This window comes from Nymphaea colorata, chromosome 8 (genome assembly GCF_008831285.2).
Source record: "Nymphaea colorata isolate Beijing-Zhang1983 chromosome 8, ASM883128v2, whole genome shotgun sequence".
Lineage (NCBI taxonomy): Eukaryota > Viridiplantae > Streptophyta > Magnoliopsida > Nymphaeales > Nymphaeaceae > Nymphaea > Nymphaea colorata.
The window spans coordinates 13284741-13566491 of record NC_045145.1 but is presented as its reverse complement, the minus strand read 5'-3'; the positions used below and the strand labels follow the sequence as shown (position 1 = coordinate 13566491).

The following is a 281751-nucleotide window of genomic DNA, read 5'->3' as shown; positions in this document are numbered from 1 at the left end:
AACTCCGTAGATGGCATCTCATCTTTGAATGGCAAACAAAACACAAGATAACGGCCTATCTTTTCCCATTGCTTTCTGAGGAGGAAATCAAGGAGAAAATAGCGGGACAGCCTTCTAAAATGAGCTGCGAAAGACTTTACCCTTTCATCCAATTTGATCAGCTGTCCCCCGGGCCCAGTCAGGAGAAGAGCTACAAGGATTCATTATGCATCCTCCAATGGACTACCAACTTCCGTCTTCCTGCATAGCTAGGGAGGGACTGGTTATAAAAAACTGATGCTAGCATTCTCAAGAGGATGGATCTGACTTTACAAGTTTCGTCATCTCCTCGATTACCAGATTCAGCTCTTAATTGCAGCCTTCGTTCGGATTCTGTCTGTCAAATCCCGCAGCCAAGAATAAGCACCCCTTTCTTCTATATGCAAAGACTGGGGTTAGGCAGATGCTTAGTTTGCTGATTATGTCAAGGTCTGGTGGCAGCTGAAAGCTGTTAAATTAAATGCAAGAGTTGTTGTTGCTTCAATCTGATTAGCGCTTTATCTATGCCAACATCTGGAAAGCCTCTTGTGAGTGTGACAGTGGAGATCTCAAATCTCTCACAGTATTGGCAGGTTTGGACGCATTTGCTCAAACTTTAATTTGGATGATCAGCCTAACAAATTATTCGCCCACTTTGCGGCTCATAATTCAAGAACAGTGGCCATTAGATTCTGCTGAAAGGCGTTATGTACAGGCAACTACGTTATGAGTTGCATCCACAAATCATCTCAAAGTCCTTCCAGGTCGATCTTCTCCAGTCTTATTAGATGGACTTCGATTGCTTGCAAAACAAACCAAGCTAACTTACTTGCTCAATCTTTTCCTCGATCAAGGTGGACTAACCTAGTTTACATCTTTTCCCCTCAATTAATTAGTTAAAGTGTGACTTTTTTTTTCAAATCCACACAAAACACAGGCACATAGTGAGATCATATATAGCACAGACGGGGTCAATCGGATCCATTAACACTCTCAAGAACAGCGAAAAGTAAAAAAGTTTTTTGAGTCAATCCGAAGTAGGGCTGAACACGAGCCGAGTCGAGCCCGAGCTCGGTCAGCTCTAACTCGACTCAACTAAGTAAGACATGAGCTCGACTCGGCTCGAGCTCGAATATAGCTCGACTATCCTGGCTCGAACTCGACTCGATAGTCACTTGTCGAGCTCGAACTCGACTCGATTAAGCTCGATAAGTTTGTTTACAGTCATCCATACTTGTTGAGCTCGAGCTCGACTAAGGCTCGATTACGTGAGCTCGACTAAGGCTCGAACCGGTTTTTTTAAAACCGATATTTTAATAACGAGCCGAGTCGACGAGTCCACTTGAGTGAACTCGAGCTCGACTCGTTTAACTAATGAAGCAGCTCGAGTAGCTCGACTCGTTGTGCACCGAAGCGGACAGGGCACCACGTCACGGCGGCAATTTTACGCGGCATTTCCGCACTTTGGACGGCCCGCTTTGTGTGGACTGGGGTACCTCGACAGTGGCTGGGCTTCTGCTGTTACGCGGGCAGACGACCCGGATCAGTCATTTAATTGCACGCGTTCAATTACATACAAGCTTAGAAGGAAAAAGACAGCAGCAATATAATTTTTATGACTGTGTCTTTGGACCAAATCAAACGCTTTCCAAGAACGAATTAAGAACCCCTTGTTTTGTGGCACGGCAGAATTATGCAGATCAATGTCATGGATTGGTAGGTAGGCATGTGGCCCGATTCAAAAACAGCTCCTCAATTTTTCAGGCAAGTCGTGCAAGATCAGTCTCGTACAGAAATTCAGCGAAATTTGACCCCGTTCGTTATCATGTGACACAGATTATTCCATACCAAATGTAAAATATGAATTTTAAGCTTATTCTGAGCTCATGAGTTAATCTAATCTACTGGGGCTGTCAACTGACCAGGTTCTTGTCGGATACAGCTGTTACCGTATCCAACTATTTGGATATTAACTGATATTTGGATTTGAATATAAAAAAAATGCGAAAGCAATTTCAATTTTTTTACACGTAATGGTTCAAATGTCCGCCAAAATTATTACATCCATCGAACTTGTTAAGAGAAATTATATGCACCATATCTTCGTCCAATTACTGATCGGATGTGAATTTTTTGTACGAATCCAACTGCTTAAATTTATATTTGAGTCGAACATCAATTCGTATCCAAAGCTTGACATTCATAATTACCTTGAACACGAAAGTTATTTCTTTGTGAAATGAACATCTTAGGAAAGATTGTTTTGCTTCCACTGTGATACTTCTAGCTATACGCTGTTTAATTAGCAACAATGACACCCTGTTGCTTTCTCGTGAACCTGCCCTATGATTCATAGAACACGGTAATAAGTATTCTATAAATCTGCTCCATTATTTTGGGATAGATTCATGGAACAGGTAAATAATGTGTTACTGTTATTGAATTTGGATAACATAACTACGTACATTGGGTAGGGTAATAGTCATATTTTTTTGGATTTCGGTGCACTTACCAAAGCCAAATACAAATACCATATATATCTCGAGTCCCATCCCATCCCTGTCATATGGAGAATTACTGCTCATCCTTGTTTAAGATAAAATACTGTGAACTATTTCCATTAATTAAATCAGTGTCATATGGAGTATTAATTCCTTGTCAACAGCATACGCCTACATGGATAGAGTGCTGGCTTGAGAGTTTCAGGTGATCATGAGTGACTCTATCGGCATGACCTTTGTCTCTTCAGCTACATTTTGCCTCTCGATAATCCCAAAAAAGAAAAGAACATTTTTCATTGAGATGATGTAGGCTAATGCGTCTACCTTGAAGGTTTTTTAGTTACGTAGGATGAAGTTGAAAGTTTATATATGGAATCTGGCTCCGGCGGAGATGTCCGCTTTCATTATCGGACTGGATCCTGAGAAAAAGTTCGATGATCTCATGAGAGAAATGGTAAGATAGATGTTCAATCTAGATTAATTTGTTGGGTACAATAACGACAGTTTTTGTTGCGGGATTTGAAATTGTCACAACTTTAGCGCCTGTAAAAGTTCCATCGTATTTGAATATCTATACAGAAAACTTTCTGACAGGCAATTGCAGTGATCATTGTTCTGATCGAACCTTTTCTGGCGATTAGTGGACATGATATTGGTTCGTTCCATTCCCGAACTCTGTCATTGAACGGCAAAGCCATGAGCGAGAGAGACTACACATGTCATATAACTGGCATACAATTTTTCGTTGTCATATGACTTTTCGTTGATAGAAAAAGGAAAATGTGAACATGTTTTGGTTAACTATGTTTGTAACTTCCTAAGTTATATATATTAAACGCAGAAGTTTAAGAAAAATGCCATATAAGACCTGCTAGGACCCATATCAGGAAGACACATGTATATAGACCCTTTTAGATGAGACTAGAAGAAAATGTTCAAACAAAGGAGCAAGGTTCTTGAAATTAAGGGAAATTAAAAATATGAAAGAAGGCAAGAGATCATCCCAATCAAGAAGGAGATTGATACTCCAGTTAGAGATAAGGATCTGGAAATCTTGGTAAGAATTCTATAGCTAAATATTACAAATTATTCTGTGTGACAAATTTGTGTTGAATAAATAAAAGCTCTGCCCAAGTCAACTATTGAGGTTGTCAGCTATGGCCTTCCGTGGTGAAGGTGAAGATTTCACCTTCATCACGTTAAACCCATTGTCTTTTCTTGCTAATTTTAATTTTTTAGCAGCTAGCTGCAGTAGCTGTATCAAATATTAACTGATTTTGGCAATCTTTTACACGTTGTAACACGCTTGAAACTATATAAGAGACTGCATACTTTCTGAACTAGCATGGACACCGCTGAAGTATATTTTGCAGTTCATGGGGTTCCTCACTGTCAAGCTACATTGTTGGTCCACAACTAATTCTCTGTATGGTGCACGGCCAAGTGCACCGAACATATTAAACTGGTTATTAACAATATCATCTCATGATTCAGGTGTAAGACATGACAAGTATAAATTTACAGCAAACGCATTGCGATTGGCATGAATCCCAAATCTCTTGATGAGATTAATTTCCTTGGCTTGTTAGCGATTTGTGTGTGGAGGATATCCATATCGATTTTGGAAGTGCTAATTATAACATTCACATTGTGAGAGAACTTGCTTACTCGACTACCAAATTTTCATGATTGCATGCAACTGACTTTAGTAATTACCACAAGTCTTGGATGCTGCCGTCATGGAATGAGAAGATTCAACTTAACCTTTCTCTTTGGCCAGATAGTTTGCTTCATGAATATTTGGATACTCAAACCTTAGCTACATGTTGATATGAAACGAGCAAAGATCATTCGTTGGGAGTGTTCAAAACATCAACTGAATACTGATGATAACAGAACATGAGGGGAGGCTACCAATTCTTTTCTACACATGCTATAAATCCACACATGATGGTTGTCACTGAAACCTCCTTATCTGGGGCTCTGTCTAAAAGCGTACTACTGGCACTTGTTTAATTGGAAAGCCTAAGATACAAACATAGATAAATAATAAATTAATGTAACATAACTTATTTAGCATCTCACAAAATTATCACTGGACCTTAATCTGTTGCATGGGACATATGGCGACCGGGGTTTCACCTTTTCCACTCATCAAAACTGTCGATTTAATTTGCAAACCTCGTTTCCGGTAGTGTTTCTTTCAGGACAAGTTAATGACTATCTGATTTTTGTTAATTTTAGGATCTCTGATTTTAGCATCCAAGTATTTTAGTAGTTGGTATCACCTCCAAATTATGTCGGGTTAAGGAAGCTTGATGAGTAGTACTCCAATTTTAAAATAACAAGTGCCTCGTCGATATTAGGGAACACAAGCTCTGTCGAGTCTGACCTAGTTGAATCCGAGCAAATTGGATTGTGATTCTCCCCTGGACTTAGATCTGATTTTTGAAAATCTCATCCCCCACAACATCTAAATCTGATTTATACATGCAAATGGGCGGGATCCAGACTTGGAATTGGATTCAAATTGAAAGCTGCGTACTGAATCCAGATGCGAATAAAGTAGTAGATCTTGCATGCGGGGGGGATCGGAACTCGTTAAAACCCAAAAGACTGATTTCCCTACTTATACATTCAGCATGTGATGATTGATGAGTTCGGAGTGCAGTAGAAGGAATTCACAATCTCTGGAATCTGTGGATTTTGGGCATCTGATGGGTTCGATTTCCAGCAACGATTATGTATTTTTTGTGTCTACAAACGATGGCGGCCGCTCTTGGCCATTGCAAAATCTTAGTCACATTGAAGTGTCTTAAAGTTCGATTTGGATGCCAGGCAAGCGAAGCTCATGCAATGCATGGAACCTTTTCTGCTAATCGATCAAAGGCTCATGTTAACTAGCTCCAGCATCAAATTCTAATTGCATGCCTGTAGATATGCCTAAGTTATGAACAAAAAAAAAAAAAAAAAAAAAAAAAAAAAAAAAAAAAAAAAAACTGAAAGTACCATATTCTCTCATCTCTGTCCCCATATTGATGCATCTACTCACCAGCCTCTATAATAGGCAGTTGGCAAAGTACCCTTGCACGTTGGCTGAGTGCCCTAATGTGCTGCCATTCCTGATTAATTGGCATCTTTCAGTCTACGCTTTCGGCCTTCATTGTTTGCTATGATCTCAAAATTTCCATTAACTCTCTCCATAGATTCTAGCCAACCATTCGGCATGTGCAATTCAACATCATCTTCCCTAGTACGGGCTTCAGTAAAAATGGTCTCACTAGATTACATACCTCTTAATCTCCACATGCCCATCACCATGGTTTTAACGCCTTTCTTGAAAATGACAATTTGAAGCACATTGGCTTCCATGTTTAAGCTTGAGAGGCTGCCCTCTCACAGGAGTCCAGTCAGCAACCAAGTCGACATGGTCTTTCGTTCCTCATCCTCAAGGTGCATAGTTTGAAACACCTCATACTTTGATGACATCAACAGCAGAGAAAATCTGTTCAGTCTTAAGTGTGGTCATTCACTTCATTTATAAACCACCACAACATCCATACCATGATTGGGAATAGCAACATCCAACGTTTCTTAAGTCATTTAGGCATGAAGGACACCTTGCTCCAAAGCTAGATTTCTTTATCTATACTTTGTCATAAGAGCCTACTCCCGCCAAACTTTGAAATCGCCTTGCTCCACACCATTTGCACTACCCAACACTTGAGCAGCACATGCAAATTGCTCTCCTTCTCCCTTTTGCATAGGTGGCATCTATTTGCTAAATGCATTTCTGTCTTCTGTGGTCAGTCTCATGAGGCTGCCAAAGTAAGTAGTCCTACTTGCTCTAGTTGGAATGTGTCTTTCATATACCCTTCCGCCAGAATTCATGACTCCCCTTCTCAGATCCTTGAGTTCTGAATGAAACGTAGATCTAAAGTTTGGCTGTTTAAAACAGAAATAGCCAATAGTCGTACGAGGGAAACATGAATGAATGGCTTCAATGACATATTTCTTGCCACCTTAAGTTCTCGCTTCATAGGAGGAATTCATGAACCTTCTGTCATTAGAACATAGCAATATCTGGCTCCACTGTGCTTCCTAAAGTAACGTAAACATAGTAGACTCAGTTGGAAACATGAAGGGCTGTTTATCAAGGAGGATATCATCCATTCATGAGAAGATATATTTCCACCAAATTATACTTGACTTAATTGAAGAAAGTACAGGGCTTTCACAGTTATATATACCCTAGAACTCAATGAGCAGTTGATGTCATCAATCTTTAATGGAACTCACACGACGAAGCTCTGCATTTGATTCTTGAACTTATTCACTCTGTTTTTATTTTTCCTCTTGTTCAATTAGACTACCCAAAAGAAAAAGAAAAAAAAAAAAAGCTTATATATAAAATGGATTGGGTTCAACCGTTCAAGATTAGAGTTCTGCATTTTTCTTTGGGCTGTACTGGGTCGAATTGGAACCATTAGTTTTCCATATGCGTAGCTGATCTTGGATTTCTATACTTAAAGCTTCTGCTTTTCTTTTGCCGGAAAGCTGTGAAATTCTGAAGACCAGCTCTTCTGAACGCTCTCAGGCCTCAGCTAAAACTAAATCGACCAATTTTATTAAGACGATGGACATTATGTAGGTTGATCGCTTTCACACACTTCAAAAAAGTTATTTTGCTCATATCTATGGACAGATTCATAAGCGTGGGACTTAATAATAGCAGGAATGCGGGGAAAAGGTTGGACATTAAATGAAAATCTTAGTAAACTATTTATAGGGCCATTTCTCCCAACACGATCGCAGAAGGATCATGCAAATGTACAGCAAGTAGAAGATATTCCCCTTATCCAGACGGCCAAAGACTGTGAAAAAGGCTGAGCAAGACAGGCCTAAAGCAATAGGCTTGTTGGGCCCTGTGACTAAAATATATACACCTGGTCGACACTTTTGCCTTCTAAAACTTACTCTTCTTTCTTGGGCCTAATCTGAAAGACCTGCCGTTCTCCCTTTCTTGCACCTTTATCCCAAGACCAACCAACAACAAGAGCCTTCAAACCTCTTGAGCAGTTTTATGCAGAAGAGAATATTCAGGATGCGAGAAAAGGTGACATGATTTGCTGGCTGCAGCTCACATCCTGTATTTGCATCAGCAGCAAACAACTTAAGTTTGCTGATTGAGGATAACACCGGGTTCTACTTGGAAACTACTAATTATACATGAAAGGGAGATTTGAAACTGGATTGAAACGGAGAAAAAGGTGGGAACGCCTTCAAATCAGATTCAACCACATTTGAGCACCTATCGTGCATCAGTAGTCTGAATCTGCTGATTCGATTCGGTGGAAAATACACATTATACGGGCTGCTACGTGCTACGCACTAGTCATTGTTAGATCATGTTTTAAGGATTTTCTTAAAATTTTAAGTTGTTTTTTAACTATTCATTCGTTTATTCTGTTAGAGAAGAAATCGATATAATAACAATTTTTTTGCCAATTCACAATTAATTCAGGCCTCGCCTTCACAACATTTGGTTGATAGCCATTTCAACTTTTGGACAGGATTGTCTCCCATACCAAGGAAAAAGGTGGTGCTACATATATCTGCATATGCCGAAAGAATAGGCCCAGCTCAGCCTAGCTATCATGCAAACAAACCCTAAAATTAATTGTCACCATGACCTTTTGGCATGTGACGCCACAACCTGCCATGCAAAGGTAGGCCAGGCCAGGCCCGATCCCCTGGCTGGGAACAAATTTACACGCATTTCTGAAGAGTTTGGGACACAAAACTTCATTTGCTAATAAATTTCATGAATTTTCAATAACTCTTAGGGTGATAATATGAAATGACTACCTTTTACTGATTCCCACCACCAAATCTCACGGGCGTAATGGCATCAGAAAACTAGGGCAATAGAAATGGCAAAATTAAGGAAACAGAATGGCAGGCTAGCTAGCAAGAAGTTGATTGAATGGATTTCTTTCATTTTTGAAATGCCAACAGGATTTGGTTTTTTTTTTTTTTCTTAATAAATGGCCCAAATGTATGCTCCAGCTGGAGTTCATGGGCGCCAAACTGATGTGGTGAGTGACAAATTTATTTCATACAGAAGCAATTGCAGAAAAGTTCAGATTGATAATTGATACCATTAATCCTTGCACTCGATCATTCGTCAGTCATAACAATATTGTGTACCAACGAATGGAGCCCTTAGCTTGCTCTGGTTCGACGCAGAGAAAGTTTATGAAGTTCAAAAAATAAGCTATGTTAATCACAGAGAAGATACTTATCAGTCAGAAATAATATATATTATACGAGCATTTCCATAAGGCTGACGCATAATTAATCCCAGTTAACCCGAAGGCTTAATAAAAGAAATGGAAACGCATTATGAGAGCGGCAAAACTTCAAGATCTACTGAAAATTGTGAAACCTAGGGTGAAAAGTTTGGTGACGTAAAGTTTACCCACTTTTTTGTCTTCCATTTTCATTGAAACGTGAAAGAGAGAGAGAGAGAGTTACTGTTTTGACGTTTTGGCAAAGGAGGCAAAATCTTCATTGCCCTACATTGATTGTAAAATTGCACCACAATCTTGTTGAAAACTGAGCGATCACAGTATAAGGATCACTGCGTCCTGGAAAAGAAAAAAGAAAGTACATCATCGAGCACCAACCCGATCATGTGGGGGCAAGCATGATCAAGCCTGGCTCGTAAAAACATGCTAAATCAGGCCCGACCCATTTGTCAACAAGCACATCGATCCACCACACCCTGGCTCCCCGCTTTATCCGCCTCCTTTTGCTTCGTACCAGAAAAAAGGCACATCCAGCCTTGCTCTCACGGCCCTCGTGATCCATGCAAAAAGCATTAATTGTTAATCAGATCCCCATCCCCGCTGAGGCAGAAATAACAGAGAAAATATATACGATACGAATAAATGAAAAGGACAGAAGTGGAGAAAATAAACTGGCTGATCGTCGATCGAGATTTTTCTACTGACTTTATCTCGCCGGTAGCAACAGAATCTCTGACGCGTCCGTGATCCTCGTGATGCACAAGAACAGAGTTATGCAGGAGCGAATTAGGCATGGGGGGGGGCGTCTGCCCTCCCCTTGCAGCCGGCACCTCCTTCGTCCTGGTGGTAACTAACAAAGGACGCTTGTGTCAGTCAGCTCCCCACCGATTGCCGTTCCATCTTCTTAGGGTAACACCGCCTTCATCTCAACCGGCGTTTTGCAGATACCCACTTGAGCAATAGCCAGTAGGTAGGTTTGGATATTTGTTTGCATGGACCACACTCCATGCAGCTCCATGGTCGCTTGTTGCTTTCAGGGCCCGAAACAGTGCGGGTTCCAGGGCTGGGCCGCTGTTGTTAGTCTTAATTAAATTTGGCCCGGTCTAGCAGTGGCGTGCTGGGAGCCTGGGCCCAGAACTGCATCTGGTCGGGTTGGGCGTATCTGCGTTTGCAACTAGACCGAGGCTGACCTTTTATGTGAAAACCCACAAGTTTTTTCTCGCATGTAAATAATATATATTGTAAAAGAGAAAGCAATTTTACGATGTGTGCATTAAAACATAAAACGCACTAGTAAACTTCCTTCGTGTGGTGAAAGTTGTCAGCCTCAAAGATGCATGGCGGCCATGTGGATGGCACTCGAATATGAGGACATAACAGGGCGGTGGAGATGAGCGAGGATCAGATCCTCGATAGCAGACCGTTCAAGGCACTCTATACCAGCCAAGTACTACTGGGAATCGAAAAAGGATACAGAAAATCAAGGACACGTGAAGTAGAAGTGTTGAAAGTTTTGGTTTAAAATAAAGGTTCAGACTTGAGGATTGGGTCCATGAATCATATTGTTATCTCATTCGAATAAAGATGTTACTAGAAGCGTCTAGAAAAAGGGAGAAACAAATTCTGTTAAAAGGTTCTGTCTGATTATTGGTTGATTGGCTGGCTTGTAACCTCCTACCTGCTGTATGTATATATATCTCAAAAGGGAATGAGTGAAATAAGTTTTTTCCTCCCTTCCACGACTCTTTCTCTCTCTCTGCTCTGTTTTGCTCTGTTCTTGCTTGTTATGTTGTTCTTCTTACATGGTATCAGAGATTCATTAACCTGAAGTGTTCTTCTGTCTTCATGGCTTCATCATCGATTGCCCCAGAAAGTGCTCCTCAAGGTGAATCGAATACAAGAGGATCGAACAGTGTGTTGCTGAATCATCCTGATCAAGTCGATGGCTTCAATAATCCACTGTATCTCCACCACTCAGACAGTCCTGGTGCTGTCCTAGTTTCACAATCATTGACAGGTGATAATTACCTTACTTGGAGTCGGGCAATGGTGATGGCCTTAACAGCCAAGAACAAGTTGTGTTTTATTGATGGGTCCTTGCAAGAGCCAGACCCATCATCTGCAGAGCACATTTTGTGGAGGAGAACCAATACTATGGTGTTGTCTTGGATAATCAACTCCGTGGCGAAGGATATAGCAAACAGCATCATATATGCAACGACGGCACATGAGGTATGGACTGATTTGCAGCATCGTTATACTCAAAGTATTGCTCCTAGAAAATATCAAATTAAATCTGCTATAAGCAGACACACGCAGGAGACACAAGGTGTCACTGCATACTATACCAAACTCAAAGGCTATTGGGATGAGCTAGCTTCCTATGAGCCGCTTCCTGTCTGCACATGTGGGACTATGAAGATCATTTTTGATAAGGAGCAGGAAGAGAGAGTCATTCAGTTCCTAATGGGACTGAATGAGTCATATAACTCTATTAGAGGACAGATCCTTCTCATGGATCCTTTTCCCCCAATAGCAAAGGTATATTCTCTAATCCTGCAAGAAGAGAAGCAGCGAGAGGCAAGACTGTTGCCTTCTACAGAGCATATCAGTTTGGTTGCTTCTCAATATGATAATCGAATGTTCAAAGGAAATACCCAAAGACGTCAACATTGCACATACTGTCAAAAAATGGGTCACACAAAGGACAAGTGTTACAAACTGCATGGTTACCCAAATGAGTTTAAGTCATTTAAGCAGAGACAAGAGAAAACACAACAATGTGTAGTGCAAGGAGAAAAATCGAATGGGAAAGGCGTCTCTGCTGCAGCATCTAGTGGTTCTGTAAGTTTTGAGGCAAATATGGCTCAATCCAGCAAGGAAAGTGTGCCAATCTTCACCATGGAAGAATACAATCAGATTATTCAATTGCTGAAAGAGAAACCACCAGTCTCTTATGCAAATTTTGCAGGTATTTCCATTACCCTAAAAGATGCATGGATCATTGACAGTGGTGCCAGTGATCACATGACATCTTCATTGTCAAGTCTGGTTAATGTTTCAAAACTTCAAACTGTTTTTCCTATCAGATTACCCAACAATAATATTGTCCATGCAACTTACCAAGGTGATGCTGTAATCTCTTCTTCAATCAGATTACATCATGTTTATTACATTCCAAATTTTAATTTCAATCTGATATCTGTCAGTCAATTAATCAAGCAGTTGAACTGTGATGTTTTGTTCTCTACCTGTGGCTGTGTCATACAGGACCAGATGTCCAAGATGGAGATTGGAGCTGCTGAACTGAGAAGTGGCATATATTGCTTCAAAAGTCATAATTCTGCAAATGGATTGACTACCAATTTTGATTACCATTTACCTTCTGTATCTACAGCAACCAAATCTCATGATCCCTTGGACCTTTTGCATTTGCGCTTGGGTCATCCTTCTAGCCTTAGAAATAAACTTTTCTCTGCACAAGACTCTAAGATAGTGTTGAACAACAATCAATGTCATACTTGTTCTATTTCAAAGCAGACTCGTCTGCCTTTCAATGTTAGAGAACTTTCTTCTTCAAAGCCCTTCCAAATGGTGCATTGTGATATTTGGGGACCTTATTCACAAGTCTCACTCACTGGTGCACATTATTTTTTGAGTCTAGTTGATGACTACTCACGTTGCACCTGGGTGTTTTTAATGCGCCACAAGTATGAGACACAATACAATCTCAAACAGTTTTGTAATCTGGTTGAAAATCAGTTTAAAATTACAATACTAAAAATAAGGAGTGATAATGGGTCAGAGTTTTTGTCTCAAGAGCTACAAACCTTTTTTCAGCAGAAAGGAATTATACATGAAAGGAGTTGCGCCTATACACCTCAACAAAACGGCGTGGTTGAGAGGAAGCACAGACATCTTCTAACAGTGGCTCGTGCACTTCGATTCCAGGCCAATTTACCTTTAAAATTTTGGGGCGAATGTGTGTTGACAGCAACTTACTTAATAAATAGAACTCCCTCACCTTTGTTAAATGGAGTCACACCTTATGAAAGGCTCTTTCAAAGAAAACCAACGTATAATCATCTTAGAACATTTGGTTGTTTGTGCTATGTGACAAATTTAAGACCAAGCAGTAAATTTGATGAAAGAGCACAAATGTGTGTTTTCTTAGGGTACCCCTTTGGTAGAAAGGCATATCTTGTTTATAATATGAAAACAAAAAAATTGATGGTGAGTCGTGATGTCAAGTTTCATGAACATGTATTTCCTTTTTTAAATTCAAAGGAAGAAATAGAAACTTCTGTTGTGCCTTTACCTATCGAAGATGTCATGTGCAGGGAAAGCGAAGTTCAAGAGAAAGAAGGTGAAAAATCTCAACTCTTCACAAAAATTGATCAATCTGAAAACTTACCATTTCAATCCACTTCAAGTGAACTTCAATCCATGAACTCTTCTGCTGAAATAGAATATGATACAAGTCAGCATCAAAGCCTTCGTCGCTCTAATCGAATTCGGAAATCATCTGTTTTGCTTAAGGATTTTTATTGCAATGCTGCTACTTCTGGTTCAGAAGCTACATCAAAGTCAAGGAATGGTCATTACAGCAGGTATCCAGTCTCAAACTTTGTTTCATTCAACCAATTCTCACCACAACATAAATCATTCCTTTTGTCCATATCTCAATCATCTGATCCATATTTCTATGATGAGGCAAAACACTTAGCTTGCTGGAAAGATGCCATGGCAGCGGAAATCAGGGCCCTAGAAGAAAATGGTACATGGAGTCTTGTCAAATGCCCTGCAGGTGTGACTCCTATAGGATGTAAGTGGGTGTACAAGACAAAATATAAGGTTGATGGATCGGTTGAGAGATACAAAGCAAGACTTGTTGCAAAGGGCTACTCACAAGTTGAAGGAGTAGATTTTCATGAAACATTTGCACCGGTAGCTAAACTAGTTACTATAAGATGTTTATTATCTATTGCAGTGAAGTTTAATTGGATACTTGAGCAAATGGATGTATATAATGCCTTTTTACATGGAGATTTGCATGAGCAGGTTTATATGGAGTTGCCTCCCGGATATGGAAAAGAGGGGGAGACAAGAGTTTGCAAACTTCATAAGTCCTTATATGGGCTAAGGCAGGCACCAAGAAATTGGTTTCAGAAATTTTCTACTGCCTTAGTAAATTTTGGTTTTACTCAATCAAGAAATGATTATTCATTGTTCATCTTGTGCAAAGGTAAAACATTTTCTGCTGTACTTGTTTACGTAGATGATTTGATCATTGTGGGAGATGACGCAAAGCAAATTGCTCAAATTAAAGGTTATTTGAATAGTGTGTTTCATATGAAGGAGCTGGGATCATTAAAATTCTTTTTGGGAATTGAATTGTCAAGAAGTAATGAAGGCATTTCTTTGTCACAACGCAAGTATTGTCTTGACATTTTGGAAGAAACTGGTCTTCTTCAAGCAAAACCTGTTGAAACTCCGATGGAGCAGCAAACATCAATTACTTCAACTGAAGGAAAACCTCTTAAAGAGCCGTCAGCCTACAGAAGACTTGTTGGTAAACTAATATACTTAACAATAACAAGACCTGAGATCTTATTTGCTGTTAATATCCTTAGCAGGTTTATGCAAGAGCCAAGAACACGACATATGGAAATGGCCTTAAGGGTGGTTAAGTATCTCAAGAAGAATCCAGGTCAAGGAGTAATGCTATTGGCAAAAAATCAGCTACACATTAGAGCCTTTTGTGATGCTGATTGGGCATCATGTAAGGAAACAAGAAGATCTACAACAGGTTATTGTGTCTTCCTTGGTGATAATCTAATCTCATGGAAAACTAAGAGACAAGCAACTGTGTCAAGATCTTCAGCTGAAGCTGAATATCGATCACTAGCTAATGTAGCATGTGAAGTAGTGTGGTTAAAGTCATTGTTGACAGAATTGAAGATAAACCATGCAGCCCCTGCAGATGTATTCTGTGATAATCAAGCAGCGATTCACCTTGCAGCTAATCCTGTCTTCCACGAACGTACTAAGCACATTGAAGTTGATCTTCATCTGGTACGTGACTACATCAAATCTAAAGTGTTGCAAACTCTTCATGTATCTTCCAAGAACCAACTTGCAGATATTTTCACAAAAGCTCTTGGAAAAGAGCAATTTCAGTTCATTAAATCCAAACTGGGCATACATGATTTGCATGCACCAGTTTGAGGGGGAGTGTGAAAGTTTTGGTTTAAAATAAAGGTTCAGACTTGAGGATTGGGTCCATGAATCATATTGTTATCTCATTCGAATAAAGATGTTACTAGAAGCGTCTAGAAAAAGGGAGAAACAAATTCTGTTAAAAGGTTCTGTCTGATTATTGGTTGATTGGCTGGCTTGTAACCTCCTACCTGCTGTATGTATATATATCTCAAAAGGGAATGAGTGAAATAAGTTTTTTCCTCCCTTCCACGACTCTTTCTCTCTCTCTGCTCTGTTTTGCTCTGTTCTTGCTTGTTATGTTGTTCTTCTTACACGTGAAGTAGAAGCAAGGAAATAAATTCAATGTTTCGAAAAATTATCGCATTAGATGGCAGAGAAACGAAGACTAGACACTACACTTGATCTTAGCCAAAAGGTCGACAAATGTATGGGAAGCAAAGTTTAGAGAAGGAAGCAAATCTGCTGGTCCGTGACTACCTCCTGCAAGCCTTCATCTTTGAGGCGAACGGCATCTCCAACCACCTTAGTTACTGTCATGTGAAGCAAAAATTAAACTCCCCGGCGGCCCCCTTTTGCTAAATCCCTCAACCTGTCCAACTACAAACCCATGATTAACAACACTTTGGGAAATTTAATGCGCCAATCTGTGAACCCCGTTCATCTGGATGACAAAGGGCATTCGAGGCACGCTACATTATTGTCTTACTTGCGGTTTCAAGTAGAGTGCTACTGCGATAGTTACAGCAAGCATCCCTACACGGTCAGCTTGCAAGCCTCGGCTTCACTTGTGACTTGTTCATAAATGAAGAAGAAGCTGCACATGCACATGCAACAAGGGGGGGCCCCAACAGGCAGCAGTAGAGCCAGAGAACTCCATGGTCCCCTGTACAACCAAGAGCACAAAGTGACGGCAACGTGGGCAGCCATATCTGTTGAGAATAACTCACCAGCAACTCCCTCCATTAAATTTTTTGCTTCTCGCATTTCTAGATCCCATTAACCCCAGCTCTGCGGTGCAATTGAATTCTACATTCAAGCTCGAAACTGGCTTCCTTGTAGAATTATTTCCTTTTGGTGATACACTTACTTTTCGTTGACCCAAGCTCATAAATGCGTAATGAGCTATTAAGAAATCTGTTCGTGCTCGCGTGTGGTTGTACTGTTGTTCTTTTGACGTACCACTGCCACTGCATTGGCTTTAACAATTAATCTTCTCTGCACCTTGGGCTTCAACCTGCCCCGAATTATTTGATACGGGTTGAAAATTTCTTGTTTGGCCGACTTTTGGTTCTGCTCTTATGAAAGTTTTATTGTTTATTTTAAATTTAAAATATTTAAAAATCAGAAAAATAGTGAAAAAAAAGGGGGAAAGTAATTGAAAAAAATCTCTAAAAAATATGAAACGTATATTTTATATAAAAAAAACTTCACCACACTCATTCTTGATTCTATCATTTATAAGCCATAATACATCAACATCACAATCAAATTCAGAAATGAGAAATCAAATATTCAGAATAACACAATAAATATGCATAAAATTTGAATAGTCTATTTAAAGTGTTTTAAATTACAACAATGTTTTATCGTACAAATGGGCGATTTTTTTACAGACTAGCAAAACCTTCCTTCACATAGGCCTTAGAGAGTGATAGGAAGAGGGAGAAAGAGGCTGTCTTAAAAAATAACTAAAAATATAAAAAGAGGCCCGATGCCTTTTTTTTTCCTCTCTCTCTCTCTCTCTCTCTCTCTATATATATATATATATATATATATATATATTGTAAAATGCAGGATGTATCGTCTGATACCGTCTTTGTATACACCTGCAACACATAAAGATTTTGTGTATATATATAGACGTACCATTATAGGTTTTCCAAATTTATTCGATACATTGTGCGATACTGATAACCCTTAGTCTCCCCAAGAAATTTCTGAAAACTTGTGCACTGTTTTTTAATTTGCGCGCTATTCAGTGGCTTAAAAATCCTGATATCAACAGGTCATGTCAGATAGATGGTCTTGGGCAACTGCTCTCATGGCCTTATTTCACAACACTATTCTATCAGGGATTTTTGACAGTAGGTGTGTGCTTCTGTCTGCTTGTGCGCGCGTGCATTCGCGTGCGTGGGAATGGGTCGACTATAAACTTGATACTCACTCTTAAAATTTCTGGCCTTCATGGTCATTCGTAAACTTGGGGACCGAGATCGCATTTGCGTGTTTGTGGTTATCGTTGTTCAACTCCCACACTTATTCTGATGATTTCCTCCTTGCATTGTGAAGTCACGGCCATTAATTGTCTCTGCACTAGCTAGGCAGCAGCTCACCTAAGCATGGAATTAGCTCATCCATATGGGTTATAGCCGTTTGGCATGGTTGTTCACCGAGCATAACCTACATGACGTACACTCAGTACTGAAATTTAATTCTTTTAGTTTGCTCATGGTATGTTGCCATAAAGTCGTGAATGGTATAGGAATTCTTTTGGCTTTTCTTCATAGGGTTTCTTTATTCTTTGACGTGGATTGGAAGTAGATGAGAAGTTATGGCTTGGAGACCAAGCCAATGGCTCTACACTGCTCCCCATTCCCAAGATTCTGAGACAATACAGACACAGAGTTCGTGGGAACTCGAGTCTGAGTTTACCTAGAGCCAAGCGAAAAGGTTGGACAGGTTTAGGTGGCCACTGCCATTAACTCTTTCTGCTTCAGACTGGGGAGCGTTTTAATTAGTGAAATGGAACCAACCATAGTGTAGTGGGGAAGATCCTTCTTTCGTGTAAAACAAGTGAAAGATTAATCACCTAAAAGGACAAGGGGAAGACTATATAAATATTACTCAAAGCAGTAGTTCTACTTGCCAAGTTTCTTTGGCAATCTCTTGAGATTTATTTCTTCATAAATTCTTTCTTGATGAAAGTTGACGAAACGCGCCACTTGAAGGCCGTGCCAGTTGGACACTATAGTTACCAGAAAACGGGCTTGGGAAAAGAGGATCCTGTTTTTACTCGGTTTCTACTTAGTGGATAAGTTTATTTAGTGTGGGAACTATTTACCCCACCAGAAGTAGTAGTTAAAAAGAATGACGCAGGAAGATCTACAGATCATCACATGCTGCGGACAACGTAGCGCTTGGACTTTTTTGAAGACAACGATACCGATATGCTGAAAAGACTGATAAGAATTAAGGAGGGGGACGAAATTCTATTAGGTTTTTATAGATTTGTTGTCTCTACCAAATGACATCCGTCCAGTATAAAAATGTATTTTATATGAGGCGAGATGGACCGCACATACTTTTCTCAACAGCTCATGCGACCATCGCTCTGTTAAATGCCACATCCATATGAAGATGGATGTCAGTCAGCGTCAAAGAAAGAAAATCGTTATATATATATATAAGATGTGTGGATTTCTCTTTCAAAGTTTAAACGAAGACATTTTTTTGATGCATCGAACGGTATGTTTGTATGTGTCTGTTTATATAACTTGATATTATCGGCATAGGCGATGGAAGGAGCGAAGATAGATTAGTAGTATAACTAGTTAGTTATCAATCCACCAACAACGTGTGTTTGGTTTCCAAGGCAAGATTGATGTTCCATCCTGATTTTCCTCAAAGCAACGTCATAGGCAAATATGGTTTCTTTTGGTATACATATCTTTGTCGTATTCAAGCTTACCGGCAAAGCGAGAGAGAGAGAGAGAGAAATATGTATGTGATGGTCATTGAAAGATGGCAAGGTGCACCATGAGGGATGACACCATAAGCCTATTCTTCTTTCCCACGCCAACCAAACGTTGAGGAGCTGAGTTAATTCTATCACGCGCAACACGGCCACGATGGCGAGCCAAGGAAAAACAACTTAATGAGTTAACGTATTTATGCCAACATCCACAAATCATGCATACCGTCCATTGTACTTTAACAAGGCAATTCTAGAACTCACAAACTCTGGCAATTCGAGAGCTTGATTTTTTTTCTTCATACGAATATAAAATTCTTATAAGAACTGAAATCAGTTGGCTTATTTTTTATTTTGTCGCTAATAATTATCACAAAATGTGTATGTGTGATGGTTAGTTGTTTGACCATGGCTTTTAGTGAAAGGCATCTTTTGCAATGGTTTTTAACAACACAAAACAAAAAAGTAGTCATCCAGCCATAAAAGTAAAGGGTTGATTTCAGCTAGATGTACATCTGTGTGCGTTGACACAAGAGCAAAAACAAAAGAGATCCAGTTCAGAGATTTGTTTTATTTATCTATTTATTTGGATCCACATCCAAGGATCCTTGTTGAGTCTATATATAAAGGTGTTTGGGCTTTGTTGTAATTATAGAGATCAATTTAACGAAAACCCTAATTTTTTGTATTTCCTTTCTATTCTCCAATTAATTTATGTCCTTTTTTTGCATCTCTTTGGATTCTCCCTAGTTTAGTTTAGGTGTTGATCATGGGTTAGAGGAGAAGTTCACTTTTCCACTATATCAACTTCATTGGTTTGTTTGTCTTACTCATATCGATTGTGATGGTCCATAGTTCAAGGAAGATATTATGCATCACATGAACCAATTTTGTGCCGAACTGACAAAAAAAGATCAAGATAAAGCCAATCAATGAAAGGTTGCTGCAAATCAACAAAGATATCCCAAAAGGATCCGAATAACTGATTGAAACTCCTCATTGGCATCAAATCTGTATAGCCTGGCAGCAGGGAGGCAGAGAATAGATGAAGGAGGGTGTTGGGGAGACGGTGCCATGTGGAAGAAAGCGACGAAGCTACTTGACCATCCCCACTGATTCGAATGGAGCAAGAGTCGTAGGCGGATGCTAATCAGGGTGTTGGGAAGAGACTGCCAGAGCCTCGTGCGAATGTTGAATGCATAGTGAAGGTTTCATTCCATGACGAGCTGCAACTCAGACGAACACTGGAGGTAGAAAACCAACCATACCATGTTCATCAATTTGCAACCCATGAAGCTTGCTGCTGGCAGACAGGGCAGGGGCCACCCAGTCCGAATTCCGCAAGAGGAGGAGGCGGCGGCGGCGGTGGTTTCACTTCAACAAAAGGGGTACCCTCACCCCCCAACCAAAGTTTTCTCAACAATATCAAGCAGGGAGGAGCGTCGGCAAATCATCATCCGGCCAGATCCCATCATCAGCAACACCCGGCCTCCCAGGGTATTGCCGGCCAGCGGAAGGGAGATTGGATCGTCGAGATAACTCTTTTCCAACCCCTGGAAAATGACACAAAAGCAGAAACAGAGGAGATGTGGTTGGGAGATTTATTTATCCCGATCGTCTGTTTTAGGCTATAGAAAGGTGTTTAGGTCTTGTTTTTAACAAGAGAAGTCCATTTAATGAAAACCCTAATTGTTATTTGTGTTCCTTTCCCTTTTCCAGTTAATTAAGTTCATTTCTTTGCATCTCTTTCCACTATAGGCGTTGGTTGTAGGTTAGAGGGAAACTCCTTTTCCGAACTGCACAAATATGACAATCTGAGCGCTGGAAATTCCGAGTCTGGGAGTTCGCAACATCTCAGACGCGGACAAAGAATCAGGAAATTTTGGGAGAAACAAGTTGGCCTCGTTGTATGGCTCATGATTCATTATGCCTCTTCCATGGCCACCACACATTTATCCGAAACGTACGAACCCATAGATGTCAGTGCCATCGTTGATGGCTTATTTAATCAACTTATGTGATGGTTTACAAAGTGTTACTAATAATATTGATTCGGTTTCTGGACTAACGCATTGATTTAGTTGTCATAGTTGCGAGCATAAGATTTAAAAAAAAAAAATCGTGTTTTCTAAATGCATTGAAGTTATTCTACAAGGCTTTAGAAATCAATAGTACTAGCATTTTCAGTCTATATATAGAATCTTATCTACATCCTTAATAAACATGATTTTAATTTTCATTCCAATGTTTCAGGCATAGAGGTTACGTCCGTATGCTTGTTTTGATTTAAAACAAAGCACTTCAACATGGAAACTTAAAATGGGTTGTTTAGTGTGGCTGAAAAAGAACTGCTCTATTGCTTTGTTTCTTCTGACTTTGAATTATTTGGCATACTTTTTGATACACTAGTTATCAGTCTTTTTTGGACATTGTTGGAGGTTGCTTTAAGTAGGAAAAAAGACGTAAAAGATTCGTCCATACTATCATACACTTGGATCTCGTATCCGCAAGCAATTCAAGAAGAAAGTTAAGAATCTGTTCCTGGCTAGAGTTTTGCCGTTATGAATAGTGCTTCTTTTTCTTCCCTGTATATGAAACTGGCAGATCAAATCCAATCAAATTCTGCCCTCTTCATGATTAGTTTGGTCCGCGTTCCATCCGTTTCCTGGCATAATCGGAAGAAACCTAAACTCCGCAGCGGCACGGCGATGCCCACATCAAGCTTTTCAATCGAAAATGAGAACTATCAAATCGGGCACTGCCATTAATTTCTCAGTCAACTTCGTACGCTGAGGGTTTGAATGCCAAAAGGACGCTTCGTTGGCAGTTTCATAGCACACGAGCCGCTTCTGAATTTCATAATCAGGATATAAAAGCCTGTAGCACGGAAGCTAAAATGTCGTACAGCAGCTCAGGTGGCTTAAGTTGTATCTATGCGTAGGAGCTTAATAAAACTTCGATCGGCTTCAGTTTTCCGTGATAACATAATTTGGAGACATATCCCAACACATGTCGTTATTTTCTGAACGCTGTCGCGTAACTGCAGTTGTGGTTATAGGTAAGCGGCATGACCAAGGTGAATCTGTTTAATAAACTCCCAAGTTGTTAAGCAACCAACAAATTTTAGGAACTCGTGTTGCAACTACGTACCCTGACCTCTTAGCCGTTTCTCTTCCACGCCTGCGTAGACAGCTAAGTGGTAGTCCTCGATAGGACCATGATTCTTGCTACTTGTTATAAATCTATGGTAGTGGCTAACGCAGCGCTTTTAAACTCGTACAACCGATCTCTTACGAAGGGGAACTTGATTAATTTCAAGAACCATCTCATTTGAGCTTTACAATAGTAATGTTTATGCAATTCGTTGTACAATCAACTTCCCACATGCCCAAAAAAAAAATAGACGTAGATATAATCTAAGCAATTTGCACAGGGACACGATCCTCTCGTATTAAATGCGCAGAGGCTGATTAACAGGTGGGCGGGGTTGAAGAGGAAAATTTGCGTACCACATCAGTGATCCCAAAACACGGAACCTGAATTACAGCGCGGCAAAGGGTGGATGTGCTACTATTTAACAAAACAATACATTTTTCGAAGTCCAAAAAATGAACACAATCTTGGTTTCATCTCTGTGAATTATGGTTCTATTTTAACCGCACCGTCCCTCCTTAATGGCTCTGCTTCAGCCCTCCCCACGTCTACCCCACCACACGCTTCTGTCCCTTCTGGTTGCTAACCCAACCCTCCAACCATGGTTGACCCTCCTTCGCACCCTACGAAACGAGAAGAGTAAAAAAAGCAAATAAAAATACCACCCAACAGGATGAAAGATACCATAGTTGTAAAAATAGCAATAAGAAATAAATACGCCATCAAATGCATTCGAGCGCGGGCGCGCGCGTGTGCGTGAGGGAAGGAGGAGTTCTGGTTTTTATAGTAGCAGGGAGGGGCAACTTCTGAAGCACCAACAGTTGTCACTCTGTCCCTCCTCTCTCCTGATTGCATGGGGAGGAAGGTACACCGAAGCACCACCACTCCTTTATAACCAGCCGCTGCTCTCTAAAACCCTACTGAGAGTGGAGTGACCGAGAAAGAAGAGGAGGAGAGGAGTGATCGGTAGGTGAGCAGAGTAGTCTTCCGGAGGGTGAGGGTGGAGGACGAAAATGACTGAGGAGAAAGAGTGGAACAAGTTGACGTATGAGATCTTCTCCAGGCTCGAGAAGGACTGGCTGGACAACCTGTGGCTCCCCTCTGCCCTCTCCCCCTCGCCCTGCACCACCCGCATCCTCAGCATCGACGGTGGCGGGATGAAGGGGCTGGTGGCGGCACAGGCGCTCGTCCACCTCGAATCCCGTATCCAGGCCCACTCCTCTAACCCTGATGCTCGCATCGCCGACTACTTCGACGTCGTCGCTGGGACGGGGATTGGCGGGATCTTCGCCGCGCTCATTCTTGCCGACGACGGCCGCGGCCGCCCTCTCTACTCGGCCGCGGAGGCTGTCCGCCTTGTGGCCAACAACAGCCGGAGGATGTTCAAGCGGGGGTTGCTACGCCGCGGGTTCTCCGGCCGGAGCCTCGACGCCTTCCTGGCAGAGGCCTTCCGACGGCCCGACGGCGACCGCTGCCCTCTGACGCTCCGCGACACGCTCAAGCCGCTGCTTGTGCCCTGCTACGATCTCCGTACCGGTGCTCCTTTCGTGTTCTCCCGTGCCGACGCGGCCGAGTCCCTCAGCTTCGACTTCGAGCTCCACCGCGTCTGCCGAGCGACGTCCGCCACCCCGTATCTCTTCCGGCCCGTAGAGCTTGCGTCCGTGGACGGCCGGACGGAGTGCACGGCCGTCGATGGGGGTCTCGTCATGAACAACCCCGCCTCGGCAGCCGTGACGCATGTCCTTCACAACCGCCGAGACTTTCCGGCCGTTCGAGGTGTCGAGGATCTGGTGGTGCTCTCTCTCGGCAACGGGCCTCTCGAGAAAGGCGGTGCTGGCCGCAGGGAGCGCCGCCGGTGGTCCGCCGAAAACTGCTCTGCCCCAGTGGTTGAGGTTGTCCTGGACGGCGTCTCCGATGCGGTGGACCAGATCCTCACCAATGCCTTCTCTGCTTGTCCCCAGAATTACGTTCGGATACAGGTCGGCTTCTCCTCCTCCTCTGCTGCTTACCTTCCTTAAATCTAGATTAATTAGAGGATGGCCTGTTTATTAATGGCGAGCACGCTAGGTAGAACGGCAAGTAGGTGGTAGGGGCCATTGCTGGTCTGGAGTTGCAGATGGCTCAGCCGGAATCATGCTACTCCACAGACAACCGGATTTAGCGGGAGCAGGGAAACGGCGGTGGCGGGTTAATCCAGCCAAACAATACGTTATTGCGTTATTTTCTGCACATGACGATTTCTTAGTGCTGTTGACACTGGACAGCATACTGATATTGACGGCCGAGTTTGCCGCAGCCCATTAAAAATCTTTCCTGGGAAAAAAAAAAAAAAAAAAAAGAAGTCATCTCGCGACAAAGGAAGTACATTGGATTTCGCTTTCTTGAAAGCAGAAGAGAGACAGAGAGGGAGGTTCTTGAAGATTTTAAGAGACCGTGAGAGTGTTGATTGGTTGTGGCTTAAGGGCGTCGAATTAATAAAGAAATAGATTGGCGAACCTCGTCATGCTAATGGTCTCGGTCTCCCGGAAAGCTTACATGCAAAGGGTAGACAAGTGCGGAATTTGCTTCTGGATTGTTTGTTGATTGAATGCTTATGATGCAGGCAAGCTACCTCCCTAAGGAGTTGGAGGCCGGCATGGACGGGTGGTCAGTGAGGAGCGTGAAGGCCTTTCTGAACGCTGGCGAGAAGATGCTGCAGGAGAAGAGCATGGAGTCCCTGCCCTTCGGCGGCAAGAAGCTCGCCGCCCAGCCCAACTGTGAGCGGCTGGACGCCTTTGCCAAGAGGGTCGTCGCTGCCGGAAAGCTGCCGCCCACCGGAGCCCGGAACTCCGACGCCAAGCAGTCGCCCCTGCGGCAACATTAATCTGCTTTGTAATTTGATGGCTCGTCATCTGTAGCAACAAAGAAGGAAAAGAAAAGAAGAAAAAAAAGGCTTTACCGCAACATAGCCTGGAACTTCTTTTCTGCACCAATTGTATCGGATTTTCCCACAAAATCAAAGTCCAATCTGACTCGGGATTATCTCGATTTCCCGTAGCGAATGCAGCTAACACCGATTACAGATTTGTATCCAATTTAAGACTTGCCTGACACATTCAAATCAGAGTTAAAACAACTCGGTCCGATGACCGGGTGTTTAAGACGAGCCAGTAGACAAAGAAAACAATTAACTGATTGACCCACTTGTCCCCCTTTCTTCCCTGTGGGGTTCAGGGTATCAAAATAAATAAATAAAAAAAATACAGAATTGAAAAGAATTCGTCGGTGGGTCAAGCCTAGGCCTTAATTGCTATTCAAAGCTTCCTTGTCTTTTTAGGATTTAATAGCTTCAGTGCTCGCTAAACAATCACCCTTCTAACCGGAATGAATGGGATTCCAAATTTAACTATGAATTTCACCCAACCTTTTCCAACTGTGGGGTCAAAACTTGAGTATGTCAAGGAGGTCCACGAACACCGAGCCTCAGCCCCACGTGTAGAACCAGCTGGCACAGGAATTCGATTAACAGTAAAACCCGATTTTGAGAAAAAAAATAATGAAAACTTGAAAAATGTAAACAAAGATTAGAGATGAAAAAGTAAAAACTAGAAAACAGAAACTCACATTACTAAGGTGTCCATGCACATCCTAACCAGATGGGTTCATTCCTGTGAGCCACCAAAGCGTTAGCATCATTATGAAGCCCATGCATTAATGGTGGGGCTCTGGTGGTGGACATAGACTTAAATTTACGGTGCATACACATCCTCCGGCATAAAAAACTAACGTGATGGTGTCTGAATTGCTGGAGAAGGGGCCATGGTAGATGCCATACTTGGGTTATGAATGTCCAGAAGAAAACAAAACATGTCAAACAGCTGCTTCATGAGGTCTGGCTTGATTGATTGGGACTCCTGCTCTTACTGCCACACCTGCACCAGCAAAAACAAAAGAATGGCATGGCCATCCACTTAGGATCCCTGATTTGGTTCTTCAAATAACAGGAGACAAATACAGAAAGGAACATCGAGTATATCTTGCATGTGAAGTTTTCAGAGGAATTTAGTAAAAAATTTCCTTTTGCCTTGGATCCGCTTCTCAATTACGTACGGTTGTGATTAAAAAAACAAAGCAATGCACCTGAAAATCATAGAGAAATTGATGACAAAAGCATGAAAAGCTTTTAAGCCCATTTGACCGCATGACACCAAACTAGCTCTAGGGACTGTTCGTTTGGAGCCCAGAAGGATATGGTTTACGCATGAACCGGAAAACTTTGTTCACATGACGTGCAAACAAAATGCTTAGAACTTTTGCCACCCACAAAATGTTCATATTTCCGCAGAATACGAACTTCTTTGCACATGGATGATTCTAAAAAGTACTGTAGAACATAAGCCTCCTATTTGATTGAAAGGATTTCATGATCCGAATGAATCTTAGTTTAGATAGCAAATGCCAAATGACTATGAAAAGCTGATCAAACTGTGTTATCGACTTATCGTACATAACTGAAGAATTATTTTCCGTAGTATTAATTGATAGAACCTCAATTATAAATGCTACAAGCTCTCCTGCGCTGAAACTCATGGTCGTAGATCTGAATCCATTAGTATGTGGCATTTTCCTTTTCCAAGTGCATGACCCTAGCATATGAAAGAATGTACATGTTCTTTCCTGGTTCACACATCTAAGATGCCTAGAATTTGTAGTTGCAAAGTGTTCCAAGTCCAGAAGTGCAAGTAAACTTACCACTGACGTCATTGGTGTCAAACGCAGGCCGGCATTTTCTAGATCTCAAGTATGAGTTTTTGACTAGAAAGAAAACGCAGTGATCTGGAATGAAGAGCAACGCAAGCATGATGAAATGTCTTGGATGTTCAAGGATTTCCTTCTAAATTTCTCTACAGACGACAAGAATAGTTGACATGTTTCTACTGCAAAAAGAAAAAACTTTAACTGAAACAATATATTCATGGGATTTTAATGCCAGTTTTATGTGACCACTAAATCATCAGATAAAATCACAGAACAGTCAACATTTTTCAAGTCTGCAAATTATGTTCAACGACTCGTGTCAATATGTACTGCTATTAATTTGAGGGTTCAACGACTCGTGTCAATATGAACTGCTATTAATTTGAGGGTTACATCTCTAGAAGCATTTTTTCTTATGACTGTCTTATTTCTCTTCAGGTTTAACGAGACAAAAATGACAAATTTTTATAATTAAGAATGGAGGATGAAAAACATCCATCCGCTACATAGTATCAAATACAAGACAAGCTGAACCAAAAGTCACTTACTCAATTACAACAGTACCTCAAACACCATGCCGCTTCAGATGTGCCAAGGCAAAAGATGAAGCATCTGCTCATTCTGATAAGCACCTTTTGTATTTATTCTACTTAAATGCATGGTACAAAGATGCTCCATTTTTTGCTCCTGCACCACATCCTCTTCTACATATGTTACACTGCAAGTTCAACAGAAATTGCTGGATCCTCGAAACTGCAATTGCATCCACATGACCTGGCTCAATGAAGGAAAGAATATGAATCTACCATTCAGAAAGGATAACTCGTTACAAGGCAGAAACAACCAAAAAAACTTGAACTAATAAATGTTCGTATCAGCAATTTCTTTTCTCCTCATCATTCTGCAAGAATCTGCATATTTCCTTTCCTTGTTTGCCCTTTATCCATGCAAAGTTACTAACAGAAAGAAATATTGAAGTATCATTCAAGGCAAGAAGGACTAATAACAAGAATGCATGTAATATCCCACACATATAGAGCATGTACGTCAAGTATGACAGTCCAATTGAAAAAAAAAACTATCTATAGCAATATGAACATAAAATGCACACAGGATAAGGCGATAAGCTGCTAATGTTGCAGCTATTCAAAATTAGGGCCCTTTCATTTTAATAGCAAAACCAGCAAGAGTATAAATAAAGCAGGTCAGCTAGCATGTGTCAGACTAAAACAAATGAGTGTGTGTGTGTATCTTTGTGTGCTGCATATCTTGCATGCGTCGGGCTACAACAAATGTGTGTGTGTGCTAGAGTGAGAAAGAGCGAGAGAACTTGAAGAAAGCACTTTAGATGCTCACAGGATGATCATGATGGGGATGATGAGGTTGATGCAATAGTTACAAGTTAGGGCTAATAGAAATAGTTTCACATTGAGATCCTAGAAAACAAGTGAAATGTGTTACTGAATTTCCTATTACAAAAAATACATACCTGCAGTGTTCTTAAGAAAGTAGACGTCTATAAATGAACATACAAAAACACACATAATGAACACACATGCACACACATACGTATGTATACATGCATGTATGTGTGTATGTATGTATATATGTACGGACACAATGGTTATATGTTCGCATTCTATCCCCATGAAAGTACGAATCAGACGAACTGGAAGATGAATTGAGTAAAACAAAACAAAGGAAGAACAAAAGTGAGAAGGAAATTAGGGCCAAAACTAATCTTAATCTCTTCAATCATAAGTTTTTTTTTTAAAAAAAAAAAAAGCATGCCCTTAACTATGATCCCATCTACACGATGGATCTTTGGATCCCAAAATAGAAATAAATGACAATTGACAATAATCTAAAGGTCCAACACGATACTTAAATAAAACAGATAAATAAATAAAGTTGGATCTACTCTAAAATCCCAACTGATGATATCAGTGCCAAATCAGAACGTACATAGCATAAATATGGTAGGGCGAACTCAAGGCAATAAGACCAATTGCATACATGTGTTAGCGTCTGCTAACACTCACACACACTAATTGAAGCCCAGCTTTCCCAAACGATGATTTCATTAACATTAGGGTTTAATTCCAAACTAGACAACTATATAGCGTCTCATCAACCTAATGGATCGGGTTTATTAAGCCTAACTGATCCACCCTATCCACTGCAGACCTGTCCACTAACTGAAACATGAAACACTGAATGTAAAACAGTAAGATGAAGTGAGACATTAAAAGGCCCTTAACCCCAGCCCGATGGCATCAGGTCTAAGCCTCACAACATGTGTCACCAATTCTACAGAATCAGCAAGTATACCAAAAGTGGAAAATTTGTTAAGGTTAGCTGGTGACTAGAGAAAAAAATTCAAGATTTCTGACTGTTACTTTATATGTATGTTTAGGCTGTCAAATTCAAAAAAAAATTTTGGGGAACATAGGTTTGTCATTCAAAGCATATGTTCTTATCTATTGTGTATTATACATCTTTGCACTTCTTTACTTCTGACATGAGATATTAGGGTTTTTGTGGATAAAATAATTTTTTAAGGCATTGATAACTTTTTTATAGATTTTATTAGCTTCACTTTTTTTTTTTCAAAATTGGTTATATGGCATAATACACATAACTTAAGCAAGAGAAAACAGGTAATGATATGCATTTACAACATTGTACAGCACTTTTAAACTTATGCGGACAGATGAACCAGGTAAACGAGGTGTTTGACATATTTTTTTTATCAGGAAGTGCAGAATCTGGGTGGTCAGACTTATCTGGACCAACAAAGCATGTCATTGACTGCATATATATTAACCACCATTTATTCAAACATGGGAAATTTGTGGCTTCAACCTTAACATGGTTGCATGGGCAGCCCCAGTATTGTCATAATAAGGTTCCATTCTAAAATTTTATTTTTAACATAACAAAGAAAAAGGCCAAGGAACATAAGAATCACCCGAACAGTTGAGTGACAAATTTTTAGCTACTGAACATAACTTGCATACAAGAACTTCACCAATTTGTGATAACCATTGTCTCATATATCGTGTATGGATATTATATGGCGAGGAATTTCTCGAGTATAATACGGCAAAGTTATATATCTTGGAAAAATCTCTGCAAATTTTTAAAAAAATAAAACATTTAATAAAGCTTGAAAATTATAAAAAAATTAATAAAAAATAATGAAAAAAAGGTGTATACTACCCTTTTTTTTTACGTTTTCCATTTTCTGGTGTTTTTTTAAAAAAGACACGCCTAATTGCCATTTTATACGGCTGACTTGTTTTGCATGTATTTAACGTGTTCTTTTCTATTAAGACGTGCTGATAACTAATGCTTGCAGATAGAAAACTCTCTAAGTAGCCTAGATGTTTGAAATAACTTATAGGAACAAAATGTTCCAAAATCTTCAGTAACAAAGAGCACTTCTCTGAGAGTTTCTAAAGAAATTCTAAAATTTAATTCCGTAAAATTTTAAGAATTTTGATATCTTACCTGCTCGAAGTCAATAGTGTAAACAACCCAAGCACTGAACATGCAATAATGTTCAACTTGATATTTCTAGGTAGACACCTAGCCAAATGTGTGAGCTTGAGTCTACACTGCTAAGATTCTTGAACTTCACCTGTGTATGATGCCGATATTTTGGCATGGTATAATCTCAGCCAAGTGAACTGCTGTTGAAAATATCCCAAAACAGATGTTCTTGGCTTTTTTCAACGTAAAGCTTAATTAAACTAATATTTTTGCAAACGGTACATTTGTTCTTGACCATTTTATCTTGAAATTGAAACTCTGGTATTCAAACCACTAAAGGAGTTTCAATAAGTGAAACTTAGATGTTAGGGTTAATTCCATACCCTGATTCAGATCCATTTCAGGTTCATCTTTCCAAGAAACTCAGCCACCTTATAATTAGCTACAGCTAGTTCACCTTATCATGAGCTTCTACATGAAGTTCATCAAACATACTGAAACAAAAAATAACGTGACGGCTGACGGGCAAAGGGAAGAGAAACATATTCTCCAAAATCGTCCAAAAGAAATGGAAGTCACAAGCAAACTAGAATGAAATTGAAGGGCAGCCTACATTTTCCTATTTTAAAGGGGATCCATAACATAAGTAAGCATATCAGGAGAAAAGAAAAAGGGCACTTCATGAAGCGGATAAGAAAGACTACCTTAGAAGGTGATGTTCATGGCAGAAACGACCGAAGAGGGAGAGTCAGGCAGAAGATTTACCAACCCCGCCCCTTGGAGAAAGAGTTCCATGAAGCCATCGATACGCTTCTTCTTCTCTGGTGAACCTTACCCGCTGAATGGATAAAGAAAACTAAGAGCCTAAGAAGCAGAAAACAACATAGACATGCAAGACGCAGAGGCCAGAGGGGGGAAGGACGGGGTGAATGAGAGGGAAAGGAACAGAAGCAAGAGAGGTGCTCTCTCCGACCCCTCTCTCTCTCGGTCTCCGCGACATTTTAAACCGTGAATTTGAAATGTAGATGGAAGAAGAGTGCGCGCCAGTCGGGTCCGGTTAGATTCCAACCCGAACCCGTGAACGTCTGCTCTCGAATAATGGTATGCACCGGACCGGATCCCTTACCGAATTTTGCATCCAAACTTTTTCAGTGGTAACACGTGAATGTGAATTCTCTTTTAATTAGTCCAATTCAAATCTGGATCAGTATTGGCTGGGCAAGTCTGAGTATTTTGCCCACGCACCAAAACCTCTAATGGAAGAGGGATATTATATATATATATATACTATATACTATGTATGTATGAAAAGCATAATAGGAATAAGAATGGCCAATTATGAAGAGTAACAATTTATCTACTTTTGACATATATAATATTCTTCTTTCCTTCAACAGAGATGGTACGTTGCCGACGCCGGCAGTACCCAAAATGGGTGCAATACGGTCGCTTTCTGTTTCTTAATTTCCAGGGGTGCCAAAGTTTCAATGTCAACCGCCGTATCTAGCGAAAAAATGGAGGCACCGTGGAGGGGATAATATATGTCATATTATTGAATTCACTTTGATCGATTGTTGGATGAAGTCTTCCATTTGTCCAAACCATTTCTTTTGCTTAAAAAAGATAGCTGGTACCATAATTTCTTTTCCAATATTCATTTTTTGAAAGGAAATAAAGATGTGGATCATTGGATGTTTGGATGAAATCATCTACCAGTCCAAATCGACATGGGTGGGACCAGATAAAATGCTTATAAACTGTTCTTATGTATATTACTGCATTATATCGTAGTGATTTTACTACTTATTAGAGCCAGAAAAGGAGCACCCACATGATTTGTTAAAAATTTTCCAAAATCCTTGAAAGTGGCATGAACTTCTTATCGATCCCTTATCTCTGTGTCTCTTTTAAAATATGGTTTCAGATGAACAAAAGTAGATTAATTGATTGTTTCGGAAGTAGAATAATTGATTGGAGTCAACTGCGACCCATTTTAGGTTCACACTTTCTTTTGTTTTTACTCGGAAATTTAATTTCCTCACCCATTCTGTAAATAACTGGTCATTAGATGCTAATAAAAGGTTACCTCTTATGAGTGTAAAGCTTATGTATTTTTGTTTTTGGAAAAAAATTCAAGTAATAATAAATTTGGGTAGCTATCACAGGCCCCTCGCTCCTGTGGCGAGACAAATTCAGAAATGTTTGGCAGGAAAACAAGGAGGACGAAGTTAGAGAGGAAAGCAGCAATGGCGGTGCCCGACCCTCGGCTGTTTGAGCTCAACCAGTTGATGGAAAGGCTTTCTTTTGACATGAATGAAGCACCTGTCAGTCTCGAGCCGAATTTGTCGTCAGAAGACGGGGGGCGGCGCAAATGAAGTTGGTGGTGGTTGTGGACCTTTCTGATCAAGTAGGTACTGGAGAGAGACCAGATATCCACGGAAGTTCAGCCCAATGGGCTAACCGCATGGACGTGAAGGAGAAGACAAAAGAGCCGAATTCTCATCCCCGTGTAAATGAATGGAGTATATATAGCAAACGTCGGATCGATCGACATAGCAGAGCAGCTAGCTAGCTACATCTGAAGTTGATCGTCGACCTTATCTTATAACCGATGCTCCCTCAACATTGATGGCAAACAAGATAAGATAAGCTTCATTCAAACAAGTACTGATCCCTAGATCTAGATCTGGAAGTTGCGGGCGATGGCGTAAGGGTTGGTTGGGTTTGTAAATTTGGGGGAAACCCTTTCTCATCTGTTGCCATTAGTACGTCAAGATTGGGCTCATCTCAAATTAATAATTACGTAGAGGCGCCGTTGGCTGTTAGGATCAGATGAAGTTAAAGCAGATGGAGGTTTAGACTAATCGTTCCATATATGGATTGCGGATCGACACGGAAAAGACGGCTGCAACGAAGTTTTGTGGATTTTTCTTACCAAACGTCAGCATGGATGTCGGGTCTCTGAATCACCCATTGGTTGGACGGATGGATGGCTCATCCAGTTTTTGCTTCACCGTCGACTTGCCAATTAAAGGAACGGCGGCCGGCGAGTTGGTGATTTGACTAGGTTGTATAAAGCGGTTAAGCATAAGTCCGGCGCCGGTGGGCCCAGGCATGACGTTCCACTTTCCATTTGTCTATTTTTGTTGGCAGCCAAACCTACTCATGAACCCCGACCATCGTCCCACATACATCCCTGACCGAATTTGGTCCGATCGAACTTAAAAAAGTTTTGGGGCAACATAGTGTTTGTTGTCGCATGCATACTATGGAGTCGATTTTCCCCACAGTAACCGGCTGCCTTGTCTGGTTAGGGACCTCTTCTCCGTCATCTCTACCTGCCTTGTTAATTATTGTTATAGCATTTAATGCAACGCTGCACTGTTATAAAAACCCCACGGAGGGCGGCCAGGAAGAGCAGATCAGAGCTTTGTGGGACATTATTTCCTTCCCTTTCAATGGCTTCCCACAGTTGGACGAACTTGCTCACTTTTATCTTACCCCTTTTTTCCCTTTTCCTGCTTCCTTCCTTCCAGTTTTCTCATGCCCAGCTTCTCTTTCAGGTAGGGACAATGTCACGGGTTGAGCTTTTAAGCATTAGACCCATTTGTCTACTTCTTCATATGTGGTTTGTCTTTCAAACTAGCTGTGTGGAGCTACATCGCTTTGGACCATGTCAATGTGTGTGTGTGTGTGTATATATACCCTAAAGTTTGTACTGATAGATATTATATCTTCCTTTTTTTAATTTACCCCTCCCCGTCTAGGGCTTCAACTGGCAATCTTCCAAAAACACGCAAGGATGGTATCGTGTTCTCAAGAATTTGGTGCCTCAAATAGCAGAAGCTCGCGTCACTCATGTGTGGCTTCCTCCTCCCTCGCAGTCGGCTTCTCCTGAAGGTAAGCCACCCATGCATGGCGCATCGAGGTATCAGTACTAGTTCAAGTGAAGCACTCAGTCCGCATAATATATTAATTAATTTCGCTAGCTTACACGCATATGGATCTGTCTGCCTGCTAGTTGTTGGGCTGCCCGCTAACGATGAGATGGACGGACGGTTACCAAACTTTCCAAAACCCGTGGATTTTAAATCTAATTCACCTTGCAGGCTACTTGCCGGGGAGATATTACGAGCTTGATTCATCCAAGTATGGGAGCGAGGGGGACCTGAGAGAGCTGATAAAGGCTTTCCACGCATCAAACATAAAGTGTCTGGCGGATGTGGTGATCAACCACCGAACGGCAGCGAAGAAGGACGGGCGAGGGGTTTGGGCGCTGTTCGAGGGTGGGAAGGGCGACGGGAGGCTGGACTGGGGCGCCTGGTCCATCTGCAAGGACGACACCCAGTACTCCGACGGCTCCGGCAACGTTGACACCGGAGATGGCTACGGCCCCGCCCCAGACATCGACCACCTGAACCAGAGGGTGCAGAAGGAGCTGACCGACTGGCTCACCTGGCTCAAGACGGACGTCGGCTTTGACGGGTGGCGCCTCGACTTCGCCAAGGGATACTCCACGGAGGTGACGAGGGGTTACATCCAGCGAGCCCAACCCGAGTTTGTGGTGGGCGAGGTATGGAGTTCCATGGGCTCCGACCCGGTTCAAGGCCCGGAAGCCCACCGGAGGGAGCTGGACAATTGGGTGCGGGGTGCGGGCGGAGTTGCGACGGCGTTCGACTTCACCACCAAAGGAGTGCTGCAGTCTGCTGTCAAAGACGAGCTGTGGAGGTTGAGGGATCCACAGGGGAGGCCTTCTGGGCTAATTGGGATCTCTCCAGAGAAGGCGGTGACTTTCATAGACAACCATGACACGGGGTCCACTCAGAACTACTGGCCCTTCCCAGGGGACAAAGTCATGCAGGGATACGCCTACATCCTCACGCATCCCGGCATACCTTCAATCGTGAGTAGAGCCTTACCTTACTTCTCTACCATCGCTATTCATTTACTACGTCACGTACCTACTTCGAAATGTTACGATACGGAGTTTTCGTGTCTTTTCCTTCCTGATGAGCAAAAGAAAGGGTCCTGATCAATATGTGTAATTTCTTGGCTTTTGTGCAGTTTTACGATCACTACTTTGATTGGGGACTGGGGAAAGAGATAAAGCTGCTCGCGGGGATCAGGGAAAAGAACGCGATCAAGCCAGGAAGCACCGTTGAAATATTGGCTGCGGAGAAGGATATGTATGTAGCTAAGATTGACGGGAAGGTGATTACGAAGATCGGGTCTAGGTATGATGCTGGCGGTCTGATTCCTCCAGCTTTCCGCATGGTTGCTGCTGGGAAGGATTACGCAGTCTGGGAGAAGATCTAACACGGACTCGTTCCTAGATCATCCCCTTTTTCTTTTCCCTTAATCGTTCTGTGGTCTTTCTTTGTCTAAAAGCCAATTGAGGGCTTCATTTGTTCCTATTTTCTAGTAATTTTTGAAGCTAAATTACGTCTTATGTTGTTGCTATTCTACTTCATGTTCGCCTGTCGTCAATTGCTTGTATCCTACAGATAAACGCATAGCAGGAGGGGTAATTCTTGAGAGTGCAGTGTGTTTGGGTTAACAAATAGCTCGTTGCTCAATATCGATGTTTTATAGAAAAAGTCGTCTCCTACTTTTGACCTTCCGTCCAACTCACATTGACTCAGCGAAATGGTTTCTTGACATATGACGCATACTGCTAAGTGCAGCTTAGTGGTTGCAGCTCAGCTTCGTCGTTTTAAAGAGAAAAATGAAGAACCAGAGTTATACTGGGCCCATTTATGAACATGAACAAGCTATCAGCTCTTTTTATTACTAAACCAATAAAGAACAAACAGTAAACCGGTCGAACACAACTGGATAACAAAGTCCTGGTTGCCAATAAGAGCTTCGTTAACTAACGAGTTGAACTTTACTTTCAAGTTAAATAAAGGAAAAAGATCAATACTTAGATTAGATATATCTTCGGCAATATTGTTGGGTAGGATCATAACCCAAAAAAAAATGAAGGAAACGCTGGTCATGAGTTCAAATACATCTCAACAAGCATTGTAGGACAGTGCCCTAGCATACTTTGCTACGTGAAGGTTCTTAGGGTTCAATTTACGTTAGCTTTGAAGTACTATACTGTTAATTCAGCTGGTTAATCCAGCATGGCTACGCCTCCTACTTGTCTGCTTCGTTATCCGAGTAAAGAAAAGAAGGAAAAAGATTAACATGGTTGGCTGTTGATAGCCTATATCTACAGAAAGCAAAGCTTGGGTGTCCGCCATCATGAAACGCTTCTTCTACAAGACTTCCGAGATTTTATGGTGATATGCATGGCTGGAGCCTTACGAATGCTTCTTATGAACAAAATCCAGCATGTTAGCACCACCGCTGGCAGTGAACAAGTGTAAAAAATATGAACGTTGTCAAGTTGAAGATCGTAGATTCGGTACGAACCTTGCCACTCTGCAGTTTTATGTTTCTTCTAAGGCTGTTCTAGTAAGATTTGGTGGCGAGGACTCTCTCTCTCATGTGCGTGCTTTTTCTTTCTTCGCCATTTTTTGCTTGGTGACAGTCTCTCTCTCCTGTCACTAATGAGTTTCTTCGCCATTTTTTGCTTGGTGACAGTCTCTCTCTCCTGTCACTAATGAGTTTTTTCATTTATCCTCTCTCCCTCTCTCTCTCTCGATATCTCTCTCTCTGCATATATTTGCATATATGTAGTCATCATCGTTGTTGCCGGACCCTAGTAGACTGCTAACAGGGAAAGGCACATTCAGGCGAAAGAAGACAGGCGAAATGCATTAAATTGGACAGCGTTATGAGCTAGTCTGCAGCTAACTAAGAAAGGCAAACTCAGCCAAAAGCCAGAGTCCAAAGGCTTCAAATTGGACAGAGTTGTGAACCTTACGAACAAGCTGAAGCAGCAGCGTTCCTTTTGGCCCCTTCTTGGATAAAATAATCCGCAATCACCACGGCTGACTGCAGTCTTCCTCTGGAAGAAGATAGCAGAAATAAACATGGCACAAATGGAGATGCATTTAGCATTGGCGGCTAATACCAGCAGGGCCTGTTTCAACCATTAGAACCAAAATTGCTTACACGACATCCTGATGATGTGTATGTTGTTGCAGGTTAATCTCATTAAGCATTGTGTAACTTAGGATGATGCAGTGGTCAGATATCTGGGTTTGGATTGTCCAGTAAATGTTGAGCAGGAAGATGGTTAGCTACTGAGCTATCACCAATACCGATTATCTTCTAGTGAAATTTTTCTTCAACTCATAAAAGCAAAAGGAGTTTACAAATAGAGAATCACATTTCAGGTCAGACCCATCTGGAAACGATGTACAAAGTAGAGTTCGCTGGTGTTTACAGACATCACTCAATTTACGAGGACAAAATCATGACCATTAACAAACTTGTGAAGTTTAAACAGTGTCTGTACAAGAACCAGAAGAGCATCGCTCCCATTCAAACAAAAACAATTGATGGAGAACAGTATATGAACAATTTCTTTGCTCCTTTAACACGAACAAGAATATGTTGACATCTATAAAAAACAGAAAAATAAGAGAATAGGATGGAAAATTGAACTAAAATTAAAACCAATGAAGAAAATACATGTGGAAAAATGGGAAAAGAAAAAACTAGATCTAATGAATATGCCTACGTAAATAGTAACCACCTCGCTTGTCTCCTCACACTCAGAAGTTTTCTACATACACAACAAAAAGATCCATGTGTTTTGTATAGAAATATAAAGGATGGTCCACAGGTGGTGTCGGAAGCTGACCAATAATCTCACTGCATGACTATGTAAACAATGTGACCACATCTCTCCTGTATCCTCTCACAATCAGAAGTCTCTGCACATTCTCAACCAGGAGATCCATGTACTCCATGTAGCAATATGAAGGATGGCTGACTGGTGGTGGCGGCAAGCTGACCAGCACTACTGCTGCCATTCTTGAATACCTGAGTATTGTGGAATTGAGTTTCAATGTAGTATACAGAAATTTGTTCACTTGAGTCTCATCAACGTCGAGTGGTGTCTCTGGTTTCTCTTCCTCTCTCAATTGCCTCATCTCTGCAAATTTCTCTTTTATCCTCTTCTGAGCTGCTACAAATGCCTCAACTGACTCGTCCTCCTTCCTGCCATCGACATTCACGTCCCCCATAGTCACCACAATCACCTCTGCCTGCATCCGAAGATCGTAAAGGAACTTCCTCACATCTGCTTTTAGATCTTCTGCCTCTGTATCCTCTTCAGCTATGCAGAAGACCTGTATTTTACAGCTTTCAAAGCTCTCTTTAGTTAGTAAAAGTTGTGATAAGAGAAGCATGAGTCCTCCATCCCTCACTATCCAGTAGAGATCGATTGTACCATATTGTTTTTGATACTCGCCAGGCCATTCATCTAAGCCCTTCACAATCACCACTGCTTTGTTAGCAACTATACAGTCATTGATGATGCTTACAAAAGTTTCCGGTATTTCATGGAGGTTCTCTCTTCGCCATATCTCAGGATACCGCATGACAACAATGTTTGGTTTCAAATTTCCAAGGCCCATGGTTTGAACAATTCCACGAAAACCCTCAGACATAGAAGGAGCAACAATAATCTCAGCCACACCCTCACAGTGTTTGTAATCAATATAGGTGCTTAATTGCCGGCATGCAATTTTTGCCTCCTCAGCCTTCTCATAATAATCACCATCAAGAATGGAAACAAAGATTGACATACCTCGTCCTTTCTTTTTCATGCAGTTGGCAAAATCTGCCAGCTTTGGATGACATGGGACATTCTCTGGCAACTTCCCCCAGGGGCGGCAGAAGATTAAAGGTATGGGATACCAGTTCTTCGGGTGGACTTGGCTGGCTGCATAGCAGAAGATACAGATTAGTGGACACAACGTGGTGGAACAACAAGGTGATACAGCAGGTGAAATAGATATCTATTTGCACATGTGCATGCATCTATATGTAGGCATAGGTCTTGATATGCTATACGCAGTAAAAAGAATAAAGAAAAAATGAGTAGTTGATTGTATAAGAAGGGGAGGCGGGGGAGGGAAAGAGAGAAATAGTAAATGTGCTGTTTTTTTTTTTTTTTTTTTTTTGAAAAAGTGTCAGCAACTTTCCCATGACACAATTGAAGCATGCCTTATTGGAGAGAAAAAATACATTTTTTAAAGTTAGAATATTTATCAAAACTTTAAGCCACTAATTTAAATCTTTACAAAAAACTTAAACATGCATCATAATCAAGTACTAAGTCTTAGTTGTTAAAAATCAATCTCATGGGCCACATCGAAACGGTTACTTTTGCAAGCAATAAATAAAAGTACCAATAGGCATATTTAAGTTCCTACATATACATAAATCCACATAGACATTGCAACTCTCCACTTTGAAAGTTTAGTCCCACACTGAAAATTGTAAGAAATTTTTAAGGACTTGTAAAGGGAGTTGTAACTGATTGATTGCCTTGATGAATCAAAGCTTCTAGAGGGTGGGTTGGAATCCGCCATACCAGGAGCCCGAGCCTGGTGTGGAAGTGGGCCCTAGTCATTACGGGGGTACCAGAGCCAGTTCAACATTCGGACCTGGGGTCCCACATACATAGATGCATTTGCCTTAAAGGGGATAGATTTTAATGTCCCACTTTGAAAGTTTAGTACCATACTAAAGTTTGTGAGAGATCTTCGAGCACTTATAAAAGGGGTTATAAAGTGGTTGATTGTCCTGGGTCATTACATACATACACATATGCAAACACAAATACATACGTGTGCGTGTGTGTGTGTGTGTGTGTGTGTGTGTGTGTGTGTGTGAAGATGGTCTAGATGGTTCCATCCACATTACATAGCAATCAAAGTGCTATCAAATATGATTTTCCATTTTTACATTGCTTTTCGCATATTCAATCTTATTCAAGGATGCAGATGTCCAAATATATAGAACTCCAAAAAAATATCATCAAAATCTGATGTCTGGTGTCTTAAATTTAAAAGATAGCCTACTAGTTCATAAATTCGACCTAGACACTGGGTTTCATTTTGTTCCTGCATTTTTGGATATCCTGCAACAATTTGCACACTTTTTTTAAAAGTTTATTACCACATGTCCCAGACAGTGAGCAGTGTGTGTGTGTGTGTCTGTGTGTGTGTGTATATAATCTGAAAGGTGCTCCCCCAATCTTTTTGTTGCTTTTATATTCCCTAGGCTAAAAGACAAAATTTTTACTTAATCTGATGGTATAAAAAGGTTTCACATATGTCCTACAAATCATGCTTTTGGACATGTTTTTCTTAAACCCATGAAGATTTGAAGCTGATTTTGGATACCCTTGATTTTTCTTCTTGCACACTAAACCAATACGTTCCAAAGGTTTTTATTTGTTAAATAATCTATGCAGACCACAATTGGCTGTACATACATACATACATACATACAATACATATATATATATATATATATATATATATATATATATAAAGGGAGAGAGAGAGAGGATATCCCTTTTCTAGGTCAAACAGCAAAAGAAACTATACACATTGTTCTTCAATACTTGAATAGGGTAGGAAGCTCAAATCAAAAGCAGAAGAAATAACACTTGGCACGTCACCGGCCAAGAATATGCACGTCTGCACATACACCTGCAAGGCATGTGCACACCCTTATTCTTGGAAAAGCTGCCTTTTAATCTATTAGTATTAGAACCATAATCTCCTTAGAAATAGGAAACACTAACAAATTGGATGAGACAATTTACAAACTTATAAATAGTTTCAACTTTCAACTCTCAAGATAAGAACGTCTCTGATAATATTCACAAAAAATTAGTTAGACCAAAAAGCTTCTTTATAAGACCGAGATTTTATTCTAAAGAATCTGTGAGTTCTATTGGCCCATTGGGAACAGATGAATATAAAAAAACATAATGGAATACAGAGAGAATTTCATGATTTGTCAATGCGTTGTACCTCCTAATGATCGAAGACTCCGCAAAGCTAGTTGAAAGTATGCACTTTTGAAACCATCACCCCAATCTCCAGCTTTTCCCTTAATGCTCACATAATAATATATCAAACCCGCAAGAACCAGAGAGACCACAGTGAATGACCAAGATATCAAGAACATGATCACTGCAATAACAGAAGAAGAGAACAAGATAATCAACTGAACTGTCCTTTGAATTACAATCTCAAAAACATGCATCGGATGTCATGGCTGCTCCAAAATCAACCATGCACTTGAAATCATGTTCATATGAAACTGCAAGTATGCTACTTGTTGCAAAAGGGCATGTTAATGCTTTATTCACAAAATTAATAATCCTAGCTGAGACAAAGGAACTCTACCTACACAAAGTGATGCCCCAAAAAGAGAGAGGCTCCAGTGGTGGTACTTCCATCGTGGGCGCCAGCTTGGAGCATCGAGCAGGTCAAGAAGGAAACAAGATAAATTTACACCAGCATAACACAGAAGGAAAAACATGGTTATTGTAGGTGTTATGAGATCAAGATTCCCAATAATCACGCACCCGATACAGATAAAGGCTGTGAACAATGTTGCAAGGTGTGGCTCACCACCCTCAGCAACCTTAAAATATTTAAGAACTGGAAGGATGTCATCATTTGCAATAGCCGCAAGTAAGTTAGGAGCTCCTGTCAGACTCTGAAGTGCTGCACCTAGAGTAGACAATATGATCCCAATATGAATGATAACTGGAGCTGGCCAAGCAACTGTGGCTGTAAGAAGCCTGTATTACAGGACAAAAAATGATTGACATCAGGCTCACGAGCAAAAATTTCTGAAAACATAAGGATAGGAGGTAACAACTTATGCTCCTAAATAGTACTTGGAAAGCTATGCCTCTTTTGGTCTTATAGGTACATGTAAGACTAGCATAAGGCAGGTAGGAAAAACGTTTTGCCACAACTCTATAGGAAGAAAACCTGCTAGTCCTGAGATATCATACTCCTAAATTTGAATAACTCTTTACCTTTTGGTTGTTTAAGGACTACTTCCACGGAAAGTAACACGTATTTTAAGAAAAAGCAAGGATGAGACCAAGTTGACCATGGTCCAAATCTCAATATGCTCCAAAAAATGTAGGGGAAAAAAACTGTGGACACTACCAAATAAAGATACCTGTCTGTCAATAGCTTTTCACGCAAAGCCAAAGCTCCAAAAAGCAAAACAGAAATCAAATACAAGGCAGATGTTGTAAGTGTAGCAGCTAATGTTCCAACTGGTATAGACCGCTGTGTATCTCTTAGCGATGCAGAACGGTTAGACCCAGCCATAATTCCAGTGACCGCAGGAAAGAAAAGACCAACCAGAGCACTGAAAGCAGTGAACAACATGATTTGTGAATAATTACCATCTCCTCATCATAAAAGATCCACATATGCACAAAAGCATCCATACACATATACAGGTGGACATGAACACATGTAACATAAGCATGATTAAACTTCAAAATCAGATCAGGAGGTCAATCAACTTAAAAAACAAAATCCCAATGAACTTGAATTGAAGCAGCAATTTTAAAAATAATCCATACAAAAATAAATGCAAAAATAAAAAACAAGAAAAAATGAAAATGAAATTTGTGTAATGAAATCTTACAAGGCCATCTCTTTCAGATTAACATGGTAAGTAAATTCATGACGAATGGCCTGATTCAGGCCAATTCAACTGATACCTCAAACATCGACCAATTTGTTGATATGCCGGCTATCCCCTAGAACTTCCATTTCCATCGGACTTGGATTAGTCAACTTTTAGAAAAATTTCTACGGCACTAGTAATGGTACTTGGGCATGATCCTAATGTTGAATTAGAAGAGTTTATGTTTCTAAGTGGTTCTTTGCAATATTTAATAGTTAGGAGGTCTCTTTAAACATTCCTCTATTTTTTGTTGATGTACTTTATAAATCTCTCTTCAACCCCAATCTCTTTATTATGAAGATTAGGGTTAGAGAATGGATTAACGATTCTCTCTCTAAGGCTGCTGGCTGTAACATGGTATCAGAGCCGGCGATCTCCACCCTTTTCCGCCGGCGGCTGTCATGATTTTCCGGCGACCCCTTCTCCTCTTCCTCTCCCATCTCTTCCCACTTCTTCTCTTCCTCTATCCTTCCTTTCTCTCTTCTCTTTGCTGATCGAAAGATAGTGAAGCAGCGTGGAAGGGAAACCTAATCACATGTGAGAGGTATGTGTGATTAGGTCCCCAACGTAGATGTAGTGGAGCGTAAGCAACTGTGTGGGAGTCGCAGTGGAAAGTTGTAAGTCAGATCTAGCTTCGTGGATGAATAGCAGCACATGGACTCCATTATTATTCAGATCTAGGCTTGTGGAAAAGTAGCTGCATGTGGATTCTTGTTCAGATCTGGGCTCGTGGAAGATTAACTGCACGTGGGCCATATTCTAATCATATTTTTTGCTAACTATGGAAAAGAGGCTGCAAGTGGAGTAGTTGCACGTTGGGTATATTTTTTTTTCAGATTGAATGTTTGTTTTATAATCTGGTGAACTGATTTGAACAACAGTTTTTTTTATCTGCATACGTGGATACGTAAAAACCTGGTGGACTGTTTTGAACAGCAAGTTCATATATTCTTGTTCATTTATTGATTGTTGTAATTGGTGGTCTGATTTACTGAGCAGCAAGTTCATAGAAATTTTTTTTAAGGACTGCTTTTGGTGCGAAAAAATATATATATATATTCTGCTGCCTAAGTTTTCTCAAGTTGATTGTTGCATGCTATACTCTTGATTGTATCATAGTGCAACCAGATTAAGATCACATTGTCAAGTCATGCACTATGGCCGCTGAAGGCAAGACAGGGATGCAGTATGAGCATAAGAACACAAACAATCTCTTTTCTTATGACTCTACTATAAAGTTAGATGGATCTAACTATGAGATTTGGTCTCATGTATTTATGATGTATGTGATTGGACATCGAAAGGAACATGTTATAGAAGAAGATGAACCTATGATGAATAGTGGAAGATATAGTTCATGAAAAGAAGATAATAATATTGTCATGTCAAGGATCATGAATATTGAATAGTGTGCAACCACAAATTATCTCTATTATTGCATATTATACCTTTGCCAAACAAATGTGAGATTTTTTGAAGTAAATGTACTCAAATGAAAAGAATGTTAGCAAGATCTTGCAGGTGGAGGAGGAATTACTTAATTTGAGACAGGGTGACCAAAGTCTTGCTCAGTACTTCGCTTCCATCAAGTCAATCTATGAAAGACTTAAAGCTTTGCGTCCTCCATGTCCCACATGCCACAAGACTCATGGTGAACAGTCTATGGTGGCAAAGTTTATATAGGGTCTCTCTCCCGAGATGCAGTAGCAAAGGCACAGATGTTGACTGGAGCAGAAATTCCTGACCTAGCTGAGGCTTACAACAGACTCAGTCGTCTTGCTGTGACTCTTTCTCCGCCTTCCAGCGATGCTACTCCCTCTATTTTGGTAGCTTCAAGAGGCTGTGGATGTAATTTCTTCAGGGGGAGGGGCATAGGTCGAGGGTCAGGAGGAGGACGTGGGAGATTTCAGTGCACCTTCTGTGGGAAAATAGCGCATTTAGAAGACAGATGTTGGGATAAGCATAGTCGTCCTTCCGCTATACCCCTAGGAAGAAGTGTTGCATCTAAGCAGGGCAAGAATTCATTACAGTCTCCTATTGGATTTATCCAAGCAGCTTCATCAGTAGTAGAGGGGTCTTTATCTTCTTCCAATCCTGAGACTGTGACTGTAAATATCAACAGGTCAGAGTACGAGGAGTTCTTAGCACACAGATCTACTCAACCATTAGCCTTTACAGTTATGATAGACAGTGTTGTGTCCGTTGATACTGCTCCACATGATACAGGTACTACTTGGATTATTGATTCAGGAGCATCGAAGCACTTTTGTAGTAGACCTTTTATGTTTATCGTGCTACACTCATTACCTCAGACACGTCATGTGAGACTTGCAGATGGTAGATGGTCTCCTATTATGGGTTATGGAGATATTAAGATTTCTCAGTCTATGACAATTCCTAATGTGTTATATGCTCCTAAGTTTCCCACTAATCTTTTATGAGTTGGACAATTGATTAATGATTTACATTGTCGTGTTACATTTGACTCTGGTGTATGTTCATTTCAGGACTTGCAAACTAAGAAGACGATTGGTGGAGGCTATGAGAAAGGGGGCATCTATTTCCTGTCTGATTCTGTGGGTATTGCAGTCATCTCGACTTCCTCATTGTCCTCCTCCTTCCAGTGGCATCTCAGACTTGGTCATCCATCTGTCTCCAAGCTCTGTCACCTACTTCCTCATCTATTAGTACCAGAGTCATTCCAGTGTGAGGCTTGTTAACTTGGCAAGCACACCCGTAGCAGTTATTCATCGAGTCTTAGTCCGTCCAGTTGTGGACTATTTGATCTTCTTCATGTTGATATGTGGGGTCCTAGCAGAGTTGCTAGTAGGTCTAGATTTCGTTATTTCCTTGCCATTGTTGATGATTATTCTCGAGTCACTTGGGTTTTTCTTTTGAAAGAAAGGTCTGAAGTCATATGTACTCTCAAGAACCTTATTGTTGAAATAAAGACTCAGTTTGGTATTCTTGTTAAAAGCATTCGCATTGATAATGCTATTGAGTTTAAGGCATCTACCTTAATGAAATTTTACTCTGATAATGGCATTTCTCCTCAATTTACTTGTCCCCATACCTCCCAACAAAATGGAGTAGCTGCGCGGAAACATCGCCAACTTTTAAATGTGGCACGCTCCTTAATGTTTCATACTAATCTACCTGCATATTTTTGGGGAGATGTCATCTTCACTGCCTGTTACTTGACCAACCGTTCACCGTCATCCTCCATTGACAACAAGGTTCCCATTAAACTTGTGCACCCACAACAACCCTTGTTTCCAGTGGCTCCCGAAGTATTTGGTTGCACATACTTTGTTCACATACTTGGACCCACATGTGATAAATTAGGTGCCCAAGCCATTAAGTGTATCTTTATTGGCTATTCCAGGAATCATAAAGGTTACAAATGCTTTGACCCATTGACTCAAAAGGAGTATATCAGTGCGGATGTGACATTCTTTGAGTCTCAGTCTTATTATAGTTCATCACCTATCTCTACTGAGATGCCACTGTCATGTGACCCACTACATATTCCTCCTATTCTTTTGGAGTCATTCCCTTACGAGTCTCCTTCTAGGGATTCTCCTGTTGTAGTGTCCAAGTTTTGTGATCCTTTGCTAGTCTACACACGTCGACAGGACCCTTCTCATGATCCTTCCCAACCGCTTCTCAGGAGGTAAGTACATCTGAAGTGAGTATACCTAGTCCATTTTATCCCTATCAGGATTTACCTATTGCTCTTCGCAAAGGCAAGCGACAATGTACTCTGCATCCTATATCTCATTTTGTTTCTACTGACAGTGTTGGTAAAAGTATGCAACAGTTTATTCAAGCTCTGGCAGCCCATGCAGTTCCTACTTGTCACCAACAGGCCTTATTAGATACCCAATGAAGACAGGCTATGCAAGATGAGATGGATGCATTAGTTCAACGAGGCACTTGGGAACTTGTTGATACTCCTCCTGATTGTGACATTGTTGGCTCCAAGTGGGTATTCACAGTGAAATATAATTTTGATGGTTCTATAGAAAGATACAAAGCTCGATTGGTCGCTAAGGGCTACACGCAGACTTACGGGGTTGATTTCTTCAAGACTTTCTCTCTTGTTGCTCGATTGGGGACCATTCGTCTTATCATCTCTGTGGTTGTACACCATGACTGACACATGTATTATTTGGATGTCAAAAATGCATTTTTGTACGGTGATCTCGATGAGACTGTCAATATGCAACAACCACCAGGGTTTGAACGACATGGGGAGTGTAGAAAAGTGTGCAAGAAAGCTATTTATGGACTCAAGCAGAGTCCTCGTGCGTGGTATCACAAGTTCTCTGAGGTAGTCTCAAAGTGTGGCTTTGCGAGATCCCCTCTTGATCATTCTTCGTTTATCAAGAAGAATTCCAGGGGTATGACCGTTCTAGTGGTTTATATTGAAGATATTATCCTGACAGGTGACTCCGATCAAGAAATTTCTGATACAAAGTTGTTTTTTCAAAAACACTTTTGACGAAAGATCTTGGTCAACTACGATATTTCTTGGGAATAGAGGTGGCTTGCAACAAGGAAGGTGTAGTTCTCTCTCAACGAACGTATGTTTTTGATTTATTGCAGGACACCGGGATGCTAGAAGCTAAACCGGCCAATTTACCTATGAATCCACGCATACATCTTCATGATGACCAATCAGAATTAGTGGATTCTCGATCATACAGGTCTCTTATTGAAAAGCTTCTCTATGTTACTGTGACCAGACCAGACATTAGCTTTGCAGTGGGGAAACTAAGTCAATTTATGGAAAGACCCAAGAAAGTTCATTGGGATACTGCTTTAATGGTGGTTAAATATTTGAAATCATCTCCTGGCAAAGGACTTTTGTTCACGAAAGGCAAGACCCTGGAAGTGGAAGCCTATAGTGATGCTGACTATGTTGGCTCAGTCGAAGACAGGAAATCTACCACAGGATTCTGTGTATTTGTGGGAGGCAACTTTATATCTTGGAGAAGCAAAAAGCAAGGTGTGGTGTCAAGATCTAGTGCAGAATCCGAATACAGAGCTATGGCTCAAATTGCCGTTGAAATAACTTGGGCTAAATCCATGTTATCTAGCCTAAGTGTGTCGATTCCGCTTCCCATGAAGATGTATTGTAACAATCGAGCAGCCACATACATTGCAAACAATCCAGTTTTCCATGAGAGAACTAAACATATTGAAGTGGACTGCCATTACATTCGGGATCTCGTTCAAGAAGGAACCATAACCACCATTCATGTATCATCAGAAGATCAAGCTGTAGATGTCTTCACTAAAGTTCTTCTTATTGGTGATTTCTCTAGATGTTGTGACAAGCTGAGCATGATTAATATGTATGCTCCAGCTTGAGGGGGAGTGTTGAATTAGAAGAGTTTATGTTTCTAGGCGGTTCTTTGCAATATTTAATAGTTAGGAGGTCTCTTTAAATACTGTTGATGTACTTTGTAAATCTCTCTTCAACCCTAGTCTCTTTATTATGGAGATTAGGGTTAGTGAATGGATTAACGATTCTCTCTCTAAGGCTGCCGGCTGTAACACCTAAGAGGCTAAGATATGAAAAGCACTAGCCGATGCCTAAGTGCAGAACTTCAAAAAAGACTTAGGACAACTAAAATGGAATTAAAATTTTTAAAATAGTTGAATCAAAAGGAAGAAATACTTATCATAATGTTTTGAAATCATAAAAGAAAAAACTACGTCCCTTCTGTCTGACCTCAACCTATACAACTAGCTGATCCTACGCACTATGCTTCCTTCCATTCATTGACAAGATCAGCACTCTCGAGACATGACTGAAGATTCAAGAAGAATATATACAGGATCGATCACATTGCCAACATAACCCAAAAGAAAGAACAAAGAGACTTATAACATGTAAGGTCTTATCAGTGCAACAATCATGAGTTGCATCCTAAGTTACTCACTTGAAGCTCCAGTATATTTCTCCATCAGGTTGAGGTATCCCACCTCTGTTTGTCCGCTGATAGAATGGACTCCAATTCTCCTTGAAAGTGTGCAAACTCAATCCAGTTATACCATCTTGTCAAAGGCAGCAAAAGACCATTAGGAGCATACAAACAGCAGAACACGACGACTGAGAATATATATATATTGTGAAAGGCCAAGCTCACCAGGTGCACCCCGTCGTGGAGCTGCAAAAATCCCAATAAAAATGCAGAAAAGTGAGAAGAGGACAGGAATGAGAAAAGCAGGAGCAACCCGGTTGATAATTTTCACGCCCCCAAATACAATAAAGCAAAGAAGAATGGTAACGACCACTCCATAGACTTGCAGATCATGTAAACTTGGACTATAGATTGTCTCCGCAGTTACATTTTGTCCAATAGAAGTACTATTTACACTTGTTGCGCTCTCTGCATTCCAAAACACCAGAAACAGGAATAAGCTTTCCATAAATTAGAAAAGTTCACCTATAACATGCAGAGAATGCATTAGTAATTTAGTACCATAGAATAGGATTAAGTTGCACAGCTTTACAGTGAACGCATGAAACCACAAAACAAATATTCATGCAACTAGGTAAGAACTGGTGCGATGGTCCCAATGAATAATTAGGGAAAAAAGGAAAACAAGATAAAAATACTAACGGCTTACAGCAGCAAAAGTAGTGGGTATAGATAGAAGAACAGACAAAGCAGTAGAGTAATATCAGTCAATATAATTTATGCCAAATACAACAGAAGGGTTCGCAATGAACTGAATGATTACCTCTAAAGATTCCAGCAGCAGGAACTGCATTTAGGAATGTCTCAACAGCTCCCAATACATAACTAATCCACGGTTGGAGAGAGAGGGAAAGGGAGAGAGAGAGAGAGAGAGAGAGAGAGAATTAGTTTCTGATTTTTTATAAGAGGAAAAATTCATCAAATCCTTACGTATATGAAATGTTACACATGGCCCACTGTACTATCAAAATCAACAACCACAATGAACAAAAGTAATCACAAAATTGGGCTCTGAAAATTGCAAGCTGCAACGTGCAAGTAAAAATCACAGAAAGTTTAACAGCAAGATAGATATGACAGCCAGCAAAAATATGTACTGCATACTGTGAGTTTTAAGTCTGAAACCAACATGCAAAATTATCAGAAACTGAAGAGATTAGCAGAGACTATAATCATCATCTGATAGAATAAGCAAAAGACAATAATATTTTCTAAGCTCAAATTATTGAGATCGTTTCACTCCAGATAACCCGAACCACAAAAGCAGCTAGCGGATGCAGATCTAGTCCAGTTATGCCTATAATATCAAGAGCCTATGGTTGTCACTGTGTAAGTGAAAGTTGTATCTTAATTCTAGCCTTAGCTTCAGACTGAGAACAGATAGGGCCTTTATGGGGGATTATTACTTTTCAATATAAGCCAGATGCATTCAGTCCTACTCCTTAGCATAACATCTAGGCCCAACCAACCTCATGGCAGTAAAATCTGGAAGTGGCATTTATGGAGACCAGAGTTAGGGAAGGATGCATCTATTAACATAAAAAGTATGTTTTATTTGAAAAAATACTGCTGCCTAAATGTAACTATGAAATAGCAAAATAAACAGAACAAATGCATTAAAGGCTTGAAGCATTTCATAAATAGCAGAAAAGCATACAAAGGAGGTGTTCAACAAACAAATGCATGAAGATAATCTTCAGTAACAGTGGACAAGGAACTTATCTCAGAATTAGAAGAAATGCAAATAGTAATTGCAAGACTGTTTATATTGTTTATCCTCAAATTACAAATAACTTTTAAAAAGGCTAGAACAATGGCGGAGCCACGTTGTGTCTGGAGTACGCAATTGCCCATGCCAGACCATTAAATTTACATTATTTATATATTGAAACCTCATGAATTTTTAATTTTTTACGTATGAGTGCCCCCTTCAAGTTTGAAATTTACACTTAGAGTGCCCCTTAACAAGAAGTTTCTGGCTTCGCCACTAGGCTAGAAAAGCCAAATTTGCCAAAAAAAAAAACAAATTGCAGAACATGCTTTTGTGCTATTCCAGGATTGCTGTCAGATTTCCTCAATGCATACCAAACTTGTACAGCTGGTGAACATGTCCTGCCTGCAGTCTAAGATAAAACATATAACAAGCTAAGGCAAGCAATCACCACTTATCAAGCACATGCTAAGCTCTTCTGCTGCTGCCAGTGAGTATTTTCAATAGTTCAATGGACCCTCTTACTTATAACTAAGATTCAACGATTTGGAGAGTCATGAAATCAAGCAATTCGTCCTGCATAGCGTACTCATTAATTTCATGAAATGGGCACATATATAATTGTCAGGGGAAAACTATATATATTAGTATTGAAGTTGAATTGTTAGTTTATTATGTTACTCATTACTGAATACCAAAATTATGAGAAACTGTTCTTAATAGTGTTAGCCGAATAGTTTAGAGAAGCTTACAGGGCACCAGCAACAGCATTCCCGAGAAAGAAACATAAGCCAATGCTAACACCAACCTCTGGCCCAAGAGCTCGACCAATGAGATAATATGGTCCACCACCCTACATTAATATGAGTGAAACTTAGAATATAAACCATGGTGACAAAGCTGTCATCACTTGTATAAGGCATAGTAGTCCAGAAGGCAGTGTGGGAAAATTTCAACTTTCTGCAAACCATATTACGATTTAGTAAAAAACAAGCATAAAGAATAGATGTATATTACACACACATAAAGAGTAAGAATGAATAAAAGAGATATCTTGCTGATCTTAGCAACATATTTGTACATAGATAACAAATGGTTAAGGGCCTTCTCAGTTGGCTAAAACAAGTTTCATTGGCTAGCTCCAATGGCTCTTAGTAGAGCCATCCGAACCATCAAAATTATCAATAATAACCCACCTCCTCACATGTTAGGGCCTGATAATTTAAATATGGCTTCATACCAACCATGGCTGTTTACTAACTCAACTGCTCAACCCAACACATTCCAACCCACGCCATAAGCCCGCTCTTTTCCCATCATCTAAAAGGTTTATGAACCAAAAGCTCCAGGAGAAACATAGCAATGGAGCCAAGTATACATGGTCATTTTCTTTTCAGAACTTTCATAGAGATTATTCTCAAATCATTCCTACACATGGAATGCCACAATTTCCTTACCAAGCATGACTAATCTGAAAGGTCTGGCTCAGCAATTCAATAGATGCATTGCATTGGCAGCCCCGAGATCGAACTATGCAATCTTGAAAGATACAAAATTTGCATCAATCTAGCGACATGTCCATCATCTATGAGAAAAGAAGCTTAGCAAACCTCTTTTAGAAGTCAGCTTAATGGCAGAATGAACGTGTGCGTGTGTGTGTGTGTGTGTGTGTGCACGCGTGTGTGTGTGCGCACATGTGTGTGTGGCATAGGTTCTGTTCAGTTACATTTTATGAAGCCAGAAAATATAAATAAAAAAAAAATAGTTGTCTACATATATTTAAATATGTTGCAGGAGACTACTAAAATAGGAGTGGGGTGTCTGCTTTTCCTTCCTCCATTTCTTATCTAACTGAAACTGGGTGGAGCAGTAACAACTCAATGGCTTCACTCCAACCATGACCTTGAGATTCATTTTCTGTCTTTTTTCTTAACGACCATTAAGAAGTATCCAAGGAGTCTTGCCCGAAAATGATGGACACATGCTTATAGTAAGATAGAAGACACATGATGGAACAAGGTCTCTTTGGTAATCTGCACCACAAGAGGAAGTACATAGCCAACTGTTTAGACTAGCTTGCGTATTTGACAGCACCATCAACTTTATGTTTGTGTGCACACATCCAGTCATGCTCATGCTTACTTGTTCCAGTAATTTAACAATTTCTCCTGTTCAATTGTTCTCTAATTTTTGATAAATAGCCTCTATCTAAGGCACTTATAGCCTCTCCCACATTCTTAAGAATAAGAGTAAATTGTGAATTTGCTATGGGTCCCTGATATGCTTGAGAAGCTTAAGAAATAAAATTGCACAAAGCAAAAAGAGGAGTGGCCATATTCAAGGATAGGCATGTATCTGAAGCCACAAAAAGGAGTCTTCATACAAGCTTGGTCTAAAGCAACTCAAGAAGGAATATTTCTGACCATTTACATGGCCAGTAATTTTCCTGTCAGAAATAAGCCTTATTGCAAGTTATATGGCTATAGCAACCTCCAAGGACTTTGGTAGTAACTACTTTGTATTTTTCCCTTCAACATGAAAAAGAGAAATTGACAAACAAAGCTGATAAATTTTGCTTCATTGAAATTTTTGAGGCTTAAAATATATTATAGAAATAGATCAAAAGATTCTCAATCCATGAATATTCACTTCCATAACCCTTTTTTTTTATAAATTCCTTTTCCTGCTCAGCACCAAAAGTTCTTGTCATTGTATCACTATTATGAAGAACTAGGCACCCAAGAATTGCAAAAATCCTCCATATTATATTAATTTTCTCCAAATAACAAGACATGATTAAATTCATTGTTTCAAACTTGATGATCGCAAGGACATACAAATAGAAAAGCATTTAGATTTTACTTATTATTATTTTTATTTCTTCTTCAAACAAGATGAAAAGTAACTAACATGAATAAGGCATTAGAAACAAATCTACACTAACATAATCCTTTTATCCACCTTCATAGCACCATTAGTTGCAATGGCACTTAAAGATATCCCAGTTAAAAACGTGCATAGTCCACATAAGGATACCAAAAGAAGGGAATCACTTATGCCTGCCATTCCAACAATCCTGCAACATGAAAAACAAAATTATGCAGCAAACCATGCTTCAGTAACATGTGGAAAGAACAGAAAGGTAGCGAAAAAAGGAGAGACATGAAAAGGTAAAAAAGAATTGGACTTACAAGAACAATTAAGAATCAAGCACATAATAGTCTGATTTTGTTTACTAGAAGACAAACTGCTAGAATGAGTGTAACTGTGTAAGTGTGTGTGCTTGTGTGTGTAAGGTCCACGGAATATGTAGACCAAGTAAATATGAGGATTATATGGCTTGATTATGTCATTTGATCATCTTGATTGATGGTTTACAAAGTGCCACATGTAAAGTTACTCTCTGAGAAAGTTGGGTAATTATACTTTGAAAAGCAACATTACATGTTTGTAAACCCTCAAATAAATAACTGGACCGATAATCCATTCACATAATCCTTATATCATTTTATGGACAATGTTACTTATATGTGCACTAAGTATGACTGACTACACTAATTATGAGTTCTCCGATCAACTTGCCTGATGGTTCACAGAAAATATCGGGAATATCTTGGCATGGTACCGCGATATTTTTATATCTGGTGATTTTTTGAAATGTCATGATATTTGCCGACATTATTGATGGCTACAATATGCAAAAATATTGCAATATTTTCAAATTAGCAACAACTGCTTTTGAATATGATGATGTACTGTAACAGGTCGCAGGGTAATTGGACCAGTGGGCTTAGGTTTAGGTTAGTGGGAAAGGGCAGATCTGGGTCACTTACAAGGACCTAATCTAATATGATGCCTATAAACAAGTGTAATTAGGGTTCTGCAGATATGCTCAAAGTTTAAATAAACATTAAGGAGTATCTCCAATCCATGATCAAAGCATGAGTTCCCCTCTTTCTTTCTCTAGCATCTTCTTCTTTCCATTCCATTCGGGTGTTTTATTACTTGATTGTGCATGACCTGCAGGTACAGTCGACTATGCAGAAGGAGAGCAAGATTGGTATTAGAGGAGACAAGCTCCTGAGAATGTTGGACAAAATCACTACACAAGAAACTACTATAACCCTCGAAACATATAGATAAGCAGCCTATGAGGCCTGAATGGCAACGGAAAGCCGATCACATGTTTTGTAGCAACAGTATGGTGGGATTGATCAGAGGTTGGAGGATGCCCAAATTCATCTTATGCAGGCATATCAATGGGAGCACCAAGAGATGACTCCAAAACTCTCTAAACTGATTCAACCAAGGAAACGAAGGGGAAACCTCTCCCGTATCACTGGTGCCAAGGGTGAACTCAGCAGTGGCAAGCAAAAGTTGAATGATCCCCTAAGAGATTACATAACCAGGTAAATGGTAGTAGCAAGGGATGAAGAAATCAGAAGAGGAAGAAAACTCAGTTCAATCGAGTTTGTTAAAAATTGGAATTCCCTAAGTTTGCAAGGGAAGCTCTGGAGAGTTGGATTTTTCATACATAGCAATTTTCACCTGCCCATCAGTTCCTCGACACAAATGGATCATGCTCGTGGTGGTGAATCTTGAAGAGGACATGGTGTAGTGGTTCAAAACTTCAAATGGCATTAGGGATAGCATGGTAGCCAGAATACAACAAGCACTAAATATCAGGCATGGACCATTGACTTATTCAGGTAACAATGTTGAATTGTCTCACATCAAAACACGAGGGGGCAGTGGAAGAATATTAATCACTGTTCAAAAATATAAGTATTGTGGTGGTCAGTTGTCCTAAGACACATTAGTAACAGACTAAGAGTGTTTATAAGAGGATTGAAGGAAGACATTAAATTTGTGGTGCAGGAAGCAAGACCACAGGTGACAGGACCTTGAATGTTTTGAACTTGCCAAAGATTGCATAGGAGAAAAAAAGAAGTGAATTGCTCAATGGGATTAAAAAGGATGGCACCCAAACAATGCCCTTGGAGGTATACTGTGGTGGACATGAAAGACTGTGGTGCTAGTAAAGACAAGGATGCAGCTCCACGAGGCAATAGCTTGGTGCTTGTCACACAAATCGCTGCAGACCAAATGAAAGATAGACACAAGAAGCTCTGCCATCACTTTGAGGAGAAATGGACTAAGATACCTTGCCATGCCATGCCATATTCAGAATGCAGGTTCTACTGGGCATAAGGGCAGATGGCAGGTGCAGGAACCAGCCAATTTTGAGCTCATCAACATAAACTCAACCCACAATTTCATGAGAATATGTGTAGCCAAAATATTGGCAATTAGGTCAACTCACGCGCCAATCTGATCTCCTAGTGGGGAATGGCAGTGATGCATAATGTGATAGTCTGTCGAGCAGTTGATATTTGGCTTCAAGGACATCCAGTCAGAGTGGAAGAATGGCAGTAAGATGCGTAATGTGAGAGCTGTAAGATACTTGACATTTAGTTTCAACTTTCACTTTCAGGTACAGCCTGGCCACAGTGGAACTCTGTGTTCTACCACTCATGAAAGTTGAGGTGGTCTTAAGGATGCAGGCATCATGGGTGCTCGGACAGATCATCTGGGATTTTGCAGCTACAAAAATGAGTTTCATGCAGGAAGCACGTCTCATGTAGATAGCAGTACCTCAGGAGATAGGATGCGATAGGTGTGAGGATGCAGCACCATTACTAAAGGTTTTACAGAGTAGAGTGCAAACCTATTTCATATTGTTGAGTCAACTGAACATGGAAAAGAAAAAAAAAAAGAGGATGAGGGACCTGCTCAAGGGATTTGATGGGGTCTTTTGATCAACTGCAAAACTACCTCAAAATGGGCAGCAGAACATTGAATTCCCATTGTTGCTCAATATCCAACCATCTACGACTCTACATGCATACCTACAGGTAACATAGCCTAGAAAGATGAAATTGAAAAGACTGTGACATGCTAGAATAAAAAGTGATCAGGTGAAGCCACTTCACATATTCATCTCTGGTGATCCTGGTCAAGAAAAAAGAAGGTAGCTAGCATTTTTACATGCATACCACAGACTCAATGTCATCGTTGTTAAGGAATGTTATCCCATTATGGTGATTGATGAACTTTTCGTCAAACTATTTGGAGCTGCCTATTTTTCAAAGGTGGATTTGTGCTTGGGAACACCAATAAATTTATATGCATGAAAAGGATGTGGAGAAAACTGCTTGCCACACCCACAATGGACATTATGAATTTGTGTTAATGTCATTCAGCCTCACTAACACCCCTGCGATGTTCTATAGCCTAAGGAACAACATTTTCATATTCTACATCAGGCAGTTTCTACTTGTATTCTTCGACGATGCACCAGTCTACAGCTGCACAAGGAATATTTTCAACACCTACAGCCAGTCTTGCAAATATCAACTCATACAAACTCAGATTCAACATCTGAGATATCATATCACTGGACGGGGTGGAAGGCGACCCAGACAAAACTGCTGCAACAGTTGACTGCCTTCTGCAGCAGCCATTTAAGGAACTAAGGGAACTTCTCGGGCTGACAGGGTATTATCGGTGCTTTATCAGGCAATATGCTCAAAAGGCTGTTGCCCCTTAGCTCAACCCCATTACTTACTTATTTTCAAGAAATGTTCACACCCAGAGCTAAAAGTTAACTACTTTGGAAAGATAAAGGATTAAAGGAAAAACAATAAACAAATGAGGTCCAGTGGAATAGTTCAAGGCTTGAATCAGAAGCAATCTGTCATATCCCACGGTGTTCTGAGTACCCATACCAGTGTCTAGTCACATCGACTCAAGAACTGGACCCAAAGCCACTTGCCAATGTTTCACAGTATGCAGGTCTAACATAATGGCTGTGTATGCAAATAACAACCTACCGATCTAGTTGTCAAAAGAAAAAGATTTCAGTTACCATGAAAATCGGATATAGTAGATGATTCCCAATATATTTTGCAAGCAAGGGACGAACACACCCATTAACGTCCCAAGTCTAACTTTAGTTCTCTGCAATGAGGAAAAAGTTGTTACTTAAGTTCAAATTTCCATCAGTAGAGCACCATTAACATTTTACAAACAGTAAATATATCAAGAACATCAAGAGCATAAAACAAAAAGTCATTTTCATCTCAATAAGGGAATAAAACCAATGAAACAACTCAAAGCTAAGAGTGGTTGATACCAATAAGATTTAATAGATGCCCCAATGTTGCTTCGCCAAGATATAATTCTCATATTTATCACCTATGCAACTGAAACATATTCCAACAACAGCATACTACAGTTGACCTATGTAACACGGGTGGGTACTGCTCCAAAGGAGCAGTACCAGTACCGGTACGGCGTCGGGTACGGCCTGGGTGCGGCGTTGACCGAGTCCAAAATCGTCCATTGCACGTTTTAAAAAACCATTTTTTTCCCTCTCTCTCGCACGATGCCTTTGCCCTCTTGCCTCACCCCTCTCGTCCCTTGCCTTCTCGCCCCTTTCACCCCTCTTGCCTTTCTCATCCTCTCACCTCTCCCCCCTTGCCCATCTCATTCCTCACCTTTTCGCCCCTTGGAACTCCCAAAGGACAGATTTTTTGTCTTGAAATTCTTAGTATCTACAAATTTTGGACCATGATTTAATGTTTTATGAATATGCTATTTTGTTTGTAATTTTATATATATATATATATATATATATATTTATATTTATTTATATTTATTTATTTATATATATGTGTGTGTACGGCCATACACCCGCACCCAAGTTTTTGGAAAATGATTTGTACCCGTACCCGCACCGGTACCCATACCGGCACCCACACCCGTACCTATGTGACATAGCAGTTGACCAGTGGCCACATCTGAAAACATGGATGCCTGCTTTCCTTATATGTGGCATGTATGCCTTCGCTGTGCAAACCTAAACACCACACTTACAAATAGATGTAGAACCATTGCATTGAGCTTTCAGAGGCTCCACACCCAGTAACAAGAAAATCGTCCAGAAATGCATGTTTCAGGAGTGATGCCAAATAGTATCACAACCATCAGCCAAGCTGTTGAATGCACATTCAAAGACCACCTGCTTATGTCAAGACCCACCTTTTCACATCCTAGTCTAAAGGTTATTGAGAAAAACTGACTGGAACATTCATTAGGCATAGGGTCAGAAATAAGATTCGAAGTTGGACAATGTATTATCTTTTGCCAACGAGAAGAATAGGGTTTTCTATACTAGCTTCCTACCACTGAACTAATCTAGGCATCACATCAGTCATGCTATTGTCTTTCGCAATTAGATTAGATAGTTATTTCTTGATTACAGTATACATAAACTACTACCATCATTGGCAAGGGCTTCAAGGAAAATAAACTATGAGAACAGCTAGTGGTTCTCTGTACACTGGAAGTGCAACAGCTTAACCATAAGCAAGAGAATGTGGTGCAAACTACCACATAGATAGAGTGACTTCATTTTTTCCTACTATCATATGTTACAGCAGTGGCTTTTGTGTGTGTATATAAATATACACAGACACGCACACATGACACATGTACACACACACACGTACACACACACACACACACACACACACATATATATATATAGTGTTGAAATAAGAGTGTTGTTTTTGTATAAATATAATATGTATGTACATAATAATGTATATATATAATACATACACAAGCAGTCCCATTACAAGATTGTCTTTTCCAACCCTTGCTTGTACTCTCACCTACTTTTCTCTTTCCGCCGTCTTGTTTGTTTTTCCTTTTCACAACCATCCTCTTGCCATAGGATTGGTGAATCCTAGGAAGTGACATGGGCATGAAAATCCAGCTTCATTTTAGGACTGGTTATACATACACACATATAGGTGCACACATGCAAATAAACATAGATATTGCACTTCTACATGCATAAAAGCTTGAATAGATCAAAAATTGGTCAAATTGGTAGCAACCTAGAGCAGCTTACAGTGGCAAGAGAAGCGCATATAAAAAAAAAGGCAATCTTTAAGAAAGATTCACTTGATGGCCCAGGAGCATAACGCTTAATCAAATTAGTGACGTGAGGTCTTCACGCACACCAGTCTGACCAACCAACCACAGTTATCGACATCATTGTCAGAAATAAAACAAGTTATAGGACAACAGGTGTAGTATTATTATTCATGCAAGGAATAAAACGAAACAACTAAAAACTTTTCAAGACATAAAAGAAACAAGAAAAAGAGATCACATATTTAAAAGCTAAAAATTGATTTTTTAAATACTTCAGGAATATCTTGGGGAATTGTGATAGTTAAAATCCTAACAGTATTTTTAAATATTGCAAGCTTTAGCTGATTCGATCAGATGGCTTTAACATAATGTAAGAGTCTGCTGACTCAATCTAGTAGGTATGGTGAATTTGCACTCTGTTGGTATTCCTTTTATGATAGCATGCTAGTAACAATACTGACTATTGACCATCATTTATCAATTTTGTTTTCATCACATACAATTCTAGGATTGTATAAGAATCTTCCACTCAGACAACATTTCTTCATGATTTATACTATTAGTTGAATTAAAGGCTCAAATGCCTGGATGTGACCCAGATCAAGGCTAAAGGGTCAAAGCAGAGGTCACAGAAGTTTACTTGACATCTTTACTTCCCACTCTGAGACCATGATTAAGAAGGCATAATCAGAAAACGGGGGAGAGGGGATTAGACAGAAGGATACCTTAGGCTCTCCAAGAGTGATGGAAACATCTTCACCATCTCTTGGACTGGACGGTGCAGCAACTTGCTCCCCTGCCATGCTGCAAAACAATTACTTACTAGCCATGCTTCCTCAACTATTTGAAATTTTGAACACTTATTGTAGAAAAGCAGCTAGGATGCAAAATAAGCAAGAGAAAACAGAAAAGGAATATTGACTAAACATATATGAAAAGTAATACCTTCGAAGACCAAGAATATTGACAAGGGAATCAAAACCAAACAATTCTAATTTTGAATCCCTTAGGGATCCACCAGGCCCTGCATGTGAAGAAGATTCATTGTTCATGCTTGCCCCTGCATCAGTTGACTGTGAGCTCATTTTGATGTTCCTGCGAAAAAAGGAAAAAAGAATATATTGATTTGGATCAACAACTATATATGATAAAAAATCCACATGCATGACTTGCAGTCAGAATGTGAAGAAAGGGGCTTGGGCATAGAATAACCATGCTATCCTGTTAAGCAACTAAAGCCATCATAAGGTCTTAAGCACTCATACTTTAGGTAATATGTATCATTATAGCAGGAAAGCAGGACATTACGAAACTATGTCATCATATGCTGGGACATATTTTGTATCGAAGGGCCAAAAGTCTCCTTGAATTGGAATATTTCCAGATAGCATGACAATACCATCATAGAGTTATCAGCCATAAGTACCTGTGTATATGGTATATACTTAATAGTTAATATCTTAGATCCTCAGGGTTCCCTAAGAACTTCCTATATTTTAAATGTTCTTTCTTTTTGGTGGGGAGGGGGGCAGGAGATCATTTCTTCATGTCACAGTTTGTTTTAATTTTTAAGTACACTTAAGTTTCATCTGTTTCTGCCATTTTTTGCTATTACAATGATCGCTCTAACAGTGTCTCTTTCCATTGTGGACTATCATAACTTTGTACCTTCTCACAGCAGCAACCTGCACTTTAGCTGCAGATTAACAATAAGCATAAGAAACAGGATAAAATAAAGTAACAGATGTTCTGATGGTCTACAACCAACTCTATGTAATTTTTAAATTCTCCTAAATTCTAAAGTTGTCATAATTCCTATCCTCATGCCAACCATGTGAACAAAGCAATAAACTTAAACTCCTAACTCCTATGCTTGTTATAACTCCTACCTTCACCCCAATGTTGGGGGTCAGATCCAATTAGCTGGATCCAGAGTCTCTCTAGAAGCAAGTAGGTTACCATCTCCTTATGAGATGAGTTTGGTCGGGTGGAGAGTCCTAAGATATAATTAGCCCAACTCATGAGACTTGTACATAATTCCAGGGATTTAACCCTAAAAGACAATGAAAAAATATCTCGATTAAGAGGGAGCTGGGCTTCCACGGTGTGGTATGGGTGTCCAATAGCGGCTTGTTAGCAGGAGCTAACAGCCACCAACCAACATGAAGTCATGAACTAATCAATAAACTTAAGCTTTTTTAATAGATTGTGAGGTCAGTATGATTTTTCTAATCTTGTTAAGGTGACATGATCCATCTCCTCCTGGCCAACCATGTGAACTGAACAATAATCTAAGTTTTCTGAATAAATCGTCAGCTCAAGTTAGCAAACGATAGTTCCTTCCCTTCAAAATTTATCAAGTACCAACTTCGATTAACCAGATAGTAAAGCTCGGCATATTTACTTGTTAATGATTCTGTCAGATCACCAATGGGTCAACCATTCATGATATTTGACATTTTTCATCCTAAATTAAGTTTCTGTATATGAGAAAATTGCCCTTTGTATTTTAAAAAAAAAAGTTTTCCCGTGACTTTCCTATATAGCTTATGAAATCAATGCACAATGCTCATAGAATGATTTTGCCACGAAGCATCAAAAATTTATGAGGTACACATTTGCTGATTAAAAACATGTGATGATAGTCGTCATGAAACATGACATGCTAACCACTTGATTAGCTGGAAAAATAAAATGTTTAAGAGCCCGTGTGATGGACTTTGAAGGCATTAAGTTGGCTTAGTTTCCTAGGTAGAAGACAGAGGTATCAAACAATGTAGTAGTCAAGACTACTGGTATGCCTTCATAATCTACTGCTATAGTTGGTTGATTTCCTAAGCTGATGCAACTTTCAGTGTAAATGGAAACTGAATGGAATTTATCTTTCTTGAAAATGTAGTAGTTGATCCCACCATTCTTACTATTATCATTAATGCATGACCTGATTAAGGATCTGTAACATCATTGCTGCATATGGTTTAGTCTCTTGTCTTATACTATTGGAATTCAGTTCATGTTAAGTGAATCCCGTTGTATGTCTGGCTTGTAATAGGACAACACGATAACTCTTCATCTTAGCTCATATTCATGCAAACACCTAATGAAGAGTATCCCATAATGCTCAGTGATTAAGGTCAAGGCCTGTTTTTCAGTTTTTCTCGCAAGCGAGGTGTACAAATTCAAATCCGATTGATGTCACCTCAATTAAAAACACCAAAACTTCGCTCGACTTTCAACTCACAAAAGGGGGAAAAGAATAACCAGAGAAAGCAGTTGTATCAAAAAACCAACACTGTTTGCTTAATCAAAATTTCTGAGGCCTAATGACCCAATTTTACTAAACTATCTTTTTTAGAATATTTTCTTAAAGCAACCCATAGTCATAAATCCTCCACTCTAAGTTTTTTCGGTTCAGGCGTATGTACAAGCTCCCAAAGTATTAGACCATAACCGCATCGAGTACGCCCACATCCAAAAAAAAAAAAGGAACAATAAAATGATTGTTTTGCTGTAAGAGAAAAATTAGCAAAAACATAGCATCACAAAGCAAGCAAAATCTGAATCCGCAGACACTTACAAACATAACGCTAACCACGTAATCTCCATTTATAAAACAGAGTCGTCAAACAAAGCAGTACGCATGTCCAAGCAACCTAGAACCAACATTACATGGAGCTCGAAGATGGGGATCTTCGAAACGACTTGAACAAATCTGTACACGGAAAGAAAATTGCTAACAGATGATAATGAGATCTAGACAGGATGAAGGATGGGATGCGGGCCATCTCTTACCTGAGAGGGGGTTCGGGCCGAGGGAGTCTAGAGGAGGACGATTCAAGCGGGATTGATGACATCTCGAGGACGGCCCTGTCATGGGCGACCACAGGTTGATATTGGCGATTCGTCCGTGGTGGTGTCACCTCGTTTGCCCCCTCGATCTCTCCATTTCCCATCCTTCTTTCCTCTCTCTCTCTCTCTCTCTCTCACACACCAGAGCAACAATCACAAATTCACAATAGTAAGATGTATGACGATTTTATAATATAACTTTTAATACAATCTTGCAAGATTTTATACAAATATGTTGACATTAGTACAGGTCAGTCGCCAAGGATGAAAAAAGTGCTGCTTGCTGCAGTCAATTGTATTTGATTTTTAAGACATAAAAAAATGGAAATTGGAATGTCCAATACCACTTTCGTCCGGGATTATTTTAAACAAAATATGAACATTATATAAGGTTTTATGAAAAATATATATGTAATTTTCATCAAAACGCTTTTAAGATTGTATATATTGGATTGCACAAAAAAGTCTAGCGATCTACTTTTGAAGGTTTTGGCTTTTATCCCTCACATATTGGTTTGGATCTACCATTTACTTAAAAAAAACTTGGTCAGATGTCCTCCTTAGTGGTCATAATTTCTACACTATTTTTTCGGCACGCATTCCAAGTACTACAATGTGACCCCAAAATGAAAGGAGTGACAAGTGCCACTTGAGCATTTTTTTTCATGAATGCTTGGAGAAAGCACCAACCAACAAAGTTTTCCCCAATCATCCGCTCCATAAACGAAATAGGGACGTGAAATTCCTTTTCCTTTCCATGGGGATCAGTAGATTGAATCTAAGAATATTTGGCATACGTTTAACATATTTGCCGTCCGTGGTAACTATAAGTTATGAGCTGCAAGGACCCATATTGAATGACCACCAGGTATCCTCTTGCATTTGGTAAGGTCATATGTTTTTATTTTCTAACCGCAAAACATTATTCAAAATAAACTATAAAAAGACAAACGAGGCCGGTAAAAGTTTAAGATGTAATGAATCGAATAATTCAAACGAATATCAAAAGCAACTTAGTAGATTTCTATTGGTGGAAAGCAATATTTTCACAAAGACCGGATTTACATGGAAATATTGGATATTGAGAAGAAGGAAACTGTTTGATTACCATTTTTACCCAACATGTTTGATATTAAGTGAGGAGAGGCCTTTTGCAAGAAAGGCTGGCCAACGATACGTCGTAAAAAAACTAGCCCGTCACTTCGTAAGGAAAATATATTTTTTTTTTTGTTTGTCTAGATTCAGCTGATATTTTCCTTATTATTATTATGCACATAAGGGAGGAGGTGCATGAGATGGAAATATGGCGAACAGTATATCATTGGAATAGAATGAGTGACCTTAACGGATGTCGGCTCGATTTGAAGGAGATTATGCATAAATTTATGGAATTGTGTCGGCAATGTTTTGATTCTCATGTTTTAGTTCAGAATCACGAGATAACAAACGCAGTCTTTTGCTTTGTGATTAACAAAAGGATAATTTATTAGCAGTTAAAAGTTGATTCCTACTAATGTTTGTCACCAACTGGAGGTGATAAACGGCAAGCCAATTTCATGCTGTTAACATTCACACATGAGGCCGCGGCATGAGTTGGTCTACATCAACAAACTGCTCATGGTCGAACAAATTGAATCTTTTTTCATTTTAAGCAATGCAATGACTGGCCACCTTATACGACATTACTTAGCAACTGAACTCGATTTGAGATTTCATGTAAAAATAGATATTCTCTTCATCAATTCAACAGTTGCAAGAATGTTTAAATAATAGTCAAACATAGCTGGTCATGTAGACGGACACGAAGAAGGTGCGTCGCCTGTTCAATTGCTGCATATGGTATTCCATTGAACTATAAAAGATGAGATCGCAATGGGGAGGGAGGGGCCTTCAGGTTTTATCATGGCAGTGGGCTGCTAACCTTTTTTTTGCTCATCCAAAATAAGCAATTTATTATGGCAGAACCCCACAACCCTTGATCATTTGACAGTGTTAATTAGTTGAGATAAAAATACAATGAATGATGATCTGGACATAAGATACACAAATTTTTAAACCAATTGAACCAAGTTGAAATCTATTCACAATGACTATATATATATATATGTGTGTGTTTTGAAACAACCATGCTCATTATTAAAATCCATTTACAACAATTAGAATGAGTGAGTGACAGATGACTCTAGTTATTTAGAGTCCTCCAGCCTTCTAAATAAGACCGTCCATCTTTAGATGTATGACTTAGAAAAAAACAAGAAGAAAAGCGTGTAAACTAGCATTATATGATAAAAATGTCTATCACATTTTTCTCTTTAATTTTTTCTTAATTATCCATTATGTTGGATCAGGCGGTGCATATTAGATGATTAAGTGACTCTAAAAAATTAGAGTAACCATTCAATTTTCTCAATTAGAATACATACTTTCATGGACTTATATTCGGATCCAAATTTAATTAAAATTACCAAAGTTTTGGTTTCACAGCAAATTAAGGTCTAGTTCAAAATCTATTTGGATTTCAAAAAAATATGACAATGGTCCTTCCAAAGAAATGTCAAAACTTAAAGAATGGAAAGCTGAAAAATTGGACCATAAATAGCGTTACGCCAAATCAAAATTCTAACCAATTCGGGCTAAATCACAATTGAAAGAAATTGGAATGTAGACCAATGATATCCTGAAAAATATTTAACGCTGGTAGAACTAATTAAAATCATATTGCATCCAAATTTGCGTAGAACAATCAAAACATGCATTTAGAAACAATCGGATCCTGATTCAAACATAGGGTTCACTATGCTGCAGACGTTGTATATATTTTGAGGTAATTTATTTGGAGGAACATGATATGTGAGATCAACATATGAAGACAACAGCTAGCTAATATTGCTCAGTAAAGTTAGCCAAATCAGATCCAAATCGCGACCTCAAAATAAATTCAGTTGAAAATAATAAATTCATGAGTAGGACCATTATCCTATAATTAACTATATTGTCAATTAAATCGGCCTATCCTATGCATATGCTGCTTTACAGATGATTCCAATAAATAAGTGAGGCAAAATATTAACAAGTAGCATTTGTAAGTTCTGATGAAAACTATATTTTTAGAATTTTGCATAAAACACATGAAAACTGATACGGATCTACCTAGGCTTCATCCTAGGAGCATGCATGAACACGGCGAGAATAGTCGAGCCAGGGTTGAAGGACTGGAACTACAAGATGAGCAGGGCATTGTGACAGCTAGGTAGGCTAAACAAGGACTTAGTGCACAAGCAGAGGGTGGCGAGGGCGGAGATGCAAAGGCTCTAGGTCTAAAAACATCCAGGGATGACCAGCAGTTGGGAGCAGATTCAACCAAGGAAGGCCAAATTGAAAGTCTCAGCTCCGGTTTAGGTCTAGCCCATCCTAGTGTCGGTCTTGATCCAAGTCCTTAGCGGTGGTCTAGAATGAACCTAGGTAGATAGGGGCAATACGCCCAATTCCATATTCATTTGCTTATGCATTTTACTTCAAGTTGTGTGGGCCGAGATGGTTTGTATCTCGAGTCATTTGTTTTGAGTTAAAGTGAACCGGTTCGATCCATCTGTCAACCGAGTCACTTAGGTTAGTATTTAAACTTTGTGTAATTTGGATTTCACATGCAATCAAGATAATTGAATTTCATTTGCCAAGTTTCTCTCTCTCTCTCTCTTCACGTCCCTCTCCCCTCACCTCTCTTTCTCCTCACGTCTCTCTTCCCCTCTCTCTCTCTCTCTTGTGTGCCCCCTTCTTCACCTTCACCTCCCTCAAGTGTCAGCCTTAGCTGGCTACTTCCCTCACACAAGCCTCTCCATAACCGGCGGTCAATCTTCTTCCTCTCCTTACTTTCTTGTTCTTTTCCTCAACCCCTCGATCGACTGCTTGGTGGCTGAAGAATCCAAGGTGTGCATCAGCCCTTGCGTCTTCAACAGCTCACGGTTTCCCCCACCCCAAATCTAGCATTCAAAGGTGCATTCTCCCTTGAACACCAAAGGAGAATAGAGGCCTGCATTGCTTCCGGGAAGGCTGCAACTTCCCTTGGTGGGCAGCATACGTCCATATCAGCAATCTAAAGGTTAGTGTGTGAGATTTTAGAATTGAACTTGTGCAACGCCGTTGGACTATTTTGGGTTAAGATTCGACCAAATGAGTGGCCTGATTCCCTCGAGTCACAGCCGAGAGTCTCAGACCAATTTCACGGTGGAAGCTTTTCCTAAACTAGTTCTTACAAGTCACAAGGGATTTCTCAGATTTCCTGAACTATTCCTTGAAGCTTGCTTTCAATTGGTTGAAAAAAAAAGAAGAAAATTCAGTGAAAAAGGCACAAAAAGAAAAATAAAAGATAGAAAAGAATCGCCCGCAAAAAAAAAAAGAAAAAAAGAAAGAAATCTGTGCCATTCTGGCGTGCTTTGAGCATGAATTAAGCTTGCCGAAAAACCTGCAAATTCCAGTCACCTTGGCCTTATTTCCGGTGACCTTTGGGCGTCTTCCAACAGTGGACTAATTCGCCCTTGTGCCAGCAATAGGGCAAACACATTTGGGTGGGCAATTAAGTCATTACGTGTGGCACATTTGGAGACCACCCAAGTTTCATCTTCAAGAGCAGCTGGCGCACATTTGGGAAAATCTTCAGCCTTAAGCCGACGTTGGAGGAGGAGATCTCTTTCTAGGCCGTCCTTCATCCACTACCCTACATCTGGAACATGTGGCAACATCCCAGCTCGTGGGCCAAGTCCAAAAGAGAGAGAGAATCTCCCACATCTGGGTGGAAATCATCAAGAAGCGCCACCTCGTCACATTTGGGCAAGGAGTGAGGCGATCTTCTTTATCACCTCCACATTTGGTGGAACCAACCTTCGTTCACACTCCCTCACCAATCCCAATGCCCCCTACATTTGCTCCTATCCCTGACCCAACTAGAAGCCACCTAAGCCGCGTGTGAGGAGGTCCACATTTGGACTCCACCTCACCCTAGCGGGTCCCCTTAGTCCCCACCTTAGGTCAACACTCACTAGGAGTGCCGAACAGCCACATTTGATCCCAATCCTTACCCAATCCCGCGTCCGAAACATCATTCCCTAAACCTCATTACCATGTATCTAGTCGATCCATACCTGTGCTTACCCATCTTGACCTAGGCCTAGTCAACTAGACCCAAGTTACTTAAACCTAGTCAAACCTACCAAGCCCACCACTATCTATACCTACCCTAGCCAACCACACATAGGATTAAGTCCGGGATCTAGACCGAGCCTATCATCACTGACTGTAGCTAGGTTCAATCCGGCTCTAGACCGAGCCCAATTCGTGTGCAAGCCCAGCTAGCATCCGGCGAAGCCTTCATCTCCTACCAGTGATTTCGTCGGCAACACAGACCGCACCACGCGCCTGCGCCTTCAGTTGGGTGTTGTATACAGCAAGGAACGTTGGCACTCTGTTGAACTTCCAGACAGATGATTCTTACATCTGCACAATTCAACCTTCACCAGCATTGGTCCTCTCATCCTTTGTAGCTGGAGTACCTGGGAAGTGGTCTTCATCCCATGGTCTCGGTGCAGGAACACCAAGTCAGCCTTGGTTGGGTACGTGTTCATCTTAGTTCAGTACTTGCATTTTCATCCAAGTTTTCTTGTAGTTTTCTGGTGGCCAGTGGACTAAGATTCGCCTGCAAGATACTAGTATCTGAATTAGTTTGTTCTTAGTGCTTGAACTATTATCTTGTTATTCCAATTGAGTTAGAATAGATTGTTCCTCTTGTGCTTGTTTAGCCTGGCTTCCATTAGTAATCCTTATAGTAAGTTCGTTTTAGACTTCCTCAAGCGATCTTGGGGATAGAACCGGCTGTAGGAAAGGGTCTAGGTAGGGCTGCACACGAGCCGAGTTGAGCTCGCCCAGCTCGAACTCGACTCGGCTCAAAATACTTGAGCTCGAACTCGAACTCGAACTCGAGTCGAGTTCCTAACACGAGCTCGAACTCGACTCGACTATACATAGTCAAGCTCGAGCTCGGCTCGTTTAACTCATTTAATGTTTAATTGTTTAATAGTCGAGCTCAACTCGTTTAACTCGTTTAGTCGAGCTTGACTCGTTTAACTCGTTTAACGTTTAAGAATTAAACCAATAGTCGAGCTCGACTCGTTTAACTCGTTTAACGTTTAAGAATTAAACCAATAGTCGAGCTCGACTCGTTTAACTCGTTTACTGAATCAAACCAATTGTATTACTGCTAACAGTTTCATCAAAAAGATATATAAAACCACCTGGCATTAATTATGTTCAGATTGTCAACAATTTTTGGAATACATTATACACACAAGCAATGACTGTATCAAGTTCGAGATCTCAGCAAGAACAGTCTGAGGGGCATAGACGCATAGTGGAAAATTTCAAGTTCGTGATACATTATACATACAAGCAATGACTGCAAACATACAAGCAAAACAGAATGAATGGTGCCCATAGTAGCCATTGTTGTGTTCATTTTAAGAGTAATAGCATAAACAATCAGCGCCTAAACAGAAGTCACAAACGCTTGACAAAGCCAACCCAGTCCGTTTTTGGCCACTGATCTCCTGGAACCAAGTCCATTTCAATGGTTAAACCAAGTTTCCAAACAGCCCATCTCCACAAGAACTGCACACCAAATTAGCATCCACATCTATATGTCTCCATCAGAGATTCAGAATAACACAACCAGCAGAGACTTCTAAAATGCAACCTGTGAAAACACAGAAAAACCAAACCTATGTCAGTCAAAATGCTTACAAATTCATTGACACCAATAAAACTCGCACACACCTCTAAAAGGTTAACCACTCTTCCATAGCACGTTATTGACAGAAACCATAGAAATTCACCGGAAAACAACCACAAACATAAAAGTACAAGGATAATTGTAAAACTATATGGCAAGTTATAAAAATTCCAATTCAAACTGTATAGCAAGCCAAAGCATCGTGGGACCAAAGACTGTAGGAGGCGACTAAGTCTGTCATGCTAGGATCACATCACAAGAGCAATTCATTTCTCGGTTACGGGATAAAATAAAAGATAAAAATAAAAAATATGGTGATGTACTCCTATACCTCGGATCCACCTAAATAGCAAATGGGAATCAATAAGCATGTAGAATTGGATAGTATGAATAAAAAGGATTGAAGAAAGATCATTCCTACATGAATCACATTCTTATCAGAAATGTAAACCAATATGGGGTTTATCGAAGACATGCAGACAATCCAACATTTATCGACCTTGATTTCATACCTCATTTGTATTTTGCATGGCTGATCAATCATTGCAGCCTGACCAATCAAAAGAATGAAGTTCAGAAAACAATAAAGGTTAAATTCAAACCAGTTGGACGGGTAAAGAATTTTGGCAACCTGTTACCGTGTTACGACATTTACATATGTGACTACTTGCATAAAACAAGATGGGTTCAACTGCTATGTACTTCCAGTCTTCCACCATTCACTAAGCAATAAGAACATCAAGAAGCAAAACTGAATGCAAATTGTGAATTCAGTACACAGTGTTCAGAATATTATCTGGAATTGAGGTGGCCCATCCTTTTGGAGCTCGTTAAAGGCTCGATTAACATAACCTTTTGAATCACATTAGATCAAATGAATAAAACCTGAAAGCAAATGAAGAAAGAAGTTTTCCATCTGAAACAGACACTAGAACAATAAGCAAATGAATAAAACCCGTACACAGAAAAAGATTAAGAAAAACTACAAGAGGCAACTGAAACAGACACTAGAATCACATTAGATCAAGAAAAAGAAGAAAACAAAACAAAAAAAAAAAAGGCATTACCAAGAGGCAACTTGAATCATTCTAATGATATATATTCACTTGATTCATCCTCAACCTGAAAGAAATACATATAGTCAATTAACAAATGATTCACAAAATATTTAATGAATACAATTTATTCAAAATATACTTACTTGTGTTACAACTTTATGCATTGGATCACCATCATTCTTTACCCAATTACCCAAACAAACCAAAGCTTAACTGTTTTTGGCACCAATGAACTACGACTATCATTAACAATTCGACCTCCTGTACTGAAAGCTCTTTCTGAAGCAACAGAAGTTATTGGAATTGACAACAAATCACGTGCCATTTGTGAAAGAATTCGATACTTAGATTCCTTATCCTTCCACCATTGCAAAAGATTGAAAGAAAAAGCATCACCATTATTATCATGCTTAATCAATCCGTCCTCCAAATATGTGTCTATCTCAGATTTGGTGACCTGAAAAGCAACATTCTCAGCTTTACCTAACAAGTTAAAAAATAGATCTATTCCACATTGTAGGGTGTCTTGACTCTCTCGACTTTGAATACTAGAGGAATTAGTTGAAGCAGTAGAAATATTGACATCCACTTCATTTCTTTGAATGTAACTTTGATATACATCTTGTAAAGATTGTTTTACCATTTGCATTTGTTCTTCCCTTTCTTCTCTTGATTGGTAAATTCTTGAAAAGACAAGTTCTGATAATGTGAGTTTCACGCGTGGATCTAATATGGATGCAATAATCATGATCAAGTTACAGGATTTCCAATATTTATCAAATTTGTCCTTCATTTTCACTGCCATTGCCTTCATAAACCCACCTTCACTTTCAACTTTTTCCTGCAATATTGCTTGAACTCTCCAAATTTCAAGAAAATATAAGTTTGTTGTTGCATAAGATGACCCAGAAAATAGGGTCGACACTGAATAAAAAACTCGAAGAAAACCACATATCACTGCAATTTTTTCCCAATCCTCGGGTCCAAGCAACCATACCAAACCTGGGTCTTCCATGCTATATCTTGCAAAAGCATCTTTATATAAAAGAGCTCTTTCCAACATAAAATATGTTGAATTCCATCGAGTTGGTACATCTAACACTAACTTCTTTGACGTTGAAAGATCCAGCTCTCTAGCTGCAGCTGCAAAACCATGGAGTCTTGAAGGTGAAACTTTGATATATTTAACTGCCTCTCTAATGCTAATGATTTCATCCTTAATGGCACTCAATCCATCTTGTACCATTATATTCAAAATATGTGCACAACATCGCACATGAAAAAATTTACCTCCATGATACAAGTTGATGCCGCTCTTTTCCATGTTTTCTTTTAATTTTCTGACAAGAACATCATTTGATGAAGCGTTGTCAACTGTAATAGATATTATTTTTTTTTTAATCTCCCACTCTGCAAGATGTTTAGCAATTACATTTGCTAAAACTAACCCAGTATGAGGTGGCTCAACTTCGGTAAAGTTAATGATACGTTGTTGCATCTTCCAATCTTTATCAATGAAATGTGCTGTTAATGCCAAATATCCAAGTTGTTGGTTTGATGTCCACATATCTGTAGTCAAAGCAATCTTCTCAACACCCTTGAAGACAAGAAGTAATTTCTTCTTTTCATCTTCATATAATTTCATGACATCTCTCTTAACTGTCGTTCACCCAATTAGGAAAACCAAGCCTAAGAATGAACCTAAACCAACAATTATCCACTATGGAAAAAGCATGTTCTCCGGTTGCCACTAGTTTTGCAATTAACTCTCTTATTGCTTGAGCATCAATGTTGGAACCAATTTCCATAAGCTTCTTCGTGACATCTGAAGTAGTCCCAGATTTAAAACTTAAAGTCGTTTGCTTTGTGTTAGCACAACGTGTCAAACATTTGTGTCTTCTCATTGATGATGTAGAGCCTCCTCCACTTATCGAAAATAGTGCACTGCAGTATTTACATTTTTCTTTTTTGATACCATTTATAACAACCTCGTCAAAATCATTCCATATTGTAGAATTCTTTGACCTTGACCTTTTTGCACCACTTATACGTACTTCATGAGCATCTATTGAAACCCCTTCATAGTCAGGGTCTTGCGAATCTATAGGAGTTTCATTAGAGGAATGTACTCCGATTGGGACATCATCTGAACTCGGTCTCGAATCACATACTTGTTTGCCCTTATTAATGCTCGAGCTTCCTAAATTTGTCATTCTTCAAACTAGTAATTTTCCCTCCTGCTCAAGCTATTCTCCTATTTGAACATGAAAAAAAATTACTCATCAACAAGCATATTACCAGTTACGTCTAATCAAACAAGAAGATTGTTCAATCATCATAATGAGATACCTGAGGTGGGTAGACTAGAATCTCATTCTATTATGCTCACATGATCACAATCATGCAACATGGAAGCAAATGGTATGTTATTTGAAAGCATAAGACATAAACTGAAATATTTTGACAGACATATAAACTGAACTAGTGTGACTGTAAACAAGAATCTAAGTATATTTATAAAAGCAGCCGCAAAGCTTTTACTGGTCTTGCAGGTAGTGGAGTTCTATTTTTTCTTTCGACGAGAATCTTTTCCCCCCATTTACTATGTAACAACAAGTTTGGCAAAAAAACTAACCAAAGTTTTTTTTCTTTATCTAAATGATGTTATGTAAATCAAAATTAGTTGGATCTCGACTCAAACTACATACCACATTAGCCTAGCAGACTTGGGAAATTTGCCAGTCCGGGATAATACAGTCTTGAGGTATCCACTATAACCAAAATAAAAACCAAACCTCAGAATTTTAAACATCATTCTAAAGACAAACTTTACAATTTACATGAAGACAATTTATAAATGAATTCAAAAAAATAATTAATTGAAATTGTTATAAATGACCATCTACCCAAAACAAAGAAAAAGGAACTTGAAACAAAAATGATGAACCAGTACCCTATACTACAAGGAAAATTTAATAACTCGCAAGTTCTCAATCAAATACCTATTGGAATTAGAAATGCAATAAAAAAATTGCAACTATGTTATTGTCAAAAGACTCAAAACCATTAAATCACTTCATGGTGGAAAGTCCTTCAACAATAGTGTCCATAAGCTGCTGCTAATGGTTTTTGTGTTTCTAATATCTGGATTTATCTCATACACAAACTAGGAAGTTCAGTCAGGTTTGACTCTCCCTGATAAGGAAAGAGTTTCAAGTCAGCTAGCAGCCAAAGGCATGTGAACACATCTTAAGTTCACTGGCAGTCAAGTGCACACCCTAGGATGACAATTAGCAACGAGGGAATGGTTAGAAGATCATCTGCAGTCCCTGCTAGCAGAGATAAAGATCATTGTGGAAAACCTCCCATTGCCTAAAAAAATCACGTGCATGCGCAAATGCACAAAGAAACAAGAAGGAAAGAAAAATCCAGTGAGGAGAACATCCAATCATAAAATTTAAATTGTATAAAGTTACAAAAAAAAAATCTACTGAATACATAAAATAAGTTCCAATAACAAAATATAAATTCCTCAAATAGCATGAACACTTCCCAACCCCAATTAAAAAGGGCATCAGATTTGCAACGAAAAACATGATTGAAATACCATCATATGCTACAAATTTGTAAGAGTTTTGAGGCCCTTTTCTGCAAAAAGAATATGGCATACTAATTCTTTCTATTTGTAAATAATCAAACTGCAGGTAACACAACAAAATCCATGACAGGAAAAACAATCAAGCAACAGTTTCACAGAGAGGGATAAAAACCAATGTCATGAATATCAACATTAGTTTTGAAATATCACATTAAAACACCCAAAACAAATAAACAAACACACTAAAAGAACATCAAGAACGATCAACTTAAAACCAACTTAAAACTATACGTTCCAACGTTATGCAAAATCGGTGCACATAAAAAATCTACCGGAACAGTGTAAGAGAAGTAAAATTCCGTGGGTTCACCTTTAACCTTGTTGCAGAAGGCTGATAGAGCACGACGTTGCGTGGGATAAGCTCGGGAGGGAGGCGCTCCTTCGCCTCCGCGTTTCCAAAGATGAAAGCGGCCACGGCGAGTACACTGGCGCTGCCTCGCAGGGAAACCAAAGCGCAGAGCACAGGCGGGCGGGAGGCAGAACTTTAGTGACGAAACAGAAAACCCAAAAACAAGAGCAGAGGACTAGCATATTGAGGTAGCAACCGGAGAGAGAGAGAGAGCCCTACCGATTCACGGAATCAACCGGAGGAGCAAAGACCCGCTCGCTGCCGGACTGTCGGATCCATCGAAGAGAACCGAAGAGGAAGATCGAGGGACGCCCTCTAAACTTGAATCTGCACTAGAGACGATGTGTTAACATTCAAATCAGTTGTTATACACTTAGATCACAAATGTGTTAGGAATCCAACAAGAAATGGGGTAAAAAACAGATGAAATCGAAGGCGGAGCAGCCGGCTGACCTTGAAGGCTGAAGTGGCCCACGAACACGGCCCGCGGACGACTGGTTCAGTGGTTCCTCCTGCAGACGTCGGAGAATCCCGGACGGGAGAACTAGAGAAGAGAAGAGTTGATGAAGTCGGAGAGATCGAGAGGCGACTGGCAAGAGAGGGAGAGTCGGAGAGAGCGAAAACTTCAAAAGAGAGGGAGAAGTGAGATTCGAGAACGAAAATGAAATGAGGAAACCCTAAACCTCGTCCCGCTTTGACGCTTTTTCATCTGAACCGGTTTTAAAAAAACCGGTTCACTAAATAATCGAGCCGATTCGAGCTTTAACGAGTTCACTTACATGAACTCGAACTCGACTCGATTAATTAAACGAGTCGGCTCATCAACTCGAGCTCGACTCGTTTAACTAAATAAGCGGCTCGTTTAAACATACGAGTCGAGTTAAACGAGTCGAGTTCGAGTAGCTCGACTCGTTGAACAGCCCTAGGTCTAGGCCTACTCCGGTCCTATCAAAAACATTGCATTCAAATCCCTTAAACTTAAGTTAAAGTGAAATAGAATTTCCAAGTGAAAAAGCCTCTTTCAGAATTTAAACAAGACTGGTGCACCAATTTTACATAACGCTGGTTTAGAAGGCATTTTTCTGAAAATCTATAAACTTGAGAATAGGTCACAGCGATTTCTGTTTTCAAAGGTTAAACCCCATTTTCAGAATCGAAAACATATAAGCAGTATCGAAATTGCAAAGCAGAATACTGAACACCACCTCCTGTAAACAAATCTTAGAAATTCTTTTGGGTACAAAGGGTTAAAACGCTTAAGTCTGTTTCTGAAAATTTTAGTAAATCAATGGGTCGATTAGGAAGTTTGTTTTCCGGTCTGTAAACCCTAAGGTCTCACGATTTCCCGACTCTCTCTCTCTCTCTCTTCTCCATCGGATTTTTTCCCTTGAAAAAATCTTCCCTCTGAAAAAATCCAAGCCATCAAACGTGGCCTTAACGACCGTCACCGGGCCTCCGGCAGTGTTCGGTGGCGTCCGGCGATTTCCAGCCACGGTGAGTCCGTCCGCCGTCCCACAACTAAAGGCCAGTGTCATCCGGAAAATCCAAGGTAAACTATTTGGTTATTTTCTATTTATTTCCTGGTTTGTGTTGTTGCTCACTCTCTTTGATTTATATGTTATTCAGAATTTCGGCAGTTTGAGAGACCCATTGGAGATGCAACCAATGAATGTGATTAGATTTCTATTCAAAGGAAGAAAGTTGTAGTTACAGTTCCAAACAAAAAAGTAAATGAGCAAAAACTAATATTGGCATACACGCATAACATGTAGCATGGTTCCATTATCATGGAATAGATATCATTTGCATCTAAGTATCGTGTATGTGTAGTGAACTCACGTCGGGTTGTACATGTAGTAATGTCAATCTCTATCGCTACCTGTTGAGCATGTATATACTATATATTCTGCAAGTTGTAAATGAAAATTGTCGAGTTGCCCCCTTCTCGAATTTCGTTTTTCTTTCTCTCCCTTCACTCGCGTCTGGAATTTCAGAGAGAACGTAGCGGAGCTATGGTTCAGCGACTCACCTACAGGAAACGGCACAGCTATGCCACCAAGTCCAACCAGGCGAGGGTCGTGAAGACTCCTGGTAATCACCCGTAGTTTAATTATTTTTCCTTTGGAGATTGTTGTACGTGGATTGATCGCCTGGTAGCCCATTCTTAAACCTAAACCCTAATTCATTTCGTTTCGTTGTTTCGATTGGCTTTTATCATGTGCGATGGTTTGGGGCTCAGCATGTTTGTGATCCCGACAACCTGCGTCATTTGGTTCTTTTTGTGATATTGGTCTGCAAGCCTCTCTGGTTCTAGTTGCTTATTGTTGATGGGTTTTGTGGTTCTTGATTTGGTGGTAATTTGTCTTCTTCATCTTTGAGGACGAATTGATCCGTTCCGGGGTTCAATGGCGGGTTTTGTTGTTTGCATTTCGCTTTTGCTTTTCAATCCTCAACATTCCGATTTTTTTTTTTCACTGAAATCATTTTGGTCTAGTGAATAACTCTTGTTTGGTACCTTGTTGGCGTGCTCTCTCGCTAAATACCTTTAGTTTGTCAAGAGGTTCAAATTTGGTTCGATTTCCTTTTATTATCCTGTTCAATACCTTTTGGACCTTTGGTCTAATGCCTTTTGTATTGCAGGTATCTCTTGCTAAATACCATGTCTTTTGAGTGCTTATTTTATGATCTGAAGGTTTCAATTTTGGATTCCTTTTTCTACTTCTGAAATTTAGTTTGTCAGATAGTGCTTCTACAAATGTGTTTTTTGCCTTCCACGCGATATTATCTCTTCTGTTTCTTTTGTTTTTATGCTGTTGACACGTTGCTGTTATTATAGAATTTGGATATGCCCTGTTTTTTATTTTCCTAACCTTCCTTTTCCTTCTGTTATACTGATCATTTTGGTTTCCCTAGTTATCTTTTAGCTGTTGTATTTGGGTTCTGAAATTATTTTTGCTATGATGACCTTTTATGTATTTATTTTTCTTCTAATAATTTAGTGTTTTCTTCTTGGTTGCGGTTGCATAGGGGCTGTAGTTACTCAATTTTTTATCTGTCTTTGAATTTTCTTTTAGTTTTTCTTATTTGTAATAGTTCTAATTGAATATTTAATTATCTTTGTGTTTTCACTTTTCAGGTGGGAGGCTAGTGTATCAAACCTCAAAGAAGAGAGCCAAGGGTCCTATATGCCCTGTTACTGGGAAGAGGATTCAGGGGGTAAGAATCTGTCTATGACGGCAGTTTTTTATTGTTTGGTTCATTTCAATGATTTCTTATTTTTATGAAGTTTGCGTTTACATGGTTGGTGATTATTTCTGGTTATGATTCAATTTCTTGGAGGCAAAATGTTTTGAATGCCTGACCTTGTGCTAATGTGTATGTTGTCAAGCCTACCAGGCACTGCCTGGTCGCCAAGCAGTGCCTAGCGCCTAGGCAAAAAAGCGACCATTTTTATTAGATTTTTTTAGTTCTGTTAATATGTGAAGTTATTTTGATTAACTATTACTAATATTTGAAATGTATTGGTTACTGGGACTACTTTATTATCTATCAGGTGTCATAATAATAATATGAAGACATTGTTGTAACAACCATTCTTTGTCAGGAGAAGGGCGATGGCCTCCTCTTCCCTATTTATGCAATGTAACCGAGAGCATTTAATGAGAGTTTATGTTAGAGAGATACAGGACTAAAAAATGTACTTGCCCACGGATCCTTCGAAATGGCATTCCTAGTTTGAAAAATAATTGAGTTCTTGTTAAACAGTGTTCTAAAACTTTGAGTTAATCATGCAGTGAGAATGGGTCTTGATAAAAAAGCGTATACGTGAATGTATCTTGTCATGGCTATAAAGATCGAATATGTTAATACAAGATATAAATTGTTAGTTAGATTGTATTTATAAAGTTATGTATTTAGGTTGTTGTATTTGGAGCTTATTCTCTTTTGCAACTACTGCTTTGCTGTTGTGATATTGATTTGGTGACCCTTTCCTTTGTGTTTTATTTATTTTTTCAATAGTACTTAATGCAATCTCGTTTCATGCAAGGGAAGTTGAAAACTGTTCTAGTTGACAAGATGAATCTGGATTTGGCCACAAACCAGGATCTATTTTGCTTCTCAGTCAACGAATATCTCTGTTGTTTGTTCATGGTTCAGAAGACGTATCTCTCTCAATTCACAATCACGAACAACATTCACATTAGTAGCTTCTGAAATGTAACTGCGAAGTGCATATGTCGGGCAGGATTCTCCAACGGTAGTAGCTTTTGCATGGTAATTTATGCAAACTACTGTGATGATTTTGCAGATTCCTCATCTGAGACCTGCTGAGTACAAGAGATCTAGATTAGCAAGGAACAGGAGGACTGTCAACAGAGCTTACGGTGGAGTTTTGTCAGGCGGTGCTGTTAGAGAGAGGTACATGCCTTTCTTCCTAGGCTTATAATATACATGCTTTTTTGCATCTTTTTCATGCCTTTCGTTTTAATTTGCTCTTCTTGTTGCAGGATCACCCGGGCTTTCTTGGTTGAAGAGCAGAAAATCGTGAAGAAGGTCCTGAAGATCCAGAAAGCGAAGGAAAAGCAGGCTGCTAAGAGTTGAGAGAAGCAAAGTAAACACTTCCACCTGGTAGAAAATTTTCATTTAGTTGATGGCGAACATCTTGGAGAATTGGTGTTTGGCAGAAAACAGTTGGACATGCATTAGCTGTATGCAGTTTTGCATTTTAATGACATTTCGTGTCTGTTTATGTTGGTTTTAATTTTGTTTTTTTATTATTTGTTTCTGCGATTCTGCTCCCAATTACTGTGTTAAGGTTTAATCGACATTTTTTAGACATGAAATGATAATATGATTCGCTGGTTAGGCATATTCATCGTTTCCTCTCTCTCTCTCTTTTGCTGTGATCACTGCCATGGTCATTGAGATTGAGTTGGTGCGATGTGGTTTTCGGAGAACATGAAGAAATGTTCACCCGTTTTAGGAAGCAGATGAGAAGGTTCAAGTGTATGTGGGTGGTGATATTTCGAAGTTTGAACTGTTTTTTTTTCTGTTTTAAGAGGTAGAAGAGCTGTTTTAAACTTGTTCAAGCTGTTTTTTTGAATGAAATACTTCAAGGAAAACAGATGCAAAACCTTGTAGCGGTCGTGTAATATTATATGTATTTGGTTGACCAATTTTCTCAGTTTGACAAATGTGAGGGCATGAGATCGCAATACTAAGATACCGGAGAAGTATTGTCATTTTTGTATGTTTTCTCGCTTCCGTTACTGTGAGCCTTCTACGGTCAAGTATCATACGGGTTAGTCTGGACTGAATTACTCGAATCCAATAACCCGCGAAGGTTTACAGTCGTCCAAATTCTAATCGTGATGCCCTTGTCCTGTACGGTTGTCTTGGTGCCGCCTCTTTGTTCGCTGAGACCCTCAAACAAGGGTCAGCGTACTGACTGCGAGTACACTGACAAGTTGTAGGGCGTCATGTTCCTCACTCCCTTCGGATTGAGTGTCGTGCAAATAAATTGATACATTCTGAGATTACAACATTGTCAAATCTCTCTGTTTGAGCTCAAACAGAACAGAGAGAATCAAAGCACTTGATTGTATGATAAGAACAATATGTTAACAATTATCTGCTTTTGGCAAAGTTTTTTGAGTTCGCTTAGTTAGGTACCATATTTTTTTACTAATTGGCAATGTAGTATAATCCGAAAGAGAAGCCCGATTCCTCAATAAAACAACCGAAGGCATCTAAAGGAAAACGTAAAATAAGAAGGAAATGAGAAAGGGAGATTGGGCAAGAGCGAAGGGTTGTGGAGTAATAGAGGTTAGTTATTATAATTATTTATAGATGTCTCCAGCGGGGGTTAATATGAAGGAGAAGTGCCCATTCGTAGAAATTTTGGTATTACTGCAAAGGAAAAGGAAAGGAAGGAGGAAAAAAAAAAGAACACATATTTGTCAAGAATGGGATTCGAACCCATGCCCTTTCGGACCAGTACCTGAAACTGGCGCCTTAGACCAACTCGGCCATCTTGACCTTTGTGCCAACTTTTCCTGTACTAATCTGAACATGTCAGCATATTCAAATCACCACCCTACCCTTTTTGCACTTACTCGGCCGGACGGCGTCAGTGTCAACGGACGGTGAAACGACTCCCAGTAACGTTGGCTACGCCTTTCTCCCGTTTGAAAATCCTTCCGATTCCCGACGACTCCAATCGAAGATTACAGTGTGCAGCCGGTGCTGATGAAGCTGTTCACAGCGCAAAATGAGGGATCCACTCTCCGTCCATGGAATGTCGGGCACAGGTCCTCCTAAAAGTTTCTTCTTCGCATTCTTCTTGTTTTCCATCTTGTAAAAGATAACCACCTTCTATTCACCGGCGACTAGCTTGTGTCGTAACCTTTTTCCTCCTTCAAATCTCCTTGTTGGGCAGCTGGAGAGTCGTTCTTGCCCACGCCCATGAACCGCCGAACGAGTGGGTGGCACTGTGTTCAGGATCTTAAATAGAATCATACCAGAATTTGGTTATTTGAGGAGGTTTTCCATGTGAAGCGCTAAATGAAGGGTCTAGGATCATTGTCTGTGGGAATAATGTATTTGTAGATCGTTATTTTTCCCATACCAAGTTCTCGTGAGAATTTATGTTGTCATATGCTTCTATTCACTGCATAAGGCCATTATAAGTTTCTTTGAAGTTTTGGTTCATAAAATGTTTAATGTTGAACCATGATACTTATGCTTCATAGCTTTGATGTGTGAACTTTTGTTTCGTGGAAGTAGTGAAGCTTGATCTGGCCTTGATGCTGCTGGCAACATCAGTACACAACCCTTCGAGTTATGCCCTTTCATCAAATTCTTTCATTGAGATCGATAAGAAAACGTCTTCATTCATTCCTTCCTACTAGTTTTACCAACGCTCACCAACCATTTGGTAGAGTTTTTCGATGGATTTCTGGCTCTACGTTTAACTTCTTGCCTTCTGAATCCGTAACTGGCTGCCACTTTCTCCATTCCACGGTCCTCCGGATTAATCTCCGTGCTCACTTCTCCACAGCTCCATCAGTTAATCAATAATTTGCAGATATAGCCATGTTGCTCTCCCGTTGTCTATTCAAACTCACCACCCAAACTTTGCATCTCGGCATGCTATCACCCCTGGTTTTGTTTATGATCCTCAGTTGGAAGAGTTGTTGTGTCACCGCTGCAGGATTCGTTTGGCAGGCTCTACGCCTGATGCCTTCGTCTAGCAGGCTTCTGTCTGCGTGATCTTCGCGCTGATCTTTGCAAAGAGGGTTTCAGGCAGTGGGGAGCCAGAAATTTTTGGTTGTGGGGCTCTGTAAAATTTTTTTGCTTATGTCCATTACTGGGAGATACCAACTTAAATGTCACATACAATTTTAAGGAAAAATTGACAATTTAAAAATTTCAAAATGAACTATATTTCTGTTTACAGTCAAGTTTTGGGTTATCATTTTCATGGAAGATCCACCGATCCAGCCATTAGACGTACTAAATCAGAAGCCTATGTAATTTTCTGGCACAGAAATCTACCAACAAACTTATGAAGTTAGTCGAATTCAAATCTCCGTTTGCAAGAATTAGTGATCAGTCGTCTTTTGATTTCACTGCCAAGTGCTCCGCAAACTCCAAAATTAGTAATAAAAGGTGCAAATTAAACTCCCAAAACAACAAGCAGAAAGTTTAAATAGAAACTCCCAAATCAAAATTGTCATAAGAAGAAGAGAGACAGAGACTTGAGGGAGAGAGCCATATTGAGCGATGCTGGAGATGGAGCGACGACAACCGCAGCAGAGGGAAAAGATGGTTTTAGTAACTGCCCTAATAGACGACTGGAGGCTGGAGCTGCTGTTCGTTGTGGGACTCTAGACTTGTTGTGGGGCTCGAACCAAGTCTGGCATGGGCAACCCATGCCGTTGAACCTGAGTGGAGCTCCTTTTCAAGGAGATTTCAAGGGGAGCTTTCATGGGCTGGCGTGGGCAGTGGCCCACGCCAGCCCACACGTAGCTCCGCTACTGGTTTCAGGTGTTTGCGTATATTATCAAATTTGGATATTTATCCAATCTGTATGCGGCAACCAGCTTGATTGATTTTTTGGCCAAAAACACAAGCTTTGACGACATCATGTAGGCTTCTTATGACATTCCTCACGGAAATGTGGTCCTTTGGAATGCTGTTATTGCTGGTAGCGTAAGGCACAAAGAGAACTGGGTGGCACTTCCTCTCTTCAAAAACTATGCTGTATGATTCTCATTTTGTACCAATTTCTTTTTCGCTTTCAAGTGACTCAATTGCTTGTGCTGGTATCGAAGAATTGGACTTGGGTCGATCAATTCATGTTTGGATAAACAAATGCAAACTACTAGATGATGTCTGTGTTGCAGCTGGCCTCGTGGACATGTATGCAAAATGTGGAAGCATGGTGCATGCACTCGTGGTGTTTCGGAGAATGCCAGAACGCAATGTTGTGTCCTGGACAGCTGTAATCTCAGGCTATATTCGCCAGGATGATGCTGTTTTTGCTTTTGAGTTCTTCAACAACATGAGAACCTTCGGAGTTGATGCAAATATATACACTCTCATATGTATGCTCTCTGCCTGAGCTAAAATAGCCAAACTTGAACAGGTATTGCAGTTTCATTGTTGGATGTTGAAGAATGGGCTTCTTTCAGGCACTGTGGTTTTCGAGGCCCTCATAAATGCATATGCAAAAATGGTAACATTGAATTGTGTGTGTGAGTTTTTCATGAAGAAAGAGCGAGAGATGACAAGATATCTATTTCCATATTCTCAGCGATGCTTGCTGGTTATGCTCAAAGCCAGAATTCTGGAAGATCTATTTGGTTGTTCCAGCAGATACTTCATCAAGGAATGAGACCTGACAAATATGCAACATCAAGTGTTGTGAGTGTAGTCGACATAGATCTAGGGAGACAGATACATTCTTTTGCCGTTACGATAGGATTAGGTTGTGATGTTTCTGTGGCTAGTTCAGTTTACACAATGAATTCCAAATCTGGAAGCCTAGATGAAGCTTTTCAATTGTTTGAGGGAGCAGTTGAAAGAGATGTTGTTTCTTGGACATCCATGATTGCTGGATTTGCAGATCATGGCCAGCCAGAAAAGGCATTTGAACTAGTAAGGAAAATGCAGCCTGAAGAACTGAACCCTGACGAGTTTACTCTGTCAGCTCTCCTCGCTGCTTGTTCTGTTTGCAAGTCATGGAGGAAAGGAAAAGAAATCCATGGCTTTGCTCTTCATTCTGCCATGGAAAGACAAACCCTCGTAGGCAATTCTTTTGTTAACATGTACTCCAAATGTGGTGACACAGTTTCTTCTTTCCAGAGTATTCAATAGTATACCAGAAAAGGATCACTTCTCTTGGTTCTCTGTTGTTTCAGGTTTGGTACAAAATAGGTATTGTGAGGAGGCCTTGATGCAATTTCATGAGATGCTGAAGAATGGACTGAAAATAGATATTTTGTTGTGTCATCTCTCCTTGGGGTGTTGTCAATTCTCACGTACTTGGAACTGGGCAAGCAATTTCATGCTCAAACCATAAAAAAAGACCCGGAGTTCCACCTTGCTGTGGACAGTTCATTGCTTACAATGTACTCAAAATGTGGAAATGTTGTGTCTTGGACTGCGATGATTGCACGCTATGCTCACAAAGGACAAGCTCTTGAGGCTGTTCAAATATTTGAGCAGATGCTAGAGAAAAATATTGAATCAGATTACAAATCGTAAACAAGGCGTACACGCAGGCTAAACACAAAACGGCCTAAACGCAGCTACTTGGCGAGTTAGTGACAGATTCAAATGTGAGACGCGGAGCATCGGCTAATCAGCTTCGGCTGAACACGTTACAATTGGTTACTTGCCTTCATAGGGGACATGATTGTAGTACAGCTTCCTGCGTTACGTTAAATCCGAAAGGTGATTGCCCAATTTCCTGCTCGACTTCCATCATAAAGAGGGCACACTTGTATCCGTCAGAGGTTTTCGAGTACAGTAGACGTTGACTCTCTTGTGTTGGTGATTGCAGGTTTCGCCTTCGCCAGAGGGCGCTTTTGCGCAAGACGTGTGCGTGATCAACACCGAGGAGAAGCACTTGTGCGAACCCCAGACATAGAGAGCATGTTCGATCTCAACATCGAGGACGATTCATACCAAAAGTTCTGATTTCTTTTGGCCTTTCCTAAATTAGAAATGTTTAATCTTTTAACATGGATAAGCACAAAAAAGTTGATGAGGAAAGCACCATCCATCTTTTCGGTCGAATGGAGCTGCGAATCGGTTTTTTGCTTAATCTTGAGATGAAGAGGAAAAAGGAAAATGGGCGGAAGTCATATAAAAGAAAAAAGAGTGGAAAGACAAGCAACAAGACACGTGAACAAGAGGGTAACAATTAATTTTGTTTAATGAGCAGTAGATCGTATGGGGGATTTGGTCATCATACTCATGAACTCCTCAAAATTCACGACGCCGTCGCCATTTTTGTCGACGCCGCGGATCATGTTCTTGCAGGCAGAGAGGGTCGTGTTCTCCCCCATGCTCCTGAGCACCTGGTGGAGCTCATCGGCGGAGATCAAGCCATTATTGTCGCGGTCGAAGATGGTGAAAGCGTTCCTGAGGTCCTCCATGCACTTGGAGGAGTCGGTCTCCTGCGTGTTCATGTGCAGGAACTCATCGACGCTGATGAAGCCGTCCCCGTCGGCATCGGCCTCCCGCATCATGGACTCGACTTCCTCCCTCCGGCCGGAGAAGCCGAGGCAGCGGAGCATTGACTCGAGCTCGTCGGTGGAGATCCGGCCGTCCCCATTGGCATCGAACTTGTCGAACACGAGGCGGAGGTCGCCGGAGTCCTGGATGCAGAGGGCGGAGGTGGTGGCCGTGGAGGGGCAGGGGACGGAGTCGGAGGAGGAGGAGGAGGAGGAGGAGGCATGAAGAGAGTTAGGGTTCCGTTTCGAGGATTTCTTCTTGTGGTAGGGGTTGAAGCAATTCATCTTCATCCCTCTCGGGCGCCCCCTCTCTGGCGTTCCTCGCCGACGGCCCTGTTTGGCTCCGGAAATTTCAAGGCGAGGGTTTGAGGGCCATTGTTTGTTGTTTTTCTTCCGTCCCGACTGGAAAGGCCAAGGGTAGAGAGAGGAAGAAAGAAAATGTATGTGTGGATGGAGGTGAGCGGACGGCATGAGGAGGGAGAAAGCGCGTTTTGGACGCGTTTGCCTCTGTGTTTTGTGGTTGTACGCATTTCATTCCATTCCATTCCATGTGGGTAAGCGGGCACGTGGGTCGTTCGTGCTGGCTTTGGCCTTGCGTTCCGTCGTTTCCGCCGCTACCCCACGCGCTTTACCCGGTACGATGCGGATCTGCGCATTGCTTTACGATCTCGGCCTCATTTGTTGTGGAGAGGAGGAGGGACCCTTTTGCACGTCGCTTTCAATGAGGCAAAGCATGCTCTCTCTCGACCTGAAACTGCAGATTCAGATTAAGAAGGGAAGGAGGGGAGAGGTCACGCACGCGTCTGATGTTGGTATTGATTGAAAATGAAACGGAGGCACTTGCGTTTTCGCAGGTTCGGCCACAAAGATTTTGTGCTGCCTACGCTCCTTTGCCAATCCCATCCTGGTTGTGAAGGACGGACCGACTTCTTGTTTCATCTCATAAATGGAAAGGACACACGGGTTAAGATCCGTGTGAAAATTAGCTGCCACCTGATGTTAACTTAAGAACCAGCCTCAAACTGATCCGTTATTACTTTGATTGAGTTAGAGAAACAAATCAAGGAGTGATGGGCTCCTCTTGCGAGTAGTTAAGCGGGTGTTGTGCCCATCAATTTTTCACTTTGTCCTTGCAAACAAGAGTTGTGTCTGTGATCTATATGATATGTTTTGTTTGAGCAAGGAACCGCTTCTGACTTCCGGCGTCATAACCATGCTACCAACATTTGAAGGACTTGTAAAATTCTCAGACCAACAATTCGTCATGCATATTAATTATTCGAAAAGTATTAATGTTTCTGTAGAAAAAGTTCGACAGTTGATTCCTAACAACAATGCCATGATATGAAGAATATACTTTGCAGTTTTAAAATAGTCCACCTTATATTGATGGTAGGAGAAACCATTTTATATTGGTAGGAAACGTCTTTTGAACCATCTAGATAGCAATATGTAAGATGTCATGTTAGGGCCACTAGAAATCAATAGTCCTCTGCAGTTTATAAAAAGTCGGCGACCGATTTTACAAGCTCCAGTGATCCTAAGCAATTAATCCATGGGGAAGATAGATAAAAATGCCTGCCGACACCTATGTTTTATACCTCAGTGGTCATGTACTTGAGAGTTGAGAGTACTAAATAGCAGTGATACGAATTGTAATATGAACATCAATGACAATTAAAGGTCTCAAACTAACGAGGGGGGGAGGGCGCATTTTGTTTGGTGGGAAGCGGCCGTTTTCTCAAGGGATGATGGTCACCTTCCCGCGGACCGTGAAAGAAATTGGTACCGCTCGATGACTTTGGCAGCCGTTATATATCTGTCTTGTTCTCTTGGGCGGATTCATTATATAATAATGGCGCCGAACGGTCTTCTGCTAGTTGTCCGATCCAAAGAATAGACCGATGTTTGGTGCCCTCACAAAACTAGAGGCCGTTCAGGCTCTCGACGAGTTCGCCTCATCGACTGCCCGGCATTGGATGGTGGGTGTAGTAACAGGTTTGGGTCCCCATCCCCCATCGTAATCCGGATGGAAACCCAAAACCCTGGCGGCAAGCACTGCGGTGCGGCCTCCTGCGTTTCACTAGAAGCAGGTTAATGGCGTTCTACCATGGCTTAGTTCTTTTTCTTCTGAGGCGGTAGGTTCTCCTTCTCTCTCTCCCTCCTTGTGTGTGTGTGTGTATGTGTGTGTGTTTGTGTGTGTGTGTGTATGTATAGATTGACATTGTTCCCTTGCTTCTGCTTCTTCCTAGTGTCTCTCGTCACGGAAATCCCAAGCAGCTGGTGAATGGGTTCCCGTCCACCGTCCTCTGCCAGGAGATGGCGTGTCAATGGAAACGTTTATCCTCGGCGTCCTGGAACTGCCAGAGTGGGACGGAGCGTGACGACTGGGATTTGGCGACCCCGGTGGACGTTCGGGGAGACGACCTAAGGGGAAGGATCCTGCGGCTGAGGTTCCCCAAGAAGAGTGCGGCGGATGCTATCAAGAAGTGGGTAGATGAGGGAAAAGGCATTCGCCGTTCGGAGCTCCGTTCGATCGCGAAGCAGCTTGTGAGGTCTCGCCGTTACAAACATGCGCTTGAGGTTTGTGCCTCCTTTTCTCCCCCAAGTTATGCGGAATCAACAATGGAAGGCTTCTGTCAGGAATTCTTAGCGAACTAATCATATTGCATCGAACTCTATTTCTTACCGTGCCAGTAAATCTTCTGTTTATGATATTATGCAATTAGACTCCCTATTTAGAGATGGGGGAATTTCTGCAAAGTTCCTTGTCCTTCTCTGCAGTAGCCTTTATATAAGGCCTCTGTACTAATTTCCAGAACTTCCCAAAGCATGCCTTAGAGTCTCCATTCTGGAGAGCATCCAATGAGTGATGCTAGAATATCAGAGAATAGACGCGAATATGTTGGGTATGGTATGAAGTTGAGCATGAGTGACTCACTCCGTCCTTGTGATAAAATTGGTCTCTAAGAGGCTCTTTTTTTTTTTTTTTGTGTGTGTGATCGTAGCTAATATTTCTATATTCACATTCTCTGCATCCATTCTTCTCTGTCTGATCCTTCTTGTCAACTACTTTGTGCTTCATGTTTCATCATAATCATGATACTTGTGCAGATTAAATGAGTCCGTACCGTACCGAGTGCAAGTCATTTGGGGCCCTTGTAGAGCGTGTTCCAGAAAAATAGTGTGGTTACCGTCACAATGTGAATTATTACATTGCGGCGGTGCTTTTAAGAATTAGTCGATTGCTGAAGTTAATTACATTGGTGTCTCTAAAAGGTGCTCTAAAGTTTGAAGGCACCACTTTAGTTTCCATATTGTCCAACAGTGGAAGAACTTGTTGAATTAAATGAGATGCTGTTTGAGAAAAATTTAGAGTTTTATATGCTTCTATAGAGTGAAGGGATAATATTGTTTATCTAGATGGTCAGTTAGTTAAAACCTTTATTATCTGCTTGTGTTACCGACTCTATTTACATATATTTACTTGTCCAGTATTGATTGTAATATTATGAATAAAAGACCTGCTACACCAATTTTAATTTGTAGTGATTGTGTTTTCTCATTTTGGCCACCTTTTAATTGCTATATAATGTTAGATTCTGATTCATCTGTTTCATTTATCTTTTTCTTACTGCAATCAAGTTTGTGCTTTTGTGCTGTTTAATCCATTCTCTGTAGAAGGAAATTGAAATGTGTCATTTGTATAACTTGCAGATTTTTCAGTGGTTGGATACTGAGGTTGGTTTCTCAAAATCAGCTGCTGACCATGCCATCATGATGGATTGCATGATAAAAGTTCATGGCTTGTATTATGGAGAACAGTATTTTGAGAACCTCCATGACAGAGTCTCACGAAAGGCTGCTTGTATGCCCCTTCTCCACTCTTATGTCATAAACAAGGCTGTGGAGAATGCTGAGGCTCTTATGCTGAAGCTGCAACAGTCAGGTTTGGCTGTAGATGCCCATCCTTTCAATGAGATGATGAAATTGTACATGGCTACTGGTTCATACAAAAGAGTTCCATTGGTAATTCGGCAGATGAAACATAACAAAATACCCCTGAATGTTCTCTCCTACAACCTCTGGATGAATGCATGTGCTCTGGTATCGGGTGTTGGGGCTGCGGAGAAAGTGTACGAGGAAATGGTGATTAACAAAAATCTGGAGGTTGGCTGGAGCACACTCTCTACCTTAGCACACATCTATGTAAATGCTAATCTCATCAGCAAGGCAGTTGCTGCTCTACAAATGGCCGAGCAGAAACTGTCACCTAAGAAGCATCTTGGTTACTTCTTTCTTTTGACGCTCTATGCTAGAGCAAACATTGAGGAGGGAGTCCTTAGAGTATGGAAACTTATTCAAAGAATTGAAGTAAGACTGACTAGTACAAATTACATGTGTATATTGCTTTCTTTGATGAAGGTTGGTAATATTAGGGAAGCTGAGATGGCTTTCCATATTTGGGAATCAGAATGTCACAAGTACGATATTAGAGTCTCTAATGTGCTTCTTGGTGCTTATATGAGAGAAGGATGGATGGACAAGGCTGAATCCCTGCATCTTCGTACCTTGAGGAAAGGTGGGTGTCCAAACTATAAGACATGGGAAATTTTTATGGAAGGGTGGGTGAAAGCAAAAGAGATGGACAAGGCTATTGAAGCCATGAAGAAAGGATTTTCTAAGATGAAAAGCTGCAATTGGAAGCCCTCTTCCTCTGTTCTACTGGCCATTGCAGAGTACTTTGAGTTTCAGAAAAATGTTGATGGTGCAACAAAGTATATCAAAACTCTGCATCAGCTAAGATTGGCGACTGGGCCATTGTACAAGACGCTGCTCCGGCTGTACATCTGCACACGGAGATCAGCTACAGAAATTTTAAAGATGATTGAAAAGGATAAGGTTGATTTAGATGAAGAAGCTCTAGCACTTTTAAAGGATGTAAACACTAATAATGCATCTGGTGATGGCTGACGAGGCTTTCCTAGGCTGTTTGTCATGATGCATCACAACTTCTGCGCTAAGGCTAGTTGAATATGTTCCTCACTTCTAGGGCAGCTTGTGTTATTCATTACTGGAATTGGCTAAGGTTGGAGGCCATTGTCTGGTTTGATTTGCAGTTGTGACATGTTTCATGCACTATTACTGGTTACAGGACATGATGTTGACATTGGTGGAGGGTAAATGGCAGGCCCTTGTCGAGAATGTGTCTATTTGCAATTTAGTGTGCAATCTGGCTGAAGGTTGGTTGGAAATATGCAGATCATGCAGTCTCCTAAATCCTGTTAGTTCTGAAGCAAGCAGCCTTGAACCCATATGCTGGTTGAGTATCAAACTAACAGCCGAGTTGTTCTTCTTGGTCTTGAAATGACCTTTGCTTAGGGGTTGGAGTCGATATGAGGTGTGAGCATATGTATCACAGTCCAGAGTTTGGACAACAATACGGGGTTTGCTTGTGGGATTACAGTCTATTCAGTGCGTGAAAGCAAACTGGAAGTAAACAGTAAAGGTTGCAGCCTAGTTATATGCTTTAATATTCATATTCGGTAATGTCTATGTTAACAAGCCATCAGGCACAATTCTGATGCCGCCACCTGCTTACCGAGTCCTTTCTAGTTAAAATGCTTTCATAACAAGTTACTCGTAAGTATAGGTGGAAAAAAGTTTTCCTTTGGTTACTGTTTGTGAGGTTAACATATTTGGTTACTCTTCGGAGCTTATCCTTGATTTATTTGAGAAGTCATAGATCGAAACATCAGTTCTCCCATGGGAAATTCTGTAAACCCTTGATCTCTACTAGACAAATAATCACAATGTGTGGTCAGCGAAGAACAGGCAGGCGGTTGCCCACACCTTTTAGGTTGGAACCCAATCTGACTTTGTGCAGTACCCTACCACCTCATGACTGGTGCAGGCTTGAGGAACATAACAGATGTGAATTACAGGCCATAATTTGACTTGGTTATTTCGTGTCTTCCAAATGGACTTTGCCAAAGTTATCGAGGCAATTACCCTATTTAGGTGTTTTGTATTGCTAAAATGTTAAAAATTTCTCTTTGGTGTTTGAACGTATATGATAAGGGAATTGCGAGGAGGCTTGTAATTATAGCTCTGCGAGAAGCGGCCAGTAGAAGGTTGAGGATGCACTCGGGTCTGAAAAGGGTTCATGTTTGATTGCAAAATTGCTTTATCTTCTGTTTCACTAGAATGAAATAGGAGGCGCAACTTTATTTGTTGGGAGAAGAAATTTATTCCACCCTGAAGTCCAAACAAAGAGGGACCTGAGAAAAATGAGTGTCAATCCAAGCATGGTGATTCGGTGAACTCTACATTTTTTTTTCCTACCCAAAAAACATTGCTCCCAAACACGACCACGTTGTGCCGACCCGGAAAACATGCTTAAAGAAAATAAAAACTCGGTGGTTTTTCATGACTGAAAGAAAAGGCAAAGACAGGGAACTGAGGAGAAGTTATGGCTCCTAAATAGGAAACTTGCGTAAAACCTTGGCTGGGTGGGAGTCCAGTGTGTTGGACCTTGCTTGAAAACCGATGTAAGAAAAGGAAAGGAAAGGAAAGCAAAGCAGCAGGAGTCCTAATCTAATCTAATCCCCGCTTGGAGCATGTAAGGCAGAGCACTAAATCTAAATCGGGGTGGCCCATGACCTTGAGTGTTGTGTCGACCAACTCTTCCTGCTTTGTTCTGTCACGGCATCGGTGGTGAGGTTGGGCCGCAATAGACTTGCACAGATATCACGCTCGGAAAGACGAGAAAGATCCTCCAACCATGAACAAGCTGATAGATGAATGATTAATTTATACACCATCTTCATCATTCAAACGATTGGTCGTGCATACAAAGATTATGTTTAGTGAAGTCCTTCCTATTCAGCGCAGTGCTCAAGTGACGAGTTGACAAAGCACATTATCCAACCCACAATCACTGGCTCGCCACCCCCACTTTTTTCTCGTGGCCTAACCTAACCAACCCCGGAGCTGTACGGTTCGGGCTCAACTTGAATGCACCCGATATTGAAACCGACTTAAGAGGAGTATGTGTAACCATTCAAACTTGGTTTTGCATACTGTTTATTCTAAACTGAACTTGAACGAGACTAGCATAAGATTCGACATCTGCTCGCATCTTTGGATATTGGACTAAGATTCAGTTGTGCACATCGGTTTTTGAATCCGTGCAATAATTGGATTTGGGGACCTGACTTCAAAATTGGACCAATATTATTACGACATATTTGACGCACAGACAATATTCCAATAAAGAACTATAGGTTACCTGAAAATAAAAGGTCAAGTCACCGAGAAAATGGTATTGGACGAGGCTCATATCATACGATCCAGCAAACCGTGTTGGAGTTGGACAAGAGGCGCATGCGGAGCCGAGCCGAGCAATCAAAGGAAACCCTACATTTTGAATTTGTTTTTGTTTTTTTTTTTCTTCTTTCCCTTCTCCTCCCTCCTCCTCCTCCTCGAAACGTAAGCGCAAGAGGCTGCAACATGATTTGATTTTTCCTCTCCCTCCCCTTTTCAACCTTTCCACCGCAAACCAGTTGGTTCTCGTCCTCCATCATCATCACCATAGACTTCGTCGACTCTGCCAATTCTCCCTCCTCTGCCCTGTCGATAAGCAAACCCCGGCCCCTTTCCTTGAAGAAGAAGGCAAAGAAAAAGCCCAACTTCTTTCTCGCCTTCGTTGGGGTTATCTCTGCTACATATAATCTAAGTTAAGTTGTGCGCCTCCCCCCAGTCCATCAATCAATTCTTCCTTCCGGTCTCTCTGTACGCTGCGAACGCCTTGCCTTGGGACTGGGAGTTGAGAAAGGGGGTGGGGGAAACTACTAAACTAGCACATGGCGCAGGCCGTGGACGATGAGTGCGACTACCTCTTCAAGGCGGTGCTCATCGGAGACTCGGCCGTCGGCAAGTCCAACCTCCTTTCCCGGTTCTCCTGCGATGAGTTCCGCCTCGACAGCAAGCCCACGATCGGCGTCGAGTTCGCCCACCGCACCATCACCATCGGCGACCAGCTCATCAAAGCTCAGATATGGGATACCGCCGGCCAAGAGAGGTAAATTAAACAACAAAAATCTTTTCTTTCTCCACACATATATATTTATATATACATGTACCTAAGCAAGTAAGAAAATTAACTGGTTAGTATTGATTGTCATTCATCTTTTCTCAATGAGATAGCTTTAACCAACTTAGTCGGTTCATAACCAATAAGCATGGTGGTGAGTCTACATGTCCCGTTGTCTCTCCCTCTCGTTCGTTCCACATGTGTATGTATATCTATATATATGGTCATAAAAGAGAAAAAAAAAGGAGAGTGAGTGTTGAAAAGAAATAAATTTTCATCAGGTTCAGAGCCATAACGAGCTCTTACTACCGTGGTGCGCTTGGGGCGTTGTTGGTGTACGACATCACTCGGCGTCTTACTTTTGATAACGTGGAGAAATGGCTCAAGGAGTTGAGGGAGCACAGCGACCCCAGCATGGTGATCATGCTCGTCGGCAACAAATCGGATCTGGAGGGCCAGAGGGCGGTGGGCATCGAGGAGGGAGCGGCGATAGCAGAGAGAGAGGACCTTTTTTTCATGGAGACCTCGGCCCTCGAGAACAAGAACGTGGAGGAGGCCTTCATGCAGATGATCTCCAAAATCCACGAGATCACGAGCAAGAGGAGGCTGGAGGCGAAGAGAAAGGAGGCGTCGGCCGCTGGGGCGCTGCCTCCTCCTGGTTCTGGACAGGCCATAGTGAATATTCATGAAGTTTCTGCCACCAAAAGAAAGGGTTGTTGCTCTGCGGGGTGAGCTAGCTTTTGCTTGTGTGTTTTTCCTGCTCATTTTTTGATGTTACATCCTGTTGTGGTTCATTTTGTGAAAAAAAAAATAAAGGGTGAAGATGAGTGAAACGCCCTCACCTACTGGGCTGCGTGTTATCCGTTGTTGGGTTGAAATTAAGGGGATGATGGCAAAGGCAACAACAATGTTTCGGTTGAAGTTTTTCTTTCTTCCTTCATTATTTGTTGGTATGTGGACCGTTGGATGAGATGAGGGCGGTGACGAATTCATGAAAAGGTTTGCTCTGCTCCCCCGGCGGGTTTGCTGTGGAGTGGATAGCTACCGCTTTTGCTTTCGAGGTTTTTTTCAGGATGACTACGCCACCCACTCTCAACATGTTTACACCTCTTTTTAGATGGACTCAACCTTTCTTCGGAACCTGACAAATCAACGCCAATAGAATACCAGCTCTACGAAGATCACTTGTTCCGAAATATTATCTTCAAGAGAGTTACAACGGATTAAACTCCTTTGATGCATTGCTGTGCTGTTCCTATGGATATGCATGCGCTCTTGCGCTGCACACACTCACAAAATTATTTATTTTATCCTTCCCATTAAATAATCTATTGTAATGAGAAGACCGATTTTTTGTGGTCCCTGTTCAAATGTCAATTTTGATGAAAAAGACGCACTTGGTGAGTGTGGGCGCGGAGCAGGAGGTTATATATATAGAATGGATGCGTAAAGAAAACTTTTTGTTTCGTGCAAGAACTTGCTTTCTGATTATTATAATCTTCAATGCCAAATTTACTTTTTTTTTTTCTTTTTCTTAAAAAAAAAATTAAAATCCTTTGTTGGGGATGTGGAGATCTTGAGCAGAAGGGCTAATTTTTTTTTTTCACCTGCTCTGGACTTTGAAAATGTCAGCCCCTACTACGTAAAGTAACGTATCCTGCGGGCCCAAAGACTTGTGTGGTGATGGAGATGCTCATTAAACCATCATCCACCAACTACGCCAATTGAATTACCCCTTTCGCTCAATTAAAAGGCTAAGTCTCGTTTAGAAAGATCTCGTTATGATGCAATTATTTTTAGTTCATTGACCTAAAATACAGAGAAGGTGATATTGAGAACTATGAGTAGTAGTGTTGCTTGCCTGATGGTCAACTTCAAGGTTCAGGCAGGATATTGACCGCCCGATAGCGACCAAAAACGTGGCAGGTGAAGAACTCTAGGCACATCGGGTGCTCCCTCCCATCTTACATCTTAGGTTAGGTTTTAAGTCCGATCACTCGATTCAAATTTAAAAGAGTAAAAGACAAATATTTTCTATACAGCAAACTGGACGGAAAATGGTAAATTAGTCGGTATTGAATGACTGGTGCTTGATGTATGTATAGAGATGGAATAGAGGTGTTTGACAAAGGATGATTAGCATATATACTTGATGTTGTTAGACGAGTATATAATATAACTACTATTTTACCACGTAAAAAATAGTCCCACAATCAGTAAATAATTGCTGACAGTGTGGTTGGGTTGGGTGTGCGTGCGTAAGCCTAGAAAAATCCACTCCGTTCTCGGAGAAGGTAGTAGATTACAAATATATTACTGCTTATCAAAAGTGGTTGGATACTGCCCATCACTTTAGCTCAAACCGATACAACAGAGTGACGGACCCCCGAAGATGGTCATAGCTCAATAGTGTTCTTTGACCTTTTTATGATGTAAGTGGGTGGAGTCCCTGTAAGCATCGCATGAAGGCCTCATCTGTAAAGTGTAATTGCGTCCAAATGACAAAGAATTTCTTTCTTTGGGGATTAACAGATAAGTCATCAACGAATCCAAGATAGTCATGTATAAACGAAGGATTGACAATCCTTGCCCCGTCTAGTTAGGCGCAATGAAGTCCAATAGCAGCATGGGCTGGAAATCATCCTTGTGTTTCATTTTTGTTAGACAAATTCTGAGAGGAGGATTGACAGACGGGCTTTGGACCTGTCAATAGTTGGTTGGTTGAAAATATTGTAGGGCCGGCATTTACACCATCGTGTTTACATTGGTGTAATGGTGTGCCGCTTTTTATATTGAATACATACATACATTTGAAAGAAAATTTTCACTCTTTACTTGAAAAATTATATGAAACTTCTCTTGGCACGAATTTTCTTTCCTTTCTTTCTTTTGGGTTTGGCGGATTTACTTTAGTAATGCAGCCTTCAGTTAATAAGGAAGGGAGCATGAATTGATGGCCTTACTTAACTGATGAGCACGCGAGCGCTCTGAAACCAAGTGATGCCGCCGGCCGACCTTGGTGTCCGGCCGGAGGCTGAGGGTCAAGATAAATGCATTTCTCCCATCTGTGAAACACAGCTTGGGGGAAAGAGAGAGAGAGATATTGTGGACTGCAAGGAGAAAAGAAACCCATTCGAATACGGAACGGATAACGACGAAGAGGACCGTCAAAAGCGAAGTGCCTTAATTGAGCTTTTTGGCGCCTTAGAAACGGTTGGACGACCTCTTAAGTGACGTAAGAATACTCTCTTAAGTGACGTAAGGATACTCTTAAGAGTGTAATACTCTTGCCACACCAGATTGATTTTTTCAATTGTTTAATTTTTATATATTTAAAACAAATCTTTAATTAAATCTTATTCACAAACGATTCCGATTCATAAAATCATTTAGCTTTCAGATTCAAGATTGGTAAAAATACAAGTGAAATGTTGTCTTCATCAAGTATTTATAATAAAAATTAAATAAAGAAAGAGAATACAATTATATATAGAGAAAAATGGTAAGGAAGATTGTAAAATTTTGCCCTCATCAATGTGGGCGGCACTTATAATGGAATGTTGACCATAACAATTAAATAATTGAAAAAAAAATAAAATTATATAGGGAGGAAAAAGATAAGGAAGATTGGAGAATCCTGTCCTTCCTTTTCAATCAACCTAAGATTATTTCAGGTAATTGGTTAATTTTTCACGTCCATTTAATTCTTATATATTGTTCTGGAGGGAGGAGGCTAGTAAGTCTCGGTTTTAGATTTTTTGTACAACATTGCACAGGTGTTGGTGCTTATTGCCTCAGCACCCATTAAATTTCATTTCAGGAGCTGGCTATTGTTATGGCTGCTAACAAGGGACCAATGTTATGAGTTAAAAATGACCAAAGTACATCTTATTGATTACCTGAAAAATTAATTGTAATGACCGGCGTGTAGGGCTTTCAATTTTTCACAGTGCACAAATTGTAATGGCTAATTGATCTTTTTCTATTAGTTCCCCTTGGAACTTTTTAAGGACTAAAAGATGTAGCGCTTGTGTTGTAAGGAAGGAGGATGCTAGCTGAGGACAAAAGTTTGCTTCATACAATTTCCTATAAAAGATGTCATTCTGCAAGTAGACTTTTTTCTTAGCTGGGTTGATAAACAATAAAAGCAGAAAGCATGTGCCCGCATGATAAATTTCAATATTCCTGATTTATGCAGTTTTCTGGACAACATCTAGTCTTATGTCCCCCAACAATATGATTCGCTTTTCCAAAAAATTCAGTCCCATTCTACACCGTTTGTTTGAATCAAACAGGCACTAAAAGAAGGTGCCGAAATGAAGCAGGGATTAATATTCTGAAAGGAAAAGATGTCATAATTCAAAAGGCCGTCCAAGTTTTTTTTTTTTTTTTTAAAAAAAAGATTTTAGCAATGCAAAAATATTCATAATTGAAGAGGTATACACCTTCATGGTTTGGAAACTACAACCAAATTAAGGGCGCTTGGTGGTATGAATTCAAGTTGTGGGACAACTATTCATGATGTATATATATGTCGTATGGCATGAAGGAAGGGTCAAAAAGGTTCGCACAACAATTAAATACCCAATAATTAAGTATTGAATATATAATATATGCTTGAACTGACTGCAATTTTCCTGGGCTGTGCTATTTTCACCCAAAAAATCCAGTGCAGACAATTTCTTTTTCTAAGTAAAATTCAATGCGGTGAAAATCACACTGCGACAATGTCTGGTGGAACAACCAAGGCCTAAACTTGAGAGCGAAATAAATGTAGGATTTGCAGTCACAACGAAGACGCAAAGATTCTTTGTACTCCAAGTTATGAAAAGAGATAGGTGCACGGTCATAAAGTTCTGCAACTCATAAACTGAGTCTCTTCAAAAGCTTAACGTGCAGTTTGGGAATTCATGGTCTTGAACCTGGAAAGCGAAAAAGTTTTATTATGTATAAGAAGTGAAGACTCAACAACATAATCATGAATTTTAATTTTTTTTATTCATGCACATCACATTCATGCCACAAAGGTTAACTTAAAAAAGTTAATGTAAATTTGTCAAATGAAGAAGAAGGGGATCAGATCATTGGGCGACAATATTGCAGGCGACTGGGGTATTCATATTTTTGCAATGTTTGGGAGGTTCACTTCCATGGCTTTGCGTACCATAGGAACTGGAATAAGGTGTACCATAGTTGCATTTGTTTTTTTGGTAAAATTATGTATGACAAATTTACATTAACTTTTTTAAGTTAACCTTTGTGGCATGAATGTGATGTGCATGAATAAAAAAAATTAAAATTCATGATTATGTTGTTGAGTCTTCACTTCTTATACATAATAAAACTTTTTCGCTTTCCAGGTTCAAGACCATGAATTCCCAAACTGCACGTTAAGCTTTTGAAGAGACTCAGTTTATGAGTTGCAGAACTTTATGACCGTGCACCTATCTCTTTTCATAACTTGGAGTACAAAGAATCTTTGCGTCTTCGTTGTGACTGCAACATTGGTCAGTTATGAAAACGAAGTTAGTGCACGTACATTCCCTATGCGTAATGAAACCAGGCCATGTAATGGTGTGCCGCTTTTTATAGTATTGATATTGAATACATACATACATTTGAAAGAGAATTTTCACTCTTTACTTGAAAAATTATATGAAACTTCTCTTGGCACGAATTTTCTTTCCTTTCTTTGTTTTGGGTTTGCGGATTTACTTTAGTAATGCAGCCTTTAGTTAATAATTGATACCACCATAGGAAGGGAGCATGAATTGATGGCCTTACTTAACTGATGAGCACGCGAGCGCTCTGAAACCAAGTGATGCCGCCGGCCGACCTTGGTGTCCGGCCGGAGGCTGAGGGTCAAGATAAATGCATTTCTTCCATCTGTGAAACAGCTTGGGAAAGAGAGAGAGAGATATTGTGGACTGTAAGGAGAAAAGAAACTCATTCATCCCCACAGGAATACGGAACGGATAACGAAGAGGACCGTCAAAAGCGAAGTGCCTTAATTGAGCTTTTTGGCGCCGTAGAAACGGTTGGACGTAAGAATACTCTTAAGAGCTCTTAAGTGACGTAAGAATACTCTTAAGAGCTCTTAAGTGTATTCCCACACGTAAGCATACTCTTACCACAGCAGATTGATTTTTCAATTGTTTAATTTTTATATTTAAAACAAATCTTTATTTAAATCTTATTCACAAACGATTTCGATCCGATTCACCGATTCATAAAATCATTTAGCTTTCAGATTCAAGATTGGTAAAAATACAAGTGAAATGTTGTCTTCATCAAGTATTTATAATAAAAATTAAATAAAGAAAGAGAATACAATTATATATAGAAAAAAATGGTAAGGAAGATTGTAAAATTTTGCCCTCATCAATGTAAAGGCTAGTGGGCGGCACTTATAGGCTTTCCTTAGATCGAATTTCATAAGGACAGCCATTGGAGTTGGCAGAAGCCTTTTTGGTGGGGCGAGTCAATCAAGAACAACAAGGCTTTTAGAATGAGCGAGCAGTGGGGTGAGAGTGCATTTCACCTCCTAATGTTTGAACAATTTTTTAGCCCAAAAAAATCAGGAAGTTGGTGCAAAGGCTTGTTTAGGATAAAGATGCATTTGATTTGACAGGAGACATCGAGGACAGGTTGAGAAAAAGAAGGAACCATTGATCCATTCAAAGGGCGCAGGAAGGATGAACATCTGGAAAGGAAAGCTACTTTCACATAGATATTATATACATAGAACTTGAGGGATTTGCAAGGTAACTTGTATTCTCTTTCTTTATTTACTTTTTATTATAAATACTTGATGAAGACAACATTTCACTTGTATTTTTTCCAATGTTATTAAATCTTGAATCTGAAAGCTAAATGATTTTATGAATCGTTTGTGAATAAGATTTAATTAAAGATTTGTTTTAAATATAAAAATTAAACAATTGAAAAATCAATCTGGTGTGGTAAGAGTATGCTTACGTCACTTAAGAGCTCTTAAGAGTATTCTTACGGCACTTAAGAGTGGTAAGAGCATTACCCACACTTAAGGGTGGCTATGCTCTTAAGTGTGGGTAATGCTCTTACCACTCTTAAGTGTATTCCCACACGTAAGAATACTCAGTGTTAAGAGCTCTTAAGTGACGTAAGAAATGGAGGTCGGGTACGTAGGACGGACGATCTTGGGGGCCATGCAAAACCGACTCAAACGTAGAAAAACGGTTCTCCCTCCCCTTTTTGTCTCTTTCTTTCCATGAAAACAAAACAATTCTTATCTTCATTGTCCTTTTCTAATCATCCCCGCTTGTATAAATCACCCCCCCCCCTCCCTTGGGGTCAAGCAGGGAGAGAGCAACCTGCCTGCCAGCCATTGCAATCCCTCCCTCTCTCTTTCTCTTGGAAATGACACGCTCTCTCTTCCTCTCCTCTATCCTCTGCATCCTCCTCTTGCATGGGTGCTATCTCTCTGATGCCCAGATCCTCTTCCAGGTAAACAAACCCCACCTCTCCATCTACACCCCCAAATGCCTATGCCTGCCTCCCCTGCACTTTAATTCATTCCTTTCTTGCTTGTAGGGATTTAACTGGGAGTCATGGAAGAACACGCAAGGGTGGTACAATGTGTTGAAGAACCTGGTGCCTCAACTAGCAGCAGCTGGTGTTACCCATGTGTGGCTGCCGCCTCCCTCTCAGTCCGTCTCTCCCGAAGGTACCCACCTCAATCTCCTCACTCGAAACTATTTGCTCACAACAACCATGGTAAGTGCAGAAACCTCACCTTGAGTTTGTTTCAAGGACGGAGAGAAACTTTTACGAGTGAAGCCTGGAAAAGGCAAAAGGAAAAGAAAACCTCACCCTTACTTTGTCAGCCCACGGCCCTCTAGGAAGGTACACTCGGACTCCGAGTGAAAAAAGTGTCTTTTCTTCATTTATTTTGGAGGTATGCTTTTGTTTCTCATCTTTCTTGAATCTTAGGTGACAAAATAAAAGTCTTCCTTCTCTTCAATGTGCCTCTCCAATTTCTCGCCAAGTAGACCCCACTCAGTTCCTGCCAACGTAGAACAAAAGCCTAGATGAGCCATCAAGGCACTGATCTTAGTTTGTCTATTAAAAGTCTTGTGGTTTAATTGCTCATGCCATCAAAGAATGAAAGTTAGCTTCTAGGATTAATTTATTTTATGCTAATGAAATGATTAATTCGCTTGACAAAATAAGAATAACCGGGAAAAAAAATTTTTTTGTTTGGGGAGAAAAGGTTACATGCCGGGCAGGCTCTACGACCTGAACGTGTCCAAGTACGGGAACCAGGCGCAGCTGAGGGAGTTGATCGACACGCTGCACGAATCCAACATGTATGCGGTGGCGGACATCGTGATCAACCACCGGACGGCAGAGCGGAAGGATGGGAGGGGGATATGGTGCATCTTCGAGGGTGGGACGCCCGACGACCGCCTGGATTGGGGTCCCTGGGCCATCTGCAAGGGAGACACCAAGTACTCGGACGGCACCGGCCACGACGACACCGGCGAGGACTTCGCTGCCGCGCCAGACATCGACCACCTCAACGACCGGGTCCAAAGGGAGCTCACCGATTGGCTCAACTGGCTCAAGTCTGACATCGGCTTCGACGGCTGGCGCCTCGACTTCGCCAAGGGTTACTCCGCTCAGATCGCTGGGGGCTACCTCGGCCGCACCTCGCCCGAGTTCGCCGTCGCAGAGATTTGGGGTGCCATGAGGTACGGCCAGGATGGGAAGCCGCTCTATAGCCAGGACCCTCACCGGCAGGAACTGGCCAACTGGGTGAACGGTGTGGGAGGGGCATCGGGAGCATTCGATTTCACCACAAAGGGCATACTGCAGGCGGCGGTTGAGGGAGAGCTGTGGAGGATGATCGATCCCAACGGGAAGCCTCCTGGATTCATCGGGTGGATGCCGCAGAAGGCGGTCACTTTCGTCGACAACCATGACACGGGGTCGACGCAGAGATACTGGCCCTTCCCTTCCGACAAAGTCATGCAGGGCTACGCTTACATCCTCACCCACCCTGGAGTCCCTTGCATCGTAAGCACCTCTCCCCTTTTGTTTGAATTCTCCGCTCTCACTCACTCACTCATCCATCTTCACTTCTTCTAAAATCGACATATAGAGAGCTCTCTCGTTGATCGGGAGAGCACCTAATTCGTCAAATTAAAAAGCAAAATAAATGAAACATGTTTTGCATAAATAGAAACTAATGGTGGTTGTTGACGTTCTCTGTTGCGGTGCTGCAGTTTTATGATCACTACTTCGACTGGGGTCTGGGGAAAGAGATCTGCGCGCTGAGCACCGTCAGGAACAGAAACGGGATACATCCAGGAAGCAGTGTCCGGATAATCAAGGCAGAGGCGGACCTTTACCTGGCAGCCATCGACGAGAAGATGATGATGAAGATAGGCTCCAGGACAGACTTGTCCAACTTGATCCCCCCACAGTACAAAGTGGTGGCCTCAGGAAACAACTACGCCGTCTGGGACAAAATGTAGTTCCACGTTTAAATAATTTTCCGTCCCTCTCTCCCTTTTGTTTTTTGTTTTTTCCTTTTCAAAGGATAAAGATGTAGCCCAATAAGTTTATTCTTCTTGGATTATTACCTGAAAAACGGATTATATTATTATTAAATAACAATTCATAATTTATCCTTTTATTTTCCCCCAAGGCCAAACGTTGTCTTTCGTTATCTCTCCGTGACATGTTTGATTGACAAATCAGGTGGCTTTTAAGTTGACATATTCACCGACACAAAAGTAATTGGCCGCCTAATGTGATCGCCCTCCTGAATGTATGTATTAACTAACCAATAGGTTGTTATGGGGAAGGGTATCGAGGGCACCGACCGCCCCTTAATAATCTCATCTGTGGATGTGGATGCAAACACGAGGGTCCAAGCCAAGGCCCCTCCCCTCAAAAACAGGAACCCCTCCAGTTGGTTACAGTTCTGTAAACCAGAATTAATTGGTATGGTTAGACACACATACATACATACATACAAATAAGAAGGATAGAAAATCAAAATAAGACGGATAGAAAAGAAATAGATTATAAAAATGGTACACTTTATTATAAAATTTTTTCAAAATTCTTCTTTTGAAGTAGTGTGTAAATTTGTTTCATGCACCCAACTTGATCTGGACCGGCTGGTGATCACATCTGTATTGGGCTTTGGCTACAAATAAGAAGGGAAAATTAATTATTTATTTAGAGGCGATACGGGGTTCAATCCGTCAGTATGGCTTCACTAGTTGGAAACCCCTATTTCATCATCGTAATTGTGGGGAATAAGTATTTTCGTTTACTTATTGGTGAAACATAAACTCTTATATCATGGTTTTCTTTCTCTCGACGACAATTCCTTTTCTAACATATTAGCGGATTGCGAGCTCCCCCAGCTCCCATCTTTGTGTTGTGTTGTACCTGGATGAACCAAGGATTCTTACTGAACTAATCACACCGACGAGGGAAAGTTCAAGAAAAGAAGGTACACAAAATCTAAAGATCTCAAAACCAAAATATTTGACATAGATCGTTAGATATACATATGTATTAATATATTAGAGAATGAAGGAGGCTCAGGGTTTCCAAAACTGGTGGCTATATATATATATATCAAGGCTTCCAATCACCTGGTTTGTGGAGTTGGAGGAGTGGGCTGCTAATTAAGTTGAATTATAAAGGTAAAGCCTTCAATACGCGTGGTGGATCCACACTGTTTACCCTTCTAATTGTGAATGAACCTGCTGTTTAATCTGCATGATAAACAGCTGGAGGTTATTAGACAAGTATATGCTATAAAGCAAACAGGATCGAGATCTAATAATTTTAACTTTTACATCTGATGATCGGCAAATGAGTATTGAGGATGTAACTCAACCAAAATTTCAAATCTTAGATTCAAGTCCGATTGGATAGCTTGTGTCCGACTGAGTTTGAGGTAAATTAAGTAGGTTTTGGAAAGGAAAAAAATATGTTGGGATACCTAACCTAGTAACACAACTACATACTCCCATTTGGATTCAGCGTCAAATTCGGATCCAAGGGCACCCTCAAGAGAGAGATGATTACATTTTGGTACGTACTGGACGCTCGATCGATACAAGGGTGAAGCGCTGAGCCTGAGCCTCTACCGGAACCGCTAACTGTGCTGCCAACCTGATGAACGAGTCATGTAAAATTGTGTGTGAGGTGCCGTTGTCGAAAGGGAAAATAAAACAAACACGAAACGTGAGGTGAGGAGGCGTATGAAGCAAGAAGTGCGACGTTTGCAGGCACAGACAAAGCGCGTCGCCGCTGGAAATGACAAGTGCAGGGGAAAGGAGGAGGTTTCAGATGAAAGAAACAGCGGCAACGACATGGAAATGGATGGAGCAGAGGCGACCCGATCATCTGCTACACACACAAGCGATGATGCGTTTCGTTGTTGTCCCGAGTCCCGACCATCCCCAACCCATATGGCGAAGTGGTGTCTGCAGCTATAGATCATATCACTGTCACTGTGATTTCGGTCCATCCACATCGCCTGTTAGCTATGGCTGCTGCCTCTAAAATTAATGAGGAGACACCATTTTCCTAGCATTTGGTAGTGGGAGCCAAAATTTGGCACCACAACTTGGATTCGTTTTCCTCGCAATCAACTAAATTAAATTAAATGTCAATGTCAATGTCGATGTCCTGGGCAGAGTGCAACTCCGATCAATCGAGTGCAATCTACTTTTTCGATTTCTAACTTTCGATGATATCTCTTTTAAAACAAAGAGTAGAAGGAAGGGGTTGATAGTGGATCGTTGGGACCGATTCAAAAGTTGTTCGGCCCCTCATTTTTGATCCATCGCTTGTTCATCATTCATGATTGAGTTAGAAACGGGGTACCAGGCCTGCCCAAATTTGGAGAGCGCCCCATGGCCCACCCCCCCACTTTGAAAAATGGGGTCCGTTCTTTCTTCGATTCGATTCTATTCTATTCCATTTTTATGCAACCAACTCTCCTTAACGTGCGGTGTTTAAGCATGCGGAGGTGGAGCCCGCTTCAACTGCTTTCCCTTTCCTCCATTATTCAGAAAGGATGCAGTTTTTCCTTTCCTTGATCAAAGACACAAATTTCTTTTTCCACCTTGTGGGCGTCTCGATTGATATGGCTCATAAAGCATGGTGTTGATGACAAAACACATATGTGCAGCTACCACCATTGGCTATGGTAGTTGTCACCCTTTCTCATCTAATATGGGTCGCCACATGCCCTTCTTAGATTTTGTCTACTTAATTTAAGCATTGGCCATTTAGACGCAATTCGGGTGGTTCTATTACCACCTTGTTGGCTTTAATACTTCTGCCGCGCACTAGCAGCATGCAGTAAACGTTCACTTTGCCTTTCATAGGCTTATAAATTAACCCCATCGTTCCATTTTCCCCAAAAGCGAGTAGAAAACTAAAAGTTGAGGATCTGACGGAAATGGGTTGGCGAGAGGATAGCAAGAGCTGCGCCGGCAATCGCAAGCGGCCATGACTCATCCGAACGCTATTCCAACTCCTGTGAGAAAGCAGTGCAACCTTTTCTGTCTGTGCATTGCAGAGAAGAAATTCTGTCTTTCCTCATTCCAAAACTCCACTCCCATGCTCGCCACAAGCAAACGGCTGCTGCCTCAACCTTGACGACACCGGTGGTGCCATGAAAAAATTAAGCTTGTTATTCCGTGACTTAGCTAAGTCGGCACTCAGACTGATTTGTAATTGCTTATAGCCTTAAAAAAAAGATTGGTTTGACACTAGCCATGACCATATAGAGATAGAAGAAATGACGATGGCGAAATGGAAATCTTGTGGGCAATTCAAAGGAAGCAGGTGGTGTTTTTTTTTTTTTTTTTTGGACATTATATATCACATCATTTTCATTTTCCACTGCCCTTCTGATATATCTCCTACTACTGCTAGAACCTAGATTTCATATCCAGACATCGAAAATAGCGTCCCAGTTAACTAACCCCTGGGACAAGCATTTCACTGGTCTTTAATTTCTTTAGTAAAACTTCCGTGGACGAAACCAGAAAGAGCGAAAAAGAAAAAAAAAAAAAGGACGGGGAAGAAGAACTCTCTGTAGTCGAGTAGGCCAGTGCACGTATGAGGTGGGCAGAGAGAAAAAGAAGGCTCAAAGCTGCGTCTTTGCCTGAGATGCAAAGTAGTTAGCCAGTGCCAGAGCGTTGCTCGTCATCTCAGTGACGCATCCGATCTTGCCGGAAACCGCCCCGCCAACAGCCTCGTCCAGCCCGTCGAAACCGTCCGTGCACGTACCCTCGTTGGTGAGCGCGGCGCTCATCCACGTCTGCACGTTGCTGAGCTGCCACCGGAGCGTCTCCCTCTTCAGTGCCTTGAGCTCCTTCATGGACGCCCGCATCTGGCTGGCCGCGTCGGCCAGCATCTTGGTGCAGTCGGAAAGTGCGAGCTTCTCCGCGTTCCCGCCGCTCGTATGCCTCATGCTCAACATGTAGATAGCCGCATCTGTCACGGAGGAGAGGGTGACTGATATGGCGACGCCGACGAGGTTCCTGGGGTTCCTCCTGATCCGGTCGGCGTGAGAGGAAAGCGAGGAAAAGCAGAGGGAGGGGTACAAGGTGGAAGCGCAGGCGTTGTTGACGTACAAGTAATCCTCGGCGGTGGCCGCGTAGGAGGCGGCAGCGGCCGAGGTGGTGGCTGAGATGAAAAGGGCGATGATCCACCAGGAATTGGCCATGCTTGGCTGGCTCTGGCTGACTGTTTCCTCACGTCCGACTCGAAAGTTGTGAAGAAGAGTTGCATAAGCGACCAATATATAGGGAGGGGCCGATGGTAGGATGCGCATGCAGTGGCACAAGTGAAAATTTATGAGGTTTTCTCCTTGCTTTTCCCTTCGTTTCTTTTACTTGCATTACGACGATTTATGAGTGGCAGTGGCGCCTGCCATCCAACCGAGTTAATTCTCCTCGCAAGGGAGAGCATAAGAAAAATTAGATGCATGCTTTCGTGCACGCAAACACATATATTCAACCGAAAATACACCGACTCCAGAACGCATTGAGTATTCGAAAACCTTACCACACATAAACGTGGTATTGATAGATGATTGACTTTTTAAGAACCCACTCACGACTTACTCAACTATTGCACATGGGTCAATTTTCTCAATGCAAGAAAGTCAATAGCTTATAATATATTATAGTTGTATTAATACTTAAAACTGAAAGCTATTTTTCTTACTCAGCAAGTTTATAGCAATCCACAGCTAGTTGAAAGATATCTTCCACATGCACTTGATATATCTTGGTTTTCCTGCAGAATCTTCATTCCCTTTAAGCTTTTCCTTTGTTTCTTTGTTTTTTTTTTTTTTTTTTTTTTTATTTGCAAACCCCAAAGCTTAATTTGCCCTAATTGGAAAAGAAATAATAATATAATTAGGTGAAACGATAGACGTATGAGTTGGCCTGCCTGTTAGCCATAATAGACAGATGGCCCAAACACCGGCCCGGTGGTTGGCGGCCAGAGAGCGATGGCATCTCTAATATAAGTCTAAACTGGAAGCGGAAGGTTGAGGAGTGAGTACCAGCGGAAGCTTATGCTACGGCGAAGGCTGTCTTAGTCAGCTTTGAAAATTTAACAGAAATATGTATAACTAATTTGTTCGGACCGCTTCCTTCCATTCTATACTGGGTCTGAGTACTTGTGGATGCATGTGATCATCGCCGGAGAAAAATTAAAGGCGGTGGGGGCGAGAGAGGGCAATGATGTACTAGATAAGCAGGCTGCTGCTCGATGGGCCATGTCTGGCAGATGAGGACCAAGATTGAAGCCACGACAGACGGAGTAGCGGTCGGTCCCTTCTCGCCACCATCACATGCTTCCTTTTTCCGTCTTCCCTTCCCCATACATACACAGAGAGCCGACTCAAATCCAAAATACATCTGATCCAAAGTGCTTAAGCAGTTGATTTCTGCACTAGAGTTTAATTTTAATTTGTTTTTAGGTTGGAACCTAGCTACATCTCTTTTCGTTTGTAAATAAAGGATCCACGATTAGATCCACACTCAAGTAATTGGATCTAGAAATATCCGCATCCCATATGTTCACATGGTTCCAGATCCTTGGGCATTCCTCTCCTCCATAAAAAGTAGATCATACTCAATTTGTGGCGGATACTGAATTCAAGATTTTACCCCTTCCCCACACTTCTCCAAGTTGTGTTTTCCAGTTGTTTACTTTAAGCAGAGTTAATTTCTGTAGTTCCTCAGTTTAGCAGTTTCAAGTCGATCTAAAACTCCTTATCACTGCGTTAATGGGCTAAAGTTTTCACCCATTTGGACTCTTATGCTACATGCTCGAACAAAAGTCAATGACAGCTTGCAATAATTAAGAACGAGAAAAGTTCCATAAAAGCTTTCTAGCTTAATTTTTTTGGAACTCAATGTCAAAATAGGTGACTAGAGAGAAGACAGACCATTAGCCAAGGCAAGAAAGAGAGGGAGGGAAACTTGATGAGGTTATTACAAAGAGCCAATTACCATCAAGCGCTTGCTAAGAAGATAACGATAAGTTGGTGGCCATTAATAATATATAACGAAGCTGAAAAGACTTGTTGATGTTTAACTGTCAGTATTTGATTTGCCAATGTGCGGACAGCGATGAACGTGCAGGGAGAAAAAAGTGTAATTCATTGGAGAAGGTGATACGCAGATGGAAAGTGAAAAAATGAAATTCACAAAATATCCTTTTCTAAGCAATCCGCTGGCCTTTCCTTCTCTACTTTTCCTTCCTTTGATCTGTTCATAACTTGGAGGAAAGTAGTGTGCGTCTTTGGTAGGATCCAGATCAGTGGATTTGTCGATCACAGGCCGCGCATCCAAAAAATGCTACAGCAGATGAAACCAGAGTAAAAGATCCAATGAAACTGTTGTGTTGTTTCTTAGATTATGTAGCCAACAGGCAGCCGGCGAATTTGGATACAATTACGATGGAATAGTTTTGGCTTACACTGGTCATAGGTCAAACCCCTCATATCCAACATACCGAATCTGCCATCCATCCATCGGATGTATCACGTCGTGAAGCATCCAAATTCAAATTCAAGTATTAGGCTGTATTGATTAAGGAAGAGAAAAAAAACAGACGGCATGTAAACAATCAATCAAGCATAAAACCGGCGAGGACGCTTCGGACCATGTAGAATCGAATCTGCATCACAAAATTTCTGCAAAGAATACCAAGCCCTAGAGAAAGATCATGAGCTAGTTGGTTTTTGTTTGTAAAAGGTTCAAGTAATTGTCCAGCCCTAAGAAAGAGCACCGAATACAAAATTATTTGTATATATTTTAACAAGTCTTAGTTACAGATGGACATGTGTGAACAATTTAGCATGCTAAGATTTATAACATGGTTTAACTTAAAGAAGGAAAAATTCGTTCTTCTTATTTCCCTATAAGCTTCGATGTATCAAGAAGGCTTCTGCTCCGGTTGAACACAACTTTTGTAGTTAATGTACGGGCTGTTTGATGGTAGTAAGTAGTATACATTGTTATTGTCTTACAAATCTGAACACATGCAGTGGCAGGCCCGCCAGCCCATGTATCCAGCTTTCACACTCTCCCTTCAGATGGGGGAAGATATAACCTCCTCTGTAAGGTACATTAATAGTTTAAATTATATGTATATATGTATAAGGGAACTCATGTGGGTTGGTATGGCAATTGCCCATGGCAGCCCAGACCTGCCTGCCCCCACTGCTGACTTAAATCAAATAACAGGAGTGCTGATTTATGTCATCTGAATGACATTATGCTTTTGAATCTTATGGGGCATTTGATTGCCCTCATACTAAACCCTCAGGATTTTGCAATTCTGGATTTACCATCACACGGCCTTTCACTTCACATTTTAAACCCTTTCTTTTTTCAAAGTAAAAAGATAAAGGATTTAAAGTGTGGACCCTAAAATTTTTAATTTAATAAACTTATGAATTGTATCCTGAATCTTTTGCCACATCTTATCAGATCCATCAATTTTAAATCTCAATCAATTAAACTCTCCCTCGTATTCTCGTAACTGGAACGAGAAAACCGGCCATAACGTTGGGTCAGGACAATTTGTCGTTCGTATATTCTGTCTGTCGCCCCATGAACAGGAGAGAGCAGCATTTGAAAAGAAATGGAGTGGAGGGAGGAACATAATGATGATATGATCGGGTGCCGAAGGCGTGGGCACAAAATCCTCCGCGATTATCGCGTCCCTACAGGCGCAGGCGCAGGCCAGGTGGGGGCACACTCTGCCTTCCAACCTCCGCCATCGTCAACCCTGAGGCAAGATGCCATCACCACACCAAGCAATCCCCCATGTGATGTGAAGTGAGGTGAAGGGTGCCTCTCTGCTCTCAATTCAATTCATGGCAAGAATGTAAAGCAATCAGGGACTTCCGCTTCTTCTTCTTCTTCTTCGATCGGCACATGCATGCACACTTCTTGAAGCTTAATTGGAGCCGGCGAGGTTTCTCCATTCATCTTAGTTACACATGATTCGGCATACTCAACAGTAATACCCAATAACCATTGGGGATCATACTTTTGTCCTTCAACAATGGTCTCAATTCTTTTTCTTTTTGGGAATTCAACCACTATAGCAAACCAGATTTAGTTGAATTTTCAAATCTAATGGGTTCCACGTAACTACGTCTCGCGTAAATGCTTCCATTTCTCGAGCCAGTCCAAAAAGGACTAGGCACCATCTTAGCCTAACATCCAAACTCAAAACCGGCTTTCACCAACCTATTGCCCTTCCCTTCCCATGCAGATGCATGCATGTAGCCGAGCCGCACAAGCAACAAAAAAACAAGTTAGGCATCTGACCAGATATACAATAAGATTCCTTATAGCTTTCCTCTAAATATTGAAGCATGAAAAACCAGTGGTCAGCTCTCGAACGACAAGCCCTAACATTCTATGAGAGTGAGTGAAAATATGTGATGGTTTGACCTTATGAATAGCAATGAATACAAAAGCCATTTAATTGTCTGGCTCATATTTTTCTTATTTACGAGTTCACTAAGAAGAAAGGATTTGAGAAGCTTACAGGAAGACCTGCTATCTCGAGTTCACCGGTGAGGCCCCTGGCCAAAGAAGAAAAAAAGAATGGAAATTAATCTAAAAATCCTGAAATAAGCTGAGTTGAACTTGTTCAGCACGCCCAGCTCTTCCTGCTAAGTTAGCGGAACTCGAAACCAAAACCAGCCAACATATTCAAAAACGAGAAAAGAATGAAGAGGTTTACCAGCTCTACAAAATTGAGCACATTCTGGTCTTCCTTCAATCGAAGAGAACAGCTTTACCCCCAGAGAATGCATCGGAGCAACACTGATGCTGGGGCTTTACCTCTAACCGGATCAAGCCTCGGGGCTGGATTGATCATGCAAAATTAATCTAGTGGATTAGCCCCTACCAGAGATCCAAATTATAACAGTCCCATCAAACTCTGGATTTTTAATTTGGTACCATAGTTTCGCTATCTATTTTTATCCTGCATAATCATGAGTACAACCATCACTAATAATGTCGATTTGCAAATAACTTACTAAATGTATTGCAGTAAAATTCCACTTGCATCTGATTCTTTCAGGGCTAGGCAGCACGGGTCATCCAGGGTAACCCAACTTGCTCAGGCATCTACTTTCAATCGAATCGAATCAAATATTTGATGTGGGTCCAACTCGAGATTGATATTAGTAGCATTAAGTTGTTGGAACTTACGAAAACAATTTCTTTCACAATCTCATTTCTCTATTTGCAGTAAACCCCGAAAAAAAAAGTTGGGGAGGGCGTGTAATTACTACAACTAATTGTCCAGTTCCAAAATAATAAAAAACTTTTAGTTGGGGGTGTTTATTGCCAACAAAATTGCCCGTTGAATTCTTGTAGTTCCTCTGCAGTGGCAACGGCGTCCACCATGACAATCAAGTTCCTTCCATGACAATCAAGTTCCTTGTTTTCCTGGTTTGCGAAGGTACGCAGACAAATTGGTGTTTGTCTACCAATTTCAAGACCACGGACCGATAGCCTGTGTTTCATTCACAATGCACGTCTCCGACCATAAATTTGGCAATGGCCGACGGTGCTGCTCTGCCTCAAGGGAAAAGGATCTACTGAAAGGTTGTTGAACTGTTTCTTCTAATCTGCAAAGTGAAACGCTAGCTTCTAAGTTTAGTTGATGCTGTCGTCATTCTTTTAAAATGGTGGTGACAGCTTGTCGCATATTGATCTTGCTATCCATGGTTCCACGATCGCAGATGTTGCATGGTCAGACCCAATGTCTCCATTTTCAGCTTTATTAATCTCAATTCAGCCCGAGTCTCCGTAATTGGTAATAAGGATGACGTGGGGGACAGATAGAAATTGCAGTGGATAATGACGACACAGTGAAAGGGTAGGAATTACTAATATCTTTAGAACCATCAAATGTTTGCAAAGTACGTGCGCGCACGATTGTGAAGGAAGATCGACATGGGTGCCGTTTGTTGGGGACCATTTGGCGGCTACAACTCTGATTTTGGCCATTGAGGATGAAGGTTGTTCTTGAAACCCTGATATTTTGATTGCCAAATTGCTATTTTCAGCGAGAAAAGTCATCTACTAAATAATTACTTTACAGGATTGTGCTTGGACAAATTATTTGTATCGCCAAAATGCTAGTTTGAAGTGACGAAAGTCATTTAGATTACTAGGGAATTACATACGGACAAACTTAGTTCGACATCCGCAAATTGGGTTGCACTGCAGGTCTCAGGAGCAACCCGCTTGAGAACGCGCATGACGGCAGACGTGAAAATCAGCTTTCTTGCGCTTGGTTGCCATGATGTAACTGCAGTGAAGAGGCTAATTAATCTTTTAGATCTCTACTATCTGATCGCCTGAACAGGCAGCACAGACGAACTTTCGCGATATGTCAGCTTTCACTTAACCATTGACTAGAGCGTCAATGCACCTATCTTTTGGCCATGGAGGAAAGTCGTGTGGACAAAGTTGTTTTTAAGTGTGTGGCAGCTAGCAGATGTGATTTCATGGCATCCACACGGTCTGGTCCAGGTTTGAGCCTGTGACGGTTCAAGCCTTTGATGCAAATTAAGTGATTTCAGGGCAACCCCACCCACACCGGTTGGTCCAGGTTTGGGCTTGTCACCGTTCAAGCCTTCGATGCAAATTAACGAGATCTCAAAGCATCCATCGACAGGTTGGTCCAGGTTCGAGTTTCTGATTGTTCAACCCCCTGAGGAGCCAGATTTAACAGCATGATACGTGGGTTTGCCACTTTGAGGCCAAGGTTAGATCCTATTTACCGCTTCCGACGCTTCGACTCCAAAAGGTTTCAGCCTTCTTCGCTCGCTCTGCACGACGTTTCAGCCCTCCCAGATCAGGACCCAATGTTCTTCGAGCTTCCTGGGCTCCAAGTTTTAAGCTGAAAATTCCTTCCCTAATCTTTATTTGACGACCAATTGCTCATCCATGCGAATTGAACTGAGGCACCGCAGGGGCGGAGTCACAGTCCCAACTCCAAAGAAAGTGCCTTATTCTTCTTCCTCCATATTTTTCCCATCCCCATCCCTTTCCTTTCCTTGTGATCTAATCACAAATTCTGGAAGAATACAATCGGTTGGAGGTATTTGAAGAAAGCGCAGTGGGGTTTCCTTTGTCTCGTGCTTCTGATTTTCGAGGCACCCTGTTCGTCAATTTGGGTCTGGAACTCCTCAGATTTCTCTGAATGGACTTCGGGCTCCGCCATATTCTAATTGCAAATAAAGATGGACTAGCGAGACGACTTTCAAGTCTTTCTTATGTTTTAATCAAACTCCGCCTACTTTATGCTTTTCCTGCGGAATAGCCTCATTTTTGAGATGTTCATTGTATTTTATTTACACACTGTTCCCCTGTTCTTGTACTTGTGTTCCGTATAACACCAAACCTTATGTCTTATATTCTTGACCCTCAATCAACTGTTCGGCCCTACCATTCTGTTCCTTTAGTTTTTTCCTTCTTGATTCAATTCAACAAAAATAGTTATAGAAAACGTTAGCCGTATGTCCTGGACTCTGGTTGATGATACCCATCCAAGCAAAGCTGAACATATAGGCAAAGAATTATACGCGGGTCTTTGTGACCATGTTGTAAAAAGTGTCACAATCTCAAGATCAGGGGACATTTCATGCGAAAATATGTTTTGGGTTCTTTCTTGAATAAAATCTGACGAAATATATATTGGATGCGAGGAACTATGAAAAGTTGGACATTCTAAAAACTGTTTCCGTCGTCCTACGGCTTTAGGCTTATGCAGTAATTTAATTTTAGGATATGAGACAAATTCTTCGGTCTGCAATTACGACGCCTATATTTTCCCAGTTGCACCAAGATTTCTTATGCAGGTTTAGAAACGTCAGCGGAATGACAATCTCCAATTAATCTCATGGTCTTTTTTACAGCTACTATTTTTACTGTCATACGTCCTCCCGTTTCATTTGACTTATACTACTCACCTGTATTCCTTTATGATCAGTTTATCTTTAACTGTTCCTACGGTTGCCACCAGTAGCGTCTACAAAGTACTGAGTGATTATTTTTGCTTCTTGGTTTCTGTGCCGATGATCTCAGTTACTTATTTGACATTAACGGTCTGTCTTTATTTGTGTTGTTTTCCTCGGTTGCCTGGTTCCCAAACAATGTGCTTCGATTGATCAACTGCATGAAGGTCTGCACAACAGCCAATTGGGAATTGTAGGAGAGCATTTTGTTGATGGGTAGATGTTTAATTTATCCGAGCGAATCAGAATGGTGCAAAGAAAACAGTAGTAGTTGTTACTCTACCTACGATCTCGAAGATTTCCGGCAGATTCTGACCAATTATTTAGCGGCTCGTGCAACAATAGCCGGATAGGAGATTTATTGTTGGTTTGCGAAGTTGATAAGTTCATGAAACTGGAGAACCTAGATGGTGATCGCACATACAGTTGTGGTTACTTACCATTAATTAGAAAAGGTTGTTGCGACTTATGCCCAGTGGATAACTACCGCAAATGTTAGCTGTTCGGCCAATTCAAGGTATTTCCAGTTAGCGATTCATGTGATTCTGCGGTCAAAGAAATATCTGGAGTGCGTGAAATTATCGTCAAGTTGGACCTTCATGTCCTTGCTTAAAGCCCATTCTTTCTGAAGTTCCTTGTCGAAATATGTCATTCTTTCTGAAGTTCCTTATCGAAAAACGTTATTACTCTCTACACCTGAAAAGTTGTTCCACTGTCTATTGAAAGAAAGTTTCCTCTACGTTAGATGGACAAAGTCCTTTTATTTTTAGAATGTAGAGCAGAAAAGATATTGCTCTGCACTGAATTGGAAGAAAAAGGGACTTCGGTTTATGAACTACTGCTACTTGGTAGAAATCTTGAGCACTATAATATATATATATATATATATATATATATATATATATATATATATATATATATATATAGTTGTTTCCATTCGTTAGACATAATTGCTGCAAATTCAGGCTAGTGTATACTGTTAACATAAGTTCCGTCCGTGAATGAACTAAATGATCAGCGATTAATCACAAGGACAACATTGTGCTTCCATATGAGAGAAGTTGGCACCTGCTAACGTTTGCTCCAAGATACTTGAATGTACCGACAAATTGTAATGCTATTGGTAGTTGGAGTTTGAGCCAATGAAACAAAACTTCAAGAGAAAACATTCCAATATACATGTGTATGTAGTTTACATGAAATGCAATTATTGGTCGTGCTTGAGGAAGGACTACAATCTACATTGGGATATAACAACCTTGCAAGAGATGCTACTCGCATTCAAATAATGAATTAGAATAGTCCTTTCGACAAAACATCGAGGAACGAACCGACACGCGTGGTACTCCCCAAAACTTTCAGCTACAATCATATGTATATACACAACTGGGAGCTTTATTTTCCTTAACTATCGGCCTTGAGTTCTCAAGGCCTCCTAGCACAGCGCTGTGACAAGGCATCCATGACCCTTAAAGCAGATTAAGAAGATGAATCAACTCAACACTCGGAAGTATGATGAGGAGCTTTTATTTTCTCCTCTAGTCTACTACATATATATTGATCACTGGTTTACTACTGTCCCTTCGTTGCTCCTGTGTTTCGGACTCGGGGAGTTCTTGTATGGCATTACTGAAATTGGAGAACGATTGCGATGTCCACGTTGTTCATTTCGTCTGCGTGGGGAGTGCCCATTCTCTTTAGCTGCTTGCTTTCTGTCTCTCTCTTCGCCCTTCCCATTTTCTTGGGTCACCGTGTAGACGAAGTGGGCGACTGCAATATCTTTCATTTCTTGGAGTGGCTCAAGTGTTTCGACTACCGTGCGCATGTGGGGCCTTTTCCATGGGTTGTGGTCTAGGCACTGATAAGCCAATGCAGCTGCTTTCTGTGCTGCTTTGACAGAGTATTGGCCGTCCAGGTTTAGATCCATCATCTTGTTAAGTTTCCGGCTGTCATTAAGGTAAGGGCGCTTCCACTCTACCAGGTTCTGCTGTCGACCGTGCCGATTCTTGTCCATTGCCCTTAGCCCCGTCAACAGTTCCAGAAGAACAACCCCGAAGCTATAGACATCGCTCTTTGCTGTCAAGTGACCTGAAAAGGATGGCGTCAATAAGTTGCAGAAACCAATTGTTACCATGGAAGCAGGGGTCAAATAATTAGTTGCGGAAACCAATTGTTTTGGCTGATTAGCAACCAAACCATGGAAATAGGGGCGAAATAATTAGTTGCAGAAACCAATTGTCCTGGTGGCTAATGAGCAACCAAACCATGGAAGCAGGGGTCAAATAATTAGTTGCAGAAACCAATTGTTTTGGCTGATTAGCAACCAAACCATGGAAACAGGGGCGAAATAATTAGTTGCAGAAACCAATTGTCCTCGTGGCTAATTAGCAACCAAACCATGGAAACAGGGGTGCAATAATTAGTTGCAGAAACCAATTGTACTTATGGCTAATTAGCAACCAAACCATGGAAGCACGGGTGAAAGTCTTGGCATGGATTTTGATTACCGGTCATAACATACTCTGGTGCCGCATAACCGTGTGTACCCATTATTCTGGTTGAAACATGAGTTTCTTCTCCTTCCGGACCATCTTTTGCAAGACCAAAGTCCGAGAGCTTTGCAGTGAAATCCTGTGTCGCGAATTTGGAAAGTTAGATTTGTCTGAAATTAGTTAGAGATCAGGAAGGAGGAGGAGGTGGCACTTACCGAATGCAAGAGAATGTTGGAGGCTTTGAAGTCTCGGTAGATGATGGGCCTCTCCAGCCCATGAAGAAAAGCAAGACCCTTGGCTGCTCCGACTGCTATTTTCAGTCTTGCTGCCCATGGCAATGATGGTGAAAATTCTGTCAAAGAGAAATATATATATATATTTTTGTTAAGAGTGAAAACTAAAATGAGGTGAGCGTGAAGAACAAATCAAGTGACTAATTCTTAGCGAAAAGATGAACATTTTTAAAAGTCGCATATAGTCCAAATCAGCAATACGGGACCATGCATGCAGTTTGGCAGGCGAGTGTGTATAGTCTGCAGCGCAACGACATCCAGAATTGGAGCACTCATACGCATGGAGAAGGTAAGGTGATTGGAGGCGATGGACTTGGTCCTGAAAAATCGATTATTGGAAGGGGTGTCGGTCGCCCTGCCCTACCTCTCACTTGCGATGCCCATCACCATCCACCGCCAAGATGGATGTGTTGATGATGACGCTACAACTTGGGTCCATGAGGGGCTGATTTATTGGAGCTATCCTAGCTAGAGGATGGTTTAATTTGGTGACTCGAAGACCGGCCCTGTCATTAATGAAAGCACCAACCCGCGCTTGAAGAATCCGGAGTAGCCTGCTGGGTCTTCAATATCAATTTGAGTGGATGGACGGTGCCGGTGGGGAAGATAAGTTGGTAGCCCCGCCCAGCATCAGCATCAGCATCAGCATCAGCATCAGCATCTGCATCAGCATCAGCGTCTGCATCTGCATCTGCATCTGCATCTGCATCTCCATCTGCATCTGCTTGCTAGCTAGCTTGTGGACGGGGTGAAGAGAATATCTTGGTCAGCTCGCATGGGGAATGGTTGTGATTTCCATTAATCAAGCATTTGCGTTTGGTTTACCTAATGGCATATGTGACGCAAATTGCTTGGTCCAAACCCCCCTCTTTTTGACCATTTATCACCAAAAGAGGCCGGCCGCCTACTTTTTGAAAAAGAAATCCGCAGAAAGGAAATATTCCCTGCTGGGTGGGTTTTACTTGTAGGCGATGCGTATGGCTACCTCCCCTCCCTCTCTACTTCTCCCTCCCCTCCGAGAAAAATTAAAGACTACATAGATGAGGTCAGGTGCATATATATTTCTGAAAATAAAAAAAAAACACAGGTTTTTGCAGGATACATGAAGATGTAGGGGCAGGACATACTTTTAAAAAGATGATTCTCCAGAGAGCCGCGTGCCATGAATTCATACACCAGCAGCCTCTGCTCCTCCTCGCAGCAGTAACCGATCAACTTAACCACATGCTCGTGCTTCAGCTGCCCTAGGTATATCACCTCTGCCTGCGCCCACCCAAATATGCATACATTTTGTTTAGGCAGACATAACTTCGCGACATATATATGTAAATCTTCATCTGTCCCTCTGTTTAATAATCAAATTTTCGGAGAATTGAATATAAAAATGTATCTTCGCGCTTCCTCTACACGGTAAGCAAATTTTCAAACATATGCCAAGTGTTTGAGATTTAGGACATCATCACTTCTAGTACTCTCTCTCTCTCTCTGCAGCTCAATTGAAAACCAAAGTCGCGTGGCTAAGAAAGCAAAGCATTTTCGTTTCAAGTCTCTCAAAACCAAGACAACCAATATGCATTACCCTTTCGATGACTTACTTGCGCGCTCAGTGTATATGAAATTTAATTAAAAGTTAGTTAAAACCCGCCTTGTTGCCCTTGCCAGCCATCCATCTGATACGGCGATGCAGCAAGGAACGTGGACGGCTTGCGTCTCAAGAGAAAGGTAAGAATTGTACATATGTGCATGTTAGACTGGGAGCGTATTCCACTTACCAGCCATTCCCTGTGGCCTTGAAGGCCTTCCAAATCGAGAAGCTTGACAGCAACAGTCTGCGGCTTCAGTACTCCCGGACGCAGCTTCTCATCGATGAAACCTTTGTAAACGGGGCCAAAACCGCCTTCTCCGAGCAAATAGCTGGAGGAGTAGTTGTTGGTAATGGACCGCAGCTCGTTGGTCGTGAAGACGCAAATGTTGGAGCCCAGGGAGAAGGAGAGATCTTCTGCAAACCGTGGTGATTGGGGATTGCTTAGATCCGAGAAGGAGAGCCGCTGCATGGACGTCTGCTTCCACATCTTCCTGCCTGCAGGAGCAGCAGCGGCAACAGTAGCAGCTCTTCCCTTTCTTCTCCCTTTGTTTTTGCCATCTCCATCGTCTTCACCACTAAAGCAAGTGGCAATTGCGTCCATCCATGTCATCGTTTCAAGGTGCAGAAGCTCTGCAGGCAAGGGTAGAGAGAGGGGGCCGGAGATGTAGGTAGTGGATGGAGAATAATGGTAACAAAGGAAGGGGTATATGAAGGAAATCAGGTTTGTCCCTCCAGACCTCAATAATTTCATTTCCTCCCCCATCACCTACTCTACCAAATGCAGACTGTTTTTCTTTTTCGGCATTTTTCTTTCGGAACGAAAATACGACTCTTTCGCTTAATGTCCCCCACTTGCGAGCTGTGACGCCACAAGGCATTGACTTCTTCTTCTTCTTCTTCTTCTTCTTTTTAACAAACAAAAAGGTTAAGACGTCCAATACCTATGGTTCCCGATATTTTTGTATGACATCTTCATCGGTTTTTTTTTTAAATATTTTGTCGAAAACTTGGGACCAAATCGGGCGCATGTAAGGACATAAGCTAACATACATAACGTGATTAGAAACACGAAAATTAACCAACAGCCACTAGCTGAAGCTGAGGATCTTGAGACCCCAACCTGAGTCTCACTGAGATTAACCGAAACCCCTAGCCAAAATGTTATTTTATATCTACTATTTTATGTTAATCACAAAATTAAATTGTTCAGTAAAAGATTTCACGTTTTTCAGATGAGCAGAGGATTGTTGTTACTCAAGCGTTGAGGGATATCATTTTCTTCAAGCGCGGTAGAAACATGAACAAGAGGACATGAAAGGAAAAGCCTTAATTAGATCCCTGAGGAGGTATCTTTCAATTTTATTGAAAAAAAAAAGTGAGCAGAAAGTTCGTAGAAGGCGTGCGGTGATCCAGAAAAGTTTAGTTGTCTACGGGAAAGTCAGATTTTTCCATGTACGACACTTTCCCACGGGCGTGTGAGTGAAAAGGGTTGTTAACGATTTTCAAAAAAAAATATTGAAGGGCTTTTATAAAACGCATGGCAAATGTTGTCTTTCGTTCACACGAATTTTCCAAGTGCAAATATAATAGAAGGCAACCAACCAGGAGCAGGAGAGGACGTTGAGATGCTGCAAACCAAAGCAGGGAATAATAGTGTTATCAAGACCAATGTGTATACGAACTCATGTGTATTTCACGTTGAGGTTGAGAGAAAAATCAGCCGCCGATATTGCATGTCAATAAGATTATACTTCTTACGTTTTACTCAAATTATCCTGGCCAATATAGTTCGACACAGACAAAAGCCAGGCACTAATACTTGGATTTTTAAGAGCCAGTAATATATATAAATGAAATTGCCTATGAGGTTTTAATATATAAATGACCTGGATCTGTAGGGGAAATTGCCTATACCTTTGGTTGGATACCCGGAAATATATACGGTCTGTTGAAGATTTCAAAATGAGGTGGAAACTGACAAAAGATGGAAGCGCTTATATCCTGACAGCTTCTAATTGGAAGAAGGGTGGTGGAATCGTTACATGTTTTCTTCCCCGGAGGCGGAGGGAGAGAAAGCGGGCGTCAATGTCGGTCTTCAATATAATTTGACAAGGAGAGGGGGAGGAGGTTCATGGAGTAAGGATGAAAAGGTCTCCTAGATAGAGTTGGCGCTCTGAATCCAGTCCAGGTCAGTCACGCCTACCATTGACGTTTGAGTTGGGAGTGGACTTGGTTGGCTGGCATCCGGAAAACTTTGTCCCTACTTGGGACCAATTGTTCCCCTCCAAAAATATGGTGTTGTCGAGATCACCCCTTCCCTTCATTCCAGTCGCTCAAGTCTCTCCCTCTCTCTTTATATATGTATTTTCTTGTTCCTCTGAAATCGGATGTGGCGTGATTAAGCCACAAACATGGGATGTTGTTGTATTGGCTTTTCAAGGCGTTGGTTTCCGATTCAATCGCCACCCTTCGACGCCAATGAGCTGAGCTCCCAGAATACAACAACTAAGCTCAAGAGCTCTTCTTCAATCAGGCGTGCGTTAAATTAAAGAGCTGATAAATTTGTATTTGGAATTGGCAGCTTTCCTTCCGAGCGTGGAACATAAGGGCGTAAGGGCGTGGAAGCTCCCTTTTCTTTTCTTCTCGCTTTTTTATTTTCTTTCTTCCGAGCCCGAACTGCCCGAGAGGAAGAAGGAGAAGAAGAGCTGAAAACAACTTCCTTAAGCCAAGAGAATTAATTCTCTTGGATGTGAAAACGAGCAACCTTTTCCACACGTCGAGGGAAGGAAACAAGCTTAACATTCTCAAAGCCAAAATGCCCGAAACTGCTTTCCCATCTTTCTGAATTGCTGTCAAAGTGGAACCAGAGGGGAGGGACCCCGAAAACTACCATCTCCTTTGAAAAAATATTAACCCATACATACCCTATCTATCGCCTTCTTCCTTTTCTTTCTTGCTATATAAACATTGTATTGCATGTGCAAGAACCAGCTTTCTCTTTTAAACGATATTGTCAGATCAAGCATTTGCTTTAGATATGTTTGGTCTTCGGTTCGATATAGAGTAGAGGCCCCGCCCCACCATGGCAATTTTGCCACTAATTTTTTGTTTGACTTTCTCTGGCCTCTAAATCTTTTATTTTCACAAAATATAAACTTTAATTTGATTCTCTTCACTAACTAATTTAATTATTGTTGGTTTTCTAAATCTTTTTTTGCTAACCAATTGAATTCGCATGGTCACCCCACTGGCTGGGTTAAGTAAGTTTACTGCCTATTTCCCAAAACACCCAAAAAGTTTTGGACCAGCGAGCTGGCTGTTTGAAATTAACCAACAAGTCATTCCACGCTTTTAATATGTTTCCACACGGGGCGTTGTGATGCTTGGCAATCAAGAGCGCCGCCCCACCTAATCACAACACCTCAGGCATTTAAAAATCCCGAATATCTTGTCAAACTCACAGCTCCTTCCAATTAAAAATTTTGCCGACGACAACAAGGAAACACGAATAGCAAGAGAATCCAAAATTGCTGAGATATGTATATTACAAAGTTTGTGAGTGAAAGTCGCTTTCCTTCTCGAAGATGAGGACGTCGATGACAACCAAATCTCTCTCACCTCCAATGCAAAGCAGAGACGACGAAGTTTTGGTTGAGACGTTCATTTCAACGCCAATCACCGTCTCCATCCATATCAAGCGAGAGAGAGACGCCAGCCAGTATCGCCACCTTCTCTCGTAATGTCTCCACAACTTTTTTGACAGACCCGGCCTGGCCACCCTCTTGGCCGGGCTCCCCTTCTCCTCTCCTTCTTAATTAATGCGTTTTTTTGTCAAATATATTAGTCTACACCACCCTGATCTATCTCCCCTTCTCTTTTTTCGTTCAAACGCGAAATACATAAATTTCTGGGAGACTTCCGCACCACAATAAAGCTGCACGTTTAACCATTAATTTTTTGTAAAATATTCAATTTCTGCACAATCCCTGGTTTCCCTCGATGAAACGAATCAACTTCTCCGATAGCTTGTTCCAAACTCTATATGCAAGTTCAAGCAGCCACCCTGGGACACCCAAAAGAAGAATTAATACCTTAGGTGGATAAGGGAGACCTGGTAAAATGAAATACTTTTCCTACTTACGTTCCAAACTCTGCACCTACCCTGGTATACAAGCTAGTTCTCGTGCAGCTAGCTGACTCGATGATTCGTCTCCAACGACTTACGTAAGCTGTTGGGATCAGTTTTTTTGCTTTCCAGTAGACTTTAGATACAGACTGTTAAAAAAGTTTAAACCAGGAGAGAAAGCGATTGAAAACGGAAGGGACAACCGTTTGCTTACTGACATTATGTTATATCTCTTCCCAACTCTGCTGATGCGCATCTTTGGCGAATATCGGAAAACGGGTTTTCATTTTTCAGTAACACCCAAAACAACCACGAATATAAAATTACATTAGAAGCGTGAGATGGCATATCGTGTCCCGCTTATGTAGATGCTACATTTGGATGCTAGTGCATGCATTTCTAAACAAGGTGCGTCCTGCCTGACCCCGAGATATCCAAGCCAGCATTCCCAATATATTCCAAGCATCCAGTCTTAGCTAGGCAAACGCTATGTTAGCAGCTTCTACGAGTTAAATTCTTTATTTTTGCTCATTACATATCCACCTCGCTTGATGAGAGGAGGAAAGGAAATATATAACGAATTAGATGGCTGCATCCTACAAATTAAAGATGATGGATCCACTAAAGTAAAGGGAAGCGCCTGCAAAAACCGCCTACTGGAAGCTGTTCATCATGAGCAGAACCACAGGGAGTCTCGTAGAACATGGACCTTTTATCAGTCAATGAATGCGCTTGCCCGTTTGTTTGGAAGTAAAACGACCCGTCCTCTGTTTTCTCAGCTTGCAAAGAGCTCAAATTCCTCCTTCGCTCAACAAATATGACTCGCGCCGTGCAAAAAGGGACTCTTCTCTAGCAAGAAAATTAAACTGCACCAAGCTAAGAAGAGGATTTCAGATTCATAATTCCATCACTGACATCTTGGAACAATTAAGCCGGTAGTTTGAAATTTCATAATTCCCGACCGCGCCTCAGCCTTTTATCGAATCTTCCAGCTTTAACAAAATGACTTCTACTTTTTTCCCATATCCAATATTGAAGACCTAGGAGTCCTGTTGGGCCCAACAAGTTTTTAAACAGCCCCCCGATCGATTAAAGGATACGTGACTTCCATTGCGAAATTATGATTATTTCAGTCAATAGTACATTTTATTAATTAAAGAAAAGTGAAATCGGAAATCAGGTAGGCTAATAATTTTTATATTTGAAAAAAATTTTAATGTCAAACCCAAATACACAAAGAATATGGTAAAAATGTATCATTTCTCACTTGTACTCCTCATCCCCTACCATTTAACAAAGAAACATGGGCTAAGTAGGGGAGGGAGGGAGGGAGGGGAAGCCAATCCAAAAGAGGACCTGTCTGGCAACCAATATTTGCTGGGGCAATCCTAATTTTACTGAATGCTAATTGACATTAAAAAAACTAGTCAGAAACAAAAAAAAAGCTGTCGAAGTTGGAACATATGTGGAAAACTACATTCTGTCGAATCATTAAATTCTTTTATTTCTGATCTGGTTACTGTATGTTCCACATAAAAGATAAACTAGTTAAGCTGCACGATTGGTTGACAGTTATGCAAGCATAGATGCTGGAGTGGCCGGCTGGCGCTTGCAATTGCTAATTAAAGCCGCTACACTCGTTGAAGCAATGAATGGGGGAGGGGGGGGCATGATGGAAGACCGACAGGGTTCTAGAGGGAGGGTGGGCAAGCAATGCAATGTCACAACATTGACATGCTATCTACTAGTTATATATACATATAGATTATTAGTGGCCACATGCAGCACTTTCTTTTTTTTTTCTCTTTTCCATCTCTTCTTCTTGTGCCCCTCTTTTTGTTCCAAGACAAGTGTACATGTGAAGGGCAGAGCTCAGGAGGCACCGCTTGTTTATAATAATGCAACCTCACTATCCCGCAATCCGTATTTCAACTCCCTCTAGTGGAACTGTCATTATCTAGGCGATGGATAACTCATAACTGTGGCGATTAATAATTAGCAACTTGAGAAGAAAAAGAAATATTTAATAAAGAATCGGTTTCCATAATTGACTGCTAAAGAATTGAATAAGAAGGGAAATCACGTTCATCTTTCTGCTAATTGATCAGCGATTTGAAATATACAACACCTTCTCTTTTGACTAATAACACCCGAATAGAGAAGTTGACACCTTGGCCAAGAAGATTACGTGTTACCAAATACATCACGCTATTCAGTCATTGCCAAATTTCTCTCTGTGTCTATGGAACTTTCCAATCCTATAAGCACAAAGGCAGCAGGGTAGGTGAAAAAACTTCTTCTTCTTCTCTCTCTAATGATTCACCTGTTGGGTTTGTAATGCCTCCTTACCTTTGGCTTTGAGGGAGGGGCCGGGTTTGTTAAAACCTTCCCCACCACCTAAGGATTACCAAAAAAAAAAAAAGAAGAAGAAAAGGTGGTGGAAGAAGCAAAAGTTTTTTTCTTTATCGTCTCCCACCTTTCCCCATCCCTGCTTGGCCGCCTCATCTAGAAGAATGCGACCTTTCAATAAACTCCCTCCCCACATCACCTTTCTGGCCAACCAATGGTGCATGCCTGCATGAAACCGGAATCAAGCGAGTTGCATTGCCGAATCCAAGTTACGTTCGGATTCAGACTCACCGCGATTCTTCAGTATCAAACCCACACGATCACATCCAACCAACCGGCATGAATCATGATTTTATGTTTTAGTCGTAGAAATTGTTGAAAATGAGCTGTCTCTGAATGTGATCTCCCACTAATCCGATCATACTTTTATCATCAAACGCTGGTCTGAAATGTTGGTGCGGACCGGATTCGTTTTTGTGAATCAGGTGTCCAGATAGATCCCAAAAAAAAAAAAAAAAAAAGTTTGGATGCCACCTACCCAACACCAACGTCCAACCCTTTCACAAGAAAGGTTAGGGCTTTTCTCTTTTGTTTGTTCTTTTTTTGCGTTTCATAACAAATCCAATCATCCTTTCATCTTTCTTTGCTTTCTTCTTGCACTGCTTTACTGTAAACTGTTGGTTCAGGGTGCAAGTGTGTTTCAATGAATCCCCAAATCGTACAAACACAATTTGACTCGAAGACCTCCCTACATTATAGTTCATCTAAACTGCCACATTGAGCAGAGATGCTAGTAAACATTTCAATTTTAGCTGCAACCTTCTACTTCTAAATAATCCAATCTTACCTGGCTCCGCCCTTTCTGCAGTCCTAAACCCGAGCGGATCCATACCATCCCAAGGGCTTAGTGCAACTGCTTAGGCTAAGGGTCCTAGCCAGCCAGTCTCTGGAACGCATCAACCTCCTACCCTGCAAAAACAAAAGGGTTAACAGTGTACAAGTTAACGCACATTCAGGGCGACACCCTGAGGCACCAACGCTAAATCTGAACCTTATGAGATGGAAAAAAGGGAGGAGACTTTAGCAGGGCAATAGAATCAACTACGTTGTTCACATTACAATAAAAAACGATGGAAAATTAGCTTTCATAAAATTTCAAAATGACCTCTCAGTGCAAAGAAAACCTTCCATACACATGCATGAAATTCATCATAATCATTTTCCTTTTTTTTTTTTTAGATGTCCGTGTTTGATGGCCTGGAATAATGTTTCTAGAAAACTATTCTGGTTTTTTATGAACATGCCCAAAAAAAAAATCGAACAATTTTATTTTACCATTGAAACTGTTTTGCATCCACAAGGTCTCAACCAGTAGCGGAGCCAGCGTGGGGCAAGCGTGGGCGCCTGCCCACGCCAGCGCAAGAAAGCTCCACAGTGAAATGGAGCCTCAGTCTGCCTCATGCTCGTGTTGACGCCGTGTTGCCCACACCAAAAATGGATCCGGTCCCAATCTGTGCATCTTACACGCTTTTTCGTTTCGCTGCCACAGCAGTTCTCTGCAGCTCCAACATCAGGCTATCAGCAAGTTTGCTTGGATCTTCTCCCCTCTGCAGCCGCAGGACAGAGCTCCTGCAACAGCAGGTCTGCTGACTCTGCTCCTCCTTTCGACCTTCCCCCGTCCACCGCAGGTTGGCTCTTCCGCTTCACAGTTCTCCCCTCCACATCTTCAGCCCTGCAGCGATTTTGGGTGTTTGGTTTTGGGCGTTTAATGTCTATTTGTTTGATTTATTTTCTATTTTGTATGCATCTCGTTAGCCTTAAATCTGCTAATTCCCCTCAACTGAAAATGTGCTCTCTATCTCTCTGAGATGGATGGTGCCAGAAGCAGAGTTTCTCCACTTGACTTGTTCTCTCTCGTTTGTGTGCTATTTAAATTTCATATTACTGGCATTTTTTGTTTGTTTTTGCTTTCATTTTTGTTTTCTGAAATGTGATTGAAGTTGAACACTACATGGTTTTTGTTGTTTTCGTTTTTGTTTTTGCTTTTGTTCGTGTGGAGACCAGGGGATGAGCTTTAGCCTTTAGCCAAGCTGAGACCTTACACTTGACAAAGCAAGTGCAGCAGTTCGTCGCAGCGATATTAAAGCTGTACAAGAAAATGCTTAATGAAGATTTCTTTAACTAATGAAGAATTACAAAGTTGGTTTGAAATAGCCTTCAAGATGATCAGGCAAAGAGACAAACGTTGGATGTATACCAGTGTGGGCTGAACGGGAAAGCTCAAATTTGTCCCTCATATGAGAAAATTTGATCCAATGTAACAGAAAAGTTGTCTATAATAGGCTTAGTCTTGATTCCTTGCAACAGAAAATTTGTCTATGATTTGATGAAGAAGAATGAGATATGAAAGTTACTTTCATATACTAAGTGCTGAAATTAGATCCAATGTACTAGTTACCATGAAATTTAGTAGTTAAAAAAATAAAATTTTAAGTTTAAAGTAATAGAAAAGTTAGTTTTTTTTTGGAAGGAAGCTCTCAAGTCGTTGAAAATGCTTACCAACTTTTATGTATTTTAAAATAACATATATTTTAATTTGAGAATTTTTTCACATATTATGAATTAGTGCCCCATAGCAAAAAATTTCTGGCTCCGCCACTGGTCTCAACGTGGCCGAACCACAAGCAACTAAAGCCACCAACAAGCGCCATTAAGATGGTTAATACACCGAATGTGTCAAATTTTATAAAACAGGAAGTCCAGTACATGTTAGCAGTATTCTCTGATACACAATGCAGCTGGGTGAAATAAAAAGGAAATCATATTAAGAAATTGTGCAGGATTTTTGCGTGCCACTGGCAGCTACGGAACAAGAAAGCTACACTCCTCCTCCAAGGAATGCAAACATAAAATGAAGCCCCGTCTCAACTGTAAGTGCTCTCAGGATTCAAGAAATTCCATTGCCTGAACTGAAAAATTGGTAAATCTCTACAGCAGTACGAGAAATTCAGATCTATACTGAGATTTATTAATGAAATGCCGATCTGCATTTGGATGAAGAGCAGCTAAGTAACTGTGAAATGGATAGATGCTAAACTGAACAGCAGGGTGCAGCTCCAAGACGAGCATGATTCAAGAGAACTGCCAGCGTCATAGCAATACACACAAGCTTGAAATCACCAACTGCATGCGCATTTCAACATAAAACAACAGAGCTTATGGCACCAGTCTAATGCCTTAACCGCTAAAGGTACACGATTCAATCCAAGAAAACGGAGGAAGCCTAAAGATGAACACCAAAAATTAAGGTAGCGTTTCACCTTGATTTGGAGGGGAAACTTTATTCGGGAAAAGTTCCTTGGTAAGGGTGGAAGAGGAGGAAATTTTACATCATCCTAAAACGAGGTGTTGGGTGAACTAGAAAAAGTTTGAGTCGAGAAATTTTTTTAAATGTTTTGATGACTAAGTGAGGGAAGAGGAGAAATCAACCGTTTGATATCAAAATTATTTCTACAGTCAAAAAATTGAAAAATAAGCGACAATCCATCACATATGCTATATAAAGATATAAAAAAATAATTCACTAAACAAGAGTGTACATATTTGAATCAGTTGCTGGCTCCAATTACAATTAATTTATGATTCATTTTTTAAACCAAAAAAAAAAGTTATGACTGGGATATGAAATCTGGAGAACTAAGATTCCAAAATCTCGTATCGCCCTTCATCTTCGACTAGAGGCATTAAAAAATTTATTTAACTTGTCGTGTGTGAAAATTTTGAAAAATGACGTTTGGCTCACCATGTCCCCTTTTTAGGGCCGGTTTGATTGTCCGGGTAAAACGAAAGAAGTGGTTGAAATATGTACCAGCATGTGGAAATTTCACCACACTCACAACGTATCAAACGAGGTGAAATTTCACTCGTTTTACGTTAAAAGCGATTTCACCCGGTCAAAAGTTCGAACTCGTAGGTCGAGGGTGAAATTTCACCCACACGACCTTTTCCTTTCGAAGCCCATCTTCTCCTCGTTTCACTCCTCTCCTCCTGCCCGAGATGGAAGGGAAGGGCGAACAGGGCAGAGAGGGGGGCGTGATGTCCCGCTGCCGGAGATGGAGCTCTCGCAGCTAAGAAGGGGCGGACAGGGCTGAGCAGGGGCGTGAGATGTACATGAAGCTCCTGCCACGGATATGGAGCTCTCATTGCCAGAGACGGACAGAAATCTTTCGCCACCAGAGGTGAAGTTTTCGCTGCCGGAGATGGAGTAGTCGGGCAGAGAGAGTTGTCTTCTGAGTGCCTCCCTTTTGTTTTGTGTGAAATGGAAACAGAAAGAAGGTTGATCGAAACCCATCTTTCCCATTATTTAAAAAAACATAACTGAGTTACAAACTACAATGATAAAAGTGCTGATTGCTGATTGGGGCACTTGTTCGGTGCGTTTTGTGAAATTGGGGAAATTGGGGCACTTGTTCAGTGCGTCTTGTATAGATCTGTCATAACTACTTCCAACTTCAGAATCTCTGTGTTTCTCTGATTCTGTTTGCTCATTTCTTTTTTTCCATCTTTCACATTCAATTGTTTCTCATTTTTTGACTTCACTTCCATCATGCCCTGTTTGGTGGGTGCCTGCTATGCTTTATGCTTTTGTGAGGACCACTGTGAATAGCTGTAATACATTGTGAATTGCTGTTTTTTTCAGTTCGATTCATAGGACTTGCTGTGTTTTCTTATATCATGAATGCCTTTACTTTTTGCAAGATCGAAGCTGGATTACAATGTGTTTGTGATCTAGTTTTTGACTAGTTCTGCACAGCAGGATTCTACAAGTTTAGATCTAGCCAATTTCTAGGTAAATTCTCTTGATTTGTTGTAAGTGTAAACCTCAACATTTTGTTGTTTTGAAAGATCATCTTTTAATTTTTTTTTCCACGTGAAATTAAAGAATGGTGAGGAGAACAAGAAAAAAAAAATTACTACTACCAGTCCTGAAAAAAGTCTTTCAAATTTTTTATCATGTGCATCAAACATGGTTCATTTTACCATGTTAAATTTTATCATGTCATCAAATAGGGCCTCAAATTGGAAGATGGAGAAATTTCATCCTATAATTTTTTTCAAAAAAATTTATAATGATAAATTTACCACGTTAAATTATTTTCTACCATCAAACGGGCCCTTAGAGTCATTCAGCTGATAGACAAAACCCATCACCAAAAGACCGGTCCTTCGCCTTAGAGAAGCGAACTTCGCAATGCCAGCATTTACCGCCCCTATCCTCATCGTCCTCGGCAACGGAGACGACGCTGGGGAGGACCACACCGTGGTGGGCAGCTGGCTTAGGGGTGAAAGGGGGAACAGAGAATCGGTGCCCGACACAAGAGATGTAGGAGGCAAGGAAACGGTGGACAAGAGGGTGAGGAAGCCGGGAGCGATTCCGATGGCATAGCCAAGACCAGAGTTGCTGAAGGCAGAGAAGCCGCCGCCTGATCCACCACACTGCAGCCTCCGGCGATGTAAATTTACCGCAGTAAATAGCAGAACACCGCTGGATTTCATAACATTAACAAGCGTTTGATAGCAACGTGTGAAACCGTACTCTCACCCGTTCTATTCTACAGTGTTTCACCCTCCTATCAAAAGCAGCCTAAACTAATCAAATCTGCAGTTAATTCTGGTAGTTAAATTATGCCCATGATATTCAAAATTATTCATTCTACACATTCTAAAGCTTAATGCTTATGAAGCTTGCCCCTTTGTGGCCAAGTACTTTACTTTTAGTTAAAGTACTGATATTAGTGTTCTACCCTTAGTACGATACGACGCTATATCATATCTATTGAGAAATAGGATACAATACACTAATTGTATCTTAAAGGATGGCGTATCGCATCCCGCAGTTTGCTAAACACACAAAAATGGGGTCTGAACCCCCATTTTTGGAATTTGGCTTAAAACTCCTCTCATTAACATTTTTAAGAGTTCAAAGATAAACAGTTCTTGCCCATTTCAAGTAAAAACCATTGATTTGAGAAAGAAATTGCCGACTAGAGAAATTGACCGTTCGAAAGAGTCTCCATATGTTGGCAATGATATTCATGTTGAAGAAGATAATGCAAGTAACAATGAGAACATGAAGATGATAAATGATCATGATGATATTTTCATTTGTTATTTGCGTTAAACAATTTCTTGTTGCAATGTATAACACTATAAAATTATCTCTTGATATGCTATGGCTTTGACATTAGATTAGGTTATGTTGAACAGTTAATGGATAATCATAGCTATATAAGCCTATATTTATGTGTGGCATGTTTTTTTTATAGAGAACATGTTTTTCTTCATTTTTTCTCTTTTTTTTTTGCTATTTTTATATTTTTAAATTAAAAATAAACTTACAATATGTTTACGATATATTGTGATACATTACAATACAGTGTATCTATTAGCCCAACCAATACAGGTTATGTTATGCGCGTACAACCCCGGGAGCCTATTTGATCGTTTGTACATCTTAAGTTGCACCATTGCGTGGCATTTCACGACTCCTAAACCTCCCTTAAAGCTCCTAGCAATCTCGAAAACCACGTAAGTCATTAAATGAGCAATAAAACCCTGTGATGGCTAAGATTTCTACCAAACCTTCAAGGCAAATCATATTCAGACATCATAATAATACTTCTACTTAAGAAATTACAATGAACAAGAAAAACAATGTCTGAACAGGCTATCAGTCACTTTAAACAACGATTACAAACTCACAATCAGACCAGCCCACTGCTCAACCAAATGCCTTATAGACTAACATTATGTGAATAACAGCAAAAAGTTGACCCCATGCATTCATATGAATGCAAGTCACATGTACCACTGACTTCTACACAGAGCAGTGGGTCCACCAGGCTGCAGCATATGAAGTATGAATCATGAGAAACATTTTTCCAACTGCTGCAGCAACATTGTTTGGAATTAACAAGTCTCTACACAATGTAATCATTGCATGTCAAACAGCAACCCTTGAATAAAGGATATAATAAATATGCCTAGCACCCAAAAAGCATACCTGTTTCATAATTTAAATACACTATGATATTGGTATTCTCAATGGCCAGTTTTGACCACACCCCAGCGCAGTTTTTGAAGGAAATATGGCCTGATATAAGCAAATCACTGAAGCATTCAATAAAAACAACTGAAAACAAATAAATAAGCAAAGTTTCCATGAAACAAAATATAAGGAAAGTATCATGACCAACAAGGTAGATTATTACTCAGTCACCTGTTTATTCCTTGTAGATGATAATACTCTCACCTCAAGGGCAAACAAGGTAGTTTTAACTTACAAATGTAAAAGAAATTGCATGATTCGAGAATCATTGGTTGCTAATGAAGGCTAAAATCATAGGATTAAGTGGAAATTTGTTAACCTCCAATCTCTAATGTGCGCCAGAAAATGCTGAAAACCAACTGATCAAAGATGTCCACAAGGAGACTAAAATGCCAACTTAACAATAATCAACTATTAAATTGAAAATGTCTGCTCTTGTACCACGTGAAAATTGAAAAGAAAAGAAAATATGGACAAGGGAGGGAGAAGGAGAGAGGATAACCAACATGGTTCGCAAGAACTATAAGGACAACAGTTCATCCTCTATAGAGATTGCCACTTCAATTAGGATTGGCCTCTAAAATTGCAATCCTGTTCAGTTTTCTTATCAAAGTCCATGCTAGAGAAGCAAGACGACTAAATAGCAAAACCACACTTGCCTACTGCTCCTTGGTACAGGAAGCAAGAAGCAAAGGATAGCACTCTTGCGAATAGAGGAACAATATGCTGTTGAGTAAGAACTCAAACACTAAGGGGCCTGTAAAGGTCAATTGAATGCAATAACATTATCTCAATTTGTTAAAACAGTGTTACAGAAAAGGAGATGTCCCACTAGCAACATTTGGTGAAGAACCTAATCAACAAACAGGAAGGGAGAAGGATTATTAAGAAGTTAACTAACACTCAGATTAGCAGACGTCAGAACAATGAGTAGCTTTCACCAAATGTTAATCAATAAATTAGAAGAACCCACAAACACGGCAGTTCATTAAAACAAAAAAAAAATGGAACTTGCTTATGTATCATAAAGTAAACCACTAGAGCCAAACCAATACACATTGAGGTCTCAATGTTCAAAGGGATATCAATATCGGATCAAATCAAGCAACAGAAACACAGGCCCACTACTACAGTTGAATCCCTATGAAAAATAACTCAGCATCAAACTTCAATGTCCACAATCATCTATCTGTATGTTTTCAGATGAAACAATCGAAAGAAACAGAAAGCTATAACCATAACAACACAACTATATAGAATGAAACGTGTCTATGACAAAAAAAACAAGATGAGTATGACAGTATACAGAATAGGAAACAAAATGGACAATGACAAGAAAGGAGCCAAAAAAGTATATGACACTTAGCCAACAACCCGGCACACATAAAAGATCTGGGATAAACTTCACTCACCTGACTTACAACATTTTATAAATAAGAGAGAGAGGGAGAGACTTGAGGGACAATACCTGAAAGCAGGCAGCATGCTGCAAAAGAGGTGAGTTGGTGAAAAGCAAGCTGCTGAGAAGGAGGTGACCTGTGGCAAAGACGAGCAGCTGCAATTTCCATGAATTCTGGGCACATCAAATGCACCCTTACATATTTTTCCAATTACTAAATGTATGCAGACTGAAAGAAATTTAGCTTGTGCATTTAAAAACTGCAGGTAAGCTGCAGTCTATTTGCTCCTCGATCCACTGCAGTCTTTTCTCAAGCTTTAGCAGCCCAAGGTGGAGGATTCGAGCATCAACCTCCACAATTTTTGCACAAGTTCGAAGTAAGATGTAGTAATCAGCATGCACCACATATCTTAGTCTTCCATGCAACAATGTTCTTTTATAATGGAGATATGTAGATGGAGAAAGGCGGTGGCGTCTGAAGCAATTATACAAGAAACCATGTTTTTCCATGTCTGATTTCATACATCTCAATGTCCTCCTTGAATTAGATTCACAATATGTCCGATTAAGGACTTGAACATCATCATTCTTTCTTTTTGACCTTTTACGAGTTTGATGCTTCATCCACACCCTTGAGCCATCAATCACCTTAGGAGAGGTGTCTTCATGATCAGCTTCTCCCACACAGGTTACATGCACCACAGAAGCCTTTGAACCAATGCATCCAGCCTCATTATTCAGTGGTGGATCTAGTCCCTTTGATAAAAAGGAAAACAAAAAATCTAATTATAATTCTCCACTAATCTTAGTGCCCAAGAAGGGTTGCTGATTAATGATTGTAAAGCTTCATCAAAATGACAAATGAAAAATGAGATCCACCATGCACAAATAACAGGGAAAAAAAGTGATTGCTATGAAAAACAAGGACATTATTCACATTGCACCCAATAACTCAGGCAGACATGTAACCTTGTGTATTAACAGCCAGTAAGAAAAATACAAGACATGCCCAACCACAAAAACCAATTGAAAGGGATAGGCCAATGGACTAAATGCATCTCTTCACAAATTGAAGAGCTTGATAAGGTCTTCTTTCTTTGGCATGAATGTGAATATTTGACAACCATTTAGAGGAAGACTCATAAAGCTTCTTTGTCTCGCTAGATGATTACACTATGCAGGTACTAAGTGGCTTAGTTCTATAATTCTTCCTTTTCATTTCCAATCATGTATTCTAAACACAAGGACTTGGTTTTCAGGAAAATTTAAAAAGGAAAAAAGAAACAAATGCCATCCGCCATTTACCTAGAATAGATTCTTGCATCATTTTCTAACAAGTGAAAGGTTGAAAGGCATGTACCAAATGCACCTTAAAAGACCCAATTCAATGGAACATTTTTACCAGCCATTGTTCATCTAATTACCCACCTCCTTGCCCATTATTAGCCATTCCCATGAAGATGTTCTTTTAAACCCTCACAGTAAAGATTCAAAGAAGCCCAATTTCATGTCAAAGAAGGCCTCTTTCCAACATCGTGCCAGAAAAAACATCCAAGAAGAGGGGTGAAAACCAAAATCAGCTAGCATCTATTCCTCCACCGAATGCTATCAGAATGAGTCCATTAAAGTCACCGATTCAGCGAATCATCTGAACGAAATGTGAAATGGTAAAAAATATTTTAAAACATTGTTCCTGGAAGAAAAAATGGCGAATATACAAAAAATTAATTAATCCCTTCCTTATTTCACTCTCTTATTTTTGTCCCTTTTGTCAACCATCATGTCCACCCTAGGATTAGCGGAACCAAGGGAGCTGAGGGACCTGAAAAGCCACTTCCCTCATTTCCTTTCCTATGCACGTAAGTACATACACACATACACATATGAACCCATACACATTATATATATAATTATATATGCGTGTGTGTGGAAACTTGAATAATGACTCTGGCTTTTAGAGTAACTCAACCATCTAAGTTTCTAACCCAGGCCATTTGATCCATCATGATGAATGGTTAAGGAAAAAAAATGAGAAAAAGGCGATAGATATTTTCGTCATCTAGTATTAGTTCCTACCTTCTCCTCTATGTTTTTTTCTTAACCATCCATCTCCATCAAATGAGAGACCTTGGATGGCTCAGTGCCTCTGAATAGCCAAAGACATCATTCATAATATATATATATATATATATATATATATATATATATATATATATATATATATATATATATATATATATATATATATATATGTTGGGTGCCGAATAGTTGCTGATGATTAAAAATTAAGAACTTATCACTGAAAGCACCATAAACTATGGCTAGAAGTATCATTAACCATTGTCATACTATAAATTGTCACCAATGCCCCTATGGCGACTGTTTTTTAGTAATAGATTTTTCGTTTTTCGTTATCTAGTGGCCAAAAATATCATGATATTTTTAAAATACCATGATATTAACGAAAAAATGAAAAACAAGGAAAATCATGATATTTAAAAAATAAAAATAAAAATCAATTTCATGTAACACGATTTGTTCATTTTTCTTATATATATATATATATATATATTATATATATATATATATATATATATATATATATGACAATTTTTGTTAGATTCCAAATGTAAAGGAGCACAAAGATTGTTTAAGTTATGATGTCAAAGAAGTCGGCACCAAATAGCAATTCTAAGGAAATGATTCTTAGATTCTTAAAACGAAACGGTGTATATCTGACTACCACCATGGAATAATATAGTAATAACAGTAAGAAACAGAATTAACATTATTTCATGATTCAAATGAAAAGGATATGTTATAGCCAACAAATTCATAGGTCTACTATTTGGTGACTTCATGTACCGGCATTATATATGTGAACTGTGAGGAAAAAGAAGAATCCTTAAAAATGAGAAGACCACCAAATAGTTCTAGAAAGGCATCCCAATTTTCAGAATATGCCACTTGTTAACTGTCAGCCTAAACCACACACATGCAGGTGCTGTTACAGATATGGAGGGTAAGACACTGCAATTTCAAAGAGTGCGGATACATGGGTACTGCTAGGTGTACATATATTACCACACATGCACCAGTGCATATATACATATATATATATATATATATATATATATATATATATATATATACACATGATCCACAAAAACTGATGCACAATAAATTCATAGCTCACACATTTTCCATTGCAATGACAAAAAATGGTCAGGCAAAACATTTTTAGAAGCTCATAGATGACCCACTGCAATAAAAGACAAAAAAGTGTTCCTAATCCATGTCAACAACAAAGTTAGGGCTATCTAAATGGTGAAGCACCCAGTTCACTATAAGAACTTTGGTCCCAGAATTACTGTACTGACACAAGCTTAGTAGTCAAAAACACTACGCAAACCTAGGTGGATGGATGACCTTCTAAAAGGCCTAAGCATCTCCTAGGGCAAGGAGTTCCAAATGAAGAAAAAATAATATAAAAATAAGGAACTGCAGTTGTTGCACAATATATTGAGATAAATTAGGCATATTGAAACACAATAAATGATAATAAAAGGTAAAAAACAAAAGAGTACATGATTCAGAGTATAAACAAACAGACATACATGTATATAATGTACATGTTTTTGTGTGTGTGTGTGTGTGTGTGTGTGTGTGTGCATAAGGTAAAAAGTTTACAGAGAGGTGATTTTCTTGTTTAATTTTTTTATGATTTTACAGTTCTGTCCTTAGAAAAAAAAAACAGAAATTCAATGAAACAAAAAAAAAGAATCATGGATGGCACCTAGTTGACCAGTGTAGATGCCAACTAGGCAGCTCAGCCTGGGTAGGTCAACTAGTTGATCATCCTAGTACTCAGTTCCTAGGCGCACCTGTGAGGCTGTGAGTAATAAGGACACAAGTATGTCATGCAAATGAAGTACCACACGTGACTTAGATGTCAATGCGGTTAGAGATTCCTTTTCCTACTTAAGCAGAATATATTAAGAAAAAAAACTAAGAGAAAAGTCAAAATTACCTCTGCTTCATGCTTAAAAAAATCCCATAGTTGTGTAATTAAGTTCTCTTCATCATACGATGTTGTCTTCCCAGCAAAGATAATGTCCTTACAGTATTCCAGATAAGTTGGCAGGTCTTTTGAATAATCTAGCAACGAAAACCAAACTTAAAATGAATATTAACATGAAAAAGAGAAATGACGGTAAGAAACAAGCATTTGATTCAACAACAGGAACAAAACAAATTTTATTTAAACAGCATGAAGTTCCTTTTTGTTTTCCCAATCTTTTTAAATCTATTCACAAATATTCTGCATTGTCTGATAAGAGAAAGAAAGTTTAAATGCTATTACAAAAATGAAGATCCAACAGATCATAAAAAACCAACAGTTAACACATTCTTCTTCAAGAACATTTAACCATTAACACAACTAAAATAAAAGGGGAACATGTGAGCCATGAAATAGCATTCGAGCTAGTTTACCATGTCCACTAATGATATTTACGTATGCTGTCTCAAGGCTGCAAAGAAGGTCAATGGTATCTGAATCAGAACAGTTAGCATGTAATAAGCCTTTTAACAATGACTGGGTTGTTGCTGTCCTTGAAGAACCATGTACAGTATAATCTGCAGCATGAAAAGACCCCACACCATCAACAGTGGTAGTACCATTATTTTTCGATTTCTGCTTCTTATGGTTCTTCTTCCACAAGCCTGCGTTTCTTTCCCAGTGAAAGCACCCATTTATATTGTAAACAAGCCTTATTGCCACAATCAATATGGACATTACACAAACACGGGATGGGAACCTGTGTTGGTGAGCAGGAAGCCAAAGATCTGGGGGCATCGACCATTCAAATATGTGGCATGCATAAGGAAGTACCTTGTCGATGGAAATAGGGAGCTGTTTAAGATAACGATTCACTATAGAGAAGTAGTTCACAGGTGGAAGATGTAAACCTATACGTTCAGCAATTGATCCAGCAAGTGACTCTAACTGCCAGGAATCAACAACTTCTGTAGGCCGAAATAACAAGCTTGAGTTTACTGAGCGCAGATTTAAAGAACCCAAATATTTGTCAACGTCCATGAATGCAGCCAAATATGGAATCTTTCCCTCTGCAGCCCACCTCACTATGTCTGTGGGTAAAACCGCTTCTCTTGAAATATGGCAAGCCAAAAAGCAAATAGCTAATGAAGAAGATAACGGGACTTTGCTTTTCAATAATCTGATCCATATGGATACAGTTTTCTTCCCATATTTAGTTCTAAGATCTGCTCTGTACTTTGAGCTGTTCCGATGCTTCAGACTGTACCTTGGATCTGCAAAGCATAATGTAATTATCATTAGCAAGAAATAATTGCGCACTTAGAATTCCATTAAATCGTTTCCAATAAAACCAGCTCTCATCCACCAACATGGTTGATATGAAGAGTAACACAAGATTAATCAGACTCAAAACTTGCTAGTACAAATTCAGGAACGAAAAAATGATTGCAACAGACATATAGAAAAACACAACTAATTTTCTCAGTGTGGAGAAGTGAGTCTGGTGCAATTACCACTCAATCAAACTTAATGGAAGAAAACATACAGCAAAAGCATGGGTTGTTTCAGTCATATGTCACAAACTGTATTTTGAGGACTCAATATGTAGAAAGCGTGACAGGCTAAATCTAGTACAAACTAAGTTTTCATTTGATACGAAGCATATCCCTTCCGGTGACATCAGCAAGGGAGCCAATTTCCACAACCCTTGCTACTATACAAACTACCTTTGACGCTTAAAGTGTCAAACATTCCAAATTTAGCTATTTCCTTTAATAGATACTTGCCTCCGAGACTACTGTTCCCATCAGCAAAATGCAGAAGATTGTATATATGTTTGTGCACAATCGCTTAGACTTCAAATCCGATATTTGTTCAACCTACTACCTGCGGCGACGTTAACATGCACTTCTACCAGTTCCCATGTTCAAGATGGCACTTGACAGGGCAAAATGAAATTGGAGGACGGCCTGACACATACATATTTGACAGGAACATCGCAAAATACCAATAAAAGGTAACGTACTTGAAATGTTATTCAAATGAAGAGATAATCCGGGAAGATGCACCATGCTCCCCTAACAAAATTTCCAAATTATCATGTCCATCAGAATAAGCGGGAAGAATTCAAATGGCTTGCTGCATCAAACACAAAGTAGGAAAAAAAATAACAGGCGAAGTGGGGAAGGTGGCACAGACAAGCAGCAAGCCAAACCTGTAACAAGTCGTTCCACGGCTGCTATTTCATCTGCGAGCTTGGCCTCTTCTTGCCACCCTTCTTCAAGAATCCGCGAGGCCGCCAGGTATCTAAACCATATCGGAGCAATGATGCCACAAATGAGCGGTGAGACACCGAATTTCTCAACGAGGGCCTCGCATTGCATCTGCATCATAAGTTGGAGGCCCTCTGCGTAGCGGGACCTGAGAACGGCAGCGACCTCAGTCTCGTCAGGGGGAGTCTGCCCTTGCTTCTGTTTTTGGGAGGAGAGAGGGGCGAAGTCGAAGGGGTAAGGGCGGTCGGGGAGGTTGTCGACGAGGAGGGAGGGCTTGGAGGGGTCATCGCCATCGGCGCCATAGACATCAGGCTGGGACTGAGTGAGGCGCTGGAAGGCGGCGAGAGTCTGGAGGCGGGAGAGTTGATCGGGGTCGGGTTGAGGGTTGGTGTTGGGCCAGCGGACGACGTAGCGGCGGTCAACGGTGAAGTCGACCTGGTCCTCTTGGCCCTGCTCCAAAAGGTCCTGAGACTGGAAACCGCAGACGACGCAATAGAAGTAGCCATCACCTCCATTCTCAAGCCCGATGCTGCCGCAAGACGCGCACACCGCTGTGCTTTCCATCCCCCCGCCACTTTGGCGCCTGCCCGACTAAACACCTTCTCTCCCTCCCTCACCTGCTGGTGCGCCACCGGAGTCCAGGGACGGCAACTGCCCAAAAGAAAAAAAGAACGGAGGTATAGTTCCGCTACGCATATACGGTAAGCAAACAAAACGCGGCTTAACCTATCGATCCCTGCAGAAAAAGAGGGTTACCCCAAACAGAGTAACCGAGAATCGGATTAGAAGATTTTTCGTTTAATTAGGGGCCGTTTGATGGATTGGAAACCTAGAATTGGAAAAGTATTTCTGAAATAAGTTTCCTGAAATAAAGGAATGGGAAAACTCTTTTCGATTCTGATTTTGATGTGTGTGTGATGACAGAAATAAATTTTCAGAAAAATTGTTTCTTAGTTTGATAATAAAAAACATATTTTCATATTTACATAACGTGAATTAATCTACATAACATGCAATAGCAACAGAATACCATGCACATCAGGATTGGAATTGAACTCGTGAATTTTCTCTATTAGTTCTTCTTCTGATATATCCTCCGTAGATCAACACCAAATGACTTAATGCCAACCTCAGTACATGCGTTCTTCTTCACGCTAACGTAGCTCGGTGAGTCTTTCCTGGTCCCAACAATGATAACAGCAAGTCCAGGCACCTGGAGAAAACAAGTATACAAAATTTAGCTAACTGGAACAATAAAAAGCCCCAAACTTGGTGCTTAAAGTTTAACAGAAGAAAGGATTTAATGGGCTCAAGTTATTGCAAAAGCAAGAAAGAATGCCACCTCTTTTGCAATTTACATACAAGGACAAATAAATGCATGAAGCAGCAATTATAAACAATATCCAACTTGGCGATCCTGAATACACCTTGAAAATGAACAATCAGCCAGAGTTCAGTCCAGAAGTCAATGTGCTCAACCTGCCAATGCAGATGATTGACAGGCACTAGAAGAATAGAAGATGATGTCTATGACGGTAAAAGTCTGAAAGGCATAAGAAGAAATAAAGAAAGAACAAGACAGTTTAGATATCTAAATCATAATAAGGGTTTTCAGTTCTCCTCAAGTCATCAACTAACCAATGCTCAATTCCAGAATTAGTACAGGCATTCGAAAAGGATAACATAGATGGCATAAACGACTAAAATTTAGCACTTTGCATCAATATCGGAGAAAACTATCAACCACATCCCTCAAAATTTCTTGACCTTCCAGTGCCATCCTGCCAAAATAGCAGCAGCATGAACTTGCAGCCCAGACTGTCGCATGAGCTAATATATTCATTTCACTGTTATAGTGTGAACACATCCTGTACAACCATAAACACCCTGATGTTTACACAACAGAATAGTTCAGTGGGGCACCACGATAAGTCGGATCACTGAACGGGGCTTGTAATTTATAACAACCAACAAATATCATGGTCCGAATCCGACAAACGAATGCCACCTCTTTTGCAATTTTTCGCCTACAAACTCCTCAAAAAAACAAATTGCATCCAGATTAAATCATAGACAACTGTGCCATCTTATGCCAAAAATAATATTTCAGAGCAGTAAACAAGGATGATTTCAGTGCTTCGCCTTTGAATTCCACAAGCATCTGAATCGCATACTCAATCAAAAATAAATCTATTATTCAGTAGGTCAACAGAACGCCTAATCAAAGATGGTCGGCAGTGCAAGGACAGAATCTAATGTCTGCGGGGCAACTAAAGAAGTGAGAAGGACGCAAGGTGAAGATGGCCAGGATTTCTTTTGAGGGAAGATTTTTCAAGGGAAAAAATCCAAGGTAAGTGTACGGATGGGTACATATTTCTTTTTCTTAATCCAGGCCATGTTTGATGGCCTGGAAATTTCTTTCAAGGTAAAATTTTCACTGTTGGGTAGGCACGAAAATTTTTTCATGGAAAATAAATATGATCGTTGCATTATGAAAGGAACAGTCATGCAGGTAGCTCACCTCAAGTGGGCACCCACGGAATGCAGCTTCAACCTGTTCTTCTTGATCATAAACGTTGATCAAGAATGCAAATATAGACATACATAGACAACAAGTATAGCCTAAATGCATTCGAACATCCATCTTTAGAATGCAAATGAATTCGCCCTAATGCATGTAATCAGACAAAGTATTATCCTACCTAACTATGTGCTTCAAGTTTTCAATATCTGAAACCATCCAAGTCATGAAGCCAAGCAACAAGATAGCCATCATCGAATTCATAGAGTATTATGTATATTGCTTCAAGTTACCGGCCAGGGTTAGAGAGCACTTGCTGTGGCTTTCAATGAGGTGATATGGAAAACCGGCAAACATTTCATCTTGCCCAGTCTTTGGTTTTCCGTGATCTAACTCTCGATTTTTTGCCATCTTAAAAACAGAAGTTATAACTTTTAAAATAACCAAATCCAATACATAGCCTTTTATTATAATACACATTATCAATGCATTTGCAAGGTTATTTTGAAATAAAAACAGTAGTTACCAGGCATCTTTGGGTATCATATCATAACCATTGTTTCAAACAGCTCTGTTTTATCTTTTTTTTTGTCATGAATGTTCACAGTTAAACAAGTAAAAGCAAAAAAATAGAGAAGAATTGTTTAAGTCGTCGCTGTAGCTAGTGGTGATGCGTGCCTGAGAGCATAGTATTTTTTACAGTACGAAAACTAAAAACAGAATGTGAGCACATTGCTGCACCGATCTCGTTTGGCTAATTTCAGAAAAAATAAAACACGGATATGATTTCAGATTAAATCAAACAAGAAAGAAAAGGAGATCAGAGCGAGACATCTGCCAAGAGGAATGAATTTTCCACCTAAGTAGCAAGCGGACGGAGGCAGAGGCAGCTTTCTTTCGCGATGGCTTCAGTTCAAGTAGGCACACAAGCTGCTCCACCACTATCACAGGGAGCTGTGAGCAGGAGGCAACCTGCCGCACACTGCAGAAGTATGTGCCTCCCTTCTTTTGAAGCAAATCCGTCTCCCTTTCTAGGGGAAAAAGAAGGCGTCGATTAAAACCCTAGATGCTGGATGAGAAAGAACGCGAGAGAGAGAGAAAGAGAGAGAGAGAGAGAGAGAGAGAGAGAGAGAGAGAGAGAGAGAGAGAGAGAGAAGAAGAAGAAGAAGAAGAAGAAGAAGAAGAAGAAGAAGAAGAAGAATAAGAAGAATAAGAAGAAGAAGAACTCACCAGCAACCCCGATGCTGGTTGTTCCTAATCTCGGTCGAATCTTCTTCAATACCGGCAGGAAAAGGGGGTCGTCATGGGGGAGAACGAGAAATAGGAAATCATGGTGAGAAGAGAAGAAAAGCTCGGGGGAGAGAGGAAGAGGAAGCGAGGACGAGGAAGAAGAGAAAGCGAGGACGAAGAAGAGAAGAAGCCCCAACGGAGTCTCTCTTAAAAAGTCGGACCCTCCGGGGTCCAACAGAACCGGTTCATCCAGACTCCAAACTCTAAACCGAGTTCTTATCCGTCTAACCATTGTAAGACCGTATCTGTCCCATAATTTGATCCGCCCATCTCCCTATAAAAGCGATTCGACGTTCTCCAAACACTAGCTTCTCTTCCTATTAAGCGTCTCTTCCTCCCTTTGATTCCTACCCCTCGCACGCTCCCCAGCCGCCGGAGAAGATGACCACCAGGTTCAGGAAGAAGAGAGATCATGTTAGCACCGGTCACTGACGTATCGAAAGCACCGCAAGCAACCCGGTGGTCGCGGTTATGCTGGTGGCCTCGACCACCACCGGATCCTCTTCGACAAGTACCACCCTGGGTACTTGGGAAAGGTGGGTATGCGGTACTTTCACAAGCTGAGGAACAAGTTCTACTGCCCCACAGTCAACATCGACAAGCTGTGGTCGCTCCTCCCGGCGAAAGCGAAGGAGAAGGCGTCGGCAGACAACGCCCCCCTCATTGACGTCACCCAGTTCGGGTACTTCAAGGTGCTTGGCAAGGGAAACCTTCCCTCATCGCTTGTCAAGGCAAAGCTCCTGTCCAAGTTGGCTGAGAAGAAGATCAAGGGTGCGGGTGGTGCGGTCCTCTTGACGGCTTGATGTTGCTGGTTATGGGGGATCCATTTGACATTCGATATGAGTATCTAGTTTATAGGTCCTTTTTGTTTCTCATTTCTTCTCCTTCTTTTTCCGAGAGACGATTTTGTGCTTTTGCTGCTCTACTTATTAATCAAATTGAGATGAAGGATTGTTGCGACTCGTTTAATCCTATAGAACTAGTGCTTGTTTGTGTTGCTTTTGTTGTCGCAATTTACTGGTGCAATTTTCTAGCGTTGCTGGCTTTCAAAACGATGCTTAACCAGGAAATGATCTGTTTGGTTGAAGCCAATCTGACCAAGGGTGCTGCAGGAAACGGCATCACAAAAGATCCATTATTGTAGATGGGCTGCATCCCTCGGACCTCGGTTGGTAAGTTCATCTTTTGAGCTCATCGGGTGGAACCTGTCAGAGGAGAGTCGGAAATAGAAAGAATATCTTTATCTATAATGCTATCGAGTTCTTGAGGACATTCATTTTTTTCCATTTATCTGATTTATGGTGAAGCTATGTATATGAGGTGCCAATGGATCCCTTGTTTTTAATTTCACCCCGTGTTGTTGACCCTGCTTTGTTTTACCAACGGATAAAATCATTCTTTCTGGATGTGTCTAAGAGTTGGAGGCCGTAATAAGCTCATGCACCGATTTCCTGTCCTCCCCTCTACTTTTCAGCTTGTTTCTCAAGTCTATTACCACCTTCATCCCTTCAACGATTACTTTGTGGAGTGAAGAGGATATTGAATTTGAACAAGGATTGTATTTTCCTAATATACATGCTGGAAGCTGCAATTTTTGTCAAGTTCAGTTGGAAAATTAGCCCCTCGGCCAAACTGGAATATGCTTTCCTTGTACAACAAGTGGCACCATGAGAATCGGTTACAAACTTCCCTTCATAGTCTCTGTCGAACTCATTTCAGTCTCAGTGCTTCTCACTTTTCATTTGCACATCTGATAATGGATTCATCTTTCTGGTCGCCTGATATTTGTATGCTTGCCGTCGAGTACTTTGTGACAATGTTGCTTCTTGCAATGTCATGTCCCTCATCTTTAGACCGACCAAGAATGTACAAATATATTCTTACCTTGCGCGTTTTGCACAGAAGGGGGGAAGGGTCGAACACAGCGGTTTATCTGAAATTGGAACTTCGGAACCCCTTTTTCATTGGCTGCAAGGTGAATCCAATTACTCTCATCATTGACATGTCGTAGCCCAACTCTTCCATCGTGAGTTCAATCATGTAGGCGTTACCATTTTGTTCAATCGAGGCACCCGGATGAACACACTACGGATACATTCATTCCATAGTACCACTGACCAAACTGAACATGATTTTCTGCAGATACATGAATTTTCTCCTGAAACAATACCTATTGTTTACAATTTAACACAAAACATCCTTGTTAATGCACACATATGTGCACAGCCACACACATATACATGTTTAAATATATCTAGACATACATACAGACATGCATGCATGCACACGACATACCTACATACGCACACAAATACACATATATTATATTTTGAATTGATATTCTTTTGTATTTTACTTATATCTTATGTGTATGCATGCATATACCGAAAATGAATTTCATAAAATCTTCCTGGAACTTAGAGCTCCCAAATGCATTTTCTAACAGAGAAGAAACACTAGTAATCACTCCGTTGTAAATGGGTCTTCCTGCTATTGGGGTTCGGCTGTTTTCACTGCATTTGTACCATTTCATTTCTAAGTTCTCAACTCATTTGGATCCAACTTACTAAATATAGCTTGCTGAAAATATTTACAGGTTCAGCTTAGGGAAACTTTTCTGTGACGTTGAGAAACCTTGATTGCCTAAATTATTATTGTACTGTTAGTTGTCATCGCATACATGTTTTTTTCAAATTTCATCAAATCTGTTTACATTTTTATAGACTCTTAAGAAAAACAAAGTGATTTCTATTTTTGCAGCCTAATCTTGTTCATTTGATTTCTTTGTAATCAATGGCCTAAATGATTCCCATCATGGTTTGGTATATCATAATATATATGTGTGTGTGTGTTTGTTGAGAGGGAGTGGTTTTCTTTACATTATAATATATGATTAAGTGGCTTTTCTTGCTGCTTAATTAATTAAACAATTCTTTTGGATGGTAACTGATAATGGATGGATGGCAGAATGAAAGAGGACAGCAACTTTAGGAAACGTAAGGAGAGTTTATTTTAAGAATAACCAACAAGGTGAGGAGCTGCATATGACAGAACCTTATGATATATAGCATCAATTGACAATTTGGATCTTCCAAGTGAATCGATCTCCTGTTAAATACAAACAAGAAACATAGGAAATAAGACTGCTTGGCAAGTCTGTATTTGGGTATTACCTCTTCATAATAATTTAAGAAAGCGACCATTTTGTATGTTTTTTTTTTCATTAGAGTCGCAATTTCGATAAAACCTGTTAACTAGGAGCCTGGCATCCATGAACGTCTGTTAACCCGGAAAGCAAAAGATATTAGCTGGTTTTTTATATTCAATATTGCCCTTTACCACTAAGCAAAAGATATTTGTATTATTTCAGCTAATATATATTTCGGTTCACAGGTTAACAGCACGTGAGTGCGTTTTAAATAATTGTTTGATAGTCTTAATGAACAGAGTGGATCTTATTAAGAAAATTGCAGGAAGTGGTTTGTCCTTTAAAAGTTATAAGCAAAATATAGGCCTGCAATGGAAGTTTCCCAAAAGTAAAAGAATAGAGGGCAAAATGTGCCCTCTTTCTTCCTCGCCTCCTCTTTTTAGGTTTATCTGGTCACTGATGGCTATGTCAATTTGTATTTCTACTGTGGTTGCTGGTTAGAACTTAGAAGGTGCATATCAATGGGTGTCGTGCATCAATTTAATCATATATGATATCAAGGTCAATATAGGCACTATAACTAATTATTGAAGCTGTCCTTAATTAGTAACATGGTCTCTAATTATTGAAGCTGTCCTTAATTAGTAACATGGTCTGTGATGATCGCCAGATTGGAATTAGTTGACTATTAAGGGGTCGTTTGGCAGTTGAAACATTTTGTAAGTTAGTCTATTTTAAAGATTGGAGTAGATTCATAAAACACTAGAACTACATGTCCAAGAATTTGCCCTAAATAATATGGCAGATCGTGTTCTGTTTGGCAAACGACGCATAAGAAATTTTGCTTCCCTGATCAGCCAAGTTACTAAAACGAGACGACAGAAAACCTGTAACATTTGAATATAGAATTAGCATGACCCTGGCTGCAGGTTAAAGAGCTCAGGGTCATTCTGAGCTCAGACCAGCTTAGCTGATCCATTGAATGCTGGGCGGAGTGTTGTGGGATCTTCAGGTTCATTGTTGAAAAGAAATTCAAGTGTTTAGCTAATTGCATCTTACAAGGTTGGCATCATAATCTCTCTCTCTCTCTCGCTAGATAGATAGATAGATAGATAGATAGATATTTTCTCTTGGGAGTCCCTGACTCATAAGGAGATGAGAAAGGATAGAATTGGTGGTTGATGAGCCCATTCCTGCTAAGAGATTCGACGATATATGAGTGATGCTGCTGGAGACACACGATTCCATCCTGATGTCACATCTTAAGTTGTACCCATTTCCCTCTCTCTCCCTTTCTCCGAAGATTTGGTTCAGCCGCTCATCTCTGGGATGGTGTTGATTTTAGTGCGAAGCCCACAACACAAGGCTCTCTCTCTCTCGCTCGCATCATCTTCATTCATTCATTCTAGCTAATATGGACAAACCGTGGACCCCTCTCCTTCAAATGTCAGATCGTCGGTTAATTTTCTATTATTGTCCAACACTATCTTCTACTTTTCCTTTACTTCTATCCAATTTTTAGTTCACAATTAATATAGTTGCACATATATATTGCGTTTAACAGGATTCTCTCCGCACCAAAAAATCACTCTGAGTTAAGTCCTGGAGAGTTTTCCATGACGCATGGCACTAGCTAGTTCCGTGCTGCGCTGGTAAAGGTGCTCGGCTCTCTGCAACCGTAGATGTCGCATCCAAACACCTCCTCACCAGGTGGGTGGCCTCGAGCTTTGAAAAGATATCGGGAATTTTGCATGCTCAAGTAGTTGATAATCAAAGCAACAGTGCAAAGGTTTCTTCTATTGGAAGGGCCGAAGTGGTTGTTTTTTTTTTTTCTTTTTTAACTGAAGAACTAATGCCTGCCTGCCTGGGTAGAACCTGGAAATCAACACCTTTCTGACAACGATTTTTTTAGGATCGATCTATCTCCCCGGGGTGTTTTGAGGAATACGCCAAGACCTAACGAAGATTCAAGCATCAAAGGAAATAGAGTTCCAATTTTTAATCAAAATTACTTTGAAACCTCATGCCTTTCTTCGACAGTATTTCAACACTCTAAACTTTGGAGATATTTTCAGATGCTCAAACTTTCAGTCAATTAAATCATTTTTTGAATCCGTGGGTATATACATATATATATTACAGAGAAATATCTAAATAGCATTTGTCATTTGGTGAAAATTTACTTTGTGTTTCGCATATATTCAACTAGATTCCGTGCCGCAAAAGCGCATCGGGGGTTCGAAGACCCGAAAGAAGTTGCAATTAGCAAGCAACAGGGGTCCACCCCAAGGGAATGACATCAGCGACAATGCCTTGCATTGGGCGAAAGCGGTCTTAATTGGTTGGAACAGAAATAAAATGATGACGAAGATTCTTGCATCCTCCTTCGCACTTGCTACTGCCACAAAAAAAAAAAAAAAAAAAAAAAAAAAAAAAAAAAAAACTTGTGGGTGGATTGAGCTAATAAATAAGGTATGAGTTTGGGCAAATTAATTCTTTCATTTTTCCTAATTATCAAGATGTGCTAAAATAGATCCTTAAGATAAAGCGCACAAGAAACCATTAATTCCGCCAACATAATTTTAATTTTAATTCATTTTGGTGCAACCAGCCAGCAGGGGGTAGTCTGTTTTAACTTTCATATGCACCGAAAGGCTCCCAAACTGTCCATTAGCTGTTAGGTTTCTCTTTCGTGTCAGGAGTCTTGTTCCTTTGCACTTTTACTGCCCATATCTTTATGTTGCATCGGCTTTTGTTTTGGTATCCAAATGCAAGATCACGCCGTAAGAAGAGAAGAGAAGAGAACCAACCAATTCCGACGGCACCGTCACCACTAACCACTCTGGTTGCGCCGCTCCTTACTGGAGATCCCACGTCAGTTGCATAAAACGTTTTCGATGGTTGCCAAGACCTGAACGTCATTCAACACGACATTGGGACAGACAGCCACTGGGTGGGATTGGGAACCAAAGAAAACTAGTGTTTGGAACGTATTTTGTTCATATAACCAGGTTCAGATTCTCATTTTGTTCTTGTTCGGTAAGGTTAGATGGACGCCCCAGTACTTGTGGGCCAGCTAGACAGATTCCTCCGCCGCATGATCGAGTGCAGGGACGGATTTACGCTGGGGCGTGCAGCCTAAAGACACGCAAGGGAGTGTCTTGGCACCGATAAATAGGGGGTAGCGGGCGAGGACCGTGGTCGATCCACCTTCTCACTTTCCCCAGGTAGTTGGTAGCAGCGAACCCCTGAAGTGAAGGCCACCCCCATCATCATGGTTCGCTGCAGCATAGCCTCTATGCTTTTCTTCGCCCTCCTCCTGGCTTCGGCGAGTGCCAGATCGCTTGTGGACGATGCTGAGACCCATATTCACATGGTCACCGACAAGCTCCACGATCTCGACGCTCACTTGCTGCCCATCTTAGGCCATAGTCGCCACGCCATCGAGTTCGCCCGTTTCGCGCACAGGTGAATCCGTCGCTTTTGATTCTCTTTCTGGTTCCTTTATCTTTATCCTTTTTCAGGTGAGGGAGTTCGGGTTCTTTTCTTTTCTAGATCAGCAGTTTTTTAGAGAACGCTACGATTACATAGGAAAGACAATCTTTCTTCCCCTCAGTAGTCGGTCCATCATACTTGGAGTGGCTTTCTGCTCTTCGGATTCGAGCACCGAGCAGAAATTGTATGAAAAGGTTGTTCGAGATTGACAAAGAATTGAGAAAGATTTTTGGAGTTTTACGAAATAACCGCGTCCTTTATTTGATCGATAGCTTAAGCTTACCCTTTTCATGTTGCTTGCACCCGTTTTTTTTGGGGAGTCGGTCTTTATGTTCAACGGTTGTTGGCTTTGTTGGTACTTCTTCTTCTTCTTCTTCTCTCTCTCTCTCTCTCTCTCTCTCTCTCTCGTGCCCCTTTATGTCTGTGATTGTGTGATTGGTGAGGTTCTGAATTATATAGTACTATTGTCACTGAATTTGAATCGCGTTTTGAAGATACGGAAAACGGTATGCTTCCACGAAGGAAATCTTCCATCGATTTGCTGTTTTCACAGAGAACTTCGAGCTCATCCACTCAACCAACAAGAAGGGCCTCCCTTACACTCTCCAAGTCAACCGTAATTGACTTCTCCTTGCTTTCCCTTCTCCTATCTCTGCTTCTTATGCAATCAATTTCAAGCTCCGTTCCCTGCAGAATTTGCTGATTTGAGTTGGGAGGAATTCAAGACTCGCCATTTGGGAGCATCACAAAACTGTTCTGCCACCAAAGGCACTCATAAACTCACAGATGCCATACTCCCTGAATCGGTATACATGATATCCTTTTCTTTTTTTCATTCTTGGTATCTATGTGTCGAAGAAGAAAATGAAACATAAAAACCATTGAGAAAGAGAGAAAAGGTCAAAAGAATGATTTGTCTCTTCTCCTGCTTTATGCACAACTTTACGCTGAAGGAGTGGAACGCTGACCCACAAAGATAGCTATTAAATCGTTAGCACCATATTAAGGTTATTTTTCTTGTTGTTATGCACAAAGAACCAGCGGACACTGGATACTATGTTGGCTCGTTATGAATGAGTTCTTGGACCGTTCTGCTTTCCTCTTCTCCAGTAATTACTTTTACCATTTGTTACAGAGGGATTGGAGGAAGAGTGGTATAGTCAGCCCCGTGAAAAATCAAGGCCACTGTGGTTCCTGTTGGACGTTTAGGTAACCATTTAATCATTATACTCGAATATATCCTCGTTTTGAGAAACGAAGCTCGAGTGGTGACTAATTTAATTGATAAATTAATTGCAGCACTACAGGAGCTCTTGAAGCAGCTTATGCACAAGCCACAGGGAAGAATGTTTCTCTGTCAGAACAGCAGCTTGTTGACTGTGCACAGGCTTTCAATAACTTTGGTTGCCACGGAGGGCTACCTTCTCAAGCATTCCAGTACATTAAGTACAACGGTGGCCTCGACACGGAAGAATCTTATCCTTATACTGGGGTTGATGGCCACTGTAAGTTTTCAGCAAACGATGTGGGGGTAAAGGTTGCCAACTCTGTTAACATTACTCAGGTAATATGTTCGCTATCCCTGTCTGACTGTTATTTCTATGTTCATGGGACGTCACAAGCGCATCTAAATCAAGTCTTTTTTCACGACCCTGAATCGTTGTTTATTCTCTAACATGAAGTTCGTTTATCAGTTATGTAGAATCGTATTTCCTAGTTAGGTTATGGGAATTAATAATTCTATTTCAAACTTAATTTGGTTTATCAGGGTGCGGAAGATGAATTGAAGCATGCAGTTGGGGTTGTTCGCCCTGTTAGTGTTGCATTTGAGGTGGTTAGTGGTTTCCGATTCTACAAAGGAGGCGTCTACACCAGCACCACTTGTGGTAGCAGCCCCATGGTAAATTCCCAGTAGTCCTGTTGTTTGATGTGTGTTAATCTAGCAAGCAACTTGTTCCTGTGCAGCAGCATATAGCCTGTAAATACTTTAATGTGGCTTATGTTTTTGTTATATATGTGCATCAATCCCTACTTACCAATATTTGCAACCTCGATCGCAGGATGTGAATCACGCCGTTTTAGCTGTTGGCTATGGAGAGAAGCATGGAACTCCATACTGGCTTATCAAGAATTCTTGGGGAAAAGATTGGGGAGTTGATGGTTACTTCAAGATGGAATTAGGAAAGAACATGTGTGGTGAGTCTATCTCTCTCTCACTCACACACACACATACACATAGACATGTGCGCAAGCACAGGCACATACAACTACAGATCCACACAACTGCAGATCATTTTGTGTTGTCATACAACTACAGATCCACACAACTGCAGATCATTTTGTGTTGTCTTCTAACCCGATGATTTTTTTTGGTGCAGGTATAGCAACATGTGCTTCTTACCCTATTGTTGACGTGTAAATTTGAGAAAGTGGAGGGGAAGCTGTTTGAATGCAATCAGAATTTGCTCCGATTTGCAAGAAATTGTAATCCTTAATGGGGTGGAGTGTTGAACTCTGTGCTACATTATTGTCTATGGATTGCTTGGCCATCTATTATTATGTGTATGCGACTTGTAGGCTTATACAGAAACCGTAGAAATTTGATAATTAAATAAGGCGATTCCGTGGATAAGATGGTTGGTGGAGGCCTTCTCTTGTGCCCCTATTTGAAATCGATGATTCTCGTTCCAGAAGTTCAAAAAACTATCTTGTGTGATCTAATCCACTTAAAGGAACTGACTTAAGTGATGTAATCCACTTACGCTTGGCTGCTTTCGCTCAAATATAATTGGCGGCTTAGACCCGTATTTGTCCCTGCATCTGCATTTACCTGGTTTGCTAGTCCATATAATTTAATCTGCTTCCATCTCTTCAGGGTGAACACTCATCGGGAGTTAGTCGAGGGTATTTGGTTACCTATTTAGAGGTTGCTGCAAGGCGCATTGTATGATCTACTTGGAAAATGATTACTTCCTGTTTAGAATTTGATTGACCGTCATATGAAGAAGGCTGAAGGGTTCCTCTAATGGACGACGAATGCAATATTGTAACAGGAGACAGGAATTGTTTTTATTTAGTGCCAGGCTTCTAATGGCAACGATGGCGCACTATTTTAAAGCATCCATATGGCAATTGTCATTTTGGTTGTGCGAATGGGAATGGGAAGCTGCTGCTTAGGATGGTAAGACGTTCTGTACCTTTGGGCGGTTTGGGAACTGCCCTTGTTCTCTATGGTGTCCAAGGCATTCAAGGAAAGGAAGAGAGTGCAATACTGGGAATGCGCCTTCATTGGCATGATCTAGCAGAGATCTGCCCAGCCTACCCATGCAAGAAGGAAACAAGGGAAAGCCGAACTGAATTCAAGGCTTTATTGAGATTTATTTGAACCTGGCTTCTGAATTTCAGCACTGAAACTGAACCTGATACTGTTATGTGAGCAGTTGCAGACGAACCACAAATGGAAGCGGTAGAATCTATTCCACAAGAAAATGATGGACGTGAAAGTGCCGTTGTAAAACTCCCGCATTGAACGTTCTACTTGGGCCATAGCTCGCGGGACTTTGCGCGTAGCATGATTTGCAGTACTCGCGCTACCCGCCCTACGCGCTTCCATCATTGGTCCATTTTCTTCTTCCTGCGTCTGTCCTCCTCCATTTCTTCTTCTACTTCTCCTGTCCTCGTCGACGCTTTACCGGCTGCGCACCACACTCGTCTCTCTCTACTTCTGCAGTGCGGGCGTCTCTCTTCGGACCAACTTCGGCAGATCCATGCTCGCGTCTTCACCTGCGGCCTCCTCGAGGACCACCTCGTCGCGACCCGTCTCATCGGTCACCTCGCCCTGTCTGCCGATGTCGACTCTGCCCTCCGCCATTTCCACCAACTCCGCCACCCCAACGTCTTCCCCTTCAATGCCATTATTAGAGTCGTCTCGCAGAAGGGTCTCGCGGGCCATTGCTTCTCTCTCTATAGACTCCTCTGTCGTCGGTCACTCTCTCCTAATGACTTCACCTTCGTCTTCTTACTCAAGGCCTTTTCGGCCGCGTCTTCAATCAAGTACACCGGGCAGATTCATAGCCATGTACTCAAATCGGCTTTTCGGGAGGACGTCTTCGTGCAGACTGCTCTGCTTGCTGCTTATGCTGGCGGTGACGTGGCAGCTGCGCGCCAAATGTTCGATGAAATGCGTCGCAGAAATGTCACCACTTGGACGTTGCTGATATCCGCCTATGCTCAATCGGATCGCTCAGAAGAAGCACTGTCTCTCTTCCTGGGCATGGTTGAAGGGCGAGAAGTGGTGCCAAACGATGATACCATGGTTAGCGTACTTTCTGCTTGCTCGAGTCTGTCGTCAGATGGGGCTGATAAGTGGAGGAGGAGGTTTCTGCAAGTTGCTGGAACTCACTGCCGCAATCACACGGATACACCATTAGTTTACCTGTTTGCTAAATGCGCAGATATTGAAGGTGCGCGCAGGATTTTTGATAACATGCATCGGAGAACTCTAGTGTCATGGAACGTCATGATTACGGGCTATCTGCAGAGCGGGTACCCTGCAGAGGCTTTAGCATTGTTTGGCGGGATGAGCGTGACTCCTAACCATATTACCATGGTCGCCGTCCTCTCAGCTTGTGCCAAAGTTGGTGCACTGGAGATGGGAAGGTCGGTTCATGAGTGCATTTTGGTGACTGGACCAAAAGGGATCCTGGAGTCCAATTCCATTCTTGCCACGGCACTGATAGACATGTACGTGAAGTGCGGAAGCTTGAATGAGGCGTACAGTGCGTTCGAGAAGATGAAGAAGCGGGATGCGGTTGCCTATAACGCAATGATAATGGGACGAGCCATCCATGGGCAGGGGAAGGATGCATTAGCGCTCTTTTCCCAAATGCAGTCGGCAGGCGTGCGCCCCAACGACGTGTCGTTGCTAGCAGTTTTATGTGCGTGCACCCATGCGGGTATGGTTGAGGAGGGGCTTTCATATTTCACGGCAATGGATGAGGAGTACCATGTCCCGCGAAAGCTCCAGCACTATACGTGCCTTGTAGATCTACTGGGGCGTGCCGGTCGAATAGAGGAAGCGCTGAAGGTTATGAAGGGAATGCCTATGGAGCCCACTTGTCACGCGTGGGGGGCTCTACTTGGATCTTGCTACATGCACTCCCAGTTGGATGTGGCCATGGATGCTGCTGAAGCTCTTAGGATCTCCAATCCGTTGAGCTCCGCGGGTTATGTGATGATCTCTAACATGTATGCGGCGGGTGGACAGTGGAATGAGATCCTTGAATTGAGGAGGAGGATGAAGGAGAGCGGGGTGGCCAAGGAGGCTGGCTGCAGTTGGATCAGTATCAATGGTGTTGTTCACGAATTTCTCGTCGGTTCCAAATCACACCCAGAACACCAGAGGATCTGTGAGACATTGGATCGGTTGTGTAAGTTGCAAATCCTCCCTCTCTAACAAGTAGTACGTAATTGCATCATTTCCCCTTGTTGATTTGTCCATCAACATGGTGCTGTGGTTTGCCTGACAGGTACCGTGAACATGTAATGGGTTCTTGGGACGATTCTTTCTAGATGCCTCTCCTTTCATATTGCTATTTTGATTTATGGGGAACCGTTTCGTTATTGGAAATCTGCTACTTTGCTGCAATGTGGTAGAACGGTGCACCTACAAACAAAGTTTCACACGTGCACGAGATGGTACGGCTACTCTTCTGCAGAAACATTCATGTTTAACAATTCTGGCTTGAGGTCTTTTGGGGAGGACTGAAATTTGCATTCAGGGATTGGCAAATAGGTTTGTTGAACCTTAAGTAACCCAACCTAGACCGAATTAGACAACCCTGAGAAAAAGAAAACCATTATCTTGAGTGGTGAAGGTTAATCTTGGATATAATGAACGCAGTGGTGATCATGTCCCTTTTCTTATGTATCGTTGCTTTAAGCACTCGTTGGACCTGAGCAGGAGCTGGTGGTACCTAAGGTTAATCTTGGATATAATGAACGCAGTGGTGATCATGTCCCTTTTCTTATGTATCGTTGCTTTAAGCACTCGTTGGACCTGAGCAGGAGCTGGTGGTACCTATGATCGAGCGGAGTTCCACATTTGTCGCCGTAAAAGTGGAAAAAGTATGCCGGCGAAAGGTTTCTGCAGGGGTGGAAGTTGACCAATCAAGCAGTTTGTTCCAGCCAGTTTAGACAAGGTTGTGCACTGGACTAACAAGCGGTTGGTAATTGGTTGAATCTTCTTCTCATGAGTGACCACGAATCCAAAACATGTACCGAAGACTTCAGACACGCCTTCTGACTGCTCCCTCCCCTTCTTTCTCGCTCTAGATCTCCCTTTGTTGACATAAGTCGGAACGCAAATTGAACCACTGAGTCGGTTAAATCCACTGCATCGACGCACAGACACGCTACCGAACCGAAGTTCGGCTGCTCCGAACCAAATGCCAAGTGCCAATCCGTGAGAAACATAATGTTCTTCTCATGGTGAAGAACTTTTCTTCACTGACTGCCTGGAAAAAGAAGGAAACATCTGAAACATGCGTGTTCGCATTCTCTCTCTCGATTAGGGGCACATCATTGAGAGAGAGAGAGAGAGAGAGAGAGAGAGGCTGGAAGAAATAACATTACCACAGCAAGCCAACTCTCATTCAATGGGGGTTCGTGGTGAGTCCGTTGAAGTTGAAGGAGGGTGCCGCAACGAGCCAGTAGGTGGTCTTGACTGGCCGCACGGCAGGGGAGGGGAGGGGAAGAAATCCTTCTTCAAGTTGGATACGTAACCTTCGATGCGTGATGATGGCGGGCTGCCATGGGGGAGGTGCGGGTGCACGCAATTGGGTGATTGACGGACGAGAACCGTGGGGCCATATGTCAATTGTCATCGGGGAAACTTAAAAGCTTTCTCCGCAGGCCCGACTTTTCGATCCGTATTTCAACTTTTCTGCATGCACCGTCCATTTACTTACTTGCTTCCATTGGGAGTCTGCCAAACTTCCGTTTCCACGCCAACTCTGTCCATCAGTCCCACGAGGAAGATTTCAAGATACCATGTCCCGTGTTTGCAGGAAAGATCATATTTGGGGTTGGTACTTGTACGGTTTTCTGATCGTGCATGGATGTCAAAGCAAGCAAGAGCTCATGTTGCCTTTTGAATTTAGATAACTGTTGTACCAAAAGCAAATAGTTCTGTATTCAACTTCTTGTTGAGAATACAAGTCTACCGTGGGAGAGGAAGAAACGAAGCTACATTAATATATGAGGCTTCTTATCTGTCGGTGGTGCCGTCCGAGCTTGAAGAGGCGTGGCATGGGAAATGAACTCATCTCCCGCAACAATTGAAGTTGATGACCTTTTTATACTCTCTATACAATACAATATGCTAAAGTGGGCGATCGCGGTGTGCTAGTCCACGCTAAGTTCAGAGAAGCCAGGCCACGCGAGCTGCCGGTCGGTCCGGGGTGACCTGGGAGTCGCCGGAACGTGGGCCCTCCTCCTAATCCCCGGGCAAAGCACGTGGTCGGTTGGGAAAGCGTGCTAAAACAGCAATACTACCACACCAGACCATGGTCATGGAAATGGAAAGGGGGGAAGAAGAAAGAAAGAAACGGACAAACGAACGAAGAAGCGAGCAAGCAATTTGAAAGGGACACCCCACCACTCCCCTCCGGCCTGGCTGCTCTCCGCCCAACCACTTGGCTCTCCACTTGTCCTAGTAAGTCCATGTTCCGTCCGTCTCCGGTTTGGGTGTGCTGGTCCTTTTGGATTAAAGGCCCAAGGGAAGGAGGAAGATTTTTAATTTAAACAACAAACTAAGATTCTTAGTCATAGTAGATTTTAAGTCCACGTTATATGTAAAAATTAATAGATTTAAAGTTGGATAAAAAGGCCCCAATTTAAATTGGTTCCACCTTAAATTAATTCTGAATCACCATAGACTTCGGATTCACTATATAACAAATACCCTTATTCTTTTCTGCCCTCTCAAGGTAGCATCTAGTGCAAGTGCAGGACACCAGTTTCACTCGAGACGTCTGATGTAGTGGAATTTGAATTTTGATTTTAGAATTTATAAAACAAAATTCCACCTTTAACAGAAATTAAAATTTCAATTTCAATTTGTATTCGAATTTTCATTCAAAAAAATAAAAGTAATATATTCATTCAAATAAAACTTAAAATTCTAAACTTGATCAATTAAAACTATCATGACATGTGTTTCTAAATAAAAATGAAAAAAAAAAATTATACATTTTTAGAATCACAATTCCACTCTTTAAGATAAAATCATCACAATATTAGAATTTTGATTAAGAACTTACAATATAATTTCAGAAACAAAATGTGGTATTTGACAATACACATTTTATTATTAAAAAATAAATAAAAATTCAAAAATTCCGGCGGCACTAAACACTAAACAGGAGATAGCAGCCTGTTCTCGATTCGGTGGCTTTTTCCCCGTTTTCCTGGGTTGACCACTCAACGCCGCCTGACCGCTCCCCCTTCGCCCTTGTCTCTTTCGTCTTCCCCTTGCCTGGTTGCTTCCTCGCCTTTGTCCACCTCTTGGCGTTTCCAAGATCAAATGCCTACCAAGTACCAACTAATATAGAAATAGAAGAGAGGAAGGCGGGGTTTGCGGATTCCCATCTCCGCTGCCTTTTCCAACCTTGCTCCTGTTCTCACGCTTGTCCCTTTCTGTGGATCCTCGAAGCGTCTCCAGTTCGATCTTCACCGGTTCACGCAAGCCTCTTCATCCTCTTCTCCTCTTTGGGCAGGCTTCGCTTCAGTTATTTGGGATTGCAGAAGAGACTCTTCTCTCTCTAGAGGTGTAGATGTCGTGCTAGATCGGATCAGATTCGGGCATCCGTCGCATAGAAGGAGGAGGGATCGTGGGCAGGAGGTGGGTTTGGGGATTTGGGTTCTTCGTGGGGGCAGAATTAGGTGCTCTGATCCGTCATGGGGGTGCCGGTTGCTCTCTATTCCAGTCCGCCTAATGCCGTTTGTACGCCGACCCATGCCTGCCACATCAGTTCCCACTTTTCAACGGACTACGATCTCAACTCTAGGTCGTCGTCTTCGACATCATCGACGGCCGTTCTGCAGAAGCCGATGATTGGGGGTCTCTCTTGCCTGTTCTCCTCCCAGGCGGTGAAGCACGGACCCAGCTTTGCTAACGAGGACCTCGGGTCGCTGCGGCATGGATGTGGCCCGGCAGTCATGGCGGAGAGAAACGAGGAATTGAGCGGCTCGTTCTCTTATTCGTCGCTTGGTTCATCGTTCAAGGGCAGGAACCAGAGTCCCATCTCCGTGTTCCATGGCCCGGTAACGTGCAGCAGCGTGGGATCGAGAAGCCCTCCCGTAAGAACTTCGAGGGACAGGTGCATGGATTCGCATCCGCAGATGCCGTTGAGGGTTCAGAGAGACAAGCTATTCAATAGCTTCGTCCGGAGTGCGTTGGGATTCTGTGTCGATTACGATTCACCGAGCTTTCCGATGACTGGTGATACTGATTTGCACGAGAAACCGTCGCTTGTCTCCCCATCCCCTCCTGATTTGGTGGATGAAGAAGAACTAACTTTCACTATGGACGACAACTTCGTCGACGATGAGTCGTTCCGTAGTTACAAACGAAAGTGCCGTCTTGGATACTATGGCGAACGTCTGGAGCCGTATGCTCGAGACATCTTATTGGGCGCTCAGAAGAGGCATAAGATTTTCTCCCAGGAGCTTGTAGTGAAGGCATTCTGCGAAGCGGAGAGAGCTCACAGGGGGCAGGTTTGTCGTCTTATTTCTCAGTATACAAAGAGTTGGGTTCCTGCTTTTCGAACCTATATTGAGCATAATCGCACAAGAACACGAACTTATGGAAGTTTCTGATGGTGGATCTGTCATGCGATTCCTATTTTTTGTTTAGGTGAGGGCAAACGGCGATCCCTATTTACAGCACTGTGTAGAAACTGCTCTATTGCTGGCGGAGATTGGAGCGAACTCCACAGTTGTGGCAGCGGGGCTGCTGCATGATACGTTGGATGACTCTTTCGTAGATTATGAATACATTTATCGCATATTTGGCGCTGGGGTTGCTGATTTGGTTCGAGGGGTGAGTCAACCTGATACTAACCGAATCCTTTTTCTTATTTTCCTTCTTTAATGTCTGCAGTGCGTTCTTTTTCCATTTCCTGCTCCTTTCATTTTCCTAATTTGGAAAGTGATCGGTTCCATTCTTTTCAGTTTTAGCTCTTAACGGATGTCTATCGGTTTCTTGCGTGCCTTGGTAGCCATATAATCGAGGAACTATAGGTGTGAAGGAAGTGTGGTCTTCTTCCTTGCTCGTTTTGCAGTAGAGTGTCTTTCATTCGGCAGTATGGTGTGTCTCGAAATAGTTGAGTCCATCTGCACTCTTAAAAATGCCACTACTGACTCAGCCAAATAGGGTGTCCAACTCCGAGGCATTCTCACGGATGAGACCACGGTTTCCATCAAGGAAGGACGTTACCAGCATTCCGGTTGATTAGATTGCTAGACCAAGTTCCTATTCTCCTTTTTCTTTGTAAAATGCATCCGCGTCTTCCTGACGTGCAGTTTTTTTGTTGAGATTCAGAAAAGATCGCCTGCCATTATTGTTCCTTTCTTTAGTTTAAATTGTTCTTTATTATTCAAGATTTAAATTGTTAAAAAAACTCAAACTTTTCCTTTTTTCTTGGGCCACGGTTTAGATAGGAAAGCATCTTTTTCACGCACTTGCGTCTGTTCCCACATGGACCATTTGCTTCAGGAAACGTCTTTTATTTGGGTAGGTTCAGTGCTTAGTCAAAGTGGCCCCCCTAGTTTGGCGTAAGCCGTCGGAGTCTCTTTTGGCCTGCCTCCCACGTCTTCCGTCCTGTAGAGGTTGCAGTCTTCCGGTTCGGTTCAATTGATTGGACTGGGTAACCTGCATCTGTCATCATCATCTCGAGCGAGGAAGCTCATGTGAACACATCATAAATGCAGCTGCTATATATGTGAACCGTTTATAACTTTCAGAAATTTATGCTTTTCCGCCATGGGATCTGAACGAAAGATTCTGTGTACAGGTGTCAAGGCTAAGCCACTTGAGCAAGCTTGCTCGGGACAATAACACTGCCAGCAGAATCGTGGAGGCGGATCGGCTACACACCATGTTTCTAGCGATGGTAGACGCCAGGGCGGTTTTGGTAAAACTAGCCGACAGACTGCACAACATGATGACGTTGGATGCCCTGCCCTTCTCCAAACAACAAAGGTTTGCCAAGGAGACTCTGCAGATCTTCTCTCCGTTAGCGAACCGGCTGGGTATCTCCACATGGAAGGAGCAGTTGGAGAACCTGTGCTTCAAGCATCTTAATCCCGTTCAATATGATCAACTTGCTTCCAAGCTTGCCAAGCCATTCAGAGAAGCAACAATTGCTTCTGCTGTTGATAGACTTGGATCCACATTGGAAAAGGAGGCCGTTTCGTATCACGTTCTCTCCGGGCGGCACAAAAGCTTGTACAGCATCCACTTGAAGATGTTAAAGTACAAACACCTATTCTCCTTCTCTCTCTCTCTCTCTCTCTCTCTTGATGATGACTATGTTTTTCTTGCAGAAAGAAGCTTAGGATTGATGAAATCCATGACATTCATGGGTTGCGGTTGATAGTGGAAAAGGAGAGCGACTGTTTTGCTGCTCTCCGCATTGTTCATCAGTTGTGGCCTCAAGTGCCTGGGAAGCTTAAGGACTACATTTCACGTCCCAAATTTAACGGGTATATACATAAGAATGGAACCACCGATTTGTGTTGATTCGACATTCGCGTAGCCTTTCTCTGAGTGTCTCTTTTCTTTGACAGATACCAGTCATTGCACACGGTGGTAATGGGAGAAGATATGGTGCCCCTGGAGATACAGATTCGGACCAGAGAGATGCACCTTCAGGCAGAATTTGGCTTCGCTGCTCACTGGCGGTACAAGGAGGGTGGCCGGAAACACCCGTCTTTTGTCCTTCAAATGGTGGAATGGGCAAGGTGGGTAGTAACCTGGCAATGCGAGGCAAGTAGCCGAGGCCCAGCTTCTTCGCTGAATGGTGATTCAATCAGGCCATGGTGCCTCTTCCCCTCTCATTCCGACGACTGCCCATGTGTGGATGCCCTTGACGCTCATGAAGATGGGCCCATTTTTGTGATTGTGCTCGAAAACGATAAGGTACGTTTCCTTTCAAGGTTGTGTATGCTTTTCCATTTGTAAAAGTAAACAGTGTTTTAACCTGCGTGGCCTTCAGATGTCTGTGCAGGAGTTTCCAGCCAACTCTATGGTAATGGATTTACTGGTAAGGGTCGAGCAGGACGGCTCGGCTTATGGGGTTCCTGTTAAGGAGGAGCTCCGTCCAAGGCTGAACGGGCAGCCCGTGGGCGATGCCCATCGCAGGTTGAAGATGGGAGATGTTGTTGAATTGACTCCGTCAATACCTGACAAGTCTTTGATAGAATGTAGAGAAGAAATACGTCGCATGTTCGATAGAGATCCAACTCTTACAAAAAGGGGAATGGCTGAAGATTGAGAGCCACCCCAGTTGCTTTTCTTTTGTGTATATTGTCCCAATTATATGTTACATTTATTACATGTACAGGGAGTGGATTTATTATATGTACAGGGGCTGAAGGAGGGAATGTACCGGTAATGGGGCTCTAATGTAACTGGGGTCTCCATTTAAGACTCCAACAATATAATCAAAAATTCATTTCTCACGGAAAAATAAATGCAGATGCTGTTTTCTTTTTTGGCTTCTCTCGTCCAATATTTTTGCTTCTTTTCTACACATTATTATTACCCCATACGATTATATTTCTTTTTTATGCAAAGAACACCGCAGAAAAGAAGAATAAATCATCCAAATACAGCATAACGAACGACGATACATTATAATATAAGAGCATTTCTTCCGAATCTGCCCCTTGTCGATTGCACATCTAGAAGGGGAGGAGAAAAAGAAAGTGTGCAAGTGTCAAAAGTTCACTTGAAGCGTTTACCAGGAAGAGCGAAAGAGACCTTTTGATGAGATTGTTGTTCAAGCCTTTGGTCTTGTGAGACATTTGGATTCACGGCATTGGTTTTTTCTGCATCATCCTCCTCTTCCGTCTCTTCAACAACCGAGTTGGCCTGTCTCCTGGGGAGCGCAAGCTGGTAGTTTGGGCTGATCAATGTATCTTGTTCTGGAGGCAACGGGATGCCAGGGCCAGAAGCCGATTTTGGCAAAGGAATTTTGTTCCTGTTGCGGGCCAATTCAAGGAGAACCTATGAAATTAAAGCAGGTTAAAAACCGGATGCTGCCCCACTGACCTGGGCTTCAAGAAAACATAATTTAGAATCCAATTTGAACAAGAAATAAGTCAAACCAGCATCTAGAGCACTCGGAACATATGGAAAGTACATGTCCGCAAGATGTATAGAATCCATTGTTCTGACCTAAATGACATATCTAAGTAGCACATGTATAGAAGCCATTGGTTTGGCCCTCCAACATGGATGAATATCGATGCAGTTGGACAGTCAAATACAACTGCTCCCCCAACACCACCACCCCAACCACGCCCCTTCCTCTCTATCTCTCTCTCGAATATATACATCATCATCCACTGTCTTTAGACCTTTTTGTTGAGATGGCTTCAACTCTCACGTGCATTCATTTATAGATGGAATTTAAGAAAGACGCAACTGCTACAAGCATTTGCAGCCAAAGAAAAAGCAAGACAAATCACAATCATGATCCTAAGAAAAGAAAGAGTTGGAATGCCACAAGAAGTGAAAAAAGAGAAGTTCAAATGTCTTTCAGGATTGCAGTCGCTGCGCCAATATCTGCTTTCCAGGAATTACAAACTGAAATTTTAGCAAAATTAACTTAAATTATCACTCTTCATGCTCTAAAGGCTTCAAAGGTACACCCAAATAACAGAAAAGAAAAGTGGGCCATATTATCTTTACAAACGTGTGATCTGCTTCGTTAATTGAAGCCTATTCCTCACCAAGAGGCAACTGCAGACCAGTCAGCAAAGCATTAGAATATCAATGTATAGTCTGGGAAAATTCCTTATCCCTGCTGCAACAGCTTATGCCACTGCCATGTCACAGTTTCACCACAGTTAAGTATATGCATAGGCATTAAAACAAGGTACTTAATTTCATATATGCAACCTACTTAGCTTCTACTTCCATGCCCCAGCACAATATGACACCAATTCAACCATTACATACACCAGCATAAATGATGCACACAGATAAACCTACCTAACGTTGGTGATAACTTTCATTCAAACATTTGCTATCACTTCAAGCTTTTATTTATTTGTTATACTTTTCTCGATCAGTTGTTTTAGTCAAAATGGTAGCATTCTTACGGATGCTGAGATATGACAAAGTAGGTTCGAACTTTCCACTATATGAGCATGGGTGTATCAAAATGATTTTTTTGTTAACGGTGGCTACTAGTCTCTTATTTATCACTGATAGCACCTCCGAAGTCTTTTAGTTTAGGTAATTATATAAGCATCTTTATATCATGCCTTGCTCATTCTCATGACTACAAATTATAACAAGGCAATAAACCCAACAATCTATACCTTAAATATTTCAGGTCAATGACTAGGACATAACAGACCAAATTCTGCCAAGTATTGAATGTCTTGAATTGATGAGTATAGCGGACAAAAGAAGATGATAATGGAGGCTCAGAGACATAAAATGCTCCAGGTCAGCACCCCAGCTCTTCTATCCTTTCCTTTCAAGTTGTAAGCCTATATCAGCTCTGATACAACAACCAAACTTATAGTTGTATGAAAGACATTGAGCCTTAACCATGTATTTTGTTGTATGCACTGTGTCTTCAGAGCTTCATTTGTCATCTTACCATACGAAACTGAGAAAAGCTTGCCAAAAGTTTATAAGACATTCATCTTGTTATACATTCATGTAGGAGCCTGAAAGCTGCTGCCTGAAGTCATTCTTTCTCTTCTAAACTTATAATAGAGCTAAATATCGGATGCCTTGGTAGCCTACAAAACGTAATGCACAAGAAAGGGCCTTCAAATTATACTCCTTCACAACATGAAAACTGGCGCTCCATTATTAACATGTCCCATAATGATACAGCATACCAGTAAGATGTGCAACTTCCAAATTATTAACATCATGCATTCATCAAAATATTCTTTCTTGCCCGCCCACCATAACCAGTTTGTTAGTAACGTATGGAGAATAACCTACCTTACAAGAACTCTAAAAAGTTGGAATCTCAAGTTAGCTAAACACAAACTGGCAAGATATTTATACGTGACAATATAGCGAGGAGAACCAAATATTCACATATCATCCAGTGCAAAATAGGAGATAAAATTCTAGAAAAAAGAGATATTCTGCAACAATACGTCTCAAGTGTGGTGAGCAATATGGAAGTATGGAACAACCGACACATCCCTGAGTAGGCAAAACGAGCGTTCCAATGAAATGCAGAAATGTGGACAGAAGGCAACATGCCATTAATCAAAGGAAACACCAGTATGGCAACAAGAAGCGAACGAGATGCCGATACTCTCATGAAGTTAAAGCCTATGTTGGGGAACGACCTTGAGATAAAACTTCTTCTGTTAAAATAACTTTTCCATGCTCCAATGAAGAGGGATTAACATAAAGATGTAGGGCGTACTAATAGAGCCACAGTGAAATTGGCCATCACTAGTCTAGCTTCCGCTGGGCCTCCTTTTTCCGTCATCGTGGAACCTTGTAGAAATAGAAAAATGCCAATACTTAGACTCATTTCTCCTCTTCTCATAATTTTCCCTTTTGTTTTTCTTTTTCTCAGATTGCAATATCTTGAACGCGTACGAATTCCATATAGCTTGAGTTCTCGCTACCACAACCCTAATTTGTTTGTTGCATCCCTCAAATAACAAAGAAAATGGGAAATTTCTCAAGAAACATTACACGAAATCGATTACTAACTACAACAACAATAACAACGATAAATATGATGATAACCTAATGCCGGGCAGAAAATTCGACAGACATTTAAATCATAACAAAATGTGAAAAGCAGACGACTTCGCTTCCCCCTCATTCTAAATGCTAAATCTCCCAGACCACTGGGAATGAGGAAAATCCCTCCCCATAACAAAAGGAGCAAGAAAGAAAGCCGTTACTTGATCCAACCATTGGGAATTTGGGGGCAAGGGATCAAGGCTCAGGAAGGGACGGGGAAGATGGAGAAGGTCCAGATGCTTACCTCACGGGGAGGGGGCTGGGAGAAGCTGAAGTTGACCTTCGACTGAATAGCGAGCTTAACGTCGTCACAATCGATGGACGGCTTACCGGCATGCTCCGAGTAGGTCTGGGCGTCTGTGAGAACGTCGACGACATACCTGTACCAAAGCTCCAGGAACTGGTGGACCACCCTTGGCTCGTATTGTTGCACGCCCATCGACTCCAGCAGCGACTTCACCACCTTCGCATCCCTCGGCTCCTCTCCTTCCTCCGCCATATCTCTCTCTCTTGCTCTCTCTCTCTGTGCGTGTATGTGGAGATCTTATCTATCTCATCAATGGAGGAGCCCCGTTTTGAAATCGTCCACCCTGCAGTGCACCCACCCCGAGAATATGCTACTCTCTCAATCTCTCAGATTGGTTCGCCCCACGCTGCTCTGGCTGCACCCCTTGCACCGCCGATCGCCCTCGTCCTGTTTCTATCGTTGCTGGACGCGTGACGATACGTATAGATATTTATATAGCTGCCTTAAAGGGAAGCTGATTGACGTTTGACACGACAAAGTTTGGAAATAGGTTTCAAACCTATAAAAACAAGCAAATTCTTGGTTCCTTCGGCCAAAATTTTTTCTGGGCAACTTCCTCTGTTTTATGCTGCTATACTTGCGCTTCAAGCATGTAAAAATGCCAATGTTTTGTCTCGTTTCTTATTTTATTGAAACTGGAAGCTAGACAATCGGTCTTTATAAGTAAGAAATGCCAATGATTTGGATACGGTTTCATATTTTATTGAAACCTGAAGCTAAACAAGTCGGTCTCTATACATAAATTCACATTTGATTCGTAACGGGCCTGCTGATCCAGGTGCATATGTCTCCTTGGTAAATGCCATTTGAGCACCCTGCACAGTTCCAAATATCATTACAAGATTTGTGTGCTCCACAGTTCTGCCACATAATTACATTAATTAGGCTGTCATAACTAAGCTTAGTCATAAATTTCGTGGTACCCGTTGAGGGGATTGGCTTCCTAAAGTCCACCGTTAGCAAATCCAAGTTTACTCGGACACTGTAGTCTCAACGGAGACCCTGGTAATCATCCCGAATGGCATTCTGTATTAATATGCTCACAAGTCCTTAACATATGCTGATATTTTTTTTTTCATTCCTAAATACATGACGGCTCCCGCAAGAAAAAGGTGTCCTTCACGTCATCAATTATGATTACCATAGTAACTATTGATCTCCAAATTGTGTTAGAGACAACGTACTTGAAACTCTCTGAGGAGTAAAAGGGTGAACTACTAGGTGTTCTATGAACATATTCATTTGGAAATGGGTTGGCTTCTCGTGATTGCTTCCATCGTATCAGACTCATAAATTGTTGATATAGGTCCTCCACCTTTCTTTTTTCCACAGTCTGTGGACAATCATGAATTAGAGGCGAAGCGCCACATTCACAACACGGGGAGGTGCAGTAGTGTTGGTATGACATGCCAACACACACTCTTAAGGAACGGGGAAAAACAGAGAAAATTCGCGTGTCCAGTGAGATTTACAACCAAGGGTAAAAGGGGAGAGCAAAGAGAAAGAATCACTAGAAACGAAGTCGGTGCCAACAATTACGGCGGTTTGCCTTGACCCCGCTGCGCCTTCACATGACCAAGACCAACAAGAAAGACAACAGGAACTCAGGAACGCCAACTCCAAGCAAGTGCTCCGGCCAAGAACGCAAAGATCGTCGAAGCCACGACCAAAAACTCCGTGAGTCACGGTACTGCTTCAGCCATTCTTGGCCGGATGTCATGGGCACGTAGGGCGACGTGAATCCACCGTCTGATCCGAGCTTGGTCTCCCGTTGGACGCCATAAAGGGAGTAGTCGAGAAGACAAGAAATACCATGAGCAGCCATCGCACGGTCGTAGTAGATGCCCGGGTAGATAAGAGTGCAATCATCAAGAGTGAAGTTGAATCTCGTGTTGTTGGTAACAAGAATGGTGCGGTTTGGCAACATGGTCGGCAGCCTCGCTCCTGCCTCGTACCTCAAAAGATCGTAGAAGGAGAGCTGCTGAGGAACTATGTGGTACTTCACCAGTGCCGAGGAGAAATCAATGTCGCTGGGGAGGCGCATCAAACCTTCATTGCTCGGCAAGAACAAGGTCGCTTTGGATGGCAGGCTCATGGGGTCTAGGCCGTAAAGGACGTTCGACCACCCACCGAAGTCGCCAGCACCGACCACCGCCTGAATCACGTTCCTCAGCTGGTTGGAGGCGTAGTTAGGATCCTCAAGAGGGGGAGGGTTTGCTGGCGCGCTGTCGTCCGGAAAGCAAGTAATTGCCGTCATAACAAGCACGTTGAGGAATAAGAGAAAGAAGAGGAGGAGAACAAATGAGCCACGGCTGGTGATCATCATTTCTTGAAACCTTCGAGGCAAGCCCAAAGAAATCAAAGACGACGACGAACTGAGAAGAAAAAGGATGACCGTGAGAGGTCTCTTTTTCTTGAATGGCCGTTAAGTAAGAGATTCGAGCGGCGAGTACAAACTGCACGGCGATAAGCCGAACCCCCGTTACGTTTATAAAGGAGGAGGAAATCAACTCGGGCGGTTAGTTGATTCTGCCAACCGTACTTAATTGCCCTTTTTCTGTGTTTGTCTCCTTCTGGTTAGTTTGGGAGTATAATATTCACACGAATTCACTTGTGAAGATGGGCCTGCCCGTTGCTACGGACCTTTAGCCACGATTTGTATGGGCCTCATCTTAGCCAGGAACGTGGACATGGACGATCATCAAAAGCTTGTATAAAGAGAAGCTGCATCTGCGCCGTTGACACGGGGTTACAGCCCTCGGCGCCTCTCGGTCGCCAAACATCACATGCAGGCATAGCGTCTATGATTTCACCCCAGTAGGTTTGGGTGAGACATCCAACTGCATGCAAAAGGTATCACTCAAATCTGGTAAAAGCATATGTAGCTACAAACAACGAAGCAATCAAATTCTGATTCAACTCCATGAATAAGAAAGCCCAGTTCAAATCAGGCCAGATGTGAACGGGATGAATTCGGCAAGCCCCAGATCGAAGTAGTCTCCACCTTTCCACATTTCCAATAGCTTCGACCAAGAGTACTCAAATTGGCGCCTCACTTGAAAATTGCAGGACGTGATTGGGAGCTTCCCCGTCCAATATGAAGTCAAGGTTTATCGCCTTATGGCCAGCTGCTGCAATAACAGAGAAAACAGATTTAAGAGCAAAAACCCCTCGAGACCCAGCAAATGAAAATATGACCCAACCACCTGGCAATGCATCAATTCCATTCGGGGTTGGCAGCGCCAAATATAGAACGGCAAATAACTCAGGTACGCTGGGTGACCTCAAAACAAGGTCACCGGCTCAAGGGATCACGTTGGATGCCTCGTCCTCTAAACTCCACGGGGAGTCGGAGAGATATCCCCGGAGACCCCGCTCTTTCCTAGTTCCGCACTCATTGGGATCCGGTACTTGCACATCGCGGAAAATTAAACCACACCATGTCCAATCCGTCTATTTAATAAAGATAGTGTTTATATCACTGACATTCGACCTACATAGCTCCCAGTAAATGCAAAGAATGAACTGCCGAAATTTTCTGAATAAAAATACTTTTACCATCGACCCCTAGGAAGTGAACCACGTCTATCATGCATCCAGAAGGGGAGCCTATTGTCGCGTTACCTCTCTCTCGTACGCACATACAGGCACACATGCAAGCATCATCAAGTTTCAGATGTCGTGATCGACGGCGACTGGCACCACGGCAAGTTGAACCGTCATTTATTAAGTTCCAGAAGACAACTGCTGCGCTTTTATTTTTTATTATTATCTTAAAAAGGGAAAAAGAGAAAGAAGAATGGTTCACAAAGCTACAATCACCAAAAACTTCAAAATCGAAACCTTAGGTTGGTTAAAGCTGTGTACAGCTCGTACTTTCTCCCAGAAACAGACAACCGAAAACGTCGTTAAAAAAATCACGCCCTTTAATATGTTTGCGACTGCCAACAACTGCTTGTGTGTCATACTTGCACGCTCTAGTACAGTCTGGGCAGTAAGTAACCTGCTCAATCAGAGAGACGAAACAGAAATCGGTTAAAAGTTCAACGGGAGGCAAGAAAAGGAAAGAAACAAATACAATTAAAGGGAAAAAAATGCAGTGGGTAGAACAGTTTGATTGAATTTAAAATGCACATCGCGCGATGGAAACTTTGCTTCCTCCATTTGCAACCGCTTGGAAATAAACCAACAGTAAGGGCCCATTTGTTTCAGACTTTCAGCCTAAATGATAAGAAACTGTTGCGCCAGAAGGAAAGTTTACCACCAAATGAAACAAGCATCAAGGAAAGGGGTTGAAAAAATTTTGGCATCAAGGCAAGGGGTTGAAAAAATTTTGAGGTGGTGGAGCCGTGCTCATAATTTTCTCACTTCCACCTTTGTCTTAACGAGGTGGATGCTGTGGGTCCTTGTGTAAAAAAAGGTGGGCTGCCTTCCCACCAGATTAAACAATCGGGGCCTAAGCCAAGACGAATCTTGAACCATGAAAACGCAGATAAACACCATCTACAGGGACGCACACTAGCAAAGATACCACAATAAGATGGTTTAAAACCAAAGACATGTTTCCAATGATATATATATATATATATATATATACATACATTTCAACAGACATGCTTCAGACTGGTAATTGAGGTCAGGCTTGTCTTCGAAAGGCCACTACTACCGCAACATTGGGACAAACCAAGTGAAATAAAATGCATAAAACTGCAACTGAGGCAAAGGCATGTCACAGCTTGCTTATAGAAAATTTTCCAGCTTATTCTTTTTCTCAAGAAAATGAAAAAAGACAAAAGAGATGATTCAGAAGCATACCTCCAACAGTTTTGGCTGGAAAGAGGAATCAAGCATCACGTCTACACCATAAATTGCCCTTGAAGATGAACAATGCATTTCTGGATGGACCACAACGGCTGATTCAAATACTTCTCGAATCATGTTGCAGGTTCTCTGATGAATATCTAGCCATTTTACTATAACCAAGCAGATAAAGAGGTTAAATAAAGTATTCAGCGCTACAAAAATAATTTGTGTGATTTCAAGCAGGAAAAAGGAAAGTAATGAACTCTATCAACAAATATGCACTTGAAACCTTGATGCTCTTTCTCAAACTCCATAACAAATTCTGGGGTAGCCATGTGATTCAGTCTTCCAATATAATTCTGAAAGAATGGAACAGCATAAAGAGCAAGATATTGGAAAAATAACAAACCTCTTGTTTAAATCATCATAAACCACAAGATGGACAAAAGAAAAGATACTGAACAAATCTTATGAGATAATAACTATGACAGGCAAGACAATACTGCATAGTAAACAACCAATTGTAGATAAGAGAACTGCTCAAACCCCCATGACTAGAAACTTAAAATATGTCATTTGACCCCTTTGGCACTTCAGGCTGCTTAAAGAAAATTTCTTTCTCACAATTTTCTGTACCACTATTGATTGGACTATTCTAGGTTCTCAAACGATTCAATACACCAAAAGAAATATGTAAAACATACCATGACAGTGAAATGAGTTTCATACTCAAAAAAACTGCTTTTGTCAAGTGTATAGATGTTATTCGCAAGTCTGACCTGTAAAAGGGGTGAAAACAAGCACTTCATTAAAAACTATTCAGGATAATGACCTGCAAATAGAAGAGAATGACTTTGAGCAACAAACCACTAAACTTACCCAGAAAACGTCAGAAAGAAAAATCTCCAATGGCCTCATACTGCGGACCAAGACAATATAGCGGAGATCAAATTTTCTTCCCTTAAATAACGCTGGATGCTCAATATACTTCTGACATATCTTTGGGCCAGTTTCCATTAGCCTGATTATAGCAGGTAGCTCTCCCGTAACAGTGGTATCAATTGTTCGAGCCATATTCCATGGTTTTAAAATCCACAGATTGTCAAAGCCTTCATTTTTTCTGATATGGTAATCACCAATGAGTTCAGAGAGTTGTGCTTCCAAGTTATAAGTAGGCTGCAGCCATTCTGGTAAACCATGTGCCTATGAAATAAGCAACCAACCTTTGTCCGCATCACATCAAACCAAATGAAGCTGGTACAAAGTACAAACGAAGGAGAGAGAGAGAAAGCAACTAGTTTAAGGTAGGAAACAAGCAAACATCAATATATCAAGAGGACAATAAACCAGAATAGAGCAATATCAACATAAAAGAAGATTAAATTTCATAGATAAAAAGCATTAAAATTATTCATAAATCTCTATAAATAAAAAGGGTGAAACAATTTCATCATTCATAGCGCGAGCTGCATGAAAACAAAATTTTCAAAATATGGAATCTAAAGAATCTCAAGCAACAAGCTAACTTGAAATTCAGGGAAAAGATCATCACAAGATCAACAAGCATTTGTATCAAACAGCCAGTCAGCTTCCCACAAAAAATATGTGAATATCGCTACAAGCAGGTAAATTCTGATCAAAGAACTTCAGAAGAGAAAATGTTAAAGTCAAGCAAACCTTGTGAATTGTCTCGGCCAAATGGTGTTTCATGACCAGACAAGCTTCAAAAGGGAACTGGTTTATGTACTGATGGTCTTTGATTCCGATGGTATTCTTTATTTCTTCATCCACTTGAAAGCTAGTCCAAATAATGTCAGCATCTTTAGGGTCATTAGCTGAAATTCCCAAAAAGATTGTCATAATCTACAAGATGAAGGAAAAACTACTTCGACAAGAAAAACCAAATGTTCAAAAATAGATGCAGCCATAGGATAGTACTAAGTTCCACTATATCAAGAGTTAAGAGTAAGCAGGTTAGCTGAAATGAATTACAAGCTTGAAAAACAAAAGGAAAAAAGAAAAATGTGGTCCAAATATTCTTTTTCTGCTGCTGCAGCTCCTCTTTCATTTTATAATGCAGATGTACACATATCAAAAGCATACATCATAAAAATAGACGAAAGCAAGCCTAAAGTGACAATAGCAGTAAATACTAAGTAGCAATTACAACAGACAAGGACAGTAAGCTGTAAATGAACATCACTGTTGCTTCACCAAGGGGAAAACTAAACTTACTCAGCACGAATTCTTTGCGAGTCAGAAATTCATCAACTTGGGGTATATCAGTGTATACATGAAGTGCACGACCATCACTTGGCAGTATACTGTTTGTCACAGGTGCCTCTAAGAGAGGTCGACAAAATCTGGTTGACTCAAGTAGATGGACATACTTCTTATACTTCTACAAGATTAAAATAAAAAATAAGTAACAATTAATGGATAAATAAGAACTTTACAGATTAACTTCATTACCTGTATAAAATACCCCTGTGGGGTACAAAACCAAGCAGTGAGCCTAGCAGATCGTTGCTTATCTTCTCCTATTCCAAATAAGAAATCACGGGTGCATTCATCTCCCTGACGAACATTTTTTATCGGCCACAAAAGAGAAAAACTGAAACCAAATAAATAGCATTTCAATATTCAAGATTTGTTTGACATCGTACACAAAATTAGTAAAAAAAAAAAAAGTGTCATCTACAGCACTATCATCGCAAGTTTGGCAAGTTATGGCACATACACATTAATGACATTTACACTTATTTTCCACAAGCCAAACTTATGTTTAATGCAAAAAGGCTATCATGCAGGAGGGTACATGTACCTTGCATTTTGAATATAAAAAAAGGTTCAACCAGCACAAGCAGTAAATATTTCGAATCATTTCAGTGCCAATTCATTCTAAAAGAGGGACAAGGGTTTAAATATACATCTAGGTGGATATATCGATCTAAAAGAGAGTAAGGTTCAAGTCAAAAGCAATAACTGATACAGGTAACATCCTATGTTTCCCTCAGTTGCTCTTGAAAAAAGAGTTGCATAAGCCTGCTAACTATTTCTCGTTTGCAAATTAACATGCATGGCCAGACAACAAAATTTTGGAACCCATTGTAACATCAAAATGAATATTATCTGTCTACCATCCATGAGAAGAACTTCAAGCCAAGAATAGAAACTTTTAACAAGAAAAAAGGTGTTCTCCACGCAACACAAAAATAACTACCTTATTGCTGATGCTAGTTTACCCTCAGGCATGTAGAGGAAAGGAGCTATTCTGAAATTTGGCTCATCACTGTGCCTCAAAGCTGATCCAAGTTCATCCATAACATACCTACAACAGATGATATAGTCAAAACATGCATCAGACAAAGTAAAAGTGCAATGACCCAACCCTCCGCACTAATTGATCAAAGGAATGTTTGGGTCATTGCACTTTTTCTGGCTAAACAACGACACTTTTATGCCTTCCCTCATTGAAGATAAACAAAAAAGCACCTATCCACACTAATTGATCAATGTAATAGCAAGAATATTAGCAGAGAAAGGACATAAAAAAACTGAACTTTATGATGCTCAACAACACGTGATAACAACAATCTCAACCATGTTTTTGCAAGAAATACTGGGAAGAAAAGGAGTAGCAACCATCAAATTTGTAAAGCACAAACTACCTGATTCATAAGCACATATTATATATTCCTCACTTGAAAGCGAAAACAGCTAATTTAGTAATTTCAAATAGACAACCAATGACTAAAAATGAGAGTAAATCTGCCACAAAACATGATTGACACATCCCTATAATCATAAAGAAGTGATCCGGTCGGCTAGAGCAAGTATATCTACGGACTTTATTAGTGGCAAGAAAAATTAATTATTGATGGTCAACGACCCAAATACTTTGATATAGTGTGATTTCATACACTTTTGGAAAAGCTAATACTTCATTGTAGATTCATTAAAACATCTTTCTTAGTTTGGAACATGCTTTCCCAACAAAAACATATTTTCTACTCCATAAACAAATAAATTTGCAAAAAATGCAGGCAAAAATATTTGTGAAATGCCTGCATCAGCAATAAGGTGGAAGTTACAGCAGGCCTAGTTAGCTTTCCAAGGCAGCCTAGACAGTTTAAGTGTCTAGGCCAAGACCAGGCACCTGTACGACCCACAGAAAATTAAAATTCTCTTTTTTCTTTGTTTTTCTTTCATCCCCCTCTTTCACCACCTTCGCCTTACATTACATCTTTTCTCTCTCTTTCATTCCTCAACGCCAACCAGGATCAACCAAACTATGCCCCCACCTAGCTTTTTTAGGGTGTCTACCACCTAGTGCTTGTGAACACATGATCAGTAAGTAGAGACTCTTGATTGTAGAATGATCGTCACCCCAATAATGTGGATACAATATAGATTAAGTGAGAATATTTAAAGCAATTAAGTGACAAATGCACTACCTTAGCGCTACTAACTTCATCAAACTTCATCGTTGCATGAAAAAATTATTTAATCTCCAACTTATGTTTTAAAACAGGAAAGTTCAAGATATTAGGGTCACAACTTTCGACGTTATCTGATATGTATCTTGTTCCAGCAAATTCAGATTAGGCATCTCCAAGTCAAACACCAAAAGCTTATAGCCAAGGAGTTGCAGAAAGTACCATACTGGAGTTTCATCAATCTTCTGTTCATCAGCAAGTCTATATGTCATCATGTAAAACCACATCGCACTCATAACACGTTCTATAAGTGGTTCTCCAGCATCCCATTCAAGGAGACGAGGTTCAAGGATTGAATCAACAATCTCTTTTTCATCTTCAGTGATTTTTGATGCTGGTGTGCCATTCAGTGAGGATAACAGAGGAAGTGATTCAATAATTTCAACTGCATTCCTCCCCAAAGGACCAGGAATATCCACCTAGAGATAACAAACAAAGGGGGAGAAAAATCTTAAGCTGGTGTAAACATGGATAGGTCCTATTGTTAACTACATTCTATTATGAGTACCTCCAACGACTGCAAACAGTTGAAACCTCTTAGGAGCTTAAATAAGTCAGGAGAAGAACCCTCGTCCAAAGGGTTCCCTCGAATATTCAAATTTTGGAGCAAAGGCATTGCTGTGGGACTAAAAACCTGCGACAATAATAACACTAACAGTTCAAGCAAGATATACCATAAACATAACAATATCTTGAAAAATTCAAGTTTTAGAGGTACATTAAATTAGGAAAATAAAGAAAGAAAGAGCTGTTATAGATTCCAAAAGTTCCTAGCTATTGACACCAGTAAAAGGTTACTTTTTTATTTATCAGTTGCCTCTTAAAGCTTCAGAAAGAGCCTATTTTCAGTCCTCACTAAAATATTATAGAATTAACTATTGTAGATTGACCTCGGTAAACCGGCTGTGTCATTGGCCCAAGCACAAAGACATTGTAGATTGACCTCAGAAACGAAAAAATTAATGTAACAGTAGAAATGGAATCACCTTATTAGATAGCCAGTGGATGCATCTATTTGATAAATCGAGATTGGTGATGTCCACCAGCTGATCTGTAACATTATCAAGACAGGGCCTTTCAGATCCATATACTCCAGCAGCAAAGCCAACAGCCCACTCAGTGTAGTTTCTGGTGAATTTTGAGTTATAGATTTCCAAGTCCGGTAAACCTTGCAGAAGCAGATCCATGATTGTATCCCCACTATTTCAAAAACAAAAAAGAAAAAGAAACACCAAATCAATACCAGACATGCCAGCAATTTGAAATCAAAACAGACAGTCAAACCATGGTTAAGTCAAAAAAATAACAAGGTTTCAGATTTGGCCATATGTTATACTCAGTGGCACTTGCTGTATACATAAGGACTGTAACAACTCAACCCACTCCCATACTGGGCTTCGGCCCCTGGGCAGATTCCAACTCATCCCCTAGCAGCTTCAGTTGCAGCTCTAAAAGGCTAGAAATAGGACAATCAATCATTTAACAACCCCCTTTCTATGTCCTTAAAGAACCTTCACAATCTTCAATACAGGAGTAATCTTTCAATAGGGTATTACAAGGACGACATTAACTGTGCCCTAGCATTCCGTATCTCAGGCACAACAATATTTCAAAGGAATGACTAAGTTGGTGGTCCATGTCTATGTCCTTCGCTTCAATTCATGCTAACACTTACCTCCACACAAAAGTGAGCTTGCAACTGCTGTCTTTCTTCCTCTAGAAGGGATTAGACATTGAAAGAAGGCCTCTAGAGTGCAGCAATGAAACTTTTCCAGCTAGAAGGAGCAAAAATTTCATGACGGAGAACTGTCTTTTTCACATAGTAGAATTTGTGGTTTCCTTATTTCTTGGCAAATATAAAAGTAAGGAACAACAGTTCAATCCTTTAAACATAACTATCACTTACTTTTTCTTCTCATTCAAGAATAAGTAAACCAAATTTCATGATGTCAAAGGCTACCAGAGAACAGCAAAGTTCAATTATTATGCAAAGATCAATTTCCAGTAGAAAAATATTAATATGCTCAAACAGTTTCTAAGTAACAACCAAGACAAAATCTTCCTAAATAAGCTTTGGGTGTTAAAGAAGAATGTACTATATTTATTATAAACTCAGTGTGGAATTTGTGACCAGAAATTTCCTTAAATTCAAGTATACAAGGTATTCAAGTGCTAGATCTAGGATTTGCAATGTTTTCATCAAATGTTATCTTAGGGAAGCAGCATATACAGCAGCTATTTGAATTGCTACGTGGTAATCTCTGTTTCTTCTTTCCAGAAATTTTACCACACCAAGGCAAAAAGGAAACTAATCCCCCATGGCTAATTGTAACTTCATATTATCAAGTTTGCCAGACAAGCTGTCATAAATATCACCCTCAAACTTGATGAGAAAAAGTAATGATCTGATCCAAAACATCAAGTTAAAGAAAATAGTTTGATAAACTAAGTAGAGTTAAACAAGAATCACATATATGATACGTCAAAGGTTGTGCAGTATGTAGGATGTTTAGGATATAAAACCAAGATATATACAGGCATAAGTCAACTTATTTGAAGGATTCATTTTCAGGTTATGTAACACACTATTTTAATCCAAGGGAAAAAAATGTGCAATCATCACATTAAAAAACATAAACAATACAAAACAAACCATTTGTCAACTTATTTCCAACTTCAGCGTCTTTTATCTCAGTCCTTGTACATTTAATCTTCGACCATTTTGGGGCATCACACTTATCTGTGCATTTATCCTAAGCAGGTGAAATGTCTAAAAGAAACAAGGCTAAGGGGGGAAATGTTCTGTCAAGCAAAATGTACTCTTAAAATGCTCCATAGTGGCTGCTTTTCAATAATGTCAATATTGAAGTCCTTAAAAATAATGTAGCTGTAAAGTTCACACAGACATTCCAAGCAAACAATCATCTAAACTACTAAACCACAAGAAGTTGTTCATAAATAAGTTGGTTAGGTATTAAAAAAAAAACCTTAGAACAACTTAATTATGAAAAAAGTTAGTAACTTTTTAGAAGAATTCACAAGTGTTACCAGTTCTGAACCACCGGGTTTTCATTCAACCAAACTGCTCTCAGCCTTCTACACTTTGTTATTTCATTGATCACAGTTTCCACATTCTGGATCTTATTTCCCCACAAGTTGAGCGCAAGGAGGTCCTATCAAACATATAGATGGTTTAAATCAGTTAGAAGCATCCATGGAAAATAACAAGAAATGAAACAAGAAACTTATTATCGAATATGAACTAATTAGCCGATGGACCAAGGTCAGGTACTTGACTTACTTATCATATTGAAAATCAGTGACCACAAAACCAACAGAAATAAATCCCATGGTCAAACCTACTACACAAAGTGATTAACTCTTTGTTGGATCAAACCAGTCAGTTACAACAACTAATAGGATCACATAACATGAGAAGGCAAATGAAAAAAATATCTATAACAAGCTCCTAAAAAAAAAGGAAAATCCATTAAATTGGATAATTTTTCAAATAAACCAAAATCCAGCAAATATGTGATATGTGAAGGTAGCTGAGCTTGAAATATTTAGCTTTCAGTAACAGACAATAAGGTACAGGAAAATTAAAGAAGTTTTTTTTTTTTTCAAAAAAAGTAGCTTTATAAAATAGTAACTATAAAAATAAAATGGTAATAATAACAGCATCCTCTGCAACTGAGTAATAAATAAGATGTTAATGCCACGCCTAACTTGGCCAGAGTGCCTCAGTTATTGATAAATAGAAGACGATTATCCAGATACTGGAAATTGTTCCATAAACTATATGCAAGGACAAAATCCAGGGGATGGGCAACAAACCGGAAACTTAGAAGGAATATCAAATGAAAGCAACATAGTGTCATCTATATCAAGCTCCTCGAGCTCCAGCCATCGAACAACTTCACCCCCTTCCCTGGACTCATCAAATTTCCTCATTACAACATCCATAGGATTATCTATGGGAATGCCATCTTCCAGTTCCTTTGCTTCATTGTTCAATGCTGCAGAAGTTGAGACCGAACCCTCAGCTACACACATCAATACAGCCATCCTCTCAGCTAATCCTTGGACATCTTGCAACTGCAAATGATTAATCACTATGTTCACGCTGGTTCATTTGAGGGATAAAATTTAAGGAACAATTCACATCATAACAAGCCTATTTTTCACACAGCCGAGAGTTCAGCTTCATCCATTAAAGACTAACAAATCACTCATTGTCTTCTGACCAGTCACATTAACAAATAAATATAACAAAACAAATAGAAGTCAGAAAGGATAAGTTTCAGACACCTGACCTGTAGAACTAAAATAATCTATCATAATTGGATAATCATGTTTTTTCAGTTCTTCAGATACTTAGCTAGATGTTGTATACTAAAAATTTATCCTTACACATGATCACCAGTAGTTAAACATTCAAGTTGAAGGAAGTAGAGAATTTGAAAAGCAAGGCATCTCATTGCATAACCTAATAGTCAATCTGTCTAACTGCACGTTGCCAATGGGGAAAAAAAAAAAATCATGATCAATGTCCATTACGTCCACGAATTTTAACTAAAAAAAATAATCAACAGATGTACAGCAAAAAGTAGATACTCCCAGTCCAGAGCACAGACCGCACACTCAGCAGGAACATAATAGGATAAAATAGAATAAGTTGGAAATCAAATTGGTCCATGATGGAAGCTGGCTACTACGAGTACAACACAATCTATGAGCATTGTTGAAGCTCTAGCGTTACAGGGATAGCAAGTTTGTGATTGTAAATAAAATGTTCCCACTGAAATTAAAAGTAAATGACCATAAGGGTGGCAAATTAAAACCAAAATTGTTGCCTCATAGAACAGATAAGCATGTCATACCATTACCAGATTCAATTTATTAACTTTAGCAAGAAAAAAGAAAATTTAGAAACATTTAGTAACGTAGTTGTCCAGCACGGTACATTGAAACCGAAGTACATATATACGCCACTACGTACGCATTTAGCAACGTGGTTGAGCCGCACGGTACATTGAAACTGAATACATATATACATACATACACCACTACATACATATATACCTACCTACATATATACATGTCTATATATATACACACGAGAGCGCGCATGCAAAAACTGTACAAATAACTAATGGGTGTGTTAACAGATAGAAGAATCCTATAGTACCGAAGTTCGCTCTCCACCACGATAACTTGAGGTTGGGCTCTTCACCGAAGTTACCTGGGGGCGGTCCTTGCCCATTCCTTGTGGTAACATAGATTCCCCATTTAACCTACATGACATGTTTCTAAGTTGCAACAACCTTAGATTCTACAAGAAGCACGTTAAAACTTGAAAGAACGTCCAAGAACTTTCCAATGCAAAGCTCAGAGAGGTAAAGAAAAAATTATAACTATACTTCACACGCAGCTAATCGAACTATCCAAATTGAGAACAGGTTAGTTGCTAAAAAGGGGCAAGTCGAAACCTTGAATTGCGTTTCCCGTTCCAACTTAATCTACGGCCAACAGAGAAAACTTATGCGATAGCAATGTAGAAGCATAACAAATAATAAAGAAACAACACGGAGAAGAACCCTAAACAGAAGTGCCTCGCCCTTGAACTTCACACCTGCTTACGGGCATCTGGAAGACGGAAGCTCCAGGCATGATCTACTAGGAACACGTGTGAGTCTTTGTTCATCGACTCTGAGGAGAGGATGAGACGCCTCTGTCGTCCGTCTTCGCATGACTCGATCTCGAAAAAATTTCCACCGTCGAACCTGTCGGAAGATAGCTTGAGGAAAAGTTCGTGGTAGAGGCATGAAGGAATGCCCGATGAAGCCAAAAGGATGCCATGAACTCCCACGAACTCATCGAAGTCTTTGATAACCGCCATTTCCTGTGTAAGCGAGAAACTCCACGGCCGCCGCTACACCACTACGTCCGAGCTCAATTGTGAGCGGAAGCGAGGGAAGCGAGCAGCCGAGTAGGGTGGGGGGGGAGCGGGTGGTCAAGAGAAACCAGTGCAAAATGCAAACCGGGTCTGTCTGACCCTATAACTGGACGTCCTGAAAATTTCCGGAACCTCCTCTCACTGCATACAACTCCTTTTGCCGCTGGAACGTCTGCTCGTGCCAACCAGGACAGTCAACAGAGCCGAAGTCTCCGGTGGTGGACAGCTTCCGATAGCGAAACGCCCGTATGCACGGAACAAGTTGCGTCCACGGACTCATAATATGTGATTTTCAATATTTATTATGCATTTTAGAAGTTTGAATTTTTCTGAAGAGTTTAAAATTGAGTTACCCTGAATTAGCGTTTAGAAGAAGAAATTTTTGACTCCCCTCCTGAACTATAAACGACTTGCCCGGTCGTAGGATGGCATGCTTAAAATCCAAAAAATTCCGAACAAAATCTAGATGTTTATATTGACCAATTTGATGCCAAGATCTGTAGCCGAGAAAACTGCGACATGAACGCATGCATTCGGAATCAATAGTACCTTACGTTTCCCATCCTAGCGAGTTCAAGCAAATCGACTCCACGGCAACAAGACCGACTCTCCGAGACTCATTCGCGGCAATCCCGCCCAATCAATAGCCAGTACGGTATGTTCTCCTGTATTTTGATTGCTCTCTTGCAACTGTTCTGCGTTTGCCATAAGATCAGCAGATCAGTGTGGCTTGTTTCAGGGACCTCATTGGTGCCCAATATGGGCACTGGCATGCTGTCCGCCTGCACGATTGATGAAATAATGCTGATCTTCTACAAATTTCACGTTCTGGATATATAAAATATGTTGGTGCTTGAGCGATGACACATGTAACCCTTTCTGATCGTCGAGTATCCTAATAATGTGTATCTCGCTACTCGCTTTTCCAGTTTATTTATGTTCTTGTAACTTAACATCACACAGACATTCGGACGATCTGTGTTGCAGGGATGGTTTGCTGCCATTCACAATCTTGAATGGACCTTGGTTCGCTGTTTTTCTGCTCGGGGTTGCGTTAATCAGATAGCAAACGCTTGATATAGCATATAGCGACAAATTATTCTGCAGGGACACTCAGGTAAAACATGGCTCTAGCAATGTTGAGTAAGTGTCTGTTCTTTCATTTACACATTCCGTTCTGCTATGGAGTGCCAAGACCGGCTAGCTGTAGGATGACTCCTTTGTCTCTAAGAAAATTTTTGAACTCAGACCTCTGTTGTCCAATCTAAACACTTTGATAGCTTTATTATATTGAATGCTGGTCATTTGGTAAAACTGTTTGTAACAGTTTAGGACATCACTCTTCTTTGACATAAAACTCACCCGCGACATTTGGGACTTGTCGTCTATGAAACAATGCAAGATTTTTGAATCCCGACCTTGACTTCAACAGAGCTGGTCCCCATACACCTCCATGAACTAATTTAAAATACTTCTTGCTACTTACTTCTGACTCGGGAATCACAACACTTGTCATTTGTTGGAGTTCATTGGACTTGCACACATCTGACCTTGACTATAAGTTGGGAACCATAAACTATAATACACGGTTTGATGGGTGACCCATTCTACACTGCCACAACTTGAACTCCTACTTTTTCCTTGTTGCTGAGAATTCTTTGAACTTTTGAACATGTATGGTGTACAATTCCCAGACTTCCTGTCCTTCACCAATCGTCTTCCAAGAGTTGTGATTTTTGGAAAATCACCTTTCGAGCAGATAATATAATATTATGTTAGTAATCTTGCTTATTGAAATTAAACTTATAGAAAATTTGGGTACATAAAAGACTTTAGTGGGACTTGATTTCCCTGTAAGAAGAATTTTACCAACATCTTCTATCGGGACATCTAGTTCATCAGCCATGCGTACTGATTATCTTGCATTTTTGCAATCTGCTCACATTGTGAATGTCGCATGCTATGTGATTTGTTGCCCCACAGTCGAGCACCTACATGTTGAGATTATAACAAGAGATGTAAGCTAATGTGTTACCTTGATCTTTCTTGCCTTCAGTCTTTGTGTTGGCAGCCGTTGCTAGATTCGATTGTGCAACCTGTAGTAGCAGTTTAGCAACTTATGTGATACTAATTTCACCTCCCTTGGATGTGTTCCCATGGCTGTTCCGTTTAGCTGGTCTGCCATGGAGATCCCAACATTTACCTTGGTAAGTCCAACTTTTTGCAGTAGGTGCACTTGATTCTAAATTACGTTTTGATTCTTTTAGCATTGTCTTGACGATCTTGCCTTGTGATTTCTTTGAGTTCAGCTTTGAACGCCACTTTCATGCACTGATATGCTTCCTTAAGTTATTGATCATCACTCACAAACTTTCGCCTAGTTTGTTCGTAGTGGGAGTGTCCAGTTTCTCCAATCTTTGTTTGATAGTGTTAGGATTCGATGTGGTTGGTCGACATTGTGACAGTTCATCTCACATTCGCTTCGAATTGCTCAAGCAAAAGTGAGAATGTTTAATACCTTTAGAAGCTTAGCAAGATCCTGCTGGAGTTAATAACTGATGCCAGATTCTGCTTCTCACCACAAAATTCTGCTGGAGAGGACATGAAGAGTATGGTTGTTTGATAAGAAAAGTACTGTTTCATTGGAACACATGTTCTTGATTAACGAAACAAGGTATGAAGATGCGTTCAGCATTTGATTGTTGGATTCATCAACAACATTCGCGATTATATTATAGTTTCTGAAAAAAACTCGACATGTTTTGTGACGTGCTTTAAAAAGTTTTTAAATGGCGTAATTTTCTTCTCATCAAAATTCAGCCCGCCGCTGGACGACTTACATCCAGAGTGCCTCGGTTAGAGATGGCTGGTATGTGTTGTTTAATTGTTTCGATTTTAATGGATTCTTGAAGGGGAGCTCAAAGTCGTGCCTGAGAGGAAGCTGAATATCAGCCTCTAAGAGATGACCACGAACTTTTGCAAAATCTTGATGATGGTGATTACGCTCAGGTAGAAAGGATAACAAAAAAGGAACCTGAAGATTCGGGTGACGCAGGCCTGGCGTTAAGCAAATTGATGCGATTTAAATTTTAATCATGGAGGGTCGCGTGACGGTTAAGCTGGCAATTTTTACGTGCCATCCAATTCGAGTCATGGCGCTCGGATACTATTTCCTTCTGCAAAGATTTTTCCTTTTCTTTGTTTTTGCTTCCGCCCCGGACCTCTCTCTCTCTCTCTCCCACCTTACCCAAGCATTCGCGTCAGTATAGGAGTTCAATTCAGACTCGTCCCCGACCTTTTGCCACAACTATCTAGTGGTGGAGAGCAGGCCGCAGAGGTGGTGGGCCTCGTCGCTCCGTAATCCGTTACCTCGCCTCTCGAATAAAACGCCATCCACTTCCTGCCACTCGTTTAGTTTCGCTCCCTCTGTAATGCTGAGGGGGATCGAACATCGCCTGCTCCAGTCCAACCCATGGCATTGGCGGGTGAACTTCTGCAGCGCGCCCTTCCCTTCCTTCCACTTGACACCATCGTAAAACATGGAACGGTCCTTCTCCCCCAACCATTTCGCACGTCATTCCACGCAACTTCGCGTCTGTTCCGACGGCGTTTCCCTCGAACTCGTCACGGGATCTGCCGTGCTGAAGCCGTAGGTATCGGATTGCCGACTGCCCTGAACTCGCCGGAAACGCAGGCGGAAGAGCGTTCCCTGCTCCTAGATGTTAGCGGGATGATGTGCGGTGCCTGTGTCGCTAGGGTCAAGTCCATCCTCCTCGCTGATGATCGCGTCGATTCGGCGGCAGTCAACCTGGTTACTGAAACCGTGGCCGTTAGGCTGAGCTCGGATGTCCCGGTGAGCGCTGCGGAGGATCTTGCACGTAAGCTCACTGATTGTGGATTTCCCGCAAAGCGAAGGAACTCGAGGCAAGGGGTTGCGGATAACATCAAGAAATGGAAGGACATGTTTGAGAGGAAGGAGAAGTTGCTCGCTAGGAGCGGGAACAGGGTTGCCATCGCCTGGACCTTGGTTGCCCTGTGTTGCGGAGGGCACGCTTCTCATTTACTGCACTCGTTCGGAATTCATCTAGCACACGGTAGGATTCTGAACCTTCTTTTGCTTCTCCATTCAGTTTTTCCTGTCATTCGTAGCGTAGGGCTGGACTTTCTGTGAGACGCTCTTCTTGTATGTTCTCATGATGCACCTCAAAATAGACGCGCAGTATGTCGCGTTAGATTAAAAGGCAGAACAAGACGATATCGATCAGAGATTCTATCATAGTCCCGACGTCTCGGTGTACGTCTGCATGCACGTATGTGTATGCGGACGTGCCAAAGCTCGTTATTTTGCATTTAAGAACAATTATGGGATAAGTATTCTTTAACAATCTACACCAAGTGATTTGTTCGTTCATTACAAATTTGATGTAGGGCCAATCTGGGATATCTTGCAGAATTCTTATGTGAAATGCTGCACTGCGTTGGTTGCCTTGTTTGGACCAGGAAGAGGTGAGCCAAATTACTTTTCTGTCATTATTTTCCAATCTCTAACTTGCACGTGAAATTCACACGTTTCACAGTTACTGATTGATTTGTATATGTGTACATGTTCAATAAGATGGCTATTGTTAATCTTGTTATTATATTCTACTAATCACTTTATTTATTATGTTTTACTGGTCACGTGATTTAACATCCCAAGAGATGGGGGTGACCGGTTTTATCTTACGCTCACCAAGAAAAGATGAAGAGTTTATAAACCTTGGCTCTCTGCTACTGGTTGGTCTGACTTTTAGCCTTTCCAGGCAGAAACTGAAATTGTTTACAAGGCTTATTAAGATATGCCAGACTGAGCAGTTTGGCAGATCTTGGTTGGGTCATTACAGTTGGAATCAGCACATTGTTAAACACTCAAACCTGGCATCCCACATGCTTGGACTTGTCCTGTATTGATTATCTTGAGATAAAGTCAGATTTTTATAAACTTTAGTGCCCACTGCTAATTGCGTTGCTTTTTAGACTTTTTTAGTGCAAACTGAAACTGGCTGCAGCGCAGGTTAGCATTTGGGTCAATCTTGGTCGGGTCATTATGCATGTAAAATGTGCTCAAATATGTGCTGCACATATATCTGTGCATGCACATGAACATGAATCCACTGGAAAGAAAAGAATGTAAACTAGTCCTTTCTACGTGATTACAGATCTGCTTGCAGATGGTGCAAATGCATTTTCGAAAGGATCTCCTAACATGAACTCTCTTGTTGGTTTTGGATGTATGGCTGCATTTGCTATAAGTTTGGTGAGTTGGCTATCGATGTCTTCCTCAGTTTTTGGCAGCAACAGCTTATTTTTTTAGTGCTTGAATCTCTAACTTATTACTATGAAAGATTTGTTTTCTTTATAGACATTTCAATCATTCTGACATATAGTTCATCTCTGTTCCTCTAGGTGTCCTTGCTGAACCCTGGGCTTGAATGGGATGCCAGCTTCTTTGACGAACCGGTAATCTACTGCCACTGCACATGTTAGTCTTGGTCTCATGCCTAGGCATAACATTTTGAATGCTTAGGTGTTCCTGATCTTTTCTTGTCTGGTGCATTTTAAATGACATTTGGTTATATCCTGAAAGTTAGACATGATAAGTACCACAACTTTATTTTAGCTGTTTGTTGATGATAATAATAATAATAATAATGAAATAATAATGTAATAATTTTGTTATCATTTTACTGATACCACCGTTGTTATATTCATCTTAGCTAAATTTTTCACCTGATAGTCCTTGATAATTAACAAAAACTTGTAATGACAAATTTTGTAACCTGGACAAGGAAATTTGTGCATTAGTGCATGGGTAATCCTGCAAAACTGATTTTTTGGTCCAACGTATTCAATAAAGTTCAGCACGATGATCAATGAATAACAAGAAAATAATCCTCAGTGCAAAGTGGACAGAAAAATGTTGCCTGCAAATACCAACGTTATACATGAAGTTCATAAGTATGTTTGCAGGATTTTCTTATTGGCATTAACATGGTCATTTTGACTTTCACTGTTAACCTTTGGTAAGTGCCGGTGATGGCATATTTACACTGTCAAGGCATATCTATCTCACTAAACCTATGGCATTATAGAGTGCCTCAGTGATATTGTTGGCATGCATTTGTTTGAGGATCTAGACAGGACAGTGGGCAAGTTTTCCCAGAGGTGGTTACCTTCATTGCATATTTCCACGACTCCATATTATTTGGTCTCTTCATGTGCATGTTCCACATTCCATGTCTTTTTTCTCCCTTTAAATATGTGAAGATGGTCACTGCACCTCCATTTCTCTCCTTATTTGTTATTGCATGTAAATGACATACTTCAAATTGCCGGTGTTGACGTATAGTTCCTTTTGTGCAGCTCCCAAGTTGTGTGCTTGTTACTATGATAAAATGTTCTGTAGTGAGTTTAGTTAGTCTCAAAAGATGTTTCATTGTACTTTTGATGCTGGGATTTCTTGGTTCTGGTGAGTGGATTGTCTTGCGTATTTGAAGGCTGGAGTGATGGAATTTGCAGATAAACTTTTCAACATTGAAAAGGATTTCCTCTCATTCATCTATTAAAATTTATGCAGGAAAGAGAAAGTACTGTAACTGACTAGCTTAATGCTGTCGGTTTCAGGCTGAACTCTATTCTCTTCTGTGTGTGTGTGTGCATTTGTATGCATCTCTCTTCATACTGCATACTTTTTGGTCCTTTGTGATGTTTGAGCAGGGTTTCCAATAGTGTAGAGTCAGTTTCTTTTAGCAACTCAAATATTTCTTTTGACCGTTCAGGTTCCTTTTTCTTTTGTTTGCACCTTTCTTGTTCCGTGTGTCTTAAAAGTTAAAACGTTTCCTTTTTTGTATTTTGCTGGTATGGTACAATAGCATATAGGTACCAGTTTAAGTGGTGTACATCACATAAATCCACTAACAGTCAGTTTCTTATGAAAATGAAGTTCACTAGCTAGAAAATTTTCATATTTCTTATGTGCATCTTTTTCTTTAGTATGCAGGTCATGCTTCTTGGTTTTGTGCTTCTTGGGCGTTCGTTGGAAGAAAGGGCAAGACTTAGAGCATCTAGTGATATGAACCAACTGCTGGTTAGCTGTTTGCTCAACACTGTCTCTTTTATTAATGTTCTTTGACAACAGTATAATGAGTTTAGAGTGGCCTGGTCATGTTAAATTGGATAAAGTTTGTACATTTGAGAAATTGGTCAATATTAGGATCCAATCCTGGTTTTGTTGTTTCCCTGGTTCAATGCATCATTAAGTTGTTCCGGCTCCATCTTACGACCAATGTGTTGTACTTGCAAGCTTCCCAAATACTCTGGGGTTTTGAAAGGAGCTGCATCCATTCACTATTCTGATCTGTTGTAACACCCCAAAAATTTAGTTTCGTATTGAAGATTGTGAGGGATTTTCAAGGGTTTATAAAGGGGTTTATTGAAAAGATGGTTGTCCTGGTTCCTAGCCTTTTTGGGGCTGGAGCTGAAACTACTAGGGGGCGGGTTGGCATCCGCTGAACTAGGGCCCCGAGCCTAGGAGTGGGTTGGGTTGTTACAGTGGTATATGAGCCGGTTCAACACTCGGACCTAGGGTCCCACACGCATGGAAGCGTGTGTCTTAAGGGGGTGGATTGTAACACCCGAAGATTGTGAGAGATCGTCAAGAGTTTATAAAAGGGGTTATTGAATAGATGGTTGTCTTGATTCCTGGCCTTTTTGGGGCTGGAGTAGAAACTACTAGGAGGCGGGTTGGGATCCACCGAACTAGGGGCCTGAGCCTAGGAGTGGGTCGGGTTGTTATATCTGTGTTCAGCAACTAACAATCAACTCCATTGCATACATTGTTTTCCATCTATATCACATTGAAATTTCCAAATTGTGGTCATAGTTTCTCAGTTCTCTACCAATTTGAAATGAATGCTTTTTTTCATTTCACGCACTGCTTCCTAATTTGGGTTTGCATAAGAACTGTAAATTGACACCTATCTGGTAGGCTATTGCTGTCTCTGTCATACCTGAGTCAAGCTAGTGTCATGTTTTTTGAATGTTGGTGCATAATTTGAAACGAAGCCAGCTATAGGGGTTGATTGAGGTTTGTTAGACTAAAAGCTTAGGTAGGGTTCAAAATTGGGCACTTGCACCTGGAGCTGAAGACGTGAGGCCGCATGTTCCTTGATAAGGGTGGATTATAGCACACAGTATGTGTGGAACGATTTAAGACTAGTCTTATATGAAATATTTTAAGAAATCTTTGGTGGTTTATTTATTTGTGTCCAATACCACCAATTGTCCTGGTTTGTAGCTTTTTATGGTATGAGCTGAAGCTGACAGTAGAGTGGTTGGGGTACGCCATGTCAGCCAGTTGGATTAGTTTCTGATGAGTTGTTTACAATTTCAGGCTTGGATTTCAAAACATGAAAACACATTTTACTTAGAGGAGTTGGATTGAAGCACCCTATATGTGTGGGAAGACTTCAAAATAGTCTTATGCCAAAGACTTTGAGAAATCGGGTTTATGAACTGTCTTGTAACCTTTTAGACACAACAATGAAGTTGGCTACAAAGTGAGTTGGGATTCACCATATAGGATACTTAGGTCAGTTTTGAATCAGGTAGTTACAAGTGCTATCAAGGCCTAGTTCAATACCTAAATTTGGAGTCCAACATGCGAGGACATGAGTTTCTTAGGGATGGAAAATTGTAACACCATATATGTGTGAAATGACTTAAAAAATAGTCTTGTATTGAATATTTTCAAAATTTTGAGGGGATTATATATCCATGTGACTCGTTTATTCTACTAGCAGAGCCCCATATAAGTCAGACATTTTCCCCCTTAACTTCCCAAAAAATCTCATGTAAGTGCATAACAGTTACATACAACACCCCGTTCAACTAAAGATTTACACATTAGTGCTCTTGCACACCAAAATTTCTGACCCAACCATTGGTTTGTCCTAGTTTATAGCCTCTTTAAGGTTCAAACAAAAGCACGAAGCAGCTTGAGTTTCACCACATTAGACACTCAGACCAATTTTAGGTGGCATAGTTGCAGATTATATGTTCTAGCTTCCAATTTTAATTGGTTAATGATAATTGTTTTTCGAAGATTTATCATGAGAAAAAGCAACATATGTGCATGTGTTGTCTCGTATGGTCTTAGAAACTCACCTAGGCCTACTTAGGCTCCTAGGTCTGGCTGATTGACCATGCTTGCTGTTCCTAGGTGCCCTGCCACTTGAAATGCCTAGGTTTGCCTGGGCACTCGACAGCCTAAGATTTTCTTTACTCTGTCTAAGGCAATTATTTTTTCTTCTTTTGTGGTCTGAAGTAGTAATTTTTCTTCTTGGTCTTCTGTTTCCATGCATATTTTCTTTTCCTCATTCTCTTGGATGTTGCATGTGATTTTGCATTAGAAGTATATCTGTATGCATGCATGTATGTATGTGGGTGTATATGTACTTACAAATTATAGTTGCAGTTATAGTTCATATGCTATTATAAGTTGAACTTTGTGTGTTGTATATGTATGTGTGCATGCACATATATATTAATTTTCCTTATAATTCTTTTTTATCAGAATTATAATAGAAGATGGTGTTACAATAAATGATGTTAACATGAAAGTTGTGATTATGTTGGGGATTTATGTGCTCTTTTTAAAATATAGAAATTAGATTAATAATTTTAGGTTTTAGTGTAGGCTTTTAGATTGAAAAAATTAAAGTTAGAGACTTAATAGTTCATATTTAGGAAATTTTGCATGCCTTATAACATTGCAAAGCAATGATGTTAAATTGTAAACTTGCTCTCTTTATGCCGTATAACCTTTGAACTCTAGTAGTTCAACTTTCTTATATAAATCTCTCAAACTGTTAGTGATGTTTATTATCATGTTTTGGAAGGTTTAATGTGACTGTTCTTGTCCATTTTAATTGTTTTATTTTCTATAGGTTGATAATTGTAGATTTTTCATAGTGAATCATTTCAGTTTTTATTTGTTGGGACTGCTTAATGCTCCTATCACCTAGGCTGTGGGCTTCTCCTAGGCTGTGCCTAGTAATTTTAGCAACATATGCATTCTCTTGTATCTTTGTTAATGGTCCAGCATAGTTGCATTGTTTAGCGAAGCCTTTCAGATAAGGATTGTGAATTTCCTTCTAATGTTTTTATTCCTTTCAAGTTTCAAGTTTGTGCATCTGCTATTAATTATTGACCACATGCTTTCTTTTTAACATTGTTACGCTTTGCTGCTTTGCTATTAACAGTAAGAGGATTCTTTGATGCAGTCATTAGTCTCTTCTCAATCACGTTTGGTAGTTACATCTTCTGAGAATGGCATATCAGATGAAAATGCAGTATGTGCTGATGCAATTACTGTTGAAGTTTCGACGGATGATATCAGAGTTGGAGATTCAATCTTAGTTTTTCCAGGAGAGACTGTTCCTGTGGATGTACGAATTACAATATAAGCTTTCTGTGATATTTTATCTGTTGTTATCTTTCTTCAGTTGCATAAGCTGTGATTGGTTTCAAATCTTTATATGTAACTCTGTTCTGAGAAGACTGTTCCTCTAGATGCATGAACTATGATGTAAACTGTGCATGATGTTTTCTATGGTTCTAGCTTTTAATCAGTTGCATAAGCTATGATTGGCTTCCATATTCTGTGTTGTGTTTCTTTTCTTCAAACACAGCCAAGCTACTGTACAACTTTGTTCTTATTTTTGTACTTCCCTTTGATAAGAACTATTGTATACAAAAGGTGTTACCTGCACTTTGTTACCAGGTAAGGGCTGTTATAATGTTCTCTTGCATTTTCATTTTCATCTGAAGCCTTTCTACATTGTGTTCCGTCGAGATGGATTACCGAAATACTGCAGCAAGATCAGAAGTTTAACTTGTCTACTTACTTTTTCATAACATATACGTTAGTTGGCATGTGTCGATTAACAAATGTTTTTTTTGTTCCAATTTTCTTTTTATCTTTTGCTTGCATTCTCCATCCCATGCTAAAAGAAAAAGAAAAATGTAACACCCCAAAAGTTTAGTCCCGTATTGAAGAATGTGAGAGACCTTCAAGGACTTATAAAGGGGGTTGTTAAAGTGATTTGTTGTCCTGATTCCTAGCCTTTTTTGGGGCTGAAACTAAAATTGCTAGGGGGCGGGTTGAGATCCATCGGACCAAGAGCTAAATTTTTGATGTGTTACAGTCTAGTCACATAGGTACGGGTACGGGTGTTGGTGCGGGTGCTGACCATTTTCAAAAAACTTGGTGCGAGGGTACGGCCGTATATATATATATAAACAATAAGAAATACTTAGAAAATATATATCAAAATAAAGAATATACATCAACATAAACAAATAAATAACATAGAAAATATATATCAACGGCTCTTGTAGTAGTGTGTTTTAGAAACCTATGAAAAACTTTAAACATATGGACAACCAAGCAACCCCTTAGTCAAATATGAACATCAATCGAATTTTCACATCCAAAGAATAGAATAAAAAGTAAGGTGGAAAAAATTAAATCAAAGTAAAATTAAGCAGTTTGGATCTATAGGTACCCAAGTGTCAAAGTACCCATTTTGGGTACGGGTACGGCGACATGGGTACGTGGACCTTACTGAATTACCCATGTGACTTAGGTTACAATCCACTCCCCTTAGGGTACACACGTCCTTGTGTTTGGGACCCCAGGTCCGAATGTTGAACCGTGTTGTGATATCACTGTAACGACCAGAGCCACTTTCAGGCTCGGGCCTTTGGTCCGACGCATCCCAACCCCCCTCTTAGCAGTTTCGGTTCTAGACCTAAAAAGGCTAGGAACCAGAACAACTAATTACTTTAACTACACCATTTATAAGCCCTTGAATATATCTCACAATCTTCAATACATGACTAAACTTTTGAGGTGTTACAAAAAATCTACAATCATTTGTAATGCAAGTGTGAATGGACGTCAAGATAAATACAGGCTGATGCCATTAATGAGCGTCAGGGCCCAAATGTTCTAACGGAGGTCTACATGTTGCTTCTGAAGCCTTAAAGAAACTTTCATATGAGATAATTAGGTAACAACCATTCACTATGTTTCTTGAAGATTGAAAGAAAGAACCTGACTCCGGTACTTGCTCTAGGACTTGCAAACTGGAGTACCTTTAAGGTGTTTCTAGAACAACATCACAAATTGCATTATCAGCACAACTAATTAAGTGAAGTAAATGGCTTTTTTTTTCTTAGATATAGAATTGGCTATAGAACTCTTTAGAAGTCCGGTATTAGTTCCCAAGAGCTTGATACCTGTCTTAATAAAGTTTTCTTATGAGATTTTACTTTCATGATGCTAAGAAAAACAAAATGCAGATACGATAAACAGTTATTTTTTTTCCTCCGTTAAACTTGATATGTTCTATTATACAATGTTTTTTTGCAAAATTGTCAGTGTTGATTAGCTTTTTGTCGGTCTATGATGGTTGTTATGCATGTTTTGCTCTGCTAAGTGCTGATCAGGGCCTGATGTCCCTTATAAACTCTCTTAGGGGAGAGTCGTTGCAGGGAGCAGTTGTGTGGATGAATCAATGCTCACTGGAGAATCACTTCCTGTATTTAAGGAAAAAGGCCACGTTGTTTCAGCTGGAACTATTAACTGGGTATGCATCTTAATTTGACATCTCAATGATAACTTCGTTTTGGATGCCTACCATGTGACTCATTCTTAGAGCTTGTATTATTGATTTGCCATTACTCTTTATGCACAGATTTTGATCGTCAAATTCATTACTTCTTTCTTTCTTTCTTTCTTTTCTCTCCCCGTGCTCTTGTGGTATATCTAATAGATTAATAGGTTGAATTAACTTGTTCAACATGGAAAAATTAGTCAACCAGTAATTTTGTTTGGGAACATGTGATGCATGTAAAACTGTGTCCTTGTGGTACTTGGAGCATTGTTTCTTTCCAAACTAACTACCTGGAATATGCAAACTGGAGTAACTACTGACTCAAGGGCGGTGAGCGTCACGTTGTCGTCAAGGGCGGCAGCGGGATCTGTCATGTCTCTGATACCAGTTGATAGCCTTCAAGGCCATCAATCGACTGGTACGGTGGAAGAGAGGAAAAGGCATCAAGAGAGAGAACAAAACATCATAATAGTTTGCATTAGGGCTAATCACGCCCAAAAAGAGATTACAGCATAAGCAAAGCGGGTCCCTACTATGGTCCCGATCCAAACTGACTGATAAACCCAAATATAACGTAAACTAAAACAGAACCTAACATATTAAACTAAAACAGAGCCTAACACATTGTCTAAGATTTAAGAACATGTATGGCATTCTGGAAAGGTGTCCCTTGAGTTTAGTATAGATGCATGGATAAATTCATATGAGGACCTCATTTAGTATTAGGAGCCAATATGGGGCCGTCTGAGTGTTGCTTCAGTTCAGGCTTAACTACCATGAAAGTCACACTGCAATATGTACTTCATGTGAGTAGTTATCAAAGTGAATTATTCTCAGATGAGATATTCTAAGATGCTTATCAGTCTTGTGGGGACATATTATGATGCATGATCTGACAGTTTTCAGTTGCATTTTCTAGGATGGCCCGTTGAGGATTCAGGCATCTTCCACTGGTTCTATGTCAACAATTTCCAAAATTGTTCGTTTGGTTAGTATGTTACTTCTCGATCTTGTCAGTACCTAAATTAGTCATGTTGCCAATTTCTTGCTTCTGAGTTTGTATACTACATGGCACATATTAAGTATTTCTTAGATATTTTTTCTACTATTTTGGAAGTACTTTAGCACCCATCTGTTTTAAAGCGAACGAAAACATAGTTAGCAATGAATAAGAGGCTAAAGAGTTTAGAGGATTTAGTTTCTGGCTATTGATGTTCAAAAAGTAGGAATTGTCAAATGGCACAGATTGTACGATGGATTTGTGATATAAAAGTTCAAGCACACATGTAAGACATAAAAGAGGAAACATGAAGCTAGTGTCCAAATATTAATTTGTCAAAAGCATTTTTTCATGTCTGAACTGCTCTTGGAAAGTATATCCTTGTCTGCACATAATGTGATAGGTGTGTGCAAAATTTTTCAATCATAGTTCATAAGAGTACAGTAAGCATGCCTTTAGCCAAATATGTCATCAAATTGGTTTTATTCTCCACATGCAGATAATTTATTGCTTTTACTCTATGGTATTATATCATGAGGCAGAATTGTCTGATGAGCTAATCTGTGGTGCCCAAAATAATTTGACGAAGGACTACTCTGATGTCCTACTTCATGTGAAAGGTTTCTTAAGCTGGTAAGGTTACAGCATAAAATAAAAGCTATTCCGTGGCTTTTTAGATTCAATTACCTTTGATGGAGTCCATATTTGGACAATCAAGACGAGCATGGGGTGGACCATGTCCAGGACTCCAGTGTAAGTCGAAACCTGCATCCATGTCAAGCTGTGTTGACACAGGTGTGGCACCTTCAGCGAATCCATGTGACATAGACTTTTTGTCTTTTACTGAAGTCGTTGCATGTCTGACCTGCATGCAATAAAAAGATGGAGGAAAAAAATCGCAGTCTGAAGCACTTTAGTTTGATTTGAATTAGAAAAACTTCAAAGACACCTCTTACTTTGTTGGTTACAACAAGTGGAAAGAAATAGAAAGGGAAACATAAGTCGGTGTTTTGTGGATTGCAATTGTATTTTTGTATACTTTGACTGAAAATCACTATAAGAAGCCACCATTTGCTGGTTAGACCAAAAAAATGCTGCACAGTAAGACTCTTTTGGGGTTTTACAGGTTGAGGATGCACAAAGTAATGAGGCTCCCATCCAAAGAATTGCAGATTCAATTGCTGGGTCATTTGTATACAGTGTGATGACGTTATCTGCAGCAACCTTTGCATTCTGGTAGTTGCATGTGTTCTTATTGCTCTGTAGAAACTTTTCTAGTTTGGTTATCCTTGCAAGTAATACCAGCTTGTTGTCTTGATATTCTCTATGAAGAATAATTATCTGGCTTACCTTCATTCTGGGTAAATATGAGCTTTAGTTCCAAATATGGAGGTGTGGTAGATTTTTCTCACCTAGATTGCCTCTTCTTTTCCTCCTTCATTTACATTGGTTTCTTTAGTTCTTCTGATATTTAGCACTGCAAAGCCACATTTGCCTGTCTTTGTGAATCGTATGTGGCAATCACCCACCACTAACTTTTCTTTACACTGCTTTGTTACTGTCGAACAGTTGACTTGTAGATCTGCTTACTTTTGGTAACTTGAAATTGTTTGACTTTTATGGAGAATGATTGTACAACTGCATATTCATTCTAGGAAAGAAGATGCTTCTGATTTTTGCTTTGCCAATTACATTGGTTGATGCTTCTGATTTTTGCATTAAGCAACCTCATTTTCATATGTTAGAAAATATGTAAATATGTACGTGTATGGATATGTATACAAAATCATAAATACCTTTGTTACATGATTCACATGTATAATTTGTGTGTGGGAGTGTGTACTTATATATATATTGGGGTTTTATTGTACATCTGTATGTTAATATTGGGGTTTTATTGTACATCTGTATGTTTTACTTCTTTATCTTTTCTCTTTTTGTATTATGTGTTTTTATTTATTCTGTTTTTGGGCTGCAGATTTTCTAACAAGCTGCAGCTCTTCTAACCTTGGAAAGCCTCCAACAGCTAGTCTTTTATTCCAGTAAAGGGACTGCTGTTCCTTCTTGTTATTCATGCTTCTTTGAAGCTTTCAATAGTGAAATATATTCTTTCGTGCCTTGGGGCACAGTTTCTTTTGTCTCAGCTCTATTGGGTGTATTTTTTGTGAGATTTTGAGTTAGAGAAAAGCAGATTTTCATCTATATCGTTACATGCATTGTGAGCCATTTGTTTTGAGAGTATATTTGTGTTAAGTAAATATTGGACTTGATTTTGAGATGTGGAGGCTGATTTATGTCCTAATATTTAACTTTATATGGTGGTCGCTAATCGCCATTCTTTTCTTTGTACCTTTTTTGATCTGGTAGAATAGTTGAGTTGTGAATCTTTTGATTTAATCTTATTATTTTTACGTGTTACACACAGATAAACATTGCATTATAGGTCACTGAGTGTCGAGCCTTGCGGCATTCAAATCTCAACAGCATGCTAACTAACACCCACACCCACCGTGTCTCTTAATGAATGTTTGTTGATGTTATATTATTGACGTGCTTTTGGTTTCAGTAAGCCATGTAAAGCAGAAGAGCATGAGAAGACAGAGTTGGGATGTTTAGAGTTCATGGTGCTTTTGCAGATTCTTTTGATTGTATATATCATGATTTTGCTTGCATTTTGAAACTGATACGGATGTGCATTTTCAGGTATTATATTGGAACTGACATTTTCCCTGAGGTACTTCTCAATGACATTTCAGGGCCAGAGGGAAGCCCGTTACTTCTGAGCTTGAAGCTGGCTGTGAATGTATTAGTGAGTGCTGTGTTCTTTTCAAATAACTAAGTTTGATTTAGCAAAGGCAAAGTCAAACAGCTCGGTTGTCTTTAGATGGGGTAACTCGGAGTTTGCCAGTGGGATCTTGGGACTCGTACTGGAGCTGATTAGACGGGGTAACTCGGATTCCATGTCCAGGTCTATATGCATGCTGTTACAAGAGAGGTCCAACTTTATCCGTTTGGACCTGAGTATGGCTCTTCTTCTGTTGTCAGACCTGTACAAAATATATCATTTTCATTCTCTTTTTTCAAAATATTTGAGATGAATACTGTGTACACCTCAAAGAATAGTGTTCCAGCAAAGTTCTTAAAGATCACATATACCCAAAAAACAAGTCGGCATTGCTCCATGGACATTTCTTCAACATTTACTCCTTGCTACTGCTCCTGTTTGTTGATCCTGGATTCTTTTAAGTGGTTTCTTGTCCTTGTGCTCTTGGACTTGCTACACTTACTGCTGTCCTTGTTGGCACTTATACGCCTGGCTACTGCATCTGTTTGTTGGTCATCACTATTAATTTTTTTCTTTTGAATTCCTACTCAGGTGGTTTCTTGCCCCTGTGCTCTAGGGCTTGCTACACCAACTGCGATCCTTGTTGGCACATCTCTTGGTGAGTTCTTTATGTGTTCTTCATAGAGAGATACAAACCTTTGGTATTGGAAGAAAACCCTCTTATGTTGCATCCTTGGTGTCAAATAGGTGCTAGACAAGGACTTGTTTTGAGAGGTGGAGATGCATTGGAACGATTGGCTAGTGTAAATGTCTTTGCCTTTGACAAGGTATAGACTGTTTGCCATCATATGCTAGAGATTAGACACAAATATCATTCTCGGGAAAATATTGGTGACACTTTTCTTGGGTATTTTTTGGCAAAATTGTTCTTCTTGGAAAAATCTTGACAATTTTTAAAAAATTAAAAAAACCATAACACATAAAAAACCTTCAATGATTCTAAAAAACCAAAAAATATTGACATTTGGGGAAAAACGTTAAAAAATCATGAAATTTTTGTTTTGGCGAGATTTTTTTTTTTGCTGACTTTTCTGTTTTATTCGATTTTCTTGTAAATATCGCAAGATTTTCAAAAATCTCATGCTATCTTTGATACTGGATTTAGAACATATGTCTCTGACTTTTTCGTTATATTTCAGACAGGTACCCTGACTGAAGGGAAGCCAGCTGTCACTGATGTGGTTTCTGTAGTTCGCAAAGAATCAGAGGTTCTTCAGCTTGCTGCAGCAGTGGAGAAAGCAGCATCACATCCCATTGCAAAGGCTATCTTAAGCAAGGCAGAATCCCTTAATTTGGAAATTCCTAGCACAAGTGGGCAATTAACGGAGCCTGGTTATGGATGCTTGGCAGAAGTTGATGGCTCTCTAGTTGCAGTTGGTGCAAAGCAGTGGGTTTATGCACGCTTCAAGCAATGGGCAAGACAATCTGATCTAGCAGATCTGGACAATTGCTTGAGAAATAGGTTACAAACTGGTGACTCACCTTCAAGTAATTCAGAATCCATTGTTTATGTTGGGTGCGAGGGGGAAGGAGTGATAGGTGCAATAACAGTGTCAGATACATTACGCACTGATGCAAAATCTACTATATACAGGTGCTGATCAATTTTTAACTAGAGAAACAGAATATATGGAGCTTTTGGTTTCTGCAAGCATAATGTGGTCCTTGTGCAATTTTCTTCTTCTAATAAAAATAAGTGATTACATAACATTCATTTTGTCCATAAAAAGCAGTGATCTGTTTCATTTGCCTGACACAGCATCCAAATTACGGGGCAGATATCTCTAGTTGGTTGTATTTTAGGTAGTTTCAAACTTTCAAATATAGGGCTTAAGGGTAACAACCAAATATACAAGGTAGATTTTCTTGGTAGAAAGAAGATTTGTCAATATTTTTGAATGTTAAAGTTTTGGAAGTTACATTTAAAGAAGTTATCAATATTTGTTCATTTAGATACCTATGTATTGATAAACCTCATCTAGACTTTAGAATCAATAGAACTTGAATGCTGCCACAAGATTTGAGCTGATAATTTTTTTCTTTCTCTCATGTTTCTGCAGTTTTTGTTCAATAAGCTGCATAGCAGATATTGGGTGTTTATTATGGTCACTTGGTACTCAAGGGTTTCTAAATGACATTGTGCACAAAATAAGAACTAAAAATTGGTTTAAGCTGTGGATCATTCCCTGATTCAAAACTTGATTGTATTTTCTGGAGGAAATTCATGTCTCACTTTTCTGACTTGGTAGCCTTCAATTGATTGAATTGTTAATTACTTGTCCACATAATAAATGTGTTCAAAACAGGCTTTCTGACTTGCCATTTTGCTCTTTGTTTTTGAAGGATTCAGCAATATGGAGTCAAAACAATGCTGTTATCTGGTGACAGGGAAGAGGCAGTGGAAAGTATAGCTAAAGTGATTGGAGTAGAATATGTTAATGCCTGTTTGAATCCACAAGAAAAAGCGAGATTTATCTCAAACTTGCAAAATCAAGGGAATTGTGTTGCCATGGTATGTACTTGCTTTTGCCCTCAAATTCTGTTTCCAGTGCATCTCGATCAGTTTCGTGCTTTCAACCAAAGAATTGTTCTCAACCTTACTCTTCGTTATCAACCAGTACCACCATAAATCATAAATGATGGTGCATGTCTTATGTGCTTCAAGGTTGGTGACGGCATAAATGATGCACCTTCTTTGGCTCTTGCTGATGTTGGAATAGCCTTACAAAATGCAAAAGAAAATGCTGCGTCAGATGCAGCATCGGTAATCTTATTGGGCAACAAGCTATCACAGGTGCGGTTCAGGTTAATGTTGGAACTCGGAAGTATTGTGATTTATGTTTTCATGATTCCAAATCATAGCAACATATCATTTTGGACACGAGTTACATATAAGGAAAAAAAAATTATCATAAATTATTGTTTAAAAAGTAAATGGAAAAATATATACAAATTTTAGAATAAAAAAATTAAAATGAAATTGGACGACACACAGGACCCTTGTATGTTTGGCAGTTGGGACTGATATGATAGGAAATACTAATATCCACCATGCACATCTTTTTTTTTTTTTTTTCACAAAGGTCATCAGTTGGGCTTGTATTTTATAAAAGGAAAAGTGACTGGTAGACACGGCTAGTTCAGAGACAAAAACTGAACAATTTAAATTCTTGTTAAAAATATTTTAAACTAGATACATGCTAATATTTTTTAAATACTAATTATGTATAACAAGCTTTAATTCAAGTTGGTTTTATAGAAAATATCGATTTTTCCTACTATCAAAACCTTGATGTTATAAGAGCCATCCATTTTTTTGATGGATAAATGACACATTAAAGCTCAATAAATAATTAACTTATATGTTTCTAATCAAATTGCTCTTGAGATCATATTTGTAAGGTTATATTGCACAATTTTTGTCTTTGACTTGCGTGGTCTGGGTTATACCTATTCAGCTCTCTCTTTTATTTACCTATATAGGACACTAGAGTCTTGAACTCGATGACTACCAGTTTGGTGTGCTGAAGTTTTATCTCTTCTTCCTCATTAAATGTGATTCAGTTTTCCCTTTTTTTTGGTTTTTTTTTTGTTTTTGGTTTTTTTGGAGTGGCGGGGTTGGGGGTGGTGGGGAAGATGTGGAGGGGTGATGAAGAGAGAAAGAGGAACACACACACATATATCATCCTTATGTTCTTCTCTCAAATAATTATGTAACTTGTTGAACCTGCATTAGGAGTTTTCAAGTTCGTATACTGTAGTTTCACTTTGTGTTACGATTCATATAGGGATCGTGGGGACCAGTAGTAGTTTATTTCTACTAGGTCTTGCTATTTGATGTTTTCAGTATGGATATGATTTCAGTATGAGTCGGTCCAGTTCGAACCCGTTATTAATTGTACTTAAGCTTGAGATTTACCCTAATTAAGCATGCTTGTTGATTGCCTTTCTCTCTCTCGTTCCTTTCTCCCTTCTCCTTCCTTCCTCTCGACTTCTGTTAGCCGACAGCTAACAAATGGTATCACAGCCACACATAACCGCGCCGCCGCCGCCGCCGGCATAGCCGCCGACGTCCGATGAGCAAGCCTCACCAGTCTTCCACAACACCGCCCTGGCAGCGGTGGAAGCGCATTGCGCCTGGATGGAAGAAACAATCATCGAAGTGAACTGCAGGCTGCAGACCATGAAACGAGTGCAAGCCGAGGCTGAGGCTCGTCTCCACACCGCCATAGCCGTCGGTTTTCGCGATCTGCTCGAGCAAGCCCCCACCCTTGGCAGCGCTCCGCTCGGCGACCCACATTCCAGCAACTGCTCACCAGCCCATGCGGTCCTCACCAGCTCCCCGACACTCACGGTGCCAGGCTCCCTCCACGCACCCAATACAAGTGTGTCGGGGCCGGATCAACGTACGTCGCCGGTCAGCGCCATACCCTTTTTTCAACCGGCCATCGCGACTCTACCTCTACCTCAGCCTCTGATCAATGCCGGCGTCGCATTTGGGTCTTTTGGATCGACCGTGCCCACTACCAACGTGCTGCCCACCGTTATGTTGAACTCCGTTACCGGCGGCACTAACAACGTAGCACTCCCGGGCCATAGCAACAGTCAAATGGACGCCCCTGTGGGGTTCCTTCCGACCTCATCTACTGGCTTTTATGGAGGTATTGAACCGGCACACTTCAAGCATGCCAAGATGGACTTTCCCCGATTCAGCGGAGAAGATTTACACAGCTGGATATTTAAAGCCGAGCAGTTCTTCGAGTGCTACGGGATCTTGGAGACGATGAAGGTGGCTCATGCTGCCATGAACTTCGAAGGGAAAGTCATTCGTTGGTACCGATGGCTGATTGATCAACACGGACGGCCAGATTGGAGGACCTTGATCTCAGCCATGGTGGCGCCTTTCGGACCTTCAGCTTATGTTGATTACAATCAGGAACTCTCCAAAATACGTCAAACGGGGTCGATTGAACACTACCAAGAGCGTTTCGAAGAACTTAGCAATATGGTTTGGGGATGGCCAATAGAAACTTTGATTGGTACCTTTGTTGGGGGACTCAAAGAGGAAATCCGTATTGAGGTGCAAGGCATGCGACCCCTCAATTTGCATGACTGTTTTGCGGTAGCCCGTATGGTGGAGGAAAAGCAACAGCGATATCAGAGCCTCGGCCGAGGGGCAGCCGGGGTTCGTCCTCACGGGGCAGCAACTACGAATTCAGAAATACAACCCGGCCGGACAAACTTAACCAAACTAGCAAGCCGCCCTATTATTCGTCGTCTGACCCCGAAACAGATAAGGGAAAAACGACGTCAAAATATTTGCTTCCATTGTGATCAACCGTGGACATCGGGCCACACATGTAGACGCTTTCATATGTACCTAGTGGAAGAAGAAGGGGAGGACGCCCCGACGGAGGCTATTGGGGAACAGAGACAAGATGAAGGAGAGTTTGCCCAGTCGCCCGAAATATCCCTCCATGCCCTATCGGGACATGAAGTGCCTCAATTGATGCGAGTGGAGGGCCGACTCCGCGGTTGGAAGGTCAGTGTACTTGTGGATACAGGGTCCACTTATAACTTCATCTGTGAGAAGTCAGCTAGAGCCCTGGGGTGTGAAATCAACCAATAGCCGGATTTTGATGTGGTCGTGGGAGATGGAAGCACTTTAAAATGTAAGGGGCAGTGCACCAACGAGAAACTGGAGATACAGGGCCATGAGTTTTCGGTACAGTTGTATACACTAGCAATGGCCGGGGCGGACCTCGTTTTGGGCATCCACTGGTTGAAAGGGTTGAGCGAGGTCGTGTGCGACTTCGTTAACATGAGAATGCATTTTACACAACCAGATGGGAAGTGCCTCACCCTGTTAGCTACTCCAAGACAACTAGTTCAAGAGACCGCCACCTCCAAAATGTTGCAGGGAGCGACTGCTTCGTACGTGCTCCTCATGACTAGCACCGAGGGGAAGGAGAGGTCAGAACCCGCCCTCACCAGTGCACGACTACCGGCCCTGTTGGAAGAATTTTCAAATGTGTTCAGTGTCCCTCATAGGTTGCCTCCTTCACGCGCCTACGACCACCATATAGAGCTACATCCCGAGGTAGATGCAGTGAAAATGAGACCATACAGGTATAACCCGACCCAACGTGATACACTAACTCGATTGGTGCAAGAAATGTTGGAACAGGGAATTATACAGCCTAGTCGCAGCCCGTTTGCGTCTCCTGCCCTCCTAGTGCGCAAGAAGGATGGAAACTGGCGGTTTTGTGTAGACTACCGCGCCTTGAATGCTCTAATAGTGAAGGATCGTTATCTCCTGCCCATCGTGGAAGATCTCCTTGATGAACTCAGGGGGGGCAGCCTTATTTTCAAAGCTGGATCTTTGAGCCGGGTACCACCAGATACAGATCATGCCACAAGATGTACCGAAGACAACATTCTTAACCCCAGATGGACATTATGAGTTTCGAGTGATGTCGTTCGGCCTCACGAACGCTCCACGTTCCAGTCACTCATGAACGATATTTTCCGGCCATACCTGCACAGGTTCATACTGGTCTTCTTTGATGACATCCTTGTATTTAGTGCAGACGAAGAGGCGCATTTAAATCATCTGCGGGTGGTGCTCTCTACGTTGCGACAACACTCCCTTCACGCCAAACTCTCTAAGTGTTCATTCAGCATGAGTGAAGTCACGTATCTCGGCCACGTGATTGGCAACAGTAGCGTGAAGATGGAAGAGGCTAAGGTACTGGCAGTGCGTAATTGGGCCATTCCTCAGTCCGTTCGGGAACTACGCGGGTTCCTAGAACTGGCAGGATACTATCGTAAGTTCGTGCGCAACTTTGGGAGTATCGCAGTGCCCTTGACCTACCTCACAAAAAGGGATCAGTTTCGATGGACTGACCAGGCCAAGGTGGCATTCGACAAACTCAAGGAGGCCATCACCACAACACCAGTTCTATGCATGCCCGATTTCAACATACAGTTTGAGGTGGAGACAGACGCATCCGACACAAGGGTGGGCGCAATTTTGAGCCAAGACCGACATCCGATAGCATTTTTTAGTCGCGCCATGGGACCCACGTTCAGCAGCAAATCAGCCTACGAGCGCGAACTCATTGCTATGGTATTGGCGATTCTTAGATGGCGGCATTATTTGTTGGGTACGAAATTTGTGGTGTTCACAAATCATCACAGCCTACGCTACTGCCTACAACAGAAAACATTGGTACCGGCGGTGCAGCATTGGGTGATGAAACTGCTCAGCTTCGATTTTGAGATTAGGCATCGCAGCAGGAAAGAAAACCCAGCAGCAGATGGTCTCTCTCGACAGGTGCAGGAGGGGCACGGCTTCTGGACTCTATCAGCCATTCAGTGCAACATTTGGACAGACATTCAGCGGGCCCACCAGTCAGCAGCGTCAGTTCAAAGAATACGAACTGACCTTCTACAGAATCCGACGAGACGATATGGTTACGAGGGGCGCCCTCCTTACCTCTACTTTCGTAGCTGCGTATTTATCCCGCCCGAGACAAGCCTGCCAGGTATTTTAATCTCACATTATAATGACTCGAAGAGTGCAGGCCATGAAGGAGTGGAAGAGACTTATCGACGTTTAAGGACGATGTTTTTCTGGCCGGGAATGAAGCGCGCTGTGCGGGATTATGTGCGACAATGTGATGTATGTCAACGCAACAAGTATGAGACCACGCGACCTGCTTTCTTACAGCCACTTCCTCTTCCTGAGCAAATTTGGGAAGACATATCCATGGACTTCATAGAGGGATTACCCCGCTCTCGGGGAAAATCTGTTATATTGGTGGTAGTAGACAGGCTCTCCAAATATGCCCACTTTATAACGCTCTCACACCCCTTTTCGCCCAAAACAGTAGCGCAGACCTTTCAAGAGCACGTGGGAAAGCTTCACGGTATGCCACGCTCCATTGTAAGTGACCGTGACTCGATTTTCCGGACAAAGACTGCTTGGGGGTTAGGCCCCCATCCATTTATTTCAACAAAATTGAGAGATATTTACAGCAAAAATGGGTCCTCATGGACCTCAGCTCCTGACAGGACTATCTTTTAACGGATCCCACGTGTTAAGGGTGGGAGTCCATTTGGTGTACAGTCCATTATCCGGAATTAAGAACAAAAGGTTGGTAGCTTCAGCAAGCGGCCATCTCTTGCAAAAAACAGCCCTGCTGAATAAACTAGTGGTGAATAGAGGATTGATCCCCCTAAGGGACCTGCAGTCTGAGAGGTTCCAATCACCATCATTCGCCAGGATATAGATTCTTCCTTGAGTGTCTTCCATGTTAGCTAAGTACCCAAAGCATTCCATGAGAACCTCAGTCTCCCACCAGACCAAATTATTAGGAAACCAACAGGCCAGGCCATGTCTGAACCGGCCTGCGGCTTCTCTAATTAGGCCTGCCACCCCTTTCCTGCCTGCTTTAAAGTAGGAAGTAATGTTGATTTCCACCCAAGTATCACCACGATTGATACCATTGCTCCACAGGATGCCTGTGCGCAACCAGTTGTGAACTTTAACTTGTTGTGAATCCTTCCACTGGTAGGACCACCAGTGCTCACTGCAATGCGACCAAAATTGGTTAGCCATTTTGCCTAACGGAATATCCCCTCTGTGCTTGAATTGGTTACACGTATTCCAAATGAACCATATCGCAATGTGGAAGCTGTCTTTCCAACATTTATCGAGAGATTTATCTTTGAAGCCTTTTAAATGCCATCTGTTGAGGCCATTCTTGATGTTAGGGGAGCTCCCATGCCATGGGGCAGTCCTACCAAACTTTCCATAGATGAGAGCCCAAATGAGTTTGGCTCCCTTACAGTCGAAGAAGAGGTGTTGGATGTCTTCGCTGGCATGCTTGCAGACATAGCATCGAGAAGCGAGATGGCGACCTTTACTTTTCACTAGCTCATCCAACGGAAGCCGACCAGCACTGCCTAAATAGACCACCCAGACCGCCCTTGGTAGCCGTCTCCCTTTCCAGACTAGCATATTGTCGTGTAGCTCATTCCCTTTCTTTCGAGTCCTCTGCCAGATCTCATACCGACTGATGACGCTATTTCCGGCATTCTTCCATGCCAGAACGTCTGCCTGCTCTGCCTGAACCCTCGGCCAGGAGACTTGAACGTTGAGGCTGTCGAGGAAGGCCCTTATGTTCTCTCCGTTCACCTCGAGGGTCTCCTGAACTGAACAGGAGATGCAATCTTGGACAAGATGGAGGTGGGATGGCGGGATCTTGTCAATCAAGTGTTCGCTGCCCCAAGAGTCTGTCCAGAACTTAACCATAGTACCATTACCCACTTTCCAAACGACTTGCTCTTTAATCCTGGTCCAGGACTTTAACGCCGTATGCCATGCTTTGGACACCCTCTTGCCTTTCGAATTACAGTCAAGAAGTCCCTTCCGGTCACAATAATGGCCTTTAATGAGTGACGCCCAAGGGGAAGCCTGTACCGACACTCGGAAGACTAAATAGGCCATGTTGGCCAAGTTAGTTTCCCGGAGGTCCCTAAGGCCAACTCCTCCCTCTGATTTTGGAAGACAGAGGGTGGACCAGCTGATACGATGGGAACTCTTACTGTCTGCCTTGTCGCCCCAAAGAAACTCAGCAGCCATCTGGTTCAGTTGTTTACAGGTGGACGCCGGGAGTTTGACAACTAGACTCCAATAGCCCGGCACCAACGAGAAAACATGCTTGATTAAGCTCAACCGGCCGGCAAAAGAAAGACACTTTTGTTTCCAAAGAAGGAGCTTTTGTGAAGTTGTAAGGGTAAGCTGCCTGCATTGAACCTCTGTCATGTTTCCAGTCTGAAGAGGAATGCCAGGATATGTTATGGGGATCTGGCCTATACGCCAACCCAGCTGGTGTTCTAATTGTTGAAGCACCTGGCCAGCCATGTTGAATGGTAGGAATGTGGATTTTTCAGGATTCATAACCATGCCGGAGCCAGAAAGGAACTCGTCCAGGCACACTTTCAGGTGGCGGAAGTTGTGGAACTTCCCATCAATGAAGAAGATGATGTCGTCAGCATAGAATGTAGAGGAAGGGGAAAAGGAACCGGCCCCCATCGGGGGGGATTTTAAGTTGCTTACTGATAATGTTCGCCTGGATGCTAGGGGTGAGCATTTCCATAACAAAGATAAAGAGGTACGGGGAGAGAGGGTCCCCCTACCTGAGCCGTTCCTTCTTTGCCGTTGATAAGAAGAGCTGATTTGATAGTGGTGACAATAGTCATGACTTTGTGAATCCAAAGGTCATGAAACCCAAGATGTCGAAGGGCAGCCTTCAAGAAGTCCCAGTTAACTCTGTCATAAGCCTTGCTTAAGTCTATCTTCACGCAGGCCGATTGCTTCTTGCTATTTTTGAAAACATGAACTATTTCTTGACTGAGGAGGAAGCTCTCTTGGATACTTCTTCCTGGCAAAAAGGCGCATTGGTTTTTGGATATTATCCTGGACAGAATCGGTCGCATACGCAGGACCATGATTCTGGTGATGAATTTCAAAATACTGTTGCACAGCGAAATGGGCCGGAATTTGTCCACCTGCGTGGCGCCACACTCCTTTGGCAAAAGGATAATATGGGTCTTATTGATAGATTTGACCAGTCTTCCGGACTGAAAGAAACCATGTATAGCCCCTGCCACCGTCTCATGAACAGTTGACCAGTTACTTTGGAAGAAACTGTTGCCAAACCCGTCAGGGCCAGGCGCAGAATCCTTATCAGCCTTCATCACTGCCCACCTAATTTCTGCAGCAGTAGGAGATTTCAGAAGTTCTGCATTCTCCTCTGAAGTGACTTTAGGGCCCAGAGCTAGAGATTGTGGGAGGCAGCCATCACCAAGGGAAGTCCCTAGCAGAGCAACAAAGAAATCCGTGCAAGCTGAAAAAATGTTCGGCATGTCAGTAAGGATCAGTCCCTCATGGGAGATGGCCTCAATTCTGTTCCTGCGTCTCCTCCCATTGGCAATACCTTGAAAGAATTTAGTATTGAGGTCGCCATCCCTCATCCATTTAATCCGAGCTTTTTGACACCACAGTCTTTCCTCTAAAATCAGAAGCTTGGTGAGTTCCCGCTTGAGATTGCATTCTTGTTCGATCTCCTCAATATGACCACGTTCACTTAGGGTCTGGCGAAGTCTGATTTTGGACTTGATCTCCCCAATTAAATGGGGAAGATTGTTGGCTCCGCCCTTGCACCAGGACTTAAGCTGATCCCTGGTGGCCTCCAATTTATGAACTAGTTTAATCATGGCGCAGCCCCTTAAGTCCACTGCCCAGGCTGAATCAACTTGTTCACTATACCCCGCCAACTCCTGCCAATATTGAAAATGGCGGAAAGGGGTACAACCCCACGTGGTCAACCTGCGCTTAGATGTGGAGAATAGAATAGGGTTGTGGTCAGATATGGTCCGCGGATGGACATGCAGGTGCAACATCGTTTCAGGGTCATCCATCCACTCCTTAGAAACATAGCATCTATCTATTTTGGACATGACGTTGTCTTGGCCCACCCGGTTGTTAGTCCAGGTGAATTTCGTGGCAGGACAGAGTTGAGGTGTCGCGATGTGATTCTGATGCAGAAAAAACTAAGATTAACGAATCTTAATCTGACTGCATTCAAGACTAACCTAAAACTAAACTTAAACTAACTTAATCTAACTAAAACTTAAGCAAACAACCAAAGGAACAAGAAAAACAGAAGAAAACAACATAACACTTCATTTCTTTTCAACTGAATCATCATCCCTTACAAAATGACCCACGTCCCTTTATATAGAGAAAGGGATGGATTTCGGATCTGGATCTATTTTAATAAGTACTAAAAATCTAATTAGATCCATTACATGATTTGATTATGCTTCCATCTTGCATCAGATTCTTAAGGATCTTAAGGAACAACTATCAGCAGCACGGAATCGCATGGTGATTCAGTACAACCGTCGCCATCGAGCACTTTAATTTCAAAAAGGGGATTGGGTTTTCCTAAGATGACCCCCCAACGGTTGCTAGGTATACGAGGGGCAGTCCAAAGTAAGTTGTTGTCAAGGTATGTTGGTCCTTATCAGATTTTAAAGCGGATCGGGAATCTCGCCTACGAATTACAGTTACCATTGGGCAACACCATACACGCGGTCTTTCATGTTTCCAAACTCAAAGCGTGCCTCAAGCCACCGACAGAAAGTGAAGTTGTAGCCGCCCCCGCCTTGGCGATCCCCTCTGGCATCCAAAACCTACGTTGAGTAGGAGTACGACGACTCAAGGTGAATGGAAAATGGACGGTACAGTAGCTGATTGAGTGGCTCTCTGAGGAGGAGTTATCCGCGTCATGGGAAGATTCGGAGGACATACAGAAGCGGTTTCCATCGTTCACACCTTGAGGACAAGGTGTTATTCAAGGGGGGAGTATTTGTTACGATCCATATAGGGATCGTGGGGAGCAGTAGTAGTTTATTTCTACTAGGTCTTGCTATTTGATGTTTTCAGTATGGATCTGATTTCAGTATGAGTCGGTCCAGTCCGGACCCGTTATTAATTTACTTAAGCTTGAGATTTACCCTAATTAAGCATGCTTGTTGATTGCCTTTCTCTCTCTCGTTCCTTTCTCCCTTCTCCTTCCTTCCTCTCGACTTCTGTTAGCCGACGGCTAACACTTTGGAACTAAAATTTTCTTTATCCTGATATAGATGAGTCAGTATTTATTTAAGAAAGGAAGTTCAGACATTTCCAGCTTTTTTTCACTAAGTACAGTAAAGAGCATTGTCAGTGCTTGATTCAAGGGATGTGGTAGACATAAATAGCTATGGATCTTATGCACCACTCTCTCTCTCTCCAGAAAATGGTGGAACTTTTTGTCCAATTTTTATCATGTTGAATTGTTGATGTGCAGATTGTAGATGCATTTGATCTTGCGCGTGCAACAATGCAGAAAGTACACCAGAATTTAGCATGGGCTGTTGCATATAACATCATTGTCATTCCCATTGCTGCTGGGATGCTGCTTCCTTCTTTCGATTGTGCAATGACCCCATCTTTATCTGGTGAGTTGAAATTGCATCATTGTAAGAGCTAGCAGCATGTATTGTGGTTACGGTTCACCAAACCAAAGAAATAAAAGGATTTTGTATCTGCTATTTTCATTTACATACGTGCTTTTCAAATTTGATTTTGCCTATGTTTTTCTTGCCAATCCTATCTCATGTATATGTTGTGGCTAACTGGCTAAACATGTGTAAAATGACCCAACATGCTCCTATATTGGGCTCGGGCCCTTGGTTCGACGGATGCCAACCCACCCCTTAGAAGTTTTTGTTCCAACCAAAAAGGGTAGAAACCAAGATAGCTAACCACTTAACTACCTTTTTTATAAATCCTTGAAGATCTATTACAATCTTCAATACGAAACTAAACTTCTCAAAGTAGAGCGTTACAATCCACCCCCTTTAAAGCACATGTGTCTCCACATATGGGACTCTAGTATGAGTGTTGAACTGTGCTTTGGTACCACTGAACCCCCCCCCCCCACCCCCACACCCACACCCACACCGAGCTTATTAGTTCGACATATCACAACCCCCCATTTCCATTTACATACGTGTTTTTCAAATTTGATTTTGCCCATGTCTTTCTTGCCAATCCTACATCATGTATATTTTGTGGCTAATTGGCTAAATATATATGAAATGACCTGACCCACTCCTATATTGGGCTCGGGTTCTTGGTTCGGCGGGTCCCAACCCACAACTTAGAAGTTTAAGTTCCAACCCAAAAAAGGTAGGAACTAGGACAGCTAACCACTTAACTACCTCTTTATAAATCCTTGAAGATCTCTTACAATCTTCAATAGGAAACTAAACTTGTTACAATCCACCCCCTTGAAGGCACATGCGTATGCACATATGGGACCCTAGTCTGGGTGTCGAACTGTGCTTTGGTACCACTGAAACAGCTTAGGCCCTTTAACAACCCTTTTTATAAGCCCTTGAATATCTCTCACAATGTTCAATACGAGATGAAACTTCTAAAATTTGGTGTTCCATTGTCGAACTTTGCTAGTCTGTTTATCTTTCATCTCATACAGTTTCTTGGTCCCACTGACAGGAGGCTTGATGGCATTGAGTTCTGTCTTAGTTGTTACAAACTCCCTACTGTTACAGTTCGATGGATCTCTAACAAGGAAGTTACAGAGTGGTAGTCCACCAAAAGGTCAGAGGCCTTTGGGGCTGAACGTGAGAGGCACAGTCCTAAGGTGAGATTACTCGAAATCTCTTGCTTGCAGTCGGAAGAAGCCAAACAGACGTGAGACTACAACCTACAGATTCAGTACGAAATCAGTGAGCGGCTGATATGGTGTTGAGGTCTTCTGATTTATTGTTTCGGCGTACCCCATTATTGTTCTCTTCCGCGTCCTCTTTTTGGTGACGATTCGAGGAAGGATGGTTTGAAGACAACGTCTTCGTGCATTGGAACTTTTTTTTTTTTTCAAATATTAATCAGACTTGTTAAGTGATAACTGAAAACGGTGATATATTGCCGGAAACTGCTTTGAGAAACTGCTTCACCATCTATACAAGAACAGATCACTCCTTTTTAACCCTTTAGCAGAGCTGTAACTCACACACACACAACATGCACGCATGCGTACGTACTGATGCAGACACAGAGACACGCTACAGTGGCTCCACTTTCTTGCTCATGAGGCCTTCAACAATCTAAACTTCAAAGTCAGCAGGTCTCGTCCACTGCCCATATTTTGCTTTCATCCTCTCGTCTAAATCTTTGGCTTTGGTTTCCTCCATCTTGGCCACATTTGCAAGTGATTCCTCCTGTACCTGTGCCATCCTCTTGCTCCTCCTCTTTTCTGTCTCTTCCCTCTGAAATTCCAACCCTCGGTACTTAGCTACCAAGCAGCTCTGCAAGATGCATACGGTAACCAGCACCATCATCTGCATCAAGAACATCGCGAGAAGCAGCACGGCGTTCACTCTGATCAGAGCCTTGGCCTCTCTCGGATCCCTTGTTGAATGAAGGAACTTGATGCTGGTCCCTTCTCTGGAGAAGAGCATGAGGAATCCCAATCCTTCTCCGATAAGTGAGACTGTAAGCATGCAGACGGTGGTGACGAAGCAGAGCTTGTTGAATTGTGACCATAGCCCAGTGAGTGAGGAGATGAAAGAAAAGGATGAGGCCGTGAAAAGGGCCCAACCAAAGTGCGTAGGTGTGTGCCTAAGGAGGAACACAACAGCAATGGAGGCGGAGGAGGATAGGAGGACTGAGAAATTCAACCACAATAGGAGGAGAGTAGGACAGAAGGTGTAGCTTCTTAGCTTGGAGGAGGCCATGGAAGGAGGGAAAGGGAAATGGAGAGGAGTGGCACAGAGATAAGATGGTTTGGAGTGTAGGGGAAAGAGAACGAGGGGGACGGCAAAGGTAGGCGTGGATTTTGAAGCTTAAATGGGAGCGGAATATTAGAAGAAGGCGCTTGTAGCCGTTGCAACTTGCAACGGCTAGACGTAGAGGGGCATCACTATATCATTTGTTCCCCCATAAAAGACCTTTGCCTCCAGAATTCGAACAGAGGCCATCCGAAAATGTCATTGTTTGGTCTCGCCAGAAATAATTTTACAAAGTACTTTAGTACAGTAGGTAGTCATTTGAGTGCGGTTGTTTGAAGGCTTAACGGTCTCCAGAATTTCATCTAACGTATTAGACTTAGCGACAAATCGATTCGATGCTTCAAATTTTATTTTGATTAATTTATATATATATATATATATATTCATTTTCTTTAAAAACAATAATAATAATATTTTACAATTCAACTGAATCAAAATCAGTCGATTTACTACCTCCACAGCTGCATCCATTTTATTCACGAAACCTGCTCTTACAGTTACAGAACCGTCAAGCGCTCTGAACTGCTACACAGCCAACAATTGCATGGGGGGAGTGGCGCTGTTCAGTGTTCGTAGCTTCGTACTTGTCACTGATGACGGTCACGTGATCACATTCTCTCGATAATGGTTGGCTTCTGAAAACTTGTAAGTCAAGGGACGCATACTATGTCTGGAGGAGTCTGCATATTTTCTCTCCACTCATCACCTCAGGCTCAGCTCGCCTTGGTGAAAAGTCACCACCCCATTTCACGTTCTTACCTCATCCTGATCCTGCCACAAGAGCTTCTCTTCTTTTCACATATATACACCGGGGTGATTATCTGCGCTCGGTTCAGGCGATTCTACTACGTACTTGTCCGCTGCTTCGAAATTCTTAAAATAATTATCAAAAGGCGATTAGTATTTAGCGTAATAATAAACCAAGCACTCGACTTTTAAAAATTAATAAATAAGCGTTAATTGTTAAGAAAAAATTTCAAAAAGTCGCCTACTGACCGCTGTAAGAAAGGATCGGTATTAATCTTCTCAACTTTTATCATCTTATATAAAAAAAAATGAATACCTTTTTATTAGTAGCGCCCTTTGAAACATTTTCTCAAAAATTAATTATTTATTTATTAACTTTTAGAAGTTGAATGCTGCCTAAATGTTTACACGTGTTTATATATTTTTTCAAAAAATTTGACTGTCAGCATTTGAACGGGGGGCAAGAGGATGAAGTAATATCAGGTTTGCAGTTTTTTAAAAGTTAGCTTGTATGTTTGAGTGACAAGACAGAAGGGGTGTTTAGATGACAACCCCATTTAACCTATAAACATGGAGGTATTTTGGGTATCATGCTCTTACACTACAAAAATGTGGAAAGAGTGGCTGCTACAAGCTGTTTGATCGTTACTAAAATCAAACATTATTTAGTAATTAAAAATTTCGTTTGTTTGATCGAATGACACATATTCAAAACCTGGTTTTTATGAATAACTCAAAGCAGCAAAACCAAGTTTTATACAAATGGAGATTTTTTCTAAATCCAATCAAGACAGGTTCCAATGTGAACGCATAAAGTGGATTTTAAGGAAACCATCGTCCAAACAGCCCTCAGGGTGGGGCGCACGAACGCTTGCAGCCCATCCGATGAAGATGGCTCAAAAAGATGGTTCGTCGATTGTGCAACGGCCGGGGATCAAACCCTTGGGCACTCTCTGCTTCGTGTAAACGGAGTTCCCTATTGGAAATCCTTTCTCCTCCTCGAGGTTTTGCCTCTCATTTTCTAGCGGGAGGTGCCAGAGCTCTAAGGAATTCGATGGCTTTTATACTGAGGGTCGCTGTCTCATGCCAACTTCGCCATTCGATGGTTAGCGGAACACCCTCCCTTTCCCGCCTTCTAAGATTGAACCCTCTCAGATTTGCTCTGCACTCGTCTCGCGGCTTCTGATTCGAGTTTCTCTCCACTTTCCTTTTGTTTCTTTTGATTTTCCGTTTTGTCTGTCTTGAAGGAAAGAAAGATCAGCCTGTGGAAAGAAGCTAGGATTCAGAAAACCGTCATGCTCCCAGAGGGCAGAAGAACATTCTCCAACTTGCAGCATCTGTTCGCGGAAGTCAATGGCCGGGAGGTTACCTCTTCTTGTTTACCCTCCGATATGGTACAGGACATCCTTTATTTGTTCTCCTATTCGTATGTTTCCACTTCTGGATTGGAGCCTTATAGATATGGAGGAGGACACACAAAAAGTATCGTTGTAAATCGATATTCAGTAGGAAGGAGTCGTTATTGAATTAAATCGAATAGGATGCAATTTTAGTTGTCATAGTTGCAATAAATTCCCGTAGGAAGCAATGTAAGAGGATGGTCTATAATTACCTTTGCACCATTTTTTCATTTACGCTCAATAAAATTTAGTAGGAAGGAATCATTATTGAACTAAAATCGAATCGGACGCGACCTTAGTTTACGATAAAGTCCCGTAGGAAGCAATGTAAGAGGACGATCTAGAATTTCCTTTGCATTCTTTCCTTGGCTCTCAATAAGCGTTCTTGGTGATGGGATGGCAGTGATGCCATCTCTTGTCTTAGAGGACGCTGGTCCTCTTTGTGACTAGGTACGTTGAAGATACACAACGCCATTGTTTGCTCATCATCATATGATGCTGGAGTTACGTGTCGCATTCATTTTATGGGAGCTATTTGAAATTATAAAAGGTTATTAAATGGCTACTCCAATTTGAAATGTTTCTTATTTGTCCAATCTGTGTTGTTGAACTCGTTAGCTTTTTCCTACTTGATGATGTTGTCATCGTATCTGCAGTTCGGGTGAGTCATGCTTCCATCTTTTTGAGACAACGTAAAGTGTTAGCATGTTATGGCTGTGCTGAACGAGCACAGATCGACCTTCATTTATGCCTTTTGTATTATATCTACGTGCCAGAATAATCTGAAACCTCATAGCTCATAGTGTAGGTTTATATTCTTAATTGATGTGAATGTATTTGATTAGTGTAACCAATCTCATGAGCAACTGTATGTTGACATGCTTTCTTTTTCGGCATTATGCGATAAAATAAATAAAACTGGAAATATAGATTGCGAACCTGCATTTTGAAATAATGTTGGAAATGCATTTAGGTGGCAGTTGATTATCCCAGTATGTTGGGGTCCAGAGCCGTATCTGATCATTGTTTTCTGTTGGGTAGAATTGTTATGTGTCCTTCCAATAGCACAAAGAATTTCACTGCTGTTACAGGAACATTATGCTTGTTGTTGGTTGAAATCTATGTTGGAAATAGTAACGTTGGTAGTTAGCTTCAGGGCTGGTTACTGCTTTTCCTATTATGTTTCTAAGTTGCAGTTTGATTTCATAACTCAGCTATCGTATGCATTTGGTCCCCTTAATTATTTTCTTTACCTTCTATACTGTTTGAATAGCTATTGCTGCTTATTTTCTTTGAACTTTGCTTAGGATGTACTCCTATGTGTAGTGACTTCGTTTTTTTTTTTTTCGGGGTGGGGGGCGGGGGGTGTGGTGCGTGGTGGGAATGGATGTATTATTTGGGTGTTGAAATCAGCCCGTAGAGGTGTCAGCTGCAAGTGCATGCAACGGAGGCCACACAGATCATGAGAGTTAGTGCTCACTTTGCTATCCTGATAATTCTATGTCAGACAACTGAAGAATATCAACTCACTTCGACCATACCATCTCTCTCTCTCTTTTCCAAATTTCTGTTATGTGACATAAACAAACACACACGCACTCCAGCAACTGCCGCAGGTGGTGTGGAGGCTACAATGTTTGTGAGGGTAAGGGCCTTAAATTTCTGATGCCTAAGCTTTCCAACATTGTTCTCCTCAAAAGACTTCCTGGTTAGGACTCACTCTCATCGTAAAAAATCAACTGGCCTCACACTCCAGCAATTGTAATTCTTGCCATGGAGTCTTCAGAGGCCATATAGTTGAGGGTATAACATCTTGCTTCATCTTTGAATTCTTTGTCAAAAAACTTGACAAACTCGCTTTAGTTTGAGCTTTTATCTCTCCCTCTTGCTTCTTTGGAGAATCCTTTGTCAGAAAATCAAACTCAAATCCTTGATTTGTTTAACCATTCGATATTGGCACAAAGTTCATCTAGGCCTTTAGAATTTAAGCTTTGTTTCTTGGGTTGACTGGTTGTCTTTTCCTATTGGTATCTGGAGAAATGTGGTAAATATTGAATTACAATTTGTATCAGAATCTGTAAAAACTGATGCATGTTGCCATTATGCATCAGCACCTATCGGGCCATATCAGCTACAAATACTAATCTGAAAATAAAATAATAATAATTATTTATTAATATATTGGCACATTCGGATCAAATCGGGCCGATACAGCCTAATACAGGCTTCATATTGGCTGATGTTCTAGAAGGGTCCTATCAGCCTCCTTATTGTTTCAGTTTACTGGTGTTGTGATGCATATTGGACGACCAACACGGGCCAATTTGCACCAATATTGGTAAGCACTGATCTGGAGTAATTAAACTTTTCTAATTTTTTCACTTTAGTCATACAGTTGAGATGGTAAGGAGTTAATGCTGTTTTAGTCTTCTTGTATACTTATAATGGCATATGCTTTTCAGGATCAGTGCAAGATGATAGTCATCGACCAGTGAAAGCATCAAAAATAAATGAGTAACTACTGCTTTCTCTAATAACAGGATTATGGCCTTCTGTGCCTTTGCACATATTGCATTCCTCTTGCCTTCCATACTGATGTTGTCTTTCAATACTATATTTGTGGTGTCTTTATGCTCATTCTAGATTAAATTTCTTTCAAAAGGTTGATCTTGCTTATTACTGAGGTTTTTCAGAAACTTTATCCTAAGAAATTGTTTTTCGATGCTTCTAATCAATGAGTACACAAAATTTCCCAGATCCTATACTTGACAGGTTAATATAGAAAATATCACTCTTTCTCCTTATGTTGTTTGTACAAGTGTCATTCATTTCATTAAAAGTTTGTACCAGAATAATGCAGAAGCTGAAGAGATACGGAATTTCTGGGGTGTTATCCTATGGGCTACTGAATACAGTTTATTATCTTCTGACATTTGTCTTGGTCTGGTAAGTTCTATCCTCCACATATGAATACTGAATATAAGTTGTCCCATCAGTTTCTTCAGAAGAAATGACTGATTATACAGAGTTCTGCCTTAGCTATTGTTCTTTCTTTTTTCTTGATATATTTTCATTAGCATGCTCAAGGCCCAAAATTTTATTATTAAGGATGTGACAGGTGTCCTTTTCTCCCCTTCTAATCTAGTTGTGTTCGATATTTCAGGTTCTTCATTGCCCCAGCTCCTGGAAGGATGGGTTATGGTACTGCTGTCGGAAGGTATAAATGTTTTTTTTAATATCCTTTGTTATGTACATGGAACAGGCTATTGTTGCCATTGTCTGAAAATTGACACTTAAGAGTATGATTGCAGGTTTTTTAAAGTCCTTGCAATGGTATGGGCAGGAAGCCAGGTTACCAAGCTTGCTAGAGCTGGAGGGTCTGTTTCTGTAACATTAGCATTATAACCTGTTTTTAAGCCTCGTACTAAACTGTGACAGTTTTCACAAAAGGCTTGTTCTTATCATCGTGCTCGCTTTTATAACTGGCACCTTGATAAGTTTCAAACTGTTGTTTCAGAATATTAAAAAGTGTGATGAGTTGTTGATCTCTCAATTTGAAAGGAAATTCTGGGATATGCAGGGCACTTGCTTTAGCTCCTTTTGTTGATAAAGGGTTGTCATGGTTCACACACAAATTTGAGTTTGAGTCAAGGGGAAAGGTAATACATTGCAAGCTTAAAGGTCTTGTGTGCTGGCTTGCTGGGTGTTTTTTTTCTCGTCTGCGATTTTTGTGTTTCCAGGATACCTACTTTTGTTTTTATTTTCTCATCTTGTAGGCCTTTCTGGTGATTGCTGGAATGTGCTTCTCGTTGGCCTTCTTGTTATTCATAGTCATAACTGCCCTTTGGGCATAGAATAATCTGGGTATGGCTTCATATCGTGACTAGTTTTGTTTTGCTCTCTCTCTTTCTTTCGCTTTCTGTGTGACACAGGCACATGTGATAGTGTGAAGGTCTAGTAGTTTCACATGGTCACTCCTTTAGTTAGCTGAACAGAGAAGGGTTTGAATAATTAAATTTTTGGTTAATTCTAACATATTTCACTGTTCTTGAACCTATAATTATGCGTTGTAAAGCATCATTTTCTTATTCAACTGGTGGACCTTTTTCTCACACAGAATTAAGAGCTGGTAACCTGATTTGTAAATCAATGTTTTCTCCTTTAGCAATTGAATGCTTTTCTTATTAACTGGTTGATGTTTGTGGAGGCCATTGAGTCCTTCACAACCTCATTTCTTGTTCATTTCTTACGTAGTTTTCTGCTGTGATGTTCTATGCTTGGTTATTTTATTGCTTCCTTCCGTGCTTATAGCTGTAGGGCAGATTTTTGAGTTATCTGTCAATGTTTCTGAAATTTAGGGAACGTAATTTGAACTTAGATGATCGTTTACTTGCCTGAGTAGAGGCCTTGAGGCTTGTAGAAAGGAATAGATAGCTTCACGCTTTTTCTGGTAAAATGTTAAGTTTGTCAAATGCTGCTTAGATCTTACTGAGAAACTTCATTTTTTTTACCCTTACCTGTGATTAGTCATGGCTCTTGCTTGTAGGTAAGTACTACGGGTTTACTGTTTCTGCAACTTTGATTTTTACAGCTTTTGCAGAGAACAATACAAAATGGCGATCAATTAAGAGAACTAAGGTAACAAATTGGTGCTTTAATTTCTTGCTTTCCCACCTTTCCCTGAATTATCTGGTTGTACAATTACGTGTTCCAAACTGAAAATTTATTATGAGTTTGGCAGGTTAAATAGAGCTGGTGCTTACATTTGTCGACTGGCTTCATGTTCGCTGCACAAATTTGGTTCAATATGTTTCCTGGCTTCATTTTCCTCTTTGTTTGGCCATCGCCCATTTCTTGCTTTCTTTAGTAGAAACTTTTTGCGTAATATGGACTGGTCACTGCATTTTCAAGTTATTTCCTTTTATCTATCGGTAAATCCTATCTTACCGGGCATCCTAGACTTGGAGATTCTTCGGCGCCCACAGGAGCAAAAAAAGTTAGAATGTTGGAGCCACCAAAGGGAACTACGAGAGAAGGCCATCAATGCAAGCTGTATTCCCAGCTCCTTGTTCCCCATCCCAGCAAGAGTCGATAGTTCTGGAGCGAGCAGCCTAAGTCGCTATGTGATTGCTCAAATGCTTCTCAATCTGCTAGTCCGTTGAAGTCACATACATCATTGAGCAGCAATATGCGCTTGACTGCATGTGGTTTAAGTTAACTAGAATTCGTTTGCTATCGTCCTGTAGCAAACATATTCATGCTTGCAGGCCGTGGGAACCCTTTCAAGAAAGGGAAGACATTGGTGTGTGAATTATGAAACTAAATTCAGGGTACTCTTCTTCCCGTGTCGGTGTTGATAGCATGTGGCGAAAATATGGAATAATCATCAAAAGGAAGGCGGAGTCATGGTCTGAAAAAGTAAGTTATTAAAGTCGTGCTAGCAAAAACAGGAGGGAGAGAGAAATTGAGCCCTGATATGATTAGCTATTTAATATTGATGATGAGAGCTTGCCTGACTTTTGTAGTCTACCACTATTTTATACTCGGGCTATGCAAAGTTCATATTTGCGAAAGACTGATACCGTATGTTCACCTGAATATCTTACTGCCATGTAGGTGAATATGTTGGTTTTTCCTCAGATGGGTAGCATCATCCGGGGGGATGCGGTAGTACCTGGGTTTACTTTGGGGAAGAATGGTTGGTCGAGCAGGCGCTCTAGTTGCGAAAAGTCCTATAAGTTCTGCCTGTCGATTAATACTGTAATGTTGTAAAAGGGTCTCTGCATGCCTTTGGTTAATGGTTGTTTGGATAAAAAATAAAGGGTCAGGAAACTAAAGCCTGACAAGTGCTTAGAGGGCTTTGATTTTGCAATTTTTCAAAAATGCCTATTTTTCCGACTGTCTGGGAGGGGATTCGTGTCGTTAAGAGACGTTGAGAGAAGAAGCTTATCAGCTATAGAAAAGAATTCAAAGAAAAAACAGCAAGGACAGAAATTCCTCCATTTCTTTTGCTTTCCGTCGCTTCCCAGAGGGGGCAATTACCAGATTCGCTTTATAAGCAAGTGATTGCCTATGGCTTCATGAGCCTTCTGCTTACGCTTCTTAAATCTTCAATGTTTTGGGTATATTTCTGAAATCTACAGTTGGACCTCTAAAATGAGAAGCTGGAGAGAACGCCCTGGAATCCTGAAAATGCATTTTCAGTATTAGTGCGAACTGCCAAGTATACCAATAAGGGCTGGGCGCGACCGTTTCACTCAAGTTTGTTAAGAAAGGGGAGTAATTGAACGTCTTTTCAGTAACTGTAACGAAACTCCAGATGCCATAAAAAATAAGCAGGGGAGAGGGGGGGGGGATTGGGTAAGAAGTACTGAGTGACAGGTATTTTGCATTTCTTGAGCAGGGGGATGATTTATAATTTTATACCAATATTTCATGTGATGCCTTTCACACACACAGGGCGAAAGACTAGATTATGAAATAATAGTTCAGGCGAAATTAACTCTTAAAACAGTGTAAAGCTTAAAAAAATTTCACGACAAATCACGATCGGTACGAGTGCCAAATGGCTCCGAGTTGGAGAGGGCATCGCAAATCGGAATCAAGCCTGTTGCTCGAACCGCGTGTCCGCTCGCCCTCGTATGACCTTCACACCGAGTGCATCTTCCTTCGTCCGCTCCCGCTCCTCCTGATTGGTTCCTGTCGGAGTTGTAGGAAGATGGGCCAACTCGAATAGTTTTCCCTCATCTTCTAGATGGCAGCGTCTCGCCACGAACACGAAGAAGAAGCCTCATGGAGTGACCTTTATTCCATAAACTTGGTACCGTCGGAGGCCTTTTTGAAGTTCAGGAAGGAGGTTGAAGGCTTCCCCGTCGGGTTGAACTTTGAGGTGTCGTCTCTTTTTCTCTCTCTCTCTCTCTCTAGATGATGATGAAGGCAACAATGGTTATTTTTCTGGCCGTAGAAATGCTACTTCTCAGCTCCCAACTGACGAGAAAACGAAAACTTAGAAACTCCGGTTTCTGTTGTTGGGATGTACGATTTCGCTGGAAGGATGCCTACGCGTATAGATTCAGCCTACATAATCATCCATTGAGCTATAGACTGCAAGAGATTGAAGAGAAGAAACCCGTAAGTTCATAAGTGAAATTATGGCTTTATGCTAAATGGTCAACAGCGGTCACCATTCACAAGAGTGGAGTATTAAAGGGCCCCAACAACTTGGCAATACTGAGTGGTATCTGGAAAAGGGTCTTCACTTTGACAAGTTAACTTGAGTCAGGCAATGTTGTTGAGACGGTTTAGCATCAAGCATAGTTGCATGGTAAGGTAAATCCGTCATGTATTTCTTCTAAGGTATGGCGCGTGCGTAGTGAAGATCGCCTCGATGCCAAAAATTGAATTTACTTGTCCCAAATCCTTTAAAGGAAAATTATTCACTAAGCTTTGAATAATATATGAAAAAAGTAGAGAAAAGATAATCGTAAGATACTTGATATCTACAACATAAGCCAGTCAACGAAGTAACTCTTTGGCTTTGTAAGCAAGTAAAGGCATGCTTGGGCCCTATGTGCCACCTTTTCAACTAGGCTGGGCCACTTAGGCACCCAACTCCCAAGTGAAAAAAAAAAAGAAAAAAAAGGTAAAGCTCCTTTTTACTTCCTTTTTTTTAATCTTAATTCATTTTTTTCTCTTTTATTTTTTTCTTGTTTTTATCCTTCCCTTTCTTCCTCTTTTTGTTTTCCCTTTCATTCACTGTTTTGGCCCACCTAAGTGCCATGTAGGACTCTTTGAGGGTCCATTGCCTAGGCATTGACACTAAGGTATCAATCAAGAAAAGTTACAATACAACGCTTTATGATTATCTATGAAACTTGGCTTGAGGAGCATGCTTAAGACCATAAATATCTTTGTGAAGTTTGCGAAGATAGCTCGGCTTCAGGAGCATGCTTGACACAATAAATAGCTTTGTGAAGTTTGCGAACATAGTTAGGATATTACATGTGAACTAATCCTTGATGTTTTGCCATATACACTTCTCCAATTAAACTACCATGAAAGATGGCACTGTGAATATCCAGTTGTCTAATCGTTCAGCCCTTGGAAAAGGCAATGCAAACGTCGCATACACATAATAGGAGGCTTAATGGTAGAGATAAATGTTAATAGTCAATTCTAGCTTCTTGAGTGAATCCTGGGTGCAATACAAGCTTTATAGCTCTCAGTAGTCCCATCTTGGCTTATTCTTGTAAATCCATTTAGTATTCATAAGATTAGATGAAGGTGATGAAGGTACCGATCTCCATGTTTGGTTTTGCAATAGGGGTTGGAACTCAGAATCTATGGTTTGTCACTAAATTTCATGTTTAATGGCTTGCGAGCAGGAAGTAGGTTTGGTCTCCTAGCAAATTTCAGCGAGTGAAAGGGTAGCTGTAGGAAACCAAGTGGTACAAAAGACTACGGAACCTAGCTGGAGATCATGTGGTCACTTGGTGAGAGCGGGTTGAGATGGGAAGTGGGTTGGATGTAGGATCGTCGGAGACAGCAAGTTGGATCATAAGAGAAGGTGATAATTTTGTTGGTTGGGATTCAGTTATTGAAGGAGATAGTGAAGTAGTATTAGGAGAAGAAAAATCGATATTGATAGGTGGTGTAGCAGGCATAGAAGGAGCCAAATAGTAAATGGAAGAGTCTGAGTTATAGAGTGGGCTGGTACGTCTTATTTTTAAGTCTTGAAAGGAAGGTAGTGTTCATCAGAAACTACTTGCTGAGTTGCTGTTGTTACTGCAATTCAAACACAAATAGCCCTTGTATTGACCATTATAACCCAAAAATACATGCTTGGTGGATCTGGGTGTAACTTGTGATCATTATAAGGTTCAAGCAGAGATAGCAAATAAACCCAAACATCTTTAGAAACATACATTCAGGTTGTCTTTGAAAAAGAACTTGAGAGAGGCTGCTAAGAAGGCATCTGAGTTCGGTCAAATATGTGGCTGTAATAAATGAAAAGTCCCAATAATTTTTTGGGGCATTTTTTTGCATGAGTTAGAAGAGTAAGACCTGCTTCTGCAATATGTCAATGCGCACTTTCCGGACACCCATTTTTCTCGTGAGTGTGGGGACAATAGTCCAATGTTCGGTTCTTTTGTTTTTGAATATGTAGAAAGAGGTTGAAACTCTCCTAACCACTTAAGAGCTTTTATTTGATGAGATTTTATATCTGGAGAAAGCATCATCAAAGGCTACATAATATAAATGTCCATGCAAGACAACAGTGGGCCAGTCTCTACTCATTGGTGAGTAATAACTTAGGTGGTGCTGAAACCTATCAGTTGAAGGCGCAAAGGGAAGAGCATAACTCTTCCTTTGTTGACATGCCTCACAAAAATTAGAATTCGTGCGAAACACTAGAAGACCATATTCATTAATGGTATAACGATATGCTGAACTATTTGGCTAGCAGACGCGCCATTCTCTCATGCTACTAAGTTAGCTTTGCTCACTCACCAACATATGTAGAAGGGCTGAGCTTTCTTTCATTCTTCACATTAATTTGTAAGAGCCAGAGTTAATTGTACCTTGCAAAAAAAAATTTCCTTGTCTTGCACTCCTTCACCTAATACCAATCAGAATAAAATTCAAAATATGCTACGTTGTCCTTGTTGTATTGAAAAATAGAAAGCAAACCTCTAGATATTAAAGGAACCTCTTCGTGTTGCATGGACACAGACAAAGGTGTATATGTTGCAGTTGTCTATGTTGTGAATATCTGGTTGTCTTTGTTGAATGTACATTTCTGTTTTTAACTTGTTCATTGCCTTGATATTCAACGTAAAGAACAAGTATCAACAGTAACATGGAGTGTAGCCCCAAAATCGGGGCACCATCTGCCTTCATCGATGGCCGAAGTAGACACCTTGTATGCCTCAAGAGGGTTAGCTTTCTTCTAAAAGTGATGAACTTTGCATTGCAGGTCTTGGCCCTTGTTGCAAGCTTGACAAATTGTGCGACAAGAGGCAAGATATTTTTGATCTCCACATGAAAAGGAGATCAAAGTACTGTTTGATTTAGACCCTTGAGATTACGTGAATGATTAGTTCTTCCCAACTATGTGTTTTGTTAGTCTTGCAACTTCCAAATTTTGAAAATTGTCTCTGGTTTGATCAATTTCCACACTGTTGTTTTGGGGTTTTGGTTGTATGTTTGCCATAGAGCTTTCCAGTCTAGGTCAGTCATTATCTTGGAGCTAAGCTTCATGCATTACAAGTAAACTAAGCAGGTCCTCAAGATTAACAGTCTCTATTCTAGTGTTGAAGGATGTCTGAACCACCATATTCATTCATGGGCGATCCAAATAAAATATGCATGATCAGATCATCATTGACAACTGGATTTGATGCCATTGCTAATTGGTGGGCAAGCCCCTTATCTTTAATGAAATTATTTAGTTATAGTGTCAGATATTTTCTGCAAATTTTGGAATTGAAAACCCAGTTGTTGCACACATGATCTACACTTTGCCCCATTCATCTGCTTAAGAGCAGCCCGCAATCTTACTGTGTACACTGTCTGTTAAAGATGAGAGGATCCAGCTTAACAAAAGTTGCTCCATGTGGTGGCATTCCGGAAAATCAGGATTTGGAGTGGCTTCTTTTCCTTGGTCAGCAGGAAGAAGAGGTGGACAAGGCATAGGGCAATCCATAGAGCCCATCAGTTGTAGCGTGTGAGTAATAAAAGAAACCGTGTCTACTGGAGAAGCAAATTTTCGATTGAGAGCTTACAGATAGACAATACTGTAGCTTGGTTGGAAGTGTGGAATATACAAAGGGACCTGGCCATTGATCCAAATGCGGGCATCAGAACAGTGTTTGTTGATGTTTGAGGATTGCACAGAAATTCTCTCGGAGGCTTTGAAACCATGTAGGAATAACAGAGGAGAAAGAAACACACAGAAGAGAAAACAGATCTAATGTGGTTCAACTCTTCTTGTGCCTACCTCCACAGTTAGAGCATCTCTCTCAGTCTCTCCTTTTTCTTTGTGCAGTAGGTGACAAGAGGTTCCTTTAAATATTAATGTAATATTTTTCTTTTGATGTTAGCTTTGGGAAATAAATCTAAATCAAGTTCTTCCTCTTTTGCACAACCTTTATGATGTTGAGAATATCTTCTTTCTGTTTGCTCTTGGATATTATCTTCCTTATTTTCAGCAGTAAGATCTTCACACAGATTGTTCCTGTGATATGTATTAAGGACTTCGTTGCCATATCCTTATCTGTAACAACATGGAGTATTCTCACTTCTGAGGGTGTGACTTTTACTTGATACATCCATCTATATTGTAGGACTAGAATTGTCTGGAGCATATGATTTACCTTGTTGAAGAGGTATTTTCGCTGCAAAGCAGGCTCTCTGTAAGAGGTGAATCCTATGGATTTCTCTTTTGTCCTTCATGTTGGATCAAAAGTTCGAAAAACATTCCCACCATAGAAGAACATAAAAAGAAAGGAATTAAATTTAGGCCATTGATCATATTAATAGCCTGGTGTAGACAACGAAATTCTGATCCTTCTTCCTTTGCAGATAGAGAGAAGAGGTTCTTTGAGGGGCTTCCTTCACTGTTAGAATATGCTGAAGTGGGCCAAAGTTCCTTCCAATTTGTTACTTTGGGCATAAAATTTTGAGACATTTAGGGCATTACTTGTAACTTGATGTTGATCCTTCATCAGCTGTAGTCCCGATGTTGGTGCCCAAGCTGACAAGCTCGTTTCATTGGCTCCACGCACAGCAGAGGCTGGGTAGGAATGGACGAGAGAGCTACAGGATATTGTCATCTTGCTCTTAGGACAGCTTTACTTGGAATAACATCATTTTCTTAGGATGTTTTGCTATGAAAAACAGAAAATTTTGGCTCTACAATTGGTGAAAAAGTTACCAATGCTACCAGCAGATAGCAAGCAACAAAGTATGACATGCCTGTACGATATACATGATTTTATTTTTCTTTTTGAAAGGAAAGCACGACATAACCAATTGCAAAATTTTGGCTCTGTATGCCTATTAAAAGAAAAGGCTTTCAATGTGCTTTTCGTTATTGTTGTACAGCTAATGTATCGATGATTTAAATTTTTCCTGGTACTTCCCTTGCTTCAGTTTTATAATTTCCAGGCTAGCGAGAACCACATGAAGTTGGTATTGAAGTCATTAACACCTGAAAGACGATGGAAGCTGATGTATGAGCCTAAATATGGTGACCTACGAATTTTTACGAAAAAAATTCCAATAACACAATATCTTAGTCTTCAGGCATGATCTCTCTCTCTCTCTCTCTCTCTCTCTCTCTCTTATTGAGATTGACTCAATCATATATGGTGACCTTTCCACAAAAAACAGCACAGTTTTCTGACATAAAAATGTTCTGAATCATGTTTCTGTGGATGCTGAGAGAGACCTCTCATGACCAGGCTACCTTTATTCCATATGTTTACAATTGTCTGATGATCGGACGATTTAATTCAATAATCAATCATACATGTCTTGCTTCTATTGTTAATATCGGTTTAATTTCAAGTGAATGCTCACAGATTGGTGTAGGTCACAATTTTAGATATCACACTATTGGCTGAGAATGGAGGCTTTCAACATGCTTGGGTGGAGATGGCATCTCACAAATCCGAAACAAAACTTCTGTACACGTTTTCCCTGCTATGGCTATTCGATTCGGTTGGAGAGCTGAGTATATCCTTCCGGAGGTTCACGGGTGAGAATATAGGCATATACGATCTCTTGCTTTGTGTTACTGCTTGTTGGGGTTGTCTCTTTCCCCATTTATATAAAATCATGCAAACCTTCTTGTTCTGGAAACCTGTTTGAGCTTGTTAGCGGTTTTTGGTTGGCTCCAGGGCCATTGGCACCGGGGAACCCGTCATCGGCATGAACTATGGTCGCCTTTATGCATCACTTGATGGAGTGGAGACGATACTGACACACAAGGCGTGATTCAAATTCAGGTGGACAATCTTTTGTCTCGCGTTCCAGAGTATTATCTGCTGGTCTCATGTCGTTGGCTTCTTGTTTTTGTTGCACCACGCTTTCCATTTGTATGGAACTGGTTTAAGTTTTATTTGCTTGCCCCTGCGGAGCAAAACGGATGGTTCCAAGTTTCAGTTGTGCAGTGGCTTAATGAAACGAAAGCGGATGAAACCATACTTCTCTGCTTCCGGCGTTGGATATTGGCCTTCAGAATAACTGTCACGCCGCAGTGCTGGGAGAATGGGGATCTGGGTAGTGCCACCCACTTCTTAAGTTTCTCCACAACGATTGACGCGCAGTAATTGTAGGTCAGTCCTGTCCTGGTTTCATAAAGATGACTAAAATATGCTAAATGGAAGGCCCTCCTATTATCACTTTCCTTTCAATTAAGTTGTTCTCACCTGGTTTACCATTGGTACCAATTTTGTGGCTTGGGAAACTTTTTGAACTGCTTCCGCGAAAAGCCAGTTGGCAACTCCAGGCTCTGGTCAGAGAAGTCCTCGATCGACACTTCCCTTTTAAAATAATAGCAGTAGCAGTAGCAGTAGGGTTGTCAATCAATCAGATTTGGATCAGATATACTCTTAAACATATTCATTTTTCAGATATTTTCATGTTAGGATTTGAATTCGGAGTCAAATTCTGAATCCAAATCCAAAATTTGGTTTTATAATCCAAATCCGATTCAAATCTGATTTTTATATTCATATCCGAGTCCGAATCTAAATTTTGAACCAGATTTTGTCAAAAATGTAATAGTATTATATATAGAAAATTTGTTTAAAAATGAATTCGATCGGAATCTATATCCGAACCCAATCGAATATTTATGTATATCGGAATTCGATTAGATGCTATTTATTAAATCCGAATCCAATATGATTTCTTAATCAAATAGTAATTTTTTTATATCCGATTTTTTTTTATTCGTTTGATCAAATATCTGATTCAAATTGGATATATTGACATCCTTAAATTGCAGTAGTAGTAACAACTGAATGACATTAATAACAATAATAATTATCATAAAAAAAAGAGTGCACCTAGATTCACTTCAAGAAAGCAAAGAGGAGGCAATGGTTCCTAACCCACTCACTAACCCTTGGTTCCTATTCTACCCATTAACCCAACTTGTTCTGATTGTTTGTCTTCGTAGAGTTCATTTTTGTTGCAAAGCACGGTAGAACAGTAGAGGGACAATGGAGATAGTTTCTTTCTTAGCAAACGAGCAGGGTTGCAATAAATTCAAGATTTGAACATTTTAGAAGGGTGGAACCATGTAACGTTTTTTCTTTTCCATTTTCTTGAAATGTAATCTGTTTCTGGAATCGCATTCCATCATCTAGACTTTTCTTTCGAGAAAACCGGCATTTATTCTCGTCTTTATCGAGGAAAGTCACACTTTTTTAGGTCAACATTTTTTGGTGCCTGGCTCCGTTAGAAAGACCTATGGATTTGTTTTACAATGCAGAACCAAAGCCGAAGACATAGTAAAACAAATAGCGAAAGGTCCTGGACCACTAGCACACGCAACTCTTCTTTTCTCTTATCCATCCAAGAAAAGAAATTCTATCACTCTTTTTTTGTTAATCCAATCAAATGAACCAACTGAATGAAGGAGGATCTTTTGAAACATGCATTACACAAAGCATGTGAAGAATGCCAAACTGGGATAGTTTTTTGCGAATAACAAGTAACATTAGGCAACCCTTCCAGTGACCTGATTGTCTCTGTTTATTAGAACAGCTTTTGCTTCCAACTGCCCAGTTATTGCTCAAAGTTAATGAGCATTTCAATGCATTCGCTCTCCATTAGTCGTTTATTTTGAAGAGGAACCCTAGATACTTGATTGGTAGTTGCCCTACTTGCCATTCCATTAATTCAGCTGCATTTCTAAGCTCAATAGAACTATTATGTATCCCGACTATGCTGCTCTTCTTTGTTTACTTTCAGCCCAGAGCATTCCTCAAATTCTTGTATTATGTTTTTTATGCATCTCAATGACTTCCTGTGGTAAGCTGAAAACAGAATAACATGGTCAGCATAAACCAGGGAGTCAATTCCCGATCTATCTTGACCCATTGCCGGAGTCTGGATTTGCTTGTTATGAATAGCATTCCGCAGACTCTTCCTGAACACCTCTGCCCCCGCCCTAGTTGAGTGTGGGCAAGCGGTGGTTGGGAGTTTCATGAAGAAGTCACGAACCGGAGAAAGAGCGGAAGGAGCAGGCGACCGTCCGGGAGACGCTGCAAAGCATATGCCAGAAGTTGCTTCAGTGGTTTCTTCGCCTCAGATGGAATGCAACGCGAGAAGTCCATAACCCATGGATCCGACCATTCCCCTCATTGATTCCTTTCATAAAGCCTGTTGCAGCTGCACGAGCCTTCCCGCATGCCACAAACGACGCTCGACTTCTTCATTTCCCCGGGGGAAAAAAAAAAAAACCCCGAAAAAAGACAAGTTCCCCACCCAGACGAAGGGGTACACGGTAGCTTTTCCATCGGAATTGCTTGGTAGAGCGCTCGAACTTCAAATTCAATCCAACCACAGTGCGCAGCGGGCTCAAAATTCTCCCTTAATACTTGACTCACCTCTATTTAGCCATGGACGATCGAGGAAGAAAGGGAGACTTCGGTAAGCCAACGATTTTTTTTTCAGGGTTCTACCATACGGTTATTGGAGAAGCCCAAAATGCGAAAATCGTGAGCCACGATAACCATCCTGGATACCAGGAATAAGAAGAAGACGACGACGACGACGAAAGTGCAGTGGAAGGGACATATGCCCAAAAATATGTACAAAACACAGGAGAAGATGTCACAGACAGACAGGCAAAGATCGAGATAGAGGGGAGGCACCGCTCTCCCAGCTCCACACCACACCGATCTCGAAGTTAACTAAAGACCTTATCGCGCTTCTCTCCGCGGGACGCCGACGATGCCGCTCCCTGTAAGTCAAACAAAGAGAAGGATCGAGACGCGAATGGCATCTGCGGTGGCGATTCAGTGCTGCCTTTGTTACCATGATTACTCAGAGGCCATAACCTCCCGTTCGGAGGAAAGGGAGGCAGTGGCTGCTGCTCATTGTCTTCTCCCCCATCAGCACAGCTGCTCTCTAACTTGCTCATAGCGTCGAGGGCCAGAGAGCTCCGGCTAAAATTCACGGGCTTCTTCGCGACCCCACTCTTAGATCCCGTCGATGTGTCGCCAAGATGGCGATTCCTCTCCCTAATGTTGCTCCTCAGGATCAGGTTCTTCCTCTTCCGGTTATATGGGTTGTCGGGCTTGGCCAGATCCTTGGCCACCGCTGCCGCGGCCTCAGATAGGCTCGTGAACGATTTGGATTTCCCGGCATAGAACTTCGATATGCCCCTCCTGGAATCGCCTCAGATCGAAGCAGAAGAAAAACCCATGAAACCCTAACCAGATACACGAGAGAGAAAACTGCGGGAAGAAGGGCAGATCCAGAACCAACCCTATGTATGTATTATATGCAGCGAGAGAGAGAGAGAGAGAGAGAGAGACCGTACCTCATGGGCAGGGAATCCCCCAAGGAGTCCATGGTGTCGAGCGGGCCTCTGTAGGAGCTCTGGACCTCGGGTTCGCCAGAGTCATCAGGATCGGAGGAGTCGGAACCGACACCAGAGTCGCTGTTTCGGCCAATAGACGAGTTGCTGCTGGTGGCGGTGCTGCTTCGACTGCTTACGGCGGTGTGGACCTGGGCCTTGGAGGGGTGATCATCTGCGACTGCGAGCATGGAAGAGGTCGCGCCGTCTTCAGTGGGGTCCGGCAGGTAGACGACGGAGATGCAGTTCGTGCCCCTACACAATCCCGATCCTTCCATCCGCGCGTTGTCGAGAGCAAGGAACATCGCTCTCTCTCTCTCTCTCTCCCGCTTGTAAGGGAAGAGAGTGGGAGAGAGGAAAGACGAAAAATGAGGGGGGAGGGTAGGGGCGGGGACGAGCAGAGGAGGGAGAAAGAGACGGTGCCTTGAGACATCACGCAAACAACGACATCATCGAAGACTATCCCATCTTCCTATCATCATCCTTCTTCTTCTTCTTCGGCCTTCCCTCCCTTGTTGTTTTTTGTTTTTTGTTTTTTCTAAAGTTCCGTATGAATATTAATACATAGAAAGAAATAACAACAAATATTTGATTAAACAGAGAGAGCGGGTTGCGTATGCATACGCAAGCAAGCACATCGGTTACAAGTCGAGCCGGCAGATAGCGGGGGGAGGAACTAGGAATAAATAACCCTTTCGTCTCTCGTCCGCACCGAGGCACGCTGTTTGACAACGATGGCCCCTTGATTAATCTTTTGGGTGAGAGAAAATAGAAAAGCAGAGCAGAGGAGAGGAAAAAAAAGTAATGCTGATGGGGGCAGGCCTCTCTTGGGGGGAGAAGGTGGTGGCGGAAGAGAGCGCCATTCTCCTGGTGGCCGGACCCTCCCCCCTTCACGTTGATCATCTCAGACGTTTCTGGCCAGCCTCGCTTATTCTGCCCCCACCAGACCACGTAAAGGTAACAACAGTACAGTGTAATGGAAGAGGAGGAGACACCTAGACAGCACGGGGCCTGTCATTCTCCTCCGTCCTCCCCCACGGCAGAGTTAAAAGGAGATGCTTCCATCAAACACAATGGCATCAGCTGAAACATGTGGTTTGTAGATCTGATGCTTCCGATAGTTTTTAAAATCAGTAATTACCTGAATGTGTGGTGCCACCGTGATTCTGAATGGTTGACATCAGTCTTACTTCCCCTTTGGTGACAATAGCTTTTACATAGGGTGCGCTTCTACACTCAACCAAGGCATGTATTCGGATGCTCGATAAGAAGATCCCCACGGCGTATGTGTATGTACACTCCTCTTTCTTTCCCCTTTTTACAGGGACTTTTAGTTCAGAAATGAAATGGTTTTGCTTTCAAATTGACAGGATGGAAAAGACCGCACCAAGAAAATGACCGGTTCAGTTTTATGAAACATCGGGGAAAACAAATTTCGAGGTGTATACAAGGAATTAATTCTTGTTGATTAGGTTGAAGCTTGGGAGCTGGAGGAGATTCAGTCTAAAACGCACTCGGCAAAAGTTGGAGCCGTCAACAGGATTCAGTTTAAACACACGACAGTGCTACGTGCAGTGACCGTCAAATCTTGGCCCCTAGGGGAGGAAGCATCAACACTCTGGGCATGTATGGATATGAATGTATCTTTACTGCCTCTATATGGACATCCCAAAATAGTTTCTACCACATCCACGTTTCATCTTGCACAGGCAGCACCGGGAACAAATTTTTTACTGGCAACGGCAAGTGTGTTGTAGTTTCTGCAATGCCCTCAAAGTAGTGATCAGTACAGCGGTGGAGTTGGCACTGCAACTCCGTCGATGAGACATCGACCATCCTCCAACTTTTGAGCTGGCCGTGCAACTCCGTCGTCGAACATTGATGCAACGCCATCCTGAAATCTTCCATGTCACTTGCATCTGCATGCAAGCATGCAGAGCATCAACCAACATTCCATGAAACACAGAATCCTTTCCAAACGCAACGACGCTTGCGCTTCTAAACGACTTAATAGGTTCTTTGGAGGTTCTCCATCCAACGTCCATGACGAAAATTCCAACTGAACGATAAACTCACCAAGTCGAACCCATCGGATATAGCTAGAAAATTTCTCTTCAAGCTTTAAAATGGTTGATGGCAAAAATGCCATTCAGGTTCAATGTCCGGAGCCACCACTCCTCGCGCGAAGCCAAAGCTGAGTGTACATCCTATATTCGGGAGACATTTCGAGATCCTCCCCTGTTTCTATGACGCTGCATTTGACAGCATTAGATCTAATAATTGAGTTTATTACAAATAATAATTTTAGATTCACAGTTTTACAATGCGTTGCTGTTGAAAACTTCATTCCGAGAGGAGGAATGCGAGAACAGGTGAGCAGAGAAAACTGGTTAGTACTTTTCTCAGGGCTGCTCCAGAATTTGGCGGAAGATTGACCAGCAATGCGACATGAATAAAGTGGCCCCCTGCTGGTCTGGTAGCAAGATTGAAATGGTGGTTTCAGAAAAGATTCAGGAACAAGGTAAGGCCTTCTTTGGCTCCCCAGAAATAGCCTAAAACATGAAAAGAGCAGCATCGATGAGCATATATAAGATATAGAATGGAAACTCTGCAAGAATCATATCATGGCTTGATAGTGGGCGATCCAACTATAATAAGAAGAATCATGGTTTGGCTAGAACTTGGTATCCCACGGAGTAGCTGGAATTGCATGATAGTAGATCATATCAGCATTCATAGCAATGTGCAGGAAACAAGGCAAGAGAAGGGCTGCTAGAGTGATCAAAAGCACATGCATGAGGAAGACAATGGATGATGGGAAGACAATCCTAGCACAAAAGTTCGTAACCTGATTCTGGACAAACGCACGAGGAAAATTGATTATTATCCAATGCAACAACCAAGGAAGGAGATGCTACACTGACTGCATGCCAGTTTTGTTTCTAAACGTTTACAGTCAAAGACGGGTTGGTTTTGCTCCCAACTTTCGGCACCAGAAGTAGGACAGATTTTATTCAATACTTAAAGCTTCCATTCTCTTTGATGAGATGACACCGTAAAAGGGGTTCAGCTTCCCTGATCATGTAGCTGTTTTTGGGGTCTAAGCCCCAGGGCTCCCTTTTTAATATGCTGTACAAATGCTAATTTTTTGTTAATAAAAATAAAGTCTGAGACCCATCTCCAGAGACAAGGTTTTGACCTTGCCCTTACTCGGTGGACGAAAAAGGCCTCCCTTTGGGATGAAAACACCACTATCAATCTAAGCACGCAACGACCAAAGAGTAGACGTAAATTTTGACCTTCCATTTTTCGAGTGAAACAGCCGTATAAAAGAATAACCTTCCCCAGAATGTTAATAAGACATTGAGAAAGCAAACCATAATTTAAGACACGAGCACAGAAATACTGAGAACAGAATGGAATGACAATATGACATGCATCAAAATCATTGCCATCGAAGAGGAACGGTGAGACGGATAAGAGGAAAATCTATTGATAGCACATGTAAAGTGACACGCATTCATTAAACCTCAAAATTTAGCGAAGCACAACCCAACAAGGACGAATGTGGACACCCAGAAGGGCATCAATGGAACGACCACTTGTCTTTTTCATACAACCTCTTTGGAGAGGTTACACAGAATCCCAGCGATTCCGTAAGGCTTTATTTTTTCTATTTGAACAGGAACCCATGGCTATCAAAAAAATAATGCCCTTTTTATTTGCACTTTAGATGAGAAGAAGAAGGAGGCATCGAGTGGCTGCAGTGATGAAACTTTAACCTTCAATATCAATGTAGCCAATATTGAAGCCAATTCTGTCTCTTCACTTTTTGTATAGAATCAGAAAACATTGATAAAACAGAAATTTGAATTCATAGAAAAATTGGATATCCAAAAAAAAAAAGAGCAAATCTCATCAAGGAATTTTTTTTTAAAAAAAAGATGAATATAATTTCAACGAATCAAACAAATAAGCGCATAAAAAATCCTAGTAAAAAAAGCCCAGGACTTTTCCACCAACATTCTTCCTCCTGGCTTCTTCATGGTCCATGATGCCAGCAGATGTAGTTAAGACAATGTAACCAAACTGCACAAGATCAAACAAATTAAGATTGGCATCAGCGTGAAACTGTCACCTGTAAATACAGTCAAAAACTAAAAGTGTTTTAACCAGATATTTTAGTAAGCATTACTAAAAAGATCAAACAAATTAAGATTGGCATCAGCATGAAACTGTCACCTGTAAATACAGTCAAAAACTAAAAGTGTTTTAACCAGATATTTTAGTAAGCATTACTTTTCTAATAAACAGAGCAACCAGCAGGAGCCACATTTCATGGAATTAATGTGCTACAGTTGATCATACACAAGAACATGATGCTTGTCTGCAATTTTTTAGCATGTGCAAACAACTAAAAATTCAAGTTATTTTAATGAATAAATAGAACCTTAGAGTGAAAAAGTACAAACCAATTTCAAGTTCTTATGTGTCATCTTTGAACAAAAAAGCACTGTGCAATCAGAAGGGCTAGACGACAGTAAACAGGCCAAAAGAAAAAGAACAAGCAGTATAGAAAATACAAGCCAAACAATATTTAGACGGCGACTAAGCAGGCCAAAAGAATAAGAACAAGCAGTATAGAAAAAAAAAAAAAGTCAAATAATATTGAGACAAAATTAAACAAATGAGAAGCAGAATACATATGTGAAGCACAATAACTACATCCAAAAGTCAACACAGAGCATGCATATAAACAGTACTGTGCATGTATGTTATGTGCGTACATACTATATACATATGCATGCTTTATAATAATATATCCAAAAACATTAATACAATAGTAATACTGCATACATATTACATAATATGTTCTCATAATACTAAAAAAACAGCAAACATACATATAACAATAATGATAAACAGTATAAAATCATATTTATGGCAAATCAACAGTAAAAGAGAAAAAAAGAAGATGAGGAAAAGGAGAAGACAGAGAAGAAATAAAGGAAAAAGACAACTGAGGGTAAACTAAAAGCAGAAGGATCAAAAAGCCCCTTTTTATCAGACCTGCTTTTTAATTTGGAGAGTAGAAACCAGGAGACCAGCCTATACACCCACCTATGTGGCAGCAGCTATACAGCCCACCTCGTTGCAAAAGGGGTCACCTAGGACCACATTGTGCCTACGCATGCTTTTACCAAATAAGAAATAACATGGTCTTACGAATTTCAAACTACATCGCTTGTTTGCTGGTGCAGCATTTTTCAAAAAGTAAAGCTTGAGAATAAGTATGGCAAAGGATAGAGATACATATATGATATATATATATATATATATATCCATTGCCACACTTATACTCAAAGAGAGAGAGCAAGAGAGGAAGGAGCTTGATTATAATAACCATGTTTTACAAACATTTGACGTTGTTTCCAGTAGGTCCAATCGTACACATGTGCCTGGGAGTGTCCAACACCATAGGATTGGAAAAAAGGAATCATGAAAATCCAACATGGAAAACAGATTTTGATCATTAAGTCTAAGACCATTACATAAGCTTACGGTATTAAATATGATCCGTATTCCGTACATTGGATGTTTTCAATTTTTCTTAATTGTAAAGTTTTGGACATTTTTTCTCACAACATGGCCCACACTGCCACAACTTCAACTGCTAGAAAAGCCAGATAGCAACCCTAGACATTATATTTTAAGAATATACACGGTAACACGAACATATGCACACAAAAGATCCATATGACATTGAATTTGACAGCTGCCTCAACACCAAAGTATGGTCACTCAGGTGCAGGAGCTCATATGGCAAGTCTGTATGATACAAGTATTTGCCAGCAACAACACAATGGATGTATTCCAACTAGGGAAATCAAGATCCATGATAGCAAGATATTTTTACACATCTTTGCATACAGATGTCTTCTTGAGGAAAATGACAGTAACAAAGAATGATGGGAGTCGAGACTGTGCAGTTCAACTTTGAAGAGTCACATGTATAGCTACATTAACATACGATGATATCTTAAGGATAGACTTCAGTACCTGTCTTGAAGGAAGTAGACGGGCAGTCCATGACTCAATCTCCTTAACTCCAATATCAAATCGAGGGCTAATTACTCCACACTTGTTCATCCTACCGTTCAACTCAACCACAATTTTGTTTGCTCTATGGTCATCAACAACTTCAAATTCTCCAATGTAACCTAGAAAGATAAAATGCACATTAAGCATAAAGTTGACATGTGAATGTTTGAATCACCTAGAAAAACAGGTTGCAAACTCAGCATATAGTTGCTCACCATGTTTCTGCATCACCAAAAGAAACTTGATGATAACTTTCGATGAGGGACGAATCAAGACCTGTCGTTTTCCTCTTTTTTCAGCATTGTACATGCTCTTTAGAGCGTCATTCAGTACACTGATCCTGACCATCTTCACAAAGCTGAAAATATGCCAATCTCCATCATGAGTTTCCAATATGGACATCTAGCTACTTGAAGAAAAACAGAATTCCCTGGTTTGAAATGAAGAGATAAGCTAATCCATAGCAAAGAAACGGTTAGAGCTCAGCATACAGAAGAAAAAAGGGTAAAAGCCATCCATGACGATTGCAACAAATTCATCCCATCAACTAGCAAAGGTATGACTTGGTTGAGAGTAGTAAGACCAAAAGCTTGAGTAGTAGCTTGAACACTTATCAGAACGTTGATCCACAAACCTATATGCCTCACCTTTTACAAAGAGGGAGACAACTGGCCAAATTTCAGGTACACGATACCGTGCAATTTCAGCCATCAAGGAGCAACCTTATTAGTAACCAGTAAAGACTCAAACCAAGAACAAGTTATATAGAACAAGTCATAAAGAATTTTCTAGGACAATTTTCTTAAAGAGAAGAGAATATCAGGTTCCTACTTGATTCAAACAAGAAGAAGGTCAGAGTTCACGTTCAGTCGAACCCAAGATTCAGGCCCAGGCCCCCGAAGCAATACATTATACAAGCCCTCCGCGTGTATGAGCCCCTATCGTGAATGGGTATATTCAGGGTGCCGAAATGTTCTTCTCGTACGTCTCTTAAAAAGAGAACTCAATTTCCAGGACGCTACTGGTGCCAGGCTGCCAGCAGATTTTCTTCGCTATACATTTTGTTCTGAATTTCCATTGCTCGTCGCTCATTGAGTAAAGTCGAACAGATTAGGTCGAACAGATTAGAACCCTAGATACATAATTTACCACTTTAAACAAGCAACAAAATAAAGTCAGAACGGCCTTCTAGCCCAATCAGAAATAGATCTGCTTCACTACCAAGGTTCATCAAATAGCTAAACGCGTGGACAAAGAGCGTCGGAGTCATCAGAAACAAAAATTCCCAGATGAAGGACTCGGAGAAACTGCCCGCCTTATTCTTGTTTGTGCCGCATCTAGAGAACTAAGATCGCAAACAAAAAGGAAGGAGATACGAACCTCTAGGCGATACAAGCAACTAGAGATGTTGGGATTACCGTACCAAATGCAAAGGCGGGAGAGGCAATGGTCATGTCAAGAAGCAATCTACATTTATAAAAGGAAAAAGGAAAACAGACACCGAAACTAAAGGCGTTCCATGGATGATAACCAGATCATGAGAGGGCGAGAAAGAGAGACTAAGGAGAAGGTCAACCTTTATGAAGAAGCACTTCGGTGTCGCTTGGGCGTGAAGAGGGAAAGGAGGAGGTGGCTGCTGATGCACGGACAACAAAACTCAGAGGGAGGGAGACTCCGTCTCTCTCTCTTTCCCCCCACACACACGCACACGTGATTCGAAATATTCGGAAATAAAAGAGAGGGAAGAGATCACTAGGGTTGCCGATTTTCCAGTTGAAAGGCTTGTGTCCCTCTTTTTTCTCACGAAAGTTGAGAGTGGTGCCTCCAACAGTTGTAGACACTAGGACCACGTGGACCAGGAAACGAATCGGAACAATTCTAAGGTGAGACCGCCTCCAAATCCTTGTCTCTTCTTCCTCCCAAGCAATTTTTTTTTATTGTAATTTGGAAATCAGTCGACGACAAAATTGGATTAACGTGACATGCAGCAGATACGAGTATGCGGTCCAGATTCAATCCACGCTATGCATTATGATACATCCCAACATATTCTATGGTAGACTTTATTTCAGATGGAAAAAAAAGAAACTATTAACCAAGAAGATTTGATTGTGCGACACAAACATAGAAGCACCTAGAGTTTTCAAATTTCTTTACATATCACTTTCTAAGTCCTTTCACACACTTGGAGCAACTATGATGCAAGATAAAGTCGTTGATTATCCATGAAGCAAAATAGCATCGATGAACAATGTCAAAAATAAGACAAGACAAGCAAATCTTGGATTTTTCTTTTTCTTTTATATATATGTATATGAAAAGCCAACAAAAAAAGACCAATTAACTCGAGGGGTCCGCGGCTGGTTGAACAGGAGGCGCACATTGAGTGCATCTCTTATTTGAATCCTTTGGGATGAAGGGTGTTGTTCAATGGTTTTGATTTAGGGACGTAGGGTTGTTGGTTGCGCCCCCATCAACATCTCTCTCTCTCACATGTATATATATAATATGCTGGACAAATACAATCAAACTTTAAAGAAAATGGACAGCCGATTCCAGGCAGTTAATTGAATCGATGTGCTGCTTCTTACATTGTAGTTTGGCAACAGCAACACACTGTTAGTTGACGTAGCAAAAAGAAAAGGAAAAATCATAGAACATTTGTATAAATCCTCGTAATTTTTTTTAGTCAAGTTCATAAAGACAGTAACAATGTGTTGGAGAAACAGCCCCTTAAATTACTAGTGTCACGAATCGGTTGCCTATATATGATTTTGATATCGTGAATATAAAGGAAAGGCACTGTTACGATTCACATTCCCTTCGAAAGTTGTCATTGTTTGTTAACTTAAACCCACGTACGTCTGTGTGCAGAACATGTATGTTAGTTATCCTGGAGCGCGAAGAGGTGATGGAGCCACCCCACCGGGAAAAGATAAATATGAAAAGGGTAGAATTATTATCTAATCGTTTCAGTTCGTGCAGCCTCAGAAGGAGTATGAGCCAATTAACGTAACAAGGATAGGTAAGCTCTTCAACTACCAATTGTCAATGAATTATCCTAAGTTATATATACGGAATATTTTTTTTTGGGTTGGGCCTCAAGTCGGAATTGGTCTTCTACGATTGGACTGGAAAATGACTCATAACCGATAGAAATGCCCTAACTCAATGAATATTTACAATGCGTCGTACGTACTGCAATGTTTCTACAATCAAAATTAAGCACGAGCCACATTAACCTTTTTGAAAAACAATCGTGCCCCACTACACATAACATTTTTAAGCCATCAGTCCGGATGACATAATTAGTCTGCATGGGCATCGTATTTGATCACCACAGATATACGAGAAAATTATATAAATATAAAGTTATTCGTGGGCTAAATAAATATAAACATCATGCGAATAACATTAATGAAGGCTTCCCCCTGCAAAATAATTTAGGGGAGGGAAATTACAAATCCGTCAAATGTTTTATTTATGCGCAAAGCTACGGAGACATGGGTGGCATTCATTTTACTTGGATTGGATGTTGGTGAAAGTAAGTTTGACGCCTGACATCGGTCTCGCAGATGGCATCTTATAACTCCCTTAATAATTGGATGCGCATGCAGTCACCGTTTGAAGAAGGAAGTAATTGAGACAATTAAGCACGGAACAGGGAAATGCTAATGTGTTTCAAAACGCGAACAATTATAACAAGAAGGAAGGAAGAAGAATCATGTGTAGCATTTTTCGTCACAGAAGAAGAAGCTAGACGCACTTTCTACTAAATTCCGTATCGCCTCTTCACTTAATTAACCACCCCCGGTGCGCGTGGGCGAGTTTCTGTAGTTGTTGACTCTCTAATGTAGAGATGATACATATAGAACAAAACAAGCATCCCGCCAGCTAGCTGATGCAAACTCTTGCTTTCGATGGTCAAACAAGGAACGGTTCCATCACTCGCGGGTGTCCGAGAGAAGGGACGAACATGCTTCCTCTATGATATATATATATATAAGAAGAAAGGGATAGAATTAAGTGGGCTGGCAATTGGCGTGGGATGAGAGTATGGATCAGGGTGCGGCCAGCTTGGCGAGGACGCCGACGGCGAGGGAGTTGATGTAGGTGGTGGGCTCCAGCTTGGTGGAGTCCCACCTCAGGTCCTCAAAGTTGTCGTAGCGGTCGGGGCCTCCCACGATGGCGCCGGTGAGCTCGTGGAAGTTGGGTCCCTCCCTCTTGAACCACATGGTGAAGCTGAGGGCGCAGGTCACCAGGCTGTCTGGGCTCATCTCCGGCACCGACGCCCCCCGATGGTGCGCTTGCTGAGGCGATTTCTCTCCGAAACCTACCATGTAGGACATGCCCTTCGGGTTGTTTCCCAGCAGATAGTCGATCTACACAAATTGCCAGATGAGCGACGCAATTGCAGCCAATATCCCAACCAAACACGAGACGTCACCCAACCTACCTGCCCTTTGGCGAAGGCCATAAGGTCGGAGGGTTGGAAGGAGCGGCCACCGCAGTCGACGGATTGCCCGTATTTGGTCAAGATGTCGCTGTAAACGCTGAGCAGGTAAGCCGTGCTCGTGACGTATTGTGTGTTGGCCCCGTCCCGGATGTGAATTAAGCCGCCTGAAATGGAATACGGCCATTGTCAGATCGGGCAGGCACCGCATGCAATGAGCAAACACATATGCATCTTCACGTTCACGTCATTGGCATGCATGCAATATCTATATTAATATATCCCAAGCTAACTGCATCAAGGGTGCTGGACGCCGTCCTGTTTGCGTCGGCAACTTAGGCCACCCTCCATGCATGAATGTGTGTGTCAGGAGAGAACCTGGGGAGAGAGAGATCTTGCTGTAGGGGCTGTCCGGAAGGACCGAGCATACGAAGTTGTCGGCCTGTGACTTGTAGGTCTCCAGGCTTTTCTCACCTGCGAAATACAACTGACCCAAGGCATGAAGTCAGTCTCTTCACGTAATTTCGCTTGCTCGAGTGTGCGTGGGAGAGAAGGAGAGAGAAAGAGACTCACGCTGGACAGGAGAACCTGGACTCCCGCGTACTTGAGGTCCCAGCTGAACTCATCCACGCTTGCAGTTATGCCTTGATCTTGAATGTATTTTAGATAGACCTCCCTCTTGGTGGCCATGTACAGCCATGAAGCCGCCCATAACAGCTCATCCTGCAGTTACACACAGCTTAGCCCGCATGGTGTTCCTCGCAAGTTCCAACTGCAGGCGTGTGTGATTGGGAACATCTAATCTCGAGGTGGCTATGTTCTAAATTCCTACATATGTACAACGGGAAACGAGCTAATGATCATTGGTACATAAGAACGAGCCGGTTGATTTACTCACATTGTATCCTGAAAACGAGCAGTAGAACGGACATTCGCCATCATAACTCCCCTTGTGCTCCACTGCGAACTTAAACAGCTGCACAAATTAAGGGATGAATATCTCTGTTCCAAGAACGTACAGCCGAAGGAGAAGGGGAAAGCTGTCTGACCAATTTGGCTTTGTTGAGAAGACGGCGAGAGTAGGGATGATCAGCCTTTCTGAAGACTATGGACGATGCGGCGAAAGCTGCCGCGGTCTCCGCTGCGATTTCTGTTCCAGGTGTGTTATGATCGATATTGTACAGCGTCCGTGGGGTGTTCATGTTCTCTGGTCTTGTCCAGCACTGGTGGTCCGCCACGGGGTCACCCACCTGTTCCAGTACATCCAACTAACATTCTCAATATGGTTACTTTAATCAGAGGGGGAGAGGTCCCGCGGTTCATTGTGATCACCTGCACCCACAGGAGATCGCGTCGAGAGCAGGCCTTGAGGAAATAATCGGTTCCCCAACGGATGGCTGACCGGACGTTTTCCAGCTCCCCCGCCTGCTGAAGCTGTGCTCCGTAGGCAAGGGCTCCCCACGCGAGGGTGGTCACAGTGAACGCCATAGGAAGTCCGTACTTCACGTTATCTCCTGCGTCGTAGTATCCGCCAACAAGGTCCACCTGCACAGCCAGCCAACCAACCAGAGCTCATGGGCATTGACGACGTTCCATCAATCATTTCTTTCTCGTTATTATTTTTGTTTTCTTCCTGGTTTTTTTCTTTTGAAACTTCCAAACCTCTCTTCAATAATTTGCCAAACTTGCTTAAATGTTTTTCAAATGTAGAGAAACCACAAAAAAAAAAAGAAGAAAAGACAGCGTTACATTAGAATGGTTGCCATCCTGGAGGCCAGAAGGCCCCCTCCAAGGGATTCTGTTATCGGGAGGAAGCCTTCCCGATCTCTGTGCCTCGAGGAAGAGGATAGATTTAGAGAGTGCGTCCTTGTAATTGAAATCGGCCTGAACTGATGTCAACCACGAATCAGAAACAACAAGCCATGCAAGGGCTAGCGCGGTTAGCAGCCGAACGGCGAACGTCATGGCCGAAAACCTCAAGAAGAACTCAGCAGAGGGAGGAGAGGCAAAGATTATTTAGCAGATACATACGTATAAATATGCAGAAGCCACCAAAAAGGTGGCGAGGGGAGTTGCGGTTATGGGGGTTTTCCTTTATTTGGGAGGAGTGGGAATGGAGGGGAATTGTTGGCCGAGGCGCTAGCTATTAATGATTGGGGTGGAAACTGGGGGCGGGAATTGAGGACAAGCGCAGGGAGCCAGCTCCATCGCCCGCCATCCGTTCATTTGCTGTGCGGCCATGCCTCTCCGACTTCCAAGGCGAAGAGGAGGGGAATGGCGGTGGTGGTGGTGGTGGTGGTGAAGGAGATCGAAGATGGCGGGCTTCTCGGGTATAAGATCTTTCTTAGGGCCCAAGAAGGGTGGTCCGTACCTTTTGCTCACTTCCGGCCTCCCTTTTGCAGCGCCACCTCATAATTCTTGGAACGCAAACGTAACAAACAGTCATGCGTTCTACCGGCAAAGCAAAGGGTGCATGCATATCGAGCGATACATGCAGACATGGTTAACGCTGTTCATCAAGTGATTTACGAACCCCAAAAAAAAGAGAGTATAAAAATAGATTTTCCAAAAATATTTTCACTTTTAATAAAAAATAATAAATCCACACTTTTTGTTTGATTTGTCCACTACATTTGCATTTGCCTTCCTAAGTATGATTTTGAAGACAAAAGCAAAGAGAGATAAAGAGGTGAGAAACTGTATAAAAATAGACTAAGAAATACAGCTTATGAGTTTTTTTTCAAATTATATTATATTACTATGGGTAAAATAGTCTTCGTAAAAAGCAAAGAGAGATAAAGAAGTGAGAAACTGTAGAAAAATAGACTAAGAAATACGGCTTGATGAGTTTTTTTTTCAAATTATATTTTCTTGTTATCGGTAAAATAGTCTTCCTAAGTATATGTCAACATTTTTCGTTCGAGAAGCACGTCTTTTGGTGAACTATTTTGTAAGCTCAGTCGGTTATTTGTAAGTAATCAAATATCATATGGTTATTGAAGCATAAAAAAAATGAAGCACTTGTTTATACGCTTCTCCAAATAAACCACCGGATTTTAAGCAGCTAGAGGCACTGCAAGCGGATATGAATTAACGTCCTTACGCCTCTAACGACCGATCCAGAACCAGGAAATGATCTGTGACATTACGATATCTGATAGAAACCGCCCCAAAGCGTATAAAATCTGATAGAAGCTCGCAAACACCCATGCATTTTTAACATGTTAAAAAATCGGCATGCGAATGAATCCCATCTAAAGAATGGGAGAGATGCAAATTTGTATCCTAACTGGATCTGACTTATCAAATGTGTCTGCAGATTCCACTTTAATGTTTCAGACTTTGAAAGAAGAGACCAGTTCCCAATAAGAGCGACAGTATATGATATCCCATGGTACGCAGGCAAGAACAATATGCTGGATCATAGGAATCTTAGGGCTGCGGGGAGGGCCCAAATAACATGATTCACAAATATACATTTGTAAAAAAAAAGAAGGGTGTTGGGGCATTTTAGAATTTTTTTATAAAAAATATACACTCTAAAATTTTTAACTTTTCCTCAACTTTCTTTTTATTCATTTAAAAACAAGTTTTAAAATTACTACAGGTCATTACACACCCATGTGTATAATTTTTTTTTTCCACAACAGTGTCCACATTGGCCAAATATGTGCATTGAAGCCAATAGATATAGATAGATGAAGCTATTGCAGTCCAAAATGTATTGATTGGTGAGTCCTCCGACCATGGGCAAGTCCAATGCTGCGGTCAGCTGTCATGTCATGTGCTGTCGCTGCAAAAGTATTGTTTCGCAGCAGACATCCTTTGAGTATTTTAAAGAATGAGATATACCCATGAATTTGGTTCCTGCTGCAAGGAAGCAGTTTGGGAACGATGCTAGCTTGTTATTATTCTATGAATGGTTGTCCAGTTTTAAAAATCTGCTCAAAAATTAAGACACATTTATAAAATAGTATGGTGCATTGTCTCATAAATATACTTTCATTTTTGGCATAAATTCATGAGTAATAAATTAGTTTGGTTGCCCATCTACCTCGAAGAACAAAACGTAACGTAAACTCAAAAGTTCAATATTTAATTGGTTTCGAATCGAATTGAGTAAATACTTTATATTCAATGTTCTTACATTTTGAAAATCAAGTGCATGCAGTTCAAAATTTGGATTTATGTATAAACATAAAAAGTCAGATTTAGATCGGTCCGAATTTTGGATGTGAATATGATTTTTTTTTTTTTTCATTTGCATTTAAATTAGAATATGTGAATATAGCAGACACAATTAAGAGTATAAATCTTTAATTACCATGCTCTCAGAACTTACTTTTGGGCCATGACATGAGCACCCTCACTCACTTTGGTTGGGCCCCACTTCCATGAATACGGGTTGGACACAGAAACCCACAGAATGCAATGGAGACAAAACCGTGCATATCATTTCTTGGGATCGATTCTCGTGAGCTTTCATCTGCTATTCCGCTCTGCCAGCTGAAACACCAATGGCCAATGCCTATCAACCCACACTCGGAGGAGGCGCATTGTCCATTCTCCCGCCGTTATCCTTCCTCGGGGGACAGGGTTCAACGGCGGCCATGGAAGGAAAAAAAGGGTCCACTCAAGCAGTTGAATTCAACCTGCAGGTGCAAATGGAGCAGGCATAGCATATCAACTCCTGTGGTCCAACGTAAGTTCCAAAAAAGAACCAGAGTTCCACAAACAACAGCAGCCCACCAAATTAATGTGGCCTCGGTCTGGCGCATGCTTTTCTTTCTTAGACATAAGCAATGTCTGAAATAAAATCCCTAGGAATTTTTTGGGTTTGAATCTCCCAGTTCCAACATATGGCTCCAATCTCTAGTTGTGTAGACAGATACCTTCCCGACGGAAGGCCAAATATGAAAAAGCCAGCTACAACGAAAAGAAATCGCCGCTTCCTTGAGGCCCATGGCCATGCAAGGGTGCGATGAAATTGGAATGATATCAAGTCAAGCTGATTAAACGCCTTCTCTGAATAACCTAAAAGCAACCTGAAGTTATTGTAAAAAGAATAATATTATAGTATAGTTATTCCCAAAAATATAAAATAACGTGACCACCAATGTGAGCTTGCAACTTACATCTGCAATCTGCATGAGTGATGGCATTGCAATTTCAAAGTTCACGTTCCAAGTCTCCCTCGGTAAGGCTTCTTGGTAGTTGAGGATTCGGAAACCTAGTAGGTAGTGCCCCTCACCGCCCGACCTATGGTATTCGCCTCTCATCCTGACTGTGATGATCGTATTGTAAACCACCGACGAGCTGCCCTTAGCACCACGCCATGGAATTTTCTAAAGATTTTTAAAGCTAGGGCCAATCATGGAAGGGCGAAACTACCCACTTCCAACTAATGGACGCGTTGCTCACCAGAATCCTCTGATCATGTCGCCAAAATTATCACCAATGGCCTGCTTTAATTTGTCTAAACTGAAACAGGAAGGTCTCCTATATACATTGTCGAAAAAGGCTCCTGCAGTTAAAATGTGGCAAACATTATTACGAAACAGAAACCCAAGATACTAATCCCGAAATGCAAACTATCCTAATTGTCGACATAATTCATTATTCTCTGTTCCATAGCCGAATCAAAGTAAACTAGATGTATAGAGCACTGAACAGAAAGCATGGAATGATGGAAAACTTACTGCATAAGTCTCTATTCCGAACAGCCCCAACCAGTTTTCCCCCCAACTGCGGTTTATTTGACTAAAATCAGAAGTTGTACATGATGGAATAACAAATCATATGTTTTTGCCTTGATAGTTGCTTACTCCGTTATGAAATGCCCATCAGCAGTCCGTCTAAAATCAATTGTTGTGCCCTACAACCACATGGATTCCGATCTTGTGATTTCATATATATAGGAATATATTTTACAGGATGAAGAGGAAGTGAAAAATACCATGGATGAGGGGATGTGATGAGAAAAATATGAGCCAAACATTCTCAAGCAGTCACTATCTGCTTCTGGGTTCATCTTTCAAAAGGTAAGAGATAAGTCGATAGGCAACATCCAAAATAAAAAAAGGGAAAACGCAATTTCCTCCAAGTAATGTTTGTGGTACGTTGGTTCTTAATATATATGATGTAAACAAATCGGGAAAAAAAAAAAAAAACGCTTATGTTTTCAACCAACAGGCCAGGGCCCATGTAACGTGTTGCCCATGTAATGTGTTGAAATAGGATTAGAGGTTGTTTGGGACCAGTAACAATTGTTAACTGTTACTGTTTGGTGAAACTGCCTTACAAATTGTGACAGATTCACAAAGTCCTGTAACATATTGTTTTATGAGTCTACTTCAATTTTAAGACAAAGTAGCTGGAAGGTAACAATCTGATATGGGTGCCGATTGCATGACTATATTGCATCAAGAGAGCTATCTGAACAATGTTGCTTGTTTTATTCTGGTGGAGTGGGCGGATCCTGGGTATCTACTCTTCGTATTTAGAGTGTCTAGAAATTATTGCTATGTGGGCGGAGGTCCGAAGTCCAGTTTTTCGTAATCTCGCTTATTCTAGTAACTAAGAGCCTATTTGTTGCGCGCGGGTGTGCGTGCATGTATAAGATCCGTAAAATACAAGAAAAAATGGACTTCCATACAACGTCGTTTGCGTGAGATTTGATGTAGTAGATCTCAAATACAAATTCAAATGGTCGATGGTATCTTTGTTATCTCGCCGTTAAAAGCTCGGTCATCAAATTTCATGTGATCAATCACATATAGTAGTCTATGCAGTCTATATTTTGTTAGTTCGTAATATTTTATATTAAAATAATATAAATCTGTGGAACTTATGAAAACACCCTTTTTCCTTGAGTTTACAAGAAAACAATAGGACTAATAGTCGACTTGATACCAAGTCAATCGCGTGACCAGGCATACACGATAAAAATTTAGTTAAACCAACTGAAAAGGTTCAAAACGTGAAAGGCAGTATATGATATTTGGATCGAGTTGCACATAAGCTTTTCACAATTGCTCGAGGAATAAGATAAGAGGCACTGCCTCTCCGCCAGAATTAATCCTTTCCGGTGGCCCTTGTGCTGCAAGCTTCTTAGCCGACCTACCAAATGGAGAAAAAACATTGAAAAAAAATGAGGAAAAGCCGAAAAGGAGAAAAAAAGCACTAGAGCTTGTTTGTGGTGACCGGATCTCCTACTGTTATTCAAGTCACAGAAACATTGCACACCAGGACTGACGGCGCTATTAAAGGAAGGACGGTAGGGGAAGGGAAGGGGAGGACGCCGCGATCCATGATCAACGGAAATTGGTTAAACGTTGCCGGCAACGTAGCTTGCCGGTGTACCCGCATTGATTTCCACAGACGGAAATGCATTCTTCGTCGTCGACCGATTGTCGTCATGTCCGTTTTTCTTCTTTTCGAGACCGTCCAAGTGGAAGTCGCTTCTTGCCTGTAGGAGAAACTGCAACACAACGCCGTTAAATTTACCAGGCTGCTCCATCTGTGGTACGTGTGAAGTCTTGTCCATAATTTCCAGCTTCACATTCTCCCCGATAAGCCTGCGGTTCACGCTAATGCATCAACGTACCGAAAGTAGAAAAAAAAAAAAAAAAAAAAAAAGGAAACAGCAAGAGCAAAAGAAGAAGAAAAGAACAGCAATTAACAACAACAGCAGGTTAATTAGCAGAATCTCCAACGGCTAGGCCAGTGATGAAGGACATATGACTGCCCTAATCGCGATACAGAGTATACGCATGCCGTCGACAAAAATAAAATATCATGAAAGATCTCTCATATTCTCAAGTTCATGATTGCATCAGGTAACATGATTCTGTCAAGGATTTGTTATTCGAATCTTACTTTTGAAGATCGTAAGCCTTCTCCAGCGGAAATACTTGGTCGAACTTTCCCCACATGATCAACACTTCCTGCAACATTCAATAATAATTGAAGTACCGGGCATCTCTTCGTAGATCATGAAAGCAACAAGTTTCTTCCATACCTACCATTGCGATTCAATAACAAATTGGGAATACCAACAAAATGATGCCGGAAGTGGCCGTAGCAACATCTCTAAAATTCCTTCCACGGAAAAAAATTGGGACCGAAAAAGTTTCAAATACAATCACTTCAGAACATTGATTTTGCTGCTCTTCTAAAAGTAACGACCTGAAAACCTTTGTTCAAACAATATTGAAAACGGAAAAGCAACACTTAAAATCTTAATTTGGAGGAACATCAATGCTTCCACGTTCAGCACTGTCAGTTTTTGCATCCTTCCAATGGAAAGCAGGAGGTCCTATGGTGCAACCTGCTGTTTGTCATATTTTTTATACACTGATTCAGACATTGGATGCCCGCAATGCTGCACGTCATTGAGGGAAGAGGCTTTTCCCCCACGAGAAAGAATGGGATAGGGAGAGTGATTGATTGTTTGGGTCGAAAAAGGAGACAAGAGAACTGTGTTTGAGGAGAAGGAGACTTGCAAAACACCCTCAAATACCACGGCAATAATGCTTCTTGGCATACATCCGTATCTTAGCAACTACTTTTGTAGCTAATAATTATACTGAATATTTACTTGTGTAACTGTAGCTTTTCATTATTTTCCGTCAAGTATCATTTACTTCTCAATGGGCTTGTTTCCATATATTGGCATATATACGGCATACGGACATGTCGTCCCCCCATATATGATGGATACCCTGGCTCATAGACCTGTTATTACTATTCAAGGGAAGAATTAACATTCATCTTTAAGTTTTTTTTTTTTTTTTTCCTTTTCTTCTTGGGTGAAGAAAGTGAGAATTTACCGCGAGCATCATGTAGTGGACAACATCATGAAAAAAGCTCGAGCAATGACAAGGCTTGATTCAAGATAATTGACATCCTAATTGTATCATCTTATAATTTAACTACCATCTGGCAGCTAAGCCTTTTTTGGGTCTTATGAAAGAATCCTTTAACTGTGTCTAAAGGGAGGTGAACTTGGACCTCCTTGGAACGTCCAAAGCGAAAAAGAGGAAAACAGGAGAAAAAAGAAGGTTCAGGTGAGAAGACAAGTGATGATTACCTGTGGAAGAGGGGTAAGGTTGCACCGGCCTTCTTTCCCGAGAGTGATTGCCTTCAAAAGTTGCAGCTTCTCGCGCCTGCCTTCAGTAAACAGCGTCTGCCGCATCACCAGTCACAACCATCCATCCATTTGAAACCATCAATCTCAACACGCAGCCATTGAAAATAGTATGCACTATATAGGAATGGCATACAAAAACGCTTTTGAAATTCTGGTTAATCTTCAGGGGGGAACAGAAGCAAAAGAACAGATGGGTAGATAGGCGTAAGGGGGGTGCTTTGGATGTGGAGCTGCCCTTTCATTTTCGGCTGCGAGATGCATCACCATTTACTCCTCTCACCCACTCACCTCATCCTGGGGACCATGTGGTGGAACTTCCATGTCAAACATAAATGGTTTGTAGTTTGTACTAATCCACTTCTTTTCTTTCCTTGCATTAAATTACTTTATGCAGGAGGCAGTAACTCCGAGTTTTTTTCTCCTTCACGAACCAACCCACCCGCTAATTATTCATCCATGTCTCTTTTCCGAGAGGAAGTCATTACATTTTTTCCGTATTTGTCGATTAACAAGGCGAACACAGGTCTCCCAAGGCTGGCCAACATGGAAAGGCGTACATATGTGGACGTGAAAATATATGTTTACAAAATGCTGTTTTGGGTGCAGTTGAAAAGATTCAGGCAGACCTTTCTGGTGCCGGTTTGAAGCCTGAGCGAAAGATCGGCTGTAAATATGGCACATCTCTTCCAAGCAGTGGGCGCAAGCGCCCAGAGAAGGTTGTATTACGTTCACAATTCTTGGGGACCGTGCCGTAGCAGCACCACGAATGGTGTCGGGGCGGAAGAGAATAATATAATTATAACCAAAACGTTCAACTCGATTCTGTGCGAAAGAAATTAAAGGCTCGATGTTACGACTCCGAACCCTTGGATCACTCGAAGTTAGGCGGCAGTGGTGGACGCGGAAAATCCGATCCATCTGGGGAAGGGGGAGGGGGGGAAGAAAGGAGGTTTTGCTTTTGTTACTTACGTGGATAAAATCGTTGGACAAGAAATTCGGGAGGAAAAAGGGCGGCCGGTAGAAGACGAGTTTCAGGAGCGACCGCAACCCATCCGCTGTTCTTGGCAGCAGCACGTCTACGACGTCATCCGCCCCCGCCTTCTTCAAGAACTCGCCGTCGTCTCCCGCCCTCCTGTTCACGGCCGAGCTTGCGATGATCACCCGCTCCACCATTTCAGGATAGAGACGGGCGACGTGGTACGCCACAAAACCCCCATAACTCGTGCCGGCGACGCAGAAGCGGTCGACGGCGAGCTTCCTCATCAGCCTGGCCATGCACTCCGCTTGGAAGACCTCGGAGCGCTCCGGCGATGTTGTCGTTGACTCACCGAAGAAGACGAGTTCCGGAACGTAAAGATCCAAGTGCGGGGAGAGGGCCGCGACCTGGTGGTGCCACTGCCATGTGGGCGTTGGGCCGAAGCCGTGGAGGAGTAGCAGCGCCGGTTTTCTTCCTCTCCCTCCCGAGGGGACCCAGCAGTGGATGGTGGTCTCGTTGTCCACTTGAAGAGTCGCCCGATCAAGTCCCGCCGCCACGAATGTCCGGCGGAGGCGTCCGTCCAAGAAAGCCACCAGGCTGAAGCACCCACCACCAGCCATAGTCGAGAGATCTGGACTCCACCAGCTGCGATGGGACTTGCACTTGCTTGTGGGGACTACGCAGCACCCGCATCTCACTTGCTCGTTTTATAGAAGCGCCCTTAGGGCGGACTACATCAAACAAATAAAAAACGTTAAGGTCCATATTTGACCGACTGAAATTTCTCTATAAAATAAAATTGCTTGTTTACAAGTCACTTTGTCGTTGTTGAAAATGGAGTTAAAATAACAACATATTCCACATCACGTACTCTTTATATGCGAAAAAGATTATCTACTTACCCACTAATATTCTTTGCGGCATTCATGAATTCCTTTCATTTAACTTTTTATGCCCGCCCACAACGGCCGAATGTATAATTATAAAACGCTAGAAATATTTTATGCACTCCATAATTGATTATTATAAGTTAAAGGTATCATTATTAGCTAGCCTTCACATTATTCATTCTTTCGGAGCATACAACACGTGGTTATTCTTTCGTGTTGTTGGAAGGTACGTTCTCACTCGTTGTTGTTGTTTTTTTTTTTTTTTGAAATGTAAGTAAATTATGCACATAATTAGTAAAGCTTTCCGGGAGTAGATGATAAAAGCATGTATAAAATTAGAAAGCGGAGGGACCGCTTGGTTTCTGACTGCGATAAAGAAAGACCAGATCTAAAGGTGGCCCGAGACGAGACCTGCTGCATCTATTTTTGCTTCGCCCAAGCAAATGATAAAAAGCTGCAGGTATTGACGTTTACGTTTTCCTTTAAAAGTATCAGTGATCACATGGCATTCTTTTTCAGCTACCCTAAAGCGAGGAGACTTCCACTTAAATAATGCTGCATATCTTTAGCTAATTGCTGCAATTTAAAGTCATGCACGTCGCTTTCCTTATTCTTTCTTCTCAACTTTGCTTCCCCTTAATTCGTCAATAACAACCATGAACCAATTAATTTTCTTACAAGTTGTACCTCACTCTCCAATATTTTTTTTGACGTTCTTAGTAAAAAAAAAATATATTGGAATTCCCATTGCTTCCATCTTTCAAGGACTGGAGGACGTCTTCTTCATCATCGTCTTTTTTTTTTCTTCTTTTTCGAGAGAGAGAGAGAGAGTGATGGTTTTGTTTTGTTTTTTTTTTCTCAAGAAGAAACCCATATACCAATCTTTGTGCCAAAGAAAAGAAAAAGAAAAAAGAGAAGTTACTTTTTTTGTTGTTTTCTTCTTTACCCTTGAAAGGGTGTCTTACTTTTCCAATCAGAAAGGTATGCGGGACCTACCGACCTTCAACCAAAAGGAAAAGAATTCTTGTCTGATATTCTATTTCGTTTAGGTTCATAACCTTTTCCTTTTCATTTAATTTCTGTGCTATAAAGTTCCGTATTCGACAGATGCGCGCATAGTTTTGTTATTTTCCTTCCCAACTACTTGTAAGACACACACCCACGCTCATTTATTTATTTCTCCAACCAACTGGTTTGCACATTTTCACTTATATATATCACTTATTGAAATGGCAACTCTACCTAACATAACTTCATTTTTCCGTTCTTATTCATTTATAAATCAATGCTGCTTGGATGCAGATTCCACGCGAACATCGACTTAGATTTTGTGGCTTATGGCTTTTGGTTTTTTGAAGGACGCTTAAATCATAACAACCTATAATATGAATAATTATATGAGCTTAAGTTGGTTGTTGTACCTTTGAAATGCACCGACTAAAAATGGACGAGCACAATCCTGAAGGGGCTGTCGACAGGCGGGTTATTGAGCTCGACAGGGACTCGTCGGGCAATATAAATACTTTTTCCCACGTCCTCTTCCAAGATGCGACTTTGACGTCAGAATTTAATGGTTGAGTACATTCATTGCTTGAAGGGCCGGTTATGACCACAAAGTGATTAGATGGCACAGCCGATAAATGCGTTTTTAATACAATCATAAAGACTGCACATTCCCAAGAACAGGCAATCACGTTTCGGGGGGTGCCTCGCTGATATTCCAAACTAGGACCTTTATCTTGTTTTTTGAAGAAAAAAAAAAAAAAAACTCATTTAGTAAACGGGAGTGAAAAACATGACCCACTTCAGATTATTTACGAAAAACCGGATATTAGGTGTGTCATTTAAACAAATATACCAAGTTTTGAAAATTAAATGAAACCAAGATTTTTCACAAAGCTGGGTTAGATGAGAGTGCCATCCAAGCACCTCCTATGTACATCTGCAGTGTAGAGAAATAACAAAAATCTCTTGCAAAGTTGGAATGAGATAGTTTCTCCTTCCTTGTTTCAAAAAATAGTAAAAATATCTAAAGAAAACAAAAGTGTTTGCGCCCTCTAACAGAAGAGGCATATTCTTCGAAACCAATACTTCAATAGAAAAATGAGCTAACGGCTTATCATCTTATATAAATGGGTCGCCTTAGTTTCGCTCTCTAATATAAATATTAAGTTGACTCAGTTCTCTGTCTGTCCATGTGATGTGCGTAATAAATTTCTAACCAGTAACACGCTTCCTCCTTGGAAGTTTCATTTTCGCATCCATCCTTTAAGTTGAAAATATAAATGCTAACCTCGTATGTGTTTGATATTTGCATCTGGATCCAGACCCAGCTTCGGCATTGCTCTCCCTGCAATGATGGCTGTGGAAGTGGAGCCTTCCCCGACAGTGTAAAAGGCTCCTGAAGAAGCCGATCACCTGTAATCAACTTCCGGTCTGTTGCAAGCCAGAGGAAACGAATATGATCTCTGCTAACGACGTGTTCCCGACTAGACATACTCCCTACATCTACATTTTTTATTCATCTCAGAGGGTTGCTACATGGGAAGCATGAGAACACGGATTCCTACTATATGTAAAATGAGCAGTAGAACAGATCGGTGGGCCATTTGGCACAAAAAGAATGTGACAATGAAAAATGGATTCCCGCTGACCAGCTTGGATATTTGCTTTATGCATGGGCTGCACAGAAGTTTTATCTAGACATCCTGAATCAAGTACCCTTTGAACGTTTATTGCCAGAGTTGGCGCCGCCTTGTTCTTGTAAAGCTTGCGGTGCGGCCCTCGGTCCTTTGTCCTTCAATTAAAGAAACAACAATAATAGTGATAATGATATGATAATAAAGGTATCACTGAAAGGATCAAGCTATAGTTAAACACCAAGAGTTAATAAACGGCTTTAGGTTGATGATGGCGGAGGTGCTGGAATTAAATAGAGCAAGCCGGGAGATGATTCAATTTTCCTTGTAATGTTGTTTAAGGTGGGAAGGCGGGTGAAGTGACCATATCAGCAGGGCTGGCCCAAGAGCCGGGCTCGGGCCGGCCTAACACCATAAAACTTGGGTTTGGGCCATGTTTGATTAAATTTAAAAATATATTTTTAATATAAAATAATATATAAATGTATTAATATAAATATAAATTTATTGATTGAGCCGGTCCCATGCCTTTTTTTTCCGGTTTCGGGTCCGGACCTGAGGTACCTATGGGCAGGTGCCCAGCCTTACGAAAAAAAAGGTGGCATGAGTTGCTTCTTATAATCTCCTTCTCCCTCCTAATATGTGCCCCTATTAATTGGCCACCTCGGTTTTCAGATATGAAGATTCTTTTTTAGTTTCTTCCGCATGCATCTTATTATGAGACTTTCATTGAACGAACATAGCTTCCACTTGACTGTTCGCATTGCACATTATCCAGTGGATTTTACATTAAATATTAATGGTCATCTTTACTTTTTGCTGTCAGATTGGGAGTAAGCTTCATGATATTCCAACTTCATCTTCTGTCAGTTGGTAATGAAAGATGGAGTTGGTTAACTTAGCAAAATTATGTTGTCAAAACACCGCCCCGTTTTGATCGAATGTTCATCCAAAGCTGGTTTGGAGGCTATCTGCAGGTCTTTCAAAAGGTGCTGGTCATGGGCGACTCTGCGTTTCCTACACTTTGTATGCTGACTGGCGCGGTTGCAGGTGTTGGTCGTTCAGTTTCTGTAATGATAGGTACAGGTATGTATAGAAAATTTGGTTTTTGGGTAAAACTAATGATCAACGTGGGCAATGGGTTTTGACTTTTAAAAAAGAACGAAAACATTCAAAATCATGTTAAATTGATGTTGTAGTTCTATCCTGGTAAGTTAAGATACACAGTCTTGTGGTGAGAAAACATTTCAACTTTCCCATGATGTCATGATGCCACCTACAGAAAACTTGGAGTGGCGCAGAAAAAAGGAATATAATATTTTGGAGGGAAACCACAAACCATGTCTGAGTCAGTATGCGGTGTACTTAGATTCTCAGATAGATAGGTACTCTGGCACTCAATTGTTTTGGAGAATCATTTGAAGCAATGGATGGCGCCTCTCTCCCTTAAGCAAAACTTTTTCATAGCGTATTTATCCTTGAAATCTTCTTCAACACACCTGGAGTCTTTGACACTTATGCAAGATAATTGACTCCACAGCCTGCTGGCAACAGTTTATCAGTGTCTAATTCAGAGGGAAATGGATGCTTTAATTATTCATATTTGGGTGAAGAAATGTTGGACAATCTCCTGGGAACATAACCATATACATGGTAGATATGAATAACGAGGAGATTCATGTGAAGAAGGAAGATGAAAAATTACATATTGGTATCGAAATTTGATGGCATCTTGAAACACTCCGTGCAGATTTGTGGAATGAGATGCGGGCTGCGATACGCCTTAGCCGGAGAATGGTGGCTATTTAGCTATGTTGTGAATATGCGTTCCAGCTCAGGGTGCAACTAGGAATAACAGCACTACATGCTTCTTCCTGAAATGATTCCTCCGAATCCTACCATTCCTCAGCGACAAGGCAGAACAACCAGACATGGGAGAAGGACTGTAGTGTTTGGACTGTAGTGTTTATGCTGTTTCACCGACTAAGGAAAAGGATTCTGAGGTGAAAGACTGCAGCAGCATCGGCGTAATGATCTTGACTTATAGGGTACATTAGACAAATTGACCTCCTCGTATTGTGGCAGTCCAATCCTACGATGACCTCTATAAGAGGCTGACTCATGAGTCTTTCCTTTTGTACTCGTGTCGTGATGAAGATTTCTTCAATCTTTCCCCTATATTTCTAAATCAATATCGATAAAGGCAAAGGGACCCAAACTCCCAGCTTCTTCCAAAAAAAGAAAAGAAAAATAACTTTCGTCGAACAATCGCATGGAAGCATTACGTCGAACAACATGTTAGATTCACATGTAACTGGAACAATCTCGAACAAGCATTTAATTAAAAAGCCTTCAAATAAGCAAAATTGGCGATGTAAACAAAGCGCCAGAAATATCCGCATCTTCTCTTCTTTTGACGTATAAATTTGGCAGTAAACCACCAACTTGAGCCACAGCAATCCTCAAACGTTGAGCTCTGCCGAAACACAAAAAAAGTAACCAATATCACTCGCCTTCAAGCTGGCGCTTGTCGTTATTCTTTAACTTTCTGAATGCCAATCCAACGAGCATAATCTACCTACTTGTCACAAGAAATTTAATGTTTGACACTTCACCTTTCGACAATACTCTATATCTTACAACAAAGATCCCATGAATGGGTTCCCAGTAAGGACAGCAAAGCGTAATGCACTGAGGATGATCTTGTGTTCATGAAGCAAGGGTTCCAAAATCCGTTGCTCGAATACACTGGCCAGTATCCGGTATTTGCTGAAACATGACAAGAATTTGAAAAGTGGATAATATGATACTAATAAATGCAAGCATCACTATGATTTAAATACCTGGTGGAAGAAATTATTTCCTTTATTAACTAACCAATTGGTAGCTGCTATCAGTTTCTACGTCGCATAGAACAGACAAGACCAATTTTGCAGCCAAAACAAGAAATAAGGGTCGATTTTCTGTTAGCTTGAATAATTAAAACAATGGGAGCACTTAACGTTTTCACAGGTCATGTATAATATTGAAAAAAACACGTATAAAAAATCCAAACAGAAAGTTCATTGAAGGCATAAATACACAAAGGACAGTTTTTGAAGAAAAAAGGAACTGCAAGCTACACATTGCCATGCCTTTATGATCTAGATGCACTACTTTGGACAGCACACACAGTCTCCGCCTATTTCGTGCCTATTCTTCTTATCGTCTGATTCCCCTTTTTTTCTTTCTCTTTCTCTTTTCCACATTTAACTCGCTTGAACAGCAATTTCATGACACCATCTCTTCACCAAGCGTTTCTTCCCACGAGTACCCTGACATTCTTGTTTCACTTTTTTCCCTCACGAACTTTCACGACTCCGTCGTTGCGTTGCGACGACTGGCCGATCCTTAATATGACCACTCCACACGGTGAGCGCTCTGCGTGCGTGGGCGGTCAAGGCGGAGAAATCGACGCTTGGAAAACGTGTCTCCTGAATCCTGATCCAACCGCCCGACTTCTCAAGCCCGTCGTTGCCTTGTCTCCGCCACGCACTTCAGGCCTTCATGGACAAACCCGGCGGCGGAAGCAGCAGCAAGAGGCCCCGCTTGCCCCACCGCTTGATCGACCCTGCAGACTTGCTGTTCAAGCACTCTGCCCCTTCACGTGTCCCGTCTTGTTCGTGCTGGATACGTTCGTCCGTGTGTTCCGCCACCATCCATCCTGTCATCATGTGTGTAACGTCAAAATTTTGAGCATACATATTATAGTGATATGATCCTTCCCTCCTTGCATCAACGCCGTGTCTTCCCCCATTTGATGTGCACAACTTGCTAATTCATACTTGAAAGCCTGTTACTCCCTGCTCATATCAACATAATATCTAATCCACAAATAAATAATGTAAGGGCAGTTAGGTCGGTCTTCAGCAGAACTAGTTTCCTTGTTAACAATTTTCAAAACATGTTAAATCCCCCAATCTCATTTCTATGTTCATCACAAAATTTTACAATTTTCCATTTGCTTATTTTATTTACATGTCAAACAATAAGTATTTATAACTACTAATTTCATCACTTACTTGAAATACAAAATTAATTTGATAAATAAGCCTTTATTGAATTTATCAACAAAAGTAAACATTTTTCAGCCCAGTTAAATCTTGCATTAATATGTATCTAATTACTTAAGAGAATGAGAAAGCGAAAGGTTTCAAATAACTGACATCCTCTTCCTCTCTAATTACTTAAAGGGAATGAGAAAAATAATTTCAAATAGTTACACAAACAGACCATCAACCCTACTACGTGGACAGACAGACAATCAACGATGCAACATGTGCGGGCCTAAAACTTTGAGCTTTCAGTTAATACTAAAACTCTGGCCCAAGGGGTTTGGCTGTTTGGCATAGCAAGGCAGGGTAGCAACTGGCAGCCGCTAGGCGGGCAGTCGCTGAGCGACTCAAACCACCTGAACTGGGATAAATCAACCCACCACAGTACAGTGTAAAGGGCTCTTATCCTGGGAACAGAGCAAGGAGTCGGTAATAAATACCAAAGCTCGCTAAGGGAAAATAACAAAAACAAAAAAACTAGCACATCACGGACTCTTATTAGGAAGGGAAAAGAAAGGCTTTATTGTATAAACTTGGGGATAGTGTGCCGGCGGAGAAATTACAGCTTGGGGGTTTTGTGTGCAAGGACAGTAGCTCTAAGTAGAGAAGCTACGGAATCACGTAACGGGACACAAGACAGGAATGCAGATTAACTATTGAAAAGCATTGTGGCATATGAACTAACTAAGCATGGAAGAAAAACGTGATCTAAGAATACAACGAACACTGATGTAAACAAAAAAAATAAATGTGGCAAGCCCGACAACGATTGAAGCCTGAAGGTTCTCAATCAGGTAAAGCTGTTCCACGCTCAAGATTGTTCTTGATCTCTGTTGTGTATTTGCCAAAGGCTCTTTCTATCTTCTTATTAAAATGCTCATTCCTGTCATTGATCGAATCAATATCTTTCTCTTCATGGAACCTTCGTCTTCGGCTAAATGCCTTGCGTTTCTCTTCCCTGTCCTGAAGTTCCTTCACCATCTTGTCCACCTTGTCCTCCGAGACTTTTGGTATCTGCATGATCCAGAACTGAAATGAGACAAATTCTGCAAGATTCTCAGCCAGCCAAGCTACAGAAATGTGTATGAAATACCTTCCCATATTGGAGACTAGAAGCACTGCGGTAGAATTCTGGATCCGATTCTCTCAAATTTTTGTACTGATCCATGTCAACTTCTATGTTCTTTGTACGCTTCTTGTAAGCATCATAGAGTGTTTTCTGGTTGAAAACTGTTCAAGAAAAACAAGTAAAGAGAAACGGGCAAAAGAGAAGTAACATCAATAGCTGTGTAAGAATCATCTTGGTACAAAACATTTACCATTAAGTGTTCCAAGAAAACCAAAATCGTGACAACCAATCATGGAGTATGGGGGAGAAACAGATCCTGGAGGGAAAAACGATGATGGAAATAGAAGGGGTACAAGGAGAAAAACCAACCCATATATGGTAGTACCTAACCCATCTTAAGATTCTTAACACCTAAGCCACGACCATTAAAATGAATATTTATATCAGCTTCCAAAAGAAATGACATTGACTCCTAAAAACTATTGTAACTGCTCCCCAGAAAGAAACAACCAACATGAATCTCTTACATAACCAAGAGATTATAAAAAAGGCATGTTTGTTTCCAACCAACTTTCCAAGCATTAACGTGACCTCACAACAAAGTCTAAGATGTCCTCTAGCATGATATTATGTGAAACAAAACTTCCCCAAGCGTATAACCACCCCTTCAAGAAGTGACATAATTTATGTTTGTTTAGGAGAGACCAAGTACAGTAAATTGCCCTCTCATCTTGGGGGCAAGAAATGGATAAGAAAACTGTTCTGCTATGGCAGTCCAACCAAGCTGGTCATATTTGAGGCCAACAAATTCATCAGCGAAAGACCACTATGGCCATGAAATATGAGCCATCTCAATATGGTTCAAGTTTTACAGAGATCCATGTCAAATATTCAGTATCTATTATTCTTGCATAAGCAAATTCATTAACAGTGGAAATTATTGCAATGTATTTCAAAGAACCTGATTGATATTTCTCGGGGAAAAAAACAAGACTTGATTGATATGATTAAAAGCATTAACTAGTGAATGTTAGTCTGCCTGCAAAGGGTCCAACCCACCTTTCAATAGAAATTGCACTGAGACCACCAATAGCACAGCCCTTTGGGAGCACAAGGCCCCTACTGCCGGTCGGCAAACGACTGGCAGGAGTGCATATTAGTCTGTCACTGCACAAAGCATACACAATTATGCCTCAACTACAATCCGTGATGGAAGTTAGGAAAGGAGGTGGCAGTGAGGGCCATCTCTCTTTTCTTTATTATATATATAGGAATGGCAAAACTAGTCCCATTTTGGTACTCATTTTATCACCCCCCTCCCTTCCTCTTTCACTCTCTCACTTATTTTTTTCTCTTCCTTTTCTTATCCTTTTTTCCATTCCACAGCCATCCTACCTTGGTAGATCCTAAGAGGACATGACCTAAAAAACCAGTCACACACACACACATATATATATACGAGTCACTGAACCGTGACTCTGATTTTGAATGACATCTTCAGACATCAAACGAAAGCCATCCATCATTTTGATCGGATGGCCCTCATTTGACTTCTTTTTTATATTTTTGGTTATCTCTTACCGGCACCACCCGACGGCCTTCCATCAGTGCCAGCCATGGGTTATGGCGCACTGTCGGGCACTTTCTCCATCCTCCCAAACATGGTCAGGAAGATGGGGGAAGGAAATAGGGAGGTACATCGGCGGTGTCTAGTGAGGGGAGGGTGGCCGCTGTCAGGCATTGGGGGAAGGAAACCCCCTTCCCTCATCCTCCCCATGTTCAACCGTCAGGCAGTGCCTAGGAGGGGAGGGGGGCCACCGTCCAGCAGTGGGGCAAGGAAACTCCTCCCCCATACTCCCCACATTCAAACGAACAAACGTGTGGAGGATGGAGGGAAGGGGTTTCCATCCCTTGCCGTCGGACGGCTGCTCCCTTCCCCTCCCATGCACCACCAACGGCCCTCCATGTTTCCTTGACCCATCCTCCCGACCATGTTTGGGAGGACGGAGAAGGAGCTTGATGGTAGCCCAAAGCCCGCAGCCGGCACTGCCAGAAGGCCATCAGGCGGTGCCGGTGGCCTGAGCCCCATCGGCGGTGGGGAAGAGAATGGGGGAGGAGGGAAGGATTTTTCCTTCTCATGCAGAGCACAAAAAAGGGCAATAAAAATAAAAATAAAAGAAGTAAAAAGAAAATCAAATGAGGGCCATCCGATCAAAAGGATGGATGGCCCCCATTTGATGTCCCAAGATGTCACTTAAAATCAAAGTCACAGTTCACTCTATATATATATATCTATATATAGACATGGATAACTGTCCAGTTAAAGCGACATTGATAATCAAAATGTGATCCAAAAACTTTCTAGAACAAAGAATGAGAGAGACAAAGACAGGAAATGTACCAAGTTATTTGAATTCTGATAGAACTAACTCTGTGCAAATTGCTTAGTAGAGTCACCAAGTGACTTGACCAGAAGAATCAAAACCTCAGAATTTTAATTATTGAATAACTTCATAAGATAACAGATATACACTTTAGAGAAAATATGCATGCATAAGATGAAAAAATGAACAGAGGTCAACAGATAGATGGTTTCTCATAACCGAAACAATAACATTCCTCTTAATCCCGTAGGCATTTACTGGTAAGACAAGATGGTCAAAGAATTGAAAGCATTACCATCCCAACCAAAGGGGGCAGGTTCCTTTTCCCATTTCTTATATTTTTTCTCTGCCATCTCTTGTGTATCCAGCATATAAGAACTTGAAATATCTAGATTGTTGGCATCCAGAAGTTTTCCGATTTTTTTCTTCCTTTCCTCTAGCCACTTTTGTTTGGAAATGCCCCTTGACTCAGGTGGTGCTTCAAGCCTCTTCTTTTCTGCTACTATGTCAATTTGATTGGCCTTCCTTGCCTCGTTCTGCAAATATAATCATACTCAGACTTAAACAACCCAATCAAAGGAGGCTACCAGAATGACCTCAGAATGACAATACTAACAAACTATTTCCTGTTCTTTTAATAATTTGGGAATTCACCATCTTAAGCCTCAACTCAAACAATTTTTTCTGCCTCCCGGTGAGGGTTGAAGGATCTACTCCTGCACCCTGAGAAGCATCATCATCACCAGCATCACCATTGTCATCTGCGTGGTCATCAGCTGATCCAGAAGGATCTCCAAAATGCCTAAGAGCTGGCTCGATATAATTTTCAGTAGATCTATCAGTGCCAGGGATGTCAATCTTGCAACTTTCTTCATTCTCTGCAGGAATTTATGCCACAAGAGTCAATGGGATCAAAACTAAAAACAATAGAAGAATTAAATGAATCACATTTTCGCAGGTGTACCCATAGGGGTGCCGATGCATGCACGCATAGATGCATGTACAAGCACACAGGAAATAGGAAGACAAGCCAACAAGTATCTCATTAACAATAAAATACCGGTCAGTGCCATAATTGTTGTTTGCCAAACAAGGAAGAACAATGAAAAATATCAGATCAAGAAATATCAAATAACACAATTCACATGTACAATTGTAAAATTGCAAGCAATACAATATAACAAGTTATTAGTTAGGGGCCGTTTGATGGCCTGGAAAAATACTGTTCACCCCGAAAAAAAATTCAAAATTTCAAAATTTTTCCTGCGTAACAAACGCGGAAAAAAATAATCGACCGTTGAAGTCGATTCCGGAAAAAAATCTCCACCTGGAGAGACGGAAATAATTTTCCGGAAATTTTTTACGGACCGTTAGGGCACGGTCGCGCATATCGCCTCTTCCCTCAGTCGCCTCTCGCAGCCGCAGTCCTCTTCGTCTTCGTCCTCACGCAGCCCTCTTCGTCTTCGTCCTCACGCAACGCATACTCTGCGTCCTCACGCACCGTGAAGCAGGAGGTTCATTTCTCCCACGGCTTCTCTTCCACTCTCGGTGCGTCGGGCATGTATCGCCGGCCGCCGGTGAAAGGTACATCCATTTCTCTCTGTTTATCTCTTTCCGGTTGTTCTCTCTTTTTTTCTCGCTCTCTCTCTTTCAATCTCGCTTCCTCTGGCACCCTTTTCTCCATTCCGCCCATGACCCTCCGCGTCAAAGCATGTTGGTATTGCTCCGCTCAACCAGGCGGAGCAGCTCCTCCTCCTTCTCTCTCCGCCATGGATTCCTCCTCGTCTTCCTACCCCTACTGGCCGGAAGCCTTCCTCCTTCCTCTCTCCCTCCCCCGTTCTATCTCCATACATCACCTGCCACGCTCCCCAAGATCGTTCCCCCCTTCCTGCCGCTGGGTCCCGTCGAGCATTTAGTGCATTTGCTACTGGGGATGGTAGGGAGGGGTTACCAATACTTTCGGAAAATTTGGGAGAGTTAATTGAACAGCTTTTCCCTGTCAACAACCATCACGTACAACATGTTGCTGCGTGCTCTTTGTAGAGACGGAAAGGTTGACGATGCCTGTAATTGGGTAAACAGAATGAGGGAAAGCGAACATCCTCCCAACATGTGGACGCACGACATACTAAAAAATGGTTTTCGGAGATATGGCAGGCTTAGGGACGCTGAGGTATGGATGGATGAAATGCTTCAGAAGGGATATAACCCACGTCTGATTGATTCATATAGGAGATACAGAGTACTGGATCAGCAGTAGCTATCTTGTGGTAATCATACTCTGAGATTTATGCTGCTATGGGGCTGCCACCCTTCTGTCTAGTCAGGTAACGGCTATTTATGAATGTTTTTGTTTTTCATGTACATGTATCTCTTCTAATTTTATGATCATTTCTTTTTGCAATTCCTGTTTCTATAAGATGATGCAGTCAAACTTCTTTTTCATTTTGTTAGGCATCAATCTTTTCACTTGGTTCTGAGTTCTGTTTCTTTCATGATCTCTTGAATACCTTGTTATAACCCCTTCGATGCCTGTCAGGGGTTTTCTTAGATCTTCCATTATGCTTTTGTCACTAGTTGGGTAGTTGTCGTTTCTTGGCTTTCTGCTTCAGGCAGAAATGCTGCAGAAACTGTCTTTTTTACTTTGCACTAGTAGTAACCAAAAACAATAAATCAGATTTCCTCATAAAGGTAAAAATTGCACCTGCACTGTTCACATTCAAGTAACCAAAACCTCTACTTGCTACAGGTTTGATTGCATCCCAGCATGCATTTAAGATAACTCAAACATACAGCATATGTTTGAAGCATGACTGGTTAATATAGGAACCATCGTCTCCTCCTTTTCCTGTCAGGTCAAAGTGGCTGCAAAATGGCTGATATTACTGCTTCTAGCTGCAGCAAGATCCAACCGTCGTTTAGCTGACAAATGGGTAGAATCGGCTGAGAAGACACCCAACTGAATACTGAGTTCTTTCACACAAAAAGAAAGACTTCAAGTTTGGGCTGGCTATGTTCGAGAATAGGTGGTTTTAGTAATAATAAAAGGTCCATGATTTTGCCATTATTCAAAACTGACTACATCTGCAACTACAATAGCACCCATTGAGCAAATATCTGTTTTATGTTTCCTTAAATTGGATAATTGTTGGCTGAACTTTGCTGACTATCCATATGAAGCTCATGCTTATGCTAGTTTTTAACATTTTTGAGTGGATGATAGTATTGTCCAGTTTATGGTGTGAATATTTATTATGAATATGTTGGAACTTTTTAACTCTTGTTCTTTTTCCGAAAGGATTTGGAACTGATTAAAGCATGTTCTTTTCCACAGACGATGCGAAGAAAGCTCACATGCATGAATTGGGCAGTTATGGCCCTGAACCCATGGTCTAGCATAAGCATGACCAACAAGATTTGTGGGTTTGTAAATCCTGAGGAAGTTAAGGCTCTGAGCAGAGTTATATATGTGGGTTTGTAAATCCTGAGGAAGTTGACATTTTTTCCTTCCCATTTAAATGCTTCAATGATCAACAACAGCGCCATTGCAAGTACTCTGTCAAATACTCCAGTCGCTCCCCTCGTATTCTTCAGCCACTGCCTTCAAGATTAACATATTTCCATTGAATGTATTTGAGATACTATTGAATACGCGATATGATACTGAGGGAGGTGTACTGCTTTGGTTTCTTCGACTTAATAGGATAGCCCTGTAGCCTTCCTTTTTCCACTGGGTTGCATATCAGGGCTGATTTTGTTCTGTAATTACTGTTTATCACAAGTCCATATTTTTTTCAGGTTTACAAGAAGCGACTTTGTATATTCACACAATGTTGGACGTGGATCATGCTACTTATTTGCTTTTGATGTTATCCTTCTTTATGTTGTAAAGCTGGAGAGCTTGATGCGTTGATATGTTCTTCAAACTTTACTGCAGATATTTGTGTTCTTGCAGGAAAAAGACTCGCAATGGAGGGTTATTTATGTATTTGGTGTGGTTATTTATCTAATTTTTGTAAATCTGGACAAATGTTTCCTTATCATCAAACTAAGAATTAATTTTCTGGAAATCTGGAAATATATTTCTGTACCATCAAACTCAGAAATATAGAATTGGAAATATATTTCTGAGTCATCACACACACACCAAAATTGGAATTGGAAAGATTTTTCTCATTCCATTTTTCCATTTCCTATATTTTCAGAAATATATTTCCAGAAATATATTTCCAGGCCATCAAACGGCCCCTTAAAGAAAGCTAAAGAACAAAGATATTGGAAAAGACTGGACTACCTCAACGTTCAAATAGTTCATATCAAGAAAATTTTCATCTAGAGTATAATGACCACATATTAAACATGCATTGACTGTCTCTGAAATGTGTTAGGTGCCAACCAATGACCAACAATTTCAGAACAACTTTGGCACATCGATGCATACACATTTTCTTAGTTATCAAAATTGAAAGTCGGACTCAGGTCAGCCAAGACCCTAAAAGACTGGTCCGTTTGAGTTGATCCAAATTGATTGACTAAAATAAAATGAACAAGGAGGCACATAAACCTAAAATCAGTAACGGAGATATATGTGGGCTGGTGTGGACAAAATTACATTGGGATGAAGCTGGACGAGATCCGGCCACATGCGGTGCCCACAACACACCCGGGCTGGTGACTTAAGTGCCCCTCAGTCAAAATCCTGGCTCTGCCACTGCCTAGAATATATATGAAGTTGGAGAATCATGTTCTAAAGTACCAAAAGATTCACATTTTGCAAATATGGAAAGAATATACAGGATGCAAAGTATATAAAAATACAAAATATAGAATACACAGAATACATAATATATAAATAAAGAAGAGACCAAGTGAGTGAACAATTAGCTATAATCTAGTCAGCCAAGCCAACCAACTAGCCCCTCAAATGGACCCAGCAGACCTGGAGGCAGAAGCTAGTCAGATGACCGCCACCTAGCCCAAGTAGGCAACTAATATGATGAAACAGTCGCTAGTTTAACAACTAAGCCCATTGTCTACAATTCTAACTTTCTAAGTCAGACTGAGATAACATTTTCATCTGTTTTGGTTCTCCTACAGAACTGAATACACGCTTCTACGGAGAAAATGGACTAAATAACTCATAGGACATCAAAACACCCCATGAAAGTGAATGTCAACTAAAGAATATGTTTCCTTAGGAACAATTTATGTCCCCCTTGCAATTATTACTAGCCAAAACAGTCACAAAAACGGATGTAAATTTGTCGGCCACAATAAAATCCATATATGTATCATCTCCAAAAGATCAGCAACAAATTTGTGAAATGCCTTTACCATATGATCACATAGTTTATTATTAACGGATTCCCCCCTTCCTTATATGAACATAAAGCAAGACATAACTTTAGCATCGGTGACTTGGTCGGCAAAACAAGGAACCCAGGAAGCAACAGATAATGAATTAAAGCAGGTCGTCTATGTATAGAGTATAAACATTGCAACATAATAAAAGGAATATGAAACGTCCACTGGCTTGGCGCATCAGAATTCAAGATGAACTAATCTATGAGATTGGTTTCAACTTCTACAGAAGACAAACCTCTTAAAAAACGAACAGAAAAAGATCAATTCAAAGGTATCGTACAGTCGACTCGTATTCAAGGCCCTAAGATCAAGAAAAAAGCTAAAGGTGTACCTGTGGGAATAGTACGGCCTACTAAAATAAAATCCAAGAAGCTGGTGGCGGAACTGCTGAAATCTGAAAAACAGGTCAAACTAAGGTACTTTGAACAGAAGTTTTTATTAGTACAGCCTGTAAGAGTACAAGACTCTCACTTTGGCCCAGTCACGTAGCGTAAATGTGCATCAGAAGCATGGCTTGTAACTAAACAACAGTCAACACTCATGAAACAGAGAAACAGACTATAGTCCAAAGCGGAACAAAAGATAATGGTCGTCAAAATCAGCATCATGATGATTCTGCCAACCAACAAGAAAGACGATCAAGCTCCCAATCAGAATTTATCTCCGTTGTTCCGATCAAAAAAACTCTATGCTTGTTTACGAATACTCCAAGGAATTTCAAAGAGAGAGGGGCAATATTAAGAAACATAATAGTAATGGCATAATAATCACGATTACAAGGAACGGGGAAAAAAGGGAAAGAACAGACAAAGACTCTTCAAAGTGGAACAAAGCCCTCCCGTGACGGTGGTTTGGATCATTAGCATAACGATATCAGAAAGGAAGAAGAAAAAGAAGAAAACAGGAGGAAACTCAAACCTTGAACAAAGAAGCAGGTAAACAAAGAAAGAGAGGGGACGGAGGCATGAGAAAAGGGAAAACCTATTTTCTCCATCTCCTTGCGACGTTTAGCTTCGGCGATTAGTCTGAAGCAGAAATCGACGCACTCGTGGTAGGGATTGGAAGCGTTCCTGCAGTCTGGGTGCACGCTTCGTCGCCCTTCCTCCGTTCCCGCCATCACCGTGTCCCCTGACGACCACCCCTACGATTCCCTTGAACCTGCCGAGTGCGCCTCTGGTTTTGCCCGCCTCCCTTTTGCTTCCCCGTCTCTCAGCCACAACCCCACTTTTGTTAGATTCAACGGGAAGGGGGAAAAAGACGGGGAAGAGAGTGGCTCGTGGGGAAAGAGGTTTATCCGTTACAACTCACAAGGCACTGGATGAGCCGCCAGGCATGCGGATTTGAACGCTGAAACCGACCTAGGGCCGAGCCGTCGAGCCTTCAGCTTTTGTTTTTGGACCGGAAGGCCAACGAAGAAAGAAACCCGAGCACCACCGTCTTCTCAAGATCAAGCACAGAATAGGAACTTGGAGCGAGACGCCGCTGAGAGAATGGGGCTCAGTTTTAAGTGCCTTAGGTAAGGCCGTTAAGACCATCGACGGCTTAGGGCCCACAATGGTCGAGCCAATTTGGATTCAACTTCAACTCGTTTGAAGAAAAAAACTCGATTTGAGCCCGAAATGAGTCGAGTTTGTGTTTAAATTTATACTTGAAATGTTGTCGAGTTCAAGTTCTATGAACTCAAATCCTTTAAATTTGGCTTGGCTCGACTTGGCTCAACTATGTAAAATTGGTTTATCATAATTCAATTAGTTAAACAAGTTGATGAGTTAAAAAAGAAACGAGACATGGTAATAGAAACTAATTAAACAAGTTAAGCGAGTTGAGCTTGAGCCGAACTCAAACTCGAGTGTTTTTTTAGTCAAGTGAAGTTCGAGCTAACCGAACTCAAGGTCAACTTGGTTCATGTACAGCCCTACTAGGCTTCCTTCATTGCTTGATTTGATTCCAGTGTACATGGAAAAGAAATCAAACTCCATTAAGCTTATGTTATGAACTGCAAACATAGGTTGTACAATGAGTGAATTTGAAAATTTTGATTAAGCTCAATAAGGAAAAAGTATGCCGTCTCTTATTAAATTTATTAAACTAATGATAGCCCCAATGACCTGCCCTCTCCTTCCTCCTACCGAACCCGTGGCACACTTACAATATTATTGTGTAGTCCATGAGCTTAGCACCTACCTGAATGAACCTGCCCACAGGATTGCCACCTAGATGTGAGCAGTTACATTAAACCCCTTAGGGCTACATTACAATATGTTAACAACAAAAAATGGATATTAAATATAAGATATTCTTATAAAACTAAATCTAAAGCTGAATATAATCTGGATACTTATTTAAATATGAATCCATCGAATGTCATTTCTTAATCGAAAATTCAAATTTTCTTTTAAATCCATTTTTCAAAGGTTGTTCTGTTGGATGTATTGATTAAATCGGATTTACCGACATATAGGACGTCTCACAAGTACAAGGCGATATCGGTGACAAAGTCGCCGGTATGGATGTCGACCGTTACCGCAGTCTGCTTGTGTCGACTTCTATCACCTTCCTCTCCCTGCTGGTGTTCCGCTCCATTGGTAAGGATTTTCATCCCTCTTCTGATCTCTTTTACTTCGTTCTTATGTGATTCGATTATATTTTAAAATTTTCTTGGCATTCTACTCATGGGATCTGATTCCTGTTGTTCTCTCATTGAAATAGGCCTTTTCTCTCATCGATCGGAGGATATTTGGGTTTTCTCGGATTGGCTTTGCTAGAAGTTGGCGACAGACTTTGTCTAGGGTGTTGAAGCTTAAACACTGAACCTGACGTGCATCAAAGATTGAAGCGTCTGCTTTTAGAGCTAGAGATCAGCAGAAGCAACTCTGCAGGCCTTTTGTGGCCATAACGTTCAATTTTGTGGTTGGAGTTGGTAGCGTCATGGCATAAGAATTGGTGCATCCCTGTTCATCTGCCAAAAGGATTCAGATGTTGAGCTAAAAGCAGATGCCGTTTTGGAGCTAGAGCTAAAAGCAACCATTTTCATTCCTTGTTTGCTCTAGGTACGGCCGTGGCCTTCTGCAACGGCCTTGCTAATGTTAGTTTAAAATATTAAGTGAGGCCCTTTCTGCTATTACAGTCATAAGCGTCATTAAAGACCATTTTTTTATAAAGTACATGAAGTGTAAACTTTCTTGTAGATTTGTCCCATTGAACTTGGGAATTAGTTCACTGCTGTTACCTTTGATTTTTTTTGGAATCCATATTATGCTATGCAAGGATTTTGCTAATTCTAATGGAAGGTTCGGTGGTGAACTAATGTTCTTTTTCAAGCAGAAAGAGCATTCTTATCTAGCTCGTCTTTATGATATTTGAACTAAGATTTTTCAGTAGCCTATGCTTATGGCTTCTTTGCAATGTTGTTCGGTGGAGTTTGATGCAGGAGGAGTCTCCGGTCATCATTTTATTACTGATGATAACATCGTTACTAGGTTACTTTAAAAACACCAAGGGCCGTTTAATAGCCTCGGATTTGAATTTAACATCGGATCCTCCCAATCTTAAATCCACCGTCAAAACGATATCAATTAATGGATTTCAAATCCAAAATCATCAAAGGCCCCTAGGAAAATCATGGATGATTCTTTAAAAATCGTTTCTTAATCAGTTATAAAAACTGGCTATTATGTTTAAATAATATGAACTTTCTTTTTTGTAAATAACTGGAGATGTCACGTTATTCTTTTCCTTCTGAAAACTAGTCTTTGCTAAAAATGAGCTTTAGCAACACCCTCTTTTGGTGTCATCCAAACACACAAAATGGCGTTGTGAAAGGACTTTCAAAAATTTGGTTTTGAGGTGTCATACAAATGCCCCTTCAATATTATGCAATCAACAAAAATGTGTCATTTTTTATTATCTACTAAAAAACACATCTTAAGTTTGCACTGTTGCTTAAAATCAACTCTCTCTAAACATTTAGTTGTCACTGACTTACGTCAGCTTGATAAGAGAAAATAACTGCAATGCCCTTCGTATAAACAAATTTCATGCTGATTAACTTGCATAAACTTATTTCACTATACTGAATAATATACGTAATTTTCTTCCAACTGTATTCAACCGAACTAAATTTTGTTAATATCAAAATTAGTAAGACAAATCTTGTTTCACTATTGTTAGAAAATTATGCAATACAACTTAACCATGCGTTCGAATTGAAAGCTAGACGTACTTTTTATGTTCATTTTCTATAACAAAATAGTAAATTTTTGCTAGCTTAAGGCCTTGTAGCATACCATCCAGGAGTCTGGATGTGATATTTGTTTCTAGGAATGGGTGTGATATTTGAAGAAGGGGTGGATAGGGTACGCATGCTGCCGAAGTATCATGGGCTGCGGCAAGAGCAAGTTTTAATATATTGTCTACATTGATCTGTATTCTGTAAATATGTTTGGATTAATGCACCTGATGAATTTCTCATGGGGTAGCATGTATTTTTTTTTTTCTGTTGTCCTGTTGAAGGGCAGGGATTTGGATTGGTTGGATCATGCCTTGCCTTTCTTGTTTTTTGGCTGAAGGATAGGTGAGTCCTCAGCCTCATCTATTTTATTTTTTGAGTTGTTAAATTGTAATTTTGAGTCTTCCAATAAACATTTTAGCCCCATGCATCTCCGCCACCTTTTTCTATGCCGTTGTGATTTCCCAAAAAAACAACCGAGAGGCACTAACATGTAAATAAGCAAACGACTGGAGAGCACTAAGATGCTCCTAACATCGAACCTGCAGACATCTGCCTATCCAAAGAACTAGATGCTCCCATAATAACCAAGTCATTCCCGCCACAATAACAAGAATTTAGCCATCGCACCATTGCCACAGAGAGAGAGAGAGAGAGAGAGAGAGAGAGAGAGAGAGAGAGAGAGAGAGAGAGAGAGAGATTTTTTTTTAAAAAAAAATTGAAGGGCTGCGTCGGCCGTGGTCGGCAGCACCACCAGTAAAGACAATTCCCCCGGACTGGATTAGCGTACGGTGTATGTGGAGAAGTTGGGTATGAATGTTGCGAAGCGAAGAGGAAGTAACCTCTCCATCAGCTCGAAGCTGCTAAGTTAATTCAAGCTGCATGCTCGAGTGAGGAGCATGATCAGATCGTATGGAGGCTGAGAGCGTTTAAAGAGCCGAGAGCTGGAAAGCTTCTAGCAGCCACCAGAATAAGGGGGGCAATGAGGAGAGATGGAGAAGTCAAATCTGGATTAATAATGCCCCTGCGAGGTCATGTTGGTTCGTATACCCGGCGGTGTGTGAAAACGAACTTCCTACTCATGATCACGTATCGAGAATAGGAATTAGCCTGGATAACTACTGTGCTCCATTTAAGCAGGCTAAAGAACGGGTCTCCCATATTATCGTTCGCTGCACGTAGTTGCAGAGGCCTGTAACAGAGCATGTAGAGAATTTGGCCGAATACGCATACCTGAATTTCAGGTGTGGTACCAAGTAAACTTCGGGCAATCAAGATGGCTGTCTATTCTATTGTTGGAAGGTGGCCTTCCATGTGGTTGTTTGGTGTCTCCGGTGAGCTAGAAATAAAGCCTTCCATGATGAAAGAAATGAGGAAAAAATGATGCAACTTCCTGAAACGGTGTCAAACTGCTGCCAGGAGGCTTTCATGGCTATGAAGTGAAGGAAGGATTAAAAGGAGTTAGTTACAGTATGATTGAAGATTGGTATAATTTGAAGGAAGAAAATGCGAAAGACTATAGGCATCAATCAGTGTTTATGAGAGAAACAAGAAGAGAATGGTTGATTGAGTTACATCTTATCGCAGGGGTCGATAGCTGAAGATTAGAGGAGAGAAATGGCTCAAGGTGGAGACTCTGCAGAATTTAGCTTGCTTGAATGGAGGTGTCATGCGCCTGCAAAATGGTAATGCAATCTAACAATTTGGGATGGGTTCGAACTCGAAGGCTCGTGTGTATTGTTGAGGGTAGAAGGAAATGATCAGGCAAGTGGTAAATGATGGGGCACATATATGGTCATCTCCTGGACATAAAGAGGAAGGCAGTTCCTGTGAAAATTGGCAAATGTGTGAGCCGTGAGGGATTACCAGGGGCCAGATAACAGATCAGAATTTGGACGAGACAGTTACGCGTTGCCGGAGCAACTAGCTCTAGTAAATTAAAGAGTAGTTGCTGTTCTACTGTGAGGATGGCTGGGTTTAGCTACTGATGTTGAATTGTGACTTCCATTGTTTTGTTTGGTTTTATGTTATCTCGATTATATGCTTTTCTCTTTTGTTTCTGTTGATTCTTTCCTGTATATATTATTCTTTGGCAATAAAGGCAGGGTGCTTACCCCACAGCAACCGTTTATTGGAGCCTAACTTGACATCTAGCGGGGAAGCTGCTCTAAAGCCCAACATGTGCCATCTTTTGTGACAACTATTTTTTTAAATAAATATGATCCAGCTTGCGGAAGCAAGGCGGCCCATTCTTGAACCCAAGTTTGATGTACAGTATATGAATCCTGAACCGAATAAGATTTGGGCCGCCCACAATCAATCGATCTGCTCTAAAGTTTCTTTCGTTTTAATGACAAAATCGCCGCTGAACTTCTGCTTTTGAGGGCGAATAGCTAGGCGCTCAACAGTTTCATGTAAATTCTCAAATACCAGTGTCAGTTTATCAACGGGAGAGCCTCCAATCCCCACTTCAGGTAGGCAAAGGGTAGAACCCATGAAAACAACATGAACACCCAGCACAACCAAATACCAGTGTCAGTTTATCAACGGGAGAGCCTCCAATCCCCACTTCAGGTAGGCAAAGGGTAGAACCCATGAAAACAACATGAACACCCAGCACAACCAAAGCAGACATGAACCCATGAAAACAACATGAACACCCAGCACAACCAAAGCAGACATGAACCCATGAAAACAACATGAACACCCAGCACAACCAAAGCAGACATGAACCCATGAAAACAACATGAACACCCAGCACAACCAAAGCAGATATGAACCCATGAAAACAACATGAACACCCAGCACAACCAAAACAGACATGAACCCATGAAAACAACATGAACACCCAGCACAACCAAAGTAGACATGAACCCATGAAAACAACATGAACACCCAGCACAACCAAAGCATACATGAACCCATGAAAACAACATGAACACCCAGCACAACCAAAGCAGATATGAACCCATGAAAACAACATGAACACCCAGCACAACCAAAGCAGACATGAACCCATGAAAACAACATGAACACCCAGCACAACCAAAGCAGACATGCAATGGGAAGTCAACGAGCATCCACAACACAAGCCAATAAACGTTGGAAGGCAGCTATCACCTGTAACAATGAAACGCTGACAACCAAACCAAGATATTTGCAATAGAAGAGAAACCCTTTTAGAAATTTAGGTTATAAGAAAAGGACATTTAGTACACTCATCAGCAAATTTACAATTGAAGAGGGGTAATTTGTGAAGAGTCGGGTTGTTTGTTAGTTTCAAATATTGCCGCTCCTTTTGTGTATCTATCAACGGTTTAATGGTGTCTTTCATCTTTTTTTATTTTCTATATCAGTTCAGCTTCACTAACAAACGTTGTGGTGATTCGAGTCATGATGTCTTGACATAATAATTATTGCAACACGTAGTGTTGGGATGACACATTGAAAAAATTGTTTTTCAAAAATATGGTGTTGTAAAATGATTTTTGAATGAGATTTGAAAAAACATCTTTTTCAAGTAAAAACTAATTTTTAGATGAATAACTTCAAGGGGATTTTTTTTACTTCTTTATGAATACAGTGTTTTCAAAAGACTCATTTTTTCTATGTTTTTCAAGCCATTCAAACAAGTAAAAAAAAGACATTTTGAAGGTAAAATAACACCAAAATTCTTTTTTAGGCGTGTATGTAGTTTTTTTTGTTTTTTTTTTTAAAAATGAATATAGTAAACTTACTTTAAATCAGATGAAAGGTACAGTGTATATGTTCGAAAGTAAGGATATCAATAGATAAGATATATCTTTAATCATATTTATTTTTTATATATTCATAGAATTCGACATACAAATAAAAAAAGTTATGTCTGAATTTGAATTTGTAATCCAATTTTACGGTTGAATCTGATCGGAATTTATTTTTTATATTCATATTCAAATTTGAATCCAAATTTTACCATTTTTTAAAATTAATAGCATGAGGATATTTGTCTAAAAATGAATCCAATTTAACTTTGTATTTAAATCCAATCAAATATTATGTATGTTCAGATGCCATCTATTAAATCCGATTCAATGATTTTAATCATACCGTTAGTTTTTTTACTATATCTGATTTTCTTGATCAATTTGATTGGTTATCGATTTAAATTGAATATATTAACATCGAAAATTAATTTATCAAGTACGCATCTTTTTACTAGGATAAAATATTAGCTTACACAAAAATATTTAGTCGTAAGAATATTCACTCAAGAGATAAGATTAAAAAGGAAAAAACCCACTAGTCGTGTATCGAGGAAAAATAATTGAAAGGAGAAGGTGAAGAGTGGCTGTGGTGGGAGACGGATGCTGAAAACCGAGTCTCCGAGGACAATGACATTTTGACAGGGTGGTGAAACGCAAGACACGCGGTCGAAAGGCACAGGCCGTCAGTAGGTGGCAGCGGGACGGATTGGGGGATGCGAACATAGTTATGGGCAAAAGACAAAGCCTGTAAATTGGTCGATTTTCGATACGGTAAGGACGATGCCGTCGTCTGGCGAATATATTTGTAGATATAAACGTCATTGGCGAAGGGGAGAGGGTTGCTTTAACGAGTAGGAGACTTCTGCACGACATTTACCTCTGATGAAAGACGAGGCAGCGTCAGATCAAGCCGCAGAGGAGGAGGCAATGGAAGGTGGGAGGTTGGGTTGCGTGGTAGTGGCCGTGGATGGGAGCGAGGAGAGCATGCATGCCTTGCGGTGGGGGCTGGACAACCTGAGGCTCCGGCCAGCCAAAGATCAGGAAGGCTCGGACCCTGGCCAGTTCGTTGTTCTCCATGTCCAGTCCCCTCCCAACATCGCCGCTGGACTGAACCCTGGTGCCATCCCCTTCGGTGGTCCTGGTCTCTGTCTCTCTCTCTCTCTCTCTCTCTTTGATGCCTCAATCCCATAATTGATTTTGGGCTTTGTTATGCCATCTGGGTGTCTGATCTTTTCCCCCTTTTTTTCCACATTTTCCCCTGATTGATTTTGGTGGGAAGACATGGATGTTCCCGCGTTTTCCGCTGCGATCGAGTCGCACCAAGGGCGGATCAGCGATGCCATTATTGCTCATGCCTTGTCCATCTGCTCCCAGAAGAACGTTAGCTCTCTCTCTCTCTCTCTGTATGTGTGTGTGCGCGTGCGTGTCGTTCTTTCTGGACCGGTTGTGACTGCTGATTGTGGAAAGTTGGGCCATTCAGGTGCTTGTGAAGACCCAAGTGGTCGTAGGTGATCCAAAGGATATGATATGCGAGGTCACCTCCAACTTGCAAGCGGATGTTCTCGTGATGGGCAGCCGTGCCTATGGCGCCATTAAGAGGTATTAATCTCCTCTCCTCCCATCTCTTGCAGCTGCAGCAGCTTGATTTTCGTCATACTTGAATTTGTGGAAGGTACAATTTTTCGTTTAAGTTATTGTTTTGGTTTTGTCTAATTTTTCGTTCAGCTAGTAGACAGAAGATTTCATGTCCGCGTCTCCCTTCGGTTTTGCTCCTCTTGCCTTTGATCCACGAGAAATCTTTGTGCAGATGCGGATTCCATTTTGACAATCATTCTCCTCATCTCTTTTTTGTCCTCGTAGAAGCCATATCATTAAATCTTTATCAAATCGTTAAAACGTTGACATGACACTTCGCAATCCGGTCCGAGCTCCTTTCTATTCAAACGTGTCAGTTATATAATATCTATACTGGCAGGGTGGCAGTTGAAATCAGTGAAGTGTTGCCTTGCTTTTAGGATCAGAATATGTATCAGAACAGTTGCCTTTTGATTGTGAAGCTACTCCCTCTTCCTATTGGTTATTTGAATTTGCAATGTCCTGCTTCTCCATTGACACCGGACTAAACTTCTTCAAGATCACAATGGCTCAAATAAGGTTGGCATGTTATAAATAAATTGTCACAAATATCGTTGGTCGGTTTCTAATGACAAGTTTTTTCTCGAGTATTTTTCAGTGAAGCTATCTTTCTAGGGAAAATCTCATCAATATCTCTGGAAAATAAAAAATATATATAAATATTGGGTAAATTAAAATAAATGAGAAACAAAAAAAACACTAGAAAAACTAGATAAATCATAAAAATGATTGATAAATAACCTCATTTAAGTTTATATGTGAATTCATGATGATATTGATGTAAAAAACAAGAAAAACGAAAAAAAGGGAAAACCCCTAATAAAAACGTGCTAAATATGTTTTCTCGGTTTTTTTTTTTCAAAAAATGGTGTTTTTTTTTTTTTTTTTTTTTTTTTGCTCGTTTTTCTGATCAACACCGCGATATTTTTG

The 281751-nt window shown here is 41.0% G+C and overlaps 27 protein-coding genes, 1 long non-coding RNA gene, 1 other non-coding gene and 1 pseudogene across 57 annotated transcripts in view; 14 read left to right on the top strand and 16 right to left on the bottom strand.

The window, feature by feature from the left end:
* Positions 1 to 22622: 22622 nt before the first annotated feature.
* LOC116258295 (probable inactive patatin-like protein 9) lies at positions 22623 to 24932 on the top strand. Its single transcript, XM_031635375.2, has 2 exons — positions 22623 to 23875; positions 24499 to 24932. Exons 1-2 carry the CDS (start codon positions 22910 to 22912, stop codon positions 24757 to 24759), a joined length of 1227 nt encoding a protein of 408 aa, XP_031491235.1. The 5' UTR covers positions 22623 to 22909; the 3' UTR covers positions 24760 to 24932.
* On the bottom strand, positions 23924 to 31106 carry LOC116258296 (uncharacterized). 3 transcript variants are annotated; one of them, XR_007574126.1, is made up of 7 exons: positions 30833 to 31106; positions 27198 to 27407; positions 25500 to 25807; positions 25300 to 25380; positions 24835 to 24982; positions 24393 to 24744; positions 23924 to 24209 (listed from the first exon to the last, which is right to left on the bottom strand). It is a non-coding gene; the product is annotated as an uncharacterized LOC116258296 (long non-coding RNA). The 3 variants fall into 3 exon arrangements; XR_007574128.1 differs by having other exon boundaries at positions 24432 to 24744; XR_007574127.1 differs by lacking the exon at positions 23924 to 24209 and having other exon boundaries at positions 24605 to 24744; positions 27182 to 27407.
* A 2456-nt stretch (positions 31107 to 33562) lies between these two features.
* Positions 33563 to 35636, top strand: LOC116259384 (alpha-amylase-like). The gene is made up of 4 exons (XM_031637175.2): positions 33563 to 33691; positions 33896 to 34028; positions 34238 to 35031; positions 35193 to 35636. Exons 1-4 carry the CDS (start codon positions 33587 to 33589, stop codon positions 35442 to 35444), a joined length of 1284 nt encoding a protein of 427 aa, XP_031493035.1. The 5' UTR covers positions 33563 to 33586; the 3' UTR covers positions 35445 to 35636.
* A 2039-nt stretch (positions 35637 to 37675) lies between these two features.
* LOC116259381 (cation-chloride cotransporter 1) lies at positions 37676 to 63494 on the bottom strand. Its single transcript, XM_031637172.2, has 13 exons — positions 63276 to 63494; positions 60429 to 60578; positions 60209 to 60287; positions 57406 to 57497; positions 53439 to 53553; positions 51230 to 51330; positions 49530 to 49591; positions 48932 to 49174; positions 48725 to 48839; positions 42252 to 42446; positions 41459 to 41859; positions 41081 to 41242; positions 37676 to 38973 (listed from the first exon to the last, which is right to left on the bottom strand). Exons 1-13 carry the CDS (start codon positions 63434 to 63436, stop codon positions 37907 to 37909), a joined length of 2943 nt encoding a protein of 980 aa, XP_031493032.1. The 5' UTR covers positions 63437 to 63494; the 3' UTR covers positions 37676 to 37906.
* Positions 63495 to 76492: 12998 nt separating this feature from the next.
* On the top strand, positions 76493 to 80045 carry LOC116259386 (60S ribosomal protein L34-like). 2 transcript variants are annotated; one of them, XM_031637179.2, is made up of 6 exons: positions 76493 to 76724; positions 76802 to 76902; positions 77170 to 77266; positions 78312 to 78391; positions 79485 to 79594; positions 79684 to 80045. In XM_031637179.2, the coding sequence occupies exons 3-6, from the start codon at positions 77188 to 77190 to the stop codon at positions 79775 to 79777; spliced, it is 363 nt and encodes a 120-aa protein (XP_031493039.1). In that variant the 5' UTR covers positions 76493 to 76724; positions 76802 to 76902; positions 77170 to 77187; the 3' UTR covers positions 79778 to 80045. The 2 variants fall into 2 exon arrangements, with proteins under 2 accessions (XP_031493039.1, XP_031493038.1); XM_031637178.2 differs by lacking the exon at positions 76802 to 76902 and having other exon boundaries at positions 76499 to 76724.
* A 1088-nt stretch (positions 80046 to 81133) lies between these two features.
* On the bottom strand, positions 81134 to 81214 carry TRNAL-CAG (transfer RNA leucine (anticodon CAG)). The gene has a single exon. It is a non-coding gene; the product is annotated as a tRNA-Leu (tRNA).
* A 4309-nt stretch (positions 81215 to 85523) lies between these two features.
* Positions 85524 to 86402, bottom strand: LOC116259385 (polcalcin Jun o 2-like). Its single transcript, XM_031637176.2, has one exon. It carries the CDS (start codon positions 86389 to 86391, stop codon positions 85618 to 85620), a length of 774 nt encoding a protein of 257 aa, XP_031493036.1. The 5' UTR covers positions 86392 to 86402; the 3' UTR covers positions 85524 to 85617.
* Positions 86403 to 86530: 128 nt separating this feature from the next.
* Positions 86531 to 91470, top strand: LOC116259383 (pentatricopeptide repeat-containing protein At5g27460). Its single transcript, XM_031637174.2, has 3 exons — positions 86531 to 88058; positions 88173 to 88503; positions 89638 to 91470. Exons 1-3 carry the CDS (start codon positions 88018 to 88020, stop codon positions 90892 to 90894), a joined length of 1629 nt encoding a protein of 542 aa, XP_031493034.1. The 5' UTR covers positions 86531 to 88017; the 3' UTR covers positions 90895 to 91470.
* A 1688-nt stretch (positions 91471 to 93158) lies between these two features.
* LOC116259279 (ras-related protein RABA6b-like) lies at positions 93159 to 94936 on the top strand. Its single transcript, XM_031637010.2, has 2 exons — positions 93159 to 94003; positions 94297 to 94936. Exons 1-2 carry the CDS (start codon positions 93786 to 93788, stop codon positions 94745 to 94747), a joined length of 669 nt encoding a protein of 222 aa, XP_031492870.1. The 5' UTR covers positions 93159 to 93785; the 3' UTR covers positions 94748 to 94936.
* Positions 94937 to 101357: 6421 nt separating this feature from the next.
* On the top strand, positions 101358 to 103705 carry LOC116259735 (alpha-amylase isozyme 3C). Its single transcript, XM_031637655.2, has 4 exons — positions 101358 to 101500; positions 101588 to 101720; positions 102267 to 103072; positions 103282 to 103705. Exons 1-4 carry the CDS (start codon positions 101414 to 101416, stop codon positions 103531 to 103533), a joined length of 1278 nt encoding a protein of 425 aa, XP_031493515.1. The 5' UTR covers positions 101358 to 101413; the 3' UTR covers positions 103534 to 103705.
* A 3297-nt stretch (positions 103706 to 107002) lies between these two features.
* Positions 107003 to 107812, bottom strand: LOC116259202 (pectinesterase inhibitor 10-like). The gene has a single exon (XM_031636893.2). It carries the CDS (start codon positions 107766 to 107768, stop codon positions 107187 to 107189), a length of 582 nt encoding a protein of 193 aa, XP_031492753.1. The 5' UTR covers positions 107769 to 107812; the 3' UTR covers positions 107003 to 107186.
* Positions 107813 to 116798: 8986 nt separating this feature from the next.
* LOC116258985 (probable serine/threonine-protein kinase PBL15) lies at positions 116799 to 120740 on the bottom strand. The gene is made up of 5 exons (XM_031636556.2): positions 120177 to 120740; positions 119532 to 119667; positions 118327 to 118463; positions 118127 to 118250; positions 116799 to 117707 (listed from the first exon to the last, which is right to left on the bottom strand). Exons 1-5 carry the CDS (start codon positions 120738 to 120740, stop codon positions 117181 to 117183), a joined length of 1488 nt encoding a protein of 495 aa, XP_031492416.1. The 3' UTR covers positions 116799 to 117180.
* Positions 120741 to 133082: 12342 nt separating this feature from the next.
* Positions 133083 to 145224, bottom strand: LOC116259098 (TATA box-binding protein-associated factor RNA polymerase I subunit B). Of its 12 annotated transcripts, none has more exons than XM_050078977.1 (9): positions 145056 to 145224; positions 144685 to 144856; positions 142335 to 142517; positions 141247 to 141955; positions 139466 to 140305; positions 139002 to 139129; positions 135041 to 135727; positions 133528 to 133617; positions 133083 to 133444 (listed from the first exon to the last, which is right to left on the bottom strand). In XM_050078977.1, the coding sequence occupies exons 4-7, from the start codon at positions 141866 to 141868 to the stop codon at positions 135212 to 135214; spliced, it is 2106 nt and encodes a 701-aa protein (XP_049934934.1). In that variant the 5' UTR covers positions 141869 to 141955; positions 142335 to 142517; positions 144685 to 144856; positions 145056 to 145224; the 3' UTR covers positions 133083 to 133444; positions 133528 to 133617; positions 135041 to 135211. The 12 variants fall into 12 exon arrangements, with proteins under 12 accessions (XP_049934934.1, XP_049934936.1, XP_049934935.1 ...); XM_050078979.1 differs by having other exon boundaries at positions 133083 to 133412; XM_050078978.1 differs by having other exon boundaries at positions 133083 to 133409.
* Positions 145225 to 145352: 128 nt separating this feature from the next.
* On the top strand, positions 145353 to 146116 carry LOC116259102 (60S ribosomal protein L27a-3-like; annotated as a pseudogene).
* Positions 146117 to 151390: 5274 nt separating this feature from the next.
* LOC116259100 (thiol protease aleurain-like) lies at positions 151391 to 154323 on the top strand. Its single transcript, XM_031636741.2, has 8 exons — positions 151391 to 151731; positions 152253 to 152374; positions 152452 to 152564; positions 152894 to 152967; positions 153058 to 153322; positions 153527 to 153658; positions 153819 to 153954; positions 154137 to 154323. The coding sequence occupies exons 1-8, from the start codon at positions 151538 to 151540 to the stop codon at positions 154175 to 154177; spliced, it is 1077 nt and encodes a 358-aa protein (XP_031492601.1). The 5' UTR covers positions 151391 to 151537; the 3' UTR covers positions 154178 to 154323.
* A 133-nt stretch (positions 154324 to 154456) lies between these two features.
* Positions 154457 to 157787, top strand: LOC116259099 (pentatricopeptide repeat-containing protein At3g12770-like). Its single transcript, XM_031636740.2, has 2 exons — positions 154457 to 157187; positions 157287 to 157787. Exons 1-2 carry the CDS (start codon positions 155330 to 155332, stop codon positions 157301 to 157303), a joined length of 1875 nt encoding a protein of 624 aa, XP_031492600.1. The 5' UTR covers positions 154457 to 155329; the 3' UTR covers positions 157304 to 157787.
* A 2441-nt stretch (positions 157788 to 160228) lies between these two features.
* Positions 160229 to 164540, top strand: LOC116259097 (probable GTP diphosphokinase RSH3, chloroplastic). Its single transcript, XM_031636731.2, has 6 exons — positions 160229 to 161535; positions 161675 to 161860; positions 162834 to 163294; positions 163366 to 163524; positions 163609 to 163960; positions 164037 to 164540. The coding sequence occupies exons 1-6, from the start codon at positions 160717 to 160719 to the stop codon at positions 164313 to 164315; spliced, it is 2256 nt and encodes a 751-aa protein (XP_031492591.1). The 5' UTR covers positions 160229 to 160716; the 3' UTR covers positions 164316 to 164540.
* An 88-nt stretch (positions 164541 to 164628) lies between these two features.
* Positions 164629 to 168504, bottom strand: LOC116259101 (transcription initiation factor TFIID subunit 9). Its single transcript, XM_031636743.2, has 2 exons — positions 168030 to 168504; positions 164629 to 165049 (listed from the first exon to the last, which is right to left on the bottom strand). The coding sequence occupies exons 1-2, from the start codon at positions 168282 to 168284 to the stop codon at positions 164768 to 164770; spliced, it is 537 nt and encodes a 178-aa protein (XP_031492603.1). The 5' UTR covers positions 168285 to 168504; the 3' UTR covers positions 164629 to 164767.
* Positions 168505 to 169582: 1078 nt separating this feature from the next.
* Positions 169583 to 170896, bottom strand: LOC116259105 (FAS1 domain-containing protein SELMODRAFT_448915-like). Its single transcript, XM_031636746.2, has one exon. The coding sequence runs from the start codon at positions 170416 to 170418 to the stop codon at positions 169660 to 169662; it is 759 nt and encodes a 252-aa protein (XP_031492606.1). The 5' UTR covers positions 170419 to 170896; the 3' UTR covers positions 169583 to 169659.
* A 192-nt stretch (positions 170897 to 171088) lies between these two features.
* Positions 171089 to 183436, bottom strand: LOC116259104 (uncharacterized). Of its 2 annotated transcripts, XM_031636745.2 has the most exons (16): positions 183030 to 183436; positions 181232 to 181492; positions 180443 to 180567; positions 178381 to 178594; positions 177903 to 178028; positions 177557 to 177813; positions 176119 to 176226; positions 175368 to 175509; positions 175131 to 175296; positions 174573 to 174730; positions 173775 to 174098; positions 173600 to 173674; positions 173185 to 173254; positions 172908 to 173065; positions 171936 to 172095; positions 171089 to 171223 (listed from the first exon to the last, which is right to left on the bottom strand). In XM_031636745.2, the coding sequence occupies exons 1-15, from the start codon at positions 183294 to 183296 to the stop codon at positions 171946 to 171948; spliced, it is 2601 nt and encodes an 866-aa protein (XP_031492605.1). In that variant the 5' UTR covers positions 183297 to 183436; the 3' UTR covers positions 171089 to 171223; positions 171936 to 171945. The 2 variants fall into 2 exon arrangements, with proteins under 2 accessions (XP_031492605.1, XP_031492604.1); XM_031636744.1 differs by lacking the exon at positions 171089 to 171223 and having other exon boundaries at positions 171841 to 172095.
* A 2834-nt stretch (positions 183437 to 186270) lies between these two features.
* Positions 186271 to 214551, top strand: LOC116259656 (copper-transporting ATPase PAA2, chloroplastic). Its single transcript, XM_031637518.2, has 17 exons — positions 186271 to 187447; positions 187782 to 187859; positions 188552 to 188649; positions 188799 to 188852; positions 190393 to 190479; positions 193676 to 193840; positions 195935 to 196045; positions 196992 to 197060; positions 198199 to 198308; positions 199776 to 199881; positions 200449 to 200515; positions 200605 to 200684; positions 201057 to 201511; positions 202261 to 202429; positions 202583 to 202711; positions 212841 to 212991; positions 214052 to 214551. The coding sequence occupies exons 1-17, from the start codon at positions 186826 to 186828 to the stop codon at positions 214201 to 214203; spliced, it is 2703 nt and encodes a 900-aa protein (XP_031493378.1). The 5' UTR covers positions 186271 to 186825; the 3' UTR covers positions 214204 to 214551.
* On the bottom strand, positions 214458 to 215403 carry LOC116259658 (uncharacterized). Its single transcript, XM_031637519.2, has one exon. The coding sequence runs from the start codon at positions 215290 to 215292 to the stop codon at positions 214663 to 214665; it is 630 nt and encodes a 209-aa protein (XP_031493379.1). The 5' UTR covers positions 215293 to 215403; the 3' UTR covers positions 214458 to 214662.
* Positions 215404 to 216911: 1508 nt separating this feature from the next.
* On the top strand, positions 216912 to 223022 carry LOC116258862 (uncharacterized). Of its 5 annotated transcripts, none has more exons than XR_004173818.2 (11): positions 216912 to 217198; positions 217346 to 217487; positions 218907 to 218961; positions 219956 to 220007; positions 220344 to 220439; positions 220657 to 220710; positions 220805 to 220870; positions 221074 to 221152; positions 221270 to 221357; positions 222085 to 222131; positions 222235 to 223022. XR_004173818.2 is itself a non-coding variant. In XM_031636289.2 (11 exons), the coding sequence occupies exons 1-9, from the start codon at positions 216998 to 217000 to the stop codon at positions 221345 to 221347; spliced, it is 828 nt and encodes a 275-aa protein (XP_031492149.1). In that variant the 5' UTR covers positions 216915 to 216997; the 3' UTR covers positions 221348 to 221357; positions 222094 to 222131; positions 222235 to 223022. The 5 variants fall into 5 exon arrangements, 3 of the variants coding, with proteins under 3 accessions (XP_031492148.1, XP_031492149.1, XP_031492147.1); XM_031636289.2 differs by having other exon boundaries at positions 216915 to 217198; positions 217341 to 217487; positions 222094 to 222131; XR_004173817.2 differs by having other exon boundaries at positions 216917 to 217198; positions 217341 to 217487; positions 222235 to 222836.
* An 879-nt stretch (positions 223023 to 223901) lies between these two features.
* LOC116259290 (uncharacterized) lies at positions 223902 to 230693 on the top strand. The gene is given in 4 exon segments (XM_031637027.2): positions 223902 to 224382; positions 229647 to 229799; positions 230078 to 230253; positions 230396 to 230693. Coding segments are annotated over 4 exon segments (561 nt in total). The 5' UTR covers positions 223902 to 224247; the 3' UTR covers positions 230493 to 230693.
* A 2467-nt stretch (positions 230694 to 233160) lies between these two features.
* Positions 233161 to 234532, bottom strand: LOC116259133 (protein OXIDATIVE STRESS 3 LIKE 1-like). Its single transcript, XM_031636783.2, has 2 exons — positions 234055 to 234532; positions 233161 to 233899 (listed from the first exon to the last, which is right to left on the bottom strand). The coding sequence occupies exons 1-2, from the start codon at positions 234393 to 234395 to the stop codon at positions 233419 to 233421; spliced, it is 822 nt and encodes a 273-aa protein (XP_031492643.1). The 5' UTR covers positions 234396 to 234532; the 3' UTR covers positions 233161 to 233418.
* Positions 234533 to 236469: 1937 nt separating this feature from the next.
* LOC116259135 (40S ribosomal protein S15a-1-like) lies at positions 236470 to 241983 on the bottom strand. Of its 5 annotated transcripts, none has more exons than XM_031636784.2 (5): positions 241769 to 241983; positions 240408 to 240550; positions 240151 to 240311; positions 238114 to 238179; positions 236470 to 236642 (listed from the first exon to the last, which is right to left on the bottom strand). In XM_031636784.2, exons 2-5 carry the CDS (start codon positions 240538 to 240540, stop codon positions 236601 to 236603), a joined length of 402 nt encoding a protein of 133 aa, XP_031492644.1. In that variant the 5' UTR covers positions 240541 to 240550; positions 241769 to 241983; the 3' UTR covers positions 236470 to 236600. The 5 variants fall into 5 exon arrangements, with proteins under 5 accessions (XP_031492644.1, XP_031492646.1, XP_031492645.1 ...); XM_031636786.2 differs by lacking the exon at positions 241769 to 241983 and adding an exon at positions 241616 to 241759; XM_031636785.2 differs by lacking the exon at positions 241769 to 241983 and adding an exon at positions 241573 to 241730.
* A 1884-nt stretch (positions 241984 to 243867) lies between these two features.
* LOC116259144 (endoglucanase 16) lies at positions 243868 to 246704 on the bottom strand. The gene is made up of 8 exons (XM_031636798.2): positions 246395 to 246704; positions 245978 to 246190; positions 245695 to 245895; positions 245544 to 245621; positions 245219 to 245368; positions 245024 to 245132; positions 244649 to 244812; positions 243868 to 244574 (listed from the first exon to the last, which is right to left on the bottom strand). Exons 1-8 carry the CDS (start codon positions 246608 to 246610, stop codon positions 244254 to 244256), a joined length of 1452 nt encoding a protein of 483 aa, XP_031492658.1. The 5' UTR covers positions 246611 to 246704; the 3' UTR covers positions 243868 to 244253.
* Positions 246705 to 251785: 5081 nt separating this feature from the next.
* On the bottom strand, positions 251786 to 255457 carry LOC116258494 (uncharacterized). Its single transcript, XM_031635661.2, has 4 exons — positions 254766 to 255457; positions 253737 to 253832; positions 252524 to 252591; positions 251786 to 252222 (listed from the first exon to the last, which is right to left on the bottom strand). Exons 1-4 carry the CDS (start codon positions 255390 to 255392, stop codon positions 251973 to 251975), a joined length of 1041 nt encoding a protein of 346 aa, XP_031491521.1. The 5' UTR covers positions 255393 to 255457; the 3' UTR covers positions 251786 to 251972.
* Positions 255458 to 263022: 7565 nt separating this feature from the next.
* On the bottom strand, positions 263023 to 272603 carry LOC116258730 (uncharacterized). The gene is made up of 5 exons (XM_031636077.2): positions 272194 to 272603; positions 266503 to 266726; positions 266144 to 266384; positions 263489 to 263625; positions 263023 to 263409 (listed from the first exon to the last, which is right to left on the bottom strand). The coding sequence occupies exons 1-5, from the start codon at positions 272327 to 272329 to the stop codon at positions 263182 to 263184; spliced, it is 966 nt and encodes a 321-aa protein (XP_031491937.1). The 5' UTR covers positions 272330 to 272603; the 3' UTR covers positions 263023 to 263181.
* Positions 272604 to 279850: 7247 nt separating this feature from the next.
* Positions 279851 to 281751, top strand: part of LOC116259087 (universal stress protein PHOS34) — a 6432-nt gene continuing 4531 nt past the window's right edge. For 2 of the 6 annotated variants that reach the window (XM_031636709.2, XM_031636711.2), the window contains exons 1-3: positions 279855 to 280327; positions 280466 to 280566; positions 280667 to 280785. In XM_031636709.2, coding sequence (XP_031492569.1) covers positions 280069 to 280327; positions 280466 to 280566; positions 280667 to 280785 — 479 coding nt within the window. In that variant the 5' untranslated portion in view covers positions 279855 to 280068. Of the gene's footprint in view, positions 280328 to 280465; positions 280567 to 280666; positions 280859 to 281751 lie in introns of all 6 variants that reach the window. The other 4 variants (XM_031636707.2, XM_031636712.2, XR_007574110.1 and 1 more) reach the window with 4 other exon arrangements.

Excerpts from the sequence above, each read along its gene's own strand:
- LOC116259384 (XM_031637175.2), top strand. The coding sequence starts at position 33,587 with ATGGCTTCCCACAGTTGGACGAACTTGCTCACTTTTATCTTACCCCTT. Across the intron at positions 33,692-33,895 it reads ATGCCCAGCTTCTCTTTCAG|GGCTTCAACTGGCAATCTTC; the intron begins GTAGGGACAATG and ends CTCCCCGTCTAG. Across the intron at positions 34,029-34,237 it reads GCAGTCGGCTTCTCCTGAAG|GCTACTTGCCGGGGAGATAT; the intron begins GTAAGCCACCCA and ends TTCACCTTGCAG.
- LOC116259097 (XM_031636731.2), top strand. The coding sequence starts at position 160,717 with ATGGGGGTGCCGGTTGCTCTCTATTCCAGTCCGCCTAATGCCGTTTGT. Across the intron at positions 163,525-163,608 it reads TCACGTCCCAAATTTAACGG|ATACCAGTCATTGCACACGG; the intron begins GTATATACATAA and ends TTTCTTTGACAG. Across the intron at positions 163,961-164,036 it reads TTGTGCTCGAAAACGATAAG|ATGTCTGTGCAGGAGTTTCC; the intron begins GTACGTTTCCTT and ends CGTGGCCTTCAG.
- LOC116259133 (XM_031636783.2), bottom strand. The coding sequence starts at position 234,395 with ATGTTCCTTGCTCTCGACAACGCGCGGATGGAAGGATCGGGATTGTGT. Across the intron at positions 233,900-234,054 it reads GGGGATTCCCTGCCCATGAG|GAGGGGCATATCGAAGTTCT; the intron begins GTACGGTCTCTC and ends AGGCGATTCCAG.
- LOC116259144 (XM_031636798.2), bottom strand. The coding sequence starts at position 246,610 with ATGACGTTCGCCGTTCGGCTGCTAACCGCGCTAGCCCTTGCATGGCTT. Across the intron at positions 246,191-246,394 it reads AGGATGGCAACCATTCTAAT|GTGGACCTTGTTGGCGGATA; the intron begins GTAACGCTGTCT and ends CTGGCTGTGCAG. Across the intron at positions 245,896-245,977 it reads GCGATCTCCTGTGGGTGCAG|GTGGGTGACCCCGTGGCGGA; the intron begins GTGATCACAATG and ends GTACTGGAACAG.
- LOC116259135 (XM_050079203.1), bottom strand. The coding sequence starts at position 240,594 with ATGTCCATATTGGAAACTCATGATGGAGATTGGCATATTTTCAGCTTT. Across the intron at positions 240,312-240,407 it reads TTTGGTGATGCAGAAACATG|GTTACATTGGAGAATTTGAA; the intron begins GTGAGCAACTAT and ends TTATCTTTCTAG. Across the intron at positions 238,180-240,150 it reads GTCTACTTCCTTCAAGACAG|TTTGGTTACATTGTCTTAAC; the intron begins GTACTGAAGTCT and ends GATCTTGTGCAG.
- LOC116259383 (XM_031637174.2), top strand. The coding sequence starts at position 88,018 with ATGGCGTTCTACCATGGCTTAGTTCTTTTTCTTCTGAGGCG. Across the intron at positions 88,059-88,172 it reads GTTCTTTTTCTTCTGAGGCG|TGTCTCTCGTCACGGAAATC; the intron begins GTAGGTTCTCCT and ends GCTTCTTCCTAG. Across the intron at positions 88,504-89,637 it reads GTTACAAACATGCGCTTGAG|ATTTTTCAGTGGTTGGATAC; the intron begins GTTTGTGCCTCC and ends TATAACTTGCAG.
- LOC116259099 (XM_031636740.2), top strand. The coding sequence starts at position 155,330 with ATGATTTGCAGTACTCGCGCTACCCGCCCTACGCGCTTCCATCATTGG.
- LOC116258862 (XM_031636288.2), top strand. The coding sequence starts at position 216,998 with ATGGTTCGTCGATTGTGCAACGGCCGGGGATCAAACCCTTGGGCACTC. Across the intron at positions 217,488-218,906 it reads CTTGTTTACCCTCCGATATG|CCCGTAGAGGTGTCAGCTGC; the intron begins GTACAGGACATC and ends TGTTGAAATCAG. Across the intron at positions 220,871-221,073 it reads AAGCTTGCTAGAGCTGGAGG|GGCACTTGCTTTAGCTCCTT; the intron begins GTCTGTTTCTGT and ends TGGGATATGCAG.
- LOC116259098 (XM_031636734.2), bottom strand. The coding sequence starts at position 141,868 with ATGGAAAGCACAGCGGTGTGCGCGTCTTGCGGCAGCATCGGGCTTGAG. Across the intron at positions 139,130-139,465 it reads AAATATCATTAGTGGACATG|ATTATTCAAAAGACCTGCCA; the intron begins GTAAACTAGCTC and ends TTTCGTTGCTAG. Across the intron at positions 135,728-139,001 it reads TTTTTAAGCATGAAGCAGAG|GGACTAGATCCACCACTGAA; the intron begins GTAATTTTGACT and ends TTTTTATCAAAG.
- LOC116259656 (XM_031637518.2), top strand. The coding sequence starts at position 186,826 with ATGGCATTGGCGGGTGAACTTCTGCAGCGCGCCCTTCCCTTCCTTCCA. Across the intron at positions 187,860-188,551 it reads CTTGTTTGGACCAGGAAGAG|ATCTGCTTGCAGATGGTGCA; the intron begins GTGAGCCAAATT and ends ACGTGATTACAG. Across the intron at positions 199,882-200,448 it reads AGCTGGCTGTGAATGTATTA|GTGGTTTCTTGCCCCTGTGC; the intron begins GTGAGTGCTGTG and ends ATTCCTACTCAG.
- LOC116259101 (XM_031636743.2), bottom strand. The coding sequence starts at position 168,284 with ATGGCGGAGGAAGGAGAGGAGCCGAGGGATGCGAAGGTGGTGAAGTCG. Across the intron at positions 165,050-168,029 it reads CCCAGCCCCCTCCCCGTGAG|GTTCTCCTTGAATTGGCCCG; the intron begins GTAAGCATCTGG and ends TTAATTTCATAG.
- LOC116259104 (XM_031636745.2), bottom strand. The coding sequence starts at position 183,296 with ATGGCGGTTATCAAAGACTTCGATGAGTTCGTGGGAGTTCATGGCATC. Across the intron at positions 178,595-180,442 it reads AACCCGGTGGTTCAGAACTG|TGGGGATACAATCATGGATC; the intron begins GTAACACTTGTG and ends TTTTTGAAATAG. Across the intron at positions 178,029-178,380 it reads TCCACTGGCTATCTAATAAG|GTTTTTAGTCCCACAGCAAT; the intron begins GTGATTCCATTT and ends TTATTGTCGCAG.
- LOC116259658 (XM_031637519.2), bottom strand. The coding sequence starts at position 215,292 with ATGGCCTCCTCCAAGCTAAGAAGCTACACCTTCTGTCCTACTCTCCTC.
- LOC116259202 (XM_031636893.2), bottom strand. The coding sequence starts at position 107,768 with ATGGCCAATTCCTGGTGGATCATCGCCCTTTTCATCTCAGCCACCACC.
- LOC116258730 (XM_031636077.2), bottom strand. The coding sequence starts at position 272,329 with ATGGCGGGAACGGAGGAAGGGCGACGAAGCGTGCACCCAGACTGCAGG. Across the intron at positions 266,727-272,193 it reads CAAGGAGATGGAGAAAATAG|AGAATGAAGAAAGTTGCAAG; the intron begins GTTTTCCCTTTT and ends AAATTCCTGCAG. Across the intron at positions 263,626-266,143 it reads TGCCCCCTTTGGTTGGGATG|TTTTCAACCAGAAAACACTC; the intron begins GTAATGCTTTCA and ends TTTCTTGAACAG.
- LOC116259100 (XM_031636741.2), top strand. The coding sequence starts at position 151,538 with ATGGTTCGCTGCAGCATAGCCTCTATGCTTTTCTTCGCCCTCCTCCTG. Across the intron at positions 152,565-152,893 it reads ATGCCATACTCCCTGAATCG|AGGGATTGGAGGAAGAGTGG; the intron begins GTATACATGATA and ends CATTTGTTACAG. Across the intron at positions 153,659-153,818 it reads CTTGTGGTAGCAGCCCCATG|GATGTGAATCACGCCGTTTT; the intron begins GTAAATTCCCAG and ends CCTCGATCGCAG.
- LOC116259381 (XM_031637172.2), bottom strand. The coding sequence starts at position 63,436 with ATGGGAAATGGAGAGATCGAGGGGGCAAACGAGGTGACACCACCACGG. Across the intron at positions 48,840-48,931 it reads TCCACGACGGGGTGCACCTG|ATGGTATAACTGGATTGAGT; the intron begins GTGAGCTTGGCC and ends GCCTTTGACAAG. Across the intron at positions 42,447-48,724 it reads GAAATATACTGGAGCTTCAA|TGCTCTGGTTGGTCTTTTCT; the intron begins GTGAGTAACTTA and ends CACTGCTTTCAG.
- LOC116259105 (XM_031636746.2), bottom strand. The coding sequence starts at position 170,418 with ATGATGATCACCAGCCGTGGCTCATTTGTTCTCCTCCTCTTCTTTCTC.
- LOC116259386 (XM_031637179.2), top strand. The coding sequence starts at position 77,188 with ATGGTTCAGCGACTCACCTACAGGAAACGGCACAGCTATGCCACCAAG. Across the intron at positions 77,267-78,311 it reads GAGGGTCGTGAAGACTCCTG|GTGGGAGGCTAGTGTATCAA; the intron begins GTAATCACCCGT and ends TTCACTTTTCAG. Across the intron at positions 78,392-79,484 it reads CTGGGAAGAGGATTCAGGGG|ATTCCTCATCTGAGACCTGC; the intron begins GTAAGAATCTGT and ends ATGATTTTGCAG.
- LOC116258494 (XM_031635661.2), bottom strand. The coding sequence starts at position 255,392 with ATGGCTGGTGGTGGGTGCTTCAGCCTGGTGGCTTTCTTGGACGGACGC. Across the intron at positions 252,592-253,736 it reads ACCTTACCCCTCTTCCACAG|GAAGTGTTGATCATGTGGGG; the intron begins GTAATCATCACT and ends TGAATGTTGCAG. Across the intron at positions 252,223-252,523 it reads AAGGCTTACGATCTTCAAAA|GCTTATCGGGGAGAATGTGA; the intron begins GTAAGATTCGAA and ends CGTGAACCGCAG.
- LOC116259385 (XM_031637176.2), bottom strand. The coding sequence starts at position 86,391 with ATGCCGTCCGCTCACCTCCATCCACACATACATTTTCTTTCTTCCTCT.
- LOC116259735 (XM_031637655.2), top strand. The coding sequence starts at position 101,414 with ATGACACGCTCTCTCTTCCTCTCCTCTATCCTCTGCATCCTCCTCTTG. Across the intron at positions 101,721-102,266 it reads TCAGTCCGTCTCTCCCGAAG|GTTACATGCCGGGCAGGCTC; the intron begins GTACCCACCTCA and ends TGGGGAGAAAAG. Across the intron at positions 103,073-103,281 it reads ACCCTGGAGTCCCTTGCATC|TTTTATGATCACTACTTCGA; the intron begins GTAAGCACCTCT and ends GCGGTGCTGCAG.
- LOC116258985 (XM_031636556.2), bottom strand. The coding sequence starts at position 120,740 with ATGAAATTATTGAGGTCTGGAGGGACAAACCTGATTTCCTTCATATAC. Across the intron at positions 119,668-120,176 it reads AAGGCCACAGGGAATGGCTG|GCAGAGGTGATATACCTAGG; the intron begins GTAAGTGGAATA and ends GGGTGGGCGCAG. Across the intron at positions 117,708-118,126 it reads ACCAGAGTATGTTATGACCG|GTCACTTGACAGCAAAGAGC; the intron begins GTAATCAAAATC and ends CATCCTTTTCAG.
- LOC116258295 (XM_031635375.2), top strand. The coding sequence starts at position 22,910 with ATGACTGAGGAGAAAGAGTGGAACAAGTTGACGTATGAGATCTTCTCC. Across the intron at positions 23,876-24,498 it reads AGAATTACGTTCGGATACAG|GCAAGCTACCTCCCTAAGGA; the intron begins GTCGGCTTCTCC and ends CTTATGATGCAG.
- LOC116259279 (XM_031637010.2), top strand. The coding sequence starts at position 93,786 with ATGGCGCAGGCCGTGGACGATGAGTGCGACTACCTCTTCAAGGCGGTG. Across the intron at positions 94,004-94,296 it reads GATACCGCCGGCCAAGAGAG|GTTCAGAGCCATAACGAGCT; the intron begins GTAAATTAAACA and ends AATTTTCATCAG.